This window comes from Pseudonaja textilis, chromosome 10, assembly GCF_049901715.1.
Source record: "Pseudonaja textilis isolate UNSWEBS1 chromosome 10, rPseTex1.2, whole genome shotgun sequence".
Lineage (NCBI taxonomy): Eukaryota > Metazoa > Chordata > Lepidosauria > Squamata > Elapidae > Pseudonaja > Pseudonaja textilis.
In genome coordinates this window covers 1,394,707-1,677,593 of record NC_141999.1, presented here as the reverse complement: position 1 = coordinate 1,677,593, position 282,887 = coordinate 1,394,707, and the positions used below count along the sequence as shown (strand labels likewise).

Sequence of the window (282,887 nt, the reverse complement as noted above, 5' to 3'; positions counted from 1 at the left end):
CCTCCGTGAAGAAGCACTGATGTAGCAGTGCGGAGGGGGGAGGGGGGAGGGAGGGGCTGGGGCGTGGTTGGGAATCCCTTTTCCTGATTATGGATGAGTCGACCAACACAGTTACCTAGAACTGCATGAAGTTGTGTTCTTTTGATATAAATGGATGTAATTCTCTTTTGGAGACCACAGGTGGATTTTGTTATTCCGAAATGTCTTTTTCAATGGTCTGTCTGGTGCTGTGCCCAACTTATTTGGAAAAGATTCCAGGTTCAAAAGTGGGAATAACAGGGCTCCCAGCTGCACTTTCCAGAAGTTGGGTGCCTTTTGCAGCTGGCTTCTTCTCTGCTTACTTGGTGCGGCCTCCCTTTCCTCCTGCTGCTGCTTTTTCCTTGAGGATCCAGAAAAGATTTGAGGGGACAAGCTTTCCTTCCTTCCTTCCTTCCTTCCTCCCTCCCTCCCTCCCTCCCTCCCTCCCTCCCTCCCTCCCTCCCTCCCTCGTTCTGATCTTTAATTCTAACTTAGAAATGTAGAACACGATTCTGTCCATGCACAAACTGGAAACTTCATCACCAGTTTGAAGTTTGAATTGAAGAAGAACTGCCACAATGGAATCCTAATTTTTAGATATTTTTAACAGCAACTTAAATGGACGCTTCTGTTCTGCCTTAAGCCGGGGCAGATAAAAAGTTTACAAATCTCTGGAGAAACAACCTTGGGGGTTGCCGTGCACCGGGCCCGGCTGTGCTTCGTGCTCAAACCGAAGGGGCACTTTTGTCTTGAGCAGTGTGTCCATGGCAGCGGCTTCATGGCAGGACTTGCTGAGGGCGGAGCAGAAAGTCTGACGTTCATTTTTCAGCATCTCCAATTGAAACACCAAGATATTTTGCTGCCTGGCTGGCTTGGTATCAGCAGCTGCCTTCATGTATTGGACCCAAAGCCGATGGGTGGTGTGGCTGGCCCCATGCACACAGTACACGCTGCCACAGAGGAGGTACCCCTTGTTGACCAGGGCCCTTAAAACAACCAGCTGAATTGATGACTCCGGATAGTCCATACCTCTAGGAAGAGATGTGAGAGGGAAGCCGATGGTACTCCGGAGCCAGAGGTGGGGAGTAGAGCTCCAGCATCTTGGCGGCTGAGCTGGGACCTCTGGCATGCCTCAGCAAAGAGCCTGAAATCAGCCTGTCGGGTCAAAGTTAATAGAACTCCACTCTGCATTTGTGCATTGCAAAGGAAACGCTGTGAAGATTTCCGGGAAGGTCCGCATTGTGGACCTGACCCGGGGGGGGGGGAGGGGGGGAGGAATGGGACCCTTGAAGGATCCCCTTTCTGGTGGTGACTGTATTGTGAACACTGAGTCAACAATGAACCACAATTCTTTAGTTTACTGCCCCACTTCCCTCCAGGATGTCCCAAAGGTGCTTTTTCAAGAGGCAACTGGACTTTCTGCTTTTTCTTTGAAGATGTTTCACTTAAGAAGAAGCTTCTTAACGGAGCAGAGCTGAAGAACCTTCTTGGATGAGAATTGAAACATCTTCAAAGAAAATCCAGAAAGTCCAGTTGCCTCTTTAAAAAAGTCACCTCCGGGACAACCGTGACCTGGATGACTAAGAATCTCCATGGACATTTCCCTCCAGGGTGTGTGCCTCTCGTTGCACAGATACATGGTAATATGGGTGAGTTGTGATGGTTTCTGTATTTGTATCGTCTTACAAGTTTGTCTTGCGTATGTTCCATGTTTTAAAAATATACACTAGGGACTTGGTTTCCTATAGAATGTGAAATTACTCAATTTATGTCCTCAGATTGATTTTCTAGAGGTTATTTAAACAAGCTGGGGAACTATCAAAACACATTGGATATAACAGAACAAAGGTACCAAAAGAAGCCAATAAAGTGTAAAATAAAATAAAAAGTGTAAAATCATATGTAGTGGATTGTAGCTTCTGTATTCAGACTCTGGGAAAATCCCCCAAAAAGTCTGCAGGAAAATCCCCCACCCCGTTTTCCTACCGATCGATCATTCTTTATTTGGGATCACAGGATGCCATTTCCAGCTCCGTTCTCAGAGAGAGAGAGAGAGAGACTTTTGGCTTCATGCAAGGAAAGCAGCAGAAGCAGCAGAAGTCTTTCTTTCTCTCCCCCAAATTCTGCCAGAAATGAGTCTTTGTGAAACTTGTCATGCCAGCGCAGCCTCTTGGAGCAGGAGGCCTTGCGGGGTCCCAAAGACGCATGTCTGGAGGAGTTTGAGGGAGAAAAAGAAAGACTTTTGCTGCTTTCCTTGCGTGTAGCCAAAAGCAGAGGAAGAAAGGAGCGGAAACAAGCCAGGCAAGGCAAGTGGGGCAAGTTCCCCCCCTCCACCCTTTCCCCTGTCCCCTCGCTACCTCATGTTTGCAATGCAAGCAACGCAAGCCTTGTGTTCCCGTGGGCCATGTGGGCGGCACAGCCTTGTTCCTGCACAGCCTGGTTTAATTGCTTTGGGGGTGACATTTCTTTGCAGTCTCCGGCCCACTGGTTGGCAACCACTGTTCTAAGCAGCTTCTCCCCCCGTCTCCCAAGGGGGTTCCCCACATGTTAAGTACACCTGGTGTCCTTTCCAGTGTGTTGGACTACCTCCCACCTGGCTGTACGGACTAGAAATTGCAGAGATTAATCTAACACATTAGTGCAATCCATCGTAGTAGTAGGAGCAGAAAATCCTGGTTTCTAGTTCTCCCTAAGACACAGAAGCCAAAATTGGCCCTAATCACACCCTCTGTAAAAGCTGGCTAAAAAACCCATGCTTACTATATCCTTGCTCTTTAAAAATAGAATTGTCCCTCCTCTGCTCCTGCACTTCCCAAGTGCTCATCCCCAAGATGATTATTGAAAAAGTTCAAAATAGAGCATGTGAGCACACAATCAGCCCCGCTGCTTTGTGTAGCTGCTACTTTGACTTGTTTTATTCCCCCTCCCTTTGCCTTTACATTGTCAGGTTCCAAGGAATTGGGGTACCTGTGCATCCCACTGTTGTGGAGCGGCGGAATAACCTGAGGCAAACACGGAGCAAACTTCAGCTTTTACTTTATTGTAACAATAAAGGGTTGCCGCGGCTGCCGCGCTAACAAGGCAGCCAGCTGGCGGACAACAGCTGATGCCATTTGACAGCTCCCTTTTATAGCCCGCTGTCAAACGGCATCAGCCAATAGGAACGGTCCGTGTTCACGCTGGAAACACGGACCGGAGTGAAGACTTCAGCTCAGTCTTTTCCGAACGCCACACTCCTTTCCCCCAGAACGGAGCATGCGTAGTCCTTCAGATAACTCAGGCGCTTGCGCAGGCAGCCAGATCTTCTAAGTCCTGACGAAGCTGCTGCTGGAAGGAACTTTTCTGCTTGCTGGGCGACTTCTGGTGCCGACGAAGCTAGCGTCTCGACTTCAGGCGTTTCTGGGCAAGGGACAGGTGGCTGTTCAGGTAGGCTTGCGTTCCTGTCAGATCCAAGGGAAGTTTCTTTGGGCGCCGACGGTTTCTCTGTTGCAGGAACGTCTTGAGGGCTATCTGCAGGCACACTCCGACGCCTTCTAAGCTGATCGATATGGCGGTGCCAGATGCACCCGTCTTGCAGTTGGACCCTGTAAGACTTAGGACCAGTTACCGCCACAGTTTGCCCAGGCATCTACAAAGGGTGTCCTACATAGTTCCAGGCATAGACCTGGTCATTCTCAGCGAACTCCCTTGCCTGGCTTTTTGACCCTAGGGGTGTGACTGGGGCATAATGCAGATGGAGTCTGTCTAGGGTGGTCCTCAGACGTCTACCCATGAGAAGTTCAGCCGGAGACCTATTAGTGGTGGCACAGGGAGTTGTGTGCTGGGTCAGGAGGTACTTAGCGAGCCTAGAGTGCCAATCTATAGGCCTAAACCTTGCCAGGGCCTCCTTAACTGATCTGACTGCCCTTTCAGCCAGGCCATTACTGGCAGGATGAAAAGGAGCTGTAAGTGCGTGCCTTATTCCTAGGTTGGCTAGGAAGATCTCAAACTCACAGGAAGTAAACTGGGGGCCGTTATCAGACACGATGGTGTCAGGGAGGCCATGGGTAGCGAATATCCTTGATGGAGCCTTAGTGACAGCTTCTGAAGTTGTGGTGGTCATCAAGGTCAGTTCTACCCATTTAGAAAAAGAATCAACCATCACCAGGAATGTATGCCCATGAACGGGGCCAGCCAGATCAATATGCAACCAGGACCAAGGGGCCACAGAATCTTCCCACCTGCCTGGAGTGGATGTGGTGAAGCAGGTCTGGTAGCTTGGCATGGCTGACAAGCATTCACCCAACTTGTAATCTGAGCATCCATGCCTGGCCACCATACATAACTGCGAGCCAGGGCCTTCATCCTGACAATGCCGGGATGGCCCTCATGCAGGACCTTTAAAACTGAGTCTTGCAACTTGGAAGGGATAACTACCCTTGTTCCCCAAAGTAAACAGCCTTGCAAAGAAGATAGTTCTTGCTGGCGAATTTTGAAAGGCACGAATTCGAGGGCATAAGGAATTGCTGGCCACTCCCTTCCCACCCAGTCAAGAACTTGGGTGATTACCTTGTCCCTGGAAGAGTGGGCAGCGATATCGAGGGCAGTGATGGGGAGTTTGAGGTTGTTGATCTGGAAAACAACATTAGTTGGTGCAGGATCCTCCACAGGAACAGGCAGGGGGCAGTGACTAAGAGCATCAGCGTGGCATAGACTTTTGCCAGGTCAATGAACTAGTGTATAGGAATAGGCAGCCAGAAATAAGGTCCACCTGGTTATTTTTGGGGACAAAATCTGATGAGTTTGTCTCTCGCCAGACAGAAGGCCTAACAGAGGCTTGTGATCCATGATCAACTCGAAATAGTGTCCATATAGAAACTCATGGAATTTTTTGACAGAAGCAACTGCAGCCAAAGCCTCCTTGTCAATTTGGCTGTAGTTGCGCTCAGCTGGGGAAAAAGTTCTGGAGAAAAAGCCAATGGGTGCCTCAGAACCGTTAGGCAGTCTATGACTTAAAACAGCACCTATGCCAAAAGGAGAAGCATCTGCTGCTAAAACTAAAGGTAAATGTTCATTAAATTGTATCAGGACAGCATTGGATGTAAGTAATGATTTGACAGCGTGGAAGGCATGGGCTTCCCTAGGTCCCCAGTGCCAGGGGGATTGCTTGTCCAAGAGTCTGTGCAGAGGCTCTGCAACAGAAGCTTTATGAGGCAAAAATGAAGGGTAAAAGTTAAGAAGTCCTAAAAAGGCCTGGAGCTCAGTTTTGTTAGTTGGCGTGGGTGCCTCGTGAATAGCCCTTACTTTGGATTCGATTGGGTGAATACCAGAGGCGTCAATTCTGCATCCCAAAAATTCTACTTGTGGGGTGGCAATGGTGCACTTGTCTTTCTTTAACTTAAGACCATGCTGTCTGAAATGATCGAGGACTCCTCTGACCCTTTGCAGTAACTGAGGCTTGTCAGGGCCAGATATTAAAATGTCATCAAAATACAGAATTACGCCCAGTAATCCTTGAAGAAGTCTTTCCATTAAGGATTGGAAAATTCCTGGGGCTACACTTACGCCAAATTAGAGGCACCTACATTTGAAAGTGCCCCTGTGCATTACAATAGTTTGTAGTTCAGCGGCTGTGTCATCAAGAGGGAACTGTTGATAGGCTTGTGACATGTCTAATTTAACGAAAATGGTTCCTGGCTCAAAAGAATGTAGTAGGTGCTGGATAACAGGGACTGGATAGGCGCTGATTTGTAAATATTTGTTCAATGACGTCTTGTAATCCACACAGATTCTTATGCTCCCGTCTTTCTTCTGGGGTGTCACTATTGGGGTTTCACATTTTGCGAAGTCCACAGGCTCTAATACACCTTGTTTAATTAATTTGTCAAGCTCCATGTCTAATTTGGGGTGGATTGCAAAAGGTACCCTTCGAGGCTTTAAACGGATTGGTACTGCCTGAGGGTCCAAGTTGAAAGATATTGGGGTTCCTGAATAACAGCCCAGCCCCTCGCTGAACACATCAGCATAGTCATTAAACAAGGTGTCCACTTCAGGATTTGTAATAGAGTGGATTCCGCTTATATGGAGGCCAAGGACAGGGAACCAGTCTAACCCCAACAGGCTAGGGAGGGCACCATCCACTACCACTAAAGGCAAGTGACCTTTAAAATTTTGAAATTGTACAAAAAAACTTGCCTTTTCCGATGACTGGGATGGTCCTACCTTGGTAGTCGCGTAGGATTAACCGGCAGCCGTGAAGCTCCTTCTTAGCCATTCTGGGAAGTAGTTGTTTCAAGGTGCTCCATGAGATGATGGACAGTGGTGAGCTTGTGTCAACCTCCATCCTGCAAGGTTTCCCTTCTATAGAAACAAAAACACTAATTTTGTTAGAGCCTTTGTTAGTCAGCTTGGCTTGATAGCAGGTAGAACAGTCTTCAACTTGTTTTTGGAAATGTTGGGTTGTCTGAGGCTTTTGAGCAAAAGTCTTTCCTGCTTGACAGATCCTGGCTAAATGACCCTTCCTTTGGCATTTTAGACAAATGGCATTCCTGAACTTGCAGGATTCCCTGAGGTGGTTTCCCCCACAGCTTAGACAAATGGGCTGATGCCGTTGGAGGTAGATTGGGGTTTGGCCTGTTTTTCCCTTGACTGGTTTTTTGTTGCCTGAGGCGATTTACATCATTAGCCTCTTCATAGCCTTCTTCTGAGGAAGCTTCATCTTAATGGATGGCTGAGCTGCCCTGGCTAATTGGATTTCCCTGAATTTCTGCTGCTGAAAGTGCTGATAGTTCAGCAGCTTGAGACTCTTCAATTGCTAATTTAAGGGTTAAATCCCTTTTAGCCAATAGACGCCTTTGTAGCCTTGAATCCCTGACTCCACAAACTAGTTGGTCTGATAACATGTCTCCCAGATAGTCTCTAAACCCACAGTGCAAGGCAGCTGTTCGTAGGGCAGCCATGTATCCACTAATAGTCTCTCCCTCAGCCTGAATCTGTCTCCTAAAAGCGTGACAACTGGCAATTTGGGACGGCTTAGGGGAATAGTGGTTGGAAAGAATTTCCTGCAATTCTTCCCATGGAACAGTCTTAATTGAACGTGGAGCCAATAACGCCGTAGCAGTGTCAAACACTGTGGCTCCGCAAAAACTTAAAAAGTAGGACTTTTTCCTATGGTCGGAAATGTCAGCAAGGTCTATGGCATCTAGGAAACAGTCAAATCGGTTTCTGTAGGGCTCCCATGCTTCCGCTGTTGGCCTGAAAGGCGGGAATGCAGGGTTCGAAGTCATCTCGACTCAGCGGTGCTGGATCTTTCGAAGAAAGTTGAAATTCGCGCTTGCGAATAGTGACAGTAGCTCTTAAAGTGACATTCAGCTCGGTAGTGACTTCAGCTCTTTTTGTAGTGACTTCGCTCAGCAATTCTTTGGCCGGTTGCCTCTTATAGGGATCCCACCTTCGTCGCCAGTGTTGTGGAGCGGCGGAATAACCTGAGGCAAACACGGAGCGAACTTCAGCTTTTACTTTATTGTAACAATAAAGGGTTGCCACAGCTGCTGTGCTAACAAGGCAGCCAGCTGGCGGACAACAGCTGATGCCGTTTGACAACTCCCTTTTATAGCCGGCTGTCAAACGGCATCAGCCAATAGGAACGGTCCGTGTTCCCGCTGGAAACACGGACCGGAGTGAAGACTTCAGCTCAGTCTTTTCCAAACGCCACACACACAATCTGGATTCCCCACAAGTGTGCTGAACTACCTCTCATCAACTCAGCACTGCAGCTGTCTAGGCTCCGCCCACACTTGGGCTCATCACCCTGCCTGGACCCAATTGTGGTATAAACCCATCTCAGCTGAGCGTTATATTTTTTTTTCTGCCATGGCCTCTGGATGATGATGCCGTTTCTGGCTCAGGAGTCAGAAGGTGCAAATTGTCCTCAGTGGACCTGATATAAATACTAAAGTTCTGTTCACCGTGCAGGAGGCAGCCTGGAGGTACATAAAGTAGATTAGGCTTTGCTCCTTGGAGGAAGCCAGGAGACCGGCAACGATGAGGAATAGTATGAAGCATTGAGAGAGGGCAGCGAACATCATGTTGATTTTCTGAAGGAAAGGATTGACAGGTGAGATACTTAATCCATCTGGATTGTGGGCTTCTGCAGTGATCAGAGTGCAATATTACAAGCTAATTCGGCTGACTGCCAGCAGTTCCATCCTACCCAGCTCAAGGTTGACTCAGCCTTCCCTCCTTCTAAGGTCAGTAAAATGAGGACCCAGATTGTGGGGGCAATTTGATGACTCTGGAAATCGCTTAGAGAGTATATAAGTCTAAATCGGGTGGGATTCTACCAGTTTGCACCTATTTGCTAGAACCGGTTGTTAACATTCTAAGCAGTTCGGAGAACCGGTTGTTAGAAGAAATTACTGGCCTAATCCTGTAAGGAGAAGGCAGGAAGGAAACATTCTGGTGTTGCTTACAGAAACTTCCTCTCCATTAACACTTATTACATTCTTGGCAGGACTAGACTTCCTGTCTCAGGAACTTCTCTGGAGGTTTTTTCGCCTCCTTTGCTGGTACTTTGCTTGTGTGGAGTGACCATTCAAAGTTACAATGGCACTGAAAAAAGTGACTTATGGCCATTTTTCACACTTACGACTGTTGCAGCATCCCCACAGTCATGAGAGGCCAGGCGAGGAGATGCACGTCTGGATGTGAGTGATATTGAGTTGGCCACGCCCACCAACTAAGCCACGCCCACAGAACCAGTTGTTAAAAGATTTGAATCCCACCCCTGGTCTAAATGCGATTGTTATTGTGTCTTGGGAAAAAAAGTCAAGATGGCCCATACTCAACACAAATTTGGTGATTAATTGACACAAAGCTGCAGCTTTCTTGGTGATAGTGCAAGGGTCTTCAAAATTGGCAAGTTTAAGACTTGTGGGCTTCAACTCCCAGAATTCCTGAGCTAACATGACTGGAATTCTGGGAGTTGAAGTCCACAAGTCTTAAACTTGCCAAGTTTGAAGAGCTCTTTGGGGGTTTAAGGACTCTTGTTTGCATCAGACAATTCAATCTGGTTTCAGGAATTTTCTTGAGAGCAGAGAATGAAGTTTATTTATATAAGGGGAGAAAGAGGAGAGAATTCTAATCAACATTCCCATTCTGGTCAAACCTAAGTGAACTATTTTGTTCTCCCATTTGTGTTTCATGAAATTGTGTTGTCTTTGCCTTCCCTGTGAGGACACACCGTCTGTGTGTTCCTTTCATCCTGTAAATGCTAAGTTTCATTATATTTCTGTGAAACTTTACAATGAAAGTTAATTTAAAAAATGGCATTTTAATAAGCGATGCTTAAAAAGAATGGAAACAGGCTTATTCCTAATGTAATTTTGATTATTTTTCTATGAGCCCAAGAAGCTGTTTGAGCTAATATAATCGAATCTCATTTCAAAACTATTTCTTTACTTGGGAGGTGTCAATGGTCTCCCCTGCTGGGAAGTCCCATTGACTGCAGAATACAAATACTTTGAAGTAAGCTTCCGCCTCTCAACAGTTTATTTTGTTTTCAATGAGTAGTAATCTTTAAATCTTTAAACTGATTTTTTTTTTAAGAAAGCTGTTTTACTTGGTTTCCTCTGTGACTACAAAATTTAAAACTTTATGAGATTTAATGTGGCAAAATTCTTCCTTAATTTCTGCCTTTGTATCACCAGAGCTTATTGAATGGAAACTAAAGCAAGTTCCTTGACATCCACTGAAAACTTTCATAAATCTTGAAGTCCGAGTCTTCAAAAGTAGGCAAGGCAGGCTGGTGCTAAAGTTCCGAAGTCAAGCTCACCTCCTGGTGCTTCCCATGCGCATCCAAAATAGCTTTTGGCGAAATCATCATTTTTACTGAAACTGGGTGACTTTCCTTCTCGTGGAATGTTTGAAATTTCCAGTTTAGCCACAACTGTGGTGGTTTCCCATTCTAAGCAGATCTGACATTGTTTAGTTCTTATTATTAGTTCCTGGTTATTCAATAACCAGGCTGGAGAATTCTGGGCGTTGAAGTCCACAACTCTTAAAGCTGCCAATTTTTGGAACTCCTGTGTTACAGTAACTAAAAATAACAAAGGCAAAGATGCAAGGACTCCAACTCCCAGAATTCCCCAGCCAACATGCTGACACAGACAGCGGGAAAGGAGAACATTTGGCATAGATCTTGGTAATCAGAACATAGCACCTGATCAGCAGAACATGGCTTGGCCTTGCTGTGGGCTGGCCCAGCGCTGCTAAAGCCTCCTTTTCTCTCCTAAACGGCTTCCTTTTATGGTGCCCAAAGACCGACCCCTTTCACACCAAGGAAAAGACAACCTGGTTAACTAGCTCCTTCCACTCCAAGCTGCTTTCAGTCAGCTGCTTCTGGGAATTCCTCGTGGCCATCATTTATGATAAATAGAATATTATTATTATTTTTATAGGACAAAAATAATAAATGCACACCAGGGGCAGAGAAGCAATTCAAAAAAAGATTCATCTACAATAGGGCTGTCAAATTCGCAGCCTGCAGGCTGGATGTGTCACGTGCCGGCCGCACTCATTCCCAGTTTAATGAAGGGGGAACAGTCCCAATACATCCCATGACATTGCTCGAAGCCACGAGTTTGACACCCCTGACCTACAAGCAAGCAAAATCTGGAAAATCAGTCTGTGTGAAATAGATCTCCAGTGCCGTCCACCACTGGCCTCTGTTTGCAAGCGACCCCCTTCCGATGTTGGGTTTGTCTCAAGGCAAAAGGGCTGGAAATAAAGCGGAGACTCGACAAAGGCCACTCTTTGACCACATTGTGCTGTTCTCTCTGCAGGATATGGAACGAATAGGAAATGATTTGGTAGCCTTGTTTCCACACTGGGGCATCATTCAGTCTTTCTATGTTTGTGTCATGTCTCTTCAGATAGCTGTAGCAGCTCACGACTTTTGGAGCTGACAATCTGAACAAAATAAAGTTTTGACAACAATATAAACGTGGTGAGGCTTATGGCAGTATCTTTTGGAGAGCGATTTTGGTACAGGTGGTCCTCGCCTTACTTGATTGAATAAAAAATTACAGTTGTAAGTTGTGGTCATTAAGCAGGGTATCATGTGATGGTACCTGATTTTATGACCTTTTTTTGTTCCAGTAATCATTAAGTGAATTCATTTTCACCAATGGGCATAATAAGTGAAGGCTAGTTTCTGGCAAAACCTGTCATAAATCATGGCCATGTGACGGTGGTGCTGCAAACAGCCAAGATGCAATGGCTGCAGGGGGGTGGGGTGGCCTTTGAAATCTTGAAACCAGGTGATAAATGCCTTTTAGGGGGTCTGGTTGTAAGTCAAGGACTACCTGAAACTGTTTCTCTTGAGAAAGGCATTCTCAGTTGTGCACAATCTTGTCTTTCTGCGATTTGTGAGTCTTGCTATAGACACTGCAGGAGGGGTACATTAGTCCATGGAGGAAAAATAAATACATATATCAGGAGCTGTTAGCACCTTTTCCAAGTAACAAATGACAGCGGAAGAAGGCAGGAGATGGGAACTGTGTCCCAGGAACGGAAGGAGGGAAGCCCTTGAATCCTCAAAGAGTACCAAGATCTACGTCAGGAAACTGAATCTCATTAAGGGCCACATGGTGTTTGACCTGAGGGGGCAGGGTGGGCACGGCCAGGGTAGGTGTGGCCAGCTTGATGTCATTCATGTCGGGGGCACCTGTTGTGGTCCGAGCATTCTGCCAGCAAAAATGGGCCCGTTTTCGGCTGTGATCACCTCTTGCAACCCGCTGCCAGCGAAAATGGAACTTGGGTGGGCCTCACATGTCCCCCCGGGCTTTGTTTTCACTGGCAGAGGCACCATGGGCTGGTCCTTTACTGTTTCCAGGGTGGCCCCATCGGTCAGATCTAAGCACCCCACCCCATGCCGATCTGGCCCTTGGGCCTTGAGTTTGGCACCCCTGTTCTATGCGATATATTTAGTGAAAAGGGGTTGGATGCAGTCCCATCCCACCAGCCCACTGTCTTTTCCATGGAAATTTTCCCAAACCCAAGCTATATTCAATGACCCCTAGAGAACTGGGCAAGGTAGAGACTTTCATCGACAAATAATCTAGAATGAGGGTTCATTCAACCAGCCCGACTCTGGGAAGCCATCCCAGATCCTTGGTTCTGTTCTGAGAACAGAAAGATGGTCCCTTTGCCTGTGTGTGGACTGTAGAGAGTTAAAAGCTGTCTGTGTGGGAAATGTTTGCCCCCTGCCCTTAATGAAAGACATGCTGGCCCATCTGGCAAAAGGGAAAATTTTCACAAAGCTAGTCTACTGTGAGAAGCATAGAAGATCAAAGAGGGAGATGAGTGGAAGACAGTGTTCAACTGCCCCTTAGGGTGTTTCCAGTTCAGACCCCTCCTATATAGATGCAAGGAGCCCCTGCAGTCCTCATGCAACTGATAAATGAGGTGTTGCACGAACGTTTATACAAAGGAGTGCTGATATATTTAGATGACATTTTAATCTGTACCGAAACTATGGTGGAGCAGGTCCAGCTGGTGTGGGCAGCACTAAAGAAACACCATGCTACTCAGCGATACACTAAACTTTCTAAATGTGTGTGCCATCGAAGCAAGATTGACTACTTGGGTTACCGAATATCCCATAAAGAGATAGAAATGGACCCAGAGAAAGTCTGTGCAGTACTGGACTGGGCTCCACTCTGCACCAGGAAACAACGGCAGAGGTTTTGAGGATTTGCAAACTTCTGTCAGTAATTCATCCCCTCATTTGCACAAATCGCTTTCTACATCACGAATCTGATAAAAACAAAAGCCGCTCCAATGGATATTGACTGTCAAGCGGCATTTGAAAAAATTTAAATGCCTGTTTGCAGTCAAGCCAGTCCTTAAAGCATCCAGACCCAAATGTTTCTTTTGTCATCCAAACTGATGCCAGCAATGTGGGTGTGAGGGCAGACCTCCTAGAAAGAAACCAGGAGGGGACTCTTCAACCATGTGCCGACACATCCCCCAAACTCACCAACGCTGTGTGATGGTGGACTGTGTGGGAAAAGAGATGTATACAGTGCAATGGGCATTACTTACATGGAGCACTTCTTGATGGTGGCGAAGGCTCCTTGCGAGGTTTGGATAGACCACAAAAATATAGAGCCCCCTCAAGAGGATAAACAATTTTATAAAATTTGGGATCTTTTCTATCAATGGTTAGATAATAAAATACAGTAATGAAATATGTAGACTTTTAGAAAATAATAAATATATAAAGATGTACTTCTTTCTTATTATATCTACAAAATGATTTTAGGATAGATTTTGGATGATAATATGAACTGTTATAAAATAAACTAAGTAAATTATGATTATCTTGTAAAACATGAATGAATAAAAGTATAGTCAAATGATTGATTAATAATGATACCAAGGTATTTAATTTTTGATTGAAAATATGAGATTATATGCAATGTAATGGAAGCACAAAACAATTTGTAACCAACCGGCACACTGTATGTACACATATAGAAGATGGCTTGATGTTTTTATGTTTTGTTTGTTTGTTTTTAAAAACTAATAAATTTTTAAAAAAATATAGAGAGAGAGCCCCTAACCCTCACCTTGAAAGCTGTTGCCTAAATAAGTCCGATGGGTGCAATACTTCAATAGCTTCAATTTCACTCTGAAATACCCCCCAGGGGGTGGGGGGGAAGATTCCTAGCTGATGCACTGGTAGGATGACTTAGTATAATAGCTCTTAATCCAGAAATAGTCAGACCAGTCACCCCTTCCCACCAGCTAGCAGCCCCAGTAACCATCAGGGCACAAACAAAAACGAGGGAACCAAAAACTGAAGCCCCTTATAAAAGGAACCCCGGAGGGAGATTAACAGTTCCAGAAACATAAGAATGAATGCACCATGAGAGATGGTTTGGCTTGGGTGGGAGCTAAATTGTATATCCTGAAAAGCTAATTCTAGAGACAAGCTTTATAACCACGGGACATTTCAGGTTCATAAAAATGCTCCATTTGGCTGGAAAAGGACATTAAAGGGTACGTGGCAAGCTGCCAAATATGTGCCTCAGCCAAACGACAGCAAGAGAAAACTCCAGGGCTCCTTTGGATAGGAGTGGAGCCTAGCACTCCATGAAAAGAAATCTCCACGGACTTCATTGTAGAACTCCCTGAGAGCTGGATATATGGTGATCGGGTCGTAATGGACCTACTCTCCAAACAAGTACATTTTGCAGCCTGCCAAAAGATCCCATCTGCCTTGGCTAAACTTTTCATTAAACATTGTCTATAGACTGTATGGGGCTCCACCACTCAGATTGTAGATCCAATTCAGCTTGAAGTTTTGGCAGCAGTTTCTGGGACTTTGGGGGACCTCCCAGGAACTAAGCTCTAGTCACCACCTCCAAACTAATGGGGTATGTGAGCAAGCTAATGGGGTTCCATCACAGCACCTCAGGTGTTAGGTAAGCTACTAGCAAGGCAACTGGACGGAGCACCTTCCATTTGCTGAAGTTCTGTCCATAGCTGCGCAGGCTTCAACCCATTCAAGGTGGCCACAGGCCAAGACTTTGCCTCAATACCAGAATTACCCGTGCCCCTCCCATCACCTCTCTCAAAGACTGGTTGATCCAATTACAAGACATCTGGCCAGTAGTTAGAAAATTGCTAGAAGAGGCAATATAAAATATATTGCTATAAAAAGCAAGCTAACAAAAAATGCATGAAGCCTAAGGACTTTAAGAGGAGATCAGGTCCATCTGTCTACCAAGTACTTGCAATCCAGGTAACCCTCAAAAAAAGGAAACAGAACCCAAGTATGTTGGATCTTTTCCCATTAAATGCCTGATTAACTCCCCAAATCACTCAGGCGGATCTACCCGATTTTCCACTGCAATCTGCTGAAACCTGAGGGGCTTTTCCCGCTGCATCCAGGACGACCCACCTGAGCCTCTCCTGATCGAAGGGGAGCAGCATTTCAAAGTCAAAGACAATCTGGATTGCTGCAAACACTGAGGGAATATCCAATACCTGGTGGCACGGAAAGACTTTTCTCCTTCCATATTTACTTCCGCAGTGGGTGGACTTTCAAGTTGTTAAAGCTGTGAAACTCCTTAAATGCTTCCACAACCAACACTCTGGCAAACCAAGATGATCTAACCCTGGTTAGATCACTCTTTCCCTCCCTTCCTCTCACCCCTTCTCTCTTCCTTTGCAAGACTTATGTCCTTGTCAAGGGGGGCAGCCTGTCAGGATCTCCATCATCAGCCTGGCGCCTTGCTGGGTTCCTGCCATCAAAAGGGAAAGGAGGAAGGGGGCGTTGGAGGCAATCCACACCTGTGTATCTAATGGTGGTAAATAGGGAGGTAGTGGTGGAGAATGGAAGGGAGAAATGTCACTTTTTTCAATAATGTAACTGAAAGGTCACTAAATGAATGGTTGTAAGTCGACTACATACAAAGCATTTGGAAGAGTGTGGTGTTTGTAGTTCAATCTACAAGTGTTCACTGGGCAGAGCAATTGAACAAAATTGAACTGTGAGTGTAGGACAAACAGAAAAACAACTATCACTTGCCCTCTTTGCCCATAAAGCTTTCCAAAATGAATTCAATCGGACCTCAGATCTTTATGAAAGCCACAACAATGTTCTGCCCTCTTTGGAAATGTTGCACTCGACTAGCTCTTGCGAATCCTTTGGTGCAGAAGCAAAGAATAGCGGAAGAGTCCCTGGCTCTTCACAGGACTCCAAATTCAGGGTTAACTAAGCAATCACAAGTTCTTGGGCTTCTCTTGAGCCACAACAGGTGGCCACAGTTTAACCCTGGGAGATGCTCACCCAGCAAATTGTCACATCCAGTTTTTAATGTCAGTCCTGCTCTAGTACGTGAGTGGGAACAGCAGCGATGCACAAGAGTTGCCCCTCAACTGGAGCTGGGTGAGAGCCAGCTCTTTCTCAATGAGGACTTGTAGATTCGGTAGGCTTTGGAAATCTTGGGTGATGCACATGCCGGTCAACCCTCCTTTGGCGAAGTTGAGACTTCCTCCCAGTAAATATCCGCCGCTCCCCCGATTGTATTGAAAGGCGCTTTCGCTGCGGTCCCGCTGGGTAATAATTGCGGGAGCTCCGGAGGGCTGAGTGGTGGCCGGGCGCCCTTCTCTGCCCCGGGCGGCGGAGGACCGACTGGCCTCCGGGCCTTTCCAGGAAAGCCCTGCACGAGACCGGGGGTTTGGGGGCATTTTTCAGTTGCAGCCGGAAAAGAGGCGGTTCCAACCACGCGGCTCCTCGAGCATCGCTCCAGCCGTTTTTGGCAGAGATTTGCCCCGACCCGTTATTCGGCCGCCGTCCGCCTCCTGAAGCTCGGCCCGGCCACTCGGTCAGAGGCGACGGGAGCCAGGCCGCTTCCCCCGCCAGCATCGGGCATCGGCCTCGCATCAGGCCGGTGGGCGCAGCAAAGCCCGGGCAGGGGAGGCGAAAACGGCGGGCGGGCCGGACTCCAGCGGGCGTGGGGAGCCACCGGCCCGACGGGGACCCGGCGGATGTGGGCAGGGCGCCGGCGGGCGTCCTGGGGGCGGCGGGGAGGGCCGCGCCAGCCGGACGGGCGCCAGGCCGGGCGGGGCAGCGGCGCGGGGCGCCCGGCGGGACCGAGGAGGGGCGCGCGCGGCCAGGCGGCGAGCGGCGTGCGCGCTTGGCTCCTGCTGCGCTCGCTGCGTTGCCCCTTTAATTGTGTCCCCGGCCCTCGGGCGCCTCTCTCCGCCGCCCACGTCAGCAGCCACCTTTGTTTCTCTCCGGCCGGGCTGCGGGGCGGCGGAGCCCGCGACGCTCCGCGCCGTCACCCCCGCCTCTCCCTCCTTCCATCCGCCCCACCGCCCGCCCGCCTCCGGAGCCGCAGCCAGCCCTGCCCTGCCTTCGCCGAGCGGTAAGTCTCGCAGCAGCCCGGGCGAGCAGGGCGTCGGGTGGGCTGAGCGCGCTCCGCGGCCTCTGCCTGCCTCGCCCGCCCGCGCCCGCCCGGCGCCCCCACCGCCCGGCACCCAGGCGGCCCCGGGGGGCGGGCGGGCGCCATTTGCTGCTGTCGCCGCCCCGGGCGCGGCGCTCGCTCCTCGCAACAAAGGGCGGCGAGGCCGGTGCTGCCGGGCGCGGCGCTGGGAGACGGGCGCCGGGGGCGCTTGCGGACCGGGCACCGAGCGGCGGGGGGAGGGCGGGGCCTGCCGCATCGCCACCAGCGCCGGGCGGCCAAAGATCCGGCGGGCGAGAGCGAGGGAGCGGGGCTCCCCCCGCACCCCGTGAACCTCCCGGGGCTCCCGCTCCGGCGCCGCTGCCTTGGCGGGCTCCCGACGGCCGAGCAGCCAAATCGGAAGAGCGGGCAAATACTGACGGCGCCCTCTGCCAATGCGCCGCCGCGCTCCCTCTCCGGCCGGGCTGGCCCGTCGCTGCCCCAGCTGCCCGCTGGGCGCTCGCTGCGGCGGCGGGCGGTTAGGCGTCCGCAGGCGGCGCGGCTTCCTTCGGCCCCCGGGCGGGCGCGGCGCGGGAGCTTCCTCAGCGGCCGCGCTGGGCCGTCCTGGGAGCGCACCTGAAGGGCGGGGACCCTCCGGCCGCCTCAGCTCTTCGCGCTGCCCTTCACGGCGCCGAGCAAATGGCGGTTTGCGCGCCGCGCCCCTCTGCCCGCGAAGGCGGTTTGGCCCCCGCCGGACGAGCCGGCGTCTGAGTAGCGCCTTCCCGGGGAGCCGCCAGCGGGGCCCCTCCGCCTGCGAGGAACCAGCAGAGGGGTGGGAAGCGCCCCCTCCCCCCGCCGCAGCCTTTAAGGCGCAGGCCGGAGATGCTGCCCGAGCCGCGTCAGCGAGGGACGCCCAGCCTCCGGGGACCTAAGCGGGGTAGCCGCGGTCCTCATCGCCGGAGGCTTCTGCCGCCCTGAGGAAACCAGCCGGGTTCCGCGGAGAGATTCGCCCTGCGCGAGAGCCGCCTGAGCAGCTGTTTCGAATGGCCCGAAGGCCCGGAGGGAAAGGCTGGTTTGGGGAGCCTGGCACGGGGTCCCGACGCCTTTGGCAACCTCCCTGTCCTCGTAAAAGGCCTGAGGAAGTTGGAAAGGAGGGAAAATAGCAGCAGCCCAAACCACAGTAATGGAGAACAACACAGCCACCCCGCCTAGTGTGCCAGTTTGGAATGAGTTTGTGTAAATGATCCCTCAATGTGCCTGGCTTTGTGGCCAAGAGTGAAGCCTTGCCGCCTGCTTGGTGGGGTTTTGCATTTTCCACAGACCTTCGTCCTGTAACCTGTTTATATTTCTTTATAAGATTATCAAGTGCCTCCATTCTGAAAGCCTTCCTTATAAAGTCCAGTTTGGACAACAGTGGCTGAGATGCAGCAGACAGCTGGGGAAGAAGATGTCATGTGGGTATCCAAGCTTTGGGGGTTAGTTTGTTGTGTGAGGATGGCCGTTCGCTAAACGGGCTGATTGCAAAACTAAAACAGGGTCTGCACGGGAACATTTTTGCCGAGGAATAAACCGGACTGGACAGGATTAGAATAGAGTAACCTTCACTAGGCTAAAACAGGACAGATTTCCCAAAGTAGCCACAGCTGGCCCAGTATGAGGTTGTGAGGAGTGTGAGGCAGATTGAGGATTCTTTTCCTCCCACAATTGCAAACTTCCTGATAGTTACATCAGCTGGCTTAACTGCACCTGTGTGGCTGAAAGTGACCAATTCTTTAAAAGTGTGGCATGGATTTTGGGGGCCCGCATAGTGTTAATTCCTGCTGCAAATGTTTAGAGCAGAGGTCCCCAAACTTGGCCACTTTAAGACTTGTGGACTTCAACTCCCAGAATTCTCCCGCCAGCTGTGCCAAGTTTGGGGACCCCTGTTTTAGAGCAGCTGACCCAGAGATTCTGCTGAGGATGAAGCTTTGAGGGACTTGTACCAAATTCTGCCTCATTTGGCAGAGTAGCAAAAAATACTTGGGTTCCTGTGTAAACCTCACTAGTTAAAGGGGACACAGAAATTGGTTTTCTGTTGTAGAGCTACTGCTTGGGTGGCTGAAAAGTATATTGTACTGTTTTCCATAAGGCTCTGTAAGTAGCCTGATACAATTTTGAGTTTCTTAAAAACATCCTGAGAATTTTAGGAAGTTTCAACTAGGCATTTTACTTGTATCCAATCTTTTTTTTTAATACTGTAATTAGCCCAATATCCAGTTGCTCCAGGGATCCCAACAGGTCTGTTTATAAATTACTGTAGTTGAAGTAGTAGAGAAAACCAAGATGATAAGATAGTTCAGAATTAGCCAGAAATAAGCAAATATGGTTGAGTACGATTTATGAGCACAGTTGGGACAAGAATTTCCATTGCTAAGCACACCTAATTTCGCCACCTTTTTTAAAACCACAGTTGTTAAGTGAACCATGTGGTCCTTAAATGAAGGTGGCTTCTATTTGCTTCTGGTGATCACTAGAACACTGCAACTGCCGTAAATATATGACAGTTGCCATGTGCCCAAATTTTGATCTCATGACTCTGGGAATGCTGTGAGGTTGTAGGGACCAGTTGTCATTTTTAGGAAGATGGAATCCTAGGGCTGGATGGGACCTTGATCTTAACCCCTGCCCACCTTACTACACGCTGGACAAATGGCTGTCCATTCTTGAAGCACCCACAGCTCTTGAATGCACGATGCTTTATTGATTCATTCTTCTCGCCGTCAAGGAACTCCTCCTTAGTTCCAGATTAGATCTCTTTTTTAATGGGCTTCTACCGATTGCTTCTTGTCCTGCTTTGGAGAATAAGAACTCATTCTGCCCCGTGATTGCCCTTCAAGAACTGAAAGGCAGCTATTGGGTCTCCCCTGAGCCTTTTCTTCTTTAAACTAAAACATACCTAGTCATACCCTCAATCGTTCATCACACGGTTTAGTCTCCAGGCCCCTTAACATCTTTGTTGTTGTTATTCTTTGCACTCTTTCTAGAGTTTCACCATTTTTCTGTATCTTGGCGACCAGCACTGGATGCCGTATTCCAAGTATGGCCCCAGTACTGCCAGTATAGGATGGTATTATCGGTTTGTGTGGTTTTGATGCTGTCCTTCTGTTGATGCAGCCTGGGGTTGCCTTGGCTTTTTTAGCAGCTGCAGCACACGGCTGGCTCGTATTTAAGTGATTGTCCTCTAGGGCTCCAAGATCCCTTTCAGTTACTGCTGTTGAGCCAAGTACCGTCTATTCTATTCTGTGTATTTGGTTTTTCCACCTGAGTACAGGACCTTACTTTTGAATTAGGTTGGGTAGGGTTCAAGATTTTTCTGGATCTTAAGCCAATCTTCTAAAGTGTTGGCTATTCCCCCCAATTTGGTATTGGCTGCACATTTCTATCTCCTCATATTATCCCCTCATACTGGATGATACTTTTTCAATATCTCTGTAACTTCAAATTAAATGAAGGGTTTATTGTCAAAACTCTGCAATAGAATGGCCAAACTTTCTTCACAGGCTTCCCAATCGGGCAGCTTTTTGAACCATTAACCAATTCTGGGGGGAAAAAGTGTTCCTGTGTGGTTGCACTAAATTGATGAGAAGTAAATTTGGAGCCCTTTTTAAGCTCATTTTCTGTTGAAAGGTCAATGACCACACTTTTCTTTTAAGGTAAAACTTCTACGGATAGGAGATCTGTGGGCACCAAGAACAACTTAGCTTATATGCCACCTGCACTCCAATAAAATGCAGCGTGTTTAGCTGTATTCACACAACATTAGGCATTTCAGGAATTAGCCAATTGTGTAAACCCGGAAACCTCAACAACTCAGAGTCAGAAAGAGGATAATAGAATCATAGAATTGGAAGGGACCTAAGATATCATCAAATCAATACCCCTGCGTGCTACACTCTACCCTCCCCAAAACACGTAACCCCAAATATCTTGTGTCAATTGTTAATCAAAACTATTTTGTACAAATCCCAAAACCTGGTCACTTTGTAGTAATGGCTTTGCACTAACTAGCTACAGAGGAGGAAGAAAGTGTAGAGAGGCTGGAAAGAGAAGGGTTCCACTGCAGCAGTTTTTGTCAGCCTTAAAATCTGTCCATTTCATCTCACAGAATTCCCCAGCTAGCATGACTGCCTGGGGAATTCTGGGAGTAGAAGTCCACACTTCTTCAAGTTGCCAAAGTTGAGAAACACTGCAGTATAGAACCAACTGCTATACTTTGGTAGCTACTGAAAACACCTTCAAACATTGGGAACTCTTAAGCCTTCCACCTTGCTGCTTTCCAGCCAGGGGGGAAAAGCAGAAATAATGATTGACCCTTCATGAGGGCTGGTGTGATGCTAGGCAGGAAGGAAGAAACAGCTGGCAACTGTATTCAGCCCTGCATTTTGCCAGATCCAGCGGTCAGGCAAGGAGCAATGCCAGGGAAGCTACTGCGATGGGTTAATGCTCCCGAGCAGAGCAGGGGAAGAGCGGGGGATGCCAGGGCGAGGGGTGGCCTTGCTTGCCTGAAACCTGAAGAATTGTTTCTAATGGTGGCTGTGTTTCTCAAACTTGACAGCTTTAAGTTCGGAGGACTTGCGCTCCCAGACTTCCCCAGTCAGCATGAAAAGGTCTAATCCCAGAACAGGCTGATTATAATCATCTCCCACAGTGGAGGATGCAAAAGGAATCCTGGGAGCCTGGCAAGGGAATTCTGGGAGATGAAGTCCACCCACCTTCAAACAGCCAAGGTAGAGGGTGCAGTATTGGGCTCTCACAATTTCATCGTTTAGGTCATTCTTCTCTTGAGAATCCTATAGGCTAGAGCCTTCTTTCCCTTTAGGGGAATCCATAGTTCCGTGCTTTTAGCTAAAGAAGGCTTCTGGGCTTTGGTCCTCAGCATAGTCAGGTAAGCCAGGAGGGAGTTGCTGCCTCTTAGTGAGTGAGACATTCAGCGGTCCAGCTCACCCCTTCCGTCTGGCAGGCCATCCCCAATGTCCAAGGGGCCTCCTTTTCCCCAGAGTCTCCACCATCCGATTCGATCTAGCAGATGGGGGCTGCTGCAGATCCCGTCAGTCAAAGGGGGTTGGCTGGTGTGGAACTTCCTTCCCTCGGAGATTAGAAGGGCCCCAACCCTCTTGGCCTGTTGCTCTAACCACCTGGCTGTGTCCCCAAACTCTTGGCATGGTGGGTGCTAAGGGCCCAGCTTCCTGGCTCAACTGTTCACTAGCTAAGCATCTTGGCTAGTTGTTTTTGATGGTTTTTTATTGTCTTTAAAATGCTTTTTATTGATTTAATTGTTTTTGTACTCTTGGGAGTCATTGACTGAGACGGGCAGCTACACAAATGGCTATAGGAAGGAAGGAAGGAAAGGAAGGAAAGGAAGGAAGGAAGGAAGGAAGGAAGGAAGGAAAGAAAGAAATCAGAGTACATCTCTCTGTCCCAAGGTCTGAAAATAGCTTCCTGTTAAAAACATGGCAGCCGCTGTGGGTATGTCAAAACAGCCCCTCTCTGTGCTCTCTTGCAGCATAAAGCTTGCCCGGTTCCAGGATGGAGATTTCTTCCCACCAATCCCACCTCCTGCAGCAGTTAAATGAGCAGCGCCAGCAGGACCTGTTTTGTGACTGCAGCATCGTAGTGGAGGGGAAGGTCTTCAAAGCCCACCGCAACGTCCTCTTTGCCAGCAGTGGCTACTTCAAAATGCTCCTCTCCCAGTGCTCCAAGGAGGCCGGCCAGCCCGCCACCGCCACGTTCCAGGCCTTTTCCCCAGAGACCTTTACAGTGATTCTGGATTTTGTGTATTCAGGCAAACTCTCCCTCACCGGCCAGAACGTGATCGAGGTCATGTCGGCCGCCAGCTTCCTGCAGATGACCGACGTCATCAGCGTCTGCAAGACGTTCATCAAGTCCTCCCTGGACATCAGCGAGAAGGAGAAGGACCGCTATTTCAGCCTCTCGGACAAGGAGGTCAGCTCCAACGGGGTGGAGCGCTTGTGCCTATACAGTGCCGGCTGGAGAGCGGAGTCCAGCCCCCCCCGTTCCCACCTGAGCCCCGACCGAGGGACCTGCGTGGTCAACAGCAACTCTTGGACAAACTTCAGCTACTATCCACCTGGTCCAAGAGCCACCCAGCCTCTCTCCAAGCACGACCAGAGGCAGGAATCCCTGAGGAAGGGCAGGCATCTGGGGCTGGCCCAGCCTGCGGACGGCCCCCCCTATAAAGCGAACAAGCTGGAAGACCGGGCTTCTGCTGAGCAGGCAGGCCACGCTCCTCCCTCTGAAGAGGAGCTCCAGGTGGACTCGGAAGGGGATTCCTGTCCCGCCAGCTACCAGTACGGGCAGGGCTCAGATGCAGTCGCAAGAGGGCTGGCTGTGCCTCAGCACGAGCACGAAGTGCCCCATTCTGCCAGCAAGTCCAAGTCTTCCAAAGGCGAAGAGCCGTACCCCAGCATGCCCTCCGTCCTGGGGGTCATGGGGAACTGGGCTGAGGGTAAGAGCCTTTGGAGCTGCACTCCCTTCCCTACCCAGGCAGAAGTCCCAGGCTTTTGCAGAAGCTCAGTCGGGGGTGGGGGGGAGATAAAAGAGAGACCTCTGAGTTGTTAGTTCTTGGGCAGGGTCCAGGGGACGCATCGCCATGAATGTTTGCTGAGTGCTGTGCAGGAGTCGGTGGATTTGGGGGACTCAGCTCTTCAGCAGGAGGTTCAACCCAGAGTTCTCTTTTCGCTCTCTTTGCGTAAGGTGGGTGGCCGAGACGTTGGGCCCAGAGGGAAACCCTGGAGATTGTGAGCTGGTGTAGCAACAGGTTAGCCCTCTTGGATAAACCAGACGGGAAATGGGACTACTTTATTCTAAAAGTATATTAAGAGTCTTGCAAGTCTGAAGGCAGAAACTTTGTACTGCTGCTCTTAGCTGCCTGATCCTTTAGGACGGGTCCTTCCTAAGTTTCCTGCTCTGGTGGTTAAGCCGTTGGGATCTCCTCTGGTCCTTCCTTCCCTCAGCAGCATCTCTCTCCTTTCTCCCCAGAGGTCATTCCCAAATACTGTTTTGTACTGCCTGCCCAAGAGAGTTTGCTGCCAGAAGTAGATCCTCCCATGTCCTCCCCCGACGTTATTCGAAAATGCTGTCTGACTGAAACACACAATTCTGCTTTCTTTGATCCTCTGCTCAAGTTGACCAGATGTTGCATCCAGTTGCACAGCAGGGAAATCCATGGAATGTGTATTAACTGCGTTGGTTCTAAAGAGGCTTTTCGTGTCGCTCACATGAGCTATTCACAATTCACAGTTTATTTCATTTAAGAGAAATAAACTCTAGAAATTGTGTTTTCCCCAGCTGAGTGCCCACCAGCTGTCTTGAGCAGCCTAGCTCTTTAGCACGCAGATAGTAGAAATTATAGTCCAGCACACAGCTAGAAGGGATCAGGTAGAGAGAGAAGAATGTGTGAATGGGTTTTTATATCCACTTAAGTAGTCAGTCACATAGTTCCGTTTGCTTGACTAGTCTGACATCATTCAAGGTTGCGATCAGCTTCTCCCTGTAGTCCCCAACTTGAGCAAGTGATTCTGGGCAGCTAACAACTATTTATTTATTGCACCTTTATTATTATTTAATTATATTTACAAATAACACAGTGAACATAATCAGTGTCTCTTCTTCCTATTTCCCCGACAACAACCACCCTGTGAAGTCAGTTGGGCTGAAGGTGACTCTTCGTGCCTAAGGCGGAACAAAAACTCGGGGTCTTCTGCTTTCTAGCATGGTGCCTTAACTACCCCAAATGGCAAAAGAACCACAAAACCTGCAGAATTAAAATTAGAATAGAACAGAGCTGGAAGGGACCTTGGAGATCTTCTAGTCCAGCCCCCTGATCTCAAGCAGGACAACCTATACCATTTCAGACCAGTGACTGTCCAGTCTCTTCTTAGAAACCTCCAGTGATGGAGCAGCCACGAGGCTTCTGGAGACAAGCGGTTCCACTGGTTAATTGTCTTCCCTGTTTGGAAGTTTCTCCTTAATTCCAGGTTGCTTTTCTCCTTGATTAGTTTCCATCCATGGTTTCTTGTCTTGCCATCTGGTGCTTTGGAAAATAAGTTGGGCCCCTCTTTTTGTGGCAGCCTCTCAAATACTGGAAGGCTGCTGTCATGTCCCCCTTTCTTTCCTCTAGACCAGCCAAACCCAAATCCTGCAACTGTTGTTCTTCTTATGTTTTTTCCCCCCAGGCCTTTAATCTTCTTAGTTGCTCTTCTCTGCACTTTTTCCAAAGTTTCAACATCTTTTTTGTAATGTGATGACCAAAATAACTGCTGAGTTTAAAAATGAAAATAAGCCCCATCTCTTGGGAGGCCTCATTTGTTCCCACCTAGAATATTACGAAACTAACTCTTTGGTTTGTATTTTCTTGCTGGTGATTTCTGGGCTCTGGCCTTGTGGCTGTGCCAAAATTGGGCAAGGTAGCGATCCATGCAACAATAGAGCGGAGGAGCTCAAAGGGGAAGGGTTGGACTAATTCCCTGATTGCAGGGAGAGCCTTGGGCAGAAATCACCGGCTGGCTGAGGTTCTTTGGGGTTTTCTCCAATCTCCAAGAAGAAAAAACAAGCTCCCCCTGTGTTTTGCGTATTCCAAGCCTAAACAAACAATTCCTCCCTCCTTCCTGCATGTTCATTTCTTCTATTCATACCCACAACCAAAAATAGGTTTCAGAGCGACAAGTTATACAGATGAACCCTGATTACAGTATAACAAAAACCTAAGCATATCATGTTTGGGCCTATCAACAAAGGGGGCAGAAGCAACAGACACCGTTTTCTGCCCAAATCTGTCTCCTTCATTCAACAGTGGAAAAAGGCTTCTGGTGCCAGAGGCCGAATTTGGCCCTGAGAGGGACGGGAACTGGCCTCTGGCATCCAGGGACAAAAGAGGCTTGTGTGAAAAATCTGCTGAGCCTGAAGGACGCGCCTGACTGGAAGAGCGACTCTTGGGGGGATTCTGTGACTGGGCCGGGCTGTTCCAGGTGGTCTCTGACTTGTGACTGTCATTGAGCCCAGAATTACAGTCCTAGGTTTGTCCCAATCATTATGGCTCCCGCCTGATTTTGCAGCCTTTTTTGTAAACACTGCAGTTGTTAAGCAAACCAGTGGTTCAAATTGGTTTTGCCTGAAATGGAAAATAAACACCTGTTTCCAGCAAAAAGGATTGTAAATTGTGACTCTGGGATGCTGCAAACAGCTGTAAATGTGGGCTGGTTGCCCAATGCCCAAAATGCAGTCACAGGCCGGGGATTGGGTGGGGTGGGGCAGTCATCAGAATTTTGAATTTGGACTGTAAGCAGCCCTGGAGAAGCCTGTCATAACTTTGAAGAGCTGCTAAACAACTAGTCATAAGTTGAGGACCACCTGCAGTTTCCAACAGAATCTGTTGCAAGTCCTCCTTGTTCACTTTAACAAGATTGAGCCAGATGAGCACACAAAGATAAACCACTATGGGTTCCTCCATTTTGGCAACCTTAACCCAGGTGGACTTCAACTCCCAGAGTTTCTGGCTGGGGAATCCTGGGGATTGAAGTCCGCCTGGGTTAAAAGTTGCCACGGTTGCAAATGCTTCTTCTGGATGCCTTCCAAAGCCTTTGGAAGACGAGAACTGCCACTCCGGCCAGTAGGTGTTCATCTTGAAGGTTTTGCCGCTGAAGGGATTATGGCTTTGCATTGCAGACGACCTGCCACGGATGAGGTTCAAGTGCCCCTTCTGCACCCATGTGGTTAAACGGAAAGCAGACCTGAAGCGACACCTTCGCTGCCACACAGGAGAGCGGCCGTATCCGTGCGAAGCCTGCGGGAAAAGATTCAGTCGGCTGGACCACTTGAGCAGCCACTTTCGGACGGTAACCTTACTCTTTTTTTTTAATGTTTTGCTTTAAGTTGGTACCTACACACACACACACACACAAACTAGGAATTCTGGGAATTGTAGTGAAACATCTGGAAACGCCAGGTGGGCAAAGCATATGTTCTCAAGGCAAAGTCTGCCTCCTACTGAATTCAAGGGCGCTTCCAGGTCCTTTTCCTGTCAGCCATGTTTTCTGAATTTCCTGTTCACAAATAAAGTGCAGATGTTGGCAGCTGCCCCTTTTGCTATCTGCTTGAAGCAAAAAAAAAAGCCCTCCCTATATTAAGTTTTGTTGAAAAGATGAAGTATAAATGAAAAAGCATTTTCCTTTAATATACTTGTATTACTGCGGTTTCTTACCACAACCAAGACCAAATAAACTGAAATGTTACATCAGCTATGAAGATCCCGGAACAAATCTTCACCCAGGCACTGATAAAGCATACCACCTGATAGGCAGACTCATATATCCATTAGGAATCTAAAAGTAAGGAAAATAGTGTTAATACTGTAAATCATGTTTTATTTCACTGTTGCTTTTATTTGTTTCCCATGTTATAAGGAAACTTTTGTAGTAGGTCCACATTTTAAAATGCTATTGTGTCCTCTAATTTTCAAAAAGTCAAGAAGCCGAGATTAGTTAATGTGGGGGGAGAGAGAATCAAATATATTCAAGATGGCAGCCATGATTTTGTGATGTAATCCATTGTACAACACAGGGGCAGGACCCTGCTGGCATAACAGCCGGTTCAGTGAGTGTGCGCTTTGCTTCTGACTGAGCTTGGCATGGCCTGGGCGATAGGAAACGTGTTCTTGCCGCTAGGCTGCTCGGATGGATGTCTCGAAGCCTGGAAAAGGGAAGAGCGTTTTGCAAAACATGACCAGACCCAAACTTTGCACATTCTTATCAGGGAAGCAAGCAACAACCTCTGGGCTTTTCAAGAGACGCTCTTGGTGAATCCTTGCCCTGATTAACATCGATTAAAGAAGCACTGAAATATAATTCTCCAATTTCCAAGAGTCTATAAACTCCCCTCTATCAATAAACATGGCAAATAAAAAAAATACGAGAATGTAGCATTCTTGGATGTGAATGGCCGGACTGCTGTTCATTCGGCATCTGCCTGTCATTCGCATCAGACAGCCTCCCTCTCTTCGTGGTGAGGTCTTGATCTGACTGGAGGCTTCTGTTGTCGGACAGTGAGGATGAAAGGGGACCAGTCAGGGAGTCTGGAGAGGACTCGGACGAGGGTCCTGCATCCGATGCAGCGATGGGGCCAGGACCATCTGGGAGTGAGGTGCTGCCTTCGGAGTCTCCAGAGCCTCTGGAGTCTGGCAGAAGCAAGGCAGAGGAACAAGGGGAGCCTGCCCGGTGCACCTGTGCGCAGAGCTGCTAGAAGGCGAGAGCAGCTGAAGCGGAAAGGGCAACTCAGGAGTAAGGCTGGGAGGTGATAAAAGTCAGACCTCAATGACAAAACCTTTGCAGGAAGCAAAGTCGTTCGATAGATTCCGAGTCCTTCTTGAAGCTCTGGTTGTTTTTTTCTGGTACTTTGGTGGGTTTCTGTTATAATTGGAGACTTCTGTTTGGGGCAGCATTCCACAGCATTGAAAGGCATGTGCTGATCTGGGGGAATTGTTTATCATTAGTTCTGGCTGAGAATGAAACTTAATTCCCAGTGTTGCAATAAAATAGGTTTTGCTTTTCAAACAGGGTTGTGTTTAAGTACGTTTGATGAAGTTTGGGTCAGAACAGCTTCTGAGGCTGAGGCAAGATTGGCTTTAGCATTGCAGAGGAGCCTCTGCTCAGCATGAGGGACTTTGGCCAAGAGAAGCTGCTGGCAGAGGATGAGCAGAGAGGCCGGGGGTTGACCGCGAGAGGCCTGGCTTTCCTTCCCACCAAGATGGAATTGGCTTTCCCCAACATGCTAACCAAGTTCTGCAGTGTCTACATTCCAACAGTATGTTAACCCTTTTAACCTGGTGGCTTTCTGAGTGGCTTAGGGTTTTGTGCAAAGCCAAACCTTTCTGGAGTCTATACATTGTGCAGACCCAGAAAATGGGACTAATTGTGTCCTTAGTTTGCATGTTGCGCAGACGCAGCACTTTAAATGATGACTCTTGTGCAGCCTCCCAGGTGTCTTCTGACTAACCATCTTTGACACTTTCTCCAAAAACCAGATCTGATGAACTAGGTGGAATAATCTCATCCATCCATCTGTTGCATTTCTATCCTACCATATTCTCTCTGAGAGCTTAAGATGACTGGTATAAGGACCAGCCTCTCCGCTCTTCATAAAATAAGTATAGACTCTAGAAAACTTTGTATTCAAAAGGAATCTTTTTATTGAAGGGTGGTAAAAGCAAGTCAAAATTCAAAACAGGATCTGAAGTCCCTCAGGGCATGCAACTAGGATAAAGGGAATTAGAAGCCCCTCCCAACAGTCAGATGTAGATTCCACCAATCCACAGGTGTGAAGATGTTAATATACCATCCTCCCTGAGAAAGCAGATAAGGTAGGTTTCCCAGGACTATTTTCTAGCACTGGAATCCACATGGGCCCTTCTCCCCTTGCATCTACCCAAGAGGTGAGAATTTTCCAGACATCTGGGGCACCAGGCAACGGTTATAAATCATGAAAAAGTTATACAAAAGACACTGTAAGAAATAGGATATTTAGGATACAGAGAGAGGAAAAGAATTAAATGTATCAAATCCAACACACACACCCCTTCCTTCCATTGAAGAATGGCAGATACATGGATCTGACAAGTGGTCTCAATGTTGCTCTCTGGGATCAGTGATGAAATGAAGACGTAGCTGGCTCTTGATCCTCATGGATATTGCTTAAGCTACAAAAATAATTCTAATAAAATATATCTAAAAACCAACGGGATGGATCGTCCTGTTATATTATGGCCACAATTCCTTATTAATAGTGTGATTGTTCACAGCTATTATGTTGCACAAGTCATTTACAACACTATTATGTTATAGGGTGTTCAAATAGAACTACAGAACATTCATGAATGAAAGCAAATACACTGCTCAAAAAAATAAAGGGAACACAAAAATAAAACATCCTAGATCTGAATGAATGAAATATTCTTATTAAATACTTTGTTCATTACATAGTTGAATGTGCTGACAATAAAATCACACAAAAATAATCAATGGAAATCAAATGTAGCAACCCATGGAGGTCTGGATTTGGAGTTACACTCAAAATTAAAGTGGAAAAAAACACTACAGGCTGATACAACTTTGATGTAATGTCCTTAAAACAAGTCAAAATGAGGCTCAGTAGTATGTGTGGCCTCCAAGTGCCTGTATGACCTCCCTACAACGCCTGGGCATGCTCCTGATGAGGTGGTGGATGGTCTCCTGAGGGATCTCCTTCCACACCTGGACTAAAGCATCATCCAACTCCTGGACAGTCTGTGGTGTAACGTGGCGTTGGTGGATGGAGCGAGACATGATGTCCCCGATATGTTCAATTGGATTCAGGTCTGGGGAACGGGCGGGCCAGTCCATAGCATCAATGCCTTCATCTTGCAGGAACTGCTGACACACTCCAGCCACATGAGGTCTAGCATTGTCATGCATTAGGAGGAACCCAGGGCCAACTGCACCAGCATATGGTCTCACAAGGGGGCTGAGGATCTCATCTCGGTACCTAATGGCAGTCAGGCTACCTCTGGCGAGCACATGGAGGGCTGTGCGGCTCCCTAAAGAAATGCCACCCCATACCATGACTCACCCACTGTCAAATCAGTCATGCTGGAGGATGTTGCAGGCAGCAGAACGTTCTCCACCCTGTCACGTCTGTCACATGTGCTCAGTGTGAACCTGCTTTCATTTGTGAAGAGCACAGGGCGCCAGTGGCGAATTTGCCAATCTTGGTGTTCTCTGGCAAATGCTAAACATCCTGCACGGTGTTGGGCTGTAAGCACAACCCCCACCTGTGGACGTTGGGCCCACCCTCATGCAGTCTGTTTCTGACCGTTTGAGCAGCCACATGCACATTTTTGGCCCACTGGAGGTCATTTTGCAGGGCTCTGGCAATGCTCCTCCTGTCCCTCCTTGCACAAAGGCAGAGGTAGCGGTCCTGATGCTGGGTTGTTGCCCTTCTACGGCCTCCTCCATCTCTCCTGATGTACTGGCCTGTCTCCTGGTAGCACCTCCATGCTCTGGACACTACGCTGACAGGCACAGCAAACCACCTTGCCACAGCTCGCATTGATGTGCCCTCCTGGATGAGCTGCACTACCTGAGCCACTTGTGTGGGTTGTAGACTCCGTCTCATGCTACCGCTAGAGTGAAGGCACCGCCAGCATTCAGAAGTGACCAAACCATCAGCCAGAAAGCATAGGAACTGAGAAGTGGTCTGTGGTCACCACCTGCAGAACCACTCCTTTATTGGGGATGTCTTGCTAACTGCCTATGTTTCTACCTGTTGTCTATTCCATTTGCACAACAGCATGTGAAATGGATTGTCAATCAGTGTTGCTACCTAAGTGGACAGTTTGATTTCACAGAAGTGTGATTAACTTGGAGCTACATTGTGTTGTTTAAGTGTTCCCTTTATTTTTTTGAGTAGTGTATATGTGTCCCAGGATAATATTGCAAGATCCAATCTGGGTCAGTCACCAGGACTGAGTCATCCGGTCACCCAGAGGTTTAGACCTCTGAGCTTTCAGGCTCATATTGGAACCCATCCTCAGAGAAGTTCTCTCTAGCACAGAGATCTCCAGACTTGGCAACTTTGAGACTTGTGGGAGTTGAAGTCCACAAGTCTTAAATTAAGTCATCAAGTTTGAGGGCCCCTGCTCCAGCAGAATGTCTTCTTTGGACTATTCTACTCACGGTGTTTATGGGGTGCCTGGTTGGGTGTGTCTTTGTATTGGTTGATTGAGTGTTGATAGCTGGCCATTAAATGGTTGGTTGGTGTTTCCTTGTGCAGCTGAGTCCTTGGCTCCTAAGTACCTGATAAGCAGGTGGCAAACCAGAACTCTCCTGCTGACTGACAAGAAGCCCATTTCCTAGACTTCAGCGGAACATTGAACAATATATGTGTGATATCACATGCCTCAGTACCTCAGAATTAAATTGATGCCATTAGCCTAACACCCTTTAAAGCTTTAAAGCAGGAATAGCCACAACTCCAGAAGATCCAGAAGGATATTAACAGACTTGAACACTGGGCCATAACTAACAAAATGAAATTCAGTGTAGAGAAAAGTAAAGTTTTAGACTTAGGCGAGAAAAATCAAATGTACAGGTACAGATTAGGTGAAACCTGGCTCAATAGCAGTAACTGTGAGAGGGAAATGTAGAGACTTTGAAAAGAGTGCAGAAAAGAGCAACAAAGATCATGGTTAGGGGGTTGAGGTTAAAGCATATGAAGAATGGTTGCAGGAGCTGGATTTGTCCGGCCTAGTGAAAAGAAGGACGAAGGGTGAGGGGACTGCGCTGTTCCAGTATTTGAGGGGCTGCCACAAAAGAAGAAGAGGGGATCAACCTGTTTTCCAGAGTACCAGAGGCGAGACAAGAAACAACGGATGGAAACTAATCTCAGCAGCCTAGAACTAAGGATAAATTTCCTAACCGTGAAAACAATGAACCAGTGGAACAGCCGGCCTTCAGAAATCGTGGGCCCTCTTATCACTGGGGACTTTTAGGAAGAGACCAGACAGCCATTTGCCTGGAATGATCTAGAATCCCCTGCTTAAGGAGGGGGTTGGCCTAGAAGACCTCCAGGGTCCCTTCCAAGCCTGTTCTTCGGTTCTGTTGTTTTTCTGAAGAAATATATTTTGCAAAGGGAGGAGTGCACGTGTGGCTGATATAAACAAAATATTTTAACCCAAAAATGGTTTGTGCATGTACTTATTGAAACAAAAAAAATTACTTCAAACTGTCCTTGCATTTTATAACTTTGTTGATATCACCTTGCATCTTATATACAAAATTGTATATAATTATAAAATTGTGCAAGAGATTTATCCTATAATTTATTTGCTTTGCAAGTAATTTGTTTTCACCTCTTCTTTGCTAAAAGAAAAAGAGAGAAAGTCCTTATCCTGAAATGTAGGTTTGCCTTGACTCAATCTTGACTCCTGCTGATGTCATAAACAATTTCATAGAGTTTTCTTCACAGCCACAGAGAAGAGGTTCGGCGCCTTTTTTTAACCTCCCATCGTATTCAAACACTAATTATGTCCAGCTCTTACAAACAGACAAAGTCTTTTCTAGCTCAAATTGATTTAACTTAGGTCTAAATTTAACTGAGTCATTCTCTCAGTAAGGAGAGTATGACTTGCTATTGCCACACAATTCTGTTTCCATTTAAGCACTTTCTGGTAATGTCCCCTCCCATTATTGCAGATCCATCAAGCATGCAAGCCCATCTGCAGAAAGTGCAAGCGTCATGTCACCGAAATGACAGGCCAGGTGGTCCAGGAAGGGACAAGGCGCTACAGACTTTGCAACGAGTGCCTCTCTGAAGCTGGGATCGACAGCATCCGCATTGATTTGGACACAGAACCGCCCCCGGAGTTTCCCCTGGAAGAGGACAAAGATTCCAACTGGAATTACAGCGAAGACAATAGATCTGATGTGGAGATTGTGGAGGACGGCTCATCTGATCTGGTTATCCAGCAAGTGGATGATAGCGACGATGAAGCCGAGGAAAAAGATGTGAAGCCCAATATCAGGTAGGTATGAAGGACTGATCCTGAATAGAGCCTCCCCCCTCCTCCTGTTACGTTATATCATTCCTTGTCTTGAGCGTTGACGTCCAGCCTGCCTGCCTGCCGGCCCAGGGTTCAAATGCACTCTGCTCTGAAGGCTTTCCCTGGCTTGGGGTCAACTGCATGCAGTGACGGACATGCCGTTATGTCTCTTCTGAATTTAACTACTCCCAAGTATCCCAAGCCTTCGTTTCAAGATAGCGTGATGTATGAACAATGATTTGCAAACGACAACCATTATAACTTTTGATAATATAAAATTGTCCTTTTAATCCTTTTACAAAATTGGAAGCCCTTCAAAATAAAAGTGAACAACTTCATAGTAATTCAGTTACTGAATTAATTTTTTTGCAAGTATTTAACTACAAACACTAAGATGAAAAGGTTTAGCAGTGTTTCAGCCACGGACAGTAATCTCAGCCCTGTTTTCTTGGAAACACGGTCAGTAGACCCAAAGGAATGTAGTAAGTGGATAACAATTCATAATCCTTCAGCAAGCATGCACCTTCTCCAAACCATCGTTTGTTTATTAAAAACAGTTAAGTTTTCAAAACCAGTTTTTGATTCCCAAATCCATTTTCGGTGAACCCTTTTGGCAGACCTTGCAATTGGTAGAACAACTGACACTTTTCAACACACAGGTGGTAGTGCAGCTCATGAGACATGTGTTCACACATGTTCACTTCCTTGACTTTATGGAAATGTTACACTGCACCAACATGTGGGGTTGTGAAAGGTAATAACTTGTATTTTCTCATTTATCCCAATGCTCTTCGGTGACATACATACGTCATTAGGATTACTTCACCTGAATTTACAGGATATGTTTTGCAGTTTCTTTTTTCCAGTTGTGCTTTTGTTTTGCTTTTTTTCTCTGCCTTATTGAAGCAGTTAAACAGAAAAAAAAACAGATGACCCTTAAGTGGAAGCAGAGATACTAAAAAGCTTAGCTTCATCTTGACAGTGATTGACAGTGGTTTTCAAAGTTTGTGAATCCTTTGAATGTTCAGTATTTCTGCATAATAATTTAAAATGAGATCTGTTCTTTATACAAGTCTTAACACTAGAAAAAGACCATTCAATTAAACAAATCAATCAAAAGCATTATATTTGTTCATTGAGGAAAGTGATCTAAAGCTACCTACTTGTGTGTGGCAAAAGTACAGGAAGCCTCAGGCCGGTCTCTCAATCTTAGCAAATTGAAGTTGTGAGTGTCAACTCCCAGAATTTACCCTGGTTGGGAAACCGGGCCCAGCTCACCTGAAGGGGAAATCAGAGTTGGGTATTTCAACCAGTGGGAAGAGGATGAGGTGTGAGGTCCATCTAACTTAACATAATTGATTAAATAAATAAAATATGCTTAAGCAAATTTACTTATTTATATGCTGCCCACCCCACTGTTGCAGTGACTCCGAATGGCTTCTGCATATTCACTGTTAAAGTCTGATCTTCACAAATTGTGAAGATGTGGAAGTATGCTGTATGGAGAATAGATCATGTCTTAAGTCCTATTTCCTCACCTAATGTCTGTTTGAAGTTACCAGGGATGCCCCAAAGGTACTTGGAATCTTGAAGCTCTGGCGGCTGCTCCTCTCCCCACCTTTGCAGTCACATAATCACATTTTGGCCTTTATAATTGTTTGCAGCACCCTGCAGCCACATGACCACAATTGTTGGTGTTTCCTTTGCCAGTTTGGCGGCATTTTCTTCTAGTTTCAAAAAAAAAAAGTCTATTGGATAAAATTGATTCATTTAACAATTGCAGCAGAAAGGGTTATGAAATGAGGCATGGTCACCCAATGACCCACTTAATGACCACAATGATTTATGACCATAAGTTGGGTCTCCAGTCACTTTTTTCAGTGCCATTGTAACTTTGAATGGTCACTCCACACAAGCAAAGTACCAGCAAAGAAGGGGAAAAAAACTCCAGAGAAGTTCCTGAGACAGGAAGTCAAGTCCTGCCAAGAATGTAATAAGGGTTAATGGAGAGGACGTTTCTGTAAGCAACACCAGAATGTTTCCTTCCTGCCTTCCTTAAAGGATTAGCCCTGTAATTTCTTCTAACAACCGGTTCTCCGAACTGCTTAGAATGTTAATAACCAGTTCTAGCGAATAGGTGCGAACCGGTAGAATCCCACCCCTGCCTGTATGTAGAAATATTGAACGTTCAAAAGGGTTCACACATTTTTTAGCCTCATTGTTTATTTTGGCACCTCAGGGCAAAGGATCTAACCTTCCCCCCACTGTTTGTTATTGGGGGGTCAGGGAGGTTCCTTTCTCCCAAACTGCTCTTTCCAACCTCCGTCTCTCGGCATCTGCTGCTGCTCCGCCAGGATCATCCACTCCAGAGGAACTTAAAAGTTCGCATCCAGCTGCCAGGAATGGACCTATTTTGAAAGCCCTGTTTTGGGATGGGTGGGTGTGCTAAACAAATGTAGCTGGATCCGTGGTGGGATTCAAAAATTTTTACTACTGGTTCTGTGGGCAGAGCAGGGGAAGGATACTGCAAAATCCCCCTTCCCTCCCCAGCCCACTAACCCGCTTTCCAGCTCCGTTCTCCTGGGCAGGGCAACCAAAGAAGACCCAGCCAATCCACTGGGACTCAATCGGAGGCAGAGAAGAGATGGGGGCAGGGCCAGTCAGAGGTGAGATTTGCTGGTTCTTCAAACTATTCAAAATTTCCGCTACCGGTTCTCCAGAACTGGCCAGAACCTGCTGAATACTCACCTCTGACCTGGATCCTTCCGATTGAGCAACCCCTGGAATAGCAATTGTACTGGGGGAGGATACCCCGAGATCCTGATCTAGTTGCTATTTATTGTAAAACACACACGACTGGCAAAATACCTTTCACTGACACAGGATGGCAAAAAAAACCCACAAGTCCCCCAGGTCGGTGACATTTGTCAAGTGGGCAACTGCAGTGGAAGACTACAGGAAACCACACCTTTGCGCCTCTTGGCTTCTACAACAGTCAAATATTTTGCAGTACTGTTTGTTTATGCAAAGTGAACATGTTTTGAATACATTTAAAATATTTACATCCCATCCTGGTGCCTGATTGTGACCGATCAAAGCAACCATTCCCCAGCTTAGATCCTTCCTATAAGCCAGGGCTGTCAAACTCCCGGGGGGGGGAGTCCCGATACGTCATGTGACGTCACCGTGACGTGAGTTTGACACCTCTGCTATAAAACGTTTCTCAATTTCAGAAAGCTTTAAGGTGCGTGGACTTCAGTTCCCAGAATTCCTCAGTCAGCATGGGAATTCTGGAAGTCCACATATCGATCTTAAAGTTACCAAGTTTGAAAAACACTAATTGAGCATTTCCCAATTGTCACAACTTGTAGACAATGGTTTTCAACCTCCAGAATTCACAGCCACAGGGAGGCCGAGTCGCATCCTCTGGCTCTGGCAGTTGAAGTACAGGTAGTCCTCCACTTATGATCACAGTTGCTAAGTGAGACATTTAAGTGAGTTTTGCCCCATTTTACGATCTTTCTTGACACAGTTTTTAAGTGAATCTCTGCAGTTGTCCTGGTAGTAGCGTGGTTGTTAAGTGGCTTCACCGCTGACTTTGTCAGAAGGTCGTAAAAGGGGATCGATGATCCCAGGACACTGCAAAGGCCATAAACATGTCAGTTACCGAGAGTTTTGATAATCTGACAGTGGGAATGCTCCTACGGGTCACCCTTGGAAGCCATTTTCCCCTTGGCGCTTCGAGGCCGCCACATTTTGTGCCTGGGAAAGTGGGAGGGGGGATTGCAAGGAGCGGTGAAAGATTAGCCACAACCACACCCCTTTCTCTGGGAGTCAAGGGCGACTGCCCTGCACCTGGAGGGGAGTCACTGCGGGGTAGTCTCCAGTTGGGACGAAGACATGATTGGACCATGGGATGGACTGGTGGGGATGGATTTTGACTCTCTTTTGCGGGGGGGGGGGGGGAACCCGGAACTCTCAGATTTGGGTTTTCCCAGATGTGCCAATATGGCATCTCTAATAAAATAGAACTTTGTTCTTGGAGGTTGTTACTTGGAACGCCGACACAATGGTCATAAGTGTGAAAAATTGTCATGTCACTTTTTTCAGTGATGCAACTTTCAAGAGTCACTAAATGGACTGTTGTAAGTCAAGGACTACCTTTACCACATCTGAATGTATCAAAGTCACTTTAAAGATAGCTTGACGTAACTGGAGCTTAAATGAATTCATTTCTTATCATTATTTTGTTATGATGAGGCTTTCTGCTAAGCAGATACTGTAGTAGGGAGCTAAAAGATTATTTACTATTTATTCATTTTGTTCTTTTATTTTTATAAGTAACTGAAGGTAGCGAACATACCGAATGCTCCTTCCTCCTCCTATTTTCCCTACAACAATAACAAGTGTTAGGCTAAGAGATGGACTGGCCCAGTCTCCCAGCCATGCCTAAGACAGGATTAGAACTCACCTTCTCCCGGTTTCTAGCCTGGTGCCTCAACATGTCATGCCTGTTGGGGAGTCTGAATCTGAACAGCTGACAGGGAGTGGGAGTGTGGCTCCATCAGCTGTGGAAAAAACCGGGCTGGGCAGAGTAGGGGAGGGCAAAACAAGGGAGAGGGAATTCAGAGGAAGACCCAGGCCCACCCCCTCTTCATCCTAGGGCACGCAGGGAGGAACAGAGAAGAGGACTTGGGGTGCGTGGCTTACGAGGGAGGAAAGGGCCCTGATTCCCTTCATTAGCTGCAGCTGGGAACAGTGTATAAAAAAGACAAGCTGCAGCTGGCAGGCTGTTGGGAGCAAACATGACTTTATCCTGTATTGTCATGGCTTATCTGTGTTCTGAAATTCTTGCTTCTGCCTTGTCAAACTAGTTACTTCAGTTTGGCTTGTTTGGATTTTAAGTTACAGGTTGCATTGTTCATGTTTTGGAGGGACAAAGGCTGTTCCTGGGAGTTTTTTTTCTCCAGCCAGAAGGTAACCTGGACATTGAGGGCAAAGTTGGAGATAATAAAGGGACCCTTATTGCTTATCTGACTGGGTTGCCTTCATGCCACGCCCCTTTGGGTCATCAGAGAACCACGAGACAGTGGCTTATTACATTCAATCAGTCCACTCTTTGCATTGGTGGGACAAATGGATTCCTGCAACCTCCCTTGCCATCCATGGCACCCCGTCATTGCCCAAAGTTCATGGGCTGTGGGTGCAGCTGACATATGCAGAAACACACAATCCTGGTCATCAACTAGGAAACTCATTTCAGACCATTCACATACCTTTCAGCCACTAGTCTTACCTGTCTGGGAGCCCTCCTCCTGTGGCTGTTGGTATCTTCCAGTCAAATCCAGAAGTGGAATCCCAGACAAGCCCCCCCCACCATTGGGGTCTGAGCCTGGTGCCAAAGCCAATGAAGACCACCAGATACATGGTGCAGATTTGTTTGCTTTTATTGAAGTGCTCCAAGAGAAGGGGTCCTGGCCAAAAATGCCAAAGAACCTGAAGCAAGCTTCATACAATTTCACTAAAGTATAAGGTGGGATAAATAAGAAATATAATCTAATAAACATTTTAGTAAGGATCTAACAATTGTTCTATTGGTTTCTAGCTGTTCCTATTTCTAAACCTTGCTAATGAACGCTCCAGGAGTTATCTAATATACATTCTATTTGCTGCCGGCCAACCCTATTCCTAACTTCCAGCTGTGGTATGCAGGATATCTAACTTTTGTTACCATTATCAATTCTTTAACCACCCATATTTGATGCAAGTTTTGCAAGGGCATATTCTCCCTGAATAAACATTCTTTGGTCTTGCCAGACAGGCTCCACCATTAAAAGGCTTCCTACTAGCCTTTTTTTAATAGAAAGAATCCAGGCCTGGGAGCACCCGATCCCCAACCTCTTCCGATGGCTGGAGTGGAAATGGGGTGGGGTGTATGCGACTCAGTGACCAGCAGGGTCTCAGCTGCTAAGTGTGTTACCTCTCTTCTGCCAGCCTCCCCCAGGCCAACCTTGACTCACAACCACAATTTATGTTGCTAAGCAAGACAGTTCAGTGAGTTGCACCTGATTTTGCAAGCTTTCTTTTGCACGGAGGAGCCTTCAAACGCCTGGAACAAAATCATCTGGGATGAGACCAAAACTGAGCATGAGACACAGCCAGACACAAACCCTTGCAGAGGAATCCACGGGGCTTACGGAGACGCAAAACCATCCCTCCAGGAAGCCTGGGGGTGGGTCTCTGCTGCTCCGCAGTGGGGAGATTTGGCAGCAGCCCAAGTCGATGGCAAGAGGAATGCACCATCTGATCAGGAAATATTGGGGGGACAATGTGTGTTCATCAGCTCTGAAGCTGCACACGGGGCCTACCTGGACTTCCCGATAGACACCCCCACCCCTCCCAGAAAGGGCAAGATGACCCTGGACTGGCTTATAGCAGGAGCCCTGGGATGCCTGTCAGTCTCATGGCCTCAGGCATACAGCTCATGCAAGACAACCCAGTTCTGCTCCACAGAGGGAGTCCGCAATATACATCGTTTACGTATTGTTTTACATGAAGACGTTTCTGGGCCCCAGTAAGACTACCGTGGCTCCGATTGTGGTTTAGACACTTGAGGGGTGGTCCTCGAATTGACAACTACAGCAGGGATTGGAATTTGTGTCGTAATAAGTTAATGTGGTTGTAAAGCAAGTCCTCAAATGATTGGACCCAATTTTATGACGCCTTTTACTGCAGTTGAGAAGAGATCTAGCTTCCACAACTGACACTCCTTGCCAGAAACTGGCTGGAAAGATGGCAGATCTCAACCGTGCAATCACACGGCCCTGGCACCACGCTCCTAACTGTGAAGGTTCTTTTTCTGAGCCCATAACTTCAAACACTCATTAAATGAAGTGTCGTAAGTCAAGAACTCTCTGTATGACGCACCTTGTGTGTTCATATCTGGGGACTGCTTGTTTTAACCATGCCGTAAGATCTGCAACCGTGTGAATAACAGGCCCTTTTAAACTTCTTGTCCATGCAAACCACACAGCTAGAAGCAGTCATGGAGGTTACGAAAGAATTTATCACGGAGAAAAGAAGATGTAAGTTGTGCTTTCATGGCCACCTAATCACGCAGAGAGCCCGGCTGGAGGAGGGCTGCGTTACAGCCCCATCCTCCAGTGGTTTCTTATGGCTGTCAGCTTCCGCTATTCACGCCAGAGAATAAAGACAAAAAGCAAACCTTCTGCCAATGATCTCTGCCGTAAAAACACAGCAGGAAGGGACCAGCAACAAACTTGCCTTTTGTCGGGGCTGCCGGCTGAGTGCCGCCCACGACCAATATAGCCACGACCACCTCCACCACACCCTGTAATTTACTTTCTCCAAGCAAGGAGAACGCCACTTGACAGATAATGAAACCCCACACCTCAGCTGTTGGCCGCGCATGCGCAGCACGTCCCACCCATCACCAATCTTCAGCGGCACAGCGTCATTACTGCTGCGAGGTTCCGTCCGACTGTCCACCCGCCAGAATGGCAGCCCTGGGCTCCGGTAGGGCCGGCTATGGCTACATGAGGGGTGGGTGGGAGGGGGAAGGAACCCAGTGTAATTGAATGGCTGTAATCAGTGCCAAAAGCCAATGGATATTCAACAACATATTCCCCAAGGGGGAAGTGGAGGAAATGGCAAAATTAAAATAAGAAAGTAATTGATCCTGGTTAATTTCCATGAAGGATCTTGTCATGGAATAGATAACAGTTTCATCTCTGGCTTTCACGGCCAATTATCTTCTCAATGGCTGCTGCCTGAAACTGTACCCAGAGCTTTTTTCCTCCTGGCTTCTGGGCTCCTCCTGAAAACGATTCCTGTTGCTCCCAGGGCCAGACGCAGAGGAACCACCCAACAGAATGGCCTTCGTTTAAATATCAATGATGACAAAAACCTCTGGTTTTCCTTCTTCGTGGACCTGCATGGCGGAATACGTGATTGCTTTGACTTCTGTCCCCTGAGATGAACAAGCAAAGAGAAAACAGTAAATAACTTGCTAATTCAACAAACCATGTTTAATCATGGCTTATTCAGGAAGAATTCAAACATCCTTGTCAAGAGCAGAGTTCAGAAATCAGATGTGACTATTTGAGCAGCAGCGTCCCTTTGCACGGGATCAGACTAAGAACAACTAACAAGGGAAGAGCCCTTTAGCCAAACTGGAGGCAGTGAGTGTCCTGGCTCCTCCTAGTCAAGAGGAAAATAAATGCAGTTACTGAGTGTATAAATCATGCCAAGCCATACCACTAACTGGCTTGTAAGGCATGGGTTATTTAACTGTGGTTATGTGGAGCTAAGCAAGTGTGGCTTATTCAGTAAATCATGGTTAAATGAGCTATGACTTAGGGTAATGTGTGAACCCAACCACAGGAGAGCTTGCTTTTTTCCAAGTTGCCGTTTCCAGGGGAAGCTATTTGCAATTATTTGAGTCAGTGCCCTTTTAGCTGAAAGGTTGGAATGAACTTTATGTGGTGGATGCAAGTTATGAGCCTTCGATTGTTTTCCTGCAATGCAAAAGGACGCTCAATCAAACCAGACTGGACTCTGATTCACTAGTCCACAATAACCACATTCAAGCTTGTTAGAGCATACCTGGGGATGCTTCTGCAAAGAGAACTCCTCTCCCCACCTTGAAAATAAAAGAAAGCCATCATGGAGATGATTACCAAAGTCAAGCATTTTTTAAAAAGCCATCAACGAAGGAGAGGGAAGCCTCCTGGCTCATTTAAAGCAGGGCTCCCCTATTTGTCCATGTGAGCGGAGGGCCGGCACACACGTGTGGGACTGAATGAAGCTGTGCAAGCATGCCTCCCACTCGCACAAAACCACCCCCCTTTCTCCCCCCCCGCCAACCCAGAAAAGTAACGCGGATTTCAAGGCAGACAGATTTGATCCCAATGGCCTGCGCTTCCTTTCCCAAAAGTTCATGAGAAATCACAGTGAACCAGAAGCCTGGCAGAGGGATGACGCTTAGTAGCCATGTGGACGCTGCAGAATCTCCCACGAAAGTCACAGAGTCTTTAGATTTTAGAACTTCAACTCTTCTGGATAATTTAACTTACCCAATAGATCGTATCTTGAAACGTATTCGGTCCATGTGAACCACTTTCACTTCCTATAAACAGGGAGGAATTTAACCTTAGTACGAAATCTATACACCCTCACAGGCTTCACACAGCTCTGGTAGCATGTCGGAGTACCAGGATCCTTAATCCAAGCAGAACGATTCCGCACTCTCTGCCTACATCAAAGTGCACCTGAAGCGGTAACTTCGCAGAGCCTACAAATTGATATTCTAGTCTGCTCCAGCATCCTGAACAGCTGATGTAATCTAGTTAAGTTATAAAAATCTGATTCACAAGTAGAACACAACTAGTGGCACCTTAACAAAATACATGCCTGCTCCTCTAGATTTCCTCACTGACTATTTGCAGTCTTATGATTCTACCTCAGCCTCGTAAGAATGGATGAAGAGCCGGTATGTAAGATATCCCTATTTCTTAACATGAAAAATAATAAATACTCACTCTGGCTATGAAAAACTCCTCGGCGCTGAATTTATAGAGCCACTCATCAAGGAAATGGAAGAGGAGAGAGAGCATATCATGCCCTATGGAAAAATACATTAGAAACCTCAGGTGGATTTTCAAAGCAGAATTCCTCCTCCCTGCCCAAACCCATCCGATTCTCGCCTTAAATAGCTGGCAGGCAAAGGAGATGAAAGAGGATCTTTGTGTGAACCATACTGGGAGGGCTCCTTATTTTCCTGCACATTCTTAGCTAAGTTAAAACATTCTTTTTTTGCTTGTTGTCCTGGACAACAGGGTTAAATTTTCTGCCTACCTGCAGGAATCGGCAATTATGCATACAAGTATTTTAAAACTTTGAAGAACTGTTTTAATTGCCACTGAATAAGCACGTTTGTCTTTAGCTAGGTTTACTCAAGGTAAATCACTATTGTCTATGTAAATATGATAGCTTGACATTTTATGTTCCTGATGAATGGTTAAGAATTTATCCATATTGAGTCAAAGATCCAAAAAATGTGATAATGTTCCTCAAACACTCTGGATCACATCAGGCTAAGTGAACAGTGGAAAAAGCTGTCCGCCTTCTTCCTTCATTCCAGGTTGCATTGTAGGTCACACTGCAGGTATGCACAACTGGAGGGAGGGGGGGAACCAACTTGCCATTCAACTGCAGTTTGTTTTATGACAAGGCCAGAAAGCTGAAAACATCCCCAAAAGCTCTTTCATAACATGTGAGCACCAGTAATTTACCTCAATTTAAATGTACCTTTCCTTAAAATGAAATTCTAGAAGTGTTCCCCTCGTAGAAATGTGCCCACTGGGTTATGGAGCCTGGCACCAGTCTACGCCTCAGGGGGTGTGGCTGTTGTTATCAGGGAATCTCTAGTAGCCTCCAGGGTCACTGCTCCCCAATCGCCCGGCTGTGAGACCCTTTTTCTTAGGTTGGGCTCAAGGGATCAGGTGGGATTGCTGCTGCTATACCAACCTCCCTGCTGTGTGGCAGCTTCCCTACCTGGGCTCCTGGACCTCACTGCAGGGCTGGTGGTGGAATTTCCCAGGCTTATAGTTCTGGGGGATTTCAACTTGCTATCCCTGGGGTTGGGCTCAGAGGTAGGCCAAGATTTCATGGAAACCAGGACTTCCATGGGCCTGTCCCAGGTCATCCAGGGCCCAAGTAGGAATAGTGGTCACACACCCCGATTTGGTCCCCTTGTCGGAGCAGTGCCTGTGTGACCTGGAATTATTGGAGGGCCTGTCCTTGGTCCCCTTGTCATGGTCAGATCACAGTCGGGTAGCAATGAGTTTCTCAAGAGCTGCTACACCCCACCCCAGGGGGGGCAGGATTGACTGAAGAAAAGTTAAGGAAGCCCTTTACAAAACAACTTTAATGACTGCCGTATATCAGACAAGATCTATATAGATATATTTTGAATTTTCCATAAATCTTTCTCCCACCCACATGGCATAACAGACTAGAAGCCAATCTCTTTGGGGTGGAAGTAATGTTTTCCATCGGCCTGCGTTTTGTGGTGGGCAGAGAAGGACTAAATAGTTGATCTTACTTCAGATGTTTTCTTTGGAATCATTTGAGAAATGTCTCATACACAATAAAAGCAGATCCGTATATTTAATCAATCATTCATGCACTGACAGATCTGAGAGGTCCTGGGTACTCTCTGTGCTTGCTCTTTTCTTGCAGACGTTTCATTAACCAAGCTAGGTAACATCATCAGTGCTAGTAAGAACTGGGGTTTGCTGTCCTTTTATATTCTGGTGTCTTGCCTGTCTGTGTGGATGTGGGTGGGTGGGTAGGGGCGGTCTTAGGGATTATTTGGTTGGGCTGTTTACGGATGGCTGTTTCTTTGGCAATTGGGGTCTTGTTTACTTGATTTTTAGTCTGAAGTTAACCTCGGAGTTAAACGATGCCGAGGGTGTCAAACTCGTGGCCTGCAGGCCAGGTGCATCCGTGCTGGCCAGGCCCACCCCCGGTTTAATGAAGGGGAGAAAAAGTTGTGATTCATCACGCAACGACAACGTGACAACGTGAGTCTGACACCCCTGATTTATGCTGGTCTGCTTGCCAATTACTGGTGGAGAAGTGCTGGAATCTTTTTCTCTCTCTTTTCGGCTGGTTGACTGACAGGCCTTCATCTAATACCTTGCTCTTTAAAACCACTCATGTAATTCAAGGCAGACTTCTTAAAAGTTGTCCCTGCCTGCGGAGGTTGTGAGCAAAAACTTCTGGGGAAATGCCTGATTAGAACAGCCAGGTTCCAACAGCGCTTTCTTACCTTCCGCTTTCACCTCTACAGTGTCGACAGGTTCAACAGTCTCCGTGTCTGTCATGTACCCAAACATGGCCATAGCACATTGTTCAAATGCCTCTTCCAAGGAATCACCCCAAGCGTGCAACCTACAGGTTAACCAGAATTAATTCTACTTGGTAGGATGGGCCTAGCACCAGAATAAAATACACAGATGAGAAATCTGAAGACCAGACTATCGGAAAGAACAATTCAGTTGACTTATAGGATAAATGGTAAATGTTTTATACTTTGAGATCTCCAATAAATAGATGCCCTTTTAATTCTGTGGCTTCTACAATAACTTGCTCTTTGGAAAAACCTTTGTCTCCACCCACCCTTCTTCCCAGTCTGCAGAGGAATTATGTAATCTTCCAACAAGTACAAAACCATATTAGCTAGAAGCTTTTGAGGAAGACATGTATCTTAGGGAGATAAACTCCTGTTTTGCAGATAGTGAGTTCATATTTGGTTCCTCCCCTTTACAAATAGAATTGGAGACTGGAGAAACTTCCAGCCTGGAGAATGATTTTCAGTCGAATTGCCTTCCCGAAGCATAATTTCTGTAAGCCATAATTTCCTGACAACCCAGTCACAAATTTCCTAAATTATAAAAGACTCAATTTAATTAATTTAATGGACTCAAATTAAGAATCTCTTAAATTAATTAAATCTCATTAAACACACCAAACCAAGATAAAATTTTATGGTTTAATATAACACGGGAACTTGGACAATGTATGGAGCAAGACGAATAAGTAGTTTAACATGGTACAACACTTTGTAGACAGATTTAAAATGCTGGTCTAGCATATCCAGAGCCCAATAAGGCTAGAGTTACTAAGGAGGGATTATGACATGAAAAACCTCTTTCCGGAAGACTAGAGAAAGAATGGGCATAACTTAGCCCTCCCTCCTTCCATTTATTAGAGTACATGCTTGAATAAAAATACTCACTGCACATCAGCCGTATGATCCAGATCTAAAGGTGGTTTAAAAAGAACACATACAATCCATTAATTAAAATCAAGGTGAGATCCAGAGAAACCACAATAAAGCCTCAACCTCAAGAATTTTGATTTGCTAATGGAAATGTAATCCTCTCAAATTCAACATTTCAGCAACATTTTTGGGAAACAGAAACCTATTGATTTAGCAATGCTAAAAAGCAGAGGTCTCCAAACTTGGCCACTTTTAAGATTGGTGGACTTCAACTCCAAGAATCCCAAACTGCTCCTCCTGCATGGATGGCCAATGAGGAGTCAAACAATCTTTGCCTCGTTTCAATTCCTTAATTGTAATAAGTTGCTTCTTCACGCTTTGTTTTCCATTGGTCTTTGTTCAATGATGATTTTTAGCAGAGGTCTCCAAACTTGGTCATTTTAAGACTGGTAGACTTCAACTCCCAGAACTCCAAACTTGGCCGCTTTAAGACTGGCAGACTTTGACTCCCAGAACCCCAAACTTGGCCGCTTTAAGAAATATAAAGACAAGGAGATTGTGGTCCTGAAACAAGTACCCAGGAGAGAGATGAGAAGAGAATACCGATTTCTGACTAAAATTTTACTTTAAAAAGAGGTGAATTATAGATGGCTGATTCCAGAAAGTTTAATGTTCACATGGCAAGAACAGAGGCATAGAATTGATTCAATTGAGAAAGCTGAATTATTTTATACAGAATATTTTGGAGGGAAAGAGGAGACAGAAAAAGAAATGTCACTAATTGAATTCCAAGAGGACTGCCAAATAGCGACTGAAAAAGAAGATGCAGTAGGCGGAAAGGTGGAAGTTAAAGAGCAACATGAACTAAGATCTACGAGAGCTGCTAAACCTACCTATAAAATATAATAATGGAAGAGAAAAAACTGATTACAATTAACATAAATGGACTTAACTCAGCTGTTAAAAGAAGGAAAACTTTCCATAAATTAGAGAAATTAAAATTTGATATAATTTGTCTACAAGAAGTACATATTAAAAAACAATATGAACAATTGTTGATACAGCCAAAATTAGGGAAAATATTTACTTCCTTGACACAATGTAAGAAAAGAGGAGTGGTTTTATATATTAAAGAGACCACCCCAGCAAAATTGATTTATACTGATGATGATGGAAGAATACTAATGGTGGAAATAATGGATAATAATACGAAAACACTCCTGACTGCAATCTATGCTCCGAATGACAAACAAGAAGAATTCTACAAAAAATTACATATGAAAAAAGTTGAACTGGTCTATGCTAATATAGTTATGATGGGAGATTTTAATGGAATTGTAGACAACAAACTGGACTATACAGCACAGAAAACAATAAAGCAAAATAGAAAGACTCTCCCTAAATCTTTTTTTTAAATGGTGGATGAAATAAAAGATACATGGAGAGAAAGAAATGCTAAGACTGAACAATACACCTTCTATTCAAATAGACACTTATCATGGTCCAGAATAGATATGATATGGATGTCAACAGAATTAATAACTAATATTCAAGAAATAAATACTGAAACAAGTACTTGGGCAGATCACAATCCAATGACAATTAAATGGAAAGGACAAAGAAGATCTAGATGGACGTTAAATAATACTATATTAAAGGAAAAAGACTTCATACAGAGGATGGAGAAAGAATTGGCCTTTTTCTTTAGAGAAAACAAAAAAGACACATCAATCCAGAATGTATGGGATACAATGAAGGCATATGCCAGAGGCTTGATAATAGACTATACAAGGAAAAGAAATACCACGAAAAGACTAGCCTCTAAGACATTAGAGAATGAGTATAAAGGACTTGAAAAAGAGCTACAGAAAATGTCAGAGAAAAAGAACATTAAGTTAAAAATGGATATAATTAAACATAAAATGGGACTAATGGAAAAAGAACTAGCACAGAAAATCAGAGGTGCGAAACAGAACGATTTTGAAGATGCAAATAAACCAGGTAGATGGTTAGCATATAAACTGAGAAAGGAGAAAGAATCAAGGAAAATATTGCAGTTAATAGATGATCAAGGCCAAGTTTGCTATGGAAGTAAAGAGAAGAAGGAAATTATACGAAACAATTAAGAGAAACTATATACACAAGATAATATTGATGAGGAAAGAGTACTTACAGAATGCTAATCTACCCCAGATACCTAAAGAGATTGAAACAATGTTAGAAAGCAATAAAAGGATGGAGTTAACTGAAGCACTTAAAAAGCAAAACAATAGAAAGGCACCAGGCCCAGATGGATTTCCGGCAGAATTTTACAAAAAACTACAAGAATCGTTGAACCTTCCATTGCTAGAAGTTATGAATGAAGTTATGTTAAAGAAGAAGATACCAAAATCATGGTTAGAAGCTTATATTACACTTATCCCAAAAGAGGAGGCCCATCCGTTACAAATCAAGAACTGTAGACCTATCTCCTTAGGAAGGAAGAATTTAAGTTTCAAGCATCCTCAGATGATCTGGTTTTCATTTTAGAAGATCCACTAGAAACAGCATCAAAATTGATAGAAAAGATAGAGGTATATGGAAAGGTGACTGGTTTGAAAATAAATAAAGACAAAACAAAGATTTTGACAAAGAATATGCTATCAAGACAAAAGGAAGAACTGGCGGATCTATTGAAAATCCAGGTCACGAATAAGATCAAGTACTTGGGGATACATTTGACAGCAAGATGTAGTACAGTAAAAGAGAATAACTATATTAAACTTAAGCAGCAGATAGCGTTAGATTTGGTGAAATGGGAAATTTTACAACTATCATTAATAGGGAGAATATCAACAATCAAGATGAATATATTACTCAGAATTTTATATTTGTTCCAAACAATTCCAGTTAGGCTTGGAAAAGATAATTTTGAAGATTTAAATAAAATTTGCTGAAATATATATGGCAAGGTAAGAAAGCGAGAATAAAGTTAAAACGTTTGCAAGATGCCAGAATAAGAGGAGGATTTGGTTTGCCTAATGGGAGTTGTATTACCAAGCTACAAATTTGATGTGGGTTAAGGAATGGATAACATTAAGAAATACTAGATTGTTGACATTAGAAGGACATAATCTGTTGTTGGGGTGGCATGCTTTTCTATGGTATAAAAGAACTAAAACACAGGGGTATTTTCGAAGACATTATATATGGGAGTCTCTGTAGTTAAACTGGGAGAAGACTAAAAGGCAATGTTATTTGAAAATTCCAGTCTAGTTATCAACTATTGAAGCATTTTCCTGTCCTATAATATATAAAAAGGAACAAACAGTTAGATATGGTGAAATATTGAATGAAAAGGGTAAACTTAAATCTATGCAAAAATTAGAGAAACAAGGTATAAAGATGAATTGGTTTTCATATGCACAAATTCAAGGTATGACAAAGATTCTAAAACAGAAGGTTTCTATGATAAACTGACTGATTTAGGTAAGACTTTGACAGGTACTGATGAAAAGGTGATTAAAAAATTGTATGGATATTTATTAGAAATTAAATTAGAAGAACAAGTTAAAGAAACTATGATTGCTTGGGGGAAGAATTTTGGATATGGGATTGATCTAGAGAAATGGCAAAAACTGTGGTCTCTAAATTATAAAATGACAATGTCAACAGCATATAAAGAAAATTCGTATAAGATGTTTTATAGGTGGCACTTTCCCCCGACAAGAATAGCAAGAATGTTCAAGAATAAATCCGAAAAATGTTGGAAATGTCATCAGACACCTGGCTCATATTACCATAAGTGGTGGACTTGTGCGGATGCCAAAAAATACTGGTCTAAAATCCACATGTGGTTGGGAAAAAATGACAAAAAAGCATATAGACTTGAAACCAGAGATATTATTATTGGGAATTGTACCTGAAATATATAGTAAAGAATTGAAATATCCGATTGTAAATGTATTAACAGCGGCTAGGATTGTATTTGTCAAAAACTGGAAAAATGAGAAAATACCATTACAGGAGGAAATTATTAAGAAAATATTGGAATGTGCTGAAATGAGTAGACTGACATTTGAAATCAGATGATAAACAATTTTATAAAATTTGGGATCTATTCTATCAATGGTTAGACAATAAAATACAGTAATGAAATATGTAGACTTTTAGAAAATAATATATAAAGATGTACTTATTATATCTACAAAATGATTTTAGGATAGATTTGGGATGATAATATGAACTGTTATAAATAAACTAAATTATGATTATCTTGTAAAACATGAATGAATAAAAGTACAGTCAAATGATTGATTAATAATGATACTAAGGTATTTAATTTTTGATTGAAAATGCGAGATTATATGCAATGTAATTGTAATTGAAGACTACGAAATGGAAGCACAAAACAATTTGTAAACCAACCGGCACACTGTATGTATATATATGGAAGACGGCTTGATGTTTTTATGTTTTGTTTGTCTTAAAAACAATAAAATTAAAAAAAAAGACGGGGGGACTTCAACTCTCAGAGCTGGCTGGAGAATTCTGGGAGTTGAAGTCTTCAAGCGGCCAAGTTTGGCGGCCTCTGCTAAAAGCCATCGTTGAGCAAAGACCAATGGAAAAGAAAGGGAAACCTCCCCAAGGAGTATTAAAGTGCGAAGAAGCAACTGATTACGATGAAGGAGCTGAAACGAGGCGAAGGCCGCCTGACTCCTCGCCGGCCGTCCATGCAGCAGCAGCAGCAGCAGCAGCACCTCCTGCATCTGGGTCCCCCGGGCGGAGGAGGCGAGGCCGCCGAACTTTCCCCGCAGCTCGCGCCTTCGCCCATGGCAGGGAGCCGAAAGGCGGGCAGGACTCACATTCGTACTTCTTCTGGATGGCCGGGTATTTGGCTTTGACCCCTTGCTGCGCTTCGGTCAGGCCGTAGTCCCGCCCGTCGTCCGCCATGGGGCCGGGCCGCTCTGCTCCGAGGCGCCCGCAGAGGCTCCCTCGGCGCTGGGTTGGGGGCTGGCCGGTGGACTGGGGGGTCCTATCCCAGGCTTATCCTTATCCAAGCCCCGGCAGATCCGATCCCACCTCACGGCGACACCCTCGGCCCCGCTCTCCCTTTTGCCTCCTCCAAAGCGGCTTCCCCGGCCGGATTTCTGCGCGGCCACCTATCCCGGCAGGGGGAAAGGCCCGGCCTCCTCCGAGCGAAGGGCAGAGGGACGGGCCGCGGGGAAGCGCAGCCCAGCCCGGACTCGGACGAAAATGGCGGCTGACGCGCTGAGGGAGGAGGGGGGGGAGGAGGGAGCGGCAGGGAGCTGGCGCGCGCGTGGCCTTTCCTGCCCCGCCCCCCTCCGCCATTCCCGCGCTCGTGATTCGCGGAGGAGGCCGCGGCGGTGAGGGTCTGCGATTGGCTGCCTTTGGCGCGAACGCGTCGCGCGCGGCTGCGGCTCTGAGGCGACGGGCGAACGAGGGGGGGGGCGTCCGCAAAGGAACCGGCGGCGGCTTCGCCAAACGATAACAGGCGTGCCCAGGCAGTCAGCCGTCGGAAACCGGGAGCCGCGCCGCCGCGCGCGCCCCTTCGACGAGTCGCCATCATGGCGGATAAGGAAGGTAGGCGAGCCGCGCTCTCCCGAGGGGAGGACTCCGCCGGAACAGGCCCCGCTCCCGCACTCCCTTCCCGCCCTGGCGGGGAGCCCCTCAGCCAATCCCGGCGCCTGTCCGTCTGGCCCCGCCCCGTATCCCCGGCGCCGCCCAATAGGGTGCGCCCCGCGCGCTGGGCCCGCCCGCTCTGACTCTTTCCCCCGCGGCGGTGTCCGCGCTTCTGGGTCTCGCGGTGGCGGCGGCGGCAGCGGCGGCTGCAAGTGCGCCGGAATGAGACGGGCTGGGCTGCCCGATGGCTCAGGTAGGGGCCGGCGGGAATCTCGGGGCCGGCTGGGGCTGCCGGGCGGGCTCCCCGACTGTTTTCCCTGTTTCCTGGAAGGGGGGGCGGCGGTTTGGCGCTCTGCCACCCCCCATTTCCCCGGCAATGCAACCCCACGCCGCCCTCAGCAGCAGCCGGGTCGCCGCCCTCCGGGGGAACGAGGCTCGTGCCGCGGCTGCCCGGGAGCCGACCGTCGGGCGCGGGAGGGTTACGAGGCCGTAAGTGGGGGCCGCTGGGCCTTCCTCCGCCCCGGCCTTTCTGGGCGGCGCAGCCCCGTGGCTCCTGCGGGCCGGGCCGTGGCGGGGGGGGGGGGGCGCGTTCCCTGCCATTGTGGGCCCAGCGCAGCCCTCTCGGCTGCTCTGGCAGCGGGAAGCGCCGTGAGCCGGTCTCGCTCTTCCGCGCGGTTTGGTTGCTTTCCTTGAGACGAAGCAGACCAGGAAGAAGCATCGCCGCTTGGTAGCCGAGATGGAGGCCTCAGCCCGGCCTCTTTGTTGTGCTGCACGCCAGAATCCGGTTGTCTTTTGGAGGAGAAATGACAATCTGACCCCCCCTCCTGTTGCGTTCCGTCTTCTGAAAAAGATTGCCGGCAGACTTGGAACTTTAACCTTGATGTTGTGTAAAATAATTTCTGACCACAGAGAAAAAAATGATGTGCTCCTCTGTATATGGGTGATAATTATCCTGTCTACGTTAACCGTCACATAAGTGTAGGATTGCAGGTTTAATTAACTAGATTTTGTGCATTTTGCAGGTTGTGAGTATATATCAATACTTCTGTGATATATAAAAAGTATTTTCCTCTCTTATCTCATTCTGAATAGTTTGCTTTACTAATAATTTGTTTTCATGCAACTATAAAATTAATTCAATTGCATTGTTGATGTTATATTTTAGCTGCCTTTGATGATGCTGTGGAGGAACGGGTTATCAATGAAGAATATAAAATATGGAAAAAGAATACCCCCTTTCTTTATGATCTTGTAATGACACATGCCTTAGAATGGCCCAGCTTGACTGCTCAGTGGCTTCCTGATGTAACCAGGTAATTTTCTAAGAATTACAGTTTAAGCATGTATAAATATTGAACACAGTGAGACTTCTGAATAAACAGGCATTTAGCATAAACGTAACTTAAAGACCTTGCTCCTATTAACTCTAGGTACCAATAATCTTTGCATGCGTGCATGTGTTTCTTGCAGTCTGCTTGCTCCCTCAGCATAAAATTATAAAAGTGTTTAGTTTTCTAGTCCTCTAAGTTCTATAGGAATTGAGTTCTAACATGTGCATATTGAGGGTAAGATTTAAATGTATAGAGTAGTCCTCACCATACTTTTAATTTTCTTTTGCAACTGTTTTTATTAACCTATAATAAACAAGGGTGAAACGTAAACACCTATTTTAAATCAAAATAAATTTTGTTCCACAAGTTTTGCTAAACCATTATGTAGTGTTCGGCCAAAACAAAATCTAAAATGTAGCTGTTGCAGAAAAATTAACTCAGTCCTGGGAAAATAATAGTCAAATCTTGAAGGTAGGAATAGCCAAGAAACGGGAATCATGTGGAGTCTTGGGACAGGCTTTCCTATAATTACAATGTACCAGGAAGCTATCAAAGCCCCTCTCTAATTCATCTTAATGCTAAACCAATTAAGGTGGGACTTGAATTTATTTCTCTCATTCTTGGGATTCACATACCTTTACTGTAATGCCTTCTCAGAGTTAGGCCATATTCTATTGTACAGCTCTTTCTTGTGTGGAATGGTACTTTGGCTCAAAAGAATTTGGCAAACAGATTTTTCTACAAGCAGATTCTGCTTTTATTTCCTCCTCTACCCAGTGGAGCCCTAGTGTAGCTGTAGCAGAAGAAATCTGGGTGGTCTTTCCCCCACTCCTCCACAAAAAGTCTGCCTTGTTTTTGAAAATGTACGAAATAGCCAGAGCTTTTGGCTCTTTCTTCATTTTCTTAGCAAAATATTCTTATTACTTAGGGATGCCTTAAGTGTTCAAAGGATGTTTTTTCTTTGCAGTGTTCACTGACTCTATTTAATCCGTCTAGCTTTTCTTTTTTCCTTTTAAGTTCAACCCCGTCTCATTTTTTAATGGCATTGCAGACCCGAAGGCAAAGATTTCAGCATTCACCGGCTAGTTCTTGGGACCCATACTTCGGATGAGCAAAACCACCTTGTGATAGCCAGTGTTCAGCTCCCCAATGACGACGCCCAGTTTGATGCCTCACATTATGACAGTGAAAAGGGAGGTAAGAGAAAAGTTCAAGTTTTGAGTTGTGGGTTTAGACCTCTTGTTTAAAACATGGCTTGTGCAACTGCATCTTTTGTGTACTTCTTAGCAGTAGCTGATTCCTTGTTTTGGTTTTATTGGCTAAAAGGTTTAAAATCAATCAGTTATGTATGTATTAGGTGCGTAATGAGCTGATAGAAAATATTAGTATTGTAACATTAAATATGAAACGTCAGGATTTTGACTTCTTTATGGTAAATCAAAGGAAAGCTTTTAATGCCACGTTTGTTTGAAAACACTTTAGGAATCAGCAATAGCGTTTTAGGATGCTGCATTGTATTATTGCATTCACTGTTATATTTTATATTTCTTTTCTCAATTCATATCCTCTGATGAGCAACAAAGTTCGAGTTTATAAACCTTATCTTTTATTTCCAGAATTTGGCGGCTTTGGATCTGTGAGTGGAAAAATCGAAATTGAAATAAAGATCAACCATGAAGGAGAAGTGAATAGAGCCCGTTACATGCCTCAGAATCCTTGCATTATTGCTACAAAAACTCCATCCAGTGATGTTCTTGTATTTGATTATACCAAACATCCGTCTAAACCAGGTTTCTGCCGATTTGCATGTCTTCCATTTGTTTAGAAATATAGTCTTAATGTTATAATAGGCTAAGTAATTATTATTTGAAAATAAACATGTATGCATTCTGGCATTGAAAAACATATGGTAGTGGTTAGGATTTTGAGTAACGGTTTAATGATGTGGTTCAGCTAGACCAGGGGGTGTCAAACTCAAGGCCTGCGGGCCAAATCCGGCTCATGGGATGCTTAGATCATGCCTGCGGGGCTGCCCTGGAAACAGTGGACAACCAGCCAGTGGCGCCTCTGGCAGTGGGTTGCAGGAGGCTTTCGCAGCCAAAAACGGAACCTGGGAAGGCGGCCCGCGGCCCTCACAAGCTCCATTTTCACTGGCAGGGGTTGCAGGAGACCATTGCAACCGGAAACAGACCTTGGGGTCCCGTTTTCGCTGGCAGAGGGCTTGGGCGCCTCCAACATGAGTGACGTTGACCTGGCCAAGCCCCCCCCCACCCCCAACTCTGATGCGGTCCTCAATGAAATCGAGTTTGACACCCCTGAACTAGACAGTCAAGTTTTCTTTCTTTTTTTAAAGTTTTATTTGTTTTATTAGTATAATATATAAAAAATCCATTTCAATCAAATAGGGCACCATTATTTTTAGGCAATCAATAAAGTGTTTGTAATAATATATCACAATAAAATTAATACTGTACTAACAATATTTTGTTTGTCCATTTTAACAAATTTCCATTTTAACATTTATCCTGTCCCTTTCTAACTTCTGTTTTTATTGTCTAGCCATTGATAAAATAAGTCATATGTCAAAAAGTATTTAGTTTCTTCTTTGTCCTTAATAGTAAGCGTTAGTGTCTCCATTCTGCACATTCTAATATTTTCTTAATTACCTTCTCATCAGTTGGGATCTCATCACACTTCCATTGTTGAGCATATACAATTCTAGCTGCAGTTAGTACATATAAAATCAAGTATATAGTCTTAACATATTTTTTCTGGTAGAATGCCCAATAAAAATATATCTGGTTTCATATATAAATGTTTCATCATTTTTTCCAACCAAGTATGTGGACATGTCCACCACATATGGTAATATGAACCAGAGGTTTGATTACATTTCCAACACTTAGTAGATCTATCCTTATACATTTTTGCTAATCTTGTTGGAGCAAAATGCCATCTGTAAAAAATTTCATACAAATTTTCTTTATATGCAGTTGACATAGTCAGTTTAACATTTCTATCCCACATTTTTCTTAATTTTGTTTCAGGTTGGTATTAAAGCTAACACTTTTTCACAGAAATTACATGCTTGCTATTTGCAATTCCCTAGTGTTAAATGTTTAAAAAAATGAGAAGCAAAGATTATTATTTTATTACATTTGTGCTCTTGCTGAGCCGCTGCTTTCCTTGTAGATCCTTCCGGGGAGTGCAATCCAGATCTGCGTCTTCGGGGGCATCAAAAAGAAGGTTATGGTCTGTCTTGGAATCCAAATCTTAGTGGACATTTGCTTAGTGCATCTGATGACCACGTGAGTAGTTACGTACTTAGACATCCCATTACATGTATTAATTGCCAGGTAAAATTATCCTAACAAAACACACTTTCTCTCCTTGTTTAAGACTATTTGCTTGTGGGACATAAGTGCTGTTCCAAAGGAAGGGAAAGTGGTGGATGCTAAAACTATCTTCACTGGTCATACAGCTGTGGTAGAGGATGTTTCCTGGCATTTGCTCCACGAATCTCTTTTTGGATCTGTTGCTGATGATCAGAAACTCATGATGTAAGCAAAGCAGCATCCCTTAACTCAAACTGAATTTCTGGTTTATTTTTTTATAAAGAGAAGAGGGCTTTGTTAATCATATTTACAATAATGTATATATTACTAGCTTATGAAAATAGTTTCTCAAACTGAATTTATTTTCTTTCTTTTTAAGCTGGGACACCCGTTCAAACAACACTTCTAAACCAAGCCATTCGGTAGATGCTCACACTGCTGAAGTGAATTGCCTGTCTTTCAATCCTTACAGCGAGTTCATCCTGGCTACAGGATCAGCCGATAAGGTACCTAACTAGAATTATGTGTAGTGTTTGGTTTCAGTTTATGGCTCTTTTTATTTTGATCAGCATAGTACATAGGGGTTTTTGTTTTGGTGGTTTTGGGGTTTTTTTTGGTATTGAGGTATTGGACATATGATTGCACTATATTGACTGCTATATATGAAATAAAGGGTAAATGTTTTAATTTGTCAAAATGTTTTATCTTCCTGGACAGACTGTTGCATTGTGGGATCTGAGAAACTTGAAACTTAAGCTACATTCCTTTGAGTCACATAAAGATGAAATATTTCAGGTAATTCATATAATGGTTATGGAATGCCTTGCTCTTGATCATTCAACAAGTTGACTGTTTTTAAGAAGATCTTTCAAAAGTTCTACAATGAAAGCAAACATTTGGTTAATGTACTGTTCCATTTTTTTTGCTCAAGGGGTGTGCGCAATAGTTTACTCGCCATTAAGCTTTCTTAAGCCAAATACTTAGCCAGTGAATGGAATTAAGATTAGGAAATAAGATTGTTGTAACCAAATAGTTCACATGTCTGAGGACGGTCCCCCAAGTGGTATGTTGTAGCATTTGAGTTAGAGAAGGATTAATAAAAATTGAGATAGATTATGGTCATGAAATGTCTCACATTTGGTTAATCACTGGTGGAAGAGAGATTATAAATCCATCACTGTCACATGCACATGCAACACACAATGGTGTTGCTGTTTCAAATTGTCATTAAGTGAGGACTGCCTGTACTACAACAATGTGTTTTGCATCGTCTTACTCCACAGGTTCAATGGTCACCACATAATGAAACTATTTTGGCCTCCAGTGGTACTGATCGCCGACTGAATGTCTGGGATTTGAGGTGAGCATCAAATTAGTGTAATGACATGTATATAATTTTTTTATCAGGAATGGCTTTCATATAATTCAGCTGCTTCTTTTCTAGTAAAATTGGAGAAGAACAATCTCCTGAGGATGCAGAAGATGGTCCCCCTGAATTGCTGGTAAGTGGGTACTTTAATCTACTCAACCATTCAACCCAATACAGTACAACCAACACAAGCCCTAAAAAGAATAACACTAACATACATCAAGAACATCTCAGAAACTACCAACAGACTACTACAGCCACATGGCATCAGAGTAGCACACAAGCCAGCTAAAGCCTTTCAAAACGTCCTAAGTAAACCAAAAGATCCAGAAACCCCAGAAAAAAAACAAAAACAGGAGCCATCTACAGTGACTACAACAGTAGGACGAAGAGGCAGAAGACCGACAGAATGCATCCATGAATACCAACTAGCGGTCAGAAGACATGATGAAAACTTTAATTTCACAGTTAACCATAGTTTCAATTGGGAAACTGACCTACCCCAAGCCGAATCCCCAAATGCTAGGGAATTTCTAGAAGCCTGGCACTCTGACAAATTAGACATCCATAGACATAAACAATACCTGCATATTGTTCAAAAGAGACAACAAGCCAACAAGGGAATCAAAAGATCAAAACTTCTCCCCGCCAACAATCAGCACCCTGATAAGCATCGATTTACTCCAGAATAAACATCAGACTGACAATAAGCCTAGTCAAGGAACTGCCAAACAATCAACAGTAAATAGCCCAATCAGAGACCCTCTAAGACAGGTGTCAAACTCAAGGCCCACGGGACTGGCCTGGCAATATCAAAGGACTGCCTGTAGTGCCTCTGCCAGTCAAAAGGGGCCCTGGGGGAGTGCGGCCCCCCACAGCCTGTTTTCGGCCTCTCCAGCCGCACTCTGAAGGCCAAAAACGGTCCTTTACGGTCCTCAGGGCGGCCCTGGGGGCCAGATCTAAGCACCCTGTGGGCCAGATCCGGCCCACGGGCTTTGAGTTTGACGCCTGCCCTAAGACCATCTCTACCAAGACCGAGAGGGTAAGCCACTAGAGCACGGGTGTCAAACCAGGTCACTTTGCTGTCACGTGATCTATCGTGACTTTCCCTTTGCAGAGCGGTGGTGGGTGTGGCCTGCACGTGACGCATCCTGACCACAGCCGCCAGTTTGACACGCCTGCACTAGAATATAAACTGAGAGCAAACCCCACTCCTTATTAGCACTGATGATGTTACCTAGTTGGGTAATGAAACATCTGCAAGAAAACAGCCAAGCTCAGAGAGCACCAAGGACCCCTCCTATCTTGCCACAGTGGTATTCTCTGTTTCTTTTCTCTGTTTGAAGTGATTCCCTCCTCCATCTTTTACCCAAAATTCCAGAATCTGCCTGACTGAACGTTTTGCTTTTGCCACCTTCTGTTATGATCTGTTTTGTCCTGAGATGTGCTTTCCATATCCACACCACAGTAAAAGAGGTAGTAAAATAAGGTGTATGGTCGAATGATGCTTGCTCAGGGACCCTATAGTGGCTTTTGAGTGTGATCACATTGCGTAACATTTCTCCTCCAGGTTGTATCAGTCTGGTCCGCCTTAGTTTTTCCTCTGATTTCCAGGAAGTTAATCTCCAAACAACTCAGTGTTTTTCCATGATCTATCCCCAGTCTTAACAGAATACCATAAACTATTTTGGTTTTGAGGAGTAATTTCTGAAAAACCATTGAGCCACATCAATAATAGAGAAATTGAAGAAGAAATGGGATTATTTTAGAGCCTAAAAATTCAGTTCCTGCTATAAATTTTGCACATGTTGACTTTGTATGTCCATGTAAGTTAAAATAGAAAACTCCAGCATCTTTACTGCTAGGCCAATATTTTACTGTATTCTAGATATGTTTTACGTCTCTTGGATTTTATGAAGTTTGTTTCTGATAGTATGCCCCATTGCTGTTGTGTATTTGTCACTTTCTCTTGATTTTGATATTAGTTCATTCATGGGGGTCACACTGCAAAGATATCTGACTTCTCCTGGAATCCCAATGAACCCTGGGTAATTTGTTCTGTATCAGAAGACAATATAATGCAAGTGTGGCAGATGGTACGTATTTGGTTATTTCAAGGCTAAGCCAAAGTGCAAATTTTAGTTGCCTGTTCCATTGCTTCGGTTAGTTTTTAATCTTTTAATCGTTCCTTGCATGAACAGTGTTGACCCTAGAATTAGTTCTATTATGGCAATGTCTTTAAAGAATGTGACATTCCAAGGCATCACACCCTGGCCACGCCCACCCCCAGTTTTGCGAAAGGGGGGAAAGTGTCACAATCCGTCATGTGGCAATGTGAGTTTGGCAACCCTGTTCTAGAGTATGTTGAAAGTTCCTTATGCTAATCAAGGGAATTTATCACCGGTGTTTGAGGAAAGAATAATAAAATCAGTGGTGGGATTCAGCCGGTCACAACTAATCATACCCAACGTTTTTGCTGAGTGTGGCAAACCAGTTAGACATATTCCGGAAAAATCTGTGTGTTCTGGAGCACATCTGGTTTTTGTTCAGCATCCTTCCAGTTGGCGGGGCGGGGGGACCCTCCCCAAAAGTCTAAGTGGGGAGCAACAGAAACATTCAGTCACGTTACCCAGGCGAAAACTCCAGGGATTTCACTGGGGCCACACCTAAGGTGGCAGCCCGGGGCCAAAGTGCCGGCGGAGTGCCAGAGGGTTGGGGCGGGTGCTGAAGCCAGCGCCCCTGCCAATTGCCCCTTCCTGGCCAGAGGTGGGAAGCGGTCACGTTTTAAGTGCTGGTAGATGCTGGCTAGAGACTGGCCCGTTTCAGCGCCCAGGTGCCCTCGCTTCCCCCAAGCATTTGTTTGCCTACCTGATATCCAGCTCCAGCCCGTTTCAGGCCGTCACGCGCAGGGAAACAAACGTTAGTGGAACTAAAAAAAAAAAAAAAAAGCTCAATCAATTCCTACTTCTCGCAAAAAACAACACCCCTCACGAGTTTGGAATTGATTGAACTTTTTTTTTTTAAGTTCCACGAACGTTTCCCTGCACATGATGGCCTGAAACGGGATGGAGCTGGCAATCGGGTAGGCAAATGTTTGGGAGAAGCCAGGGCATCTGGGCAGTGGCGGTGGGGCAAGCTCCGTGGTGTGGCACTGCGCTGCAGTGGAGAAACGGGCAAAAGAGCCGCCTGCGCGAGAGAAGGGAGCCGCTTTCCATCCTCCTTGCTCCTCCTCCTTCCCTCATGCCGGCAGCTCCATTTCCAGGTTTCTCCATTGCAGCAGCAAGTGCCCAGGATCCATGTTGATAGCCTGGGGGGGTGGGGAGGGGGGAGGAGAGGAACAGGTAATTTAACAACCAATTCGCCTGGGGTCAGGTTGGCCATTGCAAGAGACTCGTCCCGCATGTGCAGTGGAACTGGAGGACGGGGTTGGCCACATATCTCATGACGGCCAACCTTACCCTGGGCAAACTGGTTGTTCAAGTATTTGAATCCCACCACTGAATAGAATCCTTACGTACAATAGATAAACACTGTTGCATGTTAAAGCTGCTTAATGTTACCTGTCAGTGACACGGTTAAAAATTGTGAAGTTCTTGGTGCTTCCTGAGCTTGGTGGCTTTCTTGGAGGCATTTCCTTGCAATTCACATTGATGGTACCTCATTGGGTAAGCAAAGTAACGTCAAGGTGTGAATTGTAATGGAAGTTTGCAGACAAGCCACCGAGCTCAGAGAGCGCCAAGGACAATGCAGTTCAACTCTGAGCTGCATATATTCTCTTCAGTTGGAACAGTTAACAGTTGCCTTCAGAATTGGTATGCTTTGCCCACCGAATCAATACTTATTTCTCTATTCATCCCCTATGTAGGCTGAGAACATATATAACGATGAAGATCCTGAAGGAAGCGTGGATCCAGAAGGACAAGGATCCTAGACACGTGGCCCCTTTTCTTATTTCTCTTCCTGTCCTCCTCCTGCCTTTTCTAACTATCCTAAGACTGACAACATTTGAGAGAAAGAAGTCACACCCTGTGCATCCAGCCGCTCATTTGTGAATGCTGTTCGACTGAGAATGTAAAAGGCTGCTGTTGAATGTTGACAGATTGGCCTTTTTGACCATTTCTCTTCTAAAGAATTTGTGAGCTATGCTAGTGTGAATATCTGTTGCCACAACTATAAGATTAATTTGTGATTTTTAAAAAAATACAAGGTATGCTCAAACCGTTGCAGTACAAGTTGCAGAGGGGATTCTCTTACTATAAATACTTTTGATGCCCTCCAATAAAAGAGTTGGAGTTACTCTTGTTCTCTAATCACCAAGTTCTTGGCTTAAATAAATCCAACGCAGGTTCATCAATCCTCGTTCGCGTCTCTAGCTGCTGTAAGACTTTCTTCCTAGGTTTCTCTGCAACATCCTCTTCCCTCTTATCATTTTCCAATAAGGCATCTTAGGATGTTAGGATATGAATATAATATGGGGATGGTCTACATATCTGCACATTGCTCGGCTGTCGCTATCTCTCTTGAAATGTGTTTTATCTTTCTTGTTTTTGTTTTTGTGTTTTAACTTGGGAACCAAGTTGTAAAAGGTGTTTCAGCTGAGTGATAGATTGCAGACCTCATGCCCAGCTTCCTAGAATTGAGCACTGGTAGCAGGTATACATAATCAAGAACCATGAAGCTAGTTCAGTCCACCCCCACCCCCACCCCCCCAAATATTTGCTGTGTGGATTTAACTGTTTCACCAGCATCCAGTGTAACTTCATGAACTCTGTAAAGAACTTCAACTGAAATAAATTCATTTTTTATGTAGAATGTGACTCGTCTTTTTTTCTTCACCTGAACATGTGTAGATCTTTTAACAAATTATATATTTTTGAAAAGTTTGTCTTTTAGGTTTCTTAGAAAGTAAAGATGCTCCCTGAGTTACAATCATAATTGACCCTGGAACTACAATCATAAGTCATTGTGGTCATAAATTGATGTGTTATGTGATTGTACCCAATATTTTGACAATTTTATGGTGGTTAAGTGAATGCCATGGGGATTAAATGAATCTATTTTCCCCATGGGTGTTTTCTGCCAGAAATTTAAAAAAAAAAAGTCACAAATTGTCATGTGACTCTGGGATGCTGCAAACTATTGCCAAAATGAGTGTGTGTGTAACTGGAGTGGTGTGTGAGTTGGGGGGGCGTAGGTAAGTAGGTTTGGGGGGAGTCTCGTGTAACTGAATGGTTGCTAAACAACCAAGGGCTACCCTGTATAGATAGATCAGCTGAAGTAAATTGTTCTTAGGGAATAAAAATTGTGTGATTATGTGCAACTGACTAAAGATGGTCCTAATGTTGAAAGCTATGTTTGCTTGTGCGTATGCAGCTTTTTTGCAATAGTTCTGCGCATAGTAGTTCTGTTCCGCACCACTTCGCAACAGCACTTCCTGCATTCCTGGTTGCTGTCACCCGGGTGGTTGGGCAAGGCAATTTCCTGCCAGTTTCCCACAATCAGAATTCGGGGGGGGGGGGCGGCGCTGGGAGGAAGTTGCCAGTTTCAGGCTTGCAGGCAGGTAGCCCCCTGCCCTGGGGGGGGGGGCATGATGTGAAGGTATGTGAGAAGTACCCTGTGAGTCGGGGACGACGACACACTTAAAACTTTGTATGCTGCTCAGAATCACTGGCCATATAAATTGTCTTATCTAAATCCACTTTCCCCGCTAGCCTCCTTGTTGACTTTTCTGGAGAAGTGCCCAAGGAAATGTGCGCAATGGTGATCACGGGGTGCTTGGCAATTGGTTGTATATAGACTGCCAAGCACCCAAGTTGCAATCATGCAATTGTGGGGCTGCTGCTGGGACAGCCAGAAATCCAATGACTGGTCATAACTACCATTCACTTAGTGTCATAACTTGGAATGGTTGCTGAGTGAGTGTCATCGATGGAAAACTCCCTATAGGAAAGCAGTTCTTGTATGAAAAGCTTTTGATTGAAGTTTTGTTTCTTAGTAATCTACATTACAAGTCTACAAAAAGCTCCACTATTCATAAGCAAGTTTTATACAGAAAATTAAAATTGACAAAGGTCTTGTCATGTCATCTGTACATTGTTGATAATGCTTATGTGGTGTTCTGTTAACATCACATCTGTCATAAGGGCCACATCTCGAAAATTGTTACCCTTTTTAACAGTAAAAATGCAAACTCTCATTCTAGAAAACTTGCTTATTGTTTGCTACCAGTATTAGTCGGATGGAGTCCATATTGGTAAGCAAAGGGAAAGATGGCCGTGTGTAGGATTCAGTCTTCATCTTCCTTCACTTCCGATTTGCATAGTTGCCCGTACATTTCCAAGCAGCCTCTGTGAGAATTGAGAATTGGTTATGCAGCTGCATCAGTTCTACATTACAAAGCACAATATATTGCAAAATAACAATTTTGGGGTGCTTTGAGCTTGTACTTAGAAGGAAATGTGACAGTAGAAAAAGTTATGTAACCATTTTTATATCAAAGCAAGATACCTTTATTATAATTTGAATATTGTACAAAAATCCTGTCTACACAAGATTATATGATTATATGCCACCATGGTTTTCCTAAATAGCCTGTACAGAGCAAGATGCTCTACTCTTAGTATAGTAAGAGTGGCTCTTAAGCTACACTTACAGCCCAAAGGCCAGGAAGCAAGCTACAAAGGTAGAAAAAATAGGAAATCGAGACTCCTGGCTCCAAAGTATTTCTTAAATTATTTTCAAACCCTTCTCTATTAATGGTGTTTTCTTCCTTATTTTGCTTTTACGTGGATATGGATCAAAGAAATGAAACCTACTTGTAAATGGACAGTTCTTGATGTAAACTGGCTTTCAGTTCTTCCAATTCCTGGTTCTTTCGTTGCTGAAGTTGAACTCCAGTCTTCAGTTCCCTTATTCTGTTTTCCTTCTCCTCCACTTGCTCCTGTGGGCGAAAAAGGACAGGTACTCCTCCAGTTACAACCAGAGTTGGGATCATGTTGCTAAGCAAGGCAGTTATTGAATCATGCTCAAGTTTTACGACCTTTTTTTGCCACAGTTGTTAAATGAATCATGCTGCTAAGCAAATCAAGCCTCCCTCCATTAACTCTGCTTGTCAGAATCCAGCTGGGAAAATCCTAAGTGCTGATCTCATGATCATAGCACACTGCAACCATCATCAATACACATCGGTTGCCAAGCCCCCAAATTCTAAATCACATGACTGGAGATGCCGCAAAGATGGTGAGGAGTCATTTTTTGACATTTTAATGACCGAGTTGCCAGTCCCAGTTGTGGTCACTCAACAAGGAACACCTCTAATTTATTCCAATTCTCATAAGTGTATAGATTCCATCAAGCATGTGACCTGTGATTTGGCTGACTAAAAAGCCCTACCGCAAATCTCCTGTTTGCAAGTTTCCTTTTCAGTTCACTTGTCCATCCCCCAAGTTCACACTTGTGTGAGGGCTGGTGGGAACTTTATTCCAGTGCCTGTGATTTTGAAGGGTCACTAAACAAATACTAGCTGTCCCGGTATGTAAATTGTCTTCTAAGAAAGAAAGCTTTAACTTCTTCATGGTGGCCTTACGTTGCAGTCAAGATGGCCTCAGCTTTGCTATTCTGCAATATTCAGGAACGGCCCCTTGGGGGTGAACTTGGGGGGTGGGTGAACCGAAAAGGAAACCTGCAAACAGGAGATTTGCAGTAGGGCTTTTTAGTCAGCCAAATCACAGGTCGCATGCTTGATGGAAGCTATAAACTTATGATAATTGGAATAAATTATAGGTGTTCCTTGTTGAATGACCACAACTGGGACTGGCAACTCAGTCATTAAAATGTCAAAAAATGACTCCTCACCATCTTTGTTTTATAGACCTGTGAAAGGCATAAATAAGAGGATTGGTTGCAACATTAACTTTTTTATAATCATAACTGCATGTGTTCATTAAATAAGGCAGTTTGCTAAATGAGAATTGTCTGTTGTTTCATTTAAATTGACATTTGGTTTTAAAATCAATCAGTCTGGGCAACTGTCAAAAGTTTTTAAAAAATGCATGAAAAGACCACAGAAATCTGAAAGCAAAATGGCTGCTAAACAGACTCCATACAACGTCAGCACTCTGGGTCTAGTTCATATGGAACATAAATATGTAACATATAAATCCTAACCCAACATGCATTTAGAGAGCTAGCTTTTTATATGTTCTACACCAGGGGTGTCAAACTGGATTTCTTTGAGGGCCAGATCAGCATTGTAGTTCTCCATGTGGTTGGATGCCTCCTGCAGCATCCTGCCAGCCAAAATGGGGTGTGAAGGGGCCACATGAGCCCCCCCTCCGTGCCCTGTTTTCAGCCTGGACGGCCTCCTGGAGCACCCTGTTGGCCATAATGTGTGAGCCCCCCATGCCCTGTTTTTGCCCCCAGATTGCCTCCTGCAGCACCCTGCTAGCCAAAATGGGGCACAGGGGGGCCACACGAGGCCCCTCACGTCCCATTTGGCTGCCAGAGGCACCACAGGCCGGTCCTTTGCTATTTCCAGGCTGGTCCTGCAGGCCAGATTTAAACATCCCGTGGGTGAAATCCAAGTTACACCCTCCCATTCTATACTGTATTTTTTGTTTTGAAAATGCATGAAAACAAATCTAGTTGTGAGGGGACAAAATCATACAAGCCCTTTTAAGGCCAAATCAAAGTTTACACAATAAACTTTAAGAGTGAGTGATCATGTAATTGGTGAAATAATTTTGCAGCATGAGTTTACTTACAAGTCTGCTGGCTTGTAGAAGTGATGTGATTCACTATTTGTTTTACAAAAGTTTTACCATCATGAAATTAAATGATTTTGTTTATTCTAATTATCTTTGCACATGAAAGACATTGCACTGTCTTAAAGATATATTACTAGCTTAGCAATATAATCATCTTGTGCTGATGTTTCTTGATACAGATAAATCTTGACATAGGATAACAATTGGAGACAGTATTTCCTTTGTTAAGCAAGGCGGTTGTTAACTGAGTTACATCTAATTTTACAAACTTTGCTGCTGTTCAGCTTCCCCCGTTGATTGTGCTTGTCAGACTTTGCAGGCTGGGAAGGTAGCAAAAGGTGGATTGCATGGGGTGCACCATGACCATCATAGATACACACAGGTTGCCCAGGGCCTGAAGTTTGATCAGAGGGCTGTGGTAAGGCTGCGATGGTTGTTAGTGCGAGGACTGATCATCACTTTTTTTCAGTATCATAATTTCAGTCATTAAATGAATGGTTTTAAGTTGAGGGCTGAGGGTGTTGGTGTGATAGCCGTTGGTGCTGTTTCAAGTGCATTTGTGGCTCCTCAGTTGTAGTCTCTTCCTGAAAAGAAATATTAAATCTGGTCCCAGCACATTTCACAACTCTTATTATTCTGATGTCCCGCAGACCCTTCAGAGTCCTCACTGGATGAATATGTTACAGATCAGTCCTATTCATAGAAAGCAAAATGTGCTCCTGTGGCCTACAAAAAATAGGGCGTTATTTATATACTCTCCAGAGAGGGGTCAGATCACATGGTTTTAAAATCTCTCTGAACAAGTACATAGATAGCTCCCCTTAATCCTGCTAGTTTTTCCTTTTGGAACAAAGAGAATTTGAATAATTGAAGAAGAGCAATAAAGCTTCCTTAGAAAAGGACTTTTGGAGTTCCAACTCTGCTGGAGTTACAATCGCTTTGCCTCTGCAAGCTGCGCCACAGATTCAAAAGGCTGCTCTCAGCAGAAAAAGACGTCAGAAATGAATGTATTCAGAAGTGCCATCGTTCCACAACATCTGTCCTCTACATAGCGTGGTGGTCTCCTGCCAAAGGATGGGTTAGGGTAAAGCCCAGCTCTTAGAGAAAAGAACGTGTTAAATCAGGACAAGACCACAAAACGGGCTCCCTTCCTCTGCAAATAGCCACAGCCCAGCTGAGCTGGGAGGAAACAGAGCTTGATGGATGGCAGGGAATTAAAATAACTTCCTCAGCAGAGGGCCTAATAAAGAGGCAGCTCAGTCACCAATTGCAGATTATTTTCTCATGATTGTGGTGCCTTTGTAAACTGAATATAAGGTTACAGTGCCTTCTCTGAGGAAAGCACGAGATAATTTATCTGGTTATTTGTACATAGATAACAAGGCTTGTTAGTCTTGATAACCACAGAGAGAGATATAAAAAGATGGCATAGAAAATGACAAGCTTTTCTCTGGCTTGCTTCATATAACTTGCTACACTATCACAACCGTCATATTTGGTTTTGATTTGCGTGTCAAAGGTGGGACCACAGTTTTCTTTTACAATACAGATAATCCTTGATTTAAAACAATTAATTTGCTGTTTGAAGTTACAACGGCACTGAAAAAAGTGGCTTATGACTGGTCCTCACACTCATGGCCATCACCTACAGTCAAATGATCAAAATTGGGGTGCATGGCAAGTGGGCCAACTGCAGTGTTCTGGCATCATGTGATCAACATTTGCAACCTTTCCTGCCAGTTTCTGATAAGAAAAGTTGATGGGGGAAGCCAGATTTGCTTAATGTGATTCATTAAAAAATTGCAGAGATTTTCTTAACAACGGTAGCAAAACAGTTCATAAAATAGGGTGCAAGTGCAACTAATTTAATAACACCCTGCTCAGCAATGGAAATGCTGGTGCCAATTGTGGTTGCAAGTCGAGAACAATCTGCAAATGTGTTGCAAAGCAGCCGTCCCAGTTGTGGGGAGGGCTCAAATGGGACATGGGTCTCTAGACTCACTAGGTGAGTACAAGAAGGCCAGTCTGGCCCTCCCCACTTTGAGGCTTTCGCAGAGGAAAGCTGCCAGACTGGGAGATTCTTGTATTATAGGCAGAGAATAATGAAGTAGCTAGTTGGAACGCCGCCTGGGTCTGATTGTTTGCGACTGACAAGACACAAAGCGAATGTTTCCAGAGCAAAGCATTATGGAGCCATTTTTCTTGCAATGGATTTCCCTCTCTCTTAACCAGTTGATTCACTCACCTGCAGCAGCCCAACGTTGTTCTTCCTCAATGATAAGAGTTTAGCTCAACTCTCCTTTTGCCCTGCCGAGCTACCTTGCTGGGGGCAAGGGCTGCATCAAATGGCCTAGCCGCTAACTGGAAGAGGGCAGGTGTAGGCCAGGAGATTTACCTTGTATTGCAGGACCTCTTCGTCACGTTTCTGCTTGATCAGCAGAATCTGTTCCTCCAGATTCCTGTTTTGCAGTAGCAATTTGCTGACTTCTCCCTGCAACGGCCTCAGGGTCTCCTTCAGTCTGTGGATTTCCCTCTGTGTCATTTGCAAGGCTTTGCTGCTGGCTTCTCTCCTTTCCAAGAGGCGCATCAGCTTCGGTTCATAATGCTCCTCCAAGCACTGACGGTTCTCTAGTACAAAACTCTCAAATTCCATGGAAAGCCGCCGGCTCTCTTGGAGGTGATGGCTGCTCCTCTCGTGCCGTGGAGCCTTCAGCCTCTGCCTAAAATGTTCCTTCTCTTCCTCACAAGTCTCTCTCAACTGGGACAGCTCTTCTGAGAGCTGGCCAACTCGGTTCTCCAGTTCTTTTCGGTAGTCCACGTGCTGAGTGACTTCGTACCTCCTGGTTTCCAGCTGATACTGGCATGCCACGCATTCCCGCGTCACCCTAAATAGCTTCTGTTTCACCTGTCGAATCTCATCCCGCAGGTTATCCTTCTCTAGCTCTACCTTGGCATGGAGCCTATAGGCTTCCAGAATCTCTTCATGGGCCCTCTGGAGTTCATCGAGAGCCGGTTGGCGTAAGAGTGTGAGCTCCTTAATAAGCCCATCCCTCTCCTCCTCTAGCTGTTCTACTGCTTCAATGCATTGCTGGAAACGTTCTCCAAGATCTTCCATGTCCACAGGTTGGCTCTCGACAGCAGAGAAGTCTTGGCAAGCCATGGAATCCTGAAGGCCCAGTGAGGCCCCAGCAATCTCTGGATTTTGCTGGAACTGAGCGCCAACAGGGTCCATGTAGAAGAACTCGGGGACATTTTCTTGGTTACATTCTGGCAATGTTCCCACACTGGCAACATTTGGCTCCAAGGTTTCTTCACTATCCTGCTCCACTGGAAGTTCAAAATCTGCCATCTCTTCCTTGAAAAGAGAAAGGAGACGGTGAATCAGCTCTGGAGAAACAGGCACATCCTTACACCACACAGATGCCATAGCTTTGTACTGTAAACAGAGTGGGAAAGTGGGGATTTAAAAACATTAAATCGAGAAGTCATAGGAAGACTTTTGAGGGCATTATTTAGGAAAGGAGAATTTGAAAAGGAATCACAGTGGCATGGCATTTCTGCGGTTAAAATGTTTAAAAAGCTTTTTTGCCCATCGGTTCTGTTTTGAATTACAGCGCTTTAAAAACTGAAATCCTTTTGCCGAAGGCAACGGCCAAGAGACTGGTTTGGCTTCCCAAGGCCCCTTCCTGATCCCTCCCCCCCAAAGCTCGAAACAACTGCTATATTATTTGGCCAAGTCTGCTCTAAGCCGTCATCTGTACAGCCTCCATATGACGTCATTCTGGAACAGGGAACATTCTCAGCGAAATGATTTAACTTTTCAGTCTCTGGGAAGGGTGTAATGCAGAAGAGAGACGGGGACAGACAGAATTTCTTAAGTACAACGAAGCTTCTCCTCTGGAAACATTGAATTGCTAACTAGGGTATACAAAACCTTTGCTAGACCAATACTCGAATACAGCTCATCTGTCTGGAATCCACACTGTATATCGGACATTAATACAATTGAGCGACTCTAGAAGTATTTCACAAGAAGAGGACTACACTCCTCTGCTCGCAACAGAATACCCTACAGCACCAGACTTGAGATTTTGGGCTTGGACAATCTTGAACTACGCTGCCTACAGTTGGACTTAAGTGTAGTACACAAAATTATCTGCTACAATGTCCTACCAGTCAATGACTACTTCAGCTTCAACCACAACAATACAAGAGCACACAACAGATACAAACTCAATGTAAACCGCTCCAAACTTGATTGACTTCAAATCTGATTGACTTCAGCAACAGAGTGGTCAATGCCTGAAATGCACTACCTGACTCTGTTGTTACATCCTCTAACCCCCACTCCTTTAACTTCCACTATTGACCTCATCCCATTCCTAAGAGGTCTGTAATGGGGCGTGCATAAGTGCACCATCGTGCCTCCTGGTCCCTGTCCTATTGTCCCCATTTAATCGTACCTATTTTCTGTATTCTTACTCATGTTTATACTTATACCTATTATTTTGCAAGTGACTGACAAATCAAATAAATAAATAAGTACTGACAAGTTAGTTTGGGGAAAACATAAAAAAAACCTCCAACCCTCTGCGTGAGTACCTGCCATACAAACGCAAGCGTGTGACTTTTATTGGCCCTTATTTTAGTCAACTCAAACGCCACTCATCTTTTGCCTTTTTTAGGTAGCACTTGGGCTTAGAAAAACAAACCAAAGAATGTTCTTTTCTAAACTCTGTTGCATTCTTCACCAGCAGGTGCTGCTGGGCTCTTACAAGTCAGTCTCACTGGAGACTAATATGGAAAGGGAAGAACAATATACATGGGTAATTTTCAACTTAGAACCATTCATTTAGCAGCCACATGAAGTTGCAAGAGTGCTGAAAAGAGTAACATACAACCAATCCTCACACAACCATTGCAGCATCACCAATCCCACGGCCAAAACTCCAATGCTCCGCAGCCAGCCATGTATTTACAATGGTTGTCCCAGGGGTCATGTGGTCTCCGCTTGCCATCTTCTGACAAGCAAAGTCAATGGGAGAAGCCAGATTTGCTCAATGGTTACATGATTCACTTAACTGAGGTGAGTTGCTTAACACCCATGGCAAGAAAGTCATAAAATTGGCCATGACTCGCTTAACAATCCCCTTGCTTAGCAACAGTATTTCTGGTCCCAATTGTGTTTGTAGGTCGAGGACTAACTGCATTGTTTTCTCCCTAGAAAAGAGTGTGGTTGTGCATTAATGTAGTGTGTAGTCTATGAACCCGAAGGGATTGTAAATATTCTACCCTTCTAAAGACACTCCGCCCTCTTCCAGTGAGGGGCATAGGAGTGGCCTTTGGGAAGACAGAGATTTCTTTGGGCCAAGGAATTCTTGGCTAAAGGTTGCCAAAGGAGGACTTTAGAAACCGATCTAGGAGACCAGCTTCCTGCCCCCACATCCCGGGAGATCCAAGACTAGCAAAGTGAACAGGGTAGGGTGGGGAGGTCATATACAGACCTTACATTACAGTTTTTGAGAGTTTTAATTCTGCTTCTGCTCATTCCAGTCTCTTGCTTTGCTCAGCTCAATAACTGCCAATGCTCACATGTGGCAAATCAAACCTCATGCAACGATGTGGCTATTTTCCTAAGCTTTTCTTCAGATAAACATTCTTTACTTTTTGTGAGTGTTGAGTTTTGATTAGCAGCATCACCTCCACACTGCTGGGACTCCTAACCCGGTTATGATAGGAGACATCTTTGGTTTGAGGATTTGGGCGTTTTCTCTTCTGTCAATAAACATTGGCAGCTGTTATGAGGTTGGAATCTTTATGTGGAAAAATATTGCCAGTTGCTTCAAATGTTTGGTGTGGTCACCCAACCCATCATGCACAGAAGGACTGTGGTCTAAGCAGAAAAGTGAAATAAATTCACAGGACTGAAAGTGGTTTGGTCCCCGAAACATAAATGTATATGTTCTCTTTACCTTGGCAAACATTTTTTAAAGATAAATATTGATCCAACCCATTAGTGGTTCTAAGATGCTGTGTGATTTATTTAGCACTGATGGGTAGGAATCCAGCAAATTTTAATCTCAGTGTATCTGGACAGTGCCAGTGTTATAGAATTCCAAATATTTAAGCACCTTCCAATTTATGTGGTTGTTTTCTGTCAAATGTATGCAACTTCCACCTCCCAAGCTGTTTGCATTTCTTCCCATATTCTTCTAGTCCTCCCTTAGCCCACAGTAGGATTAAACCAAAATAGAGAGAACTAGAATGTTGCTTTTCTTCTTCCCCTTAGCCTTCATTTTCTTCCTCTTCCATCCTTTCAGCTGGACTGGAATTCACGCACAAGAGAAACTCATTGGCACCATTCGCCCTGGGCATCAGGAAGCCAAACCTCCGCTTGCCAGCGCCAAATCCACCTCAGGCATTTTAGTTCGTGGCTCAGAGGGAGAGGCCGGCATCGGCAACCCGGGAAATGGCACTAAGGGGGGGAAACGAGCTGGCAAGTGAGGCGGGAGGGCGAAGCTGCGGTGTTGGGGTCCCTCCGAGATCAATGGGACAAACCGAACCTTCAGCAAGAAAAGGAGCGAAAAACTTCGAGGACGGAAATTCTGGCACCGACTGAAAATCTGAGGAGTTTGCGGGGCTTCAGACCAGCCTCTCGCTGCTGCTTTCCGGGCCTCGGCTGAGGAGGCTGCTGCGCCCGCGTGAATCAGCAAGGCTGCTCCGCACAGCGGCGGGGGCGGCGAAGGCCCCCCCCCCCATTACGGGACCACGACCGAGGTCTCTTCGGCGGGAGGCGGGTGGCCCAGGCGCTTGGGACGGCGCCAGCGCTCCGGCTGCTCCAGGCGGCCGGCCGAGCAGGAGCCGCGCCCGCTCCCCGCAGCAGCAGCAGCAGCAGCAGCCGAGACGAAGGCGGGGGTGGGGGGGTGGGGAAGAAGCGAGCAAGGGCGGCGGGGCTCCGGCAACAGGTGGCCGCAAAGGGCGGCCTCGCCTTCCACCGACCCCGGGAGGGCGGCTGACTTCCACGCGTGGCCGGCGGAGGAGTGGCAAGAGAAGCGGCCCCTTTCCCCAAATAAGGCCGCGTCCCCCTCGGCGGGCGCTCCTCGGCCGGCCCGCCCTCAGGTCTCCCGACTGGGCTTGGAGGCGGAGGGGCCCCGCCCGGGAGCTTCCCCCCCCCCCGGCCCCGAAGACGCCCGGAGGCCCCCGCTGACCCCGCCGGCGGCGCTGCTGGCCGAGAAGCGCCCTGGGAGCTGCGGTGGGGCGGCGGGAGCCGGGCGGCCTCTTCTCCCCTGCCAAGTTTTCCGAAGAGCCCCCGGCTGCGCCCCCGCAGCTCCCCAGCCGCCCCCGCCCAGCCCCCGGAGCCCCCTGGCGCCAGGCGCCGCTCACCTGCCCCTCCGGCACGGCCGCCTCCAGCCGCGGCTGCCCCGAGATGAGGCGAGGCGCCGTTCTTAAGAAGCAGGACTGGAAACCCGAAGCCCGCCGCCCGCCGCCCGGAGGAGGAGCCAGGGGAGGCGGGCCCGGCGGGGAGGCGGAGAGGCCCGGGGCGTGCAGGGCTCGGGGGGAGCCGCGAGGGCAAGAACCGAGGGACAAGGGGGCTGTGGGGGCAGCGTCTTTCCCGGTTCCCGTGTTTCCCCAAAGGCCCCCCCTGCCTCGCCTAAAACGCCAGGAGGCCTTAAAAGGGGATTTGATGGGGGCCACGGCGAATGACAGGGCGGGAAGGGACCTTGGAGGTCTTCTAGCCCACCCCCTTACGCAAGCAGGAGACCCCAGACCATTCCAGACAGGGGGCTGTCCAGGCTCTTCTTAAAAGCCTCCAGCGACGGAGCTCCCCCAACTGCTGGAGGGAAGCCGCTCCGCTGGTTCACTGCTCTCCTCACTCTTGGGGAGTTTCTCCTCCATTCCGGGTTGCTTCTCTCCCTGGTTGGTTTCCGTCCTTAGTATCCATCCTTCACCCAGGCAGCCTTCCTGCTTAAAGCGAGGCGAGAGCAAAGTTGAAAGGGAAAGAGGAAAGAAAAAGGAAAAGAAGGAAAGGGCGGAAGAGAGCAAGGAAGGAAAAAGAAAGAAAGGGGAAGGAAGAAGGGAGGAAAAAGAAGAAAGGAAAGGAAGGAAGGAAGGAAGGAAGGAAGGAAGGAAGGAAGGAAGGAAGGAAGGAAGGAAAAAGAAGAAAAGGAAGGAAGGGAAGGAAAGAAGGAAAGAAGGAAGGAAAAGAAGGAAGGAAGGAAGAAAAGGAAGGAAAAAGAAGAAAAGGAAGGAAAGGAAGGAAGGAAAGAAGGAAGGAAGAAAAGGAAGGAAAAGAATAAAAGGAAGGAAGGAAAAGAGGGAAGGAAAGAAGGAAGGAAGGAAAGAAGGAAGGAAGGAAAGAAGGAAGGAAAGGAAGGAAAAAGAAGAAAAGGAAGGAAGAAAAGGAAGGAAAAGAAGAAAAGGAAGGAAGGAAGGAACGAAAGGAAGGAAAGAAGGAAGGAAGAAAAGGAAGGAAAAGAATAAAAGGAAGGAAGGAAAAGAGGGAAGGAAGGAAGGAAGGAAAGAAGGAAGGAAGGAAAGAAGGAAGGAAGAAAAGGAAGGAAAAAGAAGAAAAGGAAGGAAGGAAAGAAGGAAAGAAGGAAGGAAAAGAAGGAAGGAAGGAAGAAAAGGAAGGAAAAGAAGAAAAGGAAGGAAGGAAGAAGGAAGGAAAAGAAGGAAGGAAGGAAGAAAAGGAAGGAAAAAGAAGAAAAGGAAGGAAGGAAAAGAGGGAAGGAAGGAAGGAAAGAAGGAAGGAAGGAAAGAAGGAAGGAAGAAAAGGAAGGAAAAAGAAGAAAAGGAAGGAAGGAAAGAAGGAAGGAAAAGAAGGAAGGAAGGAAGAAAAGGAAGGAAAAAGAAGAAAAGGAAGGAAGGAAAGAAGGAAAGTCCTGCCTTAGCACTTGACCACCAGCAGACAGCAAGGCTCCTCTGCAGCAGGAGACTCCAACCTTGGCCACTTTAAGACTGGTGGACCTCAACTCCCAGCAAAGCAAAGCTGGCTGAGGAATTCTGGGAGTTGAAGTCCACCAGTGGTAAAGTAGCCAAGGTTGGAGACCCCTGCTTAGGGTGGAGGACAATGGGTTTGGCACTCTCCCTGGTCTCACCTTCCTCTGCTGGAGACAATGGATCCCCCAGCGCCACCCAGGCCACCACAGGTGCCCCCCACACACACACATGTGATGTCATGCTGGCCACACCCCCACCCCTCTCCAGCACAACCCTGATGCGGCCCTCAATGAAGTCGCGTTTGACAGCCCTGCAGTAGGACAAAATGTGAAACTTGCTTGATTATACAAACCATAGTTAAGTCTGGCAGAATTCTCTGTGTTGTCAAAATGCAACCTAAATCTTAACAGTGGATTTTTGGAAGGGTAACAGATTGATTTGCCTTAAATGCCCTCTGCCAAGCTGTGAGTAACGAAAGAAAGCTGAAAGCCTTTTAGTGTCAGAAGCCAAAAAGTTGATTTGTGCTTCTTTTCTAAAACAGCCACCACAATACATCACATCCTTGCTTGCATGCTGCTTTTTTAAAGGAGATTCTACCTGAGGGGCCCATTGCAGAAAGCCCAGGTGACTCCAACACCTGCCTGGCAGAGGGAGATGGAGGTGATTCTTTTTTTTTGTTGAAAATTTTATTTGCGTTTTCACAAAAACAAAATACAAATAAAACGTCTTTTTTTGAAAATAGCATGGTCCCAGGTTATCACTTTTTCATGCAGACAGAAACTCAATTTCATGCTCATTTTTATGTTCTATTCCATATCTTATTACTGTTTTATATTTTCTACATAGCTTTTCCCCTCTTTTAATTTTCTCAACTTTATTTTAATTATCTCTTCTCAATTCAAATCATTATATTTATACTTTTGCCTGTCCTGTTGCAATTTCATATTATCTTTTCTCATTAAACAAATTTTCCCCTGTAGTTACTAATTGGAGTATGACACCTTTATATCTTTTAATTTTATCCATTCAAACTCTTATTTAAGCTTCAATGTATACCTTTAAAATTATAGCATTCAATATAATACATAACTTCCAATCGAATTCTACTTGGTACATTCTTAAAATACACACTATATTCTTAAAAAGAAAAGATTATATATATATATATATATGTGTGTGTGTGTGTAAATAAAACACACATTCCATTCCAATTCAATTCTATCATTAATATTCATTAAAATCTTAACATCTTTAACATTTCTTTTCAATTAAATATCATACTTCCTTGGGAAGTATACTTCCTTGGGAACACTTATAAACTTTACATAATTAATTCTTTTTTCCCTATATTTCTCACTTATATTTTTATAAATCATTAATAATAATTAAAATGTTCCCATCCTTTCCTAATTTAATTATCTCATTCACTTTAATTCATTTACTTCCTAACAAACGTTCCACTACATTACAGTGAATATTGTATCCATTTTAGTCATATTTTCTAAAATTATTTCTATTTGTAATATAACAATGCTATCTTATGTACCTTTGCAGAATCCCTTTTACAATTAAATTTTCACCCATTATCTCTAAACAGGCTTATGGTTTCAATCCTTATATCTTTTCCCTGTTTCTCTATATCTTGCTTCTGTCTTGTTTCTGTCTTACAACTTCTTTTCCCTACCTTCTTCCCCCTCTTCTTCTCCCTCTCCTCTTTACCCCCTCGTCTCTCTACTTCTAATTCTCTCATCTATAATTCCCTCTTCTGTTGCTTTCTAATATTATGCTTATCTTTCAAACTCTTCTTTTTGGTTGTTTTTTCTAGTCTTAAACCTTCCACTCTCTTTCCTCCCTTTCCTTCCCCCCCCCACTTAAAATTATTTGGTCATTAAAGATGGCTTCTTCTTTGTCCCGATCTTCTTGTTCTGCAAGTGTTAGTTCCAGATCTCCATTTCTAAGAATTGAAATATGAAGCCAAAAGAACCTCTCCCTTGTGCATCTTCTTTCCATTTTTTAAGTTCCATTTTCAGTTCTTCTAAGAGCGATGCCATTTTAAACACTTTTAAACAACCACCTGATTAGTTTTAGTCATTTAGATGCAAAAACCAAAAATCACCAAGTAATCCAAATAATCCAAGGCTGTTTCTACTTGCTTCTTTTTTCCACTTTCTCTTCCTGGGGTTCTGTTATTTTTTTGCCAAGTTTCAGTTAGGATGTATCTTTGGGGAATCTTGTTAAAGTTTCACTGTAACTTCCTTTTAGTTACAGTTCCATTTCTTAGTTCCAGGCAGTCTCCTCCATTTTTCCAGATCCTGTCCTTTTATTCTTTTTTTTCCTCCTTTCCTGCTTTTAAAAACTTTTAAATATCCAGAAATCTTTATTATCCCTTTGACTTTTATTTTCAGCTTAAATGCCTATTAATGTCAAAGTGGATTTTTTTTTTTCAATTTCTTGCTTAAGTCTCTTATCTGTCAGTATATGAAAGGAAAGAAGAAGAAAAACCTAATCCTTTCCCTTTTTTCTCTCCTTCGCTGCTTCAAAATCTTTGGGAACAATGGTATTTAGTTTAAATTCCAGGGTACCTTACATTGTTGCTTTTTCAGTTTAACCCGGTCGACCAAAACTTTCTCTTATCTTCCTCCTGCACATTCTTTTCCGGTTCAGTTCTTCTTTGAGGTGGCCATTTCTGACCACCGCTGCAACCGCCTTCAGAAAAGGGAGAAATGCCCAGCTGGGGAAGAGAGATGCGGCTCTCCTTGCCCCTGCTGGTGGTCTCCCCCATCTTCACCACCTCTACGGGGTGGCTTATCCCGAAACCAGCCAGCTCGGGGCGCTCCGGTGGCGAGCACAGATTGAAACCGCACACGATCGCAGATTTCAGTCTGTCACCGAAGAGACTCAAACCGGAAGCCCGAGACAGAGGTGATTCTTGTAACGCAAGGTGGGAGGGAGAGAAGTAAGGACTGTAAAGGCTTTGGTGTGAAAATGTCCCTGTGCTTGTCCACTCAGCTGCAAGTCCCACATGGGACACGGTGCCCTTTCTACTAGGGAAATTCAGGTATGAAGGACTGTAGTGTAAGGTTTCAAATCCTGGGATAATGACAGCACTGGATGGAGCAGAATTGAATAGAAAGGATGGGATGGGATCATTATTGATATACTGTAGTCATTTGACCAAACTAAAAATATAAAATGAATACAAAGAAAGAAAGAAGTACAAAGAAAACAATAAGACATGTTCATAATAAGTTATCACACCTACAATTAAACTCTTTGAAAAAAAAAAGAGTTCAGTCTTACTAATGACATGCAGGTTTGTTCCTGTAAGACAGTTTCTCCTGGCTGTCCCAATATCTTTTACTTTTTAAATAAGATTGTAAGCAAGCCACCCAGGGGTGGGATTCTACAGGTTCGCACCTATTCGCTAGAACCAGTTTTTAACATTCTAAGCAGTTGGGAGAACTGATTGTTAGAAGAAATTACTGGCCTAATCCTGTAAGGAAGGCAGGAGGGAAACATTCTGGTGTTGCTTACGGAAACTGCCTCTCCGTTAACCCTTATTACATTCTTGGCAGGACTAGACTTCCTGTCTCAGGAACCTCTCTGGAGTTTTTTCCCGCTCCTTTGCTGGTACTTTGCTTGTGTGGAGTGACCATTCAAAGTTACAATGGCACTGAAAAAAATGACTTATGACCATTTTTCACACTTACGACTGTTGCAGCATCCCCACAGTCATGAGAGGCCAGGCAAGGAGATGCGTGCCTCGATGTGAGCGGATGTTGAGTTGGCCATGCCCAGCCAGTCACATGACCACCAAGCCACGCCCAAAAATTTGAACCCCACCCCTGAAGCCCCCCTTCCTGCAGAGTCCAGCTTACAGACCATGCAGGAGGTTGTCTTCCATGGCTGGGATTCCACACATGGAATGGGCTGTTTCTTCCAGGGAAACTCCATGAAAACTCCCAGGGAGCCCAAATGTTCGAAACAAGCCCTGGAAACAGGTCTTCCCAGATGCTGAAGCACCTGAGAGTTTAAATACTTCTCCAACTGGGCAGCTAATAGCTAAGCGGCCTTATGATGGGAAGGGGCCTGACCAGGGAAGGGAGTTGGCCCATGCAAGCTGCCCGCAGCCCTTGCTGGCTTCCTTCCGTTTGTTTGCTGAACTCCCAAAGCTTCCCTGAACAAATCAAAGGCACGAAGCTGCTCCCTGCCGCCCCCTCCCCTCCCCTTCCGCCCGAGCGTAAGATTTCCTTGGTTTGCTCACTTCGAGGGCAGCTGCACCGCAGAAACTTGGGTAAAGACAAAAGAAATCAGCTTTAAAAGGAATGAAACCCAGGGCTCTCTTTTTTAAAAACCTAAATGTGCTTTTGTCCTTTTTCAAGAATGCAGTTCAGCCCACACTCTCTCCCACTCCAATCGCAGGGAGGTGTTTGACTCAATAGTATAGGAATGCTGTTCACTTGGGTGAGGTTGCCTGTGTATATAAATACCCAACTAAATCCATCTAAGTGTAGGAACGGCCAGCAAAGTTACAGCAAAGGGTCAGCTGGGCTGGTCAAAGAGAGCCCTCTGAGGTATAAGGAGAGTGCAAAGGTGGGCACCTTGAGCCGTCCATGCACCTGTGCCCAGAGGGGCTCTGAGAGGGAAGGGGGCTGGCGGGGGGAGGCAACCAGGAAGGGAGAGAGCCTTTTTGCATTGCTCCTGATGCCCAGGGAGACTCAAGCCTCCTCTGTTTGTGGACACAGCCAGGCAACCGTTGACTATGTGTCATGCAAGAGGAAGGGGCCGATTACTTGATAATACCCAAGGCCGTTACGGGTTCCAAGAACGACACTGCCTGTGGCAGCAAATCCTAAATGGTTTGTATGTGTGTGCCTGTGAGTCTGTGTGTGTGTGTGTGTGTGTGTGTGTTTGCATGGGGGTGTTCAAAGCACATAAAGTCCTGCCCTAAAGCAAAGCGAGATAGTCTATTTTGGGGTAGCAGCAGAGATTATGCTAAGAAACAGAAAAATCAGTTCTATGGCAACCATTCTGAAGGATTTTTTTCCCCTTTTTTTGCAGGCGCCTCACCCAGCTCAGGGCTAAGCGTTCTGCACAAAAGGAAGGGAAGTCGCCACTAAAACTCTCCATTCTTTTTCTGCTGTTGCAAAAGCAACATCCCTGATTTCCTGAAACTGCTTTTTTTTTTTTCATTTTTGCTCTTTGCCAATTTTCCTGTGTTCTTCCCAAGCTATTTTTAGACTAGGCGAGCAGCATATTGGAAAATTCCTGCCATCTATAGTTGAAGTCCACAAGTCTTAAAAGTGGCCAAGTCTGGGGACCCCTGGGGTAGGTGGTGAACTCTGCTCCAAGGCATCACAGGTCGCATAAAAGGCCCCTCCGCCCAAGGCTGCCCCCGCCCTCCCAGGTTTGGTAGAAGTCCTCCCTGGCATTGGTCCATCCGCCGGTGAATCCCTCTCTTGCCACGCCAGTAACTCTACCAACTCTGGCTAGGTCACTCTCAGGCCTATGACTGACAGACAGTCGACCAGTTTGAAGGCTAGGAAGTCCGAGTGAAGAATGAGTGCTGCATGAGGCCGATGCTTTCCCTGTTGCTTAAGTTTAGGTGGTGCTTCTTCCCACAACCGAAGATGCTGCCTTGAAGCAGAGGTGAGCCCTAAAGCTACTCTGCTCACATAGCACTCTTCGCCCCTTCCCATCCGCCTCATTGCTGGGGGAAACCACTGCTTAGAAAATGTGGGAGCAGAGCAGAGGTGGGATCCAACCGGCATAACAACCATTTCGGGGAGCGCACGGCATGTGTGTCAAACATATGTTGCATGAGCCTGCACACTACTGGCTCTGGCAAGCATTTACTTTCTCCAGCTGACGAGTGGCACTCAGCTGTGCCACGCAAAGCAACTGAGGAGGAAAACGCAGCCATTAAAGGACAGCCTAGAGCCCGGACAGGCGGGTAGGCCAAAGAGCAGACCAAAACTCGTCCCAGCGAACCGGTTCAGTGTCAGCTGCTCTTCGGAGCTACCAGTTCTATAGAACCGGACTGAACCGGTAGGATTCCACCCCTGGAGCAGAGCCTTATCTTCCACCTTTGCTGGCTCCAGCCCAGGTGCAGCTCCCTCCAATGAGAATGCAGGACCATAGAAGGGGTGTCAGTGTATCACACTGGCTTTGCGGCCGGATCTTGTCCTGTCCTGCTGGATTGAGCCCCTGGCCCATTTTGTTCAGCAGTCTATTCGCCCATTGGCCAGCTAACTTCCCAAGGAAGCCCAGGGGTCTCTCAGGAGATGTCAGAATAAACAGAACAACAATTAGAACAAAAAGTCCCATGGTTTCTTTGATGTCAGATCAATTCAATATTCTATGATAAATTGCAATAGACATCTCTGTGTCCTTTTGGAAAAATGTTTTTAATAGAAGCTAAAGGTATAATTTCAAGATTTTTTTCAAATTTGATTTGAAATAAAATATATTTTATTTCAATTTGCTACGGGCTAAAAGAAGCCTAAAAGGAACAATTAGAAAATAATACTTCATATTATCGGCACTCTGAAGGATTTTATCAGAATCCAAAGAGAAAATATATCATAAATGTTTGTGTTTGCAGTATCAAACACCAATACAAATGTTACAGATATGGTATCTTCTCAATATACAGTACAATGACGTGCTAGCAGATCTGTAAATTACAGGAACATGTTCTCACTTTTGATGGAAATGCAATAAAATATCAGAGTTTGGAAGAACGTTTAAAGAAATGTCTCACAGAACTAAACAGTATATCCAGTTCGTTCCAAAGCTCAGTCTTCCACACATATTTAAGGGCCAGAATAAAAAATTGCAAAACAAAAGGCCTCATTAAGTCTTTATTTGTAAAAACCAAGTTAGTCATTGCTAAACAATGGAAAAATCTGGATAATATTTCAGTAGGTAGATGGCATAGGATCTAGTATGTAGCTTTATTTGAAGTCTCTGAAAAAAAATCCACTGTATATTGAGCTGATGTACTGAATCATTGTTTTAATAAGGAATATAGAACTTTATAAGCACCCTGGAAAGATCTAGTACCAATTGGCATTTTAAAATGTACCAACACTAAGTAAATATCAGACATTTTTTTTACAAAATGTCTAACCTTCATCTTCATGCAGGAATTCAAATCTGATGCTATCTGCATGAACAAATTCAGATGCAGTAATATCACATCGTCTCATCACACTAAAGATTCTTACTCTGCTTGTAATCAGCAATTATTACTATAACTTTCTCAATCATGACAAGACTTCAACTCCCAAAATCCCTCAGCCAGCATACCTTATCTGACTATCCCCAATCCTTTATATGTGCATCTTATTCATTTATTTATATTCATTTATTTTATTTTTAATTTTTAATTTATTGCCCATTTTGTCCAGGTGGCTTAGCATCATAAAATATTAAAATAGTGAAAATATCCCATCTCTATTATTTTTATAAATAACTCAAGGCAGCAAACATATCTAATATACTTTCCTCCTCCTATTTTCCCCACAACAACAATAGCCCTGTTGTGTGGGCTGGGTTGAGGGAGCGTGACTGGCACAAAGTCACCCAGCTAGCTTTCATGCCTAAGGCAGGACTAGAACTCACTGTCTCCTGTTTCTAACTTGGGGTCTTAAATCATTAGACTAAACCAGGGGTCCTCAAACTTGGCAACTTTAAGACTTGTGGACTTCAACTCCCAGAATTCTATGCTATGCTGGCTGAGGAATTCTGGAAGTCCACAAGTCTTAAAGTTGCCAAGTTTGGAGACCTCTGGTGTAAATGGTTGCTAAATAAGTTGAGGACTATCTATCTGACTTTGATGCTTATTTTTTATTTTTTAAAAATAGTTTCATGCTAACAAGCATGAACAGGATAAATTTGTGGGATGCTTTTAAATTTATATGACAAAAAGTAATAGTCCCTTAATAATAAATATTTCAGATTTCAATGTAATGTAAAGGAGACCTTTGCCAAGTCTTTAATTCAAGCCTGAATATGTCCACAGGCAAGATGGCCTCAATCTCATTCCATTCTACAGATGCCGTTTTTGAAAAGTGAATTCACTGTTAATGTTGCTTGGCTTTGCATTCAACATATTACAAGGTGCTATAGAGAGAGAGAGACAGAGTGCAAAGCAAAGCATAAATCAAATACAGAAGCAAAGCTAGTATTATTGACTAACTATCTGATCAATTGAGCTCATGGTTTTCAACTCCTAAAAATGTTTATTTATACAAATATAGTTACTCATAAGGCCCTCAGATTAAATGAAATGGTTTCTGAATGATAAGTAGTTTATACTCCATTTATTGTTCTTTATCAATGCATAACTTTAAACAGCAGTTTGAGGTTGGTTAAGCAGAGGCTATAATTTTTCATAATTTATTTTTATTTTAAACAACATGGATTAACTTGGTACTCTATTTATAGAGTAGGTTGTCAAGAAATCAGGGGTCTCCAACCTTGGCAACTTTTAAGACTTGTGGGCTTCAACTCCCAGAATTCCTCAGCAAAGCTGGCTGAGGAATTTGGGAGTTGAAGTCCACAAGTCTTAAAAGGCCTAGAGGTTGAAGGCCTAGAGGTGGAGCTCTCGCCTCACAATCGGGAGGCTGTGAATTCGATCCTAGGCAGAGGCTAATATTTGGAATAGATTCTCCTGCTCGAGCAGGGGGTTGGACTAGATCACCTCCAAGGTCCCTTCCAACTCTGTTATTCTATGATTCTAAGTCTTAAAGTTGCCAAGGTGGAAACCCCTGGTAGATGACTCATGTTTTGATATACTACACTACAGAAAGGATCTTTGTATGTTTGTGTGCCTCCTCTTAACCATTTTTTAAAAATAATTTGTACACTTATTTTATTAATTAAATTTATTAAGTGTTTCAGCTGATACTTCACAGCATATAGTGCTTCAATGAAAGTGAACCGTAATTTTTCCTGTAGCTTCCAAAGTTCCTATACAGTTAAATAAATATTTTTAGAAATAATCTGAAAGAGCAGCAAAGCAGCTGATCCATTACTTTTCTTCTTTTTTCTGTTTTTGCCTTAAGTGCACTTTGCAAGCTGCTTTCAGCCACAGCACTGGCTGCTGCTGGCTGCAAGGCATGAATAATAGTACTGCTTTAACGTGAACAAAAGCATTTGCTATTTGGAATCACATTTTAATGCCTTTAATGTAGATTGCCTCAATTTATAACTGCAATTGAGTCCAGAAGTTTGGTTGTAAGTCATAAATTCAGGCAGTCGTTAAGTAGATCACCATGTGACCTGACTAAATTTTATGAGTGTTTTATGACCATCATAAAGTGAGTCACCATGGTTGCTAAATGAACCATGTGGTTATTAAGTGAATCCAACCTATCCAGTTGCATTTGATGCCATTTTCTGCTGAAAAAACATCAAAAATCTCGGCCCCACAACTGCTAATCATAAGCCAGTTCCCAAACATCCAGAATGTATTTGTGACCTCGTCATTCAGCGATGAGGTATTTTTAGCACTAAATTGTGGCCCAGAGGCAATGGATTATTCTCTCATATGTTGCAAAAATAACCTCATAAGTGCCCCAAACATTTCAAGGCAAACCTGCATGCACAAAATAATCCATAATATTGTTGTAATTCTGGGCTTGTGCTGTGCTCCATCCAAAGCAGCAGGTCAGGACCAGTCAGAACCAAAGTCGCCGTGGCAAAACAGACTTGCCAAGCATTGGCAGGTGGGACGAAGGCGCCACTTGTTGACCCCTGGAGGATGGCTGTGTAGAGAATGGCGAATTGTTGCTGTTGCTGCTACCACAGACACAGCAGGGGCCTGGCAAGGACAAATACTTCCTGAGTCACCCTTGGAACACGGCGGCTCTTTGGTACATGACGGGTGAAGCAGCCTTGGGCTGGCATGCAAAGCACTTCAATGCCCCTGTCATGCCCCTGTTGGAGTCTGACTCTGAGGGAGAGGAGGAACAGTGACAGGGAGTGGAGGTGTGGCTCCAGAGGTTGTGGAGGAAACTGGGGAAGGGCTCAAGCCGGCTGAGCAGTCAGAGGAAGACCCAGGCCCATCCCCTCTTCATCCTAGGGCATGCAGGGAGGAGCAGATAAGGGGGAAACGTGAATGGCATTGTCTACAGGGGAGGAATGGGCCCTGATCCCAGGGGTGGGATTCAAATTTTTAACAACCAGTTCTGTGGGTGTGGCTTAAGTGGCTTGGTGGTCATGTGACTGGGTGGACATGGCTTGATGGTCATGTTATTGGCTGGGTGTGGCCAACTTAGTATCGCTCACATCGAGGCACGCATCTCCTCGCCCGGCCACTCGTGACTGTGGGGATGCTGCAACAGTTGTAAGTGTGAAAAATGGCCATAAGTCACTTTTTTCAGTGCCATTGTAACTTTGAATGGTCACTCCACACAAACAAAGTACCAGCAAAGGAGGGGGAAAAAACTCCAGAGAAGTTCCTGAGACAGGAAGTCTAGTCCTTCCAAGGACGTAATAAGGGTTAACGGAGAGGCAGTTTCTGTAAGCAACACCAGAATGTTTCCTTCCTGCCTTCCTTACAGGATTAGGACAGTAATTTCCTCTAACAACCGGTTCCCCAAACTGCTTAGAATGTTAAAAACTGGTTCTAGCAAATAGGTGCAAACTGGTAGAATCCCACCCCTGCCTGATCCCCTTCATGGGCTGCAGCTGTGAGGACTGTTTAAAAGGATAAACTGCGCATGGGCCAGTGCTGGAAGCAAAGCATGAAATAATTCTAGTCTTTCATCCTGGGGTCACATAGTCTCGATTTGCAATCTTAACCACTGGCTTCTGACAAGCAAAGTCAATGGGGGAAGCTGGATTTCTTCATTGAGCGTGTGGTTCATTTAACAAATTCAGTGATTCACTTAACAACTGTGGTAGAAAGCTTGCAAAATAGGCCAAAACTCACTTAATAACCACCTTGTTTAGCAATAGAAATCCTGGTCCCAATTATCCTAAGTGACAGGTCACCCTTTTCAATGCCTTGAATGGTCATTAAATGAATGGCTGAGGACTGATTGCCCCCTCTATTATCTGGTTTCAGTATCAGGGGACATTCTCAGACGTTGCTTCAAAACCTGCCATCTACGGGCTAGCAATGGCGTCAGATGCTTAAACATGTTTAAATGGTACCTACAGATCTGAAACTGATTCATTAAAAGTTGTATTTAGTGTATGCTGGAATTCCCCAACCACCTGACTTTTATGCTGGCATCTGAGGGCTCCCCAAGCCACAGGATACAAATGTGGGATCATTTGGGATCATTTTGGAATCCGATCTTAATGTACATTAATTTAGTGGATTTATGGGAAATACCTTTCAACATGAAAGATGAATCATAAACCAAAGCTTTGGGAGGAATTGTGCTGCTAACAAGTATGAGAGTTGGAAAAAGGAATTGTATTAAGAAATAAGTAAAGTCATTTTACTCTAGTTATGAAGGAATGTTATTCTACCAAAGGATGCAGCAGAATGCACTACTAGGGCAGATACTATGAGATAGCTTACAATAATATATTGTATTGCTTATATTATAATAGTGAATTCATTGGGAAACTGATGACTGTTGATAAGTTGTAAAAGGTTTTGTTTGTTTGTCCTTTTTTCAATATAAATTATCTGGAAGCTACCCAAAAGTCAGGATTTCTTCCTTCTCCTTAACAGAAGGAAGAAAACACAGTTCCTTCAGCAAGGATTTGAATTACTTTCCAGCAGAGAAGATGTGAGTCATCCATTGAATGACAAAATACTAACAGAATACTAAAAAAGTCGGAAAGGTCTTTGGAGGTCTTCTAGTCCAACCCTAGGCCAAGCAGGAGACTCTACACCTTAAAGGCCTCCAGTGATGAAGCACCAACAACTTCTGAAGGCACACCCTGCCGCTGGCTCATTGTCCCCCACTGTCAGGAAATTTCTCCTTAATTTGCCTTTCTCCTCAGTTTCCATCCGTTGCTTCTTCTGCTGCCTTTAGGTGCTTTGGAAAATAGGTGGTCCCACCCGCTCAGATGCTGGAAGACCACCATCATGTCATCCCTAGTCCTTCTTTTCTCTAGATTAAACAGACCCGACTCCTGCAATCATTCTTCGTGTGCTTTGGTCTCCAGCCCCTGATCGATCCTTCCCAAGGAAGAGAAGCCTTGCCAGCTGCGTCCACTTCTGCCTATCCTAGCAAAGCTTCCCTGCTGCCTCTTCCTCCTGGGCAGCCCGCCCCAGCCTCGGCCCCCCTGCTCCCCTTCTTCCCTCTGGGTGCCACAACTGGAGAACAACAGCTGTCCACCTCCCCCAAATGCTCTTTTGGGGAAGCGCAGGGCCACCTTTGGACACCAGAGGGCGTCAGCAGCACACCTGATCTCTTTCAGGGCTCTCCTTTAAACACAGGACAGTCCATCCCATTGGGCCAACGTGCCACCTTTGCATCTCTTTAAATTTAACTCCAGTTCTTTCGGCTATACAGATTCTACAGTAGAGGCCGAGTAAAGAAGCCAGAATCGTAGCCTTCCTAGCCCGTCTTTGGGGTTTTCCCAGGATCCCCAACCTTCCTTTCCCTGCCTTCCCTTCTTGTCTTCCCCGGCCCTTCTTTGCCTCCCGGGCATCGGCTCAGTCAGGATACCATGTGGCGTGAAGCCTTTAAGTGAGGTGGGCAGAGGCGGTATTTTTTGCCCTGGTGTTTTTCAAGCTCAGCCGCTTCAAAGGTGTATGGGCTTCAACTCCCAGTATTCTCCAACCAGCCATGGCTCACTAGGGAATTCTGGGAGTTGAAGTATACACATTTGAAGGTTGCCAAAGTTGAGAAACACCGTTTTGCACTTTTAATTTTTATACACTTTTGGTTTTATGTCATGGAACCTAAGGTCAGGGATACTATCTGTGGAGTGAGCCTTTGGAGGTGTTATTCATCTATTTGCCTGAATTCCATGCCAAAAGTGGTTGGTTTGGCCAGCTGTCCCTGATCTGGGCAGTACAATTGGGGGAGAGATTCATGGGGTGTAAGTCTCACACCGCATGTCAGCTGGGGGAGGAGGGGGCCTTTCCATGGCTGATCAGAAGCTGCCGGAGCTGCAAAGCCTTCAGGAGAGAGGTGGGTTCTGGCCAGTGGTGGGATTCAACTTTTTTTAACTACTGGTTCTGTGGGCGTGGCTTGGTGGGCGTGGCAAGGGAAGGTTACTGCAAAATCCCCCTCCCCTCCCCACCCCACTGGCCTGCTTTCCAGCTCTGTTCTCCTGTGCAGGGCAACCAAAGGAGACCCAGCCGATCAGCTGGGACTCAATGGGAGGAAGAGAAGAGATGGGATTGGTGGGGCCAGTCAGAGACGGGATTGGCCGGGTCTCCAAACTACTCAAAATTTCCACTACCGGTTCTCCAGAACTGTTCAGAACCGGCTGAATGAATTCCCTGAATTTTTGGTGAGACTTTCTGTTCCCTGAACAGGGAGGTCTTAAATGAAATCTGGGAATGGGAATCTTCCAAGCCAGCTCTTGACCCATGCAGCTTCATTCTCTCTCTCTCTCTCTCACACACACACATCTATCCATCAAATTCAGAAACTGCCCATCTCCTCACAGAGAGACTCTGGGCGAAGTACAAATAAAATATTACAAGCATAAAGAATTAAGAAATGTAACCTTAAAAATGTGGTCCTCTCCAGACAGGACGCACCTGAGCACCTTGTGTTGTGGCATCTTTGGGAGCGTGGCCAGTAAGTCAAAATAGCAGCTATGACTGCACAGCCCTTGATCTTCCGGCTCTGTTTTACATGCATGGCACTGGCTGAAACTGGGTGGCTGCTTCAGAGCGCACACAGCTGCGGCAGCCACCTCGACTTGGGTGACCTCCCCGACTTCCCTTCCCCTGCTAAAATCCGACTTTCTTCTCAGCCACTACATTTCTCCGGCTGCCAGAAGCTGCTGAAGTCAAGGCAAGTCAAGGCCACCTAGGAATGTTTCTTGCTCGTCCTTAAACATGTACAAGCCAGAGCAGCTCCCAGAAGTTCTGTAGCTGCAGAGTCTCTGCCAAGGACGGATGCTTTGGGAAGGCGGGGCCCGGGTGGGAGGAAGAGAGGAAGGGAGCCAGCAGTGCTGGGAGTCTCACCCTCTTTCTCAACTCAGCAACTGAGAGAGTGGGCTTCCACTTCCAGAATCCCCCAGCTCTTCCCAGGGCACCTCTCCCCACCTGGCCTCTCCAGGTGAGCCAGGGCGTTCCTTCCAGGGCTGCTGTCTTCTTGGGTATAATGCAGGCAACCAAAGAGGCACCAGAACAACCTCCTGACCTCTGCCTTTCCTTTGCTCTTAAGAGTAGCAGCCCAGGTGTTTGCGCTGTTTGTGGATGCGAGTGGCAAATGTCAAACGAATTGTCTGAAGAGTCCCCCCCACCCCCCACCTGCGTTGCCAAGGTCCCCGGCAACCCGGGTGCAGCCGAGCATTTCCCAGCCTTTGCTCTGCTCCAGGCAGGATTCCCTGCCTTGGAACCCAGCCAGAAGCTGCTGCTGGCAGGACAGAAATCTCCCAAGAGGTGGGCCTGCGATTGGATACGAGGCTAATCACGAGGTGCTGGGGGGGTGGGGGTGGGGGTGGGGGTGGAAGCAGCTCTTGCCTGGGCTGGCAACCGACACCCAGGAAGGGGAGCATCATTGCCAGGCAACAGGTGGGGCACTGATGGGCACCGAGGGCATCCGCACCCAGGATCCCAGATCCGACCCTGGGAAACTTGGAGAAGGCTCCGGGCAGAGTCCTGCAGCTGCCTAAAGCGATGCTGCCCCTCCCCCCAGGCAGCCGCCCCCTCCCAGGGCTAGCAGCTGAATGAGAACCTGCCTCCTCAGCCCCCCCACATCCCTCCCTCCCTTTTTTCCTGTTTCCAACCCAGGTCCTCCACTGGAATTCTGCACCAGCTTTGTTTTCAAAGAAGCTCACCTGACCTAAGGTGAACCCAACTGGAGGCAAGACGAGTAGAATATCCATTGCCTGACTTTTCATTGGAAAGAGGCAGACAGGAGAGTTCTGGGGGCTCGACTGTGGGCAAACCCCTCAGCGCCCTCGTCCCTGGCTCTGGGCTCCGCTTGCCTTGCCGCAATGGCTGAAGACGCCTGGCTGGACTGCTTGGAAAGCGACAGAGACTCCCCCCACCCTCCGGAAGGAACATGAAGGTGGCAGGACCTGGCATTCTGGTTGGTAGGGGACTCTGCCAAGCACCAGAACACCAGGCCAGGCACAGGGGGCTTCCCAGATAGGCTGCCCCTTTCAGATGTGCTGTGGGCCAGGCTCTTCTCGTGACAAGGGGCCTTCGCAGGGGAAATGCTCCGAAGTCAAGGAGAATCTGTGCCACCTTTTAATAAGGGCCTTTCTGCCTTAAATGGTAAAAATCAGGTGAGCTCCGGGGATTAGCATGGGCCTTTTTGAGATGGGATGATTATTCTGAATTTGGATGTTGTGATTTAAGCCAGCGTTTCTCACTCTGAGCAACTCTTTAAGATGTTTAAGATCTTTAAGCCTGGGGAATTCTGGGAATTGAAATCCACGTATCTTAAACCTTGTAGAGGTTGAAAGGCACTGTTTAATCTACAGGGCTCTCCTCCCGCAATGTGTCCTCTGGGGAGTTTCTTCCAGATAAGGAGACGGTTGTTTGGAGTTGAGCGTGGCTTTCTTAATCCGAAGACTGATACGAAAGCAAGAAAGTCCTCAGGGCAGGGTGAAAAAAGTCAATATGGTAGCCAAGACAGTGTGATGGAAGCTCAACCTGTTGTTTTTTGTTTTACAAATGTTGTGTTTCTGGGGTCTCAGTCACCCAGTTGCAGCCACCCTCTCAACTTTCTTGGCCGTTCCCTGGAGGGAATCTCTGCAGGGCTCTTCAGCCTGGCTGCCCACCTGAGCTACGGACTTCCAGAATTCCCAGCAAGCATGGAAATGGATGGGAAGAGAGCGAGCCGCTCGGCCTGGTGAGGAAGGGCCCAGGCCAGAGTCCTCACGCCGGCCCTTCTCTCTCAGGCCATGGGGGTTGGGCTGTTGCGGGGAAATTAGGAAGAGGAGGGAGTATTGTGCGCATCTGGCACCCTGAATTATTCCCAAAAATAATAATAAAGGAGGTATTAAAAATATAAATAAAAAAATATTGTGGAAATTGGTAGATTGCACCATGGAAAGAGGCCCCAAATTGGGGAAGGCAGCAAGACACAGCCCCCCCCCCCGCCCCTTTTTGAACTGTGTCCAAAGGGGCCGAGCTCCACTGAGCGTTGACGGTGGGAAACCCCCAGCAGCCTTGTCAGAGTGATGCCCGGCCACCTGCCGCTCTCCTGGGGTGCGGGACTTCAATCCCCATAAGCCCCAACCGGCAGCGGGACCCGAGCTCGGGGGCCGACGGGGGCCGGGCGGGCCGCAGAGCGAGCAAAGGGCTTTCCGAGGGCAAAAGTAGCCGAGCGAATCCGGCCACTCGGGGCACCGTCGCCGCCTCCTTTCCCCCCCTCCACGCCTCAAACCGGTTCTGCCGCTTTCCTCCGCCAGGGCCGAGCCGTCCACGAAGCCCCGCCCGGCCCCCGCCTTGCTCCGCCCGCGCTCACCGCCAGCCAGGCACAGACCGGGGGCGGGGGGGCGCTGCTTGGGAAAGGCCCCGCCCAGGAGGGGCATCCGCGAGATCCGCGAGCGGCGCCAAGGGAGGCCCCGCGGAAGCGCCTCCCCCTCGGGCTCCTCTGCCCAGGCTCGCCCGCCTGCCCGGGGCACCTGCGGCCCTTCCGCGGCTCGGCCTGCCGGGCGGGCCTTCTTCCCCGGCCGCCGGATGCCCGAAGCCCCTGCTTCTCCCAGAGCTTCCCCGGCGGGGCAGCGGGGACCCTGGTGCTCCTTTGTGCTCGGCCCAGGCGGCCCGGCCTTTGGGGAGGGGGCTGCGGGGGGCTCCATCCAAGCTCCTGCCCAGGAGACCCCCCGCCGCCCTGCACCCTCCCAGCCCCCAGCCGCGGGGCGGAGGGCTTTCTTGCTCGGCCGCGCGGCCCCTCCCTTCTGGCCCTGGCATCCCCGGCCGGGGCGGGCCTCCTCTGCTTGCCCAGGGGGCCTCCCCCCCGGCGCCCCGCCCCGCAGCGTGGCCAGAGCACCCGGGAGACCCGCCCTCCTTGTCCTTCTCGCGGCCAGCGCACCTGAACGGCTGCCTCTCCCGGAGCCATTCGGAAGCTCAGCAGGCCTGCGGTGGGGGGCGGGGGGTGGTGGTGGTGGTGGTGGTGCAGCCCCATTTTTAATAGCGGCCTCCTGGCCCAACGCCAGGCTTTTGCTGCTGCTGGACCGTCTTCTGATAAGGGAAGCCCCCTTTTCCCCAGAGCATTTTGGGAATGTGGGGGGGGGGCAGCCTTGGGCCCATCTCCTCATAGACTTCCAGGCAGGTTTTCTTCCTGCTTCGGGACCCCCACGTGCAGCTCGACTGTGGGCACCGCCAGCCCAGCCCGGGAAGACTGGGAGCACCTGCTGCCCTTCCTGCCCGGGACCCTTTCCAAGCGCTGCAGGTGCCTCTCTGGTCACCCTTTGCAGGGCTATCCTGGGCACAGACTTTGGGATGGTGGGAGTTGTCTTCCAGTCGATTTGGTTGGGGAAGGAGGACACTTTGTCTATGGACCTGGCAACAAAGCTGCTCGAACCCCGTGGGTCTTCCTTCCGATGGGCCCAGGGCAACCCGCCTGAATGAGGAAAGCATTTTCAGACTTTCAGCCTGCCCGTTATGGTCATATGTCATAATGGTCATAAAACAGGTCGGTCACAAGATCAACCCAATTTTACAACCTTTTTTGCAGCAACACTACAGTCTGTAAGCAAACCAATAGTTCTTCTCTATGGGGCGATTTTGCTGAAATCTGGAGGTGTTGCCAGTTTTTGACAAAACCGTTGTATGGGGGGGTCATGAGACCAGAGGATGCTGCAAACGGCCCCAAGTTTGGCACGTGGCTGTGGGGGTGCCCCAATTGTCAGAAGTTCAAATCCGAGCCATAAATCCCCATTTTCAGGTGGTTCTAAGTTTGACCAGCACACTAAGTGACCAGTTTTAAGTTGAGGTCTGCTGGTATTCTGCAAAACTCGTTTTCATTTATCTCCAGCAGCCATAATCTTCAACTTACTGGAGAAGGCGCATTTGAGTCTTTGCCAGCAAAGGAGCCTCTGATGCAGTGGTTAGAGTGCAGTACTGCAAGCTACTTCTGCTGCAGCCAGCTGCCTACAATTTGGCAGTTCAAATCCCGCCAGGCTCAAGGTTGGCTCAGGCTTCCATCCTTCCTTCCAGATTGTTGGGGCCAAGAGGCTGACACTTAGAGAAAAGCACTATAAAGCCGTATATAAGTCTAAGTGCTGTTGCTATAGTGGCCTCACCATGTGTTCCACTGCAGCCCTCAAAATTCCCCATCAATCTGGGATTTCCAGCAGAGTTACCAGGTCTCTAGCAAGGGGAGAGGATGGCATCCTGACCCTTCTGCTGCCCCTCTCACCCCCTCCCCATTCAGGGGAGAGTCATTGGTCAGCAACCTTCGGCCTGTTGGTGTTCTGGCATCCTCAGTCGCCTGTGAGTTTCGGTTGTTTGCAGCAGTAGGATTTCTAAACATCGCTGGAGTCATTTGCAAACTGGCTGAGATCCAGAACCTGCCTGAGGCCCCAAGGCAGGCAAAGGGTCTTCCGACGACACTGGACTGAGCTTTGAGCAAGAGCCCCTTCTTGTGGGGGTGCCCAGAGGGAGTTAGAGCAGGTGGACCAACCACAGCCATCAAACCGAGAATCGAAGTCCTTCTGGTGATGCTCAAAGGCAAACGGACTCCGCATTCGTAAGGCTGGGAATTTCCCTCCTGCCCTTTACAGTCCTGCACCTGCCCTGCCAGTTGATCAGGGCAGCCTCCTTGGATCCCCCCAGTAGGTGAAAGTTCAGCCTGCCTGCAGCAGAGTCAGGTGCCATGGGATGGACTCGGTTTTGGCCAACCCGGCCCCTGTGACCGCAGCTTTAGAAAAAGGGGCAGCTGAAGAATCCCCTCAAAGTCCATGAGGGTCGTCTCAACTCCAGGTGACCCACAGAGGCAGGCATCCAAGCAGGTTCCTTGGCCGGCCTGGCCCTTCCCCTCATCTCCTTGCCAGCTGCATGGGGTACAAACCTTTTCCAGGTGATGCTGACCAAGCTCACCTCTGCAGGGTTCCTTGGACGTCCAGCCCTCGTTCTATTCTCAGCTTCTCAGCCTACTAGTCCTCCTGCCTTCTTACGTAGATCCCCTTCCCACGTTTAACCATAGGTTGTGTTTCCAGCAGCTGTTGCAAATTATGCCAAACATCTTTTGCCTTGTGCCAGCCGAGATGAGACTCTTCATATCAGCCCCCCCCCCCCAGGTTTCCTTTGCTGGGAGCCTAGTAGGTGGAGCCCGTTCCACATCTTCCAAAGTTTCATGGAGACACGAAGTTGAGGAACCAAGCAAGAACGGAAGAGGGCGGGGAAGAGGCAGCAAAGGCGGAGCAGCAGAGGTTCTGCTCTGTGTTGGTGGAGGAAGATGAAAAGCTGAGGCTGGGGATCCCTGCCAGCTTCTCTCCCACTCCCCCCCCCACATCCTGGAGGGCCTCGGAAGAGATTTCGGCTGACAATGGACTCCCTGTGTGGCTCTGGGTCCTGCGGAAACAAAGGCTCAGCCGAGATTGCAGCTGCCCAGTTCATCCCAGTCTCTGACCCGCCAAGCAGAAGCATTGGAAAGGGGGGTTGTGTGGGAAGGACGGGGGCCACAGAAGGCCCGGGGAGATCGGCATCCTTCGCAGCGAGAAGAGAGGCTTTGCCGAACTGAAACAGATCCGGAGTTTGCAAATGCTGCTGCAGAGAGTTAGGTGACGCTGGCCGGAAGCAGCCTTGGAGATCGACGCTTATCAGTGGTCTCCAGAGACTTTGCCTGCTGTCAAGGACAGTCCTCTGATCCACTCTACAGTCAGGAACTTCACTTGGATGGGAATCGGGTGCCAGTTATTTTCCTCCTTGATTTTGGTTATATACAGTACAGTGCTAGGAAATATTTTCTCCCACAGGCAAAATATGTAAAGTTTATTTGGTTTAAAGAGCCTCATATGAATCTTAGCAAGTGTTCTGGGCTGGTTAAAATAGCAAAACCGAACAACCGGCAGGGTCTTTGGAATGTGGGGCCTTCTCTGATAATCAACAATCTTCCAGGGATTTCAGGACCCCTAAAGAGGATGAAGAGAAAGCGGAGGAGCAGAGAAAACAGCAGGAGGAAGTGGGTGGCATTGCAGGCAGAGTGTGGTGGATTTAAACAGAGCTTAAGAGAAGAAAATGAACTTCTTTTGCAAAAGAACTGCAGCAGGACAAACTTTTGGGAAGAGATAACCGTGCTTAATCTGCTCTGCAAAAATCTCGAAAGAATTTTGTAATGCTGTCAGAATGAACACATCCATCACGACGTGAATTTCTACAGAGGGCTCTTCTCCTCTTCCGATGCAGGTCTCAACCCAGCCTCTTGTCCTTCAAAGTGAGACACCAGTTACAGGCAGTCCTTGAGTTACAACCAGTCCCTTAACCACCATTGGCATTGATGACAGACACAGGATGGCTGCTGAACAGCCCACGAAGCATTCCTCTCCACCCCAGCCCACCCCAGCCATTGCCCCTCCCAGGGTCACGTGATTTGTGATGTTCTTTGCTGGATTCCAACATCCTTTGTCAGTTTCTGGCAAAAACACACATTTGAAAGAATGGATTCGTGCTTGCAACCACTCTGTTTGCTTAAAAACCACCACAAAAAATGTAGTAAAATCATTTTCGGTCACTTGGATGCCTCGGCTTAATGGCTGTAATGACTTGTGATCGGATTTCCACTTACTTTTCTCTGTTTGAAAACAAAATTACACTTTGAACCCCATTGAAGACAAAATCCAACATGTGTGCTATAAACCTTATTACCATCATGATTATCTTTAGGACACTGATCCAATATATTAAGAAAGCATCACTTAAGCAATTTCAGAATTATTGCCTTAATTCTCATATCATGCCAAGTCACATTTTTAAAAAGTTGGTTTTTAAAGCAAACAAACATTTTATAAAATCTTAGGCCACACCTGGAATACTGTCACTTGTTTGGGTTACCAAACTACAAAAAGGATGTGGAGACTTTGGAAGATGAGCAAAGAGCAACTAAGAAGACTAAAGGCCTGGAGACAAAAACACATGAAGAATTGCAGAAATTGGCTTTGGCCAATCTAGAGAAAAGAAGGACTGGGGGGAATGATAGTATTCCAGTATTTGAGGGGCTGCCCCAAAGAAGGAGGGGTCCATTTGTTTTCCAAAACATCAAAAATCAAGACAAGAAGTAATGGATGGAAACTAACCAAGGAATGAAGGAGAAACTTCCTAATATTGAGGACAACCAGTGAATCGGAATCGGAATCGAGCTGGAAGGGACCTTGGAGGTCTTCTACTCCACCCCCCTGCTATATCATTTCAGACAAGTAACTGTCCGGTTTCTTCTTAAAAGCCTCCAGGGATGAAGCACCCACAACTTCCGGAGGGAAGCTGGTTAATTTTCCTCCATTAGGAAGTTTCTCCTTAATTCCAGGTTGCTTCTCTCCTTGATTGATTAGTTTCCATCCATTGGTTCTTGTCCTTCCCTCTGGTGCTTTAGAAAATAAATTGACTCCCTCTTTGTGGCAGCCTCTCAAATACTGGAATCCTGCTTCCATGTGTCCCCCCCCCCGGTCCTTTTCTGTAGCTTTTAGAAGTTGTGGGTGCTTCATCACTGGAGGTTAAGAAGAGATTGGACAGCCACTTGTCTGAAATGGTCTAGGGCAGGGGTGTCAAACTCACATTGTCACGGCGCCATCACATGACATATCGGGACCTTTCCCCCCTTTGCTAAACTGGGCGCGGGCAGGGCCAGATGTGACGCATCCAATCCGCGGGCAATGAGTTTGACAGCCCTGATCTATGGTCTCCTGCTTGAGCAGGGGGTTGGACTAGAAGACCTCCAAGGTCCCTTCCAGCTCAGTTCTGAATATATAGAACAAGGCTTAATACCTTTGTTTACATAAACCTGTATGATGGTGGCCAAGGTCATAAAACATGAAAACCAATTGCTCTTTACCACAAGGTTGACGAACCTTCCTGAGCTCCGAGAAATGCTGAAACTCTGCAACAGGCCATGAAGAAGCAGCCGCCATAATGGGAACTGCAGCCCAGTGAGGGTGGGTAGCGGTGCTTCACAGCCCTGGCAGCTTTCAGGTGAGTTGACCTCAATGCCCAGGATTCCCCAGCCAGTCACAATTCTGGGAATTGTTGAGGAACTTTGAAACCCATTGGAGTCTTGGGGAAGTCTCTTGTAATTTGTGGCTGCCGGTAAATGTGAGAAAAGGAATACCCCAGAAATTGCCATTGTAGGATCAAGAACTCCAATGTCTCGGCCATCTCAATATAAGGCAGCTGCCCACAGACCCCTTTGAAATGCTTCATGGGGAAAAAAAGGTGGAAGGTTGTTGGAAAAGGCCTTTTCCAAAATAATCTTCTGATCTTAGGGCCTGGCCTCGCATAGGTGAGAGCCTCACAAGGCGGATTCCTTTGATCATGTAGCAAATGGGATATGGACCCAAAACCGGAGTTTCTCAGGCGAGACCTTGGGCTTAGCATGTCTTCACTCAGTCACTTGTGTTTTCTCAGCAACTAAGAGTCACCCAATGATGATTTAGTTACGTTGTGAGAACACAGTGATACTCATCAGTGATTCCTTACAAATTGGAAAGAAAAAAAATGAGTGGAACCATTTTTAACTGGTATTTATATTAATATCTTGAGGGAAGAAGGACCTGAGAATGTGGATTTCTCATTGGCCCTAAGGATCCAATAACACCGTTTGTTTGTTTGTTTGTTTTAACTTTATATGCTGCCCAGGATCACATATGTGAGATGGGCAGCTATATAAATTTACAATAGCAAATAAGAGACGGAGGAAATACTTACCAGAGCTGAAGATGACACAGAACTAAATGAGCCAGTTAATAGCTCGACTGAAATAAAAATCAAGATTATCTTGGTAGGTTAGAGAAATGGGCAGAAAATCATGGAATGAAGTTTGGTGGAGATACAGGTGAAACTCGAAAAATTAGAATATTGTGTAAAAGTTCATTTATTTCAGTAATGCAACTTAAAAGGTGAACCTAATACATGAGAAAAGACTCATTACATGCAAAGCAAGATAGTTCAAACCGTGATTTGTCATAATTGTGATGATTATGGCTTACAGCTCATGAAAACCCCAAATCCACAATCTCATAAAATTAGAACATTACATACAATCAATAAAACAAGGATTGTATATAGGACCTCTGAAAAGGATAAGCATGCAGATGTACTCAGTACTTGGTTTGGGCCCCTTTTGCAGCAATTACTGCCTCCATGCGGCGTGACATGGAAGCTATTAGCCTGTGGCACTGCTGAGGTGTTATGGGAGACCAGGATGCTTCAATAGTGGCCTTCAGCTCTTCTGCATTGTTCGGTCTCACGTCTCTCATCTTTCTCTTGGCAATGCCCCATAGATTCTCTATGGGGTTCAGGTCAGGTGACTGCTGGCCAATCAAGCACAGTAATCCTATGGTCATTGAACCAGGTTTTGGTGCATTTGGCAGTAAGGGCAGGTGCCAAGTCCTGCTGGAAAATGAAGTCAGCCTCCCCATAAAGCTCGTCTGCGGAAGGAAGCATGAAGTGCTCCAAAATCTCCTGGTAGACGGCTACATTGACCCTGGACTTAATGAAGCACAGTGGACCAACACCAGCGGATGACATGGCTCCCCAAATCAACACAGACTTTGGAAACTTCACATTGGACTTCAAGCATCTTGCAGTGTGTGCCTCTCCGTTCTTCCTCCAGACTCTGGGTCCTTGGTTTCCAAATGAGATGCAAAAGTTGCTCTCATCAGAAAAGAGGACTTTGGACCACTGAGCAACAGCCCAGGTCTGTTTTTCTTTAGCCCAGGTAAGACGCTTCTGACGTTGTTTGTTGTTCAGGAGTGGCTTGACAAGAGGAATACGGACATTTGAAGCCCATGTCCAGGATCTGTCTGTGTGTGGTGGCTACACTGACTCCAACCTCAGTCCACTCCTTGTGAAATTCCCCAACACTTTTGAATGGCCTTTTCCTGACCATCCTCTCCAGGCTGCGGTCATCCCTGCTGCTTGTGCACCTTTTTCTTCCACTTTTCCCTTCCACATAACTTTCTATTAATGTGCTTTGATACAGCACTTTGGGAACATCCAACTTCTTTTGCAATTACCTTTTGAGGCTTTCCCTCCTTTTGGAGGTGTCAGTGATGGTTTTCTGCACAACTGTCAAGTCAGCAGTCTTTCCCATGATTGTGATTCCTACTGAACTAGACTGAGAGACCATTTAAAGGCTCAGGAACCCTTTGCAGGTGTTATGGCTTAATTAGCTGATTAGAGTGGGAATATTGAACCTTTTCACAATATTCTAATTTTCTGAGATTGTGGATTTGGGGTTTTCATGAGCTGTAAGTCATAATCATCTCAATTATGACACATCACAGCTTGAACTATCTTGCTTTGCATGTAATGAGTATCTCATATATTAGGTTCACCTTTTAAGTTGCATTACTGAAATAAATTAACTTTTGCACAATATTCTAATTTTTCGAGTTTCACCTATAAGCACAAGATAGAAGATAGATAGAATACTTTATTGGCCAAGTGTGATTGGACACATAAGGAATTTGTCTTGGTGTAAATACTCTCAGTATACATAAAGAAAAGGTACATTTGTTAAGAATCAAGAATCATAATGTACAACATTTAATAATAGTCATAGGGTACAATCAACAATCAATCATACTAGGAAACAGTCAATATAAATCGTAAGGATACTAGCAACAAAGTTACAGTCCTACAATCAATCACAAGTGGGAGGGGGTGGGTGATAAGGAGTGATGAGAAGATTAACAGTAATAGTAGTGTACACTTTGTAAATATTTGGACAGTGTTGAGGGAATTATTTGTTTAGCAGAGTGATGGCTTTCGGGAGAAAACTCCTTGTGTCTAGTTGTTCTGGTGTGCAGGGCTCTATAGCATCGTTTTGAGGGCAGGAGTTGAGAGTTTATGTCCAGGATGTGAGGGGTCTGTAAATATTTTCACAGCCCTCTTTTTGACTTGTGCAGTATATAGGTCCTCAATTGAAGGCAGGGGGGTAGTAATTGTTTTTTCTGCAATCGTAATTATTCTCTGAAGTCTGTGTCTGTCCTGTTGGGTTGCAGAAAAAAACCAGACAGTTATAGAGGTATAGATGATAGACTCAATAATTCCTCTGTAGAACTGTATCAGCAGCTCCTTGGGCAGTTTGAGCTTTCTGAGTTGGTGCAGAAGGAACATTCTTTGTTGTGCTTTTTTGATGATGTTTTTGATGTTAGGTGTCCATTTTAGGTCATGTGATATAGTAGAACTTAGAAATTTGAAGGTCTCTACTGTTGATACGGTGTTGTCTAGTATTGTAAGAGGTGGTTTTTTATAAAGTCTACCACCATTTCTATGGTTTTGAGTGTGTTCAGTTCCAGATTGTTCCGGTTACACCACAAGGCAAGTTGTATAACCTCCTGGCTGTATGTAGATTCATCGTTGTCTCGAATGAGACCAATCTCTGTTGTGTCATCAGCAAACTTAGCTCTCCACTAAGGAAACAGGAATCAAATGCAAGGTGTGCATAGACTGATGTGCCTCTGCTTGGGCAATTGCGGCTGCAAATGACACGTGGGCCAATAGTGTGATGTGTCTGCAGAAAAGGCAAACACCCTTTTAGGCTGCCATCAATGAAAGTCCGGCTTTCAAAGAAGGGGAAGTAAATATTCAATTTTATTCCCCATGAACGAAGCCTCCCCTGTAACACCATATTTGAAGAACAATATGGAGGATCAGCAAATTAGCAACTCAAACCCAACATCAGCCCTCCCAAGTAAACCAGACAGGAAACGGGACTAGATGAGCTAATTTTATTTTATTGATAGGCTACATTAACAAACAAAACTTGCAAGTCCAAAAGCACAAACTTCCCACCACCATTAGGTTGGCTCCTCCCAAGGTCACCCTTGCCTTCTGTTACACCCAGGAAGGAGGCCTGGAGGAGCTGACATTTGTCTTATCCATTAAGATTCCTCTGGATGAGCCTCACTTCCACCTCTACAGCTTCCTAATTCTGAACTGCTTATAAAACTGCTACTTTTTGTATCTAATAGGATCTCTCTCTTCAGAGCATTTGACCTGTTTTGGAAATCCCTTTGCTACTCAGTTGATGGATAGTGTTTGTTTTGGCCGTATTTTGGCTCCTGGGATCAAGGAAAGTAATTTTGCAATTGTTGCAGCGTTCAGTGGTTATTGTGTGTCCTTCCTGCTGTTCCTATTTAAAGTATTCCCATTAAGAGCATCTCTCACTGAAGCGGCCTTCTGTTGGCTATATGTTTACCTAACATATCAATGCAAGAGGAACAGCCTAGCAGCGTGTGTGTGTGTGTGTGTGTGTGTGTGTGTGTGTGTGTGTATTTTCCAAGTATGACTGAACAATTCCTGGGTTCAACTGTCTGGAAAATTTTCAGCAACGTATGGAAGACCAAAGATGTCCCATTCTTCCTGTGTCCACGGGGGCGGGGTAGACACCTTTCGGGGTGTGGTTTGCTAACACAGGTAGGAAGGGCGGGGCTCGAATTACGCAGAACCATTATCTCCACTGATTGCACATGACCCATAACTTTGATGATCAGATATTTCCCTTGTTCTATTACACAAGTATGAAAAGGAGACGCAGCAGAGGAGAAAACTAGCTGGAATGTTTGCCCCCCCCCCCCCCATTAAACTGCCCCCCCCCCGCATCTGAGTTGGCAGCCGGACCTATTCAAATTTAGCGGTGAAGAAGCGGTGGGGGGAGCAGGCTGTGAAGCATGTGAAGAGAGGAGCAACAAGCCTTGAGCTCTGAGTCTTGGGAAGGCTGGGGTAGGAAGACCCCCCCCCCGCCCGGCACCCAGAGCCCGGCTGGGGATCCACACCTTCACCCAGTTCGAAGGAGCAGCTCTGAGGAGGCTCCTACGTGCTGTTCCTGCTTATCCGCCGTTTTGGTTCCAGGCCAGCAGTTGCGACACCCTTACGGGGCCTGTGCTAGGAGGAAACGGGATATCTTGTGCACATGCAAAAGAGTTATTAATAGATAGCAAAAAGTCACACAATCACTGGCAAGCTTTGCGTGTATTTATTCGCTGGACCTTGTGCTGTTCTACAGGAGAAGGAGAAACATGCAGATTATGTTATCAATAATATTTATAGTATTTTGGACTGAGGCATGCAAGAAATGGTAAAGGCCCTTCTGGGTGGAGCAGGGCCTGGAGGCCTTCAGTGCCGGGATTGGGATGCCCATCAGAAAGTGTCGCCTTCAGTTGGGGCTGCTTTGAAAGTCCCCAGTCTCAACCAGGAGCTTTCTAGGAGTCTCTTATCCCACCTGTTCAGCCCTTGAAACCCCACAGCATTTTTCTGATTTCAACAGGACTTTTATAAATCAGTAAAAGGCTGCAGCATTTCAGTCCTGGGCACATTTACTTTGAAATGCAATGATTTTAGCAGGGGCTCCTCACAGGAGAAAAGGGGCACAAGACTCTCTGAGAGTTTGCAGCAAGCGATGCAGCCTCTTACAGGAATGACTTAATGACCAAAACTCAGCCTGCAATTTCAGTCATCAATCAGGACAGTTATTAAGTTGGTCGCCATGTCATCACACTCGATTTTACAAGCTGTTTGGTTTTTTTTTTTACAGTAGCCATTAGGTGAATGCAGCAGCCATTAAAGCAGATGCCGTGCCCATTAAGTGAACGCCATGGTTCGATGGGGCTTTTTTCCTGGAAACCGGAAGTAAGTGCCAGTTTTTGGTGAAAACATCACAAACGGTGGTCATTTGACCCCAGGATGCTTCAAGGGACCATAAATGTGGTCCAGTTTCTGAACATGGAAAATGTGATCCTGTGACCCCAGGGGAGGCCACCAGAAGGTCATAAGTAGCTTTTGGGGGTAACTGGGTGGTTGCTAAGCGACTGGTCATAAGTCTCTATTTCTTTGAGTAAGGAGGGAATGATAGGAGATTCAGGAAGTAAACAAAACAAAAATCAAAAAAGAAAGCTTGTTGAAATGGATCCATGTAGTAGAAGCCATGATTTTTGTCATGTCAGTAAAAGTGGCAACTACCGTCTTGCAACTAAGAACGGTCTGGTCTGGTCCCGATGCTGGCTCCCCATTATCAAGTTTTTGTCCCCGTGTTATACCTGTGAAAGATCTCCTGGCCGTTTCCCAACAGATTCCCTCACACACGTTTACAAAGCCAGGTTGTGGATGGTGCATGCAGTTGTTCCGGGTTCAGGTCAAGACGTTCTCCTCCCAGGCTCTGCAGGGGCCCGGGAGGAGGCTTAGGCAGCTGCCCTTCAAACTTGGCTGCCTGGTCCCCAGTGGTTCTTGCTCAGGCTGACCACGAGGGCATGAACCTCCCTGCCCTTCAATGCTTCATCTCCACCGCAGTGTGCAGATGCAAAACTGTCTGAAGGGAGCAGAGAGCCTGCACCAGGGCCAGGCTGCCTGAGAAGCTTGGTCCATCCCCATAAAATCCTGACCGTCGTGTTTGTGTACCTCCGGAGGAGGACTGAAGCCTCCCGTTGCATTTCATCTCGACAGGACATCGATGCCTCCTCTGCCTCTGGCCCCCATGCCCAGGGACTGGGAACAGGCTGGCGCTGCCCTCCCTAATTCAGGAGCCAGGATGGGGGCCCAGCTGAGGCCGAGGTCCTGGGGCAGATGCAGACCTTGGCTCTGAGTGGGGAGGGGTCTCCAAGCCCACCTGCCAGAGATACACTCAGACATTTGGTAAGAGTTTGTGGTCCCTTTCCTGCAAGAGGGGAAATGTTTTAGAAAGTGGGAAGGGAAGAACAGGGATGGGTTTGCATAGTGCACAAGACCCATCACACAGGTCCCCTCGACTTACAAACCATAAGCGGAGGTGGGAAATTCATCATTAAGTGGTGGGTGATTAAGTGAGGCATCGCATGACCCTTTTTGTAATCTTTTTTTTGCCACAGGCATTAAGTGAATGAGTCTGGTTGTTAAGTGAGACATCACATGATCAGAGTTTGTGACCTTCCCTGCCAGTTTTCTCATAGATGTCACTTGTTGGAAGCCAGCTGGGAAGATCGCCAAGGGTGACTGTGCAACTGTGGGATGCTGCAGTGATTGTGTGAGGACCGGTCACAAGTCTCTTTTTTCAGTGCCATTGTAACTTCGAATGGTCGCTAAACGATTGGCAAGTCAAGAACTATCTGTGTGGGTTTTGTGTTGTGTACTGCAATGTGTGAACCAAGGCACCGTGGTTTCCATTTGATGATTTATGGCTTAATAGCAATAGTACTTAGACCGATATACCACTTCACAGTGCTTCGCAACCCTCTCCAAGCAGTTAACAGAATCAGCCTCTTGCCCCCAACAATCTGGGTTCTCACTTTACCCCCCTCAGAAGGATGGAAGGCTGAGCCAACCTTGAGCCTGGTGGGATTTGAACTGCCAAATTGCAGGCAGCTGGCAGTCATGCCTTATGTCACCCCAGTCCTTCTCTTTGTTAGGCTAGGCATATCTACTTCCCTCAATCATTGATCATATGGTTTAGCTTCCAGCCCCTTAATCATTTTTGTTGGCTCTTCTCTGCGCACTTTCCAGAGTCTCAACATTTTTTTTTGTATCGTGACGACCAAAACTGGACGCAGCATTCCAAATGTGGTCTTACCAGTGCAGTATATAGCAGTGCTAATACATCATGTGATCTCTGTTAATGCAGCTAGGATTGCGTTGGCTGTTTGGCGGTTGCAGCACACCGCTGGCTCATATTTAAGTGGACTCCTAGATCCTTCTCACAGCGACTAATGCTGAGTCAGGTGCATCCTATTCCGTGCCTGTGCATTTGACTGCCTTGCCTAAGTGTTGGGCCTTACTTTTCTCACCAGTGAACTGCATTTTGTTGGATTGGGCCCAGTATTCAAAGAATGATCTTTGAACTTGGTCTCCATTTTCCTTGGTTTGAGAAAATGGCTCCCAATTCACCTCACAGCTGTAGCCTCGAATATCTTTCTTCAGTGTAATTATAGAGTTATTTATCAAGAACAGGCTTGCTCTGTTAATTATTTTTAACTTGTGCTTTTAAAATGGTTCTATTTTTATATAAAAACCATTTATTAGTTATTCATCATTTGGATTCTTGCTTTTGGTGGAATCACAAGGCCAGCAAGCAGAACCCCAAGAAACAGAATGAAGTAGAAGTTTTACTTGAAGTAACCCCTGCTGAGTTTCCTGGGTAAAGACTGCAAATTCAAGAAATTCCCCCTGCTGCCAGTTGCCTGGCTCAGCCTAATTGCTTTTGGTTACTTGGAGCTAACGTGGCCTCCAGAAACCGAACGTGTTTTTTTGGAGCCACCAATTATGACTCACTTTGGAAGGCAAAAACACTGGTAATTTTGCAGCCCTGTCTGGGCACTTCCAGCCCTTACATGCTCAGACAAGAAATGAATGCAATGGACACACTGACATACTTCTGGGGTAAAGATTAACAGAGATAAGAGGGTGGCATTTCCCCACCTGGTTCCTCCAAGCAGCCAGCTACCAAATTGCCGCTGTAGGAGCTGGAAGAAGTGTGTGTGTGTGTGTGTGTGTGTGTGTAGGGAAAGAGATAGCTTGAGTACAACATTTTCCAGAGCAAAGGTAGGGCCGGCCTCAGCTTGAGCTGATCTTCCTGTGAAAGACAATCAGCCCAGCAAAACTCTTTAAAAATGAATGCTAAAGAAACACAAATGAGTGTGATCTTTATCTTCCCTCCCGTGTTGTGTTTTGCAACCTTAGCAACTTTAGGGGATTTCAACTCCCAGAATTCCCCAGCCAGAATTGCTGGCTGGGGAATTCTGGGAGTTGAAGTCCACTCATATTAAAGCTGCTCACTTTCAGAAGCATTGCTCCAGTGCTCCCTGATATCAAAACCATGGAATGGAAACTTAGCAACAAGTTGGTGGGGCTTCAAAAATCCCAGCAACCGGTTCGCTGCTCAGTTGCTGGGTGGGCGTGGCCATGGTGGGCGTGGCCTACTGGAACTTCCGGGAGGGCCGTTTTTCGTCTTCCCAAGGGTCCAGAGGCTTTCCTCGGGCCTCTGGAAGGGCAAAAATGGCCTCCCCGGGCTCTGAAGTCCCCCCGGAAGCCGGAAACAGGCCCGTTTCCAGATTTCTAGAAGGCCTGTTTTTCCCCCTCCCAGAGCCTCCGCACAGACCCTGCAGTTACCTGCATCGAAAATGGGCCACGTGGGTGGGAGGGGCCAGCCGGTTGGTTCAAATACCGGTTTGGCAACCCAGATGCAAATTTAACATCTGGTTCTCCTGAACCAGTCTGCACCGGTAGAATCCCATCTCTGGGACTGTAGCTCTTCTCCTTTCCCTCCCTTCTTCTGTTATAAGGCAAGCTGTAAACAAATACAAAACTCCGAGACCCAAACAAGGCCCAAAATTACCCACGGAGGCTGATTGCTATCATACCCATATCTTGGAAGTCAAACTATATTAAAGGTTGCCCACTGGCAGCCTGAACAGCGAAGCTGCTTTTCTGCCTGTCAGAGTCTGGCGAGGCCGATTGTCAGGGGTCCCCAGGATCTTAGGCAGGTGGTCTCCTTTCCTGGGACCTTTTAACTACACGGAAGATGATCTGCAGGAAGAGTTAAAAAGTTCGTTCTCTCTCTCAGCCCAACCTGTCCCGCAGGGTTGTCATTGTCAGGAAAATAGGAGGAGGAAAATGTATTGGATATGTTCACTGCCTTGAGTTATTTGTAAACATGTCAAGGCGGGATACAAACAAACAAATACACAGATAGGCACTATCCAACTCCCGACTGACTCTGATATGATCCCTCAGAGCATAAGGAAACAGCCAGGGTGGTTAAAAATCAGCAAGTCTTGGTACAAAACACAAGCTGGAAATGTTGTGTTCTGCTGGGAAATTAGAATTAGAATCCTAGCGGAGAACCACTTAAATTTGAACCAGCAGTGTGCTTCAGCTGCCTAAAAGGCCAACACAGTCCTGGGTTGCATCAACAGTGAGACAGAATGAAGATCACGTGAAGTGTTGTATCACTTTATAATGCCTTGGTAAGGCCACACTTGCAATGCTGCAGACAGTTTTGGTCACCACATTATAAAAAAGATGTTGAGACTCTGCAAAGAGCAACAAAGAGGATCAAGGGGCTGGAGGACGAGACATGTGAAGAATGGTTGCGTGGCTAATCTAGTGAAAAGAAGGACTAGTGGTAATAGCGTTCCCGTATTTGAGGGGTTGCCACAAAGAAGAGAGTCCATTTATTTCCCAAAGCCCCGGAGGGCAGGACAAGAAGCCATGGATGGAAGCTTATCAAGGAGAGAAGCAACCTGGAATTGAGGAGAAACTTTCTGACAGGGAAGACAATCAGTCAGTGGAATGGAGTCCCTCCAGAAGTTGCGGGGGCTCCATCAGCGGAGTCTGGAAGTTGAGTCATACAACTGGATTTCTTTTCTTTCTGGTTTCGCTGCTTATCCAGGTAGCTTCTTCAGTCTGACTGAAATGTTTCAAAGAAGAAGTCCAGTTGCCATGACTCAACTTCCGGAAAACTCTACCTGGGTGACTAAGAATCTTCAGTGACGTTTCATCCATCATGGGAGGTTTTCAAGAATAGAATGGACAACGGTTTCACTGCGATCGCCTCTCCTGCTTGAGCAAGGACTAGAGGACCTTCAATGTCCCTTCCAACTCAGTCGTTCTGTTCTGTGTTCCAGGCTTGCAGAATCTGCAAACCGCCTCCCCCTGTCTTGATCTCTGGAGCTCTGAGATCAGGGAGAGGCTGTGGGGACAAGCAAGAGGGCAGTTATGGGCCCTGCAAAATGAACGGCCTGGCCAGTCCCCCCCGCTTGGCATTTCCATGGGGAGGAAGAGGGGCCACTTTCTGCACACAATGCCACAATCCATTGCACACCTGAAACTTCCGGTTCAGGAAACGTTTTCGAGGGATCTACAAGAAACTTTGATTGCTTTGGCTCTGGACTCTTGTGAGGATTATGGGTTGGATTTTAACAGCAGCCATTCTTTCACTCTGACTTGTCCTTCTGGTATATTAAATGGGATTATAGATTTATGATTCTTTAGCAAAGTTAACACTGCAAGGAATAAATGTCTTCTGAAAAAGAGGAGACCACCCTAGGGGTGGCTGAGATGCAATCCAGTAGGCCCCCTTCTTCATTGCATGGGATCCTGCGTTCACAGGATGCCACCTTAAATGAGAAGCGGTTGCCCTTTTTAATTTTTTTTACCCCATTTATGATTCTCTTAAGAAGAGTCTTGCAAGTGTCGCCCCCTCCCTGGTTAGTAGCAGAATTGACCTTGCCATTGGGTCCTCAATTTACAACTGTCCCTTTATCAACAATTCAGTTACAAAAGCACTGAAAAACGAAGTGATTTAAAACCAGTCCTCGCACTTACAATGAATGCTGTGATCAAAATTCGGGCACTTGCAACAATTGCAATGTCCCAGGATCGTTTGATCTCCATTTGTGACCTTCCCAACCGACTTCTCACAAGTGAAGATAAGAGAGCCAAGTCCACTTCATTTGCTGGGCTTGGCTAGTCGGGCGAAAAGTAGGACCAGGGAGGCACGGATAGCAGTGTTCCTATATTTGAGGGACTGCCACAGAGAGGAGGGGATAAAGCTATTTTCCAAGCCTCAGGTACTTTCAGAAGGTAGGCAGAACAAGAAGCAACTGATGGAAACTAGTCAAGGAGGGAAGCAACTAGAACTAAGGAGGGATTTCATCCTGACAGTGAAAACAGTGAACGCGTGGAACAGAAGTTGCCTTCAGAAGTTGTGGGTGCTTTATCACTGGAGGCTTTCAAGAAGAGACTGGACTGTCATTTGTCTGGGATGGTCCTAGGTCTTCTGCTGGAACAGGAGGTTGGACTAGATAGAAGATCCCCAAGGTCCCTTCGAGCTCTGTGATTACAAGCATCTTGCTGAGCAACCGAAGTTCCAGTCCAACTGTGGTTGTAAGTCAAGGAGTACAGTACTTCTACTCCCTTGTCAGACCTGGCGTTGGTGTTGCTCCTTTCCTGTCCCCAACCCGTGGCCGGATGTCATGTTTGGTCAGGCAAGGCTTAAGCCCAGCACAGGGAAGGCAGCCTCCTGGGAGGTCAGGGCAGCCGGCCGCCCTTGCCTGCCTCTTCCAGGATTCTGCTCCAAGGCAGGAGGAGGAGGAGGAGGAGCCCAGCCGAGGCTCTCCAGTGAGAGAAGCTGAGTCACCGCTCCTTTGACTCCCGGCCCTCCTGCCTCCCTCTGGCCTCTCCTCTCAGGACCTTCGGGAAACGGAGAGAAGTTATGCATGTGCCCAGGAAAATCTCTCTCTCTCTCACACATACACACACACACACACGCGCGCGCCCACTCGTTCACTTGCGAAGGGTCTTCTCGCCTGAGGTGTGGGGGAGAAAGGCGGGAACTGAGGGGCGCTGGACGCGGCCTGGGGGGGGGGCTGGGAAAGGCTGGCCGTGGCCCCGCTGGACCACAAACGGGCCCCATCAGGGAAGCAACTGCTGTGGGGGAGGAGAAGGAAGGAATGGCGGGGCTGGGGGGGCGGAGAGGTCCGAGGACCCGTCCGAAGGGCACCGGGCTGAGGCGTTCGGTCCGGGCGCTGTCAGACCCTTGCCCCCCCCCGCCCCCATGGGCCAGACTGCGCCTCAGGCGCCTGCAGCAAGTGGCACTTTGGCGGCCGTCGGATCGGACTCCGGCCCTTCGGGACCAGCCCCCTTCGGGAAGAAGGGCCCACGGAAGAAGCCGCCGCGCGGGTCCCCCTCCTGAGGCTCCGGCGGAAGGAAAGCACGGGAGGGGGGAAGTTGCCCCGCTCGGTCCGCAGACCCCGCAGCGCCGGCCGACCAAGGAGAGACGCCCCGCCGAAGCCGGCCCCGGGCTCTCTCCCCCCGCCGGCAGGAACCGGGCCGGCCTGGCCACAACCCCCCCGAGCCGGCCCGGCCCCACCGCGCGGCTCTCTCACCTCGGCAGGGGGAGCCCCTCGCGAGCCGAAGAGGCGGGCTGCGGATCGCGAGGCTGGAGCGGCGGCGGCGGCGGGGGGATCTTCGGAGCGAAGCGCGGCGGAGGAGGAGTGTCGGAGGGGGAGCTTTCCACACCCCGCCGCGCTCCGCAGGCCCCGCCCGGCCTCCCCACACGCCCTCCGGTCCGGCCGAAACTTTACCCGGCGGCGGCGGCGGTTGCAGCGCCTCTCCTTCTTCGCGCCTCGCGGATCCGGCATAGGCCACCCACCGCGGGAGGGGGACTCGCGGGCGGCCCGACCGAAAGGCGCTCGCTCCGCTCGGGGCAACTTGGGCGGGCGGCGGGGGCATCGCGGCGCAGGCAAGGCGCCCAAGCGGGCGGGGCTTCCGATGGGGGTCCCGGCGCCGGCTGCCCGCGGCCACTGAGCCCGGCTGAGGGAGAGGCGGGGCCGCGCAAAACTTCCCCCCGGCTCGCCCCCCAGCCCACCCCGCCGCCGCCCCGCGATGTCGGCCAAGAGCGCACCTGCGGCGGCCCCCGCGGAGAAGGGCCCGGGCTGCCCCGCCGCCTCGCCGCCCAAGAAGAAGAAGCCCAAGTCCGGCTCGTCCAGCCTGCGCCGGGCCTTCAGCTGGCTGCGGGGCCGGCGGAAGAAAGCGGCGGGCGGCCAGCCCGGAGCGCCCCCTGCGGAGGGCAAGGAGCGAGAGGAGCGGCGCCAGGGCAAAGGTGAGGCCGGGCTCCGAGGCGGGCGGGCGGGCGGGGGAGGCCGGGTCGACGCCGGGGGCGGGGGGGGGGGGTCTCTTTCGGGGTCCCGACGGACTCTCCCCGCCCGCAGGAGCGGAGGAGCCGAAGCCGCGCGCCGAGCGAGCTCGGCGCCCGAAGTTGCAGCGCGAGCCTGTTGCTCCGTCCTCGCCCCTCCCCGAGCAGAAGCCGCTTCAGCCTTGACGCCACCTGCCCGTCCGGCTGGCTTCTCTCGGCGGCGCAGAGCAGCCTTTGGGGTCTTGGAGCATCGGGAAATGCCCGGGGCAGCTTGCCCAGGTGGGAAAAGGGCTCCGGCTGGCACTAAACCAGGGCTCTCCAACCTTGGCAACTTTAAGCCTGGAGGACTTCAACTCCCAGAATTCCCAGCCAGCTTGCTGGCTGGGGAATTCTGGGAGTTGAAGTCCTCCAGGCTTAAAGTTGCCAAGGTTGGAGAGCCCTGCACTTTTTGCTAGCTGGGGAATTCTGGGAGTTGAAGTCCTCCAGGCTTAAAGTTGCCACGGTTAGAGAGCCCTGTACTAAACTACCCAGCGGCAACCCTGGTTAGGCACAGAGTCTGGATAGGCGGCCTTGCTCCGCAGTTGGGCTGCAGCCAGGCGGTTCCTGCCGGCTGGGCCAGATGTGGGTCCCCTTGTTTCCTGCCAAGGCCGGTCCACAGGCTGCTCCCTCAGAGTCCTCAGGTCAGGGATCCTGGGAGGACCCTGGTGCAGCAGCTCCAGATGTCCCCCAAATGAGGGAGGGAGCTTTGCAAGATGTGGTGCAACCGGGCCCCACCCTGACCCGGTCATCTTGCTGGAAAGCACAACGGCAAAGGTTGCTGCTCTCCCTTAGGACTTTGGATGGAGGGGTAGGGAAGGAGGTGCGGGCGGCTCTGTTGGTGCAGTCAGGCCTGAGCAGAGTTGAGAAAGGCCTGGATGAGCCAAACTGTAGCCCACCTGGGAAGCCTTTGGGCGAGGTTGAGCTGAAGCCGCCGTCTTGGGAGAGTTTACCCACTTCCTGCTGCCTGGTTCACTCGGTTCAAGGCCGAGTCACGCCAAAGGGGTGTGTGTGTGGTGTGTGTCACACAGATGGAATGGAGCGTTAGACTGGGGGCAACATGCCAGCCAGGCAGCTGGACCTTGTGGATCCGACTCTGGAACTGGCCAAAACATTTCCTTGGCCTGCAGATCCTCGGAGGAGGACAGGAAGCAAGTGATGATATGAGAATAATGTCATTTTTTAATGTGTTCGCTAGATACACCAGGGAAATAAGCAACAAAACTGCAACCCATTTGTTTTGGCATATATTTTGTGAACTAACAAAGCATATTGTCATCCCTGCAACCAGATGCCAAATATAGTTGCTTAATGTTTACGTTGTCATGAGGCTTTTTATACTTGTGCAGAGATAAAATAATCTAATATGGATACTGTCTTTTAAAAATCCATAACTTACTCAGAAAGGTGTAAGGTCTTCGGCCTCGAGCAAGGGGTCAGACTAGAAGACCCCTGAGTTCCCTCCCAGGATTCTTGTGGTCTGTGTTCTTTCCAATTGAATTAACAGGAGGGTGTTGATGTCCGGGTGAAAAGCATCCTGGCACTTTGGCCCTACAGTGCTTGGAAAATCTGAGCCCACCTAGAAAGCCAGCGGCTCTTTTCTCCCCCACTTTTCATCATCCGGGCAACATGCAGATTTGCCTTGCTTTAAGTCAGGGGTCTTCAAACTTGGCAGCTTTAAGACTTGTGGACTTCTACTCCCAGAATTCCTCCTCCAGTTATGTTAGCTCATGAATTCTGGGAGTTGAAGTCCACAAGTCTTAAACTTGCCAAGTTTGAAGACCCTTGCTGTAAATTGTACCATGCTTGATCCCTCCCCCCACCAAGAAAGTCAGGGGCCACCAGAGGTCCAAGCAACAATGGCGGATCAGTGAAAGCAGAATCTGCCAGGCAGCGCCTGGGATAGGCAAGTGAGGCCCATGGGAGGCATTTCCCCTCCCCTGGGCATCAGATGAGTCATGGGGTGGGGGGGGATTGAGTGCAGCTCTCATGATGGACCTCAGCCTGGCTGCCCGATTGCAGGGAACTCAGGTGAGGAATCCAAGGACCACCCAAAATAGGAGACGATGATGTACACGTGGGCGCAAAACGTAAAATCACGAGCCGGAATTTACCCCGGTCAGATCCCACCCCTGGGTTTAGGTCCAGTGCCATTGTCACCTTGAACAATCGCTAAATGGGTGTTTGTAAGTCGAGGTCTCCCTGTAGGGCTTTCAAACTCCTTTGTCTCTTGCTGGCAAGACAGCAAAGGATGCCACCCCGTCCCACCCCCGACTGCATGGGAAGTGGCAGGTTCTGGAACGGAGCTCTGCCCCTATGAAAGAGCCGAGAGAAGGACGTTTGGGAGATTCCCTGGGAGACAATGGCAAAGGCTGATGGCATCTTTTAATTTCAGGTACAGGGCAGTGCCCTTTTTCAAAAGCCATCAGCCCCTGGTGAGTGGTTTTCCAATCTGGAAATATTCACACACCCTTCCACAACTTTGGAACCGGATCCAGTGCTATTTTCCTTGTACGGATGAGCCTGATTTACCATAATGCAATTTCCTAGAAAGTTGTGCGTTTCAGCTCAAGCCTGGAATTATATTTGCAGGAGTTGCACATCTGTTTTGGAAACTTTATGTATCTTGGAAGGAAAAGCCATGCTGTGAGGTAACACTTGTGGGCCAAACTTTTTGCAGTCTATAGAAAAATGTACCTTTCTCCACAGCTGAAGGGAGAAGAAAGTCTATTCCCATCTTTTTAGGGACCCCAGCCATTTGCTGTTGTGACTACAGAGATTCTCAGTCATCCAGGTCATGGTGGTCCCCAAAGGTGCTCTGAGAGTTGAAGAAGCTTCTTGGATGAGAAGTGAAACGTCTTCAAAGAAAAACCAGAAAGTCCAGCGGCCTCTTCAAAAAAAGCACCTTTGGGATTGGTTAACTGAGTGTTGCCGGTTGTTAAGTGAATCATTGCATTTGTTAGGTTCATAACCCGGCGATTAAGTGAATGTGGCTTCCCTGTTCTCTCTTGGCTTGTCAGGAGGTTGCAAAAGGATCAACCGTCAAAATAGGAGGCAGTTGCCAGTTTGGATCACCTGAGTACAGGGATGTCAACAACGGTTGTAAGTGTGAAAAACAGTCACTTTTTTCAGTGCTGTTGTAACTTTGAACGGTCACTAAGTGAACTATTGTAAGTTGAAGACTTCCTGTATTGCTACTTTGGGTTTTTGACGCCCCACTTGTTCGTCAGAAGAGGACCGGATAAAGAGAGGGAGCTGCCACTTACGAGAGGGAAGGGGGCCTCCGTTGGTAGCCCTGAGCCTCTTGGCTCCCAGTCTCTTCCGTTAGACACCAGCACAGAGGGGAGTTGGCGGTGGTGTGGATGCGCTGGGCTGGACTCCCCGAAGGCTTTTTCTCTCTCTCTCTCTCTGGACCCCTCTCTCCCGCAAAGTAATCCCAGGAGGCTGCTGGGGCGGGGGGGGGGAGCCCATTGGTGTTGGGGCAAAACAGGCGAGATCAAGTTAAACCAACAGGGTGCTAGGTTTAGCGTGTCCATGGGGTGCGCGAGTGTGTCAAAAAAGTCAAAATGGTGGACGTGACCTTGTAATCAGAGCCCTGCCTCCTTTCTATGGATATCCTCCTGCAGAAGCTCCTGAAAGCTGGTTAATCTGCCGGCTGGACTGTTTTTCAAAACGTATTTACTTTGGCCTCATTTTGGAAGGAAGTGTGATGTACAAATCACATTCATTTTATTTATTTATTCTGTCCTTTTGTTAACTCAAGGTGGCAAACATAACCCGCTCTCCCTCTTCCTCCCGTTTTCCCCACACCCACCGCCCTGTGGGTAGGTTGGGCAGTGGGAGAAAGCGAGGGGCTGCTTCCCAGCACAGATGCTTCTCCCCCGTGGAACCTTCCCCCAGCTCTGGTCGCAGCAAGAAGACCTGTAAGGCAGGTGTCTCCAATGTTTACTGGCTGGGGAATTCTGGGAGTTGAAGTCCTCCAGGCCAACGTTGGAGACACCTGCTTTAAGGGGCTTTTTACTTTGAAGGGAAAGAAGAGCCAGGGCTGTTGGAAAGTATCTTCAGCAACGGTTGAGCCTGGTGGGAAAGGAGTGCAGAGAACAGCATTTTAACCGGGAGAATCTGGGCATCGTGGAGGAAGAGGCAGAGGGGTAGATTTTGACAACCCAGATCCCTTCCCTTTGGAGGCACCCTTGACGGCCGAGTCCCCTTGAAGCACGTGAGGGCAAGGAGCCGCACATGTGAGTTTCTCTGCGGATTACCAAGGAGACACGAAGTTCTTCGCTTGCCAGATCATTATGACTCCAACAGGCTGGATGAAATCACCACCCGTCTCCCAGCACGTCTTATTCAAGGCTTCCAAAATGCCGAGTGCAGACGGGCCGCACCCTGTTCAACTCTTTCAGCTCCGGGGCTCCTATATAGTTCAACAGCTGCAGCAGCCTTGCGGGTCCCAGTGGGACCTGGACGGGAGGGTTTGCCTTCACTGGAGTGTGTGTGTGTGTGTGTGTGTGTTTGAGAGGGAGAGGGAAGGGGAGAGGGAGGGGTTTTTTCTGAGGGCCAGGGACCGACCTCTGGAATTGCTTTACAGCATTGCTGACAATGGAGAGAAAGCGCTATAGAAAGGGAAAGTGGTTGTCGGTGATTCTGCCCTCTGGGCACAGAGAGTGGCTTGTTTGGGGACAACCAAGGATCCTGCCACACAGGCACTGCCAGTGGGGAATGGTGCCCCTGCGAGGGTGGCAAGTAGCGGGTGGGGGCAAAGGGGATTCCACTGCAAGGGACGGGGAGGGGGCCATCAACGAAACCAAACCCTCTAGGAGTTCTGTGTGCTGCTGTTCTGTTCAGCCTTTCTGCTGGACCCGAAGGGGGTTTAGTGGGAATCTGCCTTTGCTTTGTCTTCCCAGCAGCCTTCTGAGGTGGCTGAAGCTGAGCAGAGGAGGCCGGAGAGCCCTTTTCCTGGCTGGAGTTAGACCTGAACCAGCCTCCCAAGTCTTAAGCCAACAGGATTTGGGGAGGTTTGCACTTTGGCCTTCCGGTTCCCTCCACTCTGCAACTTTGCAAGAGATCCTAGACGTCTCTTGGATTCTTTTGCCATTTGATCTTAACCAAAGGGTTACACCATTACATTACACCGTTAGACATTTCCAAAAGGAAAAATATGACAAGATCACCAGAAACAAAACTCATGATTTAACTATAATCAAGTCCATTTTATATTTTTTCTTTCTCCCACTCATCCTTACAGCCCATCAATAATATTCGAACTCCTGTTTTCTTCTAATGCCTTTTCCTGTTTTCATGAAATTCTCAGCTTCCTTCAAGTCAACTTGTAATTTCATGAAGTAGCTCAATTAAATCTCTGACATTTCAATTTTAAAGGGTAGCCGGCTACTCTCTGGTAAGGGGGGGTGGGGGGAGGAGGAGGAGGAGGAAGAGGAGGCCCTGGTGCCTGCCTGAATCCAGCAGAGCTGGACTGCGAGTTGGGTCCCCAGTGATGGGGCAGATCATCCAGAGGGAGCGGAGGATTCAGGTGCAGAAGATGCCAGGAAACAGATTATCTGGAACTTTTCCCCGTATAGGAGGGGATGGAGTGCACATTAGTTCTCCCGGGACCAGTGTTGGGAATCAGAAGGGCCTGTTTACTCCTTTGGACAGCTTTCAATGGCACTGGTCGAATTGTCCCACTGGGCGGCTGAGAATGGGGGTCCCTGAGGTCGTCCAGGGGCTCCTCCATCCATTCACACACCAAACATGCCATGCTGGTACCTAAGACCATCCACTCTGGAAAGCCACACATGGCTGGGGCGTCACCCAAGGAGTCTTGAGATGAGCAGGACATTCCTCTTCTCTGCCTCCAGGAGCATCTGTAGGGAGAAGTCAAGACCGTCAGGAGCAGATGAAACGGGCCACACTTCGCTCACACCATTGTGACTTTGTATTGTGCTCTGTAAGCACCTGTGTGCAGCAGGGAGGGGGCCTGCTGCTTTCTGGCTTTTCTGACCCTCTCTCCCCATGGTGCCTCTAGATGTATAGCATACCACTTCTTCCTTCCTGCCCTACAGGGTGGCACAGACTGGGAGAGGGGGGCTTAGATAGTTGTGGGTCTCCCAATTGAGCAGAGACATGGGGGGGCATCTTTCGTACATTGCTTTTGGATTTATCAATTGTACACAGATGCCACTCTCTAGTCCCCCAGATCTGGAGACTATGCAGTTGAGACTTACCACCATCTGAAAAATCCAGTTATTTTTTTTTCAGTAAAAGATCCAAAGTGCCAATTCTGCCTAGTTTTAAAGGGTTAACTGGACCGGCTTGCTTGAGAAGGAAGAGACTGCAATGGCATAATTTATGTAGTCTCATAAACAGAGGAGAGGAACTCAGCCAGGTAGCTGTTGACTGAATGGTTGAAATGTTGGGATCAACCTTTGTATAGACAGGGAGGGGCTCCGAGAGTTTCAGGAAAGGAAAAAATTAGTAGCCTGTTTTGTACTGCAGGAAGAAAAGATATTTCATTGTCCAATCTTAATTTATCTTCCCAGAAGAAAATGGGGACTTACCTGGAACCTTTTGCCAGGTAAGACCGACATCCCTGCCTTTGGTAGAAACTGCAATGACGACACGAAGTTATTGCACAAATGGTACAAATTACATGGTTTGTGTCAGTCATGTGGCATTTTTTTTACATCTCTGTGGCTTGTAAAAGACGCCGGTGATTGGCAGGGAAGCCTAACATGACCAATACAAGTTATATAATTTGTATCATTTGCACCACCACAACGACATCGTGAATATGTTTCCCCCTGGCGCTGTCCCTGCCTCGAGTATTTCCACCCTTGCCATCTCAGTCGATTATTCGGAGTGGAGGGAAGGACCTGGTCCCTTTTTATTTCCAACTTCCGGTCTAGCCCTCGGTCCCACAGCTTTCTCGGGTCTCCACATACAAGGGCTGGCCTGCTTAGGCTTGTGGGACAAGCCAAGGGGCTAATTCTAAAGATGGGGTTTATTTAAGAGTTTGGTCATTGCTTGTGTGGCTATTAGTCTGCGGGGTTTCAGTGGCTGCAACATTGAAAGAAGGTTCCTTCTTCAGAGGAGAAAACGGAGCACAGGTTCTGCTCATCTTAGGACCACGGCTGGTATCAGAATTTCCAATGCTAAGCAAGGAGACTGAGTTATGCCCAATTTGACATTTTTGCTGGGAGTTTTAGATGACTAACTGCAGTCATTAAGTGAATCCTGTGATCATTAAACAACTCTGGCTTCCCCTGTTGTCTGAAGTCGGCTGGGAAGGTTACCAATGGCGACGGCCGCGATGCCGCAGGTTCTTTGGAGGGGAGGCCGGCTCTGGCCTTCAGGGACGTGGAGGCCTGAAGCCGGAAATGCTGTGCCCCCAAACTTGCCTCATCACCACGTCGCACACCCCAATGCTTCAACCCTTGAATGCTTTGGTGATATTGCTGCTTTATGATATCCTCCGTTATAGGGGCGGTGTTATGCCGTGATGGAAACGAGGCACTTTGCCTCTTTAGCTCATGATATCAGGTTGCAACTAAACCAGTCACATCCTTTGTATGCTGATGCTATTCTCCCCCCCCGCCCCTCCCCCTCATTGTTGTCTTTCCTGCGGACATTCGGGGGTGGGGGGGTGGGGGCAAGGAGGCAGCTGATGTTTCTGGGGGGCCTTTGGGGGCTTAGCAGATCATAGTCATTGTTCAAAACAAGGACGAGACAACAGACCTCTCTTCCTCCAAACATTTGTCCCTCTTTTTAAACCATCGTCCTCAATCTGCCGGTACTCAAAATAAACAAGCTGCCTTTTGACTTCAGAGACATGCTGAGACGTAATGCATCCTGGCTTGTAAAAGCCAAGCCTCCTGATGTTACGTGTTTGCCTAAAGCAGCCAATCCCACCCCCCGCACCCCATCCGTGCTGCCAGCTTTAAAAGTCTTCCCCAGAGGGAGGGCCTCTGGCTTTGCCCCACAGCAGATAGGAGGGCAGAGGCGGCTCTGCGTAAGCAGGGAGGTGGTCCGGCTTGGCTAAGGAAAGCCCCTGGCCTGGTCCTGTCTGGTTCTGCAAGGGAAAATGTATCTGTCCTCATGGACAGTCCTCATAGGTTTACGACTGATGGTAATACCTGGCTGAGAATCATGGGTTTGTAGTTCAGCACGTCCTGAGGGGACAGGTTGGAGAAGGCTGCTACATCCCTAGAAGGAAAAAAAATCTAAAGCCACTCTCTCTGTGTGTGTGTTTGTGTGTGTGTTTGTGTGTATTGGCTCATTAACTGCACCCTGAGCTGGATTGCAAAACTGGTTTCCAGGGACTCGTCGTTGGGAAATATTGTGGTTAGTTTGCAGGATTATGAGGGCTGAGAATGGCATTTCTGAGATGGAGAACTTTGCACCCGGTGTGTGCTGGAAAAGGCAGAGAGTCGCTTGGCTAACAAAGAGATGTGTGTGTCTTTTCCACCCGAAGATGGGCGAGGAGGTCCTTGTGCAACAGCAACACCTGATCCCTTTTTAGAGCCCAGGAAGGCTTTGGAGCCAAGTTTCTGGGCAAAAGGAGGCTTCCTCCTGAAGACAGTCTGTCTTTGAAAGGCAGGAAGACGGGAGAGCTGAGCAAACACCCAGGGCAGCAGCAGACGGGACTCGTCCAACCGGTGCTGGAGTTTCTGTAGGCTGCTTTTGCACGTGAGGAATCCAGGGGCCATTGGCGAGAGTGTCATCTTAGGCAACCTCACCCCAGGGCAAATCCCACGGAAGGGACACAGGACGCACACGGCTCTCTTTTGCCATCACTCTGGCTTGCAAGGGGAGGGAGGAGGAGGAGGCAGGTGCCCTGGGGGACGGGGGGCGGGGGCAAAATCAGGTTTCAGCAGGAAAGAGCTGGGAGCCTCCTGGCTCATTTCTGTTAATGATTTCAGATCTTAACCTCCTGGTTTTGTTTTAGAAGCAGGTAGGCCTTTGTTCCTTCCGAGGGAAGGCTTTGCTTCCAGAGGCTGGAATGCTCCTTTGTAAACCGATGCGGCTGCTCCTGAAAGCACCTTCGCCGGCAACCTTGCAATGACCCATAACTTGACCCAAGACTTTCACTTAATCAGCTTCCCTTCCTTTCCCTTTCCAGTTCTCAGCTGGGGTGGGAGCTTAAGGCCTCTCAGAGCAGGAGCGGCTTCGGGCAGCTTTCTGAGTCTGGACTCACCTTTGTGGCAACTCGAGGCTTTCCATATTTTCCTTCCGTTCCAAAATGCTGGGCAGAGCCAAAAGTGAATCTCGGTGGGAGACTTTGTTCTTCTCAACCCCCTAGAAGGATGCTGGGATCCAACAGGATTGGCCCAAATTAACTAGGGGCTTGGTAGGTTTCCTGGGAAATACACCCGTGGGTCACTATAGTTCAGCAATGAAAGCCTGGCACCCAGTGAGGCTTCCAGCAAGGCATTGTAGACTAAAAATCCTTGGGAGAATTTGCCCCCTGCGCTTCATGTTGACTTGCAAATAAAAATATTTGAAAATGTGCTGCTTTCATCGCAGGTATGTTGTTAAGTATTTGAGGGGGTGCTGGTGTGAACCCCACTGGGAGGCAAAAGGGGGGGGGTGCTTGCAGGCCACGAGGGTGAGGAGATGGCATGGCCCTTGTGGCTGCGATGGACAATCTCCTTGCCGTACAGTACGGGTGGTCTTTGACCAAGGACCACAAGGGGGGTGAGGAGCTTCCATGGCGGAGCAAAGCAATTGTTAACAGTGAGTCATGCCTGATTTTATGACTTTTGCCATGATTGTGTAGCAAATTGCTGCAGTTGTTAAGAGAACCAGGGAGTCCTTAGCTTCCACTGATTTTACTTGTTAAAAGCCCTCTGGGAAGTTTGCAGGTGGGTGTCATGGCCCTAGGACACTGCAGTGACCATAAACACACGGCAACCATACCAATTTTGACCATGTGGGTACGCTGCAACATTGTAAGTGTAAGGACTGGTTGCAAGCCCCTTTTTTCAGTGCTGTTGTTATCTTCCAATGGTTGTAACTCAAGGACTTCCTGTACAGCAGAGTAACTTCAAGGAGAAAGCTTTGCAGAAGGTCAGCCAAGGAATCAGAGTTTCGCTTTGCTCGGTTAAATCTCCACAGAGGTCAATGCTGGCTGGTAAACCACCGTTTCCTTGGCTGCACCTTAAGTGAATGGGAATCCGTGCAACTTTTCTAAAAAGGGAAGGGCTACCAAAATGAATCTCTCTCTTTCTCCCATTCTTAGTAGAGGGGCAGGCAGCTTTCCTGACCAGCAGCCAGCCCAGCTGGTCTCTGGTCAGGTCTTTGGGGGCCTCTGGATCAGGGGTCTCCAACCTTGGCCACTTTAAGACTTGTGGACTTTAACTCCCAGCAAAACTGGCTGAGGAACTCTGGGAGTTGAAGTCCACAAGTCTTAAAGTGGCCAAGGTTGGAGACCCCTGCTCTGGATGACATGGACAATATAGGTTGTGTGGTTTTTGAGTTTTTGAAAAAGCCAAAATGAGAAGCAAATAAGTCTCTTCTGAGCCTAATGCACCATTTTCCTTTAAAAAATAAAAAAAAAATATCACCCTGTCCCCAGAGCCATTCACTCCCTTCCAGGAACACCGTCACTCACTTCCAAATTGTGTTGGCACTTGGAAGCAAGGTGGGATCCACGTGTATCAAAGACTTCAAGACGGCCCCTGCGTGACCATATCCCCCTGCCCCTTGCTTGATGTGCACTGCTCCTGTTTGTAAGCCAGGAGTTAGGAGAGGCTGGAGTACCGACAGAGAAAAACGGCCAAGGTTATGATGGAGTGAGTTTTTTGAATGTTTGGACGGGTAGCGCTTGACTTATGAGCACAACTGAGCTCCAAATTTCCATTGCTGAGCAAGATAGTTGTTAAGTTTATTTTGCGCCATTTTACTTTCTTGCCACAGTTGTTAAATGAATCATTGCAGCTGTGAAGTTAGTAACACGGTTGTTAAATAATTTTTGGCTTCCCCATTGACTTTGTCAGGTCACAAAAGGTGACCACATGACCCCAGGACTGTGCAACCATCAGAAGTGCAAGCCAGCTGCCACACATCTCAATTTTGATCATGTACCAGTCTTAAGCAGGGGTCCCCAAACTTTAAGCAGAGCTGGCTGGAGAATTCTGGGAGTTGAAGTCCACAAGTCTTAAAATTGCCAAGTTTGGGGGCCTCTGGTCTTAAGGGTGAAAAATGGTCATAAGTCTCTTCACAGGGCCATTGTAACTTTGGACAGTCACTAAATGAAAGGTTGTAAGTCATGGACTATGTCAGGATTTCTGGAACCGATTCAAGTTTATGCAATGGTGGCATTCATAGAAAACAGGCGAGACTCTTCAGGAGGCCAAAATGATGGGCCTGAATGTGCTTCCTGTGTGATGATGTTGAAGGCTCCTTAGGAGGATGCCCGGCACTTGGATCCCATACACATCATAACTCTATAGAGTGCCTGGATGTAATAATAACAATGTACACGATTTGATTGCACAAGTATGATTTAATTTCTGAATGTGAACTATGGGTGGGGAAAACAGGATGTTTCATCTCTCGGCTCACATAACGTGCCAGTTTCTAAACCCAGGTGAAGGAAACCACATTGCTGTTTGCCATGGTGGCCACGAACATCTCTAGCTCTGTTGCTGCCTTCCTGTGTTCAGGTGACGCACTGCGTGTGTCTAAAGAAATCAGCCCCAATAATTGTGACCACGAAGCCCACCCGAATACAAACCTAGTCCATGTGGAGTTGGACTCTAAGTTCCATGAGGCTCAGCCCGCTTGGCCAATGGCCAGGGATTCCAGGAAGGATAACCTGGCAAAACGGGGGGGGCGGGGGCGGGGCGGCTGCCATAAACCGCCTCTTGATTCCCCTCCCAGAAGCCAGGTGACCGGAGGGCTCAGTCCCGGGGGGCCGAACCAGGGCGCCCCCCCCCCCAGCGGCCACCTGACAACGGAGCAGGGCGGCGGGGACGCTCCGGGCTCCTCCCCGGTGCCTTCATTGGTTCCGCGGTAGTCCCGGCGGCGAGGCAGCGTCGGGGGCCGGGCTGAGCGGGCGCCGAGGCTCCGCTGGGGCGGGGAGGCGCTGGGGGTTCCCGAGCCTTCGTGTAGCGCCCCCGCCTCCTCCTCCTCCTCCCCTTCCTGCTGGGGTGGGGCGGGGTGGGGCCGGGGGCGCGGGGCGGGGGGCGGCTTAGGTGGCCATGGGCAACGCGTCCCGCAAGCGCAGCGCTCCCGGCGCCCGGCCCTGGGCCTTCTGGAGCTTCGCCCGCGCCCACCGGGCCAGGACAGGTAGGGCCGGACAGGTGGGGCGGCGGTTGCAGGCGGGGCAGGTGCTCGCCGGGCGCCAGGACGGAAGCTTCCCGGCAGAGCCCGCGGAAGGGCGCCGGGGACTCGGGGTGGCTCCTCCGCCTTCCCCCGGTGGCAGCCCTTCGCCTCCGAAGCTCCCGGCCGGTCCGCCCGCGGCAGCGGCGTGACCTTGATGCGCCTCCTGGGAAGCGCAGAGGCCGGGCGGGCTGGCGCTCGGCACGCGCTCAGAGGTCCTCTGGCGAGGCGGGAGGCGGCGCGCGGAGGCTGCATTGCGGTTCCGGCTGCGGGGCCCGGGGCTGCCCGGGAACAGGTCGACCGCGGGCGGCTTCAGTCTTTCGGGGCTCCCCTGCCGGAGCTGCCCTCGGCGCCTGCTCTCTGCCTCCCGCTGGAGGGCCGGGGCTCCCCGCGGGGCTTTTGAGTGGCAAAGCTCGGCAAGTTTGGGCAACGCCTGAAGCCCCGGGAGCCCAGGCGGGGTGGGCGGGCGCTGCCCTAACCCTCCTTGCGGCTGCAGCTTTCCTCAGTGGCCCCGCCAATCGCCGTCGTGGCGGTTGGTGCCCGCAGACCGTCGGGGCGAAGTCCCGGTCTCCGAAGTGCGGCTCGAATTGGTGAATTCGGACTCCCCCATCCAGGGTTTGTGCCCCAGGTTGGGCGACAGCGTTGTGTGCCTGAAGGGCGGGAGACCTGGCAAGGGAGGCCTCCGCGCTAGCCTGGCCCTGTTGACTCGAGTAGTTCAGTGTTTCTCCACCTTGGCAACTTGAAGATGGATGGTCCCAACTCCCAGCATTCTCCAGATGGCCTGGTTGGCTGGGAAGTTCTGGGAGTTGAACCCATCCACCTTCCAACTTGCCAGGTCCAAACTGTGTTTATACGGACTCCTTCATAGACTATGGTTTGTGAAGCACAGCAGGAGGAGGAGCGTTGGGGGCACCATGGTATGTGAGTGATTGACTGGGTAATAATGTTGATTTTATTGCCAACCAGGTCAACAGCAAATTGTGTAAGCTGCACCTTTTGCACCATGCAGGTGACATCACAATGTGTGTGATGCACTCCTTCCGTTCAGCAGCTAGATTGGCAGGTTGCCTGAAGTCAGAAGGAAATGCAGGGAGCGCTTGCTGCTTTGGCCTAATTCTATTCCCCCCCAGCCCCACCCCGGTGCTTTGTGACTTCGGGGCCTCTGCCCTGCTCTGTACTTTAGACTGCAAACTTCAGGTGCTTACGGGCCCTGCCCTAGCATAAGGGAGTATGTGGATGACAAGAAATAGCTTTAATTGCTGTTATTTCATTTCATCTGTGTTGATTATATTCTATGGGTGCTAATCACATTGAACAAAAGGGAGGGCAACCCCCCCCCCAACTTGCTTCACTGTAACTGAGGTCCTCCTAATTAGCCCTAAACTTTCTGAGTGTGAGAAATGTGCAGCCTTTGGAACACGGAGCTTGTGAGTGTTTCTCCCCTGCCAGCTCTGTTGGTCGGCCGAATGAAACACCGGAGGAGGACGAGGGACCGAAATTTTGCTATACGGATGGGCCTACACTCGGACCGCGTGCTCGGGAGGGGCGAGGGACCTATTTTGCTGTGTTATACTTGGGTGCTGCTGCTGATTAAGGGAAACCAGTGTTTCCCTTCCACATGAACCTTCCCCACAAAACAGGCGTTTGTTTATATTTAGTTTGGGTTACGGCTGGTTAATACCCCCAGCTCGTGTCAGTCAGTTCCTTAACTTGAATGTTGTTTAATAAGGAAATTGTTTGCTCTTCATTCAGACCTTAGAATGGTACCAATGCTCCGTTTGTTAAATAGGGGTTGGTCCCGATGTTGAGGGTCGTACAGGTGTAAAGTTGGGTTGGCCTGCTTTGAGGGAAATAGATCACCAGCAGCCCCCTGTTCCAGAGAGGTTGGGTGCAAATGCAAATTCAGTGTCACCCCCGTTTCTGCAAGGCTAGCATGAAGATTGGTGTCAGCTCATGCAAAAGAGACCCCCGGTAGGTTGTGCCGGTTTGCAGAGTTAAGCAGGGTGGGCTTGGGAGCCTTTCTCACAAGATAGCCAGCCAGCTTTGCCGCTTTCCCTTTGCCAAGCTCTCCATCTGCCCAGCAGTTAAAACAAGCCCTGCAGGAGAAAGAGAAAGAACACGTTTAAATATTTCACTGCATCTGTGACTGGACAAGAATTAATCTGCTAATTTCCCCCAGTTTAGTCTGTAGTGACTGTCCTTCGCTGTGACAATCAGTCTATAGCGAAACATGAATCAGATTAAGTCCTGGACTTCTGACTAATATGATTTATTTTCTGATCCATTTTTTTCTTCTGATCTTTGAAAGGAACATGATTTACTAAAACTTTGAGGGTAAAGTTTTCCCTACATTTTTTTTTTCATTCTGATAAAACCTTCACTTAATAATTGGGTTCCTAAATTAGGCTGTAATACATTTTGCTTAACAAATTGAGAAACTACAAAGGTCTGGGTTCATGTGTAATAGTAATAATATATAATAATAATAATAAGTCATAAAGATTCAGACACTCTGCTCAAGTTTACAAAACACACAAATACAAACTACCTTGTGACTTAATGGCAGTGTACAACACACCACAGCTAAAAGTCCGGTACAAGCCCAGTTACTCTATTTGCTCAACTCGCTAATTGTGGTTCTTTTTACTCTTGGTTGGTTTTAGGTTGGTTTTTGTGGGCTATATTCTGTCCAACTCCAGCCTGGTTGGTTCGTTTACAGTCGAGTGCATTGTGCAAATGCAGACAATGGATGAAAGCTGTCTGAATGCCGCCACAGCCACATAGGAATTCAAGAGTCTGCCCTCCGAAATGTGGCTTTGAATGTGGTTGGGACAGGGCTGGTTGCATAAAGTAGCAGATGAAATGACCACAGAAGTGGGGCCAGATTCCAAAGCCCCCCTCCCAAGCCACAGCGGAAGCAACTGAGCTTAATACACATGGCATGTCAGGGGTGCCAGGGAGAAAAAGGAAAGTAGGAAAAATGTGAGAAAGGCCCTACAGGAATTAACCGGAACTTGGTGCTTAGTCCTGAAACAGGTGGCCAAGTTCCAGTTTCCAACTTCTTCCACCTCCAGATGCCCAGGAGCAGAAGGGCGACAGGCTGGTGAAAATGCTCTCATGGGAAGGGAACCTTGAGCTCAGTGGTTGCCATGCTGGCTGGGAGATCCTGGGAGTTGAAGTCCAGAGGACTTAAAGTTGCCAGAAGTTGGGAAATGTCAAGAATCCTGAAAGTGAAGCCCAAGGGAGAGAGCAGCCCCCTCCCTGCATACTTTTTATGCATTAAGGCAGGGGTCTCCAACCTTGGCCACTTTAAGCCTGGCGGACTTCAACTCCCAGAATTCCCCTGACAGCAAAGCTGTCCGCCAGGCTTAAAGTAGCCAAGGTTGGAGACCCCTGCTTTAAGGTGACTGGATGACACCTCCCCCCCCCCATTCTTTTTCTCTTTGAACTTTCAAGTCCATTTTGACTTCTGGTGGGTGCTCAGACAAGTCCCTGTTATTTTCTGGGCAAGATACTTGGACATGCCGCCTTCTCCCCTTTCCAGCAGGCTGTGAGAGAGGCCCGTGTCCCTCCCCAGGTGGCTTCTAGGACGGGATTAGAATGGAAGGTTTCCCGACTTGAAATTCATCACCTTTGAGGTGCTGGCTTATATCTGGCTGTCATAACCTTATTCTATGTATTTATTTAATGTTACTGAAATCAAATTCAGCTTTACCCTTGATGCCACACCCAAATGAAATGCCTTGCCAAAACAAAACCCAAAAAAGTCCCAGGAATATAAACTCCAGCTTTAGAAATGTTGGGGAGGCAGCAAAGGAAGTCCAAAAAGTCAAGGTGGCACCTGCAACTGTGCAAAGTTCCTCTCTTTTTTTAGATGGAGTTTTAATTGCACAGTTGCAGCTGCTGCTTTGATTTTATTCCCTCCCCCTCTCCCTGCCCCCTCCCTCATTAACCCCCCCCCCATTTAATTAGCACCTGACCTCCTGCATGGCTCTAGAATCCTGGCTGGAAACAGGCACCATTTATTTCCCTTTATTTCATAAAGTTCCGACATATTCTGGTGGGAGAGAGAGGTCTTCAAATCGGTCCATGGATAAAGAGGAAATATCTTGTGCTTTAGAGCTGTGTTTCCGCAACTCAGCCACTTTAAGATAAGTGGAGGTCAACTCCCAGCATTCCTCAGTCAACCATGCTGTCAGGGAAGTTCTGGGAGTTGAAGTCCACAAATCTTAAAAGTTGAGAATTATTGGTCTGTTTGTCTTCCTAGCTCAGAGGTCCCCAAACTTGGCAACTTTAAGACTTGTGGACTTCAATTCCCAGAATTCTCCAGCCAGCTATGCTGCCCTTTACAGTATGTAGCTTTCCCACCCAGATCAGAACTGTAACCCAGCTGGCATTCGCCCATCAGTCAAACATGACTTCTGGAGTTGGACATGCAAAAGCCAGGTGGCGTCTGGTGGCACCGTTTTCTCCAAAGGCAAAACCTTTGAGGACAGGCGCAATGGGGGTATTCCCGCACGCTTCCAGTTGGAGGCAGAATCCAAGGCAGGGCACAGCCCTGCCAATTTGACCAACCTGACTTCATTCTGGGCCCGACAAGGTGGTCCCACTGCTGAGCTCCCCTGCAACCAATCAACAAACAAACCAAGGACATTCATCTCCCATTCATCTTCATCTCACATCAAAGCTGAGGGGTTTTTCCTTCTTCCGTGTCCAATTCTCTTAGACTGCCTGGACGAGTCCTTACAGTTTTCTTGACAAAGTTTTTTTTAGACGTGACTTGCCGTTGTCTCCTTCCTAAGCAAAGTTCCTCAACTTTGACAGCTCTAAGATATATAGACGTCAACTCCCAGAATTCCCCAGCCAGCCATATGGTGGGTTCCTAGGGCTGAGAGGGAGTGGCCCAAGGTCCTGCAGATGGCTTCATGCCCCAGGTGGGACTAGGAAGTCTCCTGGTTTCTAGCCTGGTCCCTGTAACCACTACACAAGCTGGCTCGTCCCCTTGACAGAAAAGCTAAGAGGGGCCACATCGGCTCTTTTCGGCTTCTTTCCATTCAGTTTCCTCCCTCCCGCTGGGCTCCTGTTGGGGGATTTGCAGTGAGGCCCAGCTTAAAAGCAAAAGCTCCGCCAGAGTCTGGACATGGCTGTTGGCTGGGTGGTGTTGGTGGCTGCAGAAAGGGAGCCAAATGATCGACTGATTCCTAGTGGGGGAGGAGAGGCCCACGGAAGCTTCGGGACATCGACTTCCAAAGTCCTCAGCTGCTGATCTCGCTGGCCTGCAGCAACAGTGGGGGCAGCCTCATTCCCCCCTTCTCCCCACCAGGAGCGTCCACAGGGGACTGACAGATAGCCAAGCTGGTGGCCACAATGGTTCAAGGAAAGCCCCGTGCGAAAGAGGCAGGGTTTGACACCCCCCACTCCTGGCTCCATCTTGACTGTGCTGAGCGTCCTCCATGGACCCCCCCCTGCCCCCCACAGCGGGTGGGACTCCCCTCTTGGCATAAACAGGGTGGGAACTGTAGGGACGTTAAGCAAGTTCAGGCGGACATGTTGGAAAAGCTTCCAGGGCTGTTATGTGGGGAATAGCTCCTATTCTGCGCCCTCCCCCCCACCAGCCTGATGTTTTCCAGGTGTTTTGGACCTCATCCCCACAATGCCTGGCCAGCACTCCCAGCCAATGGGAATTGAAGAGCCACACATCTGGGGGGCACCTGATTGGGGAAGGTTTTCTTTTTACCGACAGTTGTGTTTTTCCAAAGGGCAGAAATGCAGAGGTTTTGTGTTTGCTTCATAGTTTGTGCTTTTAAAAGAGTTTGATTCTTTTTCAGACCCTGATTGGGGGGGCGGGGGGGGGGGGATTTATCTCCCTGGAAGTTTTACCCCATGACCTGGAAGGAAGTCCATTCGTTCCACATGAATCTGTGGTTAGAGGGGCTGCTGTGCTAATGCAAACACATTCCTCTTGTGCTCGGAGAGTTCAGGGGCTATTTAAAAAACGGTCTTAAAACATGCAGTCCTGCCAAAAAAGCTCCTTATCCTCTTACCTAAAGCTTCTGCGGATGAATTGAGATACGGGGCTTCAGTTTTGTAAGCTTCCTGGCTGCCAAGTCTTGCCTGGACAGACTACGCTGCAAAGTTCAGGGCATTTTGTTTAAGTCATATTTATCCCCCTCTTTTGCCAAATGCTGATTTACATACAGCCAACTGAAGAAACGAAGAGACAAAAGGCCCAGCACACAAGGAAAAAGGGACGGCAGGGAAGAGGAAATGCCTTTTAAGACGGATGAAGTGCAACCTGTTCAATTTCTCTTTTCAGCTGGGAAAGTGGTTACTGGGAAAGGCAGTGCTTCAGTGGGAGAGAGCCTACGTTTCCCCATTTGCTACCTGGACAGAAGGAGCAGGAATAATCCTTGGCTGTCATGCGGTAGATGGACCAGTAATGACAGACTAAGAGAACAACAGAGCTGGAAGGGACCTTGGAGGTCTTCTAGTCTGACCCGCTGTCCAAGCAGGAGACCCTGTATCATTCTGGACAAGGGGCTGTCCAGTCTCTTCTTGAAAACCTCCAGTGATGGAGCACCCACAACTTCTGGTGGCAAGCGGTTCCACTGGTTGATTATCCTCCCTGTCAGGAAGTTTCTCCTAAGTTCTCGGTTCTTTCCTTGATTACTTTCCACCTGTTGTTTCTTGCCTTGCCCTTTGCTGCTTAGGAGAATAGGTTGACCTCTTTTTTGTGGCAGCCCCTCAGATATTACAACACTGCTATCATGTCACCCCTTCGTTAGACTAGACGGTTCCTTTCGGGAATTTATTTTTTAGCTCCTAGTCCCATGGTCATCTTTGTTGTTCGTTTCTGTACCCTTTCTACAGTTTTAACATCTTTTTTCATTGTGGTGACCAAAGCTGGACAGAGTATTCCAAGTGTGGCCTTACCAAGGCCTTACCAAGTGGTCTTAACACTTCACGTGATCTCGATTCTATCCCTCGGTTTATGCAGCCCGGAATTGTGTTGGCTATTTTAGCAGCTGCAGCACTCGGCTGGCTCATATTTAAGTGATGGACCACTAGGACTCCAAGATGCCTCTCACCGCTACTACTGTTGAGCCGGGTACCACCTAGTCTATACCTGCGCCTTTGGTTTTTCTTGTCCAAGTGTAAAAACTTAGTTTTCTCTACCTTGAATTTCATTTTGTTAGTTACGTTCAAGCCTGTTGAGAAATCAGATCCTTTGGCTAGTCCAGGGTTGCCAATCCAGGGTTTTCAAGCTCCTTTCAAACTCTAAAGTTCAGTGTGACCAAGGGGGAACTCTTCCAACGCATGACTGGGCAGTAATCAGATTAATGAGATTTGATCTAGATTAAGGGTAAGTAAGGCCTGATTTGCTCGCCCCTCTTTCTGCAGCCTTGGAAGACATCCCCCCCCCCCACATTAGTTAGCGCACTGGGTGCCAGCCAGCAGGTGACTCCTGGGCCAGGATGTTGCCCCTGTCAGAGCAGTCTCTGGAGAAGAGCCCAACCTTTGAGGCCTCTCAGCATCCCTGGCGAAAGAGCATCTGATCAGGTGCCCTGAGCTGTGGAGGGGGGGGAACCTTGGGGAGGGGGGAACAGCCCCTGCCCAGCTCCATGGCAACCGACTGGAGGCCACAAAGCAAAGGAACGTGCATTGTGTTGCTTCAGCGCTTTTCAGGCACCCAGCAAATGGGGTGGCGGTTGGGGTGGGTGCCCTGTTGGCGACGGGGCTGTCCAGCCGCTTTCTGCCTGCAGAGGGAGGGGAGGGGGCCACAGCCCTGGCATTGGGGGCTTCAGGAACCAGGAAAATGGGGACCTTGGCTTGAAGAAACAGGTGCTGCACCCTGAGAGCAAAAGAGGGTGAAGCCTGGGCACCACGTTGGGCCCTGCCAAGCTCTCTCCTCCTCTCCCTCCTCTCCAAGTGTGGGGCATGAGGATTGGTAGCTTTCCCAAAGCTGGTGCCCTCCGGGGGTGCAGTGGCTGATTGGCCCCAGTTGCCAGGTGGCACCCTGGCACATGGAGGCTGCTGCACTGAACCCCACTCCGGCTCAGCCCCGAAGCCCCTCGAGCGGTCTTGTCTCCCAACCTGCCCCACCAGCTCAGGGTGGGAATAAAGTGAAAGCGAGAAGGGCGCTCGAGGACTTTGCTCCCCGGAAACCTTGCTGAGATGGGTGGGAAACTGGCCTGTGCAATGAGGGAACCTCGCTGCGTTTGAGGCTCAGGGCCTGGCTTGGCGAATTTTATTTATTTATGGTATATGCCAACCATCTCCCTTTCAAAGGCATCTGGGCGCCGGAAGCGTTGCAGGAGGCTGTCTCGATGGCTCCTCTCTCACCCATCCCGGCGCCCTTTATCCGGCAGCCATTTCCTTGTACCCAGGGAGGGTATAAGGAGGGGCTCTGCTCCCCTCTCCCCTCCTCCCCAGCCAGGTCTCCCTTTCTGCGGGGGGAGTGCCCAGGGGCCGGCTACCTTCCCAAGGGAGAGAAATGCCCACCCTGCCTGCCTCCCCCATCTCACTGGCTGCAGAGATGGGCAGGGAATGAAGAGGCAGGCCGGGGTGCCTCAGCCTCCTGCTGGTGACTAGGAGCCTCCAGGGCCTGGGCAGGCGGGCAGGGAGGGCCATCTGGGCGGGCATAGCAGTGCGGAGGGGAACCGGGTGCAATCGAGGCCGGAGAAAGGATCCTGTGTGCGTGTGAGGAAGGCGGGGTTCCTTTATTTGCCTTCGGGCAAGGAGAAGCTGATCCTGCCTCCACGTGGCTCTTGGGCCTTTGCAGCCAGACGCTCCAGTCTGTTCCCTGGGCTGGTACCCCCCACGCTTTATCTGGAGGGCATTGCCATGGAAACCGCCACACCTCTCGCCGTTCCCTGCAGAGCTCTCCTCGGCTCTCGCTGACCACCATGAATGGGCAGATTTTCCTGCGTGCTTGTCTGGTTAATGCTGCCAGCGCCACCGTTGAGATCTCAGAGGGTTGGGTTGTGCCGTGGCTAAGGTGCTGGAGACCATGATTTCCGGCCCTCCGTTAAGGTGCAAGTCTTCTGCCTGCTGCAGATATTGGCAGGAGCTGCTCAGGTTTAAATGTAACCTAGGCAACTGACACGTCTTTAGTTTGTAAAAGAGCAGGAACAAGGAAGAGGGTGCCTCTGAGCATGTCTGCGCTGCAAGAGGGAAATGTTTCCAGAAGTAAAACAAAGTCTGTGTGCGTTTGTGTGTGTGTGCGTGCATGTGTGTGCATGTGTATGAGGGGAGTGGTTTTCAAAGGTGGTTTTCTTTTTGAGTAAATAGAAGAAGATAATAAGGATTAGGAAGCAAGGAGGGGATACTTTTCACAAACTGGTAATCAGCCGAAGAAGGGAAACAATACAGGCATTTTACCCTGATTTCTCCTTACTGGAAATAATTTAGCTAAGAGAGTTTTTGATGATCTCCTTTGTTAGACTCTCATTGCTGGAGTTCAGCTTCTTCTGCAGCCTAGAATGGTCCACGCAACAAGTTCGATTTCTGGATTCTTTCTGCATCAGTAAAACTGGTTACCGGGCTTACAATCACTGCCTGATGCAGGAAATCAACTGATGGTCACAGAGATCTAGAAGCCTCCCACTTTTGTCCAGAACCAGCCAGAAAATGGATTGGGGGCAGCCAGGCTCTTTATTCTAATCCATTCAGCAAAATGCACAATGGAGAGATCTAAAACAGGCATTTTTCGGGGATCTGCCAGCCCAGTGTTTCGGGAATGGGCAGGGGGCTGCAACACAGTATTTTCTCTGGGAGCAGGCCAATCCACGCACACACACACACGCACACACCCAAACAAAGAGGAGAGAGTAGGAAGCTGAGGGCACTCCCTTCCAGCCTCTTGCCCAGGAGCAGCCATTTTGTGACTGCATGCTTGAGCAGCTTTGCCAGATTCCAGACAGGCCTCCCAGTTACGTCCCATCAAGTGGCATCAGGCACCTGGACGTTTGTGCTGCGAGGGACTTCCTGCGAAACCAGCTTCTCTGTGCACCCCGAAAGCTGGGATGAAGCTTCTGGCAGAGTCTTGGCCTCTAAAGGGAAACCCTGCAAAACGCCTCCTCGTGTGCAGGCATGCCTCACTGGCTGATCCTGTACGACCGAAAACATTCTTCCCAGTCTTTGTGAGGTGCAGCCCATCCCTTGCCAGAAGCCCATCGTGGAGATAGTACAGACCATGGCCCAGGAATCCAAAGTTTTTGGGGGGGACACCAATCCTTTAGCTAGTGGTTTACTCCTAGAATTCTTTGTTCTCTTACCGGATGTTGACCTTTCGTTGGCAGTACAGATGAAAAAACTACTTGTGCACCCGAGTCCTTGACTTTCTTGCCTAGCTGCTCAGTATTGTTTTCAAGTCCTTTTTTGTGTCATCCTGCTCAAGCAACTGTTCCCTTTTGGGCCGAGAAGAGAAAGAGGCGGCAGCACCCCTGCTTCCATTGGCAGCCCTTTGAAAACGTAGAATAGAAAAGGCCCTGGTGGTCGAAGCAGGGACTGGCTGACCTTTAGAAAGCAGCCCTCAGGCCTGGGAAGAAGGGGGCATGGGGTGGAGCCCCCCTGGACTCTGCTCGGTTGGCCCTTGACTGAGCATGAGCCAATGGGCTTCCTTGCTACCCCTCCTCAGGCTTTGGAGAGGCGGCTACAGGCTCTTCCTTCTTCCGCTCTTGAGTTGCATGAGAAGCCGCCTCGGCCGATGTCGGCAGCACCTGGGCATGGGTGAAGGTGCCTCTGAGAGCCCCACTGGGTAGAGCAGGCCAGGCAAATGGAAGAGGTCGAGATTGGCTACAAGAACCGAATATTGCGACTCTCCGCTTCTCCTTCTGCCAGGCACAAGAAACCGGAAAGGCAGGGTTAGGTCCAAAATGAAAACCAGTTTACTCCATGCTACTTTGAAACAAGAAGCCGGACTGAACCGGTCAATGCAAATTGGTGGTAGAGGAGAATCAGTAGAATTTGAGAGGACTGAACTTGGATCTCTTGTGGGCAGGAAGGGACTCGAGACTGATGATGCCCTTGACTCCTCCCCCCCTCCCTCAGGCTCCGCCTGATCATCTCCTACATCAGGGCTCCCCAACCCCCAATCCTGCACCGCTGCTGGTCCACAGCCATTGGGAACCGGGCCATGCAAGCGGTGGGCGAGCATGTGAAGCTCCGTTTGTGGGCGAGCATGTGACCATTTGCACGGTGAGTCCTAGAGGTGTTTGCTTGAGCTGCTTCTGAATGTCCTTCCCAGTTTCCCCTTTCAGGCCTATTTGGCCAAGGTCAGGGTTCTGGCGTATCTCCCATCAAATTCCTCTTCCTTCCTCTCTACCATCCTTTTGGGAAGGGTCTTCAGGCAATACCCAGCACATCCTGATGCAGACGGGTGATTGCTCTGGCAGAGGGTGGCAACCGGACTGGGCTCTGGGACGGCGGGCATCTTCCTCTGCATCCAAAAGGCTGCTCACTGGCTGCTCACTGGGAGCCAAAGTTTTGGGGGAAGTGCAGGCAGAAGCAGGTGGACAAGAAATGGGGGGGGGGGGGAAACTCCAGCCTAGGAACCAGCAGCCAAGGTGGACTGCACTGAAGTGCTATTACAGTTTTGGCAAGTTCAAGGTTAAAGTGACCCAGGAAAAGGGACTTAGACCCAGACTCAAAATTCTGAGGTCCAGGCTGCCTCTGCAGTCACGTGATCCCATTTTGGGTGCTTGGCATCCGGCCAGTGTTTTGGGCTGTTTGCGGTGCCCTGGGCTCACATGGTCGCAATTTACGCTGTTTCTTCTGGAATCTGCCGCTTACCTCTTGGTTCCTGGCAAAAAGCATCCCATAGCGAACAATGGGTTTAGATTTACAAGCACCACATTAGCTTAACGAGGTCATAAAATTGGGCACAGGATGACCTGCCTTTCAGCCATCACAATTTAAGATTGAAATTGTGGCTGCTCAATCAATCAAATAGTCATAAGTCAAGGACTACTTGCAAGTTAGATCCAAAACCTGTTTGATTCAAAAATGGCAGGTGAGAGAGAGGAGATGATTGAATTGGGTGCTAGAGTCATGTTGACGTCCCAGGAAGGCAGAGTTGATCCAAAGCTGGTCTTGAATCTACTCCTTGACCCCAAATTCTTTTGCTTTGAATCAACAGAGTGCTTCTTTAGCTGCTCTTATTCATTCATGCATTTGTTCTCATGTGCAGAGTGCTTTTTTGAGAGCCACCAGCCCACTACTCAGTGATTGGTAGCTCTCTGCACTGAAGCCGTCACTATCGGTATAAAATATTGGCAGCTATGGAGAAATCAGCCCCCAAAGAGCATTGTTAGTCTGTGCCAGCTAAGCCGACAATTGTGGTTCATTAAAAACAAGCCAAATGACATATATATATAGCATTAGAACATTTCATGAGATGCATGAATTAATTCTGAGAAAGTTTATATGTCTCCCTCACACCCAGATGAAGCACCCCAGTCGAGGAGCGAGAAAAAGGAAGTGCTAAAAAAGAGGCCAAAAAACGGAGGCAAAATTACCTGTAGATAATAACCATAAACAGCCACAATAAAACTAGGTCTGACATAGGCACTCTTGCATAGGCTTGCTCCTACATGCATGGTGATAAGCAATATTTCTCTCTCTCTAATCCATGAGAAGCAGGATCAAACCTCCCAGAACCTTCCAGCTTAGCTGTTTTACCTAAAAATTTGGTTTTGCAAGCCTCGCCCTTCATTGTGATGTTGAAATGCCCCCCACCCCCCTGCAATTTTTGGAAGGTACAGCCTCTGCCCACCACCTGTGCCAGATGTCCTGGCATTTTAGCTCAGCCTTGCGAGGAGCGAGACTCCAGCCTAACGCCCCGTTCGAAGGCTGCTGGTTAATCATTGTTCACAGTGGAATGGCTGCTCCTAGGCGTGAATGTGCTGACTCCCTGCTTAAATTTTAACTGTGTCGTGGCGCATTTCTTGGAGGCTTCGGGTAAAGGAGATGAGCAGCTTTTGTGGCAGTAGACGAGGAGGAGGAGGAGGAGGAGGAGGAGGAGGAGGAGGAGGAAGAAGACCTGTTGTTTGCCTCATGCATGTGGCAGATATCACTGCCCTGCACGCTTCCCGTCATCCCTGGCAATGCTCCTGGCACCGGTCTGGAGCCCAGATGGGTTGGGGATGTATTCTGTGGGCAGAGACCCTTAAGGGATGAGCAGCTAGGCAGGGCTTCTCAACCCCACCAATTTTAAGATGTGATCAACTCCCAGAATTCAATGGTGCTGGCTGGGAAGGGGGTGGGTTTCTAGGAGTTGAAGTCCACACGTCTGAGGTTGAGAAGCTTTGTACTAGGGGGTCCTTCCTCCTGGGAGTCTTTGCTTGGATGATCTCTGGCCTTTCTCCCCTAGAAAGGAGCGCTCCTGGCATTTTGCTCTCTCTCTCATCCGGCAATCTGTGGACGCCAAATGACCAGTCCAAAACATTTGAACTATAGCTTCATTATTAGAGTTTCTCCTGAGCCCTCTGGATGTTCTTCACCAATAATCTGTTGGGTTATTTCTTCTTGGGGTTCAAGGAATTATTGGCAATATTTTGTCGATAATTCAGTTCAAAGCCATCAATTCTTCATTTAGGTTTCTGAAGGTCCAAATTCATAGCCATATGGGATGTTACAACTGGGAAAAGTGTAGTTTTGATAATATGTACGTACCAATGTTGCCAGACTGATGTTTTAGCACTTTAATAGTTTGTGTAGATTTGTGGAATTCCTCTTCCCAAACTGCAGAAATAGCCATATTTCAGGGTGACAATTCCTGTGATTTTTTTTTTTTTTTTTGGAGCCTCGAAAGATAAATCTGTTACCATTCCAACTTCCTCCCTACTTATTTATACTGGCTTAGCTCTGCTTGCAGACATAATCTTTATTTTTTAAATATTGAGCTTCCAGCTATCCAACTGTTGTTTGAAGTTGTGTCGGGAAACCGCCAGCTAGGTTGAAAGGAGGAGTCAAGCGAGGGCCTAGCCTGGAGGTGTTGCACAGCCACAAGCAGCATAAGCTTGACCTGCCCCAAATCCATGAAGCCTTCTCTGGTTGTTCCCAGGAGAAAGCAACCCCCGGGGAGATTCTTCCAACAAGGGCCGTAGACAATCAAGTTATCACTGGTTTTCATTATTCATGGGTGGCTCTGGTTGCTTGCATCTGGCGAGTTGTTGGTGTTCCTCCCAGCAATTTTAATTCCAATTTCTTCTGGCCCTGCATTTTCCTTTCTGTATATTCTGCACCTAAATTGAATAAATAAGGGGACGGTGTGCAACCCTCTTTTCGTTGCTCCATGTTCTTCTTTTAGAAAAGGTGAGGGAGGAAGTAAGTGGGGCAGGACTCAAGGCCTTGTTTCCAGCCATTCTGCCTCTTGCTACAACTGAAAGTATTACGCTATACTTTGAAATTCTGCTTTTTCCACTGAGGAAATGAACGAAGGGAAACATTTAGGACCCTCTGTGACCAATCTTGTTCCTGTCCTGTTCTCTCACATTATAGAAGAGAAAATAACAGGGTCCCTGGAGGTCTTCTAGTCCATCTCCCTGCAGGAGACATTTTGGACAAGTGCCTCCAGTGATGGAGCACCCACAACTGCCAGAGGGAAGCTGATCCATTGCTCGATTGCTCTCATTGTGAGGAAATCTGGTTAGAATTTCTGTTACGACTGTCCAATTGTAGAATTAACGGAACGACCGAATCGGAAGGGACCTCGGAGGTCTTCTAGCCCAACCCCCAGCACAAGCAGGGGACCCTGCAGCATTCTGGACCAATGTTTGCACAATCCGTCCTTGAAAACCTCTAGTGACGGAGCACCCACCTCTTCGGGAGGGAAGCTGTTCCACCGACAGGCTGTCCCCGCTCTCTCTGAGTAGCTTTAAAGCAGCCAGCGGGAGAGCTGGAACCCCACACGCCTCCCCGCTTTCCAAGTCTCAGCCGCCTCTGGCAGTTCTGCCTTCTGAGCCTCGGTGGAGAAAGAAGACCCCGAGTGGGACCCCCACTCTTTCCGGGGGTTGCCAAGAAGGCAGTCGGGATGTGGCTGTGAAGCAGTGGAGGGGGGGCAGCCTTGGCTAGAGGGGAGACTCCCCCTTTTAATGGGAGCCAAATCTGAGGGCAGCCACCGAAGAGAGAGACTTCACCGGCCTGGGCCTCTTGAAACATACAATGGCACACTAGGCTTTTTTTGGGGGGGGGGAGGGGGAGTTGATAATTTGTTTTATACCCATTTCAGGGACCAGGGCAGCATTCATTTGTCTAATTTATCACATTTTGAAACTGCCAATTTCCTTCACAGAGGGACTCTGGGCAAGGCACCGATGAAATATTAAAACATAAGAATGGCTATTGAATTTAAGAAGGGACAAGGGTGATTAAGAATCAGTGTTAAAGTTAATAAAAAAGCGGGAAGAAGGTGGGCTAACCAGCCCCTTCCATGGTGGTCTTCTTCCCTTTTTTATTCCCACAGCCCTGCAAGGCAAGGTAGGTTGGATCATGAGAGAGAGGGAGGGAGGTCGGGGGAGAGAGAGGGAGGGTCTCTGAGGTTCAGTCCGGCCTCTAATTGTGCTGGAGCCCCCTGCCCAGCTACAGCAGACATGGACCCAAGGAGCGCGTGGCTCCTTTTCCTTAGCAGCTTCGGAGAGGAAGGTTTTCAGGAGGCATTTTGGATAAACTCGGTGCAGATCGCCAAAGGGTTTTCCTCTCCCTTCCCGACCCAAACCTTCCTTCTCTCGCAGTGGACCTGGCGCCCCTTCATCGAGTCCCTTTGTCCTGGGTCTGCTGAAGGCGCGTTTTCTTTTTCTTGGCAGCTCAGGCCAGGCCAGGAGGGATTCTGTGATGCTGTGGAATTGGGCGAGGGTGTGAGAGTTTGGGCAGCGGCCTGTGCTTGGCCTGATGGCACTTGTGGGTAAAGGAGGCGGCATGGCAACCACGCTTCCCGGGAGAAGCACGTGGCAGCTGGGTGTTGTTGCCACAACTCTGGAGGCTTTTAAAGAGCAGCTCTGCCCAGCACCTGCAGGCATCATGGGTTGCAATTCTCTGGCAGAGAGAAGCAGAAACGGAGCTACAGGGTCAATTTAGATGATGGAGGCTGCAGCTGAACCCATCAGCTGGCTGGGAAGGATGTGTCAGCCCAATGCTTCTCAGCCTGGGTGGCTTTAAGATGTGTGGATTTCGCTGCCTGGCAAATTCTTGGGAATTTATTTATTTATTTATTTAAAACACGGCCACCCATCCTGTAACCAACCCTAGGCAGCTCCCAATCGAAAAGTAAAAACAACACAAAAAATCATATCAAAGCTATAAAAATAAGCCTATTAAAAACAACAAAGAATTGGCACCGAGTCACTTAGTTTGTTATCCCAGCACTGTGTGGAAAAACTCAAAAGCTTTATGGAAGGCTAGGAGGGCTGAAGCCTGCCAGGTTTCAGGAAGCAGAGTCCTCCTTGACTGGGGGGAAGGGCTGGCACCTGGAGCCCTTCTGCCACCCGCCAAATGGCATGGCTGAGGTGCCAGGTGCCCCTCTTTCTAAAGGCCCGGTGAACATTCAGGCGGGGACAAGGATCGAGGCAAGAGGAAGAGGGCTGCCATGCATCTCCCGTGCATTCCAGGTGACGCTTTTCCCCCAGAAGGCAACTGGAGTTCCTTGGCATTTTGCTTCTCATCCAAGAAGCTTGTTCGGTTCTAACTGACTGTCAGGGAATGGAACAATTTATATCACATGGCCACAGGGATGCTGCAATAGTCATCAATGTGAGGACTGGTCGTAAGTCACTTTTTTCGGTGCCACCACAGTAAGTTTGAACAATTGTTAGATGAGCAGTGACCAGTCCAGCACTACCTGTATTGGGAGAAAAGGTGTTCTTGGGCCTACAGGGCAGAACTGCCTTCTTGGTAGGTTCATCCTGGGACCTGGCAGTCCGAGGCCTTTCAGCGGGCAGGGCATCGGTCGTTGAGGCCTTTTATCTGTATCTTTGGACTCACCTGAACCATTCCAATCCCTGACAGTCATTTAGATAAGAAATGAAATATGTTCAAGGAAAGAAACTAAGAAAGTCCCGTTGCCATTTGGAAAAACCACCTTTGGGACCCCCCATGATCTGGGTGATGGAGACTCTCCATAGCCGTTGAGCATTCCATGCCAATTGCTGGAGGGTGATGAGACCCATCTGCTGAGAGACTTACATTTTGTGCACGTACAGAAGATCAGATGTCCAAACCAGGGTTTGGATTCAACCAGTGTTAGTTACTACCGGTTCGGTCAGAGTGCGTTTTGCTGTGCGTGCGTGTAAAACAATTGCAAAAAACATCAGCTGTGCTGCCCAGACAGCTGACAAGCGCTGGGCGCGGGTGCGCGGCATTTGAAAATCCTCTTTTTTCCTGCTTTTCCAACCTCATCTGTGCCGCGCAAAGCAGCTGAGGTTGAAAAAGCAGGAAATAAAGGACAGGGAAGAGCCCAGGCTGGCGGGTGGGCCAAACAGACGACCGAAAGGTTCGGTATCTGCTGCTCTTCAGAGCTACCACTTCTCTAGAACAGGGCTGAACCGGCAGCATCCCACCCCTGGCCCAGACGTGTGAGCTCTTTGATTGTGCAGGAAGCCACTAGAATAATGTTTTTAACTTGGGCAACTCTTAAGATGCCAGCATGACCGGCTGGGGAATTCTGGGAGTTAGTCCACATATGTCTTAAAGTGCATCTGCCGCCAGGGGCAGTGGCGGATGAAGGCTCACTGGTGCCCTGAGCACTGACAAATCTTGACATACTGTACAAAGGAAGCCGAGGTTAGGCTACCTGAAAGTTTTTGTGGTGCCCCCTTTGGGCCTGGGGCCCTAAGCACGGGCTTAGTCTGCTTCATGGTTAATACACCCCTGGCAGGGGGACTCAAAGGCGGCAAGATGGCAGCTTCAGCTGTGCACTTAGTGGTGGTGGAGGGGCGCTGCTTGGGAGAGAAGGTTGCCTTACCCCAGGCTCTGCTGTGGGGTATGTGGACTGTGGGGGGGGGTATGGATGTCAGGGTGGGTCAGGAACGGTAGGAGCCCGGCTGCTCTTGATCGAACTGTGACCTGAATCACAATAAGGCTGTGGGGGAACTGACTGCGCACAGCCCGTCTGAGGGGCACGAAATCTCAGAGTACGGAGCCAGTTCTAGTTTGCCCAGCACAGAAACTGCTCATCACAATTAAAATAAGGCATACAATGTAACATTGAAATTTAACATATCAAATACAAGATTAAAATATGTACAAATTAAACAGATCTTTCCTAGAAAATAAGAATGTTGGAATGAATATAAATAAATAACTAAATAAATGAATAAATGCCAGTTGCCAAGCATCCAAGTTTTGATCACATGGCCACAGGGATGCTGCAATAGTCATCAATGTGAGGACTGGTCATAAGTCACTTTTTTCGGTGCCACCACGGCAAGTTTGAACAATTGTTAGATGAGCAGTGACCAGTCCAGCACTACCTGTATTGGGAGAAAAGGTGTTCTTGGGACTACAGGGCAGAACTGCTTTCTTGGTAGGTTCAGCCTGGGACCTGGCAGTCCAAGGCCTTTCAGCGGGCAGGGCAGGAACCGGCTGGGGGGGGGGGCACCGGCTCCCAGGCGCCGATGCAATATCGCCCTTTAGACGGACCGAGCGGCGCTCCTGCAGCGACCGGGGGAACCGGGTGGTAGACAACCGCGCCTCCTCGCCGGGGCAAGTGGAGGCTTTCAGCGCAGCCGGAGAGCTCCGCGGGCGCCTCGGAGGCGGCGCCGGGGAGGAATGCGGGCGGGCGGGCGGGCGGGCGGGGGGCTGCGCGCGACGTCCCTCCCTCCGTTGTCCCGGCGCTGACCTCGAGGACGGCGCCCCCCCCAGCCGGTGCGCCTGGCTGGCCTCCTCCTGCCGCGGGAGGGCGGCGGCGGCGGCGGGGCCGAGGAGGAGGAGGAGGAGGACGCTCGCCGAAGACAGCCGCCTTGCGCTCCCGCCGGTCGGAGCGGGCCGGAGCGGCGGGATGGTGGTCTTGCTCGGGAGGAACCTCCCTTCGCTGCTGGCGCTCTTCAAGAAGAAGGGTGAGCGGGCCGCCCCCGTCGCTGTCCGAGGGAGCAGAGGCTGGGCAACCGGGGGCTGCGCGTGAGAGGATCGGGCGCAGCGCTGGGGGCCAGGGGCTGCCCCGCGCTTGGGGGCTGGGTCTCCTTCTCCGCCCCCCATCCCACCCCGCAGGTGATCCAGACACGCAGGAGCCCCCAGGGAGCCTTTGTGCCCCTCCTGGCCGCCGCCGCCGCCGCCGCCCTTCTCCCCTCCTCGAGCGCCCCCGCCCCGTCTTCCCTCCGCTGGCGCCGCCCAGCCCAGCCCCCCCCCGGCCCGCTCGCCCCATTGTTGCCCGGCGGCATCCCCGGCGCGGAGGCAGCGGGCGGGGCGGCCTCGGGGGCTTTCCTTACCCCCCCCCGCCTCCTCCTTCCCGCTTTGCAGCCCCGCCTTGGCTGCTCCTCCCCGCTGGTTGGAGGTCGAGGATGAGTCGGGGGGCGGGGTCGCACTTTAGGGGGGCAGCCCCGCTTCCCCCCCTCTTCTCCGTCCGTTGTCGGGGAGGACGGCGAAGGCCTGGCCTCTGCGCCCCCCCTGCCCCCCCCAAGCCTCGGAAGCGAGCCCGGGACCGGGGCTGAGTTGGCGCCTTGGATCTGGCGGGGGGCGGGGGAGCGTGGCCTGGAGGTGGAGGCCGACCTTCCGGAAGGTGGCAGCTCCTTGGGCGGGGCCCACCTGGGGCCGCCCAGCATCTCCTCGCTCCACGACGGTCGTGCACTGGAAGCGGTCAAACGCGAGGAGGAATGTGGCCCAGTCCCGAAGTTCATACGTGCCAGAGAACCTGCGGCCCAGCCAGCAAACGCGGGTGGCTCTGGGCCTGGAGAAGCTGACCGGGCAGGGTGCGTCCACCTTTGCCACCTAAAGGTGTGCTGACTTCAATTCCCAGAGTTCCCTTGCCATCTTTGCTACCTGGGGAACTCTGGGAGATGATCCAGACCAGGGCTCTCCAACCTTGGCCCCTTGAAGCCTGGCAGACTTCAACTCCCAGAATTCCCCAGCCAGCTTTGCCCGGCGGCATCCCCGGCGCGGAGGCAGCTTAGCTGGCTGGGGAATTCTGGCAGTTGAAGTCCGCCAGGCTTCAAGGGGCCAAGGTTGGAGAGCCCTGGTCCAGACACGTTTAGGTTCCCTCGGAGACCGGAGGATGGATAGATGTAAAATCTCTTTCCAGTTAAGCTGGATTCACAGTGATTTTGTGGCTACGTAACCATTGATTTAACGACAGCAACAGTGGTTTCCCGTTGCTGCCCTTTGGGGTGTTTTTTAATTTTGCAATCGGAGGATTTTTGGTGGTGTGAGCTTTTCAAGGTCAGCCGTAATCAGCTGATGAAGCTTCTTGGAAGGTTGTAGCATTGTTCATAGTGTTTTTAGTTCCTCAGAATTTCATTAATGGATTGTAACAATATTTTAGTAAAATAAATAGATTATCAACTATAATTATAAACTGGCATGCATTCTATTCATGCTACCAGAAGTCGCTCCTGATTTTAAAAAATCTTCTACATTTGAAATATAAAAATGTAGAACATAGAAATATTTATGTACAAATTTATGTATACGTTACAATGTACATAAAGAGAAACCCAAATTTTGGAGGTGATCTAAATCCATGTATGAAACTGTAACCGGGAAACGTTTTGCAAACTCAGTTAAATTCTGTGTTGGATTTACTTTCAAGATATGAGTTCTTATTTTAGACATCCAACCACACAGAACCCGCACGGTCAGCTCAGTCCCCTTGATAAGATGTTTCATCAGTCAGTGCCACATCAGTCTGAAAAAATTTAATCGTTCAGTGTGAAGAAAGAAATTGTTTCATTTAACACATTTGTTAACTACCGCAATCATGTATATCTGAGATTGTGCCCGACTATGAAAAAACAGAAGTGCTGCACCCGCCCCCCACTAGATAGAATAGGATGAACAGGAAGGGACCTTGGAGGTCTTCTAGTCCAGCCCCTTGCTCAAGCAGGGGTTCCTACACCATTTCAGACAAGTGGCTGTCTATAGACTCCTCTTCAAAGCCTCCAGTGACGGAGCACCCAGGATTTCTGAAGGCCAGCTGTTCCACTGGTAAATTGTCCTCACCGTGAGGAAGATGGGTAGGGTGGGCTTCTCAAGGCAGTGCCAGATGGACTCTGGTGTTGTGGTAACTGGAACTCTCGAGTTGGGCCTGAGAGGAACCCCGTGCACGGACTTCAAAATTAGCCAGAGGGGCTGATCCCAGTGGACTTTCCACCACCAGGTGCTGGTCCAGCTGAAGACCCGGTTGGCTCTCTTCCAAAGGTTGCCAATGCAGAGGGGTTGCCGTGGGGATCAGGCTGCCACCCAGGCCCTGGGAGGGGATTCCCTGGGTGGGGGAGGGGTGGGGTCGTCCTGTTGCTGCTCAGCCAGAGGGAATGCAAAAGCCTTTTGCTGTCTGATTGCCGCCTTTCAAGGGTTTGGGTGCCTTGGCTAAACTCCCACTGCCAAACTGGAGGCCACAACTCCATCGTTGGGGGCCACCCAACTGGGCCAGGCAGGGAGGCGGCTGTGGTGTGTACCACAACATCGCAACATGCAAAAAGCATGCATCTACTTGTGTCCAAGCAGGATATTAAGTACCAGAGGTGGCCTTGTGTCATCACATTGTGACGCATGTTTTGTTGTTGTCAGATGATTGTGGTTTATACCAAGTGCCTGTGGGCGATGTGGATTGCAGTCCAATCCATCTAGAAGGTTCCAGGTTGGAGGAGGCTGAATAACACATCCTGAACTTAAATTCTGTACCCAAAATAGTGTGTCTTCTGTGCCTAAGGATGAGGGTCCCCCTGACTGCCTTGCCTTCCAGAGACAGGAGGAGGAGGGCGGGGCAGGGGGGGCGGTGGGCTGCCTTGCTCCGCTAGGCTCCAGGCTGTTTATCCTAAGAAGAAGGAGATCTGGGCAAGGATGCTCAGGAAGGGAGACTCCACCCATATTGATCTCTGTAAAAGGAACCGGATTGGGGAGAGGGAAGAGGAGAGCAGGGGAAGCCAAGCAAATGCCAAACCAGCACTTGGCAGTCTCGGGGGTGGGGGGAGGTTCAGACAGGCAGGGGCTTGTACTTCTGCGGACAGGCAGGTTTCATCCGTATCGGAGCTTTAAACAGTTCTTGTTGGGGGCTGCAATCTAAATCTAACTTGCTTTTGGGGAGAAGGTCCACAAACAGATGCAGCCCAAGCAGCGCATGGGCTTTTCTGGGCTTTCCAGTTGATGCTCTCATCCTCAAAGGCGCTTAAGTTGCCTTCATTGCTGGCCTTGCAAGGGTTCGCACGGGCAGGACTGTGGTGCTGCTTTTCATGACTTTGTGTTCAGGAGCAGTCTACCTTATACAGTGGAGGACACTTACAATCATAATTGGCGCTAGCCTTTCCATTGCTAAGCCAAGTGAGTCGCACCCAATTTTATGACCTTGTTGTTATGCCCGTTAAGTGAATCGCTGCAATTGTTAAGTGAATCATATGGTCATTGAGTGAATCGGGCTTCTGCCATTGACTTTGCATATTGGAAGCTGGCTGGGAAGGTCACGTGACCCTGGGAGGCTGCAACCATCATAAACACAGGCCCCAGTTGCCAAACGGGCAAACTTCGATCGTGTACTCTGGGGATGCTGCAACAGTCATAAGTGTGAGGACTGATCATAGGTCACTTTCCCCCCTAACCTGTGAACATCAAATGAGTGCTGGGTAAATGGTTGCAGGCTGAGGACTACCTGCCCTGCCAGAGGCTGAGTGCTTGCCTGGGGGGTGGGGGGCCTCCAGACTTACCTGAGATTTGAACCTTGGCATCTCCAAAGGAACAAGGTTTGGGAGAACCAGGTTAAGGGACTTCTTTCTGTTAGGGGTTTGGGGTCAGAGCAGGTGATGCTGGTAAGGGGATCGGCTGTTCACCAGTGTCCTTGACTGCCTTTGGGCCCCACAGCAGATCGCTTCATTTTGGCCGCAGATTTCCCAGGCACCAGGGCCTCTTTGCAAAGCCATGATGGGTTGTGCCCGGGAGACGGCCGGGGAGGTGGGGGGACACAGAGGGGGCCTGGCCCGCTGTGGCCCACCAGGTTGCAAGGAATCAAACACAAGTCTGACCCACCACAGCTACAAAGAGGGCCGTGCTCTTACTTTTCTGTGGCTCAGCCAACAGGCAGGTTTAAGCTCCAGCCTTGCCATCAACTCCAGGGGAGACGATAAGAGGTTTGTGAAATCCCACCCCAGCCAAGGCGATCCATTGTCTAAGCACTCCTAAAAGACCAGGTTGAAAAGGAGGCTGTGTTTTTAAATAACATCTAAACAGCTATTAAGAGCTCGGTGGGTGGCAGAAACGGGCTGGTAATCCCTTGGAGGGCTGGGTGTGTGAGGGCGCAGCGCCTGGATGCCGAAGGGATTTCTTGGGCTTCCTCCTTTGGGTCTCTTTCCATTTTAGCTGGATTGCTCATCTTTATTTTAGACCCGATTACCCCGGTGACCCCCTCAATATCAAACAGACTGATCGGCCTTGTGCAGATGGTGGGGAGTGCAAGGTCTGGTTTTTGGCTTCCCTCCCCAGGCGTTTTATTTGATTGCATCAAAGCCAGTAAAAAGAAATAGGCGTATGTAAATACTATTAGCGTTGCAGTATCAAATTAGATTTATTTATTTTTCAAGAAAGAGGCGTAGAAAATAATACAGAAACGGAAACAAACCCAGGGAGAGGATACAGGATGAAAACACTGCTTGCTTGTGCTTTCATGAAAAGAAATGGCAATGCGGATCTTGATAAACAATGTACAGATCAGATAAACAATGATAAACAATGTACCGATCTCGCTGCAGATCAGATACAGATTCATGTATTATGTAATAATTTATATAGCCAGACCCATCTTGCCTGGGGGCCAGGGACGAGAGGGAGGGGGAGTGCTGCTTTCTGCCACGCTGAGGGTCAGCGGGTGATCACTGGTTTATTTTTAGAGGCGCCTCCAGCTGTGGAGTCCGTAGTTCAACCATAGTTCTGACTTCGCTGAGTGATGCATTATTTGTATCGGAAGCATCACAATTAAAATAAGGCATACTATATGACGTCAAATTCAAAATATAAAATGCAAGATTAAAATATGTACAGGTTAAACAGATCTGGCCCAGAAACCAGTGACATTAATTGCATTCTGTCATGCTGCCATGAGCTCCTCCAGCGCACACTGATCGGGACACAAAGGGCAGGGATACGTATGTGTTGTCATCTGCCTGTCATCACAGCCGCAAAGGCCACGAAGCCACCGGAGAGCCCCATTTGTTCAGAGGGTCATCTTGTCCCCATCGCAGCCCATTCAATAGTTTCCATACTTCCTGGCTTTGGCTGGTCCCAGCTGCCAGCTCCTCTGTCGGTTCCACCCAGTGCTGGATCTTTGCAGCTTTCCACAGATTCCCCCCACCCCCGCTTCCAAATTCTCCAAAGTCTTCCGTGGACCTAAAGAAGCTTTTCCTGGAGTTTGGTCTCTGGTGAGAACTGGTTGCAAGGCGTAGAAAGGGCGTTGTCTAGATATTGATGATTTGAGTCTCTCTCTCTCTCTCTCTCTCTGCATGCCGCTGATTCTCTGCAAACAGCAGGCAGGGCAATGCCAGCTAGGTGGTAGATCTTATCTAGAGGGGAAGGTTTAAGGCATCCAGTCATAATTCTGCTAGCTTCATCCAAAGCAACATCTACTTTTCCAGCAGGTGCTGATTTATACCAGACTTTTTTGGGGGGTGGGGTGGGGGTGGGGGTGGCGTATTTGCCTGCTGAGTAGCAAAGAGCTGGAACTGTTGTCTTAAGGTTTGGCACCCCAGGCAGAGCTCTTTCATTTCCCAGGGAGGTTATATCATCCACTGACCTTCAGTTTAGTTAGGGCCCAATCTAGAGAGGGCCTAAATACTCAGGCCTGTGTCAAAGTGGTGCCTTTCTATCCCCAGAAGAAATGGTGTGTGCCTTTGGACCTGGTCACCTTGCTATGTTTGTCCACAGCTCAAGCCCCGGTGGGCAAGCAATGCTGGTGCTCAGAATTTGGGGCTGCTCAGTTAAGTTAAAGGCCGAGTGCCCCAATTTAGGCTAAGTTTTAACAGTGGTCCTTCTTCGTACCTTGGTATGTTGCGTGAAGCTTGCTCATTTGATTGGGTTAGGATTAACGTTCGGTCATGGAGGATATATTCATCCAGAGGAACCAGAGTACGTGCGTTGTGTGGCTCCAGCTGCCAGTTTCAGTCTTGAGCAGTCCCAGGAACCCCACCCCCAATGAAATCCTGGGTGGATGGTGTGGCAGTCTGGGCTAATAATTGATGCTGCCCCACCCCCAGTTGGAGCCAGTGGTCTCTGTTTGAAAATGGAGTAAAACGGATCCGGTTTTGCTCAAACCCGCCTTCTGCCCCCACACTATGCCCCCCTCTTTCTGTTTTGGGAGTGACTGGGTTCTATGATTGATAAATCCACAATAATGCTGCCCTTCACACTGGATTGCCCGGTTGGTGTATGCCAGGTGCTGCAATGGTTGTGGTATCAGTCATGTGACTGCCCTGGGCACTTTCACCTCTTCCTTGCAACAGACTTTAAACATGTCGGCTGTGAGTGAAGCCTAAGCCGTCGCTGAGGGGTGGAAGGGAAAGAGAAGGGGGCCTTGGATGGGAGGCAGAGGATTGTCCTGGATTTGGGGCTTGTTCTCCTAAAGGAGAAGGAAGGGCTGGTCCGGAGACTTCTGCTTGGCTGAGCTGCACACTAGCTTCTCGGGCTCCCAACCGTGGCAACTTAAATTAGGTGGACCTCAACTCCCAGAATTCCCCAGGCAGTATACAGTTTGTGGGCTTTTGCTCCCAGTATACGAGGGATTCTCAGGTTGGAGTCCAGGTTCTCCAGGATGGCTGGAGAATTCTGGGAGCTGAAGTTCACACATCATAGCATTGCCAAGTTAAGAAACACTGTCCTAAATGGACAGAAATAAACCACAGTAAATCTATGAAAAACAAGTCCAACTGTGTTAAGAGGTCTGTTCTTGTGCGGCGTAAACCTTGTTCGATTTAACCAAAGTTAACTTTGGGTGGAGTTGTAAAGCTTATGATGCATAGTTCAATACTGCTGTAAGTGCCCTGCATTCAAGGTAGGATCCACAATAATTAAAATCTGTCATAACAGATGCATTCTCTAGCATTAAAAGATGTTAAGCCACACGGCTGAGGACTGGCCGTTGTTGATTACTGTGAACTGGTGACAGTATGAAGATTGGGTCAGCCTTGGTGAGCCATTCCACAGGCCAGCCCTGCCCAGTTGCATCTCCGGAGAGGTTGGATCATAACAGTGGCATTTAGCGCAGGCCACCATGTCTGGAAGACAGTGACTTCAGGAAAATGGTCACCTCACAGTTAATAACAGTGCATGCCCCTTGCCTTGTCGACGACGGCTGCTCGTCCTGGTTTACAAAAGGGCAGTTGGGCTGAGGAGAAAGCAGCCCATCCTTCTCTCCAGCAACCCGCCCGCCGAGTGACGCTCCCTGAGTGAAGGCAAAGAAGCTCTTCTGAAAAGAATTGGACCCTTCCTCAGTCTAGGAGGGGTTTCGGGGAGGGGGGCACTTGCAGTTCAGGGCCTGGCCTCCTTGGCCAATTGGGCAGCGCTCGATGGGAAGGGCCTTCCCTTCTGCCACAGTGCAGGGTTGCTGCCCGTCAGACCAGGAAAGGTTGGGGCTGTGGAGATTTCCTGCCTTTTGCTGCTGCTGCTGCTGTGTGTGTGTGTGTGTGTGTGTGTGTGTGTGTGTGTGTGAAATGGACCCTTGTTTGCCTGCTCAGTCTGAAGACACTTAAACATAATTTAATAGATAATCAGAGTTGGAAGGGACCTTGCAGGTCATCTAGTCTACCCCACCCCACCCCAGGCAGGAGACCCTACACCATTTCTGACAAATGGCAGTCCAGTGTCTTCTTGAAAGCCTTCAGTGATGGCGCTCCCACAACTTCCGAAGGCAACTTCTCTTCCATGGTTGATTGTTCTCCCTGTCAGAAAGTTTCTCCTTATTTCCAGGTTGAATCTCTCCTTGATCCGTTTCCATCCATTGTTCCTTGTCTGGCCTTCAGGTGCCTTGGAGAACAGCTTGACCCCTTCCCCCTCTCTGGGGCAGCCCCTCAGATATTGGAAGGCTGCTCTCCTGCCTCCCTGGGCCCTTCTCTTCACTTCTCCCCCCTCTGTGTTCCCAGGTGCTGCTGCGAAGGCGGAGAATGAGGAGAAGCGGCTGAGTGTCCAGTACAAGGCCGTAGAAGACCAGCCGGACAACGTGTTCTTCCCCAACAGCCGCCCCCCCCATCTAGAGGAGCTGCACATCCAGGCCCAGGCGGGGCTCAAGTCCTTGCAGAACCAAGGTAGGCTGACCGGGTTGGTGGGGTCGCCCCTCTCTGATGTGGCAGCTTTCCTTGCTTAGCATCACATCTCAAAGCCAGCAGCCTCTCCCAGCCTGATGCGCTCAAGATGTGCGACGGGATGGAGAATCCCAGCTGGTGTGACGTTGAGAAAAGTGGTGCTGAAAATTCAGCTCCTGCCTGTGCATCCATATTTGAATTTGTGCATGAAGAACACAACCTTTGTAAGGGATTCAGGTATGTCCCCTGCAGGACTCGATTAAGCTGCCCCAACAGGTGGGCCTGCAGGAGCTGGGGAGCCTGGCCCTGTCTCCAGTCGGGAAATTCCTCTGAAAATCCAGCTGGAATCTCCTTCCTTTTAGTTCAGGGGGGGAGGCTACAATGGCAGTTTCCTTCTGTGGCTTTTCAGGCCCGTCTCATGAGCCTCTGGCTGCCCCTTTGCAGTTTAATAAGGGCTTTAAATCCCGTGAGACTCTGGCAGCATCGCTCTATAGAGCTCAAGCAGGAGATTGTGAAAGCTGCATTTCTGCATTTTCCCGTGAACTCTGGGAACGTCTTCTGTTAAGAATGCCAGAATCCTCCAAAATTAAGCTGAGCCTGAACTTGCCATTGTGGGAAATGTGTGGCCAATTCTTGGCTTCACGGTTCCAAAATTTCACTGATCTCTTGGGATAAAATTCATGGGTTTAGTAAAAATAGTACCCTTTTAGAGTGCAAGTGCAACATGGAAGTTTAAAAGTAGGCCTATATTTTTCCTCCCAGAATATAAATGCACATGAAATGAAATGGGGGACGGGGGGGAAAGAACAAATGCATTGTTTGCCATTCCCTGGTTCAGTGTGTTAATTGTGGGGGTGTTTTCCCCGCTGTATTCGTGATTTGTGCAGGGGCTTCTCCGTGCACCTTTCAGAGCCCGGGAGTCCGGCCAGGGTCTCGCAGAGGGAAGGTCTCCTGCATCGGCTGCTCAGGGTTGGCGAGGCTGCGGCTGGAAATCTGCCCTTCTTGGCTTCTTTCCCAAAGGCCTATTTTGGGGGGCCCAGATGCTCCAAGGCCCCCCAAATAAGGCCATGTAATTGGGTGCAATTTGGGTAATGACGGAGGAGATGACGTCACGGAGAGGACATTCCTCCCTCAACTCTGAAATGGTTCTGCCTTCCCTAAACAGAGCCCCCCAGGGTGACGTTGTGATGGCACTGAGGGGGGAAGCCGCACAATGGTGGGTTTTGAGGGGGTCAGAAGGTCCTCATCTGAGACGGGAGCTGTCGAGGGGTTTGCTTGGAGAGCCACTGAAGTGCGATATCGTGTGACTTCCTTGCTTAGGGACGGCAATCCCAGCAATCCTTATTCATGTCATCATCGTTAAGCAAGGACCCGTGGGAAGAGGTGGGCGCACCAGCTAGAGCTGCAGGGAGGTTGTCCATCATGGAGCGCAGGCAGGCGGGCCAAAAAGTGGCAGAAACCGCTCGTTGGCTTCTCCGACTGTTTCGCCTGTTGGAAACTGACAGGGAAGGTCACACAAGATGATGGTGTGACCATCCTAATTATGAGCTGGTTGCCAAGTACGTGAATTCTGTTTGTGTACTGCAGTGTCAGCAACCATAAGCACAAGTGGTAGTAGATACCTCTTGTTTAGCGCTGAATGAGTGGCTGTAGCCCGAGGACTGCCTATAGGTACTCCCTTGGGCACCCCTATTCTTTGGCCCTAACGTGCTCCCAACTCTGGGAGTTGAAGCCCACAAGTCGTAAAACTGCCACGGTTAAAGGCCCTCTGCGGTAGAGGCGCCTCGGAGGAGGAGGAGGCCCCAGACCCAAGTGGATTTCAGGCCAGGGTTCAGCAGAGGTGGCCTTGAAGCAGGAGCAGGGGTGCCTCCCCCCCCAGGCTCCCTGGTTCTTCAGGGCCTGCCAGTACCTGGACCAGCTCCAGGGGCTGGGAATGCAGGTCCCCCAGATTGCAGGGGCTTTTCCTGCCTCCAGGACCTGCTGTCGTCCGCGTTGTGGAGGGAGAGGCTGCCTTGAGAGCAGTGGTGGGACTCCACGTTTTTTACTACCGCTTCTGTGGGTTTGGCTAGGGGGTGTGGCCATGTGACTAGGTGGGGGTGGGTTTTTTGCTTTTTGCAGCAACCCCCCCCCCCAATTTTTCTGGGCCTCAGGCAAGCCTCCTGGGGGGGGGGGGGCGTTTGCTCCCAGAAGGCTTCCCTAGGGCCCAGGAAGGCAAAAAATTGAGGGGGGGGCTTGCCTTCCTGGGCCTCAGAGAGGCCTCCTGTGTGAAGCAGTGAGACAGTGAAGGGAATCCCGGCACAGCTGATCTTGGGAACAGCTGATTGTTGGGGGGGGGGGAGAAACACCTTAAGGGGTGACTGGGTGGGTGAGTGTCAGGTGGGCGGGGCAAGCGAGCGAGTGGCAACCAGGTCGGGGTCGTGGCCAGCCAGAAGCTACTACTGGTTTGGTGACCCACGCCAAATCCTTGCTACTGGCTCTCCTGAACCGGTGTGAACCGGCTGAATACCACCACCGCTTGAGAGGCGTCCCCCCTTTTACTCAACCCCAGCGTGCAACTGCTGGGCGAGCTCATCTGCAGTTGGCGCTCCTCAGTCTAGGATGCTGCAAAGTCTGTTTTCCACATCCAGGTCAAGTGGCTGGCGGGGGGGTGAACTGAACCCCGGATGGTGCCTGCCTGGTGATGGCCTTCTGGGAAGCCATAAGGACCTGGCTGTGTCCCAGGCCTCCAGTGGGGTGTGTGTGTGTGTGTGTGTGTGGGTGTCCCCTTTCTTCCTATTTATGGATACTTGGTGTGGATTGGATTACTGTTCTGTTAATTCTTGTTTGTAGCTTCACTTACTGTATTTCTCTTCTCTTCTGCATTTTTATTTAACATTCTGAGCTGCCCAAACTTGCTTTGGAATTGAGTGGTGCCAAAATGGAATACATAGTTTTGAGCTGACTTTGTTTATAGAAGGCGTGGAGGGCCCGTCTCCTACTGGGGGTATTTTCCATTTCCCTTTTTCCTCCTGGCGGCCTCCCCTGCCCCCCCCCGGCCCCCCAGTTTGGAAAAAAGAGGAAGAGGCTCTTCCTGTGGGTTCTGACTGAAGTGGGAGAACCCAGGCAAGCTGCAGACCCTGGAAGGCAGGAGGGAGCCCTTACCCTTCCTTGCAACTAAGGAGAGCAAGAACCTCACCCAGGAGAATTTACCTGGAATCCTTTTCCCCTTTGAAGTAATGCTCCGAACACACGGAGTCTCTCCTGCAGCTGAATGAGAACTGGTGGGAGGAAAGGCACATCCGGCTTCCTTCACAAGGCAGGTTTTAGGTTTAGACTGAGGACACCCGGTTCTGGGAGTGTTGCGCATGCACGCACGCACACACACACACACACACACACACACGGTTTAGATGAAACCTTTATCTGCTGGTGGCTCCGCCCTCCGCGGAGGCCAAGCAAGCAGAGTCCTCTGCAGCTACGCAGAGCAGATGGGCCGGGCGCAGAGCCACAGCGGAGTCCAGGCCTGGTGGGCCCAACTCTTTCAAAAGCCAGCGACCTCCAGCACCTTCATGCTGGCCCCCAGCGCAGCTTCTGGTCACCAGTGGTTGGGGTCTTGCAACTCAAGGGAGCTTCCAGTGTCGCCATCTCTGTCCTCGGAGTCCCCCGATGAGGGTTGGGGGCCCCCCAGGCCTTCTCGAGCTGACCCCTGGCTGTGTCTGTCCTGTTGCCTTTTAGAGAAACAGAAGAAGACCAGGAAGATCTGGGACCACAGTGAGACCAGCAGCGTCCAGGTAAGTCACCTGCCCACCTCCCCCCCCCACCCACCCCTGTTTTCTCACCGTACTGTGCCCACCCCGTGCAGCAGCCGTGCCCTTCTTGGGCCCTCCCAGGCTTGCTGGACTACAGCTGCCCTCCTGAGACGTCCCTATTCCTTGGCCCCAGCGTGTCCTGCAAACACACAGCCCCCTTGGGAAGACGGCTGGGGAGTTCCTGTCTGCCCCTGGAGGTCATCCTGGCCTGGCTGGGAGGGGCAGGGACGCGACACACTCCCCCCCCCCTCCAAGCCACCAGAGTGCTGTGCTTGATCTTTGGGAGGGGGAGATTTGTCTTCCCCTCCCTGCCGCATCTCTGGGAATGTTTACCTTGTTTTTAGCCAGCTGCCCTTTGTCCCTACCGAGCGCCCCACGGCCTCCCTTGGCTGCTTAGCCTGTGGCCAGAAGGGGGCTGCTCCCATCCAGGTGCCTCTTTTGGGAAGGTGTTAAAATGCCAGGAATGGTTAACTTTGCTTTGTTTGTCTATTTTTTCCTTTATTAACATGTACACAAAACACTAAGTGACTATGCAACGGAGACCTTAATCCTATGTCATTAACCCATAAGACCAACACCTTTATTGTATAACAGATACTTCAATGCAATCAGCAGTGATTCCTACCCCCCAACATAATATTAAATTCTGGATGAAAAAGCCAAATAATCTTACACTCAGTAACGCTGAAATCCAAAATTATGACTAATGTAGATGTAATATTTCTTTCTCCTTTCTTTATCCTCAGTAGTCTCAGTTACCCAAAATAGCCTTGAGTTGAAGCTACTAATCTTCAATTAATTATAAATATAACCGCATCGAAATGAAATGTATTAAGATTTACAGCAAACTAAGAGAAAAAAAGGGGACGGGGCCCTTCTGGGTGAGGAATGGCATACTGACATGTCTCTAAATGAGGGGAGGGGGTGATAGTGCTTAAAACCAGGACTCTGGGCAGCGTTGTACCACGAAACCTTTCTGGATAAGAAGATGGGAGATCATCCACTTGTGCTCCAGGCAGCTGTTCCTTGTGAGGGGACGGCAGGATGGGGCGCTTTTGAGCACCGGGAGGTGAAGGGAAGCCATCCATGCTCTCCAGTCAACCATAGCAGAGCCTTTCAGAGCCTTTCGGCTTTGCTAACTCCAGTTTCCACTACTTCCAGAAATTACCCGTTTAACTATCTTAAGGCTAACAGAGTTCTTTAAAAGTACCTGGTGAGTTTATCTTCACTGCAGAATAAAAGAAAAATTAACTCTATAAGTTTAAGAAATGAAAGAATTTGAAATAAGTTGCAAAAAGCTAACCAAGACTTTAATTCAAAATAGTTGTAAATATATTAAAGACAAATTTTGAATATTAAGACTTTCGTTGTAAGATTTTGGAAATCATTATATAAATAAACAGCACCCTTATGGAAGCTAAATTATACTTTAAGGCATAACAGAAATTTGAGATTTTTATGATTTTAGAAATTGGATGCCACAGTAATGGGAACTAAAGATTCTGAATGAGAGAAAGAAAGAAAACTTACCTTCTCTCTTTGGTCAGCACTGGGACTAAATGACAGAAAATGGTATGACTCCAGGAGATTTTTGAAGAAGGGGATCAAAAACCATCAGCTACAATGTCAGCGATGAGGTCTGCTTCAGTGACAGGCATTGTCCAAATGAGGTTGAAGGAGAAATGGCAGGTGTGAAGTAGAGTATCTTGGAAGATCCACCGATAAAGAGCTGAAAGAAACCTGATCTGATGCAGAAATGCTAAAATATAAAGAGATTGTTGAAACATTGGACAAAATTTAAAAATGTGGATTATAAGACACAGATGACACTTAAAGTGGAAATACAAATGATAAGGCTAGAGAAAGGCAAACGTTTCCCAGTTGCGTCCGACTCTTAGGGTCCGGTGCTCATGTCCCTTTATTGGCGGAGGGAGCCAGCATTGTCAGAAGACGTTTTCCATGGTCATGTGGCCAGTATGGCTACATGGCAAAGGCACACGGACTGCGGTTACCTTCCCTGCAAAGTGGTACCTATTTATCTACTCGCACTTGCATGCTTTCGAATTGCTATTGGGCAGGAGCTGAGGCAAGGAAGAGGAGCTTACCCCATTGCCCAGTGCTGAGGTCTCAAACCTGCTTAACGGTAATAATATAGAGAAGATTTTAAAAAGTAAGAGTATTTATTCCACAGAACAGTATTTATCTGATTCAATACTATTACTACTTTGGAATTCTGGCTTGCTGGGACTGAATAAGCCAGGTAAGGAACCCTCCTTGGCTGTTCTTCAGATACTCATCTCCCTGCACTCAACAAGTTGCTCACTGCATAATATTAAGGACTCTGCATGGTTAGTTAATAGTTTCACAGATAGTCCACACACTCTGTTGCACAGCACTCCCGTCTCAAACCTGGGCTGTCGACTTTCCATCACGCCCCCTGAAGGCAAGAAAATGACCTGGATAATTACAAAAAGATTCCTGGATTTACAAAAGAGATTTGCTTAAGCCTCAAAGAAGAGAAACAAAAATTGAAGAACGATCAGAACAACAATGCTTGAATGAATGAAAGAAGACCAAGAGTGTTGGAAACAAAAGGAAGGAGTACTAAGTTGATTTGATTGAGCAAGGTTAAAACAATAAAGCCCTGGGAACTCATTTGATGGACTTTTTGCTGACACCGGGACTGAAATGTTAATGTTTTATGGGTTTGTGTGTGGATAAAGGATGGCCTATGGGAAGATGAGATACTTACAAAGGCTGAAGAATGATTAACTTTGCTTTCTACTTGTAACGAAGGATAGGAAGTTACTTCTTCAAATATTTTCTTTCTGTTTTTTCTCATTTTTTCCCTCTTTCCTCTTTTCTTTTCTCTAGCACTTTCTATTCTTTATTTCTCTTTTCCTTACTGGGTTTAGTTTGTATTGTCTTTTATTATCATTTTTAAGCATTTTCAATAAAAAAATATTTTTTAAAAATTTTTTATTGAACAAAAGAAAATATTTAAAAACAGTGGTGTAATCATCCTGACACATCTAATTGTCTTTCATAGCTATTTCAGATCATAAATAATACATATTTACATAATATATACATCGATATCAACAATTCTTTATAATCCTAGTCTGTTATCTTAACATCCTTATCTCATTTTAATTCAAATTTTAAGTCCTTTTTCCCAATCAGTAGTAAAACAATAAAAATGATTAAAAGCAAAAACAAAAACCTCCAAGCTGGGTATGTCTTGAAAGCGACAGGTAAAAACACCTGCAGGCTGGTTTTCCTGTAGGATCAATAAGGTGATGGCAGCCAGTGAGCGCCACCTGGTGGGCACCTGCAGTGCTTCTGCCTGGGGCTGGAACTGGCTTCCTCAAGTAATTCTTGATTTCACGAAGGCAAGAAAGAAGAGAAGCAGCCGAGGGACAGATGTTGTCCTGGTTTTCGGCTGCCAAGATTCTTGCCCTGAGCGGTTGAGCCTCAGTCGGGGTCAGAAGTGCCTTTAGGCAGCTCCCCCAAACGGGGCTTTCAGAGAGTTTCACTGGTGGAGGAGAAGCCTTGGGAAAGTATTTCCCAACCTTGATATCTAAGTGGCGTAGGCTTCGACTCCCATCATCCCCTGCCTGGTATGTTATTGAACTTTAAGATGGGTGGAATTCCTGCTGGCCCCGGGGAATTCGGGGAATTGAAGTCTACCCAACTTAAAGTTGTCAAGATTGGGAAACGTTTCCTCAGGACATGCGCATGGATTGTCAACACGGATTTTACTTTCCAAACCAATAGAAAACATTTTAATATGGATTTCTATCAATGTTTTTCCATTTTTGATCGTAGTGTTTGTAAGACATCTTTATTTTCAGTTTGATTTAAACATTATTTCCTTGCTTTTCCTGATTCTGCCACCCACTTTTTTGTCCTCTCTTCTGACAAGCAGTCTTCCCAGTCCACAGAGGGTGATGACATTTCCATCCGAAGCCAAGCCTCCTCGTGTGCCACAGAAGATGCCTCCGAAGACGCCATGTCTGTCCGCTCCGAGATGATCCAGAGAAAAGGTACCACCCAGGGGAGCCATCCTGGAGCAGGGGAGAAGAGCCAAGGCTCTGGGCTCAAAGGAGTCGGGTGCTGAGTCAGGGAGACGAGGGCCGTTTGCCCCCTGGAAGACGGAAAGGGCCGGTGGGAAACTCAGTTGCAGCAGCCTCTCCACCAAAGCTCTGTGGAAGTGGAAGCTGCCCCAGGAGGAGGGATGGAAGGAACTGGGGCCTTTAACCCCAAACAAGAAAAGAGGATGTCCTGTGGGGCCAAGAGAGGCGGCCTGGAAATGGTCAGCCTGTAGCTATAGGAAGGGCGAGAAGGATGCTCCAAGGGGGGCCATAAAGGAGATTCTCAGGCTTTCAAGGTGATGACAGGACAATCACATTTCCATTAGCTTTACAGGAAAGTAGGATGAGATTATCTGGTCGTGTTTCCTGTCTGGTCAACCTGGGCAGGCTGACCTCATTCTAGCAAGTCTGTAGGTACAAATCCCCCACCACCTCCTGTACGACCTGAGAAGTGAGCGAGGGTCCTTCTGAGCTCTTACATAACACAACTGTGGCCTCTCTTGGACCCTTCCCTAGGTAGCCGCCTTCCCATCTTCCAAGGCCTTTCTCATACCCCAGTCCACCTGCAGAAGACCCAAGAAGCGTGGAATCCTAGCGCATCTATTTCGTTTCATTTCATACATTGGCACACATACTGGCTGGGGTGGGGTGGGGAACTGCCAATCCACGCTGAGGCTTTGCTGCTGACCGTTTCCATTTCCCTTTGCTTGGCTGCTTCCAGGCTCCACTTTCCGACCACACGACTCCTTTCTGAAACCATCCGGGAAGGGAGAAAAGAGGCGGAGGGAGAGGAGGACCACTGTCCTGGGGCTGCCCCAACACGTGCAGCAGGAGCTGGGTAAGCGGCTGGCCTTGCACAAACTGGGTGGGCAGGTGCTGGGAGAGACCTGTGGCCAGAAGGCAAGGCCGCGCCCCAGCAGGAAGCGCCTGCCTTCCGTGTGCAAGCTGGATCCTGGCTGCGGGAGGGCGGAGGGGGCCTGGAGAAGAAGTTCCTGGAGCGCTCAGGCGCAGGTACCGCAGAGGCTGCGGAAGGGCAGACAAGGGAACCGGCCAGTCCAGGGACACAAAGGGCTCACCTAGCTTAGGCCCTGGGGAGGGATTTGCCCCCTCCGGTCCCAGAGGGAGCAGGGATTGCAAGAGAGCGTTCAGACTTTTGCAGTGTTAATTCAGCACCAGAAAAATAAACACAGATGGCTGAGGCTTCATTTAACATCTTTATAAACATAGTAAGTAGATTTTCCAATACCGGTTGTAGATTTCTCCAACAGGAAGCAAACTCAAACAGGAGCAGACATGTTACAGGTTCAGAGCTTCGGCAGCAACTCAGGAGCTCAGAAACAGACCTCGGTTTCACTTGAGTTCAGCAGGCAAGCAGGACACGCAGCAGAGGAGAGAGAAGCCGTTTCACTTTCCACAGACAGACGCAGAGCTCAATACAGAGCCACACCTAGGCTACTTCTAGTTTCAGTTTCCAAACAGTCCTCATTGGCTGACTTAGTTGCTATGGCTATTCATTGCCTGACCTTGTTACCAGGCTCTATTCCAGCTCATGAATAGACTCTGACAGGGAGCACTTGGTGGGGCTGGAATTACAGGGGGTCCTCGGCTTAGGACTGTAACAGAGACATAAGTAATGACAGCCATAAAACAGGGCACCAATGTGGCCTTTACCCCTTTTTGTGGCTGTTACTAAGCAAACCATAATGGGTCACTTTTGCTGAAAACCAGAAGTAAAAGCCATCTTCAAACGCAGGGTCCAAGGGACGATGCTGATGGCTAGACGGGCCGACCGGTGGCCAAATGCACCACACCCGGGCATGGGACTTTGGGGCGGGGGTGCAGGTGGCCGTCAGTTCAGAAACTGGTCGTGAGTCCCCTGGAAGCTCCGGCATAACCTTGACTGGTCATTAAATGACAGTCACAAGTCCAGGACTACTTGTAGTTTTACAGAGGGGAAACCACTTTAACCAGCCGCCCACTGAGTTGGTGGCTCAGGCGTTTGTTTTGGGGAGCCCCCCTCATGCCAGGCAGCGTCTCCCTGAAGGCGAGCTGAGCTGCCACTTAGTAGGGCCCAAATCTGGGCTGCGTGGGAAATGCTGCCATTGTTGCTGGTTCTGAAGGCAGTGCAGCCTTTCCTTCCTGGCCTTTAAAGTTACCACCTTAGTGTATAGGTGCTGCTTTAAGCTTCATTTGCTTGGAAGACATTCTCTACACCCCAGAATATAAATTCCAAAATTAAAGCAAAAACTTATCCTACAACGTGAAATTATGGGCTTGTTCTCCTGCGGAATCTCATTTGTTTTGAGCTGCAGGCAGCTTTTTAGTCCAGATTCTTCTTTAAGGCAAACCTGAATGTCACCCCCCTGTCAGGATTCCGGTGACCCCCATTTAAATCCTGAGTCTTGAGCCAAACTTCCTAAACTTAAAACGGATTTATTGGGAGTTAACATGTCAGGTACTGCCTGGGTGTAGGTGACTCTGAGACACACCATTCATTGTCACCCTTGACCCTGGTTCCCCCTCCACACCCCCTGGGTGTATCATAATTCCTATTCTCCAATGGGACACATCCATAGCCCAGAGTCATCAGTCATGCTCTCCAGTTAGAATTTTGCACTGCAGAAATCTCAGTCGCTCAGAAACTATCTTTAAAAATATTTATGGAATGCACTTTCGATTTCCAAGCTGCCTCACTGCTCCTCCCTTTCTGTTGGCAACTCTAAAAAGGCCATAAAACATATTTTATGAGTTGACCATCGCATTTTGTGGGCATTTTATCTCCTTGGCTTTCTGGTAAGATGCCTGCTGTTTGATCCTTCCCTGCATCCATTTACGGTTTGGACCAGAACTTTTCCAAGGGCCCCTCAGGGAGTGGGTGACCCTCCCCAGCAAGATATGCCCTCTTGGATCAGCCAAGAGAGGGAGGGTGGCTGCCTGGTCAGAACAGCCGCAGGAGGTGCGGGGGTGGTGGTGGCTTCGCGCAGAGAATGCTTAGCACAACTAAACTGGGGCTGAGCGGCCTGCGGCTCAGCTCGTCATAGAAACTCAGCCCTCTTTCTAAGCATATAATAGGAATGAGGCCGTCATTTTATGGCACAGTCTGACTGCCTTGGGAATAAGATCACCAAACGGCCCTTGTATTTAGTGCGTTGCTGGCCCTCACATTAGGGGGGGGGGCACTTCTGGAGGGGTGGAGAGGCTCTGGGAATGGTGTCACAGGCTTCCTCTTGGGGCTCAGTTGGGCATAATTAGGGCCGGAGTCTCACATCACACTGAACCAAAGTCAAAACTAGCCAACAACTATTCTGGCTGGGTTTATGCCGCATGCATAGAGCTGTGAGGGCGCAGTGGTTAGGAGGCAGCATTGCAAGCTAACTCTGCACTCCACTGCCAGCTGTTCGATCCTGAGCAGCTCAAGGTTGACTTGGCCTTCCCTCCTTTTGAGATCAGTAAAACGAGGACCTAGATTGTGGGGGGCAAGAGGCCAACTCTGTAAACCTCTGAAAGACGGCTGGGAAGCCCTGGGAAGCAGCGTAGAAGTCCCAAGGCTCTTGCTATGCCAAGCCAAGCCCAGCTGCGGCCTGGAACTGGGGTGGGTCTCTCCTAAGTTGAGCGAGGCCAGCGGAGCATTTCTGGGTTGGGGGTCCGGCCTTGGCCCAGTTGTCGCTTCCTCAGCCCTGTCTTGCATTGGTGCCCATTTGTCTTTCTACCTACAGGCCTCAGCAACGGGCGTGACTCTGCAAAACGTCCGGGCAGCATTGCCATCAGAGCCGGCCCGAGCCCGCAGCTCCTGGTGAACGGCAGCCAATTGCCCGGCCCCACCATCCAGATCCCCACCGTCGATGGAAAGCCTGTAGGCACCGCCCTTGCCGAGCAGGGCGCCCGTGTCTCCCTCCAGGCTCTCGAGGCCCACGCTTCCGAGGCTGCCCTCCAGCGGCACATCAGCCGCCTCTACTATGATGACTCGGTGCTGGACCGCAAGACGGCGGCCAAGGCGTCTCCTGTGGCCAGGCCCAAGTCCCTGGCCGTCCCTTGGATGACCACCCAGCCCAGTTCTCCCGAGCTGCTCAGCCCGGTCATGTCCATCTCTCCACAGGGTACCTACCTCTCCAAGATCATCCCCAATGCCATCTTGCCACCCATGGTGGACGTCATTGCTCTGTCCTCCAACCGGGTGCGTACCCTCAGCCGCTGCAGCCTGGCCAGTGCCAGCCCGGCCCTCTCAGTGCGCTCCACCGGTCACTTCCCGGCTGCCCCCCGCAGCCGCGAGCACTCCTCCTCCAGCGACAACTGGAGCCACTCGCAATCCACAGAGACCATCGTCTCCAACGCCTCCACCATCTCCTCCCACGGGGGCCAGGGCGGCCAGAAGGACGAGGCAGGGCTGAGTAGCAGGGACCCCCCCGCAGGCAGGCCTGACCGGCTTGGTCCTTCCAGCCCCGCCACTTCCAGAAAAGCCTGGGCCGCCCCCGCCTCTCCGAGCCTGCTGAGGGGGCAGCCAGGAGGGAGCAGCGGTCGAGCCTCACCCGCTAACAGCACCAGCAGCCTGGCCGAGGGCTCGGACGATGCCAGTGTGCGCAGTGACCGCTCGTCCACCCGAAGCGTCTCGCTGCGGAAGAGGAAGGCGGCCCCCTTGCCCCCCCGGAGGACCTACTCCTTGCACCAGAAGGCTCAGCAGCTGGAAGCTGAAGGGGCGCCCCGAGGAATGGGGCTGCCTCCCAAGCCGGAGCGGAGGCCCCAGCGGGAGGGCGCCCAGGGCCCCAGCCAGGCCAGCGAGGATGACGTTTTCTCCCCCGTCCACCTGGGTGGCACCAGCAGCCTGCCCTGCTCGCCGGACATCTCTTCCCAGAGCCCAGGGAGGGTCAGCCAACTGCGGGAGCCCAATGAGGGTGAGGCCCAGGAGCCCGGCTCTCCCCACCGCTTTGGCCGCACCATGTCTCCATCGAGTGGCTACTCCAGCCAGAGTGGCACACCCACGCTGCACCCCAAAAGCCCCCTCCCTCACACCGCGTCCCCGGGGAAGAAGAGGCCACAACCGAGGAAGCCGGAGCGTGTCTGCTCCCTGCAGTCCCCGGGACCCTCCCTCTCTTCCTCCTCCCTGACCTCCCTCTCCTCCTCGGCCTCTGACCCTGCGCCCCCCGAAGGGATGGCCACGCCCACCCCCGGCTGCCCCCAGGCCTCCTCCCCCGCCGCCCCACGTTACGTGGACCGCTTTGTCATCCCTCCCCACCCGAAGGTCCCGGCCCCCTTCTCCCCACCACCCACTGAGCCAAAGAGCAAGGAAGGGACGGGGGCTACCTTGCCCCCAGCAGCCAGGCCCCCTGCAAGCCAGCCCTCTCATCAAGGAGGCCTCCCCCCACCCTCCCCTCCGCCGGCCTACCACCCCCTCCGCCCCTGTGAAGAAAGCCGAGCCGAGTGCTGGGGACCCCGGAGCTGCCCTGGTTCCCCCGAGGCCGAGGTGGGGCTTCCACAGACCCCTTATGGCTCCCTCCACCCCCACCCCTGATGGACGAGCAGGACCTGTCCATGGCCGATTTCCCTCCCCCAGACGAGGCCTGCTTCCTGCTGCCTCCCCACCCTTGCAGGCGGAGTCTGGGGAAGCCCCCACTTTGGAGGCGGAGGGTGCAGAGGCCCCTCGAGACCCCCAAACAGCTGCCTCCCCTGCAGGGCAGGAAGACGGAAAGGCTCCCTCCTTCCCCATCCAGCCCCTGCTGGTCCCAAGCACAGAACTTTCTCCACTTCCCCAAGCCCCCCCAAGCGGAGAGCTGTCCGGTCCACAGCTGGGCTCCAGGCATCCCACCACCTCCAGCCTGTCTCCCCAGATTAAGAAGCCACCCACCGGCTCCCATCCCGACCTCAAGAAGGAGCCTGCCACGCGCAGCAAGGCCGCCTCAGTGCCCAAGGAGGATGCCAGCCTGCCCATCGTCACGCCATCCCTGCTGCAGATGGTCCGCCTGCGCTCGGTCGACGTGGAGGCCCACGGCCCTGGGGTGAGTCCAGCCGGGGGGTCCACGGCCCCCACGGAGCCCAGCAGAGCAAACGTGCCTGCAGATGGGAAGACAGCCCCCTCGGCCCCCCAGAAGCCTCTCCGCAAGTCCCTCTCCTTGAGGGGGGGGCAGCCTGCTTCAAGAGAAGGGCTCAACCCCCTGCACGAGGCTGTGCGCCTCAAGGCCTCCACCTTCACCTCCAGGGAAGCCCTGAGTGTCGGAATGACCGAGAGGAAGACCAGGAGCCGGGCGGCGCTGCCAGGCACCCCGGCCAGCAACGGTCCAGTGTCCCCACTCCACAAGTCCCCCACCTCCACCGCCAGCTTCATCTTTGCCAAGAGCCCCAGGAAGCTGGTCATCGAGACGGCACCCTCGTCCGAGGCTCAGGCCAGCCTGCAGAAAAACCTGGTGGCCGAATTGATGACCGTCTCCAGCCAGCGATCCACAGCGGCCCCAGGGCTGCCTCTGCAGGGCTTGGCCAAGGCCCCCAAGGCCCAGAAGATCCCCCCTCCCATTGCCAAGAAGCCTTCTCTTGGGCCGGGGCGCAGGCCCTGCCCCCAGAGCCCAAAGCCCTGCGGAGCTGAGGAACCGGCAGTCGAGGAGCGGACTAAGAAGGTGGCCTCTGAAAGCTGGAGCCCTCCCGTGGAGTCTGGCGATGGCCGCCCCCCAGCCGGGCCTGAAGACCTGGTGCGGAGGAGCCCCAAAGCACAAGGTGAGCCCATGGGGTGCCTTCCTGTGGCAGGGGGGCTGTGGGTGGAGCAGGAAGTCCCAGGGGCCGGATGGAGGCCTTTTCCCGGGGTTTGCGGTATTGGGACTTCTGCCCTTAAGCTGCATTCAGGCTTTGTGTGGCAGTTCTCCTGCCAAGTTGGAGCCAGCTGCATGCCAGGGTTTAGGGGAGTGGCACTTCCTCCCTTTCTGTAGAACCGTCTTGGAGGTGGGCATCGCCTGCTCTGGCCCCCATCATGAGGCATTTTGGGCTGCCCATGGGCTGCCCAGAGGGGACAGGAGCCCCCTCACGCCCAGGAGGGTCTCCTCAAAGGTTTTCCTCCCGCTTGTCGAATCAGAGACTTTGCACCCCTTGAAACTCTCTGCCAGAGGCCTTGGGAAGCCTGGTGGAGCCTCCTTGCGGTTTGGGGGGGGATACGAGACCACCAGGAGTTGCCAAGGGGGCAGGTCGGTTGGGAAAACCTCTCAGAGTCAGGCACTGGCCTCATTCTCCATCCCCATCGCTGGCAATCAAATGCATGGGAGTCACCCCCCCCCCCTCCAACTTGGACCCCTGCACCGAGGATGCTTGCAGAGTCAGGTCGGGGGCTGGGTACAGGAAAGAGGTCCAGGAGGCCGCCTTCCTTGCACCCCTTTGCCTCTCAGTCAGGAAGCCAAGCGGACGGGCTGTGCATCCAGGCCAAGGACAACCCAAAGTGGCCCTCAAAAGAGGGTTCCGCAGCCATACAGTGTCCCTCCCCAGGACGTCCGAGTCCACCTGCCCTGCTACGCTGTGGCGTGGTCCAAGCAGACTAGCCAAACCCAAATCCTGCAGCCGGTCTTCATACATTTTACTCCCCAGGCCTCTAGTGCTCTTAGTTGCTCTTCTCTGCATTTTTTTCAAAGTCTCAACATCTTTTTTGTAATGTGGTGACCAAAACTGGATGCCGTATTCCAGGTGTGGCCTTGCTTAGGCTTTATACGTTAGTAATAATAGTTCATGATTTTGATTCTATGCCTCTGTTTATACAACCCAGTTTTGTGTTCACTTTTTGGGCTGCCGCCGCACACGGCTGGCTCCCGTTTAAGGGAACGTCCGCTAGGCCTCCAAGGTGCTTCTCGCAGTTAAATCATGAGTAGCAATTTGCAGCTCTTAGACTTTGTTTCAGCAGAGGTGGTTCAAACTTGGGATGGCGCTGAGCAAGTGGCCCTTATAACCAGCCCCTTAAGTTCTGACGGTTGCCGTGACGTGCAGCAAGGCAGTCGCTTTTTGCAACCTTCCCCAAGCAATGGGGGAGCAGACAGGAAGCCTCAAGTTGTGACAGTCATCGGGGGCTGCCTGAACTGCCGCCACTAGGCAGCCTGGTCACACACGGGGGCGCTTTATGACCAGCTGGCTTAGAGATGGAAATTTCAGTCTCCACTGCCATCATGAAGTAGGGACTCCCTGTAGCAGAGAAATCTTCCAGCTGATCAAATCCCTAGCAGTGGAACAGCTGCCTGTGCGGCCCTGGGTTTCCCACCTCAAGACAGCAACCTTTCCTGACTGGTTTGATGGACTTTCCTGCCCCCTGCAGAGGTTCCATAGGGGGCCCCTTCCTCATTCTCAGGTGACCCTGAAGCTCCTTGCAGGGGCCACCCAATTCGAGTCTGGGCCACCACGGCCCCTGCCCTGGTGCTGCCAGGCTTGGCCTTGTTTTACGTGAGATGAGCAGCTACGTCAGTAGCAGCAACCAAGATTGGGAGGTGGGGCAGGCTTGGTCCAAGGCTCTTGACCCCTGCTGCAAAATCTCATGCTATTCCCGGGGAATGAAAGTGACCCTGTAACTCTCTCTCTCTCTCTCTCTCTCTCTCTCTCGTTGCAGAGGCAAAAGAGGAGGAGGGGGTGTGAAGGAGGACCCTGCGAGGTACACGTGCCGGTCGGATACAGGGCTTAGACAAGAAAAATATTCTCAGGGACCTCTGAGGGCCAGAAGAGAAGCTTTCATGGTGGCACCGAAGAAAACCACCCTCCTGCGTCTCCTGTGGCCTTGATACTTATGCAACAGCGGGATTAGCTTGGGTGCCCTCAGCCATGCGGTTCTTTCAAACCCAGGGACAAAGGAGCACATCCCTTTCCATCCTCCCGTCTCTCCTGGGACTCGAACCTTCCGTTGGTCCTGCTTGGTTTGGTGGTGTTGAATTGCTCCCCCTCCTCCCCGGTTTGGCGTGAGAAAACAGCTTCCGGTAGCAGAAGAGAAGAACAACTCGGGTGTCTGCAGGGAGGATGGTCAAAACTGAGGCCGCTTGTGGCAGTTGTTCCCCTCTCTCCCCCCTGCCCCCCGATGCCTTTGTAATGGGTTGCGTTGCCTGTGGCCGTTCGGGGTGCATTTGGGGAGTGAAGAGAAGGGGCTGGGCTTGCACACCCGCGTGGCACGAAAGCCCTTTCTCAGATCCCAGCGGGGGCTGAGAAGGGACGGCCATTACGGGAAATTCCTGCTCAGTCTTCCTGGGTGGTGCCGGGTCCCAGTTTTGCTCTGGACTCCTGTGGGCAGATTCTGGCTGTTGTAAACCGCTGATTCCGAGCAGGGGGTGCCTGTACAACCCCCCACCCCTTGCCCGCCCGACTAAAGCACAAACGGCAGCCTAGAAGATGGTGCAGCCGCCAAAAGTCGTGGATTTTTGCCAGTCTCTCTTCATCTGTGCCATGAGTGCTGCCTGAGGGAAGCCCCCACCCCCACCCCAATGAGGGGTGGGAGAATCTCAGAGCTGCCTTGCAATGGACAGGAGAGGGTAGCAGACACCTGACCCAGCACTGTCAAGGTTTGGCAAGCACTGGCAACTGTCCGGAATATACTGTAGCTCTCCACTGCCAAAAGAGCAAAAAAAAAAAAAAAAACCCCACTGAATTTCGCACCCAAACATTCCCGTCTCGGGTCACGAGGACAGAGGATCCATTGGAAAGCCGGGTGGGGGTGGGGAAACGGCTTCAGGCCATCCTTCCCTTCCCCCCACCAAGAAATCCAAGTGATAAGGCCACGGGGTGCCCCCACTTGTGTTTCATTGGTGGTGACTTTGCCCCGTAGTTGCTAATGGGCGCAGAGATGCAGAGCAATTGGATCCGATTTACCCTCCCTTCTGTGGGGGCTGGGGCTGGACCTGCAGAGGTGCAGCGGCTCTTGCTAGAAGCTGGGGTGGGGTGGGCAAATTCCACCCAGACTGGAGGCAGAAACCCTTGGTGGTGTGACTTGGGGTGTCCTGATCCGGGCAGGAGCGTCTCGGGGGTCTTCTCTCCCCCACCAGGCAGGGCCAGCAGGGGCTCATCAGAGGTCTGCGACCCCCAGAATGCAGGGAGGGCAGCCGGCAGCATCCCAGGGGCCCCCACAGGGCCCAGGTTGCTTGCAGGGCCCCTGGTCTGGCCATCCTGGCCGGGGAGGAGGAGAGTTAGGGGGAGCTTGGGCAGAGGCAGCTGCTGATCGGGGGCGTTTTGTGGCCTCCTGCCAGACGTGCAAGAAAAGGGCTGGGCACAGTTAACTGTTCTAAGTCACTATTACCTGCATCCATGGCCGACCTGGTCGGCTGAGATGTCAGCAAATGGTGCTGACTCAGAGGGCACCCTCTGCAGAAGGGCGAAGGGGGCACCGAGACCCACGCCCCCTTTCCTTCCCAAACCACCACACGTGCCTGCAGTGGCAAATGCCCTCCCCCCCCACCCGGCCCTCAGCCCCGGGGCGCACTGTGGGAGGCTTGCCACCGTCCTCGAGGAAGTCAGGGTTTTAAGTTTGCACATGGTGCTGGTGCAAATCGGTGGCTCTTTCTTCAGCCAAGAGCAGCGGGGAGAAAGTGGTCACAGCACCATCTCGCCTTTGGCTGCAAAGGAGACGGAAAGAGCTCTGCCTGGTTTTGTCTCCCCCCCCCTTTCAACCCCCCCCTTTTGTTTTTCTGTTTTTGAAGAGCCGGCAGCTGCTCTCTACACCTTGGAAAACCTTGGGAGTCTGTTGATTTGATTCCCACTCTGGTGGTGAAAGGGAAGGGTTGCTTTTAAAAAAGAAAAAGGTCAATTCTGTTTTAAAAAAGATTAATGTGCATTTGTAAAATGACTGATTAAAAGCTTGCTTGCTGACTCTTCTTTCCTGTGATATGAGGAGGGTGAGAGGAAGGGCACATTGGGTGCCCCGAACGGGGAGGAAGGAAGAGCGGGTGTCAAGAGGCAGGGGAGGTCAAAAAAGTCAAGATGTGGGGCACTGCAGTACAGATGCTGCTCTTATAAAACACCCAGTCTGTGCAAGACCAGCAGAAGGGCAGGACCTCAGTTGTGCAGTTGGGGCTTTTTAGACGCTTCCCCTCCCAGCTGGAGAAATGGGCTCCAGCGACCTGGAAAGTTTCCTTCCGGCCCCTTTGAAGGACAGGGTGGGGTGGGGGGCCAAATGGGACCCCCAGAGCCCACAGAATCTGGTCATAGCCATTTTGGAAGGACGGTTATTTTCAATAGGGAGCCAGAAGAGCCGTCTTACTTTCACAGAGGCTTAAGGCAGCCGTCTTACTGAGACAATTGCCAAGTTTTGGAGGACGGGATTATGTTAAGGGAGGTCTGCAAGGGGCTCTTCTGCCCCGAACCCCAGCCTGATCTGGGGGCTCCAAACAAGCCCCAACTGATGGGGGTGTTTTTTGAGAAGGGCGGGGGATAATCAGGCTGTTTCCACAGATTGGCTGCAAAACCTCTAATGGTCCATTAGGTCAACTTTGGGGTAGATAGAAACGTGGCTCAAAATGCCCGATCTGTGCCAAGCGCGGGTGAGAGACTAACGCATTTCCAGCTCTGAATAAACACCCCCAGGGTGGGCTTGCTTAATTTAATGGTTGCCATCAGCAGAGTTTAGGCCCTGAAAACCCAAGAGGGCTGGACTTCCAGCCCTGCCTGGGTGACCTTCAGCCGGTCCTTCCCTCCCTCCCTCCGGGCCCTGCAGATAAGGCAGCTGCTAGGAGCTGCTGCTCGCTTGGAAGGAAAGGGAAACAGCCCCAGGGCAGCTAGGCCTCAACTTACAAAGAGTTCATTTAGTGACTGTTCAAAGCTACAATGGCATTGAAAAAAAAGGATGGTTTTTTTCACACAGCTTGCAGCATGTCATCGAAGTTCAGGTGCTTGGCAACTGACTTGTATTGATGATGGTTGTCCTGGGAGTCGTGGGATCTCTGCAAGGTCAGCGGGGAAGCCAGATCCACTAACTTAACTGCAGTGATCAACTTAACAGCTGTGGCGAGAAAGGTCATAAAAGGAGGCAAAAGTCTCTTGCTTAGCAACAGAAATTTTGAGCTCAGCTGTGATCATATGTTGAGAACTACCAGTACAAAGAGAGCCATGTGTCCTTAGGGAGCACGGCCACTCTGGAGTTACTCACAGCACAAATACAATCCACCCTAAAATACTAAACACTCAAAAGATTTATGCCTGTTTGAGATGAACAAGCAAGCTCTGCGTTTCCTCCAAACTGGAAAGGATTATTTATGTGCCACTGGCTCAAGTCTCAGCTCCTGGCGTCTCTTTGGGTAAATGCCCAGCCAAGGAAAAGTCCGACGGGAGCGCTCCAGATTTCCCGATATCCTCCTCCCCGTCCAGCCACAGTCTTTTCCTTCGACAGAGCACCCCACCCCACCGAAGACACCTCCAGCTTCAACTTGCCTAGCTTCCCCTCATAGGACCCGGCAGCCTAAGTTACTCTAGGATGCGCCGGTTGGGGGATGCTGGGGGTTGAAGCCCACCCAGATTGAAGCTGAGAAATGCGGCTCTTCAGAGTAGCCGCAGCAGAGCAGTCCAGTCCTAACGATGATTTTCAAATCACGGTTCAAAAGCTTTGAGCATTTCTTTTAATAAGCAGCTTCCACACCTCTATCCCACTAGACCAGAGGTCCCCAAACTCGGCCACTTTAAGACTTGAGGACTTCAACTCCCAGTTTGCTGGCTGGAGAATTCTGGGACTTGGAAGTCCACAAGTCCTAAAGTGGCCAAGGTTGGAGACCTCTGTTCTAGAAGCAACAAGATCGTGTCTTTTGCCCAGAAACTGGATCGAGTTTTTATAGCTGGACCACCACTCATCGTTTACAGCTGGGGGTGCCCAGGTCTGGCAACCTGGTTTACAGAAGAAGCCAAGGCACGACCAGTTCACCTGGAAAGGGAGCGCTGTATTTCGAGACACACAGGACAACGATGCACGACAGGCCCAACTGCTCTGCTCCTCTGGGCAAGCCCTTCTTCCCCAGCCCGGAAGCAGCAGCAGCAGCAGCAGCAGGGGAGCAACAGCAAGGCCTCCCCCACCAGCCGAACGGGATGGAAGGCTGCGCCGGCCGTTTGGGGGAGGCAGATCAGTTGGGGGGGGGGAAGGGGGGGGATCTCGTTCTGCTGGATTGGACCAGCAGCAGCTTTCCGTCACCGTCACCAGTCAACGCAAGGAAGCGACTGCAGCACAGACAGGCCTTGGCCGGGCTGGGAGAGAAGGAATCCCAGGGCCCGTCACTGCTGGGAGCGGGAGCCCTTCCCCACCAGGCAGAAGTCCAGAGTCCCAGCCGGTTCGTGATTCCTCGGGTCAAGGGCGGCTGCCTGAAGAAGATCACTGATGGGAGCAGAGGCGGGCAGGAGGCGGGCAGTGGGGGGGGGGGCGGCTCTAGCGGATGCTGCCCCCTTTCAGGGATTTGCACGTCAGGTTCCCCAGGGCAGTCATGAGGTTCTTCCCCTTCCACTGGGCCACCAAGTCCTCAGAAATCTGGAGGTCAGCCTGGGGGGGGGGGAAAAGAGAAGACTTGCTCAAGAGCTCCCACGCTGCCGGGGTTCTTCTCCCCGCGTCTTTCACCAAGTCCGTGGTCTCCGGAATAAACAAAGCCAACCCAACATCAAAGGTCCCCAGGCAACGCACACACACATAATCACCCACAGGCTACTCCTCCTCTACTCCACTCTTTCCCATTGCTACTACACCTCCTGTTGCTGGGTCTTTCTGCCTTCTATCTTCTCTGGGCTGCTTATTTTCAGAGGACCCCCCCCCCCACACACACCTGGCTGCCTCTGCTCAGTTCTGGTAGCCACCGGCTGCTGTGCTGGGGAGGCCGAGGCCTGAAGAGGGCTGGGCAACTGCAGCACAGGGGCCGGACATTGTGTAGGCAGCCTGTCCTTGCCAAAGCACCGGGTTGCAACATGTGCAACTTGGTTGGGATGGGAGGATTAAGCTCTCGGTGCCCCTCGGCCCTTGGAAACCTACTGAGTGATGGGGTGAGTCAGCCTGTTTTAGCCCAACTTTGGGGAAAAATCAATTGCAGGAATGTGCTGAAGAATCCTGGGCGATCTTGGGGGAGGCAAGAAATGGCCACTTAAAGAGGGGCCTGGAGAAGCGACTGCAGTCCAGAGGTTTAAGCAACTGTGAGAAAGAAACTCCAAATAACCCTGTTTAGTGTCTGTCTGACCTTCTTCCAAACATTCATCTGCTGCGGACTGAGACTGTTTCGCCCTTGTTGCCTTGGACGTGGAGGTGGCCTAACTCCCTCACGATCGTCTTCCTTCTCTTATACAGTTACATTAAAGCTGCACATTGATGGCAGCTGCTGAAAGGACACCAGAGGCCACAGTAAGTCAGAGAGGCCTCCTACGTTGCTGGGATAATATGCAGCTATTCTGACTCGCCACGAATAGATTCCCTTTTATAAATTTCCCTAAGTATAGAATCAGCAAAGCACATTAGGACTAGCAGAGTATGAATATATATATATATAGAGAGAGAACCACAGAATCCTGGGACCTTGGAGGTCTTCTAGTCGAAACCCCTGCCCAAGGCAGGACACCTTATTCTATCCCAGGCAAACAAGAGTCCAGTCTTTTCTTGAAGACCTCCAGCGATGCAGCACCCACGACCGCAGGAGGCCAGCTGTTCCACTGATTAATGGTTCTCAGGTCAGGGACTTTCTCCCGAGTTCCAGGTTGGATTTCCCTCTGACCGGCTTCTGCCCATTGCCTTCAGACGCCTTAGAGAACAAGTTGACACCCCCCACCCTTCTCTGTGACTGTCCTCAAGGACCGGAAGACAGTTGTCGCGTCACCCTTAGTCCTTCTCTTTGTTGGGCTAGACATACCCAGTTCCCTTAACTGTTTATTGTACAGTTTAGCCCCCAGCCACTAATCCTTCTTCTTCGCACTCTTTTTTCCAGGGTCTCAACATCTTTTTTTACATTGTGACGACCAAAACTGGATGCAATATTCCAACAGTGGTCTTACAAGTGCAGTATAAAGCGGCACTAACACTTCGCCCGATCTTGATCCTATCCCTCTATTGATGCCTCCTACAAGTGTGTTGGCTTTTTTGGCAGCTGCAGCACTGCTAGCTTATTATACATAAGGGATTGTCCACTCTCAGTTACTATTGTTATCTCCAACATTTAACCTAATTATTTGTTCCATCTGCTATTGAGCATCCATCAAGAATGGATCAAGGATCCAACCTTACTGTCCTTTCTCCAGTACTAGAAATGATGTCATTAATGATGCCAGCGTGTCCCATCTCTTACGCTTCCCCTTTTCCTCTGAAGAGAGCAAAGAATGAACGGGCCACATAAAATGCTGAGATTCTTCAAAGGTGGGGCTTGACATCACTTGAAAGGAGGCACCTGCAGGCTGCTCTTCCAATAGGCAGCCTCCTACAGAAGCCTGAGCTCTTCCGGCTGCTCTCCAGCCCTTCTGCAAAAGGTGCGCAGCACACCTGGGCAAGGGGGATTGTTCGGCTTGCTAATCCTCAAGCTGGATGCTGCTTAGGACTCTGTGCAAACCTGCACCAAAGCTGCTTCTCCACTTACCTGCAACTTCTCAAATACTTTCTTCTTGGGCTTCAGCTCATCATCCGGCTGACCATTCTCAAAGCCCTCCACAAACACTCGTTCTCCAGGACAGGAGCCTGCTGGGGGGTCCAGGGGTTCTACTTGGCAGGGATCTCCAGAACTGAGGCAACAGAGAAAGAAGGCACCCACGGGAGAACATGAGCGCCACCCGCAAGGGGCTTCTGGGAAGAGGTGCCGCCTAAGCCCCGGCCCTTCCACCCTGCCCCACTTCCTTTGCCAACCTGAAAGCACAGAGCAGCATTGCCTGGGACTCCACTCCCCGCATCTTCTGGGGCTTCATATTGCACACCAGCACCACCAGCCTGTCCTGCAGCTCTTCCTTGGGCACAAACGCCACCAGGCCACTGACCACCGTACGAGGTTCAGCCTCCCCCAGGTCAATCTTCTCCACGTACAGAGCATCAGCATCGGGATGCTGCAGGCATCAAATGGGGACATCAGGGGGCTAGCCGAGAGGCTTTAAGGAAGGGCCTCCGGTGGGACAGACGTAACTGTAGCAGTGCCCCCAAAAGGGAGGGCGCCCAAAGCACCTCACCTTTTCCACACTGAGCACTTTGCCAACCCGGAGATCCACTCGAGACGGGACCACTTCCTCGGCGTCGGAGTTCTTTGTGGAGCCTTTCACGGCAGATTCTGCAAGTAGATAGCAGAGAAAAGAAAGGTTTCCATCAGAGAGCTGGATGCAGGTGTGGCCTTACCGAAGTTTTATACAGCGCTACTAATACTTCATGTGATTTTGATTCTATGCCTCTTCTTTATACAGCCAAGGATTGTTATTAGTTTTGGTTGCTGCCGCACATATATTCTGCTCATATTCAAGTGATCATCCACTAGAACTCCAAGGTCTCTGTTCGGTATTACTGTTTTTGAGCCAGGTTTCACCTAATCTACACTTGTACCTTTGGTTTTTCCTATCCAGGTGTAAAACCTTGCTTTTCTCCACATTAAATTAGATTTTGTTGTTCAAGTCTGTCAAGATCTTTTTGGATCCTGAGCTGGTCTTCTGGGTGTTGGCTATTCATCTGCAAATTTGATGAGTTCCCCTTCTATTCCCTCATCTAAGTCATTTATGAAGCTACTGAGGAGTCCTGGGTCTGAGATGGAACCTTGTGGTTCCCTACTGCTGACTTCTCTCCATGTAGATCCCAAAGGTATTTTTTCCACAGGCAACTGGACCTTGTTTTTCTTTTAAGATGATTCGCTTCTCATCTAAGAAGTTTCTTTAACTCTGACTAGATGGTGGGAAAGGAAGGATCTATACTCCTTACAGTTGCTCATTTGCATTCTTTTAGTAAGTTGTTTTTAAAATATATTTTTATTATATACATATAGCTATATCGAACACAGTGTGGCTATCCTGGCATTTCCTCCGCCATGCACACCGAAGTGAAAGACAAATAACATATATACTACTTATACATTGCTAGTCTTGTACAATTATTTTTGACCAACATAGTCATTCTAATACATATATAATCTCTCATTCTGGGTCTACTTAGCCTAGTTATTTTGTGTTCCGACTACCTTAGAAAGTTGTTGAGGCCTCTTGGAGGTCTATCTGTGTCTTCAGGGTAACCTGCGTAGCACAAATGGGTGTGGGGCTTTCTTGGAACTGCTGAAAGGACTCTGTTGTAGCCTGGAGATAGAGGCTGTTGTATCCCTCCCCCACTGTTGAGGTACAATTTTTACACAGATGGCCTCTTTGATCCCCCTCTTTCAAACCAGTGGTCCTCTCTGTGTCCAAAATGTGGACAACCATGACCTGGGTGACTGAGAATTTCCATAGACACTCCATGTAGATGTGGTACCATGAAGGATGACTTGAGTACGGTTTGTCAGCCAGTTACAAATCTACCTGGTGGTGATGCTGTCTATCCCACATGGTTCTAGTTTACCAAACAGTAGGTTGTCTAATTCTAGCTGATTCAAGAATTTAAAGATTTGGTGCAAAGTAACGATTGAAATGAATCAGCTTCTTTAAAAAATTTTTTTTTTATTGATTTTACAATTAAAACAAACCAACAACACATATATAAATGAAAGAGAGAAAAAGAAGGGAGAAGAAAATAGAAAGAAAAAAATAGAAAACAATTAAAAACATTCTCATCTTCAACAGTTTGTAAAGCCTCTTTTTATCCTTATTTTATGCCATATACACACACACCTAATCCTTACATATATCTGTCTATCACTACTATGGATTTATCCTATCCTCTTTTGCCTTTTAGTGTAAAGTCTATCTTTGGTCTATCCATTTGTACCAGCAGTTCCAGCTGTTGTAGTATATTGAAGTGTCTTTATTTTTTAATGCCAAAGTTAATTTGTCCATTTCTACACAACTTGAAATTTTTTGAATGATCATCTCCCCTGATGGAACATGAGGTTGCTTCCAACATTGTGCAAAAGCCAATCTGGTCGCTGTCAAAATGTGTATTATTATATATTTCACTTTTTTTCATATTTGTTTATCAAAGATCCCTAACAGAAAGGACTCTGGCTTGAATTCGATCTGTTCTCTTGTCATTTCTTCCAGCCAATTTCTAATTTTCTGCCAATATTTTTGAGCTACTGTACAGGACCACCACATATGGAAAAAAGTTCCCTCTGTTTTTTTGCATTTCCAGCAATTCGGACGCATATTGGGGTGCGTCTTCTCTAATCTCGAAGGAGGAAGGTGCCATCTATAAAACATTTTATAGGCGTTTTCTTTGTATGCTACCGGTTTTGTAATTTTATTATTTCTACCCCAGACCTTTTCCCATTCTGTTATGGTGATGCTATGTCCTATATTCCTACTCCCGGCTATTATGTTCCCTTTTACAATTTCTTCATCTAATTCTACTTCTAATAAGTAATTATAAATTTTTGTTATTTTTTTTTTGCCTGATCCTAATAAAATTTTATCTAGTTGCTGGAATTTATTGTTAATTCTAAATTCTTTCTTGTCCTGTTTATATCTACTTTGAATTTGAAGATATGCCCACTGATCAATTTTTAGTCCTCACTCTTGAAGTTCTTGCCGCGATTTCAAATTTCCTTGTGTATCCAATAGGTCCTTATACTTAATCATTTTAGTGATATCCAGATTATTTGGGTGAATCATCGCCTCCATTGTTGAAATCCAAACTGGTATTTTAAAATAGTGTTTTTTCCGTATTTTCTTCCAATTAGTCAATGAGTCTCTGATTAGGTGTCTGTGAAAATATTTCTGGCTAGTTTTCCCTACATCCCATAAAAAAGCATGCCACCCCCTCTGCAAGTCATGGCCTTCTAAGAATAATATTCTCTTATTGGTTAAATTCACCCATTCCTTCAACCATACTAAAGAGGCTGCACTATAATACAACTCCCAATTTGGAAGCGCCAGCCCTCCCCTGCTCTTCATATCCTGCATTGCCTTTACATTTATTCTAGGTTTTTTCCCTTGCCAGATAAATTTTACAGTTATTTTATTAAGTTCTTCAAAAAAAAATTTTATGTACTTTGATTGGGATCGTCTGAAATATATATAGGAATTTTGGAAGAATATTCATTTTAATAGCAGCAATCCTGCCTAATAATGAAAGTTGCAGCTTTCCCCATGTTTCTAAATCCTTCTTTACCTGTTGCATCAATTTATCATAATTATTTTCCTTAAGTGTCTTACAATGTGCTGTCAACCATATTCCTAAGTATTTAACTTTCTTTATCACTTGTATTCCCATTACTTCTTCTAGTTCTATTTTCTGTTTTTCTGCTAAATTTTTAGTCATTAATTTTGTTTTCTTCCTATTAATTTTAAGTCCTGCTACTGCTCCAAATTGTTCTAATTCATTCATCAGTTTTTGTCCTCTTTCTATTGGTTCCTCAATGAAAAAAATCATATCATCCGCAAACGCTTGCAACTTATATTCTTCTTTCTTAACCTTTAATCCTTTTATGTCTGGGTTCTGTCCAATTCGCATTAGTAATGTTTCTAATGATAATATGAAGAGCAGGAGTGAGAGTGGGCAGCCCTGTCTGACTCCTTTTTCTATTTTTATTGGGCGGGTATATTCCCCGTTTATTATAATATTAGCCTGTTGGGTATCATAAATGGTTGTTGTTATATTTTCAAATTTGGTGCCTAAATTCATATTATATTTTGTATTAAAAATTGCCAATTTAAATTATCGAAGGCCTTCTCTGCATCTAAAAACATAAGTGCAATTTGTTTTTCAGGGTGGGCTTCGTAAAATTCTGAGACATCTAGTACTGTTCTTAAGTTGTTCCTGATTTGTCTGGTCGGGAGAAATCCATTTTGATCTTCATATATATGCTCATTTAACATTCTTTTTAGTCTACCTGCTATAATAGAAGTGAATATTTTGTAATCAGTATTTAACAGTGAAATCAGCTTATAATTTTGTATATATCGGGGATCCGAATCCTCCTTCGGGATCAGCGAAATCAATGCCCCCCTCCATGAGTCCGGCATCCTGGCTGCCAATAAGACATCATTAAAAACTTCCACCATAAGAGGTCCAATTTGTTCTGCAATTGCCTTGTACAGCTCCCCTGGAATCCCATCTGGTCCCGGGGATTTATTGTTTTTCTGGTTCTCTATTGCTCATTTCAATTCAAACCAAGTAATGTCTTTGTTTAATAATTCTTCCATTTCTTCCCCAATTGCTTTATCCTTCACTTCATCTAAATAGTTTCTTATTCTATCTTCGTTAACTTTTTCCTTTTTATATAACTCTTCAAAATACTTATGGGCAATTTCTTTTTTCTGTTCTATCTCTTGTTGTATATCTCCCTTTCCATCTATTAGCTGGTAAATCAATCTTTTTTCTTTCTTTTTTTTAAGTCTGTATGATAGCCATCTCCCTGGCTTATTAGCATGCTCAAAATAAGTTTGTCTAGTTGTATTCAAATTTATAATCATTCTCTCCTGTTCAATTAAATTCAATTTATGTTTAGTTATTATCTGATTTTGCAATTTTGAATCCTTTGGGGTACTCTGTAATTGAGTTTCTAATTCCTTAATTTTTTGTTGTAATTTGTTTTGCTGGGCGTATTTTTCCTTATTCCTCCTGGCGTTATAAGAGATTGTTATATCTCTTATTACTGCCTTCATTGTATCCCAAATGTTTTGTTTTATAGTTGCTCCATTATCATTTTCCTTTAAGAAATAATTTAATTCCTCCTTGAGTTTGTTGGTATATTCTTTTTCTCTTATTAACTGAGTATTTAACATCCATCTTTTCTTGGGTTTTTCGCTACACTTCCATATTATCTGAATTGGATTGTAATCTGCCCATTCATTAGGTAAAATTTCAATCCCTTTTATCTCATTTGCTATTTCTCCATTCATCCATGCCATATCAATTCGTGTCCATATTTGATGAGGATTTGAATAGAATGTAAATTGTTTTTTCTTGGGATGTAATCTTCTCCATATATCAATCAAATTTAACTCCTTCATCATTTCCATACATATCTTGGGAAGCTCTCTTTTCCCCCCTTTGTTCTTCCCCCTGTTACTGTGGTCTTTTTGATAATCAGCAATAGAATTAAAGTCTCCTATGATACAAATATTTCTTTTTTCCAATCCTACTATTTTTCCATAAAGATGCTTAAAAAACTCTTTTTGATCTCCGTTCGGGGCATAGATTACCACTAAGAGAATTGGGATGGCATTAATCCAGATCTGCAAAACCAGAGTTCTTCCCTCAGAATCCGACCATATTAAATCTGCTTTCAAATCCTCTTTAACATATACTGCAATCCCTTTCTTTTTCCCATTTCTGCTGGTGCGGTAAATAGCTTCCCTAATTTCGGACATTCTATGTATTTTTCATCTGTTTTCTTTATATGAGTTTCTTGTAGGCATATTATATCAGCATTTTGTTTGATTAGTTTATCCTTTTCCTTTTTATAGTCGAGTTTAAACCATTTATATTAATTGATAGTAGTTTCTTTTCTTCTTCCATTTAATTAATTCTGTTTCGCGCTTTGTCTTGTAATGGCTCCGGTCTCTCCTTGTGCCTGAAGATGTGTCCTACTTTCTTCTCTCTCCTGATGTAGATGAGTATTTCCTTGATTTCCTAAAGTTCCATCTCTGTTCTTATGATAGGCTTGATCTTCCTGGGAGTTTGTTTCCAGTTCCTCCTTACTGCTCTGGTCTTCCAGACCTTCCAATCTCTCATAAAATTCCTGGGCCTTTTCCATGGAGTCTATTTTAATTTTCCTTTCGTTCCAAAAAACTAACATCCCCTCTGGGATTAGCCATTTAAATACGATTCTTTTCTGATTTAGGTAAGCTGCTAAGAACTCGTAGTCTCGTCTTTGTTCTCTTACTCTTCTTGGTATTTGTTTGAGAATCAAGACTTCTGTATCTTTATACGTGATTGTTTCATCTCTTGACATCCTATATATGATATCCCAGACAGTCCTTCTCGCAAATCGTATATGGACTTCTCTTGGGCATTTGTGGCGTCTCGCATAATTAGTGCTAATCCTGTAAACTTCATCAAACTCGCTTAAGATGTCATCTTTATCCTTTTCCAATAGTCCAGCCAGTATTCCCACCATTAGTTGTTCCAGGTCTTCTTCTTTGGATTCCACTACATTTTGGAATCTCAAGTATGTAGCAGCCTTGTCCATCTCTAGGTAGACCAGTGAGTCCTTCATTTCTTTACTCGCCTTCTTTTAATTCTTCATCTACCCTTTCTAATTTCCTTTCGGTTCGTTCAGTCCTTTTCTCTACCTCTTTTATTGTTGCTTCATTTTCTCCAAGGCCTGCTGTAATAATCCAACTTTGTCCTCTACTTTGGAGATGTCCGCTTTCATTTCTGCTTTTAATTTCCCCGTCTCCTCTTTTAGTTCATTGATATCTGCTCTCGTCTCGTTATGGTTTTTCATCGTTTCTTGCAGCTTCGTCATCGATTCCTGTAAAGTCAGCAAAATTGATTGGATGTTGGCATTCGAGATGTTAGCTTGTTTCTCCACTGGTAATGTTTCTTCTATGGTTTTTTGTGCCATGGGCGAAGCTGTTGACAACGTAGTTGTTAACGTCAGGGTGACCTTTCTTCCAGTTTTCAGAGCTGTAGTAGTTGTGGAAATCATTTCTTTTAAGATTTGTTTCTGTTGTTGTACTATATTATTTATATAATCCCAAATTAACATTCAGTGCTAGAATCTCTGTATTAGGATTGACCGGTATCTAATTACTTAATCTATCTATCTGCTGGATAGCTGTGCTCTTAACTGGTTACTGGAGTATAACTACTTATATAAAAACATTATCACTGTACACTATTTCAACCATTAATACTCTTCCCTCTTCATCAGTATGAATCAGTTTTGCTAGAATAGAGAGATAATTCATCATAGCGCCAGATGGTGAGGGAAAAAGAAGAAAAAAAAATTGAGCAAATGTATACAGAAAAAAGAGAGTAAAAAAAGGGGGGAAAGGAATTTTGAAGTAAGTTTTTAGCTTTCCGTCTCTAAGTTTGAGAGCTTTTACTCCAAACGCACCGGAAGTGGGGAGGTAAAAAATGCTGAGTAGTAACTGCAATTACACAGTATCTCCACACATTCGGAAGCTTTCACTTTTACTTTTTGTCTTAGCGTTCCTAAGTTCAATTTTCCTGATTTTCTTCAGATGGAACCACCTCCTCAATTAGATCAGTATGCTCCCTAAAGGGCTGTTAAGTGGTTTATATCAGTTATATTGTTACGATAGCTTCAGGGTTTCTAAGTATCACCTGTGGCGCCACACTGTCTCTGTTCCGTCAGCTCCGATCTTCTTCCCGTCTCTGCTTTAATAAAGTCTTTCAGAATAAAAATCAAATGAGATAATCCAAATCCTCCACAACTTCCAGGCACCTTCCAGCCGCTAGTCTCCCAACCTCGTAAACTTCCCTTTTTACTCGTTATTGTCCTCTCTCTCTTCTGTGTGCCAAGCCCTTTCACTTTCACTTGCCTCGCATCCGCTTTTTGGCCGCTTTCTTTTAGGGCTCCGGACAGACACTTGTAACAGCCTTATAAAAGTCTATGGCATTCCAATCCTTCTCTCTGCCGCTAATTTTCTCTGCCACACTCTTCACCAATGATCCCACAAACTGTCACTCATTCGCTTCTTTACATCGGTGGCAGTCCGGACTTTGGAGCCACCATTGATAAGATGGCTGTTTCTTGCTTGCTGGGCTCTGGAGGGCTCCTCTTTGCTGCAGTGGGGTTGCCTTCCCCACACTGCTACCCAAGTCTCCCCCACACCGGCACGAATGTCTCCGGGACTCGTGCACCCTCAAAGGATGGCGCCAACCGCAAAAAGAGATTAACTGAAACCACAGACGTGCTTCTGCACCTCTGCTCGTCCTCGCCTTGCCACCCGAAATGAATCAGCTTCTAAATGACGACTTTTCACAGTCCTAGCAAACTTCTTAATCTCTCCTACAAAGCTTGGGTTAATAGAATGCCTAAAGATTAAAGCCAGGTTTAAAAAAACAATTTCTTTTGTCTTTCTTACAGCATGCTACTTTAATCTGTAACCCTGCTGGCTTGAGCTGGAAGGCTTACAAGAAAATTGACACATCTTACAATCTTTGGTAGAAACATTCTTTTGACCAAAAGCTTTGGGGAAAAGGGGGAAACCCACTGAATAATATTCTACAACGAATCCTGCTGTTGGTACATTGTACAATATTCCCAACACCTGTACCTATACACTAATACAATATATAAATGGATTCAATTCCTGTTGCCACTAGGTTATTACAAAACCGTAAGCATCTCTTTCTTTCGATCAGCGGAAGATACCTTTGCCTGATATATGAACACAATGAAGAACTTCAAAAGATTAAGGATAAATGCAAGTAATTTTTATTCTCAGTTGCTCTTCCTTGGTGTGGTTGGCATGCTTTCTTGCTTGCTTTTGATTTTCTGACTTCAAATGAATAAAGCTATGGAATACATCTTATTATCGCTCACAGGCCAATTCCTGAGTGCTGTGCCCAACGAGCCTCATCCCATATGTTGTACACAATCCCAGCCAGGAAAGGCCAGAGATGCAAGGAATTTAGCTTGGGGTGAAAGCCTCAATACAGCCAGCCAGGCCCTTCTCCTCCCCAGTGCCACTGGCCTGGTTGTCCAGTCCATCCACAATAAATGGCTCATTTAAAAAACTGCTCAGGGGGCTGCTGGGAGCTTGCCAGAGAAGCCCTTGTATGGCTCCAACCAGCCACCTGTTCTCACGGAGGGCTCTGCACTGCAGATGAGCTGTTCTGTGCAGGCCGTGGGGGGAATGGGGCAAAGCAGAAATGGAGAATGCGAAGAAAAACAGAGAAAATGTGGGAGATCTGGGAGGTGGTTCTAAGCCCCAATCTCAGCTTGCATCTCACCCACTGGGCACGTGGCAGGCCAGTCCAGATGGAGCGCCCCCCAGCCCCCGCATTCCCGTGGCCCTTACTTGTTTTGGAGGGATCAGGATATGCACAGCTGGCAAGTTTCTTCATTTGTGAGCTGTTGAACTTTTCTCTGATAGGATCCAGGAGCTTATTCAAGGCCACCTCTATGGAATTCTTCAAGTCTCCCGGATGGACAACCTAATCACAAGATCAAAGCAGCAGAACACACTAGGCATGTAGACAGAACCACAGTAAAACAGCATTATAAAATAAACAATGACAAAGGAACACAATGAGGATGCACCAACCCAAAAGATGGATGGGTGGAGAGCAGAGAGCAAGGGCGGGGGGTGGAAAGGCGGACACTGCCACCCACCTAGAAGCCTCCTCCAGCGTGGGACTCCCCCGTTGGGTGCCCAGACCAATCGGCTCCTCTGGAAGGTCTTGCCTCAGAGGGCAGGGTGGTCCACAGAGAGGCGCTGCGGCCGAGAAGGCTCTGCTTCTGGATCCCGCTAGTCAGACTTCTTTGACTGACGGGATCCAGAGTAGGCACTCTCTGCCAGCACAAGTAGGGAGGGCTTGTCCTAGGGGGCCGAGGCAGCTCCTCAGCATGCCTGAGTCCATCATGCCTTTAGGGGCTCTAAAGTAAAGCACCACACATTTTCTGCCTGGGTGCAGGGGAGGAGACCCCTCTGGCCCGGGAGCCTTTCCACTAATTACCTGCTCAGCAAAGTCCTTCTCGAGATCCCCATAGCTTGTGTAGGTTTTATTTCCTCCCCACTTCTCATCTCTAAGGATCACAAACTCTACAAAAAAGAGAAGGTGTCCGTTAAACAAGAGCTCAGCCGCACCCGTAAGCCCACATTTAGTAGTCACAAGCCTCCAATATTCTTTTGGGTAGGATGATGCTGGGCATCACAATGACCTACAAAGACCCCACTTGATGCCCACTTGACTCTGTACTTCACCGGACTCCAGGCCAAGCAGGTCCTTCACCCACCAGGCCCAAAGGATGCAAACTTCCTTTCAGAGCCCTGGGGAGCTAGGCCAAACCTCACAGGCTGCTCACTTGATGAAGATGGTAGATAAATCAGAAAAGAAACCAAGACAGGCAGCGGAATGGAAAATAATTTCAGTGAGGGAGGAGGGAAGCACCTGTGCGGCCTGGACAGAGGAGCTACAATGAGCAGGTAACAGCACTTCCTGAAGACCAAGAAGACTCACCTTTCCATGGGGTCCTTGGTGCTCTCCGAGTTCGTTTTCTTGCAGACCTTTCATTACCCAAACTAGGTAACGTCATCAGCACCATCTGTTACCTAGTTTGGTCATGAATTCTGCAAGGAAACAACCAGGTTCGGGGAGCGCCAAGGACCCCACAGGTCAGCCCTGAGCAACAAACATTCTCTCCTATTGGCACTTCACTGCTGTCAGTCTCACAACAAGAACCATACTAAAAGCCAAAATTACAAGGAGGTAGATTTTGACTGAATGAGCAACCTGGCAGAGGGACTCTCCCAGAGACCCTTTGCTTGGCCACCACTCACTTCTTTTGCCACTGTAAAGAAACTCTCCCCCCTCGCCCCTCCCCCACCCGCTTCAGGATTCCGGAATACATCCTTCCGTTTTGCCGCTGCTTAGGATGCCTATTTCAGCTGGTAAGAAGGCATGAACTGGATAGGAGGAAAAGAGCCTCTGGGCTCCCTGCTTCTCTTGCCTGCCAAGGCCGGTGCTGCTGCCCTCTGGCCTCTGGCCACTTGGGACCCTCACCTGATCTGAGGGGGAAGAGCACATGCTTGATGAAGGACAAGACCCCGTTGTTCTCCACGTTCCCCGGCTCGCAAAAAGCCTTCTTGAGCTTCTTTTTTACATCCTCTTTTCGATCCAAGAGATCAATCTTAGATTCCTAAAAAAGGGAGAAAAAGAGATGCATGCTGGCTGGGGAATTCTGGGAATTGGCCCACCCATTCTAAAATTCCCAAGGATCAGAAACCCTGGGTCAGAGTTAATACCACGCGTATAATATCGACCCCTTGATATTCACTGAATCATTTCATACCACTCCCCAACCTTTTCTTTTGGTTATACTTTCACTAAGCGTGTGAACAATCGGGTAGAATCCCAAGCACCTACCTGCCAGGCTGTGCTGCGGGTCTATTCCTGCCACTGACCCTGGCAGTTTTTGTGCCACATTTTGGGCACCATCAGATACAACGGATTTAAAAAGCAGCCACTGAACCAGGTGGATACTGCTGCTATGTAAGAATCCATCCAGTGTATTCATGTCAGTCAAACTTTTCTAGAAAATCGAGGCTGTTCACTTGAGGTTAGCAAAATCATCTCACTGTTTTGTTCAAACAGGGTTTGGGACGCTGGTTTCTTCTTCATTTTTCCAAGTGTTCTATTTTCTCCCTCAATTTCTTTCTTCAATATACTTATCTAATTTTACCTGATTTATGAATCCCCTTCCTGTACACCAGAGGTCTCCAAACTTGGCAACTTCAACTCAGTCCACAAGTCTTAAAGCTGCCAAGCTTGGGGCCCCCTGCTTGATTATAGACCCAGCTTGATTCATGGCCTGCTCTGTGAGCACAGCTGCACGTCCCTGAGAGAGCCCTGAGAGGGCTGCCCCAGGAGAGACCTCTCCCCCGCAGGCAGGGGTGTTGGAGACCCACCTCTTCCGAAGAGCTCATTTTGCTGCCTGTCAATCCAGGGACCATGGGGTTCATCAGATGGATGCGCTTCGTGTAGCCCAGGGACGGGAGGTACTACACCAGGGAGAAAAACACACATACACGTGTCACACACAGACAATTCAGGCGTCACGGTTCCGAGCCCTGAGCTAGGGAAGGAGGAGGAGGAAGAAGCAACTGCATCTCCGGCGTTTCCGCAGTGTTTGCCGCTCGCCCGCCTGCTGCTCCTTCATTTTGCACAGATCTCTGCTTCCACTGCTCTGCCATACGCCCTCTGTCCGAGTCCTACCATCATTCCCTTCTTGACAGGCCACGTGGTTTAACCCACTCCCAGGGCTTAAACACCCTTCTCACCGGGGCTCTCCCCCCCCAGTGTGTGGCAACCCCAAAATGGCACGCAGGAACTCTCAGCCGGCGCAGTTTTGGAAGTTGACATCAGGAGGCTGAGAGGAAGAGATGTGGCCTTGCGGATGAAGAGACACGAGCAACTCCTCAAAGAAGGGAGTGGAAGGGGCGTGACAGGCCAAGCAGCCAGAGCCGCTGGTGGGTCAGCCATTGAGGTGGCTATTGTATTGCTGATCACCTATCTTAGAAGACTGCCTGCCTTCCCTTGAGAAATGGCCGGCGGGAGACCTACAGGTCTGGCCTCAAAGGTTCCTTCCCCTGAACAGACTAAGCTGGGTTGCTTCTTTCCTCTTCCTAAAGGGACTCCCTCCCCTTCAGCCAGAGGTTCCACCACACCTGGAGAGGAATTGCCAAAAAGATTCCCCTTCCTGACTGAAGCCCGAGACTTGGGGTGGGCCATGTTCAGCCTCTGAGTGGGGAGGGACAGCACCCCAGGAGGTTGTGCTCAACCCTTGTGGGGAGGCAAGAGCTCCTGGGAAATACCTTGGTCCAGCCAGGGGACACCAGGTAACAACCCAAGACAACAGGGCTGAGAAGGGGCACGCCTCTACTCCCACCTTTTCTGCAAAAGTGAAAATTTTTCTCTGATCCACTCCTCCAAACTGCGCGTCAACTTTCAGGTACTCTTCATCCAACGCCTGCAGCAAGAGCAAGAAAGAAGGACTCCTTAGGGACGTACTGACTTTAACAGAGCGCTCCCTGTTTTTTCTTCAGGAGATACGCGCAGGGGCCATAACCGAGGGGCAACGAGCTCCAGAAGCTAACCGGGAAGAAACGAGCATCTTTGTTCAACCACAATTAATGTCCTAGTTTTAGGCAGCCTGCTGGTTTTTAGTCTGTGGAAAATTTGCAAATGAAACTCAGCTTGGAAATTAATTCATGTATACCTCAAAAAGGTATGTTGCTTCTCAAATACTGAGATTATGGAAGTCCGAGGCTGAATCACTTCTAATAGACTTAAGCCCAGAGTGTTTCCGCTCCTCTTTTGCGCCATACGTGCCGGGCCCCGTACACCTACTATACATTCAGACTGTGCTTTTAAAAAGATAAACAGCTGGCTAAACGCACGGATGTCTCTACCTGTCTCTTTCTTTCAAGGGCCCTGCAGTGGGTCCTTGAATGTTACTCTACCTGCAGCCCAGGGTAGAGAAGACCACTGAGGAGGGGATGCTCCACTTGTTTCACCACTTCTGCGCCGGCTTTCTTGGCATCATGCTGGGTGACCACAGAGGACAGTCGATAGACATCCAGGGTGTATTCCCTGGGCGGAGAGAAGGCAAGCGGTCAGTGTGATGAAATGTTCTTCCTTTGCCAAAGATGCAAATGGTCTCTGTGCGGCTCTGCTCTTGAAGGCTATTCAGAAGTCTCAATGGGTCCAATATTAATAAATTAATTTTATATAGCTGCCATCTCATACTCTTGACTTTGGGCAGCACACACAATTAAAAGAACAAGAAAAAAAACAATCTAATAATTAAAAAAATCAAAGTATAATTCAAACAGAACTGTAGTAACAAAAACAGGAGAATAAAACCAATGGGATACCATAAACGGTATTGGACAAGCCTTGGTGTGCCCAAGTAACCCCTCTGCTTCACCAACTGCATAGGCTACCAGTTTGCTTCTGGGTGCGGTCCAGCCCCCGAGGGGCCCCATCTGTATCCCACTGTATCAGCCCAACAGGGTTGCCACATCTGGATTCCATCAACTGAACAATAGCCTCTTGTTTGGAACCTGAAATGCACCTGCCCTGTAGCAGCACCTGCCCTCTGGAATGAGCTTCCCCTCCTCTGGAGGGCCCCACCTTTCACCCAGGTCCTTGGCGAGGGAGATCGAGACTCCTACCCAATCCATGCCACCTCTCAGTCATGCTTGGCATCTTTCATCCACCTTTTAGGTTTCGTTGATTTTTGTTATAAACAGCCCAGAGTCATTGGGAGCCAGGGGGTATGCAAGTATATTGAATAGTAGTAATTTTAAAAAAAATCTGTCTTTGGCATCAGAGTCTATTTTTCCCAGGACTTCTCCTGGCAGAAAGAGGGTGACTTCGGCCCGCCCAACTTACTTGCTGAGCTGGAAGTCGGTCCCTCGGACGAACCGGAGCTTTTCCAGGGGAACACCGATGCTCTCCAGCATTGCCTTAATGACCGCCTCGTAATACTGAGTACGCAATTCCAGAAGTTCCCACGGAGCCTTCATGTTGTCTAGGTAGGCATGGAGATCAGCGAACAGGATAGTCACCTGAGAGACAGAGGGAAGTGGGGGGGTATATGGGCTTCCGTCTTTCTGGTTGGACAAGGGGAGGGGATGTCTCTTCCCTTGTCCCCCGGGGGAGGTGAGTCTATGAAGTCAGAAAATCCCCCTACTCTTAAAGCCAAAACCAGAAGGACAAGGTGACCACTCTTCTTAATCCACCCGAAAGTAGGCAAAAATTACAAGGTTAGACCCCACCCCACCCCACTCTGGGCAGTTCTGGGGCCAGAAATGGGTTTTCCTCTGATTCCCACTGGTTGCCTTGTACTGAGAAATTGAGGGAAGGCTGGCCTTGTTCTCTCCTCCAAAACCCCAGAGAGAAAACAGGGGATTCAGAGTCAAGCACTGTTCACCTTGAAAGCTCTATAGAGTCTACCAATCTCACACTGCACTCCCACCACCACCTACTGGACTGAGAATCCTTAAAGGCTTCACCCTTCCTGAAACCTAAAGAAAAAACACAATCCCATCTATTCTATATAGCCGCCCAATGATCACGGTCATTACCAACTGCAGAAATTCTACCCGATGGATAAAAACCCTGAGAACAGAAGGTGATTTGGAAATTAGTTCCCAAGAATTTAGGATTCCCTTGTAGTTGTGAGTTTCGGGTCACAGGTTAAATAGTTTGGCCGAAGGAAATAAGAGGACCGTGCCCACTAAGTCAACAAGAGTCCGGAAACATTCAAGGTACAGAGCATTCTTCTGCCTCTTCTTCCCTTCCCACCCTCGAGAAACAGCTTGGCGTGATGTGTCTAGTGACCCAGAGTCCTACACGGGGAGAGGTCCAAGGAGACACATCAGGACAGCGTTTCTCGACCTTGGCAGCTTCAATTCCCAGAATTCCCCAGCCAGCTTTGCGTATGCCTCCCTCTCCGGGGGTCTCCAAGATCCCACAGGGCCTCCAGACGGCTACGGTGGCAACAGCCACATGACTCTCCCGACAACCCAAAGCAAAGGCAGAGTTGGCTCAACCTCACAGCCAGCCTTGAGGAAGTCTGCGATCTTGGACATGGGCACGAAGTAGGCAATGTGAGGCTTGCCCGTTGTGGCTGTCCCCCAGTAAATCTTCAGCTCCCGCTCTTTCAGGATGGCTTTCAGTTTATCCTCTCCAAGAACCTCCTGAAAACAAATAGGACTGTTTAGAAGGTCTGCCGGAAGGAGAGATTTTACCGAAAGTCAAGATTAAATGCCTTGAAGGAGCAGATCAAGGCCAGCAGCACCCACAAAACACCGAGACCTGCAGCACAAGAAGTAAGCAAAGCTGCCCGGAAGCCCAAAGGATCCCATCATGGCTCTTTTCCTGCCAGGCTCCAGAATGACACCTTGTGCTGAGCAGAGCACTTGCTGCCAGCCTTGCCAGACGAAATACGCTCTCTTGAGATAAGCGCTTCAGGGATTTAGGAAGGAGCTCAGGTCTCCGTTGTTTCCTCCCCTTCGGGGATTCCAAGCTAGCCATTCCTACCTCCCCCTCCCCACTTCAGCCACAGATTCTAGCACATTCCCTGGTCCCTGCAGAGAGCAAGAAGTGAGGCCTCATCACTGCAGCCATTATCTTGATCAGCCCTTCAGCAGACAAGCAGCAAAATCAGGGAAGGCTGCTCATGGCGTTTCTGTGTTCTGTCCTCCTCTAAAATGAGGACCCAGATTGCTGGGGGCCATATGCTGACTCCACTTAGAGAGGGCTGTAGGGCAGTATGAAGTGGCATATAAGTCTAAGGGCTGTGGCTATGAAAGAAGCTAGCGATATGGCTAATCCTCTGAGGCCACCGCAGTCCCGTTCATTGTCTCTCCCCCAAATCACTACTTCACATTTTATTCCCCTGGGAATTCAAAATTCCAGCTGAAAGACTCGGCCCAAGCAGCCTATTATCTATCCTCCAGAAGCCTAAAAAAAAAAACCCCATTATTAAAAGTACTTGATGTATTTCCAAACGAAATCACTACCGAAGAATCCTGGTAACAGTTCCTGTTAAGCAGCCAAGCACTTTGGCTGCTAAGCGTATTTATTTTGGCCATTTTTAAAAAAATGCTCCTCATTGTTTCAGTTTTTATACTTCTGAAATCGTAGGCGCCCCCCCCGCGTCACGGATCGGAGGGGCGGCTACAGAAACTGAACGGGGGGGATGAAGAATGAGGCCCGTCCTGGCTCAGGGCTGGCAGCCCCCCCAGGAATTAAGGGCGGATTCCTTCCCGCCTCGCCAGGTACCTGCAAGTTCCGGGTGACGAGGTGAAGCTTCTCCCGGGCTGTCAGTTCACCGTCCCCCATGGTGACTCCCCGCCGGCTGCTGCCCGACTCTCTCGGCGGCCTCCCGAGCCTGGAACCCAATGAAACGGCCCTGAGTGCCGGGGAGGGATGCGCGGGGAGACGGGCGCCCGTCCGCAGCCCCAGCCCGCCCGGGCCCTTCCTCACGCGGGGGCAGAAGGGGAAGCGGGCGAGGCCAGGGGATTCCGGGCCCACCCAGGGCCGGGGACGCGCCCAGAACCCAGGCCGCCCTCCCTCCCTCCCTCCCACTCTCGCCGCCGCAGTCCCCCGGCGCCTCCGGGAAGGCCGAGCGGGAGGCGGGATGCCCGACCGGCGGGGCCGAAGGCGAGGCAGCGCACCTGGCGCAGGCCGGTCTGCCAGCTGCGTCCCGCCGGGCGGCTCTCCACGCGTCACGCGGGCTGCCGCTCGGCGCTCCTCGCCTCGGCCTGGCGCCTCTTCCGCACGAGCACCGAGAGGCCGATCGGGGCCGCAGGGCGGGGAGGGGGCGTGGCCAGAGGGCGTGGCCAGCGCCTCTCCGGCGAAGATGGCGGCGGGTGAGTTGCCCGGGGCGGGAGGGGCGCGCCTGGGCCTCTCGCGAAGAGCAGCCGGGCGGTGGGCGACGCGGCTCTCGGCCCGGGGATGCCTTCGTGGTGGCTCGCTGAGGGGCTTGAGCTCGGTGGGGGCAGCTCTCCTGCCGCTCCTCTTGCAGGCGGGGGAAGGCCCTGCCGGGGGGCGGACTTCCGGGAGTATTCTGGCATGGGCGGAGAGGGGCGTGGCGGAAGGCGAGCGGAGGGGGGGGTAACCATAGTAACACGGGAGGTCGAAAGAGAAAGCGAAAGGAAGCGGGCGGGGCGAGGGCGGATGCGGCGGAAGGAGGGAGGCTGGAAAAGAAACGGGCTGGAATGGGGAGGCTTCTTGGTGGCCTTTAAATCGGTTCCGTAAAGATGGGACTGGGGGTCACCACCTGTGGGTTAAGAAGTACTTAAATCAGAGGTCTCCAAGCTTGGCCCCTTTAAGACTTGTGGACTTCAACTCCTAGAATTCCTCAGCCAGCTATCCTCAGCCAATCAGCTATGGTGGCTGGAGAATTTTGGGAGTTGAAGTCCACAAGTCTTAAAGTGATGTCTACTTTTAAAAGTCTATGCCTAGCATTTGTTCTGCCATGATTACATTTCCCTATCAAATAATAGAAAGGAAAGTCATAAACTTACTAACTTTAAAAAAAATAGTAAAATTTAAAATAGCCCACTGATAAGTGGACAGAAAGCCCAGAAACACACACAATGATAGTTTCCAAATATTAAACAGGAATTCATTCAGCAACATTTGAATTTTTAGCATCATCACAAATGTCTCTGGCATATCCCCTGGGCCTTCCTAGAAAGATGGTAGCAGTATTTTTGAAAGTATACCAGAAGCAAATGACTGTGGTGTAGAGACAGCATATCCGGAAGCTGTGATGCTGGTCAGGGTCACCTGCGTTTTGGCATTCAGAGGGATTAACTGCATCCACTGTGGCTGCCATTTTATTATTAGCGAACCACCTGATGGCAATTCACAATATCCAAGTAGACCCTGAAAGTGTATTGTTTTGTTAGAAGCATAATTTAATTGCCATAAACAGTTTATTTTATTGAATGTTGGTTTTGAAATTTTTTGGTGTAAACAAGTCACCGTTCAATAGAAATACCGTATCTTCCTTGTAGAGTAGTTACGACTCCCAGAAAATTAGGGCTTTGATGCTGAGAATCTTTTTCCTATTATATGGGTTGCATTACGAGTAGTCCTTGACTTAACAACAGTTCATTTAGTGACCATTTGGAGCACTGAAAAAAGGGACTTTTTTAGGGGACTGTAGGCTAAAACATATAAAGAAGGATCGCTGTAATTGGATGTATCTGGTTTAATGGGGAAAAAAAAAGGGCGACATGATAGCAATGTTCCAATATCTCAGGGGTTGCCACAAAGAAGAGAGTCAAGCTATTCTGCAAAGCACCTGAAGGCAGGACAAGAAGCAACGGGTGGAAATTCAGCCAGGAGAGAAGCAACCTAGAGTTAAAGAGAACTTTCCTGACAGAACAATAAACCAGTGGAACAACTTGTCTCCAGGAGTTGTGGGTGCTCCAGCACTGGAAGTTTCTAAAAAGAGATTGGACAGGCATTTGTCTTAAAGGGTATAGGGCAGGGGTGCCAAACTCACAGCCCGTGGGCCAGATGCATCATGCACTGGCCACGCCCATCCCCGGTTTAGCGAAGGCAGGGAAAGTACATCATGTGACAACAACGTGAAGCTACAAGTTTGACACCCCAGGTATAGCGTTTCCTGCCTAAGCCAGGGGGTTGAACTAGAACACCTCAAGGTCCCTTCCAACTCTGTCATTCTGTTCTGTTAACTCATGACTGTTTTTCACACAGCTGTTGCAGCATCCCTGTGGTCACCTGATCAAAATTTAGCCACTTGGCAACTGACTCACACTTATGACAGTTGCAGTGTCTTGGGGTCATGTGATCACCTTTTGCAACCTTCTGGGGAAGACAGATTCATTGAACAACTGTGTTACTACAACAACAGTCTTTATTATAGGTCATGGACCAGTACCACAAACAAAAGCATTAAAAATAATACTAAAAACAAAAATAATGTGGTGGATTATCAACGGGCAGTTAAAGTTTGCCTAATTTTACATATAACAGCAAAATTTGGTCGCATTCAAAGAAACTACTTGGTACTTTGTACAGATACAATATACAATAGCAGATGCAATAGCAGTAGTTGCACATGAAAAGGCCGATATTTTCTGGATATTTTATTAGATGAGGTGTCCTAAATTGAATATGTGAGTCCTTATTAGAAGATGCAGTATTGCAGCTACAGTTTCAATGGCCCCTTGTCCACAGTCTCGGCTCATAGGGTATTTTTTTGTATTGGCCCTCCAAAACTGCTGTGGAAAGTGCGTTGCTAAGGTTTGTGCCCTTTGGGCTTTGGGGATGGTTATTTGATATAAATACCTTGTTGCTTTAAAGGGAGGAGTCTGATTGCTCAAGCATTCTTGGGAAGACCAGCTGAATCTTGTTCAGTTTCCAGATCTTTAATATATTATCTAAGTGCACTAAGTGCACACTCATACCCCATTATTAAAAGAACTTCCCTGGATAGAACTGTGTTACTAAACAATTGAAGAGATTCCCTTAACTGTGGCAAGAAAGCTTGTAAAATGGGGCAAAATTCACTTAGCGATGCTTACAACAGAAATATTGGGCTCAATTATGGTCATAAGTCGAGGATTGCCTGCAATTGAATATCATATCACAAATAATATAGAGTGTCAAGTCACATAGATCTTTATCGGGACGCTGCCATTCCTGTGGGGAGGGGTTAATTCTAACTTTCTAACCATTTATAGTAGCTATATTTGCATCAACATTGGTTACTTTAATCCTGGATTCACACTGCACTAAGCCATAACATAACCACAATATCTGGGTTTGTGTAACTTAGTTATTTGCAAAACTAAGATTAAACATGGTTAGCATACTTGTACCAATACATCCTTTACAATATCCATATGATATTGTTGCTTATATCAATAAGTCATATAAAAATATTTCTTCTTTCAAAATGTCTTTTAAAAAATACAATTTTAGTTTTTAAACCATTTATACCTTTGAATTGGTATTGACTCCTAGTGACTGCCTGAACATGACTATGCAGTTTTCTTAACCAGGTTTTTCAGAAGGGATTCCCCACAGCCTCCTTCCTAGGGCCATGAGGGATGGCTTGCCCAAAGTCTCCCAGCTGGCTTTGTGGCTAAAGCAGGACTAGGACTTATTCTCCAGTTTCTAACCTAATCCCTTCACCACGACCCCAAACTGTCTCTCCTTTAAATACAGCAAAGTGTTGCACTTCTTTTAAAAAATACAGAAAGCCCTGATATACTAAGGGGTTAAAGTAGCAGTTTTCTTACCCTTACGTCTTGATCTTTTTGTCACAGTGGGCTGCTTTTTTTTCTTCTGTTTTCTTCATATTGTTTAACTTCCTCTTGTATATAGACTTTCATCAATCATCAGAATCTGACCTGCAGGTGAAGCCTAAGGAAATCACCTCCACTCCCTTTAGGGCTACCTGTTCAGGCTACCTATTGAAATGGTAAAGTCTATAGGAAGTCTGCAGCTCAGTGAGGTTAGCTTATTAGTCTAGTGCAGGGGCGTCAAACTCACGTCGTCATGTGACGTATTGTGACTTTTTCCCCCTTCGGTAAATTAGGGATGGTGTGGCCAGTGCATTACACATCCGGCCCACCGGCTGCAAGTTTGACAGCCCTTTTCTAGTGCAAGAATTATAAGCAGTAAGCAAGTGGCTTGCCTTTTAATTTGCACGATGAAGCCTCCTTCCAAGTACGTGGAATCTCAGGGGAAGAGGAGAAAAGCCGTGCTTGAACTTCCACAAAACCAAGAATCCGGGCAGTTGGAGACCACTTTGATTGAAACAGGGCTTTGGTTGTAAGATTATCCTTCCTTAGCCTTTAACCTGGAGAGCGGAAAGCGGGATCCTTCAAATGTAGTGGGCAGAAAAAGAGCATTGGGTCAAGTCGCATTCTCTGCTTCTGTAGCAGTTTCTTAAAGTTGCTTTCTCCAATGTTTTAGGTTCCAGGAGCAAGAGGCATTTAGAAGAGGCGTGTGAAGAAGGCTCAGCAGACACGAAAAGACGATGCTCTGTGACCTGCAGGTGCTCATCCTCTCGGGCACATTCTCTCAGCGGTGGAAGAGCAGCTTCTCCAGGCACTTTCCTGAGCAGCAGTGAATGCTTGGATAATGACTTGGATGATGCCATCCTGTCTCGTTCTGATGAGGAAAATCCAGATTCTCCCACCGGACTCTCTCGTGAAGCTGAGGATGAGCTCATAGCAGAGGATCTGGAAACCTCCCCATGTTTTGTAGCAGTTGAAGTGACTAGATATGAGGATGTGAAGAGTGGTAGCCTTTTAGCTTGTCCTGAATCTGCACGGCCTCTGAGGGCTCTGGAGGAGGTTGAAAGCACAAAACCTCTTCCTCAGACCAGTCCTTCAGCCAGCTCAAGTGAGGGGGCTGTTTTCACGAATGATTTGGTGAAGTCCTTGAATAAGAGCTCTCAAAATCAAATAGAGTTTGGTGCAAATTACAATAGTCTTAGGATTCCAGAAGCTGGTTCAGACGTAACAGCTTCTTTGAATCTGGAGAGAGATTTGTCTGGAAAAATAGAAAATGAGGCCATAAAGACGGAGACCAATGATTTGCCAGTAGGAAGCCAACTAGTGGCTGAACAGGAATCATTTGGTGCAGTGGCTGAACAGTCCTCAGGGAGAGAGACTTCCTTAAGTTACAAGCAGCTAAGAGGCACGAATTCAAGCAACCCTCCACCTGACTTGCATGCAGTATCCACTCATGTCAATGACCAAAGAAAGGATTGTGTGGAAGTTCCTGATGTTAAAAAAACCAATAGGTCAGAATACCTCCCCCCTTCCCCTTTTTCCAGTGATATGCTGTTAGGCGGGCTTTCTCAAATCGCGTGGAGTTTGGCATGTGCCTTGTTTTCCCCTGCTTTGTGCAGGTTATGGACTGAGCTGGTTAATCTTCAGAACGTGGAAATGCATTTGAGGGCCTTGTATGTGTGTCGTATGATGGGCTTGTTTTCTATCCCTTTGCTTCCCACTAGATGGTAGTGGGCACCAAACTTTTACTATGGAAGACAGATTCCATGTCCAGGTTGAGTCCCCTCTTTTCCTGTTTGATTTGGAAGCAGTTAACATGTTTCAGTTTTCTTTTAAATTTTATTTTCCTTATTTTCCTCTTCCCCCTACTCCCCCAAATCCCAGTTTTTTTCCCATTAATGTAAGAATGTTTCCTGTTTGAAATATGACACAATATTTTTCTTTTAACAGTTGAGAGTCTTCATCCTGCAGAGGGCTAAAAGCTTGTACTTCCTCAAAACCAACATCTAAGCTATTCAAGATAACTTGCACATGTCTGATGCTAGGCAGTGGTATCTACTCATAGCGCTGATTGTTTTTTTTTTTTTACAAATTGTGGATGGTACGAAAGCATGCTTTGTTGGCCACCTGATGCTGCTTTAGATACCTGTTTAGATCAGAGATGAGGCTGTTCTCTGTCACCAGAAATGGAAGGGAATAGAAGGAGATAGCTCCATCTCTTCTAGCCAGAAAGCAGGGCTTAGAACCTGGGTGTGCAACCTTTTGGCTTGCCTGAGCTCATTGAGTGAAGAGGAATCCTCTTGGACTGCGTATAAAATATATAACATGCATATTAACATAGTTAATGTTAATATTAAAAGTTTACAATCTTGTGGGGCGTATTACTAGCTGTCCAGGACCGCATGCAGGTCACCTGGCTTAGAGTTTCTTTGTCAGAGGGGAAGCTCTTCTCTAGTCTTACATGTTGTCTTCTGGAGTCTGCAAGGCTTCTAGAGTATGTGATGCTAATCTCCCCTGCCTGGACCTTGACAAGTTAGGCGACGAGCAGTATCAAGTGGCTGCTGTTCAGCAGATTGAAAGAATATTTATGCATGCATAGAGATGTGATAACGATGATGATGATGATGACAGAAAAGAGAGACAAATTGGTTGTGGGAGAAATGCTGCCAGAGTGGTACAAAACTAGGAGGAAGTCACTCATCCCAGTGGCTGGTAAGGTAATACACAACACCCAAGTGGCTATTAGCCATCAACATCCCAGGATAGTAATTTGGAAGACTGACCTGGAAGCGCTGACCTCCCCAGGTCTCGGTGGGGACAAGCCCCCCATGTCTGCTTTTGCTTTCAATGGAATAGTGGCAGGAGGGTCTGAGGAAGTTGGGTGTGCAGGGATTTTAATATTTTTGACACAGCCTCAAGTTATATATAAAGAAGATATGAACTGGCCTAGCGATGCCCAATGGGCGGTTGAGAAACGGGACAGGTTTGGTTGCACCTCATGTACACAGGGTGCAAACATGCCAGTCCTTTTACTCCTTCCGACGTTATGTTTGTTCCAAAGCAAAAGCATACATGATCAAAGTGATGCAAAAAGACAACCTACTTTGTTTGTAAGGAGTTAGTAAAGTCTTCCAGAAGTCCATCTAACGGATTTTGTTCCTCCCTGTTTCTGCCTATTCACAGGCAGGAAGTGTCTAAAGAAGCAAAGAGGAAGCTACACCCTTCAATTTGTCAACCCCTGAGCAGCACGGAAGACTCCATTTTGTGTGTGGAATCAAGGTACAAACCCACAACAGCCATTCTTCTAGAGGTTCAGTCCAAGGAGAAGATCAGACTGCATAGCGCTCCCTCCCTCTTAGTGGCTCCCAACCTTCTGGGCACCAGGGACCGGTTTCTTGGAGAGAGATTTCTCTGTGGGCCAGAGAGGGCGTGGTTTTACATACTGCCTGCATCCCATGGATGGGGCTTTGGTTGTTTGGGTAGCCCGGTTGCTGGCATGCCACGGACTGGTGCCAGTCCATGGACCGGGGGTTGGGGATCCCTGCTCTTATCTGTACAATACATATCAGAACCTGTTCAATATTGACCTTAAAAAAAGAAGTTGAAAACATGGTAACCTGGGCCATAACAATTCAGTAGAATTGTTTGAAGAATCCCAGTGGACAGTAGGGTGTTTTTTTTTCCTGGACTAGGCTGGACTAGAAAATCTCAGGTCTCTTCCAGCTCTCTTCTGATTCAGGGAAGCGGGGTTGCTGGGAAAGATGCTGGCAAGTGGGGGCCTTGCTGTGATGCTGGCTGTGACTGGAAGGCAGGAGCGAAGAGACTACTAGGCAAGCTGGTGAGATGTGTGGCATTGGGGGCTGTGGGGTGAAAAGAAGAAGTGGCTTGCCCTGTCTGAACATTGTTTTCTCTGAAATCTAGGACAACCAAAGTGCTCTGAGTCTCATTTCTGGTGAATCATGGCTTACTCTCTGGTTCAGCAGAATTTTTGGAACTGAAGTGCTTGGTTCCTATTTCAGGTTAAGGGATCTTTTCCCATTTATGCACACCCTGGGGAGGATTCTAGGCAGCTTTTGGATAGGAAATGGACAATGTGTCTGCTGTGCTTAGTGCCTGGCAGTCGGTGTCCCCGTCCAGCAGAGATTCAGTGTGAAAGTCAACATTCAGTGGCAACCGTGCTCAGTAGGTTCCCCTCATCTACCAGGTAAACCTGTAACTGGAGAAATTCTGCCCTGCCTGAAAACACATCCTCCAAAACAGGTGGAGATTAGAAAGAATTCCCAGGGAGAATATGCATCAGAATTTTATTAGAATGAGTTAGAACCTGAAGCAATAATAATAATAATAATAATAATAATAATAATAATAATAATAATTCTATTGTGTCCCGCCTCCAAGAGAATTTAAGGCTGAAGATAAACACTGAAGCATTTACAGTACATGGACAGGATGAAATGTATACCCAGAAAAGATGTGACTTTTCCCTTCTCTCTTTCACTGTGTCAAAGGAAAACCAAGATTAGAGAGCAGTCATTGACGTTTTGTGATGGAAACATAAGCATTAGTGGTGGAAGGTAATTCCAGGAAGCTCCACCTTCCTATCCCAGTTACTCCACTCTTATCCCACTCTTATTCCAGTTATTCCACTCTTATCCCTATCCCACTCTTCATTGGAGCTTTCTCAAGTTGGCAATTGGTTCAGACCTGGCATCGTTATCCAGATCATCCATTTCAATGTGAAAGCAGCTCTTCTCAGTCATTTAACCTAAGGTCCACTTAGACAATCCACTCAGCAGAAGTTGAGAAAACAAGCTCAGTTTAAGTTTCTGTAGCAGAACGTAGGAATTGCACATAGGAGTTCACTGGCTGTGAAAAGAGATTACAGACCCAAGGAGGGAGCTGTTAAGGAGGACGTGTTTCAAAAAGATACTGCCCTAAATGGCTTGCTACAAATCTGCTCAGGAGCATTTATAATTTTCACAATTATATGAATTACCTGACTAGGATTAAAGATGCATTTCTGAAATATGTGTGGTTCTTAATTTCTTGAATTTGTCAGCTATGTGGACTCAACAATTTCACTCAAGAAACAACTCTGTGAACCTGGCCAGGACTATGTTGGTATATCCAAGTGGACTCTACACCTTTGTTACCATTGGACAGATAATGAATTTTGTTTCCTAAGTGAAGGACTTTACAACTCTCTCTGGTCATAATGTCACTTTCAGCCCATTTTCCAATCATCAAAATTATTTTAAATTTTATTTCCAGCTTAGTTTCAATTGTCTTGCCAAATTTTGTCATCTGCAAATTCGATGAAAAATGAGTAGGAGAGTTGGAATACTTTGGGTGTTCCAAAAATGAGATTCTTTAGTGCAGTTTTTTGAGCCAGCTATGTATCCAAATAAATGTCATGCATTAGACCAATGTGGCAGATTATTGATCTATTATTCTTTCCACATGGCAATACAATCTCAAAAATGACCCTTATTCCCCAGAGGCCCTAGGGCAACTACCTATGGCAGTGGGAAGACCTGCCTGAAAGCAGCGAGTGCTAAGAATCACCAGGTTAAATCAGGCTGACTTTGGAGTTTGGACATAGGAACAGTCAAAATTCAAACAATGAAAATGGATGCTCGACTAGAAGAACGGCTGATTGAACTCAACAATCTGCATTGGGATATCTTTGGATTATGTAAAACACAATGAAATGGTGAAATTTTAGTTGAACTTGATAGAGGACTGGGCACTTACTATAAACTAGAGGTACTGAAGATGGACGATATGGCAGAATTGGTTTTCTCATCAACCAAAAGCTGAAAGACTTGTAGTAAAATTTGGAAGTATATCAGACAGAGTAGCCCAATGCATCATTCAATTGAACAAACAATACAAACTTCAAATCATCCAAACTTGTGCATGAACCATAAGCTATAGTGATGTTGAGGTTGAAGAGTTTAATGATGATGTGGCCTGCCTTCAAGACAAAAATGCCAATACAAAACACTAATGGGTGACTTTAATGGAAGACTAGGAAGAACAATACCTGGAAAAAAGCAACTGGCCCTATGGAAGTAGTGGATGAGATAATAGAGGTGACAGATAGACAGGAACTTTATATCATGAACACATTTTACAGGAAAATTGCTGGCAGAAAATGGATATGGAAGAATCCATCTGGGTACACAAACGAAATTGACTACATTGTGTCATCATAAAACCATATCATGCAATTGTACTGTTATCAATCATTTTAATGGAAGTGATCATAGAATGGCATGAGCTAACGTGAAGATAGACTGTAGTAAAGAATGTATGAAAATGATAAAGACATCATGAAAAGTGAAAAGAATGATAAGCTCTTAGAGGAAAACAGCAATTAATCTATCAAATTGTTTTGTTCTATTGCAAGATTTGGAAGATACAAACATTATGGACCAAAATGGACAAATAGTCAAAAACATCCTTGAATCTGCTACATCTATAGCATCGCCAGACAACACTTTGTATAGTCAAAAATCTCTGATGGAACTATTAATTTAATGAAAAACTGAAGCATACTGGAAGTTTCACTAATAAACTGGAGTACGTTGAACTTTTCAAGACCATAAGAAAACATATCCAAGAAGAAACATGTCAGTTTAACGTGAAACCTGTAAAAAAGGCAATTGAAGAAAACAAAGAGATTAACAGAGCAAAATACAATCTTATAAATACAAGAAATAAGGTTTTTGCATTAAAATATAAAGATGGCTCTGTGTGTAGAACAAGACAGGAATTGTTAAGAAATAATTGGAAAGTTCTATTCAGAGCTATACAAAGATCAAGATCACTCAAAAGTAACAACACCCACAAAATAGGAAATGCCAGATATCCTGATGGAGGAAGTATCAGAGCATTAAAATTAATGAAAAATGGCAAAGCTTCAGGAAATGACTGTGTTACGATTGAAATGCTAAAAGCTAGTGGTCATAGTTTACACAAGATACTAGAAAAAGCTGCAAAACTATACTCAAGATGCCTCAGAAAAGCAAAAATACCTGATGCATGGGAAAATACTGAAGTAATTCTTACACACAAGAAAAGGGCCCAAAATGATTTAAAGAACAATTGCCCCAAAAGCCGCCCTTCAGTCATCTACAAGGTTTTCACCAAGATAATAGCAAAAATAATATTGAGAACATTAAATGATGCACAGCCAAAGGAACAGGCTAGGTCCAGAAGTGGCTACAGTACAATAGATCATATCCCCATTCTTCAGCACAAGTGCAACATACTTCTGTGCGTAGCTTTCATTGACTGCGAAAAGGCATTTTACTCAGTATTCCAGCAAGCAATAATTAAGGCATTCTGCAACCAAGGCGTAGACATTTTACATAAAGTTCCTACAATCAATATATGAAAAAAACAATGGCAACAATTTGCCTTAATGATCTTAAAGTGGAAATCAACATAGGACAAGGTGTAAAAGAAGGTGATACAATATCACCTATCCTTTTCTCAGTTCGCCTTGAAGAAGCATTTTGCAAACTAGACTGAGTAAAAAATGGAATAAAAATCAATGATCACTTAAAATTTGCAGATGATCATGATCTCGCAAGGCTGAGAAGAGCTGCAAAGACATACAAGAGCTGCACAAAGCTGGAGAGCCATTTGGCTTAAAATAAACCTGAAAAGGAAAAAGAAATTTCTTTTATACCTGCAGAAGAACTAAATGAAGTAGACCAGTACATGTACCTTGGCCAATGGATCTCAATAGAAGGTGATACAATAAAGGAAGTTGAACAGTGTTTTAAATATTTAATGTAATTTTCAAGAACAACAACCCCATATTCCTGAAGAGAAACATTTTCGATCAGAGTGTGCTACCTGCTCTAACATGCCAGTGAAACATGGACACTAACCTTACGATCGATACGAAAGCTAAGACAAGATAGAAAGACCTGCACATGGATCAGAGAGCAACCCAAAATAGGTGATATCATCATGAGAGTCAATGAACTGAAATGGCAATGGGCTGGTCACCTAGCAAGAAGAACAGAGGTGGACCAAGGCAGTCATAGAAGGGATCCCACTTGATCAAAAGCGTCCATGAAACAGACCTAAAACAAGATGGATCGATGACCTCGGCAAGTGTTGTGGGCCCAGTATTCAGGACTGCATTGGTTGGAAACAGGTGGAAGAGGCCTTCATCCTACAGTGGATAGACAATGCCTAGAATGATGGTGATAAATGAAATATCATGCCATGTTGTATATTTATAACTAAATAATCAAAATCTCATGATGTATTTTTTATCAGATATTTTGCTGAAGTCAGGATAAATTATTCAGCGTTCTACAATCAAGGCAATTATCAATTCAATTCAAAGATGAATTAAGAATAGTTTGTCAAGATTTGTTCTTGATAATCCATCGTTACTTCCAGTAATAAATACAAGGGTTTGGTGATTCAAATACAGGAAGTCCTCAACTTGTAGCCACAATTGGGATTGGAATCAGAGTTGTTTAGCAAGGTGCTTCTTAAGCAAGACACCCATAAGACCATTTTTCTCAGTGACTGCAGTCACTTGCAGTTACAGGTCTTAATAACCCTACTGGTTGTTAAGCGGATGGAGCTGAAATGAGCTCCTTGCCTAAAAAGGGCAGGAGGCTCCCACCATGTAGGGGCTGGAGAAAGAAAGCTCCAATTTAGTGGAAGGGAAATGCAGTTTGCAACCTTCCCTGTTGATTTCCCCACTGACTTTCTGAGGAAGCTGGCAAAGAAGATTGGGATCACATGATCTTGGGTTCCTTGGCAGCCAAGCTTAAATGTGAACAAGTTGTCCAGCATCCAGATCATGATCTTGTGATTAATGGGGTGTGTTGTGTGATCTGCACAATGTTTTACAGCATCCAGAATTGCTTTTCCAGAGTGTAAAGCAGCCTTTCCAAGCCTTCGTAACTTAAAATGACCAGTCATTAGTTGAGATTACCAACACCTGAGTAGCTTGGCATCCAACTTCTATTGCATCGTCCATGTATAGATCCTTCCCACCTAATGCATGTAGATTTGATAGGGATATAAGCTTCATGGGAAAGCAAGAAATAGCAATGGCACTTGGAGAGCCCTCTCTAAATGGTTTACAGAATCAGCATCACTTTATCCGAGAAGTCTCCAAACTTGGTAACTTTTAAGATTGTGGACTTCAACTCCCAGTAGTTGAAGTTCAACTCCCATAGCTGGCTGGAGAATTCTGGGAGTTGAAGTCCACAAGTCTTAAAGTTACCAAGTTTGGGGATCCTGCTTTTTCCTATGGAAGAAGCTCCATTAGACATTTGGATGGTGGGCCACTACTGAACTTCAGAATTCTTAAAAACAGTCAACAAAAAATGGACTTCTTATTTCATAAAAATATGGTGTACTTAAGACAGTTTTAAAGATTTTTTTTAAAAAAATTCTCTATTGTTACTTCATTTTCACCTTTTTGTACACCATCCTATGTCCTTTTGGAATTTGGCAGCATTTAAAAAAAATCAAACTCAGTTAGTATATAGGAATGCTGTTCATATGATCCTGGAGTTTTAAATGCAAGTAAAGACACATTCCCTGACCATGTTTCTGTCAAGCCTGTGCTTTAATCCTGACGCTTCACAATTTCATGATGGAACACAAGAGTTTTTGTTAGAGAAACTTGAACAAAGGATTGCTACAGCTTTTCTTTATTATCTCTTACTGTTTCCCTTTCTTCATTGAGCAGGTGATGTACCGGCATGTTACACTGGGAGCAACTGTTTAAATTGAATTTTGGACTGAAAATGGAGTAGACATTCACTCCATTATTTATTATTTAGAAAGGCATTTAATGCAATGTCTTGTGAAGTAATTCATTCGTTAATACAATTTTATAAAATTTAAAATCTTTCACTTTTGGTTATCTGAAAGTAGCAGGAACAACTTCTGCGCAATTATGTCTTGCTTTAGCTGTCGAAATGTCCTAGTAATATGCTCTTTCCTAGAAGATCATTTGTGGTACATTTGCTGATTGTTATTTTTTTCCCCTCCTCTTCTAGTTTTGCAAAGCCTAAACGGATATTAATTCAAGAAGACGACCTTGAGTCAAGAAAAGCAAGCTATGTCAATGCTGTACTTAACCATGCTAGCTCGGTCCCATCACTCATAGGTAAGCGCAAAGGTAAAAGGGGAGTTGTGGGTGGCGGAAATATCACTAAGGTCAACGTGGAGATGAGCACATTCCAGGGTTCTTGGCTACCCTTCCCACTGGGAGGAATGGGGTTTGTTCCAGAAAAGACCTCCTTTCTTGCTTCCATTTCATCCAGGCCAGACAGGTGGGTCAAGTGGCATGGAGGTTTGCCTGGAAGTTTACCCATCTTCTAATAGGGTTCTAGAATGAATTTTGCTCCTAATTTGCAGGTGAATTCACAGAATATACCTAGCTTTATAAATGAATTAACTTGCAACATACGTTGAAATGTAAGCTAAGCAACAGGCTGGATTCACGCAATACATCCACCTTTGTTCCAACCAAGTTTCAGCATGTTGTAAGAGAATGCAGTCATTTAGTTTTTAGATGATTAGTTAACCATGTTGGACAAACTTGAGCGTGATTGCTTTATCATCCAAAGAAGAGCTTCATTACAAAATCTATCTGTAAAACTTAGTTCAGGGTGACATCACACAAAACTATCACATGATTGTTTGACTGTAATTATTGTAGACCACAGTTCACAAAATTAGTATAATCTATTATTTACCTTTTATAATTAATTTGTGATACATTGTATAATTATTGCTTCAATCCCAAAGGTCTCAAAATGGTGTACTAAATTTGTGGAAACAGGCATAGAGTTTTATCCAGGGTCCTAAGGCTGAATAAGCATTGGAGATTTGGTCTCCCTACCATAAAATTCTAGCTGTGGAGCTTCAGGGGGGCTTTGTGAGGTGGGCTGCTGCCCCCCTGGTTGAACACAGACTAACACCTGCCCTGTGCCAGCCACCTCTTTGGTTACAATACAGGCCAGGTTAGGATAGTGTCTTGAGGACCGGGGAGCAATAAAGGGCGTGTCTCGTGTCAGGCTGTTGGGGGTTGCAGTTGCTTCTCCTGACTTGAGTTTCACTAGAAGGAGATGAGTTCGTTGTGATGGCTTATTTCCAGGTGGTTGTGTCCTTTCAGGAAGATAACAATATACTAGTTTCCAATTTTTCACACGTATAGTACTAATAGATGTATCACTCCTGGAATATTTACCATGTATATATTAGGAAACAAGTGTAAGTGAAAGAAACAGGATTCTGTTTTTTCCATTGTGTATTTCTGTTTAATATGGAGAGCACTAATATTTCCATGTTAGAGTTGCTCACAGCAAAAGGATTTAGACTTATCTACCACTTCACAGTGCTTTACAGCCCTCTCTGGGTGTTTATAGAGTCAGCCTATTGCCCCTAACCATCTGGGTTCTCATTTTACCGGCCTTGGAAAGCTGAGTCAACCTTGAGGCTGATCAACCTCCTGGTTGTAGGCAGCGTTTGCCTGCTATTCTACAGTGTGCCACCAAACCTCTCTTGAGTGGTTCATGTGATGCTTATTAGCGCAGGCTCACCCTTAGTGTATTAGCTAAACTGGCTTCTCTCACAGAGTCGGGTATGACTGGAGAGGAAACGGTGCTTATCTCCTTTAAATGGAGATGTTTTACACTGTGAATTCCACATTCCAAGTTTTCCTATGAGAACATTTTTTTTCATTGGTGTATACCTTTTACCTTAAGAATTCTCAAGCTTAAGAACGATAGATGAATTTGTGTGACCCTGACACGACGAACAAAACTAATGATTTCATTGGAGTAAATTATAGAGAAGAAATATACCACATTTTAAATGATTACATTTTAATCTATGGTATTATATAAAGCTATGATAGAACATACTTTATAAAATAGAGTCTTTTCCTTGGGAATAAAAAAGGATTGGGCCTGGCTAGTCTAGGGAAGAGAAGGATCAGGGGAGACAGGATAGCAGTCTTCCAATATTTGAGGGGCTACCACAGAGAGGAGGAGGGGTCAATCTATTCTCCAAGGCCCCTGAAAGCCAGACAAGGAATAATGGATGGAAACTGAACAAGGAGCGATTCAACCTGGAAATAAGGAGAAATTGTCCTTGGAAGTTGTGGGAGCGTCATCACTTGAGACTTTCAAGAGGAGATTGGACTGCCATTTGTCAGAACTGGTGTAGGGTCTCCCGCTTGGGCAGGGTGTTGGACTAGATGACCTACAAGGTCCCTTACAACTCTGATTATCTGTTATCTGATTCCTAATTTTAAATAATGATTTATTTTGCAAGGCTTTTCCAAATGCTTGGCCTTTAACTGGCCACTCTAATTTCTCATTCCATATGGATCATTATGGATCAATATTTGCTAATAGTAGCTACAGCAGAATTTTACTGCTGGCTTGTCCGTGTGCCACAGGATCAAATCCTTGCAGGGATGGTGCACATGCTCTGAAACTTGTGCAAATTATCTGGAGCCTTGTCAGAACCCTTTTAAGCTTTATTTGGCTTAAGGCGACTGCAGAACAGGAGATGGTAATGCCAAGAGCTTTGTGTGTCCAAGCCCTCAGGCCGGACTCTGGCTTTGCTGCAGGTTTTGCTTGGGCCAGCTAGCTGCTGGCTTCTCCAGGGAGAGCAGGGCACATGGTGAGCACAGCTTCAGTTTTGGCATTCAATCTATTCCCCTACCAGGGTGCATCCTTGGCTTGCGGAGTCAGCTGTCTGTCAGCTTGTCTAGACAAAGGGGAAGCGGATTCTAACAGCAATCCCACTTCATTTATTCAGTTGGTTTTTATGGACATCCTCAAGAATGATTCGCATAGATAAAATAACTAAAAACACTAAAAAGGTAAATAATAAAAGCAGAATATGAAACGGAAAACAATTTCTCTGAGGCAATTCAGTGTTTGAGTCTTCAGAAGTTGTGGGTGCTCCATCACTGGAGGCTTTCAAAAAGAGTCTGAAGGGGTACAGGGTCTCCTGCTTTGTGCAGGGGTTGGACTAGAAGACCTTCAAGACCCCTTCCAGCTCTATTATTCTGTGTTATTCCTCTGACTTGTGGGGAAATGGGTCTTCCAAGCCTTCCAAAAGGCAGGCAGGATTAGGGCCATTTCAGTCTTGGTGGGTGGGAGAAGATGCTCTCCTGTTGGGTGAGCAGGAGTGACTCCGCCTGAAACGCTAGTCTTCTCTTTAGGGGGAGCTATCAGCCTCGTGGCATTTTTGTCGCCGTTTGGACTTTTGTTTAATTACACTTTAATTTCCCATTTTTCCTACTGAGGACTGAGAAGGTTCACACAAGCCAACATTTATTTACATCTATTTAATACTGTTTAAGACTGTTAAGTTCTCTTTTCAGCACTTAGTTTCATTTGAAAGAGAGGAGCAGTATTATTACATTGGCTGGTTCATATACTTGGACAAAACATGGCTGGCTAGTTTCTACCTCGGTCTCTTGTGTCAAACCATCCTTAAAACCTTCCTGTTTCTCTGAGATAAGCCAGCATCCGAACCAAGCAAAACAAGGGAAGAGAGGGTCAGGCAGCAATCCAGCTTTGCTGTGCAAGCTCCCTCCTAATTGTCACGTTTTGGTTAATCTTCTGTTCCACTGAATTTCAGGCCCCGTCCATGAGTTGCAAACGCTGGTCGATACAGTCGCATCTGAATCCAGTTACAACCACCCAACAGACTTGACCGTAAGGTACGGTGCCTCTTGGCAGAACTCGGTGGCAACTTTTTCCTGGGAAGCAGCTTTACAGATCTTGTTGCATGTAAAACTAGGTATAATAATAATATCAACTTTGAGGAACTAGAATTTACTATCTTATCAGATTGGCAAAATATCCTTACTTACTCATACTGGTATTTGGGTGACAGTGTAGTTGAATAAGAGTGAGATTTATGGGTGCATATGAATTAAAGATACAAATGCCCTTTTTGAGCATTTATTTCCCGGAGGTGAACAATAATGGAACAAAACAAATTGGGAATAAAATTACACAACTGCAAAGAAAAGAGTATTTTTGTAAATGGAGTGATCATCATAAAAGTGATTATTTTAAAAAGATAATGTCTTGAAGCATCTATTTGACTCTAAGCATAGCTTTTTTATCTGAGAAAAATCTAGGGGAGGAAGAGGAAGGCTAATGCCCAGGGTAGAGCATTTCCTTGACATGCTAGCTAAACATCTTTGGAAACGGGCAGCAGAATCTGACTTGCCTGAACATTCTTCTCTTCGCCTGAGCTACGCGACAAGCAGTCCTTGACTTAGGAGTGTAATGGAGGTACTCATTACAGTTGTAAGTCATGATGGTCGTAAAGCAGGTCCCCACATGACTTGACCTTTCTGGAGTGACTGTTAAGTGAATGTGGCAGTCATTAAGCGGATTCATTATTTGCTATGTGGTGTTTTAGCCGAAAGCCAGAAGTTTTCAGCAAAACCTTTGAAAATTGCACTCACATGCAGACAGCCACAAAATGTCAGCCAAGGATCCAAAATGCAGTCACATGACCGGGGTGTGTATCATAACTTCAGAACCAGGTTGTAAATGCCTTTGGGGGAGGATCTGTTAGAACTTTATACAGTCACTAAGCAACCAGTCATAAGTTGAGTGTTAGTTCTATCACTCATGAAGACTCCAAACAGCAAAGGAAGCCTTTGTAATGCAGTAACAATAAAAACTCCCCTTTCTCCCAAATCCTAGCTTTGATTTTCTGATAGTGCTTTGAATTCTGATCAACATGATAGTTTTGTTGAAAAATAATCTGACACATGTCTAATATAAAAATAATACAATTTTCTTGAGGAATGTGCCTCCTTTGTTTTGACAATGGATGTGGCCTGGAGGCTGCAGCTTTTGAACTGGGAATGGATGAAGTTAAAAAAGAGGAGGCAGCCACTCTTAGGCCTAAAAGGGAGCAGAAGGCAGGCTAGGAAGGGCATCCGGTCTATAGTTTCCATGCCACATTTACCGGTATCCCAAATTGAAAAAGGAGGGCAGGGCTTCCAGTAGAAAGCTTCCTCGGGAAAAAGGGAGACGGGACTGTTCTCAGGGTTGGGTTGCTGCTCTTTTGTCTCCAAGTTTTGCACTGATATTTTCTTTCTTTCTTCCTTCCTTCCTTTTTTTGTAAAATGCCTTCCTTACATAGGAACTACACCAAACGGAGTCACAGCAAAACTCAGAGGTTCAGTCTCAGCCAGTGGGTTGAGCATAGCAGGCGCAACTTCGGTCGGTTTGATGGCATTCCTGATCACTTTGAGCGCAGCCCAATCCTAAGTTAGAGGAGATTTTATTCAAAGTTGTTCTTTAAACGTTTAGGTACCGGTAGTTCGATTTAATTAGTGTTTGTGTATGTTTACCATTAATATAAAGGCCAGTTTAATGTATTTGTTTTTTATTACAAATATTTGTTCACTTTGTCCTAGATCTTTTTCACTGCTGAATATTTTAGAAATATAGTGTTTTTACTATTCTATTTGATATTGCACCTTGAATATATTATAAATGTTTATTTTAAAATTCTGGAATCTATTATCCTTTTTCCCCTTCTATGCCTACTGCTTGACTGTGTCCAGATTAATTGTGTACATTGTGTTTTTAAAATTTGATGGAAAGTCTAGGCACCCTGATTTTATTGTTACCCATTGACAATGAAGAACAATGATACCAATTAGGATTCCATGGGCAAATATCTCATGTTTCTTCAGATTCATACTGGAGGCCACTCACACATTCAGCTACTCACACATTCAGGTTTGAGGCTACAATTAAATGAAGGAAGCAGCATTGGATGAATTGGAAAATTATTCACCTCTTCTTGAAATGCTCAGATGTATAGGAGATCATCTGGCATAATAAGCTTTAGAGCAGTGGTTGCTAACTGGTGGGCCGTGAGAAAATTTTGGTGGGCGACAGAGAAATCTCACCCCCAGAGCACCCCCACAAAGCAATTAATCCAGGCTGCGCAGAAACACAAGGCTGCGCTGCCCACATGGCCCACAGGAACCTTCCCCGCCCACTCCTTACCCGGTAAACGTGCCTGCTAAATTGCTCTTTTTCCTTTTTCTGACCATCATCTGTTCTGCTGTGCCTTAGATTAGCTAGGAAGCAGGAAAAGTTTGGATTTCTTGCTTTCTAGCTAGTCTTTAGATCTTCGGCTCAGTACAGCCGAACCTCCCTTAGGACTAAAGGTTTGCTTGCAAGCAAATTCAGTGCAGACTCACGGCAAACAAATTTGAGAGACTGAGCTAGCCAATGACAGATAGATAGATGACTGAATGATTCTGTGAGCAACTCAATCTGCCTGTTTTGCCTGATTTTGAGTAAAAGTTGCTTTTTAAAAAATAAAAAATTCAATATTTACATGCATGGCATGTTGTGAGTTAATTTTGTGAGTTTGCTTGCAAGCAAATTTTATGTGACAGACTGAGCTAGCCGATGGCAGATAGATAGATCTCTGAATGAATCTGTGATTCTGTGAGCAACTCAATCTGCTGCTTGCTTTGCCTGATTTTGGGTAAAAGTTGCCCTTTTTTATAAAAAAAATCAATATATATTTATAATATTTACATACAAGCTATGCCCAGCCAGTCACATGACCAACAAGCCACACACACAAATTAGGCCACACCCACAGAACCGGTTAGTGGTCCCTGGGATCTAAAATTATGAGTTTGGTGGTCCCTGAGGTCCAAAAGGTTGGCGACCCCTGCTCTAGAGGACTGCTTAAAATGTGGAAGCCTTTCATGGGTGATGACCCATGAATAGCAAAAGCCAGCTATTGCAAATGACGTGAACATGTTTTAAACTAAAGTAATGATTAGTATATATTTAGGGCAATTGTATGTGTTCATTACCTCTGCTAATGAATATTATTGTTACATAGAAAGGGAGGCTCACCAGCCTTGGGCAGGTGCTTGTGTACAATAATGCAGTATTTTGCTTTAAAAAAACAGGCATTTCTTGTTTTTCTGTCCTTCATGCATCTGTACAACTGAGGTCAAACCCTGTTTTTTCTTGTCCTCTTACAGGAAACATTAGTGAAAGACAGAAATAACAGAAGTCCCCCCATACCTGTTCTCCAGGTTAATATAGGTGAGACAAAACAAGCCCTGAGGCTTCAAAAGAACCCAATTGTTTGCAAAATGCTCTGGTTCTAGAAAGAAAAAGCAAAAATGGCAGCATCTTGTGACATAAGATTTACTTTCCTGCTTCCATCTTTCAAAAGTGTAGCAAAGGCCTGTTCCCCTTCCTAAACTTTAAGCATTTGATGGTGAGTCCCTGCTGTGGCTCTTATCCACCCCTCTGTGGAGACCAAGCGCTCTATTGTTCCGCAGCTCATGGCACTTCCAAGAAGAAAACTGCCTTTGCGTTTGTTTTGCTTTTTCCCTTGAGACACTGCTGACTCCTGGGGACTGTCTGAACGCTGATCCCTGGAGATTGCTGGGCTCCCTTTTCCGCAGGTGATGTGCCTTCCAAGGCTGTGAGGGGGCCTGGCCTAGGGTCCTCCAGCTCCTTTTTTGCCTAAGGTGGAACCAGGAGTCACAGTCTCCCCGTGTGGGGTCTCATGCCTTACCAAACACTAGACCAGGCTGGCTCTTTCCACCATTCTCTTATACCGTTCAAAGAAATCTAAAAAGGGGAAACACTTTTGGCCTTATTTTAATTTTTCCATATTTTGGCAAAATTTGGAGGGAAATGGCCTGTTGGAATGCATCCTGCGTATGCAAAAATATTTGGGATGAAGCTGATTATGAAGAATGGATAAAGGTTGTCTAGATTTAATTTGCTTTATCATTTGGAAATCAGAGTCAACACCAAAACTGGCTATTTTGAGGGCAGTGTGGCTTTTCAATCCCATTTATCCTATAAAGCTGTATTTCCAGTTGTTGTGCACAGGTGGCTCTCCTTTCCTTGTCTGGATATAATAAGGAATGCCTGGAAGGATTGCTAAACTGCACCTTAGCCACAGGTTTCCCCAGGATGGCCCTAAGACATTGAGCCGCTCTTTGTCTGCATCTGGGGAACCACCATCTGCTCGTCTCTGTTACTAAAAGGCAACGTCGGGGGCAACTTGGAATCAGTACAGGTAGTCCTCAACTTACAACCCCAATTGCTGCTGAGTGAGACATTTGTTAAGTGAGTTTTGCCCCATGTTAAGACCTTTCTTGCCACAGTTGTTAAGTGAATCTGGCTTCCCCATTGATTTTACTTCTCAGAAGGCCGGAAAAGGCAACCACAGGACCCCGGGACATTTCAACCGTCATAATATGAGGCCATTGCCAAGCGATGGAATTTTGATCACCTGATCCCTGGGGATGCTGCAATGGTCATAAGTGTGAAAGGGGGTCCTAAGTCCTGTTTTTGAGTGCCGTTGTGGCTTTGGATGCTCACTAAAGGAACTGTTGTAAGTGGAGGACTGTATCAGCTGGAGCAGCAGGAAGGCCCCATCAGTGACCTCCGAGAGGCACCGTTCTTTCCAGGTCTAGGCAGTGGGTATCCTGTCACCCCCATGCGGCCTTTGAGCAACACTCAGAGGACGTGCTGATCAATAACGTCCCTGGCGCTTTTCCAGGTGCAAATCAGTGAGAGGAACGAGGGCCTTAAATAAAAACTTACCTGTAGCAAGGCTGCTTGGAGAAAGGTAGAAACCTTCCTAAACATATTCAACGATAACAGTAAAATTATATTCAACGAAAACAGTAACAATCTCAGTGAACTGGCAAGCTAGCCACTTTCTGTGAAAATAAGCACTATTCTATTTCTGCATTAGCAACCAAAGAAGGAAGAAGCAACAGTGACACAATGTTAGTGGGGTGTTTGATAGAGGGGAAGGGAAAAGAAGAATGTAAAGACAAGGGAAAGAAGTTACCAGCTTACCTAAGAAGGTGATGTAACTTTTGCACAAAGCAACTTATTTCACTGTGGGTGGGGAAGTCTACAGGATTTGAATAGATAGATAAATGTACAGTTCAGTTCTGGAGACCTCTGCACGTGGTGTGAAACCTCTTGTGTCTACTGAAAGAAGCTGGACAGCTCAGAGAAAGGAGGTCCCAGATAAGATTCCCTGCATTGCATATTCACATTTAGTGGGGACAATTCTTAGCCTGCCTGTTATCCCTCTTGTCCTTCCCTGGGCTTCCAGTTCAAAAGCTATTAACTTCTGGGACAGACACAGACTCCAGAGAGTAATTAGGACTGCAGAAAAAAACCCTTCCTACCAACCTGCCTTCCATGGAGGATCTGTATCCTGCACCCTGAGTCAAAAAGAGGGCTGTGGAAATGCCTACAGGCCCCTCACATCCCGGACATAAACTGTTTCAACTCCTTCCCTTACAAGGATGCTACAGAGCACTGCACACCAGAACACAAGGACAGTTTTTTCCTGAACGCCATCACTCTGCTAAACAAATAATTCCCTCAACACTGTCCAACTATTTACTAAGTCTGCACTACTATTACTATTAATCTTCTCATCACTCCTCGTCACCCATCACCTCCCACTTGTGACTGTAGGACTGTAACTTTTGTTGCTTATATCCTTACGATTTCTATGGACTGTTTCCTAGTATGATTTGATTGCTTACTGTACCCTATGATTATTATTAAGTGTTGGACCTGATGATTCTTGACTCTTGAGGATTGGGTCTTTTCTTTTATGTACACTGAGAGCTTTTGCACCAAGATCAATTCCTTGTGTGTCCAATCACACCTGGCCAATACAAAGTTCTAATTCTAATTCTACCTGCTTCAGATGTGCAAAGGCTCTTAATGAAAAGCTTCCATTTCCCTGCAGTGGAAATCCTGAAAACAAGGTGGTAGGTCAATAATATGCTCCAATAGGTCAAACCAAAGGCAATTTTTGTCTGGCTCATGAGTGCAGATCTGTGGAACGCCATCCTTTTTTCTTCTTCCGCCTCACTGAAGCCTCTTGGGAAGGAGAGGAAAGTGCAGGCCTTCTTTCCACCAGACATCCTAGGGACAAACAGGCCCTATCCTGGCTCACCCCACAACCAGGAGCTGTGGCCTCTGCCAAAGCAGTTTCCCCCCCACCATTTCCTTAGGAACTTAAAGCACCTCAGTGGGGAGACTAGCACTCTGGTCCTAGCTGCAACAGACCCAGCTGATGATGGAGTCGCCTGTCTTCCTGATCAAGGCGAGAATCCAGGAGGAGGAAGTAGGGAAGTGCCTTGCTGGCGCTCACATTTTTTGGTTCCTGAACAGCGGCTTTCAAGGCGTGTGCTTGAAGTGTGTGCTGTTTTGCAGTGATTGCCAAAGTGATGTTTAATTTAGTTTGCTTTATTGTCATTGCACCTCGTACAACTAAATTAAATACCATCTTCAGTGTACAATTCATGACTATGAAAATAAACACAAACACACATCCCTCACATTCCACACATTGAATTGAAAACCCCTGATATCGCATTAATATTGCACTATACAGTAGAATTCAGTAGAGTTACTGCCCTGGGATAGAAGGCTGGTTTTCAGCCTCTTTGTCCTATACGTGTGGGTTCGGACCCAGAAATCTTGCCGCTTGGCAGCAGCGGATTCCTGGGGGCCCGGCTGCAACTCCCTTCTTTCCGGGAGGGCTCAGCACATTCCCCTCAGGATCTGCACGCAAAGGAGGCAACCTGCCTTTCTGGGGTGGGGATGGACGTTGCTGCATCCCAGCACTACAGGTGGTCCCTGGTTAAGAACGGCTGACTTAGGGACTACTCAGACTTACAAACCAGCCTCCTGTGACTAAAAGCACTGAATGGCGTTCTTTCTCTGGCGGACGGCTGTAGCTGTGCATTTCTACTACCCAGCGGCTGAGAGCATTGCACACCTCCCTCAAGAAAGGAGAACACCACCCACCATTTTAGGCAGTTCATTTGTGAGTAAAAATTACTTCCGCAAATCCAAGTTCTGGCTTGCATATAAAATCAATTCGAAAGGCTTGGGAATGGGTCTTATGTTTAACCTGTGCTGTCAGTTTTGGCTGATGAGTGACCCAGGGAGCCAGGCACCTTGAGGACAGCTCTGCCCTCATTTCATCACCAATCGGAGCTCATGCTGGACAGAAGGGCACCTCTCTGACCGGATCTGCTTCTGAGGTGCAGGCCGTTTGCCGGCTCCTCCCTCCACCTAGAATAGAGATCTCCAATCTTGGCCACTTTAAGACTGGTGGACTTCAACTCCCAGAATTCTCCAGCCAGAGCTGGCTGGAGAATTCTGGGAGTTGAAGTCCACCAGTCTTAAAGTGGCCAAATTTGGGGACCCCTGACCTAGAGACACAGAAAAGAGATACCTGACAGTCCTTGGCTTACCACTAGTTGCTTAGCAACCATTCAAAGTTCTGACAGACAGGTGTTTTTTTTTAAATAGATTTTTTATTTTTACTAAAGAAAAAACAACAATTTCAATGTCTATATAAACAGTGTCTTGTCTGGTTAATTTGAGCAATGGTCATTATCAGAATGTTCATTGATAGTGACCATATAATAATATCATAAGACTGTTGTACAACTTCTGACCAGCATTGACTTCTGATTTTTCTCAAAACCAAAATTACAAACAATGGGTACGCTTAATGACCACTGCTAAGCCACAAACTCACATGGGTGAACCATTTTATGACTATCACAACCTGCAACTGTAATGAGTAGACTCCATTTCAGTTGTAAGTCAAGAAATACCTGGAACGATTTGCGAAATTGCAGCCTGAAAAGGTGAGTCTTCGCACACGCACACACTAAAGTCTTTGTTGCCAAGATTACCTGCTAGACAGGCTGCTTATTTCAGACTGTCCAAGGTTTAAATATGCCTGTCTTCTACCCAGGTCTCAGAAGCTCCAGTTCTGAGGCAGGTGTTCCTTACAGCATCCTAGGGTTGGAAATGACTTAGAGATCCTCACACTTTTTTTATTTATCACACTTATTTGCCACCCATCCCAACTATCAGTTGACTATCCAGGCCTTTTGAAAGCCTCCAGGGATGGAGCCTTCATGACTCCAGGAGTCAGGCTGTTCCACTTCCCATAATTTGGACAGAGAATCCTTCCTAATTTCAGATGTGGATCTCCCTGCATCTCCGTTCGGCCTTTCCCTGAAGACCACCACATTCATGTAGCTTCTCTCTTGCTTTCTGCAAGGCCTGCTCAGCGAGGAAATCCTGGAGCATGTGTGAAACTCCCATGCAAAAGGGATGCAAGAAGGCTGGGCCACCACTGATTGTCCTAAAGGAGAATGGGCCCCAAGGAACCTTGAAGGTCATGTAGTCCATCCCCAGCACAGTGCAAGTCAGCATTATGGGTGAAGGCAGATGCTTGATTGGGACCCTTCCTCTCAAGCCCAGCCAGAGGTTCAGACTGGGTCTTTCTAAGCTGGTAGGTACCTCCAGGGTAAGCCAAAGAGAGAATGGAGGAGGCCTCTTCACAGCAGGGATGACAGCACGCAACCCATCCTGTGGATGTTGTGGGGGCAAAGGGCGATGGGGAGAAGTGGGGAAAAAACTGTCAGCTAGATTGAAGGATTTTAGTAATCCAAATCTTCTGCATCGGATCCTTCTCTGATGATGGCAACAAGGTTCTCATAACAACCGGGAATGGCTGAGTGGAGAAGGGGGATTGGGTCCTGCAGTTTCATTACACTCACGGGAAACTCACTAAACAAAGTAAAACGTGGATTGACCCAGAATCTCTCTCCAATGGTCCAACTGAAGCCTCAACCACTACAAGTTAAAAATTGGAGAATGCAACTCTTCTACTGAAACTCCACGCAACCAAACTACCCTGAAATTATATTTGCTTCTTATTTTATGATAGTAAACGATTTATTATCCTGGTGAATTGTCAGCTCTGGATTCCTGGCTCAGCTTAGCTTGAAATTGGCTAGTCACTCTGGGAGGTAGGTCAGATAATAATCTTGGTTGCATATTAGAATTGAAGCCATTAGAACAGTTGATTACCATCTGTCAGTGGGGATGCAAATTCTCTTTTATATCATTGGGCAGTTCAAAATGTGTGTCCCTTGCATTTAAATGGCTCTTTCTGTGTCATACTTCATAGTCTTGAAAGTGATCTGAAAGCTGAGCATTGATTGATTAGTAATTGTCTTTTCTTAGTTTTTGTTTCAATTTCTTTATTGTTAACAGAAAAGGGTACCCTAAAAATTTATTTTATCATCTCTGTTGCAAGCCACTTCTAAGTCACATGGCCCTGATTTCTGAATTGGCTACTCATGGACTTAATCCATGAGTTCCAGTCCTGCTTCAGGCAGAAAAAGCATCTTGGCTGACTTTGGGCCAATTATTCTTTCTCAGCCCAGCCCAGTATGTTAAATATGTTCACCACCTTCAGTTCTTTGTACAAGCAATAGAGGTGAGAGACACATAAATGAATAAATAATGCTGAGGCCACAATCCTGAAGTCAACAAATTAAAACATCCTCTGCTGCTGCCATTGTGTCACAGGGATAAAAAGGCTCAGGAAGAGATCAGCTTTTATTACCAAAAGGGCTCCAGGATACAAAACATGAAGGATGAATGAAAAGTAATGCCTCTATCTTCAGAACTTTAGTTTAAATAGGAATATTTGGATTAATAAAGCAGGAAAATAATCATTGAATTAAGCTCTTTTGTCACCTGTATTTATTTCTCCACTTAATTACCATAATTTGCTACTCATTTGCAAACGATGGACAAGCTTCTAAGCCATCATGAAAGAGCAAACTTGATCTCTTCAGCCAGCTCCTGGTAGTCTTTTCCATGTCTTCATTTGAGTCACACATCTCTTCGGTATTTCTTCACATAAAAGGGTGGGATTCACACAGTGCCAAGTCTGGATGGCGGGATCGAACCTCACAATTACTTCCTGGGTGGCTCATGAAGTCCGAGGGGCCTAGCATTAAGTTGCAGCAAATTTCCTTCTTGTGCTTCCAAGCTACCTTATTGGCTTTCCAACTTTTGAGTGTTGGAGCATGGCTTTCTGAATTGAGAGTGGTGCTACGTTCAAAGAAATCCAAATGAATCCATTTGTCTCTCAAAATGTTAATTATTAGCCTTCCTGCTAAAGCCAGAATTTATTTGTTTTTTGCAGGTGAAGTTTTGTGACGTTATTCCACAGGCTGATGCATTGTTTCTAGCTCATAATAATGATGTCATATTGTTGCAAAGACATTTCTTTTTTGTGTGTGCAATGATTGTTGGAAAATTTAAACACTTGCAGATTTTATTTCTTCTGTCAGCATACGAGGAAGTCATTTTGCACAACCTTCCAATATCAAAGAACATCACTAATATACCTATATGTATTTGTCAACCTATATATTTTTGTAGAGTACCAGGCTTGACAACAATTTCTTTTTCCTTGATCTGATTATTTATAATCAATTCATTAACCTTTTTCATGTGAAACCCATCAGTTGCTCTCACTGATAATTTCTGATCTCACAAATCCAGTGTTCTGGATTCACCATTGTTACTTTTTTTTTTACCCTACTGACGTGCAGTATGCATGTCATTACCATAAGTTGCATTCCTTGTGGAAGTTCAAGGGTAGGGACTATTTTGTCAATCAAAAATTCTGTCATGGTGCATTGCTGAGAAGTGCTCACTACAAACTTCTATTTTACAAACAGCAGCAAAACAATCTTTTCTCACATCAGTGTGAGGTGAAATGAAAACAGTTGCTAAAAAACATGTCAGAGCTTCTAGTGCATCAATGCTGCCATCTGTTGGCAACTTTTGATGGCATTACTTTTCATTCAGCCCCTGAATATACAAAGTCCACTGAAGGTTCATATTCATAGATTCAGTTGGAGATATGGAAATTTCCATGGGACTTTCTATTGATCACTGGCTCTTTCTTTTCTGTTGAACTTGCTAAAAGAATTTGCTGGTACAGTAGATACAACTGAACTGCAAAAGAGCAGGGAGAAAATAGCTTTCCCATTTCAGATATTAAAACTCAACATGTAGCTTCTTAAAACATAAAACACAAGAGAAGTACAAAACATTTGGAGATTGTAGATGAATAAGAAAATTGCAGCAACTGATTTTATTAAAGGATAGTGTGCTTTTGTTTGTTTTTATTATTGCCTTGCTAATGTTGGAATTCTTTGTAAACAAATGTTGTTTGCCCAGGATTACATACATCATTTTCCACAGATCTCGCCTACAAAGCTGTTTAGATAGTGTTATGGATGTTTTAATCCTCTGTGGGTAAGCATCAACTTGAAAAATAATTTCTGAAACAGTATGCTGCAATCAATGTGGCATCAACTGTGGGAAATAAGTAGTTAAGCACAGTTAGGGTTTGATGTTTGAATGCCAAAACAGAATCACATAATGACTAGGTTCACATATCACACTGACATAAATAAATTAGAATTGTCTGGTTTTACACAAATCTCTAATTTGTAAACCAGGCAATGTCATCATGGTGTAGTGTATTCATGTTCTCTCCATCCTTGCCCTAAGTAGTTTGTCCCTCAAGAACCCGTGGTTCTGCCTTTTTGAAGCAGGAATCTAAATGTTGTCTCTTTGTCCAACTGAGCACCAATGACTAAGTAGCTGAAATTTGAAAATAATCCTGTTTGTAGATGTTGCTGCTGGGGTACTGTGTGAGCCAAGTAATGGAGTTTTCATGCAGTGGATGGAAACTAACCATGGAGAGAAGCAACCTCTACAACTAAGGAGAAATTTCCTGACAGAACAATATACCCTTGGAGCGGTTTGCCTCCAAAAGTTGTGGATGCACCATCAGAGGCTTTAAAGAAGAGACACTGGTCAGCCATTTATCTAGAATGGTGTAAGGCGGGACGGTTAAATGGACATTGTCACGGCAGTGTCACGTGATGTATTCCCCCCTTTGCTGAACTGGGCATGGGTGTGGCCAGCATGGGATGCATCCGGCCCGTGAGTTTGACCGCCCTGGTGTAGGGTTTCCTTCCTGCTTGAGTAGGTGGTTGGATTAAAGACCTCGAAGGTCCCCTCCCCCCTCTGTTATTCAGTTCTGTTATTCAAGCGCATTTCTTGTTTGACATTTGCATAATGTACAAGTAGAACAATTTTAATGTGGGATTTTGTTTACTCTATATTGTTATGCCTAAATCACTGCATCAATATTTGATTTCGCGCTTGTGGAATCATTTTATCAGTTCTGTGTATCAACTTATTGAGGCCATTCAATTGTTGGAAATATTCTATGGGAGGAAAAATACCCTCATTTTTGTGGGGGTATTTTTGTTGTGAGCTGTTGACCTTATAAAAACTCATTTAACGTGGTTCAGCACAGACCTTTCTTCAATAAACCAGGTTTCATCCCTCTAGTATTTTGCTCTGTCCTTCTGAAACCTTCCTTCTGGCTTATGTAATATAAGCATAGCTCTTCCTTTACCAGTGTGTGCGTGCTCATAACGCATTCCTGCTTCTTTAAACCGGTTAGCCCAGTGAGTCCGGGGGTTGGCTTTCATAACTTGAAAGTCCCCTTTCTGAAGCACAGGCGCTGCTCTGGGCTAGCATTATTTGTCCCTGGTTGTCGCCCCCTAATAGCACGTACGGCTCCATCCTTGAAATGTGCAATTACAGGAGCTAATGACAGAAACTGCAGCGCCAGTTTCTTTCCCTTTGATGCTGGCAGGAGGCCGGTGAGGAGGCTGAGCGAGCTGCAAAGCCTATGCCTCCCCCTCTTCTCTTCCAATGAGGCTGGGAAAAGAGCCGCACGAGAGCCTGCTGTTAATGTGGGCAGGGTTTTTGCAAACTCCGTTCGGTTCTTTCTCTATGCCTCTTCATGGGCTGCATGAGAACGATCGACAGAGAGCCCCTTTCGTTGGGGTCCTTCTTAGTGGGGCTTACCTCTTTGGAGAGAATGGAATATAGCGCGTAGAACTGAACTCTAATTGGAGGTAAGTTTTCAAACCTGAAGTGGCCAAGTAGAGGGTACTCAATCAGAATAAGGCTGGAAGGGACCTTGGAGGTCTTCTAGTCCAACCCCCTGCTCAAGCAGGAGGCCCCGTACCATTCCAGACAGGTGGCTGCCCAGTCTCTTCCTAAAAGCCTCCAGTAATGGAGCCGCCACGAGGCTTCTGGAGGCAACTTCTGTTCCCCTGGTGAACTGTCCTCCCTGCGGGGAAGTTTCCCCTTAGTTCTAAGTCTCTTCTCTCCTGGACTGGTTTCCATCTCTTGTCTCCTGTCCTGCCCTCTGTGGCTTTGGAGAATAATTTGAGCTCCCTCTCCTCTTTGTGGCAGCCCCTCAAATACTGGAATGCTGCTGTCATGTGTCGTCCCCCCTGCCCCCCGTCCCCCAGTCCTCCTTTTCTCTAGACTGGCCATATTGAATCCCCGCAACTGTTCTTCATATGGTTTTGTCTTCAGTCAAGCATTTAATCAACTAAATTGCTCTTTTTTGCCCTTTTTCCATGTAATTTAGGGAACTAAATCTAACCAGGTTTAATATTAATCCTAATTTAATCCAGTGTTGAGGATTCTGCTTCCAATTTTAATGAATCCTGGATGGTGTTTTCCAGTGCTGTTACTCTAGTTTCTTAAGAGTAACAATACACCCGAGAGCCAGTTTGGTGTGGTGGTTAAAGGACCCAAGCTAGAAAGGAAGACATTCAGAGTTTTACTTCTCTCTTAAGTGCCGACTCAGGCGAATGACCTTGAGCCAGTCATTCTTTCTCAGCTCTAGGAAGAAGGGAATGGCAAGCCGCTTCTGGGAAGCCATGCCCAGAAACCCACAAGGACTATGATACACACCCAGCTGTTCTTCCATGCCTCTTTTTGATGACATCTCTTCAGGATTCAGGCTTAGCAGGTGCTGAATATTTGCAATTAAAGGTAAATCCTTCTTTAAGGGTTAGGTTATCCTTCTTTAAGGATAGAGTCATCCAAGAAAGGGAGGTTTCACAACATTATGAAACGATTGTTGTTGCCTCTTTATTAGTGGCTACTTCTGAAAACTATTTCCCGTGCAGTGATGAAGTTTTGAAATAGCTTTAAACTAAAAAGGGGAAACGGGTGGAGGACTTCTGAGCCAAGGAGAAGTATGTGGAAAAGCTTGGGGAGATATATCTAGATCAGTGCTTTCCAGTCTCGGCCCCTTTAAGATATGTGGGCTTCACCTCTCAGAATTCCTCAGCCTCCACTATCCAAACCAAGGCCTCTTCCTTTAAAGGAAGTTCACAAGGGCCACTGAATCACCCTGAAAATCAAATAGGGCCAAATGCCCAGGCTCTTGCTACTCGGGATTTGAGAATGAAAGAATGCACCTCTCAGAGATTTCCAGGAGCAACCTAGTGCCAAGCATTTAGCCCCTTCCCCCAAATGAGCCCTTATATTGAGCATTAATTCACTGCTACTAATTAGCTACATTCATGGCTGAACTAACTCATAAATGGAAGCAGAAACCACAGCTGATGCACTAAGTCTGCCTTCCATTGAAGACCTGTGTACTGCATGGGTCAAAAAGAAGGCTGATTAAACATCTGCAGAGTGCAGACCGTGGACAAAATCTGTTTCAACTTCCGCCCTCGGGACACCGCTGCAGAGCACAGCCTGCCAAAACAACCAGACACAAAGACATGTTGTGCTGTCACTCTGCGGAACTCCTAATTCTCACCGTCTATTTACCCATGTTGTAGAGCTGTGTGACTGCTATCCTTCTCACCTTTCCTATTACATTCTACTGTTGGATTATAGTACTTTGTTGTTTGTACAGGTAACCCTCAACTTACAATTTAATGTTCATTTAGTGACTGAAGTTACGATGGTGCAAAAAAAAATAATGATTCGCTATAAACAGAAAAGCTGCCCCTCATTTCTCTCTGGCCGAGGGAAAAAGGCTTCCTGCTTTATAACCACACATGCACCCACTGATTTGCACCTGGAAAAGCGCCAGGGAGGTTATTGATCAGCGCGTCCTCTGAGTGTTGCTCAAAGGCCGCGTGGGGGTGACAGGATACCCACTGCCTAGACCTGGAAAGAACGGTGCCACTCGGAGGTCACTGATGAGGCCTTCCTGCTGCTCCAGCTGATACAGCCCTGGGGTGACAGGATACCCACTGCCTAGACCTGGAAAGAACGGTGCCACTCGGAGGTCACTGATGAGGCCTTCCTGCTGCTCCAGCTGATACAGCCCTCCACTTATAACAGTTCCTTTAGTGAGCATCCAAAGCCACAATGGCACTCAAAAACATGACTTAGGACCCCCTTTCACACTTATGACCATTGCAGCATCCCCAGGGATCAGGTGATCAAAATTCCATCGCTTGGCAATGGCCTCATATTTATGACGGTTGAAATGTCCCGGGGTCCTGTGGTTGCCTTTTCCGGCCTTCTGAGAAGTAAAATCAATGGGGAAGCCAGATTCACTTAACAACTGTGGCAAGAAAGGTCTTAACATGGGGCAAAACTCACTTAACAAATGCCTCACTCAGCAATATATGCACCGGAGAACAAAATTCCTTGTGTGTTCAATCACACTTGGAATTCTATTCTATTCTATTCTATTCTATTCTATTCTATTCTATTCTATTCTATTCTATTCTATTCTGTTCTGTTCTGTTCTGTTCTGTTCTGTTCTGTTCTGTTCTGTTCTATCCCATCCCATCCTTCCAAAACTAAGTGAATCCAGCTAAGTGATTTTCAGGTTAATTCAGCCTGTGAATCTGCTTTCTTGGGTCTTTGGGGTTGCTTGCCCATAGTTGAGGTGGAGAGAGACGGGGGGAGATTGTTGTAGCCTAACAGAAACAACTCCAAGCCTGTGAGGGCTGAGCTACTCAAGGAAGTGCCCCAACCGACATACAGCTAACCCTGTAGGTTCATCATGGACATTAATTTCCTTCCCCACCTGATCTGGCAGCTCAAATGGTACAATCCAAGAACTCCATTATACATGCCACATGTGAAAAGGGGCTCAAAGGTAGCACTTTGATGCATATTATTAATTCAGTTTAGAATAATTGCTAAGAATAATTCCTTCCCCTACAGTTATTTAAACCCTGCTATAGCATGCTTTCCAACATCCAGCTTGGGGATAACTGATCTTTTTAATAACTCATACATATTTCCATTCAAATGAGATGGGCCTTTCAACGTATTTTTAAAAATATGGTTTATTGCTTAAATTGTTATCACAGGTAACAACTATGTCCCAAGCCAAACAACTTGTTCTGAGCCTCCTTTTGGGTGAGTGCTGAACAGAGCAAAGCGTGGAATGGGATCGTATCTTGCAAATGGCTGTAATAGGTCGCCCCATAACTGCTGGTACCTTGCCTGGAGTTTGATGCAGCAGGACCTCATTTCAAAGGGGACTTAACAGTGGCCTCCCTCAATCTGCTGCTCTCCTCCAGGCCTCTTGGAACTGCAGCTCAGAAGGGCATCTGACACGGCCAGCCTAGGAGCAGGACGAGTAGGGAAAACTCCGTCTCAAGCCGGACTGGCTATTTTAGTTACCTACAAAAGTGACGCTGCTTTGAAGGGGCTCCTTAGGACCCTCTGGATGTAACTCCCATAGCTGAAAGCTGGCCAAGATAGAAATGCTGTCATGAGAGTTTCACTATGAAGATATTTCACATGTTATCATGAAACCATCTCTGTTGATATTATCTAGCCCTGTAGCCTCTTCTGTCTGTGCATCAGAGCAATTTACTTGGGGAAATCAGTATAAGAAAGTTAAAGGGAAGGTTAGAGAAACCTAAAAAGAGCCACGTTGGGACATCTGGAGAAAGAAATGGCAGACTGACGAGAGATCCATGAAACACGGTGTTGACACAACCCCCATGAGGAACAGAGAGCCCCAAGTAGGCCAGCTCTTTGAACCTCTCTAGAGAAGGACTCTCTGGACTTGGGATTCTATTCTACTGAGCAGTTTGAAAACATGTAAATGTGAGTAGATAAATAGGTACCCTTTCATCCCATGCACCTTGGCTGGACACAAGACCATTCAGACAATGCTGGCTCCCTCAGCTAGGATACAGAGAAGAGCCTTGCCTGCAAGACTCAGACACAACTGGACAAGGGAAACCTTTACCTGTTAGGTTATTTTTCTTAAGAGATGAGAAGAAGAAATCATTTGTTGCCTTCTAAGAAGAGGTGATAAATTACTAAAATTGTTTATACTTGTGATGAAGGGAGAACTCACTTCCTTATATATATATATATCTTTTGTCTTTTTTACCATATTCTTTTTTATTCTTTCTTTCTATTTCTCCACTTTTTCTTTTCTGTGCCATTTTTTTTCTTTTTTAGTTTTTAGTAGCTTATCTTTGTAATTGCAACCTTTAATAACTTATACTATTTTTAAAAAAGAGCCCTGTTGGATTATGATGTCCTGTCAATGTCCAGCACTGATCAGTCACCTATTCCTGAAGCAGATCAGGAATTATTTCTTCAACTGTTCCTCCCTGACCATTGGCATCCGGTACATCGGGCGTCACCTTCCCACTGAGACATCTAACACCGGAGAGCATCTGAAGCAAAGTGGCCGGATTCATACAGTGCATGAAACCGTATTGCTGGAGTTCTGATTACAATAGGTCAAAACTTAACAAATGGCATTATGGCTCAAGGGAACATATCAAGCAAGCACCAAGTCTGAGTTTGAGATAAAATTTAGCCACAAATCTCAACCATCTCAGCATTTTGTATTCTCTGCCACTTGTGCCTTTAGCAAAGGAACATAAACCCAGGGCTAGGTTAGTATGGAATGGAAGAACCCAGCTGTTGGGAGCAGCATGGGAGCTTGAAATAAGGCTGAAAAAATAATGAGTTTGTGTGTAGGTCCTTGGGAACACAACTTACGCTCTGCAATTAATGAGCAGCAATTGAGTCTCCCAGCCTTCTTTAAAATGAGGACCTGGAAACGTGGGGGCAATTTATTTTTACCTACCGCGATTGACAGAGAAGGTTTCAACCTGCTTCACACCCTCCTTTTGGAAGGAACACGGGAAAATCTCGTCCATACAACAGAATATGACTTCTGGGAGCAGCGTGCCCATGTCTGGGGAGAAAGGGCAATTTCTTTCTTCATGGGCAGCCTGTTTTGGGTGCAGCCCTTCATGCAGTGGTGCAGAAAAAAAGTTGGAAACTCCCTTGTATTTTCAATATATTTCTGCATAAGAATGACCTAAAGCATGGAGTGTTTAGTTGCTGTCACTGCTACCTAAGTCAGGCCCACCAGTTGTCAAAAGCAAAGTTTTGCCTACTTTTGCTACACACAAATATGTAGCTTCAGATCATTTTTCTCAATACATGCATGAACAAATATAATTTTTGACTCATTTGGTGGAATGGATTCTCTTTATCTAGTTTCAGGACTTGGGTGGAGAAAAGTCCATGTATTAGCTCATATCTATGCAGAAATATTGAAAATTCTAAATAGCACCACTGCATGGAAGGCTTTGAAGATTATCTACACGCTTTGATGAAGAAACTCTGCCAGTAATCGGACAGACTTGGCACCTTCCAAATAAGCTGGGTTACAGGGGATGATGGGAATTGCAATCTACAAAGACGGTAGTCTTGGAAGGTGGAGGTTACCTGTGTTTTGGGGTAAAGCTCTAGTGATTTTCAAACAGAATGAAAAGAAATCAGTTTTTAAGACTTCATCTGCAACTGCAGGTATCAAGAACTATATACTTAAGACCTGGAAGGAGGCAGCTTGAGCTTGTTCCTTCATCCACTATATCCTGATTTGGCTCAATCTGTGGGTTTTTGTCATAGAGTAACCAGCATGGTGGACTTTGAATGTAGGAAATGAGTTCCTATCCTCTTGCCAGGCATAAGAGCCAGCATGGCCTCGTCCTTCACAGGTCTGGCAGATTACAAAGCTGCACTGAGAAAAGAAAGGCAGGGCATAAATACACGAATTAAAAAGATTCCCCCCCCCACCCCCCCAACACACATTTTGATCTTACAGCAGTAAAGTTTAACCAATAATAATAAATGTCTTGCTAATAAGGCAGGTGAAGGCAACACTAACAAAATTCACAATGTTATAAGTCCACTTCAAATCCAGTTCTTGAATCCCCTCCCTCAAACAACATCCATCCACATTCCAAGGGCCGGTTTTTCTTGAGCGCTTGCAGGGAAGTTAAAGTGATATTCCACTTATAAAGTCTCCTTCTCGCCCTGCATTAATCAGGGGACAACTTGCCACAGCCTACTTGTTGCAGGACAGCTTAACCATTCTATTTAATTATTTATTTAAACATAAATAAAAAATATTTTAATTTTTGCCATTCCCATTGCATTCTGTCCCTCCTTTTGCATCCTTTCTTTAATGATTCTATTCCACCCGTTTCTTTGATATTAATGTAACTCTCGTCCTGCAGCAAGTTGTCCTGTGGCGAATTGTCATAGACCTGGGATCTTTTCTTTCCCCAACTGAGCATTCAAGCACACTTGGGAATGATTTCAGGAATGCAAGAACTCTTCTATTGGTGCCAGTTACTCAGATGCAATGCTAACACTTTTCATGGACCAGATTGCAATTGCTTGGCACACAATTATGGATGCATCTTAGAAGACCCCACTGGAAAGGAGTAGTAGAGAGGGTGATCTGTCTGAGGAATCAGGGGACTGGTTCGGTATAAGGCCCCAGTTTCAGTTTTCTGACAAAGTAATGGATTACTTTTTTTTACTTGCCCTAAAACTAAGGTCCAACCAAGAAAACAGTAAGTTTAAAACAGGCAAATGCAAATGCTTTTTTGCAAAAGGACCATTAATAGGGCATTAATTGTAATCGTGACCAACCCCCAAAAGGGGACTAAAACATTGAACGGCAGACACATTGTCCTTATCTTGGATTGCTTCATAAAACGGATAACTGTGCAACATAGGATTAACTATTGGGGGCCAAGTGCTTATGGGTTCCTATGAAAGACCCCTTTGGCTATTCTCCTAAGAAACAAGAGAGTTAACAAGACCCTCCTCTCTTTAACCTGATTTGGTGGATCATCTGATTGTACAATTTTCAGAACTACATTAAACTATAATTCCAAAGAATTTTTTTGAAGAAATTAAGGGGATATAAAATCCATATATTTGTGACAGAGGTGGGATATTATCCTCTCCCTATTTAAGAGGCAAAAACAGGATGTGTTCAGCTCTTCTCTATGGTGCTGTCAAACTTCATTGTTCTGTAAAGCTAGAACATTTTTATCTTTTTCTTTTTTGCATTGATTATCCGACAAATTGTGGGAATAAGAGGACTTACACAACTGCTCAAAATAATTTGGAAGCAGCAGCAGCAACAGCTAATGGAGCCCTGAGAACCCAGGTGGAAAATATCATGTGCTTCGGATTTGTTTTTGTTTTGTTTTAAAGAAAGAACACTGAAGGCCTCCTAACCGTTATAAGTGCTTAATGCACAAAGAATAAGATGCCTGCAATTGAAGTCATCGTGAAGCCAAATACTTTGTTTAGTCCAAGGAAAAGTGTCTCCAATATGACCACCAAAAGGAGAGAGACTAGGGCAGTGATGCCTGAAATACAGGATAGCATGTCCTCCTTAAGAATTTAACCATGGTAGCCAAAAAGCAAAACAGCAACAAGATGAACTATTTTCCAGGAGTCGATGTGGGACAAGGAAGAGACATATAACATCTTATTATCTCCAGCAGCAAATGTAGTTCAGTTCTCCCTATTCAGGTCCCCTTCAAATGTGTGGATTTTATCTTCCATAATCCCCAGCCACAAAAGTCATACCTTCTGGAGATTAGGGGAGTTATCACTCAGTACATCTGAAAGGCATGGAGTTGGGGAGACCTAAGCTAGTTCTGTTATTGGCCCCAGGTTTTTGGACAGTTTCATGGGAATGTTCCCATTAGGCTGTTTTCCCTGCAGAGTCTTCCTCTTCATTTTGCAAAGTTTTGTCAGACTTTCTTTTTCCCACAGCAAAAACGGGGAGGTTTTAACTGAGCCAGTTGAGCAGGAAGTCTAATGGTACAGTATTTCATCTCTTGGTTGCCAGATCTTGGAGAGGAAAATGAAAAGAGGAAGGTGAAAAGAGGTGCAGCCCTTTCCATCAGCTGTCATGCTTCAATGATGTTCACTGAGGGCTTGTTTTTTGGAAACTGGAAGAGAGAAAAGGAAGACAATGATGAATGTCAAGACATTGTGCCTTAGGATTGTCTAGATCATGGGTGTCCAACCTCAGCAACTTTAAGACTTGCTGGGGAATTCTGGAAGTTGAAGGTCCAGGTTTTAAAGTTGCCAATATTGGACACCCCTGAACTAGAAGGTGTCTACCAAAAGTGTTAAGTCAGCTGGAGGGCGGAGCTGGCGTCACGATGACACAGCATGCAATCTTGGAGGTCTGAGATCGCTGCCGATATCTTTGCTCCTGGACGGTCCTATCGGATCTAAACCATCCCGAAGAGACAGTGAAAGTGAAGAGCGCATCCTGTCGATCCCAGGGATACCGCAAAGTCCCTGGTAGATCCAGGAGAAGCTCTTTTTGCCAGCAGCAAAGAGGCAGCCATTAAAGCTGCTGAAGTTGGGACAGGTCCGAAATGAAAGAGAACGGAAAGAGAAAGTGTGTCGGTTTGGTGAGAACTTTTTCTTTATTCTAAGATCTGAAAGGACACCCTAAGGAAAAGAAAGAATCTGTAAAAGTTTTGACAGAAGTGATTAAGCGGCAATTTTAAACAGGAATTTCATAGTAATGTTTTTTTTTTCTCATTGCTGGATTTTCTATACACGATCTTGTATTTTGAAACTGGACTGGTTTTTTCGTTTACATTTTTTTTTCTTCTCCTTTTTGATTATGTAATATTTTAGGCTAGAGGCTCCCTTTAGTTATCTCTTTTTTAAAATATCTTTTTCTTTTATTAATTCTTATTATATCTTGCTTGGAAAAGGAGGGGGAAAGTGAGAGCAAAGAAACTTTGTAACACTGCCAACTAGGCTTGAAAATATTCTATTTCCCTGTGACCAGACAAAGCTGAGAAAGAAAGAACTGAGACTCTTTTTCAAGGACATTCCTATTTGATAAGATAGAGGGAAGAGCATGGGAGAGTATTATTGCAGGTGCTCTTCTGGGTTTCTATCAACAGCTGGCGTCTGGTGCTGAAACCGAGGTGGGGAAAAGGTGATAAGTTTTTGGAGAAGAGAGCTATAATAAGAGCCTTGGATAATTAAACAAACTGCAGTGTGCTCTTTTTACTTTTTCTAAGTTGTGCTATCCCTCCTCACCACGTTTATTGTATTTCATTTTATCTTTTTTTTTCTTGTAATAACTATTTGGGGTTTTGGCTTTGTTGGAGCTTGTCTTTGTTTTTCTTTTTTTCTTTGGAAGTCCAATCTCTATGTTTGCTTTTTATTTTAAAGGAAAAGCTTTAGTATTAATGGGTTTTTTTAAGGGAATAGCCTTTTTTTTCTTCCTTTTCTGGTATTTTTGTTTTTTCCTCTACCTTTCTGGTTTATTCTTATGCACTCTTTCTTATTTGAGACCTTTTAATTGGATTAAGCTGTTGAAGAACTTGAAGAATTTTTCTTTTTCCTTTCCCCCCCTTTTTTTCAAACCTTTTTCTTCATCTAACTATTGATTGGATTAAGGTATACAAGAACCTGAAGAAATTTTGTCCTCCCTTTCCCCCCCCCTTTTTAAATCATTATTATTGGGCTTCTTTTTCTACTATTTTTATTTTTGAGCTATAATTGGTTACTTCACAATTGGATTAAGGTTTAGAAGAACCTGAAGATTTTGAATTGCTTAAAATGAGTAGGAAATTTGCAGCTCCTGGTTCTTCAACTTCTACTTCTTCCTCTCCACCATCTGGAGGACAACGTTCTATACAGACAATGTTAAAGCAAGAAAAAGAACAAGAAAAAGTGACTGCAGATGATTATGCAAGGAATTCAAAATATTCAAGCAAGATCAGAAAATATTGAAAAGAGAATAGAGAACATTGAACAAAGAACAGAGAACATTGAACAAAGAACAGGGAAAACCGATGAAAAAGTGAAGACCATCCAACAAATGATGTTGAAGTATGATGAGAGATTCCAAAAAATTGAAGAAGATACACAAAGAGACCAGAAGATTGGAGATATTGCTAATAGATTAACAGTAGTTGAACAAGATAAAAGTGATATGTTGAGAAGGGAGATGGATCGATCAGAATTCTATCTTAGATTCCAAAACGTAGAGGAAGAAAAAGGACAAAACTTAGCTGAGATAATGATAGAAATACTGGCTGAAGCTTTGGAAATAACTCAAGAAAAGATGATGGATGGAATATATGAGGTTTATCAAGTTTTCACAAGATATGTGATGAAAAATAGCTTACCAAGAGAAGTTCACATTAGAATTACAAAGAAAGCCATTTAAAACACAAATATTGCAAATGGCAAAAGAGAAAACATTGAAATATAAAGAGAAGGAGATTGTGGTCTTGAAACAAATACCCAGAAGAGTGAGAGAGATGAGAAGAGAATACCGATTCCTGACTAAAATGCTACTTAGAAAAGAGGTGAATTATAGATGGCTGATTCCAGAAGGTTTAATGTTCACATGGCAAGAACAGAGACATAGAATTGACTCAATTGAGAAAGTGGAATTATTTTATACAGAATTTTTTGGAGGGAAAGAGGAAGAGGCAGAAAAAGAGATCTCACTAATTGAATTCCAAGAGGACTGCCAAATGGCGACTGAAAAAGAAGGTGCAGTAGGTGGAAAGGTGGAAGCCAAAGAACAAGGTGAACCAAGATCTACGAGAGCTGCTAAACTTAACTACAAAATATAACTATGGTAGAGAAAAAACTGATTACAGTTAATGTAAATGGACTTAATTCAGCCGTTAAAAGAAGGAAAACCTTTCATAAATTAGAGAAATTTAAATTTGATATAATTTGTCTACAAGAAGTACATATTAAAAAACAATATGAACAATTGTTGATACAGTCAAAATTAGAGAAAATATTTACTTCCTTGACACAATGTAAGAAAAGAGGAGTGGTTTTATATATTAAAGAGACCACCCCAGCAAAATTGATTTATACTGATGACAACGGAAGAATACTAATGGTGGAAATAATGGATAATAATACGAAAACACTCCTGATTGCAATCTATGCTCCGAATGACAAACAAGAAGAATTCTACAAAAAATTACATATGAAAGTAGTTGAACTGGTCTATGCTAATATAGTTATGATGGGAGATTTTAATGGAATTGTAGACAATAAATTGGACTATACAGCACAGAAAAAAAATAAAGCAAAACAGAAAGACTCTCCCTAAATCTTTTTTTAAAATGGTAGATGAAATAAACTTAAAAGATACATGGAGAGAAAGAAATGCTAAGACTAAACAATACACCTTCTATTCAAATAGACACTTTTCATGGTCCAGAATAGATATGATATGGATGTCAACAGAATTAATTAATATTCAAGAAATAAATATTGAAACAAGTACTTGGGCAGATCACAATCCAATGACAATTAAATGGAAAGGACAAACAAGAAGATCTAGATGGATGTTAAATAATACTATATTAAAGGAAAAAGACTTTGTACAGAGGATGGAGAAAGAACTGGCCTTTTTCTTTAGAGAAAATAAAAAAGAAGACACATCAATGCAGAACGTATGGGATACAATGAAGGCATATGTTAGAGGCTTGATAATAGACTATACAAGGAAAAGGAATACTATGAAGACTAGCCTCTAAGGCCTTAGAGGATGAGTATAAAAGACTTGAAAAAGAGCTACAGAAAATGCCACAGAAAAAGGACATCAAGCTAAAAATGGATATAATTAAACATAAAATGGGTCAAATAGAAAAAGAAGAATTAGCACAGAAAATTAGAGGTGCTAAACAGAACTACTTTGAAGACGCAAACAAACCAGGTAGATGGTTAGCATACAAATTGAGAAAGGAGAAAGAATCAAGGAAAATATTGCAATTAATAGATGACCAAGGCCAAGTTTGCTATGGTAGTAAAGAGAAGAAAGAAATCATCCGAGACTTCTATGGGAAATTATATATGCAAGAGAATATTGATGAGGAAAGAGTCAAACAGTACCTACAGAATGCTAATTTACCTCAGATACCTAAAGAGATTGAAACAATGTTAGAAAGCAATATAACAATGATGGAGTTAACTGAAGCACTCAAGAAGCAAAATAATGGAAAGGCACCAGGCCCAAATGGATTTCCAGCGGAATTTTACAAAACATTACAAGAATCGTTGAATCTTCCATTGCTAGAAGTTATGAATGAAGTTATGTTAAAGAAGAAGATACCTAAATCATGGTCAGAAGCCTATTTCAAAAGAGGAGGCTGATCCATTACAAATTAAGAGCTATAGACCCATTTCTCTACTAAATGCAGATTATAAAATTTTTGCTTCAATATTGGCAGAAAGACTTAAAAAATATTTAAATAATTTTATTCATCCCAATCAAAATGGATTTCTGCCAAAGAGACAAATTAAAGACAATATGAGAGTAATCTTGGATACTTTGGAATACTACGAGGCACATCCTGAAAAACAAATGGCTCTGATATTTCTAGATGCACAGAAGGCATTTGATAATGTGAATTGGCGATTCATGTTGTTACTGTTGGAACAGATGGGTTTTGTTAGAAAATTTATTCAAGCAATAGAAGCTATATACTAGAAGCAAACTGCAAAGGTAATGATAGAGGGAGAACTGACAGACTCTATCAATATAAGAAAAGGAACAAGACAAGGGTGCCCACTATCACCTTTGTTGTTTGTGTTAACTTTGGAAGTGCTAAACAGAAATATTAGAGATGAAAAGAATATAAAAGGAATGAAAATCAAAAAGGAAGAATTTAAGCTGCAAGCATTTGCGGATGATCTGGTTTTCATCTTAGAAGACCCTCTAGAAACAGCACCAAAATTGATAGAAAAGATAGAGACATATGGAAAGGTGGCTGGTTTGAAAATAAATAAAGATAAGACAAAGATCTTGACAAAGAATATGCTATTAAGACAAAAGGAAGAACTGGCAGACCTATTGAAAATTCAGGTCACAAATAAGATCAAGTACTTGGGGATATATTTGACAGCAAGATGTAGTACACTAAAAGAGAATAATTATAGCAAACTTAAACAGCAGATAGCGCTAGATCTGGCGAAATGGGAAAATTTACAACTGTCACTAATAGGGAGAATTTCAACAATCAAGATGAATATATTACCCAGAATTTTATATTTGTTTCAAACAATTCCAATTAGGCTTGGAAAAGATTACTTTGAAGATTTAAATAAAATTGTGTTGAAATATATATTGCAAGGTAAGAAAGCAAGAATAAAGTTAAAACTTTTGCAAGGTGCTAGAATTAGAAGAGGATTTGGTTTGCCTAATTGGGAGTTGTACTATCAAGCTACAAATCTGATGTGGATTAAGGAATGGATAACACTAAGAAATACTAGATTGTTGACATTAGAAGGACATGACCCGTTGTTGGGGTGGCATGCTTTTTTATGGTATAAAGGAACTAAAACACAGGGGTATTTTAGAAGACATTATATACAGGAGTCTCTGTGGTTAAACTGGGAGAAGATTAAAAGACAATGTTATTTGAAAATTCCAGTCTGGTTATCAACTATTGAAGCATTTTCTTATCCTATAATATACAAAAAGGAACAAACAGCTAGATATGGTGAAATATTGAAGGAAAAGGGTGAACTCAAATCTATACAAAAGCTAGAGGAACAAGATATAAAGATGAATTGGTTTTCATATGAGCAAATACATTCAAGGTATGATAAAGATTCTAAAATGGAAGGTTTCTATGATAAATTGACTGATTTAGATAAGATTTTGACAGGTACTGATGAAAAGGTGATTAAAAAATTGTATGGATATTTATTAGAAATTAAATTAGAAGAAGAACAAGTTAAAGAAACTATGATTGCTTGGGGGAAGAATTTTGGATATGGGATCAATTTAGAGAAATGGCAAAAATTGTGGTCTCAAAATTATAAAATGACAATGTCAACAGCATATAAAGAAAATTTGTATAAGATGTTTTACAGGTGGCATTTTCCCCCAACAAGAATAGCAAGAATGTTCAAGAATAAATCCAAAAAATGTTGGAAATGTCATCAGACACCTGTCTCATATTACCATATGTGGTGGACTTGTGCGGATGCTAAAAAATACTGGTCTAAAATCCACATGTGGTTGGAAAAAATGACAAAAAAACATATAGACTTGAAACCAGAGATATTTTTATTGGGAATTTTACCTGAAATATATAGTAAAGACTTGAAATACCTGATTGTAAATGTATTAACAGTGGCTAGGATTGTATTTGCTAAAAACTGGAAAAATGAGAAAATACCATCACAGGAGGAAATCATTAAGAAAATATTGGAATGTGCTGAAATGAGTAGATTGACATTTGAAATTAGAGAACAAGAGGATAAACAATTTTATGAAATTTGGGGTCTTTTCTATCAATGGTTAGACAATAAAATACAGTAATGAAATATGTAGACTTTTAGAAAATAATAAATATATAAAGATGTACTTCTTTCTTATTATATTTACAAAATTATTTTAGGATAGATTTGGGATGATAATATGAACTGTTATAAAATAAACTAAGTAAATTATGATTATCTTGTAAAACATGAATGAATAAAAATATAGTCAAATGATTGATTAATAATGATACTAAGGTGTTTAATTTTTGATTGAAAATATGAGATTATATGAAATGTAATTGTAATTGAAGACTACGAAATGGAAGCACAAAACAATTTGTAAACCAACCGGCGCACTGTATGTACATATATGGAAGATAGCTTGATGTTTTTATGTTTTGTTTGTTTATATTTGTTTTTAAAAACCAATAAAAATTTTTTAAAAAGTGTTAAGTCAGCTGAGTGCATGGCTAGAAAGAAGTCCAACTCTCATTGCTCAGGGTTTCTTCTTCTTCCAAAATAGATTGAGGGACTTAGTAAGGGTACCTGAATCCAGGTACCTGAATACACCTTAAAGCAATGGCATTTTATTTATTCTTTTTTTATCTGCCAAACTGAAGAGCTTTTAGTCTACCTGATTGCTTTTATTGGGAATGTTGCCTCACAGAAAGATGCAGGAGATCTGCACAACAAGATGCCCTTGATTAGCAACTGCGATTAGTAAGGTAAGTAGGAGGACTGGTTGTAAGTCACTTTTCTGTTGTAATCTCAGTTGCTAAATGAATGGTTTTAAGTCAAGTATTTCTGCAGTCTTCAAAATGCTGCTAAGCCGCAGCTGGTAGATAATACCTACCTTGGTGATTGCACAACTTCAGTAACATGCTCTTAGGTATTGTCACCCCGTAGATGAATTTAATAGTAAAAATGTAGCTCCTGGTCCCACACTCCTTCCTTAAGACTTTTTAATGGGTGCTCCACCAGTGCCCAGCCAGGCCTGCTGAGCCATCCCTACCAGAGCCCCCCCCCCCCACTTCCCCTCTCTTGGCATCATGGAATCTGCCGCCCTGCAACTGTGGGTGCCCTGCCAGGGCCTGGGGAGGGAGTGTCCCAAGAATCCCAGCCCAGCAGTAATGGGCGCACCATGCCTTCTTCATCCCCTGGGCAACCTTTCGTGGCTGGAGTGGGACAGAGAAAGCTGGCACACAGGGCAGAAGGGAGGGTGAAGTAAGTCCCACTTTGGAGATGGAGTTATGGGAACAGATTTTCCCTGGGATAGTTAAACAAGGAGCGAAGAGAGGACTTCTAGGACGGTTAGGATGGTTCTTAAGGCGATACGCTTTGTTGTTCTGTTTTCTTGGACTGCTGCAATGGGTAGAGCAGTTAACCTGCACTTGGACATCTTGCATTTATTAAAATGTGAACTGTACACTATAAAAAGAGTTTCATGGGGGGTTATGATACAGCAGAACGGGAGCCCTCCAGGATTAGTGAATGACACGTGTCTCCAATAGGCTGGCAATCTCATCTTTATCTCAGCCCCGAGGAATTGTGATTGACGCAACCCTTTGTGATTGACGCAACCCTTTGTGATTAACGCAACCCTTTGTGATTGACGCAACCCTTTGTGATTGACGCAACCTTCCTGGCATGCAAAACAGGCCCCCCCGAGAAGAATTCAGGAAAGAAGGAGGCCTCTCCCATATGCCGGAAGTTCTTCCTACGGCCACAGCAAATGCTGGGTTCTGCTGAGGGGGCCAGTGGGGAGAGCCTGGGGGCTCCTCTGGCCCTCTATATGCTGCCTTCTTGGCTGTAGCCCACCATTCATGGCTCCGCCCCACTTCCTAGGAAGGACGATGGAGGGCGGGAGGATAGGAACGGAGTTTCCCCGAGGCTCTGTTGGCCCCGTGCCAGTTGCCTTCTGGGTGCCCTTCCCCTCCCCACCCTCCTCCTCACCTTACTACGCAGGAGGCCCCCACTCTGGTGTTCTGGAGTGCTGTTTTCTGAGGTGTTCTTGGCTTTCTCCTTGTTGTTGTTTGGTTCATTGTCTTTGATGATGTCGTACTGCCTGCAGAACAGGGCAATCACCCCTGAGGGAAGGAAAGAGGTCACAGATCAGCATTTCCGGAAGGCCCCACAGGCGCCTCCAGCCTCCTCCTGGTGCAGGGATGGGGGGAACTGCCCCAGGCGACTTCTCTGCAGGGTGGCTGCTTTGGGCTCTCTCCCTGCCCAAAGTTCTGCAGGGCCACAAAGGCAACTGGGAAGGGGGCAGGTCCACTCATACAGTTAAGCAGGAGGCGTCTCCTCTCGTGCAGTGTCAAAATCTAGAGAACTGACTGAACTGACATTGTTCCAACGAAAGAGGCAGGTGCCATCCCACCTTCAGTCGTGAAGCCTCCTTGGGTGGTGATTAGGGGCCCTTCTCTCATTCTCATCCCCCACTGCTTTGTGAGCAGTTGCTCTGGGAGTAAAAGAGAGAAATCACCGAGGATAAAGCGAGCACCTGGAGCAGCCTTCCTCAACCTTGCTTAGGGGAGCCGGGGAGTCCAAGTTCACACACTTATAAGTTGCCAAACCCTGTTCTGGAGCAGAGGGACTGTGGCAGGATGGGAGTGCTAGTTGGGGAGGCCCAGGAGGCCAGCCTTTTCTGCCGTAGGGTCCACCGTATGGGACATTTTCCCTTTGGAGAATACATAGAACATAGAATAATAGGGTGGGAAGGGACCTTAGAGGCCTTCTAGTCCAACCCCCTGCCAATGGCAGGAGACCCTATACCATTCCAGACTTTCTTTGGGCTTGATGGGATGGATACACGTTGGAAGGGACCTTGGAGGCCTTCTAGTCCAGCCCCTTAACCCAGCCAGGAGACCCTATACCAGGGGTGTCAAACTCGTGGCATCACGGCAGCATCACCTGACATATTGGGGCTTCCCCCCCCTTCACTAAACCGGGTGGTGGCGTGGTCTGCACGTGGCACATCCGACCCGTGGGCTGCGAGTTTGACAGCCCTGCCCTATAGCATTTCAGACAAAGGGTTGTTCAATCTCTTCTTCAAAGCCTCCAGTGATGGAGCCCCCACAACTTCTGGAGGCAAACGGTTCTACGGCTTAATTGTTCTAACTGTTAGGAAGTTCTAGGTTGCTTCTCTCCTGTTTAGTTCCCATCTGTTGCTTCTGGCTTGCCTTCTGGTGCTTTGTTTGGAGAATAGGTTGACCCCCTCCACTCTGTGGCAGCCCCTCTGTCAACTCATAAAATATTTCTATGGTCTTTTTAGAGTTGCCAACAGAAAGGGAGGGGGGAAAGGGGTTTGAAAGAGCAGTGCGGCAGCTTGGAAATCAAAAGTGCATTCCATAAATAGTTTTTCAAAGATAGTAACTAGGTGACGGAAGTTTCTGCTGCGCAAATATCTAACTGGAGAGCATGATTGTGTGACACATTTTGTGTCATCCACAAAGTGACACCAAAATTTAGGCGTGTCATTTTGAAGTGCAGAGTGTGCTAGTTCGTGCAGGACAGTTTCTACAGTGACTCCTGATATTGGGGATCCCATGGGCGCCCCCTTTATTTGCTCATACATTTCCCTTTTGAACGTGAATAAGATAGGTTGAATAAGATATGTACTGGAATAGCTTCATGATTTCTGTCCTGGTTAGGTTGTTCTGATCTGTGCTGTTCTTCTTGCATTATGAGTCAGAATTAATTAGGCCAGTTAGGTTCCCAGCTCGCTCAGATGCGTCCAGATAGGTCCATTCCATAAATGCAGGTTTCTTTTTCCACACAATACAGCATTCAAACTAATCTTCTCAAGCCCCCTGCATGTTTAGCACTGACATATCTCTTGTCTACTCACAGGTCCTCTGAGGCTTAGGCCAGCCTTCTTTACTTTGGTGGGGGGGGGCTGAGCAGTTCATTTCACTGATTTTAGCCCTCTTGACCAGCTCCTCATAGCACCTGAGGAAGGATCTATATCTAGAGCAGTGTTTCTCAACCTTGGTCATTTGGAAATCTGTGGACTTCAACTCCCAGAATTCCTCAGTCAATCATGCTGGCTGGAGAATTCTGGAATCGAGTTCACACATCTTCAAGCAGCCAAGCTGGAGAAACATTACAAACATTGGTTTGGAGCCTATGCATCAGGACCAACTGGACTATAATGATCTCTGCTGAATAGGGTAAATCTCTTCCCATAGTCTGAGCAAGGTGGTTGCAGTTGCCCTGCCCAATTCCACAGCCAGCCTCCAGCCGACCCACGCCGGTCCTCTGCCACACGTGGACAATGCCTTTCCCACGTGGGAGGCGGATGGACTCCTTTTTGGACCTGGGCCCTGGGAGACCCCGTTTCTTCTAGGACGCATCTCTACATGTGCCACATTTAAAACTTGGACACAAGGCACAGCCTCATAGCTGCAGGGAATCCTTTTAATGGCCACAATGGTGCCCTGCCTTGTCAGGCTTCTGTTTGGGAATCGAATCGGTTGGAGGCAACGTTCCACTTCACAAAAGAGACCAAATTCTTTTTCGCTCCTCACTGCTTTGCAGAAAGGCAGGATTGGAGTGGGGTGAGGGCCTTTTTCTTCGACCCCTGGTGTTTAATTCTTTCTGTTGTCATTTTCACAACTCAGTCTTAGCTAGATATCCTCTATTGTATAATATCTTCTAGTCAGTTTTCCAGTGGAACAAAACCCTCCCCAGATTGATTTTCTTTGCTTTCCCCACAGAGCCTCTCAAGAAACGGCACAGAAATGTTTCATAAAACTTGAGAGAAGAATAGGCATTTCTGACATCATCACCCCCACAAAATCAGCAAGGCCCATTGATTTTCCCTTCATTCTCTTAGCAGCTGCGAAAGATTATATCCCTTAGCTGAGACTAAGCTACCATATGCGGCTAGCAGCTTTGATTCCATGTTCTTATGGCGGAATTCTCACCACATGCTAAATGCAGGTTAGCAGCAACACAACTGGTCTGTTCTATCTGTTGCCGGTACAAATAAACCATATTAGGGCTTAAGAGGCGGCTTTTGTTCACAACGTGTGCTATGACACCGGCAAATTCCACGACACACTGGATCATAAATTGCAAAGCCTGTTTTAGCCAAGCATGCTGTATGATTTAATTTAAATACCATGAAAACCTTTTCTCATGTTTCACCTCCAAAATGGTTGGGATTACACATATAGCCAAAGGGCTTCACTCCCAGCACTTCTTGCTACTTAAGCTGGAGATCCACAATTTGTTTTGGGCCCATCGGTCCCTTTGGAATCTAGGAAAATGTCACAAAACCCCCCACAAAACATCTGGCTGTTTGTGCACGGCCAGAAGGAGAACAGTGAGTTGCTGCTTGCCACTTTCTCTAGACGTAAGATGTCACCTTGGTTTACTTTTCCTTTTTCCTTTTTCTGTACAGGTGAGTATGACTCCAAGACACATATTAAACTATAGCTGGCCATATTTCTCTCCTATAAATGGTCTTGGGGGGTCAGAAGATGTTCTAGGGGGAGAAGTTTGTTTTTGTTTTGTAAAGTGCTAAAAATATTAAAATCAGGCAGAGTGTGGATGCCAGTGTTACTGGGTTACTTACTGTTGCAAATCCAATAAGAGTCCCTCCTTCTACTCTGGGCTATCCTTCAGCCCCTTTGACTTGGGGTCCTGCAGTTCCCTTCCTCCTTAGAGCTGCTGTATCTGGGTTTCAGAAATCTGTATGATCCTTAGGCGGCGGCAGCAGCAGCAGCAGCAGCAGAAATATATAGAAAGCCTCGATCCATTGTGTTAACCTCACCCTTCCTAATCCTGGCTGTGGACCCAGGAGATGCTGAGGCCTCCTTTTCCTTCAAAAGAAGGTCTGTGACATTTTCTGGCAGCTCTGTTCCCAAGAGAGGTGGGACGGCTTGCATAATCCTGGCCAAAAAAGCTGCTAACCCCATCACAGAACTAGAGCAATTGAGTGGAGATGATCTAAAAATAAGCAGCCATAGTCAGAGACTATGCAAAATACGGTGTTTTTAAGGTGAATCCAATTAGTCGTCAGTCTGAACATCACACTTCTAAGCAGCACTTCACTGTGGTAGGATGTTCTGTGGACCCAACAATTGTGGTTTGTTTGTAAGTCTCATTTAAGCAAATGTTTTAGTCTACAGCAGGGCTGTCCAACTCAGTTTCATTGAGGGCCACATCAGAATTGGGTTTGACCTTGGAGGGCTGTGGGGTGGGGGCATGATGGGCATGACACGGGACCACACCTCTGCAGACATGGTTTATAAACTTATAAAAATAGGGAGGTGTACATTTCTGTGATTTTGGTTTTTTAACTTTTTTACTTTCTTGATCTACTTGATCACCTTATGAGAGAGGGAGAGAGAGAGACCAAATCAAGAAACTGACTCCATAGGAAGACTATAACTATAAATTGTTGACATGGGGCAGGCAGTAACTTAACAACTGAAGTTTTGACCAACTTCCCCAGGGCTACCTATGACCTGGATCCAACCCTGTAGTCACACGATCATACTGGCCCACATTTTCCATGGGTTATGTTTTTGCCAGTTTAGCAAAAAATGCCCACTGCTGACAATGAATGTGCTTAACTATTGTGGCCCTTGCTTAACAACGGGATAAAAGAGTTGGAAGGGACCTTGGAGGCTGCTACTCCAACTCCCTGTCCTGTTCTGGAGAAATGGCTGTCCCATCCTTTCTTTAAACCTCTATTGATGGCACACCCACAGCCTCTGAAGGCAAGCCCTCCCACCGATTAATTGTTCTCATTGTCGGGAAATCCCTTCTTAGTTCTAGATTAGTTCTCTCCTTGATTAGTTTCCATCCACTGCTTCTTATCTTGCCTTTTGGTGCTTTGCAAAATAGATGGACCCTCCTCCCTCTTCTTTGTGGCAGCCCTTGAAATATTGGAAAACTGACATCCTGTTTCCCTCCCCCCTTCTCCTTCTTAAACTAGATAGACCCAGTTCCTGCTACTGTTCGTATTTTGTTTTAGCTTCCAGTCCCTTAATCTGGAGTGGGACTACTCGCCACAGCCAACTCCTTGGGGTCATCTTGCTGCATCCAACTTCCTGTGGGACTTCCCACATCCAATTTGCCAGGAGACAATTCCAGGTGGGACAGCTCAACAAAATAAATATTATCTACCACTGTTTCTTTGACAGTATTTCCACTGACAAAATGGAAATAATGTAGAAGAAACAGGGGGGATACCATTTATCGCATGGAGTTATCCCACGTGGATTGTCCTATGGTGACTTGGCTTTGGTGAATTGGCTGTAGTGAGTTGTCCTAGATCCCCTTAATCATCTTTGTTGCTCTTCTCTGCAATTGTGGTGACCAAAAATGGATGCACTATTCCAAGGGTGGACTTAGCAATGTATCATAAAGTGGTACTAGCATTTCAGATGATCCTGATTCTATTCCTCTGTTGATGCATCCTAGGATTGCATTGGCTTTTTTTGGTGGCTGCAACACACAGTTGGCTCATATTTAAGTGGTTGTCCACTAGGAGTCCAAGTTCCCCCTCGCAGTTACTACTATTCAGCCTACTCTATACCTGTGCATTTGGTTTATCTTGCCTAAGTGTAGAACCTTAACAACTGTGGTATTTGTTTTACAACTGCCATATTGGCTTAACAATCACCAGAAAAAGAAATTACAGTCATAAAATTGGGCATGGTCATGTGCTGACCTGCTTAACAGCTATCCTGACTCACAACCAATAATTCTGGGCTCCATTACTATTGTAAGTCAACTACAAATTTGATTTTGATTTGGCTGGATTTGTAATGAATCCATCTGGTGGTCATCCATCACCACAGATGGATTCATACTGGCCGACAAACTGCACTCAATGATATATCTACATAGAGGGAAGTCAGCAGTTCGGCACCACAAGTTTCCATCTTAGGCCCATTCTTCAATATCTTCATATATGACTTAGATGAAGGGATAGAAGGGGAACTCATCAAATCTGCAGATGATACTAAGCTGGCAGTCAAAAAGCCAATACAATCCTAAGTTATATAAACAAAGACATAGAATCAAAATCACATGAAGTATTAGTAGCACTTTATAAATCCTTAGTGAGGCCACACTTGGAATACTGCATTCAGTTTTGGTCATCACATTACAAAAAAGATGTTGAGACTTTGAAAAAAAATGCAAAGAAGAGCAATTAATTAATACTGGGAAGTAAAACGTATGAAGAATGGCTGCAAGATTTGGGTAGGGCCAGTCTAGAGAAAAGGACCAGGGATGACATGATAGCAGTCTTTCAGTATTTGAGGAACTGCCACAATGAAGAGGTGGGTCAAGCTATTCTCCAAGGCACCAGAGGGCAGGACAAGAAACCATGGATGGAAACTCATCAAGGAGAGAAGCAACCTGGAATTGAGGAGAAACTTCCTAACTGTTAGAATAATTAACCAGGGGAACAACTTGCTACCAGAAGTTGTGGGTGCTTCGTCCCTGGAAGTTTTTAAGAAGAGACTAGACAGCCACTTATCTGAAATGGTATAGGGTCTCCTGCTTGAGCAGGGGGCTGGACTAGAAGACCTCCAGGGTCCCTTCCATGTCTATTGCAATTGATTGATGGATCGACTACCTGTAGTGCAATCTATGTGTAGTCACTATAAGTCCTTATCAATCTGAAAGGGAGTAGTGCCTTTGTAGAAAGATACTTTGGATAGCTAGTTTAGTCAGAACACATGTCTGAACAGAAAATAGCTTGTTTACAAGCTTGGCCAGTAAATTACCACTCTAGTGATTTTGATGGATCTGTGTCTGTCAGGTGGCCGAATAAATCATGGATGCACCACTTCTGCTAAGTCTCAAAGTACAATCAATATTTACATCAATAAGTGGTATTTTAAGGTCTAAATATGGTTGGCTATTCCAGCTTTTCTTTCCTACCACAGAAGGTTGCATCCTACTTTCTCAACTGTAAAGTCAGCTCACCGGGTCGCTTAGTCTCACATTCATATAAATTGAGTCTGTGTGCCTGGCAGAAAAATAAAGCAAAATGCTTTTCAGGTGGAGGAAGAAAAAAAAAAAAAAAGGAGTAATCCTTTCCTGTCCCCAGCTGGATGTCAATTACATTTTTTTGCATGTTTATTTCACCTAAGCAATTAATTTCTAATCTCTCAGAGTGTTTTTGCATTCACAAATATTATATAGTGCAGAGACAAAAGCAGTTGTCAAAGGGAGCTGGGGATGTTGGCTGAGGCTAATTACAGAAAGCAAGCAAGGTACAGCTTTTTCCCCCTACTAAATAATGTTTGGCAATTTGGCTCGGCCTTGTTTCTGAATCTTGCCCACCTGGAGAGGTGTGGACTTCAATTCCCGGAATCCATGCTGGCTGGGGAATTATGGGAGTTGAAGTCCATATCTCTTTCAGCCGGCAGAACTTGAATAAAAAGCCAGAGAGACAGAGGCAAAGAGATCATTCCGAATAGCCAAAAAACTGTTAAAAGGAAAGAGGCCAAAGTCTGATCTCCCAAGCTCACTTCTTTTGGCTTTGGGCAAGCGCTTCCTCAAACTTGGCAATGTGGGAAAAAAAATAAGTGGCCAGATCAAAATGATCAAGCTGACCATCTATAAATATTCTTGTGAATAGCAACTCTGTAACCTCTTGGAGAATTCAAATTTATTATTTATAATTCCATACCTGATTATGTGTCATAAGTGTTGATTCTTAGCACATATAGATTTTATCTAGGATTCAGAAAATGACTAATGAATTATACTGTGGTTCAAATGATACCATTGACTTGTAAAAGCAGCTAAATCAACCTTTTGTTACTAGGGGCAGATCTATCTAGACTTCCTTCCTTTACAATTCATCTAAGACTGCTTTATTCATGAACACCTAAAGCCAACTCCCACTGATCTTCCTACACAATTTTCCCTTAAAAATGGTTCCCCCTCCTGTTTTTATAATGGATCAGTTCAGCATTCACAGCTTCTATGCCTGGTTGAGCACAACCTGTGGGATTCAGTTAAAGAAAGTTGGATGCCGGCTGCCAATTAAACAGAGAGGTATTGACGGATACTATAATTGGTATTTCTCGACCTTGGCAACTTTAAGAAGTATGGGGTTCAATTCCCAGAATTTCCCAGCCAGCATGTCTTAAAAGTTGCAAAAGTTGAGAGATTGCATAGATTGCATTTGCTGATTGTTAATATTGGATTGCAATTGATTATAGAATTGGTAAAGTGAGATAGGCTGGAAAATAGGCAAGTAATTTCTTCAAGGGCTGAATGGACAGAAAGGTTTGGTTTATTTTAGAAGAAAACTAATGCTAATGCCCGGGGTGAATATTTCAGTACTGTGCACATTTGTAGATAAACTAAAAATAGGAAAACACAGTTGAAGATGAACCATGATTGGTTTCCAAAATCATGCACTTTCTACTCCTCCCGCAGTAAGGAGATCTGTGTCTTCCATTTGCACCTGAAGCATTGCAGGCACTTGCTTGTCCCCTGCCCCCCCAGGTGCTTTCTCAATTATTGGTGCTGTCTCAATTATTGCCTAATGTCCGTGGAAGTGGCTCATCTTGGACCTCCAGGTCTCTTCTACAAATTTCCCCAATTCACAAAAGCTGGGTGCAAATTCTAGAAGTTGATCTAGCATAGAACCATAGAATAACAGAGGTAGAAGTGATCTTCTAGTCCAACCCCCTGTTCCACTGACTGATTGTTCTCACTCTTAGGAAAGTTCTCCCTTATTTTAGGTTGCTTCTCTCTTTGAGAAGCTTCCATCAAATACTTCCTGTCTATTGTGCTTTGGACTATAGTTCAAACCCCTGTTATCTGTGGAGCCCCTAAAGTAAATGTATTATATTCTACCACAACCATCCAATGAAAGGCCCCATCTTGTTAAAAATGACCTACGGCATAGGACAGCATGTTATCTAGACAGGAGAATCTCTGGGCACCTGCAAAGCAACTGACCTTGATAATGGTGGAGATGAATACAATATTTATATCTGGATTCACAGGGAATGTGACAAGAAGCCCAGAAGCTCTTGTGCCAAGAGAATTCTAGCAAGGCTTCCCAACTTGGCCCAAGCAAATTCCAGTAGGCTTGGTTTAGGTACTGTAGCCAGGAAATGTGTGCCTGGTCTTGACAGTGAGTTTTGCAATGATGGAGCCTGGATTTTCATCCATCTATATCACAGTTTCTCAACTTCCAGAATTCCACAGCTGGCAAGAAAGCAGATTTCCCCCCTGTGATTTAGTGACTCCTTTTTTCTCTTTGGCGATCGTTCAACATCCCAGAGCAATTTTACCTTCACACATGTTGTCTGCATGAATGGGTTCTTTATTTTCCTGTTAATGGCCAGGAAAGGTTGTAAGTGGCACCCTTGATTAAGCTCATCTGGTGTCTGGACACTATAAAGGTATGAACGGGGAAGAGCAGGTTGAAGCTCAGGCTGCATAAAGTGAGTGATGAATAAACAATTGACTGGGTGCAATTTCTTGGAAAGTTTTAGGAGTCACAATGTCAGTTTGTAGCTCCAGATTATTCTAGAAAGCTCACATTCAAATATTAATTAGGTGTAGCCATGGCTAGTTTCTAAGCCGAGATAAAGTCAACCAAGCAAAGTGCTTGTGTTTGACTCCTGGTGCCCTCATGGACCTTTGGCAGGAGTATAAAAATGGTGAACGCTTTCTTTCTTTCAGGTGATTGTTTCAACCTCCTCCTCTGACTAGCTTGGGATTTTTCTAGTGGTCTCCAACTCAGAGTCCAGCCCTTCTTGGCTTCTGGGGAGTCAAGTTCATGAGAAGCTGGCGCTTGAAGCATTATCAGAATGGTCAATCCAGTCCACTTTCCCTTAAGGCTTTGTGGATGGTGGTGGAAGGGGATGGTTCTGCATGAGTGAGAGGTGAGCATGCATGTGCTTGCCCATTGTTTCCACAGGCTGGTTCTGAATGGGACACAGCCCAGAAGTGGGGCAAAGCCCAGAGGTTGGGGACTCCTGCCTTAAGGAATCTGAGCAGAGAAGTCTGCCTGCTGTATTACATGTATTTTGTATTACTTTGCTGTGTGCAAAGTTTTACATGACTCGCCCTGAGCTTAGGCGGGAGCAAAATTTCTCTAATTTTTAAAAGTTGCATTTCCTATGTAGTGTTTTTACTTGCATTGGTTACTAGAGGGCATTTTTTTCTCCATTGAAACTGGCAGCCTCACACACTGGAATTAAGGAGGTACAGGAGCATTAACGCAGTCAGAGGGTCCAACCATTTCTACCCAGAATGCATGGTCCTAGCGATTCTTAGGATCCCAGTTATTTATGCCTCCATCCCCTCTAGTCTTCCACATTTTTTATTATTTTAACAGAGGTAGAAAGTGATGTCAACAGAAAGCTAAATATTTTATTTAGTGTATTTATATATCTGCCCATCTTGCAAGGATGTGACTCTGGGAGTCTACAACAACTACTTTTATCAAAGACTGGAAACACTTTATAAACATTTTGCTGAAAATGATAAAAAATCACCTGGATTTACCAATTAATAAGGTTGAATATGGGGAGAAGTTACAGTGTTATATAATTTGGATGAAACTGTTTCAAGTATGTCTATAACTGCTGTGAAAAATATTGGAAGTAGCTTATTTTCTTTTCCCTTTTTCTTTCTTTGTTTTCAACACTTATCCATTTATATTTTTCTATATTGTTTTCTGTTTATCTTTTAATCTTGTAAAAAACTTCTTTAATAAAATTACAAAGATATGATTCTGGTAGTGTACAAATATAGCAACCGTTAAAAACTACACAGCAATCCAAAACAGCCAGTCATAAATAAACATAATAAAAGCCTGAGGTTGAAGGAAAATAAGTCCCTGCTAGCCTCCCCATGGGACCCAGGGGGCCGATGAAAAAAATGCTTTAAGGGCCACTGAGACGGGATCTTGGGTGGGGGGCAACGAAGGGAGAAGGAGCCACAGCAGAAAAACTCGCCACCTAGATCCTACCAGACGGAGCTGCTTTGCGGGTGGGACCCACGGCACACCCCACTGACTTGACCAGGTCGCTGTCACCAGGGAAGTTGAGAAGGTCCCCCAATCTGGACCCAGGCCAAGTAGAGCTTTAAAAATGAAAACCAGCACCTTGAATGCGACCCAGAAGCAACCAGGCAGCCAATGTAGCTCACAGAACACAGGTGTCACATGCTCCCTCCAAGGGCCCACACATAACGGCCTCATTCTGCACCAGCTGATGCTTCTGGGCGCTCTTCAAGGGCAGCCTCAGCACTGCATGCCACCGTTGTCCATTCTATGGGTGTGACCAGAGGAGGAGCGACTGTGAGTAGCCTCGCCGTCCAGAAGGGAGGCAACTGGCACACCACATTGCACTGTTGAGAGGCCCCTCTAGCCACAACCATCCCCTCAGGCAGGCGTTGTGAGTCAAGCAAGATCTCTAGAAGATGCTCTGCTTCGGACTAGCAAGCTGAATCCAGCAGTCAGTGCCACGATTTTTGAATCCCTCCCTCTGCCCATTTTCTGCAGCAAACTTTTTGGTTGATATTCATAAGTGCTTCCTGTTTGTGAAAAATAATATTTTGCACAATTCACTACCTCCCTGGCATATTCTATTCTGCTTCCTTCGGAACCGAAAAGCATGTAGAACTTTTCCTAACCCATTTTGATGGCCATCACATCTGCACATCACTACGTATCTTCAGGACCAGAGCCTGCCCAGCAGTCCCCGACTGAGACCTGGAGTCCCCCTGCCTCGCCTTTCACACCCTCGCAGGGACTCCCACCAACCTGCCCACATGAACAAGACGACCACGATAATCAGGATTTCGCCGGCTCGCAGGTGTTGATTTTTGTCTCCCATTTCCTTCATTGTTACTTCATCTGCACAGAGAGGAAGGAAGCAGAGGAAAAGTCATCTACCCATCGGGATGTTGTCCCGATTGATTGATTTAGCGTATGGTGTGGATACATGAAAGCCAGGAGTCTACAACATTATTACAGAGTAGTGGTTTGGCTGCCTAAGATTATTAATTTGTTCAATTCACACTTGCACACTCTCCAGAGTGCACCTAGAGAGTGAATTCGTTCCGCACACAGAGCAACTAAGGGGTTCTGTGGGAGCATCAGGGTCTTCCAGGGCTTTTTTCTCCACCAGTTTTCATCTTGCATCCAGGCCAGTTTCTTACTCTCACCGGAATGGTACCTATCCATCTACTTACCTTTGCATGCTAGGTGAGCAGGAGCTGAGGTGAGTGACTGGAGCTGACCCTGCCTCATAGGACTTGAACTGCTGGAGAGCCAACCTTCTCTGGTCAACAAATCCAGCGTCTTCAAGTCACTAAGCCACCATGCCTCTCATCTCCTCTAAACAAGGGCTAAGCCAAGGCCTGTTGAGAAATAAATGTAGGCTCAAAACCTCCCAGGAGGTTTGTGGATGCAGCCTAGCCAGGGAGAGAGGAAGAGCCTTCAGAGATGTTTGCTCCACCTCTGAGCTTGACGTCCTCCTGGTATCGCAGGGGTTCCCAACCTTGGCAATTTTAAGATGTGTGGACATCAAATCCAAGAATTCTGTAGTCATATTCATCATGCAGATCATGCAGAAGACTACAATGTCCATAATCATTTACTTGGCAGGGAATTATGAGGGCTACACATTTATACAGCTGTGGTGAGATGTAATCTGGATGGCCAGGAGGAAAGAGCTGCATTCCAGAGACAGTTTAGATGTTGATTTGGTTGGGAAAAAGAGGGTCAAGCCAGACCTTCCCTAGAAAATATCAGAGTATATCCATTTAATGATGCAAGCAGTTGCTTTAGTTTGGTGATATTTCTGTCTATAGGTGAGAAATAATAAAAGAAACTGCTTGGAAATAATCCTATATGTCTTTCTCGGTTCTGGCGGCCCAGCATAAATTTTGCCAAACTAAAGCATATCAGTTATACCCTGAGGATCCTTAGGGAGGCGCCATCTTGGCTCTCTTTCTCCTAACCAACCCATCTCTGCCTATTGCTCCTGCGGAATGCAGCCTCTCTGGGCTGGGAATCCAGACTACTTTCCACAACAAAAGCCTCCAGGTGGGGAGAGCAGGTTCCCCTTGAAGGGCCTTATGGTATAAGTATTGCTGAGAAGCTGCGTAGAATGACAGGTGAAGCTTGTCCTGTCTTCTACTCTTTTATTACACGTTAAACATTTTACAAATCAAACATGGAGTTTTCCTCCCTAACAATGTGTTTCACCCAAAGGATCTTTTTTACATACGATACTCTGAACATCACAACTACAATACAAGGAGCACATTGTGGAGGGCTTGAAAACCACCTATCTATTCAGCAACAGAGCAATTCCTGGCCCAAAGCATCAGGAAGGACTGTGAACTTCTTGTGTGCATCTGGGTAAATGAGGAATAAAAGCCATTGAGAATGGCATAGTTCTGCTGCAAAATATTTGAGACCACCTTTGCTTTTTATTCTAAATATGTATATATATATTTAGGCCTTCGAGTCAGGCTCCTGATAAGTGCCTGGACTATCACCTTCAGTTCTCCTGGCCAGATTTCAGACATAGTTTGTGTCCCCAGCTTCCTAGGGCCAAGAAAGAGGGACTGGTCTAAGGTCTTCCTGCCTCAGGCAGGTCTAGAACTCACCACCTCCTGATTCCTAGCTTGCGGCCTTTCAGCAACCTTAAGCTAGGATTTCAAAAATGGTTTTGGAAATTCTGGGCTTGACAGTCCTTACGTTTTCTGCAAGGTAGCCAAAAGAGACTTTTGCAGTTTGCTCTGGAGGTCCTGAGAACAGGCCACTGAACTGCCCATGACTTATTCCTCCTCTTTTGGTAGATGAGTCCACAGATGGAGAGGGAGGGGGGGATTTTAGCAGCAGCAGCAGCAGCAAGTTTTCCCATTCCATACTTGCCCCAATGCTTGACCCCTTGTGCATTTCTGACTGGATGTTCTTCTCTCCCAGGGCCTCTGTCCCGTCTCCCCCCCTCCCCTGCCCTCCAAACCACCAAGCTCCTCTTAGCAGGGTGGCAGGTGTGCCATCTGCCCTTGCCCTGTGCCAGGCCATCGTGGGGTTGCTGAGCGCCTGGGGGAAACGCAGCAAGTTGTTTTCTGATCTACAACAGGTGCTTGATGAAGGAAGGCAACCCCAGCAGCCCCTGGCAGGCTGAGGGGGCGGGGCTGATGGCTGAACATTTGCCAGAAAGACTCATTTTGGGTCGTTAATTACAGCTGCTCCTGGCTTCCAGCTGAACTGAAATGAGATTTCTGTTTGTCTTTCCTGTGCCAGCAGAATTTAAAGGTCTCTGAGAAAAGTGCTTTCCTTTTCCTGAATGAGGTAGCAATTCATTTGTCTGCCTACAACCTTCTCCACTGAAAGTTGAGGGTAGAATCTAAGACTTCCCCCAAATCTCCCCTAAAATAAGGCTTAAATTCCAATTTCGAATGTGAAAGGCAATTATGAGACATGTAATAGATTAACTTGATTTAACTGGGTTCAGTTATTGGGTTTGAACTATAGATAAATGGAAATGCAAACTGAACTATGACTGCTGTTGTATTTTTATCTCTTCCTCACATATAAATAAAATTAAACATATATATTACTCCTTCCTTCTCCTATGTTCTCCTCAACAACAACCCTGTGAGGAGGAGGGTTGTTGAGAGAAGAGTGGCCCAAAGTCACTCAGCCAGTTTTTATGCCTGAGTGGGGTGGGGTTGAATTTACAGTCACCCAGTTTCTAGTCTGCTGCGTTAGCTGCTAAAATTAAGCTGAATTACATTAAACATTATTTTCCACCCTTGTTTTGCCAGTCTTGGGGTCAGCTGTGCCAGCCCTCAAGGGCCAAGGTTGCCCCTGGTTCCCACAGTGTTTCACAGGCCTGGCCTAACTGGGCAGCTGAGGCTCATCCTGGCTTCCTCTTGGTTGATCGCAACTTTGCCAAGCTTGCCCCTCTCCAAAGCCCGCCCTGCCTCAGCCACCCTCCCGCTTGCCTTTGTTCTTAGAAGCCAATTTCTCTGCTTCTCGCGGGGTCTTGAAGTGGACTGGCTCACTGGCTGGGCTCTGGCCTTGGATGCTGATGGACTGGACGTGCACAATGTACTCGGTGTCCTCCTCCAGGTCCCAGAGGGAGCACGAGCGGGTGGTGGTGTTCACCTCTTGGATGAAACGCAGCATTCGCACGTCCTTCTTCTGCAGAGAGAAGGAGGACGACAGGACAGGACAGATTCCCAACCGATGGCTGGCTGCTTCTCCCCGTCCCATGGAAGGAGCCAGAGGGTTTCCTCTCTGGCCTCTCCCGAGAGCAGGAATTCTCAACCTGGGCATCTTGTGGACTTCAATCCCCAAATTTCCCAGCCAGCCATGGGAATTCCTGGAATTAAAGTCCACACATTTTAAAGTTGTCAGGGTTGAGAAGCACTGTCCTAGAAGTCATACCCCCCCAAAAAAAAATATTTCTCCAGACCCCGACTTGGTGAGAGAAAGGCTCTGAAACAAACCCTTAGTGCTTCCTGAGGTTGGTTATTTTCTTGCAGGCATTTCATTACCAACTAGGTAACATCATCAATATTCTATAGATATTACGTAGTTGGGTAATAAAACATGGATTTGTAACTGGCTGAAAAACCATACTCAACGACTGGTCCTTAATGGGTCTACGTCTACATGGAGGGAAGTAAGCAATGGGGTACCACAAGATTCTGTCTTAGGCCCAGGACTCTTCAATATCTTCATTAATGACTTAGATGAGGGAATAGAAGGGGAACTCACCATACCAAATTTGCAGATGATACTAAGATGGCAGGAATAGCTAACAGCCTAAAAGATAGGCTCAAGATCCAGAAGGATCTTGACAGACTTGAACACAGGGCCCTATCTAACAAAATGAAAATCAATGGAGAGAAAAGTAAAGTCCTACACTTAGGCAAGAAAAACCAAAAGCACACATATACACTGGGTGAAACCAGGCTTAATAGCAGTAACTGGGAGAGGGATCTTGGAGTCTTAGTGGACAACCAATTAAATATGACCCAACAGTGTGCAACAGCAGCCAAAAAAGCCAATGCAATCCTAAACTACATTAACAGAGGGATACAATCAAGATCAAGGGAGGTACTAATACCACTCTATAAAGCCTTAGTAAGACCACACCTAGAGTACTGCATCCAGTTTTGGTTACCACGCTATAAAAAAGATGTTGAGACTCTAGAAAAAGTGCAGAGAAGAGCAACCAGGATGATGAGGGGACTGGAGACTAAAACATACGATGAATGGTTGCAGGAATTGGGCCTGGCTAGTCTAGGGAAGGACCAGGGGAGACAGGATAGCAGTGCTCCAATATTTGAGGAGCTGCCATGCCATTGCCATGTCAATCTATTTTCTAAAGTGCCTGTAGGCCAGATAAGGAATAATGGATGGATGGAAACTGGACAAGGAGACATTCAACCTAGAAATAAGGAGAAACTTTCTGACAGTGAGAGCCAATGGAACAGAACCAATAGAACCGAAGTTGCCTTCGGAAATTGTAGGAGCTTCATCACTTGAGACTTTCAAAAAGAGATTGGACTGTCAAAAATGGTGCAGAGTCTGCTTGGGTGGGGGGTTGGACTAGATGACCTACAAGGTCCCTTCCAACTCTGTTAATCTGTATATGTTCGTATATACATCTGCCAGAAAATGACCAATCTCAGAGAGCACCAAGAATCTCCCAAATGTCCATGTGTTGCTCTTCAGGCCCAAGAAAGAACAGCCTCAACCTAGTTCTAGTTCAAGACGTCAGGTAAAAAATTAGAAATCTGCCTTTCCTTTTTCTTTCTGAAAAGCTTTATTCAATTTCCAAAGTATAAAATACAAAAAAAAGCAAAGAAATGAGAATAAAAGAGAAAGATAGAAGGGTAAGGAAAAAGCAAAATTCAGGAGTGTAGACAAAAAGAAAAAAAAATAACTTCCTTTGATACTGATAAAAACCTAAAAATCAACACGGCCCTCAGAACTAGCACGAACCATAACAAACGGTACTTCTGCCCTCAGAAATCTGGGATTCCTTGAGATAGCCTCCTTTACCGCCATTCTCTTGTGGGGGCTGCTGAAGACAGTTGAGGGGAGCTCTGAATTCACCCCGAGGACCCCAGAAGGAAGAGGAAACCAGGAGGCTTACCTGCTGCGAAATAGCAAATCCAATGACCACTTCTTCTTCCAAGACGTCCCAGGTCACCACCGCTGAGTTGGCCTTCAGGAGCTTCACGGTGACGTTGACGGGGGCGGAGGGGCTGTCTGCAAGGAGGCAGGGTGAGGCTAGGGTACAGGTCATCCTCCAACTTACGTCCATTCTTTTAGCAACCATTTCCAGTTACAGCCACACGGAAAACGTTACTAGGGTTGTTGCTCCTTACATTTGCAACCTTTGCAGCTTCCCCACCGACATCAATGGATGGCAGCTGCAAAGTCCCCGGGGTTACATGGGGTCACCACTTGCAACCTCTCCAGCAGGCTTCTGACAAGCAAGTTAATGGGGGAAGCCAGATCCGCTTAGCCACCATGGGATTCACTTAAAAACTGCAGCGATGTGCTTAACAACCATGGCAAAATAGGCTTGCAACTATTTGTGTTGCAAAAAGTGATATTGTTGCAACTCACTTAGCAACAGAAATGCTAGTCTAATTGTGGTTGTAAACTGAGGATCACCTGTTACAGTCACTGGAGGAGCAATTCACCACAGCGATGTTCACCCATTGATGCTATTTTTTTTTTTTTTGCAGCTGCTGCTGCTGTGTAGGAAGCCAGGATGATCACTAAGATGGCTTAAAGAAAAGCCACTTGCGACTTGGAAGCTAATATCTTCCCTGGTATTTAGAGTAAGCCAGGGCATCCCTGGCTCCAGCTAATCCATGGCTTCCCTCACCTTCGCCAACCAACCAAAGCTCTTCCTGGTGGCTGAATCCCTATTCCACCAGCACGTATGTTCCCTAGGGCCCTGTCCATTTCCTCGGGAATGAAGCTACATTCGGAGAGCCCTTGGTGCCCGTCAGGAAGAGCCCACCCTCTGCGGAGTCTCTACTCAAGGCAAAACAAGGGGGTGGAGGGAGGGAGGAAGCCTTAGTAAACCGCACGGCCTTCAGGGCAGCTTCCTCCTAAAGGGCATCCCCTGTCCCCATTCTCATTTGTGTCAACATTCATAATTGAACTCAGTCAGAAAACCAGCTGTGAATCTAAATTTGATTTTTTGTCCCTGGCTTGTCCTCTATTGTCTCTGAGAGCCAGATCTGGCCTAATAGATTTAAGTAATAGGAAGAAAGTCAGATTCATAAACAATTTAGATGAGCGAATAAAAGATTAACTCATCCAATTTGCAGATGACCCCAAGCTGTCAGGAGTAGCCAACATTCCACAAGATCGATTCAAGATACAGAAGGATCTGGACCGAGAAGAGCAACGAAAATGATTAAGGACCGGAAGCTAAAACACATGAAGACGGTTGCAGGAACTGGCTATGTCTAAGTCCAGTGAAAAGAAGGATTAGGGGTGAAATGATAGCAGTCTTCCAATATTTGAGAGGCTACCATGAAGAACAGGGGTCAACCTATTTACCAACCTATTTTTGAAGTTTTCAGAACACAAAGCAATGCCTGGCAACTAATCCGAGGAGTGGAGCAACCTAGAACTAAGGAGAAATTTCTTGACAGGGAGAACAATCAACCACTGGACCAGCTTCCCTCCGGAAGTCGTGGGTGACCCATCACAGGAGGCCTTTAAGAAGAGCCTGGACACCACTGGCCTGGAATGGTATGGGGTCTCCAGCTTGTGCAGGGGGTGGACTGGAAGACCTCCAAGGTCCCTTCCAACTCTATTATTCTGTTCTACACAAGGAAAATATCATAAGAATGGATATTTATTGGAGGGGGCAGAGGGGAGAAATTCTGAAAAGTACCGTGTTTCTCATATAATAAGGCCGGGTCTTATTTTTTTTTGAGCCCCGAAAAAATGGCTAGGCCGTCTTTTTGGGGGTGACTTAATTCCCCCCCCCCTTGCATCTTCAGGCGGGCAGGAGGCGACGGCTTGGATGTTGACCTCGGTGTTGGTGGGGCACTTCGTATCGGGGTCAACGCAGGCAGAACCATATCCGGGTGTGCAACAAAAGTACTTCCTAACGGCAAGCCCCCCCCCGCCATTCCCCCCCATTTCGCATGTTTTAATATAGGCCTTAATTTGGGGGGGAGGGGCTTAATTTCATTTCATGCCTATCAAACATGCTGGGACTTCCTGTTGGAGGAGGCCGTATGGTTGGAGAAACAGGGTAGTAAAGTATGGGACTTTTCTCACGACTTGCTAGCTGTACGTTAGAAACCCCTCCTTAGGCGGGAGAGCAGCTGGACAGGGGAACCAACTCCCCAAAGAAATGGTGGGCATTCAGACTGAGGATGGGCAGCCCTCTACCCGGAGAGCCTTCCCAGGGATCCTTGCCCTGCGTGGGGATCCGCTGCGGGGCTCCTCTCCAAGGACAATTTTCTCAATTCTGCTTCAGAACTAAAAGGATTTAACACACATCTTCTCCTGAATGTCTGGGTAGGTGATCTGAGGTGACCACCATTGGACATGGGATGGTAACAGCCTTCAGACAGGGACAAATTTTCTGACTGTGATGGTTACACCTTGGATCACAACGCTGGTCCTGAGCTTCGGGAATCAGCCTTTGGAGGCCACGTCGGGGGGAGCGGGGAGGGGAGTTGCCCTTGAAAACAGCACTAAGACTTCTGACATTTGCATTCATTGGAACAGTTCAGATTTTTGAAACCTTATAGGTCCTCGACTTACAATCACTCATTTAGCAACCTTTCAGGAGCTACAACGCACTAAAAATGTGACTTACAACCAGTCCTCACACTTATGGCCATTTGTCAACCTTCAAGAAACTTTCTTCTGCTTGTCTTTCCTGCTGCCATAGTAAGGGGCGGGGGGAAGGGAGGATTAATTTGTGGGGAGGGGAAGAGTGCTGGAGGCTTGAAATGGTGAACTGCAACACTTGGGACAACTTTATTGTTTATTATGCTTACTTGCTTACTGTGCAGCCGCAGCATCTTATCTATCCAGGCCAAGGTCAACGGACAGATGTCTGAATCACCACCCGAAGATGCCCCACATGACATTATACACATCTCAGATTGGATGGCCAGTTTGAACTATGGTGGGTGGGAACATGGGATAACTTTGTACATGTGATTTTCGCGCCTAATGCCTCAGATCTTGAATTTTTTTGATACTAGCACTTGATTTCCAGTAAAAGTTTATTTTCTCTATAACAGTGGAGTCTAAGGGTTTCTTTCTTGGGTTTTGAATGGAGCCTCACCTGACACCATCACAGCATCCCCATAATCATGTGATCCAAATCTGGGCTCTTGGCAACAGGCATGGATTTACTGTGGCTGCAGGGTCCTGCAATGGCCATTTCTGACCTGCTTCTGTCAATAAGTGAAGCCCTGTTCACTTAATAACCACATTGTTCACTTAACAACTGCAGTGGTTCCCTTATCAAACCTGGCAAAAAAGGGGGTAAAATCAGGCATGATCCACTTAACAGCTGCCTTGCTTAGCAACGGAAATTCTGGGGGCCCAGTTGTGGTCGCAAGTCAAGGAACTGCTTAGAGTTGCCATAGGAGTTCCCTCCTTCACTTCAAGCCATTCTCAGCAGGGGCACAGAGAGATCTGGGAAGCTGCCATTGACTCAAGAGAAATCTTATTTCTTCGTTTTTATACGTAGGAACCCTTGAGAGCTGCCAGCCGTCTCTTGGGAGTGCGAATCCCGTTCTGGGAGCTCTTTCCTAGACCGAGGAAAAGAGCTAATATTGGCTAATATTGCGCGGCTCAGAGCTCAGGATTTTACCTCTTCTCCCTGTTCAAAGGGTTATAACAGAGGTCCCCAGACGTGGCAACTTGAAGGCGGGCGGGCTTCCGTCTTAAAGCGGCTAAGTTTGGAGACCTCTGGGTTGTAAGCATCCTTGGGCTCCATTCACAACCCGCGCAGCTCCCCGCTCCCCACCTTCAACCCTTTAAGGCTGCAAAGTGGGGCCGCTGACTGACTCCCCCCAAGGGGAGATCCCGGGCTCCCTCGCCTGACCCCGGAGGGCTTCGAGTTAGAACGAGATTCCGGGAGTTGGAAGTCCGCCCAGCCTCACATTGGCCAGGTTGAGGGTCGGTCGCCGGGAAGAGAGCTCTGGCTCTCGGGGCTTGGCACGGGAAGAGGCCGGGACGGGGCGGAAGAGAGCGCGTGGGAGGGGGGATCCCCGCGGCCCTTCCTCCTCCGGCGCGGCGGGAGCCCCTTCCCCTTCTCTAGAGCGGGAGGCGACTTCTCTCCCCCGCCCTCCGGTACTTTCTTTGCGCTCCCTCAGTTGGATTCCCCTCGCCGCCTTTAAAATCCCCGGCTTAAAGAGCGAGAGAGCGACACACACGCACACACACCCTACCTCTCTGGTCAAATGCGGATCTCCCGCCAGGCAACCTTAACAGGTGAAACCTGAAGGACTCTTAGGTTTGGGGGGGGGGGAGGACTCTTCGAGACAGCCGCCAGTTCTCTGCCTGTGTTTTTGGTGCCTCTGTGTGTGTGTGAGTGGGTGGGTGGGTGGGTGGGTGGGTGAGAGAAAGAGAGAAGGAGGAAGGGAGGGAAGGAGGGAGGGGGAGATTTATTAGGTCTGCTTTTTCCTTATGCTTTACATTGCTCTTCATTTTCTTAGGACCCAAGCGGGGAGGGGAATCAACCCTCCTCACAGCTTGGGCTTGCTGGGTTCAAGGCCAGAGGATTGCACACCCTGCACCCCTCCTCAACTTCCTTCTCTGAGTTGCTCCTCCTCCTGGTTTTCGCAGCCTCCCCCTCCCCCTCCCTCTCCTCCTGCTTCCATTAGTGACCATGCCCCTCTTCCCCTAGTGAGGTGCCTCTGCTTATCATTCTGGGGGCTTCTTGCATTTTGTGCCCCCAAATAATGGTCAAGGTCTGGACTTGCCAGCTTTGCATCTTGCCTCGATCACCCCTGCAAGAAATGGTGTGTCCCCAAAGGCAGCTCTGGAAAGGGGCCGCATTCCCAGTGAACAAGAGGGAACCTGGGAACAGTTCTCAGAACGGGAGCCAAACCTTTCTGGGGCCACCTCACCTGCACACCTTGGTGAAGGGCCACTGAGAGTCCCAGGGGAAGAGAGCCAACTCCGAGCATCCTTTTGCTCTTGAAGAGAGTGAGAGAGATGAAACATCATCCCTTGTGGAAATGGAGACCTTCTCCATAGATCCCGTGACCAGGTGGCAGGAAAAGGCATTGTTGGTTCACCAAGAGACCCTTCCCAGAATGGACCCAGGTGGCATAGCGGAAAACAGGGCAATTAACGGGGAGCCTCTTTGCTTGCTTAGTGTGGCTACTTGCAACATTTCCCCAGCAGGATTCCAGTTCTGGATTCATAACAGACGACACTCGGTCCCTTTCATAGCCCCTCATTCCAGCCATGTTAGTGAGCTTTCATCACATTGTATGTCTTGCCTTAATCAAGGAATCAGGTTGTTCCTCTAAGACATATTGATTGGCAAAAGCCATTCATTTAGCTGAAATTCAAATGCCTCGATGAGAGAGGGAGAGGGAGAGAGAGACAGAGACAGAGACAAAGACAGAGAGACAGAGAGACAGAAAGAGACAGACAGAGAGACAGAGAGAGAGACAGAGAGAGAGACAGAGACACACACACAGAGAGAGAGAGACAGAGACAGAGAAAGACAGAGACAGACAGACAGAGAGAGGGGGGAGAGAGAGACAGAGAGAGAGGAGAGGGACAGAGACAGAGAGACAGAGACAGAGAGACAGAGAGAGACAGACAGAGAGACAGAGAGACTGAGAGAGAGACAGAGAGACAGAGAAAGACACAGAGACAGAGACAGAGACAGAGAGAGACAGAGAGAGACAGAGAGAGAGAGACAGAGAGACACAGAGAGACACAGAGAGAGACAGAGAGACAGAGACAGAGACAGAGACAGAGAGACAGAGAGAAGAGAAAAAGACAGAGAGAGAGAGATGGATTGTTTTTCAGACATCTGTCTGCCGATCTATCATCCATATTTCTTCTCAAAAGAAAATGCTTTTATTTCTTTTTTTAAAAACACCATCTAGATGTAAACCAATTGCAGGAGTTCTGAAATATCTGTTCAGGAAGAGATATTTCTCTCTAGGTTCATTTTCACGGAAGCTCTAGCAAAACTCAGGTCATGTTGCAAGGACTGGAAACTGGTCTCACGTTATCCCTGCCCACTGCATCGTTCTTGATCTCTTGCCCAGTCCAGCTTCACAGCACTCAAAGGTGTCATCTCGGGATGCTTAAGGCACAAGCTACCCCAGAAAGTGCTTCTCCTCCTGGTCATGAATATTCGTGAAATGCTCATCCTCAATAGGGTTCAATTCTTGTGCTTGCATGCCCAAAGGCTGCGTCCAACATTAAAGTATAGCTTGCCCAAGGCTATCGCCAACTTTGATGCCACCCCTCAACCAGTCCAAGATCTTCTAACCAGCCATTTGTTGCCTGCCTGAAGCAGTTGCCTCATTTTGCAAAACCCACAAGAGAAAATCTCAGATACGGATCTTTCTGGGAAATGAAAGGACCAAAATACCTTGTTCTAACCAAAGAAGAGAGCAGGAAATGTATCTGCAAAAGACCCAAGCAGGAAAGACAGGAGAATTTTCCCCTGCCTCGCCCCCCCCCCCAATTGTGTAAGAGCTGCATGCAGGTTCTCAAAGACAATCCCTGTGATGGGACCTTACATGCTTTCTGCCACGGAGCCCAGGAATGTAAGCAGAAAATAAATAAGACAGAAAACTAACTACAAGATAGTGCATATTTTACTTACTTATTTATAACCTGCCTTTATCATTTTAATTTATACTGCCAGATACTTCATCCCCCTTCTTTCTATTTTTCCTGCAACAACCCTGTGAGGTGGGTTCGGCTGAGAGAGAATGACTGTCCCAAAGTCACCCAGCCAGCTTTAAGGCAGGACTAGAACTCACCACTCCTCGTGATTGGCTCAAAGTCACCAGCCAGCTTTCATGCCTAAGGTGGGAGCAGAACTCATTGTCTCCTGGCGATTGGCCCAGAGTTGCCCAGATGCCTTTTATGCCTTAATGATTAATGAAATAGTAACAGTATTGCAGAGGTGGACATCTTCTAGTCCAACCCTCAGCCCACGAAGGAGACCCCATAACCATTCCAGACAAGTAGTGGCCAGTCTCTTCTTAAAATTTTCCAGTGATGACTGTTGGGGAATTCCTCCTGGATTAGTTCTCTCCTGGATTAGTTTCCATCAGTTGCTTCTTGTCTTGCCTTCAGGGGCTTTGGAAAGTAGGTCGGTCCCTTCATCTTTGTAGGAGCCCCTCAAATATTGGAACACTGCTATCATGTCACCCCGGTCCTTCTTTTTAAAAGGCTACACATATCTGATTCTCTCCACTGTCATATCATTTAGTCTCCAGAGTCTTTATCATCTTTGTTTTTCTTCTCTTCGCACTTTCCAGGGTCTCAACATCCTTTTTGTACCAAGGTGACCAGAACTGAATAGCGTATTCCAAGTGTGGGCTTGCCAGCATGCTGTAAAATGGTACTATCACTTCTCAGGTTGCCTTGATGCAGCCTAAGACTACACTGGCTTTTTTGGTAGCTGCAGAACGTGGCTGGCTCATATTTAGGTGGTTGTCCATTAGGACTCCTTGATCCCTCTCACAGGGATCTGCTGCTTACTGCCGCTGAGTCCAGGTATCTCCTGTTCTGGTGGATTTAGTTTTTCTTGCCTAAGTGTAAATACCAATAGCCCTTAGACTTATATACTGTTTCATGGTGCTTTACGGCCCTCTCTAAGCAGTTGACAGAGAGCCTCTTGCCCCCCAACAGTCTGGCTCCTCATTCTACTGACCTCAGAAGGATGGAAGGCTGAGTCAACCTTGAGTCAGTCAGGATCAAATTGCTGGCAGTCAGCAGAGTCCGCCTGCAATGCTGCATCCTAACCACTGTGCCACCATGGCTCCCCCAAACCCTTCTCTTCTTGCCACTGAATTGCATCTGGTTGGATAGGAGCCGGTGTTCCGATCAGTCAAGACCCTTCCGCATCTTAAATCTATCTTCTGGGGTGTTAATTATTCCCACCCCCACCCCAGCTTTGTGTCATCTGCAAATGTGACAAGTTCCCTTTCTATCCAAATATTCAATAACAGTTTAATAGTGTTGGGATTATTTTATTTTCACACCTCGGACATCAACTGTTTCAACTCCTTCCCTCAAAACGACGCTATAGAGCCCTGCACACCAGAACAACTAGACACAAGAACAGTTTTTTCCCAAAAGCCATCACTCTGCTAAACAAATAATTCCCTCAACACTGTCCAACTATTTACAAAGTTTGAACTACTATTACTGTTAATCTTCTCACCACTCCTTCTCACCCATCCCCTCCCACTTGACTGTTTCCTAGTATGATTTGATTGTTAATTGTACCCTATGACTATCATTAAGTGTATGTACGTTATGATTCTTGATTCTTAACGAATGTACCTTTTCTTTATGTATGCTGAGAGTATTTACACCAAGACAAATTCCTTGTGTGTCCGATCACACTTGGCCAATAAAGTATTCTACATTCTACAAACAGTCTAATAATTTAGGAATCCTGCTGTTTCCCCTTTCTTGGTCAAGCCCTTCACTACAGTCCTTGACCGGCCCTTTTGCGGCTCAGCTCTGAGAGTCAACAAGCCAAGAATTCAGGTCTCTCTCATAAGCTCCAACTTTGGTAAAGACTCTGGCTCTCCAGGTAGGGAAGGGTCCTCCTCTTTTGAGCCTCTTTCCAAATGTGGCAAGTCTTTGGCCCCAATTCCAGCTGAGCATTGAGCCAAATGCCCTGCAGTGGCACCAACGGGGAGAGGAAGGGACCTGAGGCTTTGAAAGTCCCCGTCTTCTACACCCCATTTGAGTCATGCCACTCCAGAGCATCTCGGTCCACTTTTAGAAACAACCCACACAATTCACTCTCCCCTTTTATTAACCTTTGAGTAATGCACTCCATTCCCTCAGAGCTCTATAGCGGCTCAGGGAACAAGGCCAGGACTGGTCACCGAAGCCTTCGGGGGGGCTGGTATTGTTGCCCAGCTAAATCGTATTTCCAAGCTCTAAAAATGCCTAAAAGATGATGTGGGCAATTGCCTCCAGCAGGCGGCAATAGAAATTAGAGGCGGTGGGTGGTGGAGAGAGCTGCTAATGGAGTCCCTGGAAGGGCAGTGATGGGCCCCCCCCCCCGCACCCCCCACCCCCACTGATTGCCTGAGGAGTAATTGCCCAATTACCCCCCCACACACACACACACACTTCCTTTTTCCTTCTTCTCTCTACCAAAAGGAGGTTCGTTCTCTCCTTTACTTTCATTTTCCAAAGAGGCAAATAAAGTGACCTAATTAGCTGACTGCCTTTTGCCAAACGTGCCCAGAGAAAGGGAGGGGGGCAGAGTTTCTTTTTCCGCTGCCCTTGCTTCTTACTCCTCACTGTTGGAACCATCGAAGAAGGAAAGTGTATCCTTGTGCCACAGGCCAGCCTCTGCAACCTGGCATCTAGAGATGTGCCCTGCAGTACTATAAGTTTCGGTTCAATTTAAAGAGAGCTGAAGTCCATCGGACAGGGAGAACACTAAGTTGAAGGAAGGAAGGAAGGAAGGAAGGAAGGATGCTTAAAATCATTAGCAGGAACTCTACAAGCTCCAGACACTGCTATACTGCATGCCCAAAGTGAACAGTATATCCCAGAAGAGAATATAAGAGCTACTCTACCCTAAACCAGCTTTCTCTACAGACTGGTTTCTGGAGCCAAGAAAGGTGTCAAGATTCCATCAGTTCCAAAAGCAAATCCTTTCCCTTGTTCAGCAGGTGAGAGACCTAGTCTGTATCAGCTTTTTATTACTTATTGTTGTCAGGAGCGGCAGCTGTGTTGATAACTTGACCACTAGCTTCTGGCTCCCTTTCTGCCTTGGTTGGAGGTCCAGGGAGATGCCCCGACAGGGATGTAGTCAGGAGGGGGGAGGACAGAATATTAAGAGTTCAGACTGTTGCACATTTTGCTGGGGAGCCCGGGAGACCAAAGTCACACACCCCCTCCCCCGAGTCTTTAAGATTCCTGCAAGGTGGTTCCAAGTGGATTTATTCTCAGGACGTGGCAGCTAAAACTTGTGGGACTGAATGTGAGATGGAAAGCCTCCAAAGCGCTTTTGCTTTGCTTAGGAGGAGAGTGGGGGCTGTGGGGGCTGTGGGGGCTGCTCTCCAGCTGAGGGAGTGTGAGGGCCTGAATGCCGAGTTGTAGGGACGCAGTGTGGGCATTCCGCTTGCATCCTTGACAACCTGCTGCCTGCTGGAGTGGCTGCCTGACCTCAGGACGGACCTTGTGTGCCCCTTCTTTGGGGTGCTGCTGGGAAACCGCCAGGCAGGCTAGAAGGAGGGAGCAAGAGGGGGCCTAGCTTAGAGTCCTTGCACAGTTCTGGCCTAGCTGGCAGTCTTCCAACTGAGTGACTTCAGTCCCCATGCCCTGCTTGTCATGTGTGGGACCCCTGTGAAAGAGCGGTCGCTGCTGATAACCTACGAGTGCTCACAGCTCAGAGCTCATCTATACTTCAAAGCAGCGGTGGGGTCATCTGGGTGTGGGAGGCATCTCTTGTAGCCCTTTTCCATTGGTAGCACGTTTTCCAGTCCAGATGAGATGTAGAGCCACCCAGGAGCTCTACAGGGTGTCTACAAATGGCCCACCCAGGATGTATGGATTCACTGGACCCTTGGGGCGGGGGGGCATTGAGTTCTAGCAATTGCCTGCTTAAGCCTGGCAACAGGAGATCATCTTGGTTTGGGGGTGCTTCTTCCTGGGTAGTGCCTCTCTCTTCTCCAATCTAAGGCAACTCCTTGAGACCCAGAAGCAACATCTGGCATGGAAGATGAAAGGTGACCTCGACCCAAACTCTGAGACGGGGGTGGCAGCAAGAGAGGCCAAGCACCCCGCGTTCACCTCTCTTCTTGCGTCGTCTGGCAGCTTTGTTTAGAGTAGCCAAACTCCCTTGTGGGGAGGGGCAGGGGGGAATGGGGAAAAAGGTCTTTCACCGTCAGGCTTCACCCCATTGAGTGGTGGTGGAAGCACTGAAGATGAGCTCATAAGAAAACTCCAGAGCTTGGAATACTTACGAGGAAGGTGAGGCCATAAACAAAAGCGTTTTCACAACTGCAGCAATTCAAGAAGTAGCCCAATTTAGAGAAACAATACCAAAAACCTCTTGCATTGCCTTTTCCTTCTCACGCCAAATAATGGGCCATGTGGCCCCTCTTCCGTTTGTATTTCATTGTTTGCAAGTATCAGATTAAATCTTGGTTTCTTTTACTGGTGGCATGAGAACGGCCTCACCATTGCCTGGCTGTTGTGAGCATTTGGCCCAATACCTGGCCAACGGATTCACCAAAGACTTGATTCCTTACAGGCAGGTCTAACATGGTTACAGGTGTTCTATCTTGCTGCATTAGCTGGGACTCATTTTGCTCTGACCAAGTTGCCGGGAGGTCTTGAGCGGAGTCAGCCTTCCGGGAAGTCGATCAGTGCTCCTCCTGCTCTCTGTGTGGGGCAAGGATTGGCTGGGTCTGGAAGGGGTTCAGCACCTTGTTCCAGGAGGCAATTGTGCCTCCCTTCCTCAAGAGGTCTCCTCCAACCTCCCCCTCCTCATGAAGGAAGGCAGGTAATTACAGCTTGCCCTAAAGAAGGACCTTCTCTGAGCTCCTCTCAGTTCAGGCCTGGAGAAGGAAGGCTGTTGGTCAGGCGAACACTTGAGTGGCCTTTCTTGGGACATTTTACCATTTCTTGGGAAAGCTGAGGGTGCAGTTGAGGCTTCCGGGGGGAGCAGCAAAAAAGGAAAAATGGCAGCCATCACCATGTGATTGAGGGCCCATCATTTTTGTACCTGTAAGTACAAAATCAGGAGAAATTTCTTGAACAGTTAGAACAATTAATCAGTGGAACAGCTTGTCTCCCAATGTTGTGGCTGCTCCATCACTGGAGGTTTTCAAGAAGAGATTGGACAGCCATTGGTCTAACATGGCATAGGGTCTTCTGCTTGAGCAATGGGTTGGACTAGAAGACCTCCAAGGTCTCTTCCAAGTCCATTATTCTGTGAGAACAGGGCAGGTAGGTCGGCAACAGTACCTCAAATTCCCTGTCTCAGCCCTCTGGTTTAATTGCCCCCACTGCGGGAGGTGACACTGCCTTCTCTTCACTACAGAACGGGGTGGGGAGGGAAAGGCCTTGGAGAGGAAGGAAGGGGAGACTAGCTGTCCTTCAGCCTTCCCACTCTCCCTCCTGACAGGTGAGCCCCTTGCAGCCCTTTCCAAGTGGAAGCTGTTTTCCTTTGCTTCCCAAGAGCGTTTTGAAACAGCCGTCTCAAGCTGTGAAGGAAGGCAGGACCTGGGCCATGGCTAGAAGACTTTCTGAAGGCTTCCCAGAGAGGATGCTGGCCGGGCATTGGGCTTCGGCTGCTGAATCCACAAGGCTCATGATCAAGAGGATGCCCCCAGGTGGCTGGACTTCTGTTCCCTCCCTCCCATCTAGGATGGCTAAGGGGAGAGGGGGAAGGCTAACCACGGGGAACGGTTGTGAGGAAAAAAGCCAGGGCAAAGCAGAGGTCCTTCCTTCCTTCCTTCCTTCCTTCCTTCCTTCCTTCCTTCCTTCCTTCCTTCCTTCCTTCCTTCCTTCCTTCCTTCCTTCCTTCCTTCCTTCCTTCCTTCCTTCCCGATTTCTTCTGCATCCAGGGTGAACTGAGGATAATGGGGAGGGGGGGAGAGAGAAGGAGCAGGAAAGGAAGCAGGCAGGTGATTTGAGACGCCTTTGGTGTGTGAGCTGAGCGTGCACCATGTCTTTCCTCTACCCCCCTTGCGCTGGCATGTACAACCATATTAAAGGCACCTTCATAAATCTTCCACGGTGTCTCCTAGAGGCTGCCACCTCCGGAGTCCCACTTAGTTTCACCATCTGAATCCTCAAGGACAGTTGTGTGACATGCAAGGGCATCTTTAATTTTGGTGGTGGTGCTGTGTGTGTGTGTGTGTGTGTGTGTGTTGACTCCTAACGCAAACAGGAAGAAGCGGAGCAGATGTCTGGCCCAGGGAGAGAAATGTGGCTGTGGCTGGAGAGGCAAAACACCTCATTGGACTGCGGGGGGGGGGGGCCACAATCGGCAGGGAAAGAGGTGGCCATGGGGTACCTTTAGGTTGGGGGAGGGTGGAGAGGAGGGATGCCTGCAATTTCTTAAAAAACATTGACACATTGCCTCTGTTGGCAATAAAGCGTTTACTTGTTTCTTTGTAGCAGTGTGAACGGCCCAAGACCTCCGGATTGCAAATTCTGTAAGCTAATCAGCAGGAGGAGCACCTGCTAGTTATAATGATGAGGGTTATTTCATTTTCACAAGGACCATGAGAAGGACTGATGGCAAAGTCCAAGATCACTTCGGCTTGATTGGCTCAGCCCGGCCCCAGAAACAGAGCAAGACCTTTCCCATGGACAGGGCAGCTTCACACCCCTGCAGCCCCAGGGCCTACTGGCCTATCAACCGTCGTGTGAATCAAGTACAGTGGCCCCTCTGCCCTCTCCCCTTTCCCAATTCCCTTCCCCTGGGAACGTCAACCATCCAAGTCCAAGGAACCTTTAAAACACAAGCCTGTTGCCGGGGATATCAAGAGACAAGAACAGCTGAGGAGGAGAAGATCTACTGCAGCAGGGGTGTCTAACTCACGTCCTGGTCACATGACGTACCTGGGGTCTCTCCCCCCCCCCCTTTGCTAAACCAGGGGTGGACAGGGCCAGCCAGGCCGGGAATTTGACACCCCTGTAGTAGCACATCCAAGAGCACAGTCTTTGCCCCATGTAGGGGACCATGGTCTTTCGAGTCCCATCCTCCTTGCCTCACTATCCTGATTTCATTGGATTACAAGGAAGCCAATCTGGTATTCAGTTCCAAATATATTCTAATTGGCACAACTATCTATAGGGGGCTTGTATGCCTGGATCCTTTTTGGACTCTTGCTCTCTGTCTCCAATGTGTTGATCTCCATTACTAGAGAACTCTTTGGAGATACTTCTCCTATAAAAATATAACTTAAAAAAAACCCAGCAACTATACAATTTAAACTCTCTTTGTGACCATTCCCACTTATGCTGAAGAAACCAAAATCCCATTATTTTGGGGGGAAAACCTCTGGGAAATGTTTGGAAAAACCAAATAGTTGAAAATGCATAAATCAACCTGAAGCATAATATAGAAATAGTACAGTGATGTCATTTAACCAAAATACTTCATTATAAAGCATAGCCCAATCCAGATATTTTCAGTGTGACTATGGACTAGAAACTTCTAAAAATATGAATGAATGAAATCTGCAGGTAGCAAAACTCTTCAGTAAGGTTTCTTCTAAGCAGAATTTAATCCAATTCTAATTTTAAAACAAACTCTTTTGAAATAGGAGCCAGTCGCCAGCTGTTTAAACAGCCTTTGGGGAAAGAAGTGTTTTTCTAAAGAGCCTTTTTGGAATGCTGTTTCTGGGGCTGAAATCACAGCAGTAACAGAAGTAACAGGGTTCGGTGTCAACATTATTCCCTCAATTTGCAAGGAACCCCGTTGGCTCAGAGGTCCAGGAGCCTCTGAGAGAATTTTGCATCTGAACTGCTGGAGAGGAGCGAATTGCAGAGCAAATGGAGCAAAGGTTCAACAAATAGCCAGGATGGCTTATGGCCCTGCCCTGAAGGGAACCTGCAGGTCTCCTGGGGGGACAGGCTCAGGTCTAACGGCCACGTCCAGGGGATTCCAAGGCCCCTGCAGGGTCACAGTAGGAGGGTCTGTAAGGCAGCTGAGTTGGAAGGGATTTGCATTCTTTGTTCCAAGTGCAAGAAGAGGGAGGCAGAGCCAGAGGCTTCTCAGAGTTGGGAAAGAGGCAGCAGATCCTTTGGGGCTTTTTGGAGAACTGGGTAGGCTCATCTCTCTCCTCTCACCCTCACAAAGCTGGTCCTACAAATCTCTTACTTGCCCTGGAATCCCAGTTCCAGCCAGTGCCAGAGCAACTCATATTTTGGGACTCTTTGGCCAGGTTCGGAGGCTCTCTGGGTGCCTCTCTAGGGTCAATTGTTTGCCTCTGGCCCTGATCCCTGGCACAGTTGCCTGTTATTGCCACACACAGGCATGCTTGACATCCTTGAATCTACTGAAAAGGAAGGCTCCAACCTCCTCCAACCGGAGGGTCTCCACTTGTGCTAGACTTTAGATCCTAGAACGGTCACAAGAGGCTCTCTGGAGAACAGATGGATTAGCATTTTACGTGCAATCGAAATGACAGCTGCAGCATCAGCTTGAAGACAATCAATCTTGCTGTGGCTTTAAGCAAAACAACATCTAAGTGAAAGAGAGATAGGGCCACCACGATACAGCCCAAACCTTCCAAGAGTGGGGAATCATTGAGCAAGCAGGTTAAGGAAGGAAGGCGTTTCCCAGCATTTTCTTCATTTCAATGCAACAAACCGCTCTTCTGAAATTGACTTTCTTATTTCTAAGCTTCATTCAAGGTTCTAAATTGTTGGAATTTCTTGGCTTGAACCCAGTTGACCTCAGAGACAAACGTCTCCCACCCTGCCCAGCCAGCCTGGCCCCAAACACTTTGCATCTTCCCGCCCAGTCAAAAAGGGGTTTTCAATAGATCAAACCACAACCTACCTTCCACTGTGGAAGCCTAACATTATATTAGCTTATTGTATGAAGCAAGTCGGCTCACTGAGACCTCATACAGTTTATTTGGAGGATATATGGAGAAAAGAATTGGGCTTTTCAGGTTTAGGATTGAGGGTATTGTGTCAATGCATTGGATCTGGACTTAGTCGTCATTTTTTTTAAAGTCCAATGTAATCGGTTCATTGTAGCTACAACCCATTAATGTTGTAGCTTTGTTTTCTAATCTAGATTAAAGATGGTATTTTTTCAATAACTGTCAAAAGATCTTTATAATCAGTAGTATACTAAGTTCAATAGTTAACAAATTTCTCTCTATGACTCCAGAATCTGCTGCCTGAGCCAAGTGCTTTGCTGGGTCTCAAATGAAAGCCTCTTCCTGGCTGTGCTGATAAGTCAGACCTCCGTGGATTTTCTCCTTGTTTCCCCCACCTCATATCTCTTCCCCAACTTTTAATTCCTCTTTCTGGGAAGTTCACGGCCTGTTAAACTTCATTTCTAGTCAATCTGCTTTTAAAGTGAGGAGTAATTTACTGGCTGATTCCGGAGGTCCTGATCATTTGTGACCCCGGGTGCATGGTTTTTTAAAGGAAGTTTTTTGGAGAGGCTTTTTAAAAAGCTTGACAAATAGCAATAGAACAATAAAAATGCTAGAATAATAAGGTCTGACCTTCCAATATTGTAAATATTCTTGGCATATTCCACCACTCCTTGTAACAGATTTTTGAATAAGCATTATACTCAATCATTTTATGTATCTTCACTGACTCCGTGGCCAATGTGACCTTGTGAAGGAGCCCTTTCAATGGGTGCCCAGTCGCAGGAGTCCAAACTCCACTCCTTCCTTCCTTCCTTCCTTCCTTCCTTCCTTCCTTCCTTCCTTCCTTCCTTCCTTCCTTCCTTCCTTCCTTCCTTCCTTCCTTTGACTTCATCTCTGATCTCCCACCGATCTTCCCAGGACTTCCTTAAACAATTGGAGCTCCTCCTGTTTCATGAAGACAGCTTAGTTATTGGTTTCATAACCCCTCTCCATAGAGAACAGCTACACTGTTGAAAGAGAGGGGGGGACACAGAGGGGGTTTCCTGGCTCTCCATCTACAAACCCGTGTTGCTAATAATCTGGAAAAGCATTTAATGTGATCAGGGACCGATTTGGCTCCAGCTGCTGCTGCTGCTGCCTACTTCACTAGCTGTGGTTTGACCCCCCTGCTGTCCAAAGTTATTTGGTTCTGAGGAAATTATGGTTAGCAGTTATACCTGCCGTGTCTCTCCCCATATCTTAGGAATCCTGTTCGGACCTGGGGGTGGGCAGGTTCTGACAACGTGAGAAGAACCAGCCTGGGCCAAGGGAAGGTCCAGTGAGTGGCAGTTCCTTCCTGAGAGAGGCGAGAGAGTTGATTGCCTTCACATGCAGTGGCATCATATGATCCCTCCATGAATCACTTGGCTGACTGGAAGGACAGTCACCCGGGGCCACCGACTGGCTCCTTTCTCTCCAGCCCAGTTGAATAAATAGAATCCAGCACAGAGGCCAAATCTCACAGCCAGGAGCAGCCGGTGAGGTCTCCTCGGGCTCTCTGCACTCAGGGGAGGTCTTCGGAAACTATATTACACGCCTTGCTGCTGCTGCTGCTGCTGCTTCTCCCCCCCTCCCCCCACCCAAAAACACCTTTAAATCGTGCCCTCCCAATAGAGTAGCATTCATGTTCCAGAAACATGCAGCAGTGAGTGCCACAAGTGAAACGTGCTGTCCTATCCCGCTACCGGAACTGTTTCCGCACAAATACTTCTTTGTTGCGTCTCCTCCTCTCCGCTTATCCGATGGACGGTGGTGCCCCAGTGAGCGAAGCCGTTGGCCGAGCGAGGTTCCAGCGCCGAGCGGGCACCAGGACAACGAAGCCCCCAAGGACGGAACCTGCCGCCCGCTGCCGACCCCGCTCCCTGCCCTGCCCCTCCCGCGCCCCCTTACCTGCATCTGCCCAGGACAGGCTGGCACAGCTGAAATAAGCCAGGAGGGCTGCCTTGATGTAGAGGAGCAGATCCGCCATCCTCCTCCCGCGCGAGTCCATGGGGCAGCCACATGGAAAGGAGGGCCCTTCAGCCGCGGAGGTCCAGGCCCCGCGTGGGGTGGGAGAAGCCGAGGGAGCCCCGCTGGGCCCCGGGGCCGCCGCCGATCAGAACGCCAGCCGGCCCCGCGCTCCGGCCGCCCAGCCGCCGAGAAGCCGCGCGGACATTCCAGCACCACGGAGAGCCGCCGCCGCCGCCGCCGCCGCCGCGCTTGCCCGGCTCCTCCCGGCGAGGAAGGGTGGCAGCAGCTCGGAGGGGCCCCGGCGGGTGGGCGGGGGTGGGGGCTTCTCCCTGGGCCCGGGGAAAGTTTCTCGGAAGCGGCGGGAGGCGGCTGGGCTCCGGCAGGGCAAAGCTAGACTGGGGAGGCGGCCGGGCGGCGGCGGCGGCGGCGGCGGCGGCGCTGGGTCTGTGCAAGCTGCAAACGTGCCTCCTGCTCCCCCCCGCTCAGTCAGGCGGCTCCATTCAGGGGAGCGAGGGGCGGGAGGGGGAGCCCCGAAGTCTGGCCACAACGCGGCGCCCCCCGCCCTCCCCGCCAAACCGAGCCCGACTTCCTCCCACCATCCCCGGCCGAGTCACACCGCCCTCGCCTGGCGTGGAGATGTGCGCGCCGAGCGCGCGGAGGGGGGAGTCTTCAGTCGGCGCCTCCCTCCCTCCCTCCCTGGCTAAGCTGAGCCGGAGAGCGGCAGGCTTGGACGGGGGCGCGGAGGGAGCCTTCCGGGCGGGCCCTGGCTGCCCAGCTCCGCTTGGCGGGGGCCCCTCGCGCGCCGAGGAAGGCAGCGCCCGGAGCCCCCCGGCAGACGCTCCGCCGAGGCTTGGCTGCCTGGAGGCGGAAGGAGAGGGAGGCCGGCTGGGCAGGGGAACTCTGCCCCCGCCCTCCCTGCTGAAGAGCGCCCCCCCCCTGCACCCCCCTCTGGGAGACCGTGCCGGCGCCAAGGGCAGCAGCGCACCGGGGTGGCCCGGGCATTGGAGGACCAAGCCACCCGAAGGGGCTGGGCGCTGTGATAGACGCCAGCCTCCCAAGAGAAAGAGCCGGTCCACTGGGCAGCGCGGCCCCTTGCAAGGTTTCTCCCAGTGTGCAGCGGGAGGGGGAGGGTGGGGGCAATGGCTGACACCGGGAGGCATCTGTACAGACATTCAAGGCTGGGCTCCTCAACCAGCCTGAGAAGAAGCTGTGAAGGGCATTGCAGGGAAGAAGACGGGCTCAAGTGGCCACGTGTTGAGGGCTTGATGAGTTCAGTCTTGCCATCCCTCCCGCCCAGCAGATCCATGGGATGTGAGTGTGTGTGCGCGCGTGTGTGTGAGAGAGAGAGATTCAACTGTCTCAGTGGCCACCTCTCTTTGAAGCTAGCCTGGCTATGGAGCTTCTGACAATATGGGGAAATGGCAGGGCTTTGAAAAGTACAGCAAAGCTATAATAAAATAGCACATCCTCTTGTAAGGAGCTTCTTTCTCAAATGCGCCAAGCGGCTGGGCACATGCCACAGGGAGAAGCAGCTGGAGAATTTGTCATGCGATCTGGGGGTTTCCTTACTGGGCCGGTCAGATCTTGGGGGCAGGAGGCCAGGAAGCGTCGTACAGACAGGAACCAGGGCTTCAGCTGCTGCTTGTTCTTGTAGGACCACCCCTCTCCTAGAAAGATAAAATATCCTAGGGAATATTTTAAAAGGGAGAATATTTCTCCTAAAAAAGAGTAAAGTAGAAACTGAGGCAGAAACTCACACCTTTGCTAATGGGCCATTAAGCCCTAGGCCAGAGTATTCTACATAACAAAGGCCTCTACCCATCTCACCACCTGGCCTGGGAAGATTGCATCAGCCAGCACTCAGGTGAAGCCATGTGGTCCAGACAAAGCCTACAAAGTTAGCTAAGACCCCGCCCCTTGGGAGTCTGACAGCCAATGGGATGCATTTCTTGCACAGGAACAGGAAACATTAAGGTGGGGCCCAACAGAGGGTATATAAGGGACTCTCAGCATCTCAGTCCTCCCTTCTTTTCCTTCATGCAACATCTTGAAGTATGTGGCCTTCTTTGGAGCTCCAAGCCATGTGATCCTGCTATCCACCATTAAACCATCTTTCCAAACAGCCTCCATGTTTCCAGTGTCTTTTCCCCCACTCGGAACGGAACCCAGAAGGACAATTCTTCCAACACACTCAATTCAAGAAACAGCTCCCTCTGGATAGGAAAATCCAAAGTTTTATCTAGTTTGATACACCCAGGTCACCCTTAAATACCATCTCTGACCAGCACAGAAAAAAACAGATAGAGCTCACTTTCTCTTAAGCATGTATATGGCTGGTATTAGTGACTGTCTGCCTGGAAGACCAGGAAAATATGGGGTGAGTCCCGCTGGATCCCACCAAAGGCCCAGCCTCCTGAGAGGCAACCAGCTGTCAGTCTGGGAGAGAAGTCGCAATGGTCCGCTGTGCTCCTAGCCAATGTTCTCCAAGAGATGGGAGGCCGCTCTCTCTTGCCATCGTGACTTTTTGCATCAAAAATAAAGTTTGGCTAATGTTCTTTTCAGGCTGCTGGATGACAGTGAACTGCATAAAATTTAGCTAGATGCCATGTGAAAATGCTGCCTCTTTTATTTTTCTCTTTTCTCTTAAAATATTTATTTTTTGCCTATTCCCCGAAGAATAAATGTCTGTTAAAATTATCCTTACACGCACCACAAAAGCACAGAAAAGCAATTTAGCAGCATTTTAAAAGCAACTAATTAAAACAATCTGTCATGAATCTCCCATCATTCAGCTTCTCTCAACTATGAAAGAAGAAAAGGTTTTTCTCCACTTTCTATCATGTATTATTTACCTTTCCATTCTATTTCTTCCTATCACAGACGCTTTCTCACCTTTTTGGAAAGGAATTTTGTTCAAATTTTCCCACCTTTCCTGATGAGAATTCCAACCCCTTGAAAATTTGTTGTTGTTGTTTTGGTAATTTGCTGATTATCTCTTTGTTTGTTTTTATCTTACCTTATTATTTCTATAAGTAACTCAAGGCAGTGAATTTACCTGATGCTCCTTCCTCCTCCTCCTCTTTGCCCCACAACAACAGCCCAGAGAAGGACGGGCCCAAAGCCATCTAGCTGGCTTTCATGCCTAAGGCGGGACTAGAACAGACTCTCTCCTGGTCTCCAGCCTTCACACTAGATTAGATAATTGTCTATTGAAGCAACTACAGCGTGGAACAGCATAGGAGTGCTGGGATGGTGACTTTTATTTTGAATTTCTCCTTTAGCATCTCCAAGTTGGGATCATTTTGCACATCTCTTGCACATCAGCTGCAACTGGGCCATTGAACTGCTTGGTCTCTTGGCTCCACATGAAGGACAGTGCTCTGTCTCTGGGTATGGGAGGCAACCCCCTCCCTCCCTCTCTCTCTCTCTCTCTCTCTCACACACACACACACACACACACACACACACACACACCTCCTTCCTTTTATAACTCCTGAAGGGCTGGAATATCCCTTCCAGCCCACTTGCTGTGACTCAAATGCAGCAAAGCCCAGTCTCCCAATCTCCCCTCACCCACCCCCAATCCCCAGAGGGAGAACAAAGGTTTCCAGAAGCTGCTACAGTGGACAGAGGGGACCGAGGGAGGTGCAGCTCTCTTATTAGCCACACGTGCTGCTCAGCCCTCTGTGGCCAACAGGATCCAAGTGATTTTTCTTCTTTCCATTTCTTGTTGGAACTATGTAGTTCAGTTGCTATGACTCCCTTCCTGAAAATTTCATTTCATCCATGGAGGTCTATTTTTCTGTTGAGAGAGAGAGAGAGAGAGAGAGAGAGAGAGAGAGAGAGAGAGAGAGAGAGAGAGAGAGAGAGAGAGAGAGAGAGAATGAGAGAGAGAGAGAGAGAGAGAGAGAGAGAGAGAGAGAGAGAGAGAGAGAGAGAGAGAGAGAGAATGAGAGAGAGAGAGAGAGAGAGAGAGAGAGAGAGAGAGAGAGAGAGAGAGAGAGAGAGAGAGAGAGAGAGAGAAAAATTCCTTCCTTCTTAGCTTCTGGGTGCAATCCTTTTGACAGGTTTCTGCTCATGAAGATAGGGTCTCCATTTTATTTATTTATTTATTTATTTATTTATTTATTTATTTGATTTGTCAATCGCTTACAAGATAATAGGTATAAGGATAAACATAGTTATGAATACATGCAATGGATACATATAAGAAAAATAAAAGAAACAATAGGACAGGGATGGTAGGCACGTTGGTGCGCTTATGCACGCCCCCCACAGACCTCTTACGAAAGGGGTGAGGTCAACAGTAGACAGTCTAAGGTTAAAGTTTTTGGGGTTTGGGGAAGAAACCACAGAGTCAGGTAGAGGATTCCAGACACTGACCACTCTGTTGCTGAAGTCGTATTTCCTGCAATCAAGTTTGGTGCGATTAACCTTGAGTTTGTATCTATTGTGTGCTCTTGTGTTGTTATGGTTGAAGCTGAAGTATTCATTGACCGGTAAGTCATTGCAGTGTATGATTTTATATACCATACTTAGATCAGACTGAAGACGGCTTCCGGTTTGAGCTTCTTCGGTGATAGACAGAAATCCGCGATCGTGCGCGGTTTCGGTCTGGGCTCGCCGCTGGAGCGCTCCGAGCCGGCTGGTTTGGGGGCTAAGCCACCCCGTAGAGGTGGTGAAGAGGGGGGAGACTGCCAGCAGGGTTGAGGAGAGCCGCATCTCTCCTCCTCAGCTGGCCATTACTCCCTTTCCCAAAGGTGGTTGCAGTGGCGGTCAGAAATGGCCACCTCAAAGAAGAACTCGACTGGAAAAGAATGTGCAGGAGGAAGATAAGAAGTGAAAGTTTTGGCTGACCGGGTTAAATTGCAAAAGCAACAACTAAGGTACCCTGGAATTTAAACAAAAAAAAATTAACATCGTTCCCAAAGAAGATTCTGAAGCAGCGAAGGAAAGTGAAAAGGGAAAGGATTTTTTTTTTCTTCTTCTCTCCCTTTCCCTATACTGACAACTAAGAGACTTAAATAAGAAATCAGAAAAAAAATCCGTTCTGACATCAACAGGCAATTAAGCTGAAAATAAAACAAAATGTCAAAGGATAATAAAGATTTCTAGTCACTAAAATTTTTTCATAAGCAGAAAAGGAGAGAAAAAGAATAAAAGGGCAGGATCTGGAAAAAAGGGAGGAGACTGGCTGGAATTAAAAGGAATCTACAGTAAAACTTTAACAAGACTTCTAAAAGATACATTTTAACTGAAACTTGGCAACTAAATAGTAGAACCCTAGGAAGAGAAAGTGGAAAAAAAAGCAAAAAGGAACAGCTTTCGTGAATTTGGATTACTTGGTGGTCTTTGGATTCTTGGTTATTGCATTTTAATGACTAAATTAATCGGGTGGTTGTTTAAAAATTTATACAATGGCACTACTTCTGGATGAATTGAAAATGGAACTTAAAAAGTACAAAGAAGATGCACAAGAAGGGAAGGGTTCTTTTGGCTTCATTTTTCAATTCTTAGAAATGGAGATTTGGAACTATGAGAAACAACAAGAAACGTCTGAAAACAAGAAGGCTGGGACAAAGAAGAAACCATCTTTAATGAACAAGTAATTCTATGTGGGGAAGAGAAAGGAAAGGGTGGGGAAAGAGAATGGATAATTTAAGACTTAAAAAAACAACCAAAGAAAAGAAAGATATTTCGAAAAATAAGTTATAATATTGGAAAGCAACAGAAGAGGGGAATACAGAAAAGAGAAATAGAGGTAGAGAGACAAGGGGGTAAAAAGGGGAGATAGAAGAAGAGAGGGAAGAAGGAAAGGAAAAGAAGTTACAAAGGACAGAAACAAGATATAGAGAAACAGGGCCTATTTAAAGATAATGGGTGAAAATTTAACTGAAAAAGGGATTCTGTAAAAGTACATAAGATTGTATTGTTATATTAGTAATAGAAATAATTTTAGAAAATTGGAAACAATGTATGATTAAAATGAGGGATAAAATAGTTACTGTAATCTAGTGAAATGTTTGTTAATAAAATAAATGAAATAAAATAAATGAGAGAATTGAATTAGGAAGGAATGGGAACATTTTAATTAGTCAATGTTTTATAAAATATAAGTGAAGGGGGGGGAAATAACTATGGAAAGTTTATAATTGTTCCCATAGAAGTATGATATTTAATTGAAAAGTAATGTTAAAGAAGTTAAGATTTTAATGAATATTAACATTAATGATAGAATTGAGTTGGAATGGAATATGTTGTTTTAATTACATATATTTATAATCTTTTTTTAAAAAAGAATATAGTGTGTATTTTAAGAATGTACCAAGCAGAATCCAAATGGAAGTTATGTATTATATTGAATTGTTGAAAGGTGTCAAAATGCCTTTCCTTCGAGGATCCGATTTTCCTGCTGGGAGAGCTCTGGCGCAAGGATACAGACAACTGCTTGAAAGCTGGATCTTTTTATTTTTCAGGAAGGTGAGGGACAGCAAGAAGTCTGCATTCCTGGGCTAGCTAGCTTCGTAGGGTAAGTCCCTGATTTTTTTATACCCTTTTCTCCTTTTGTGTGTGAATGTTTGTATTTGTGCTTAATGTGTCAAATCCTGTTTGAGTGTTGTATTTATTCCTGCTAAAGGGCAAACTCCGTGGGGTACGGAAGGCAAACTCCACGGGGTGGTTAGATTGTATTATCAGGTTTTTTCCTAATCTCTTTTAGCTTTATAATGGATTTTCATATTTGTCTGGTGGCAATCTCCTGTCTGTCTCTTTTGTAATTTATATTTTTTGTGTCTTTTGTCTGTTTGTTTTGCTTATTTGGTATGTCCTGTGTTCGTAAGGGGTTCCTTTTCTTATTTGTCTAGTTTTCTTAATTACTTAGGCTTTTGTCTATAGGGATTCTTTAATACCTTCTATTTGATTCCTTTTCCTATGTAAGTTTGTTTTATGGCTGGCCTGATATTCCCCTTTGGCTTTTCCTGTTTGAGTGACACTACTGTCTTCGTGAAGTCCCCTTTCCATAGAATGTTATAACTTTAAGGTATATATTGAGTTAAATAAGAGTTAAATGGATAAAATTAAAAGATATAAAGGTGTCATACTCCAATCAGCAACTACAGGAGGAACTTTGTTTAATGAGAAGAGATAATATGAAATTGCAACAGGACAGACAAAAAGTACAAATATAATGATTTGAATTGAGACGAGATAATTAAAATAAAATTGAGAAAATTAAAAGAGGGGAGAAGCTATGTAGAAAATGTAAAACAGTAATAAGATATGGAATAGAACATAAAAATGAGCATGAAATTGAATTTGTGTCTGTACGAAGAAATGTAACCCGGGATTACGCTACTTTCAAAAAAGATGTTTTATTTGTATTTTTTTGTGAAAACTCAAATAAAATTTACAAAAGAAAAAAAAAGATCAGACCAAAGACAGTGTAATTCTAGCTTTTTTAGGTCTAGAATCTTGAGTCTGGTGGCATAAGGTATTCTGTAATGAGTAGAGGAGCGGAGAACTCTTCTTGTGAAATATTTCTGGACTTTCTCAACTGTGCTAATATCAGATACGTAATGTGGGTTCCAGACTGATGAGCTGTATTCAAGTATTGGTCTAGCAAATGTTTTGTAATATACAAATGTTTTGTATATTTCCAGAGAAAAAAGCTACATAGGATTAGGTTAACAACTCTTAGTGCCTTTTTGGCTATGTAGTTACAGTGGGCTCTAGCACTTAGGTCATTAGAGATGAGTTTTCCCAAAGAAGCTTCCTTAGCTCCTTCTGCTCCTTAGCCACACCACTCCATTCCCGCCCAGGGCTGATTTCTCTGCTGACCAGATGTTCTTGACATCGCTGGAAAGAATGGGCTGTTTTTGCGTTTCCCTTCTGGCAAAATTCCACCCAGGAGGCCCTCCCTCTTTCCAAGGGGCAATGACCAAGGGAATGGGAATGAACCTAGGCAAATGTTGAAGGTTGTGATGCCAGGGAAACACCTTGGGGTCTCTGTAGATAAAGGGTTAGATGATTTACATTTTGACTCTTTGAGTGGGTTGCTCCAAAATTATTCCTTCTCTCAAATCCAGCACTCTCAAAGGAGATAGAACGGATCTGAGGAAGGAAGGCGCTTCACTGCAGACCCAAAGGATCCTAAGACAACCAGCTTCTAGGTACAGCGTAGATTTAGAATGTGGTACTATATATGCATAAACCTCAAAGTTAGTGTCCTTCTTTTGCCCAGTTTATGTAATATTCTGCTTCTTCATTCTGATTTTGCAGGTTGGACATGCCCTGTGTTTATAAAGTGGCCACACTTAGTGTCCTGTCCCTCATATCCCCACTTGCTGGTTTTGGCCTTCAGATTCTCCATCTTTCTGTTTCTCATAAGCTTGGAAGGAATGGTTTCCCCTTTTACTGCTTGATTATTCTTCTCTCAAAACTGCAACCGTTGTTTCTAACTAGGGTCTCTTTTGCCCTTTTATTGCTCTTGTTTTGCCATCCCCTTGGATCAGTTTACTGAAAGAGATCTGGAGGTGATTAAAGATTTTCTCCAAGACGATGCTTCCCCAAAACGGCCCTTCTAATCCCAAAATTCTCCTTGGAATGGGGGGTGGGGGGGGGGGGAAGTGGTCACACTGAATGGTAGTTAGGACAACTGCACTGCCAAATCCTCTGAAGAGCTCCGGGTTGGAGGTGGTTGTCTAAGAGCTCAGTGGATGCTCAATGCAAGGGGATTCTTCGGCTTTCCAGCCAGGTGGCTTCTCAACTTCTGCTTCAATGCCTCTGGTAAAGAACCAGGATACTAGGAAAGTGGTGGAAGAAGCATGCCTGTGACCCAGTGGTGGGATTCAAATTTTTTTACCACCGGTTCTGTGGGCGTGGCTTGGTGGGCGTGA

General features: G+C 46.9%; 9 protein-coding genes and 1 long non-coding RNA gene across 22 annotated transcripts in view; 5 read left to right on the top strand and 5 right to left on the bottom strand.

The window, feature by feature from the left end:
* ZBTB8B (zinc finger and BTB domain containing 8B) overlaps positions 1-1,917 on the top strand; it is a 14,647-nt gene extending 12,730 nt beyond the window's left edge. For both annotated transcript variants that reach the window (XM_026702735.2, XM_087939507.1), the window contains exon 4: positions 1-1,917. This exon is cut by the window's left edge and continues 275 nt beyond it. In XM_026702735.2, the coding sequence (XP_026558520.1) occupies positions 1-25 (25 nt within the window). In that variant the 3' untranslated portion in view covers positions 26-1,917.
* A 14,692-nt stretch (positions 1,918-16,609) lies between these two features.
* On the top strand, positions 16,610-33,923 carry ZBTB8A (zinc finger and BTB domain containing 8A). 3 transcript variants are annotated; one of them, XM_087939516.1, is made up of 5 exons: positions 16,803-16,937; positions 18,310-18,406; positions 22,495-23,457; positions 26,676-26,845; positions 33,233-33,923. In XM_087939516.1, exons 3-5 carry the CDS (start codon positions 22,518-22,520, stop codon positions 33,563-33,565), a joined length of 1,443 nt encoding a protein of 480 aa, XP_087795642.1. In that variant the 5' UTR covers positions 16,803-16,937; positions 18,310-18,406; positions 22,495-22,517; the 3' UTR covers positions 33,566-33,923. The 3 variants fall into 3 exon arrangements, with proteins under 3 accessions (XP_026558521.1, XP_087795642.1, XP_087795641.1); XM_026702736.2 differs by lacking the exon at positions 18,310-18,406 and having other exon boundaries at positions 16,610-16,937; XM_087939515.1 differs by lacking the exon at positions 16,803-16,937 and having other exon boundaries at positions 17,426-18,406.
* An 815-nt stretch (positions 33,924-34,738) lies between these two features.
* Positions 34,739-35,242, bottom strand: LOC148124882 (uncharacterized). Its single transcript, XR_015744743.1, has 2 exons — positions 35,118-35,242; positions 34,739-34,857 (listed from the first exon to the last, which is right to left on the bottom strand). It is a non-coding gene; the product is annotated as an uncharacterized LOC148124882 (long non-coding RNA).
* A 3,768-nt stretch (positions 35,243-39,010) lies between these two features.
* On the bottom strand, positions 39,011-51,718 carry TSLIG1 (tRNA splicing ligase complex subunit 1). 3 transcript variants are annotated; one of them, XM_026702743.2, is made up of 7 exons: positions 51,232-51,718; positions 46,403-46,427; positions 45,434-45,555; positions 43,140-43,222; positions 42,675-42,727; positions 42,205-42,241; positions 39,011-41,569 (listed from the first exon to the last, which is right to left on the bottom strand). In XM_026702743.2, exons 1-7 carry the CDS (start codon positions 51,317-51,319, stop codon positions 41,483-41,485), a joined length of 495 nt encoding a protein of 164 aa, XP_026558528.1. In that variant the 5' UTR covers positions 51,320-51,718; the 3' UTR covers positions 39,011-41,482. The 3 variants fall into 3 exon arrangements, with proteins under 3 accessions (XP_026558528.1, XP_087795644.1, XP_087795643.1); XM_087939518.1 differs by having other exon boundaries at positions 51,449-51,640; XM_087939517.1 differs by lacking the exon at positions 39,011-41,569 and adding an exon at positions 41,610-42,116.
* Positions 50,930-62,856, top strand: RBBP4 (RB binding protein 4, chromatin remodeling factor). 3 transcript variants are annotated; one of them, XM_087939514.1, is made up of 12 exons: positions 50,930-51,256; positions 53,175-53,322; positions 54,392-54,537; positions 54,957-55,130; positions 56,533-56,648; positions 56,740-56,900; positions 57,055-57,181; positions 57,393-57,470; positions 57,959-58,035; positions 58,120-58,177; positions 60,030-60,140; positions 61,910-62,856. In XM_087939514.1, the coding sequence occupies exons 1-12, from the start codon at positions 51,049-51,051 to the stop codon at positions 61,973-61,975; spliced, it is 1,470 nt and encodes a 489-aa protein (XP_087795640.1). In that variant the 5' UTR covers positions 50,930-51,048; the 3' UTR covers positions 61,976-62,856. The 3 variants fall into 3 exon arrangements, with proteins under 3 accessions (XP_087795640.1, XP_026558523.1, XP_026558522.1); XM_026702738.2 differs by lacking the exon at positions 50,930-51,256 and adding an exon at positions 51,699-51,970; XM_026702737.2 differs by lacking the exon at positions 50,930-51,256 and adding an exon at positions 52,159-52,262.
* A 1,213-nt stretch (positions 62,857-64,069) lies between these two features.
* SYNC (syncoilin, intermediate filament protein) lies at positions 64,070-74,379 on the bottom strand. Of its 2 annotated transcripts, none has more exons than XM_026702739.2 (4): positions 74,193-74,379; positions 69,205-70,164; positions 64,860-64,984; positions 64,070-64,391 (listed from the first exon to the last, which is right to left on the bottom strand). In XM_026702739.2, exons 2-4 carry the CDS (start codon positions 70,156-70,158, stop codon positions 64,331-64,333), a joined length of 1,140 nt encoding a protein of 379 aa, XP_026558524.2. In that variant the 5' UTR covers positions 70,159-70,164; positions 74,193-74,379; the 3' UTR covers positions 64,070-64,330. The 2 variants fall into 2 exon arrangements, with proteins under 2 accessions (XP_026558524.2, XP_026558525.2); XM_026702740.2 differs by having other exon boundaries at positions 69,205-70,160; positions 74,193-74,305.
* Positions 74,380-111,074: 36,695 nt separating this feature from the next.
* NHSL3 (NHS like 3) lies at positions 111,075-170,077 on the top strand. Its single transcript, XM_087939508.1, is given in 10 exon segments — positions 111,075-111,589; positions 151,243-151,404; positions 155,116-155,171; positions 159,118-159,235; positions 160,005-160,121; positions 163,000-164,665; positions 164,667-164,741; positions 164,743-164,858; positions 164,861-165,982; positions 167,841-170,077. Coding segments are annotated over 10 exon segments (3,675 nt in total). The 5' UTR covers positions 111,075-111,372; the 3' UTR covers positions 167,867-170,077.
* Positions 170,078-172,113: 2,036 nt separating this feature from the next.
* YARS1 (tyrosyl-tRNA synthetase 1) lies at positions 172,114-192,240 on the bottom strand. 2 transcript variants are annotated; one of them, XM_026702751.2, is made up of 14 exons: positions 192,152-192,240; positions 191,757-191,865; positions 190,523-190,669; positions 189,360-189,535; positions 188,426-188,555; positions 187,852-187,932; positions 186,872-186,964; positions 185,967-186,102; positions 184,920-185,005; positions 184,262-184,397; positions 175,364-175,461; positions 175,050-175,243; positions 174,787-174,928; positions 172,114-172,724 (listed from the first exon to the last, which is right to left on the bottom strand). In XM_026702751.2, the coding sequence occupies exons 2-14, from the start codon at positions 191,814-191,816 to the stop codon at positions 172,614-172,616; spliced, it is 1,590 nt and encodes a 529-aa protein (XP_026558536.1). In that variant the 5' UTR covers positions 191,817-191,865; positions 192,152-192,240; the 3' UTR covers positions 172,114-172,613. The 2 variants fall into 2 exon arrangements, with proteins under 2 accessions (XP_026558536.1, XP_087795639.1); XM_087939513.1 differs by having other exon boundaries at positions 190,528-190,669.
* On the top strand, positions 191,815-211,320 carry S100PBP (S100P binding protein). 4 transcript variants are annotated; one of them, XM_026702755.2, is made up of 6 exons: positions 191,815-192,346; positions 196,437-197,271; positions 198,944-199,039; positions 205,813-205,922; positions 209,420-209,501; positions 210,950-211,320. In XM_026702755.2, the coding sequence occupies exons 1-6, from the start codon at positions 191,815-191,817 to the stop codon at positions 211,080-211,082; spliced, it is 1,788 nt and encodes a 595-aa protein (XP_026558540.2). In that variant the 3' UTR covers positions 211,083-211,320. The 4 variants fall into 4 exon arrangements, with proteins under 4 accessions (XP_026558540.2, XP_087795638.1, XP_087795637.1 ...); XM_087939511.1 differs by having other exon boundaries at positions 192,043-192,346; positions 209,420-209,577; positions 210,946-211,320; XM_087939509.1 differs by having other exon boundaries at positions 192,044-192,346; positions 209,420-209,581.
* A 16,149-nt stretch (positions 211,321-227,469) lies between these two features.
* On the bottom strand, positions 227,470-274,231 carry FNDC5 (fibronectin type III domain containing 5). Its single transcript, XM_026702824.2, has 6 exons — positions 273,934-274,231; positions 256,335-256,450; positions 254,170-254,368; positions 250,967-251,059; positions 239,152-239,285; positions 227,470-230,864 (listed from the first exon to the last, which is right to left on the bottom strand). Exons 1-6 carry the CDS (start codon positions 274,031-274,033, stop codon positions 230,823-230,825), a joined length of 684 nt encoding a protein of 227 aa, XP_026558609.2. The 5' UTR covers positions 274,034-274,231; the 3' UTR covers positions 227,470-230,822.
* Positions 274,232-282,887: the final 8,656 nt, after the last annotated feature.

Bases quoted from the DNA above. Each gene is read 5' to 3' on its own strand.
- RBBP4 (XM_087939514.1), top strand. From the start codon at position 51,049: ATGAAGGAGCTGAAACGAGGCGAAGGCCGCCTGACTCCTCGCCGGCCG. The intron at 54,538-54,956 runs GTAAGAGAAAAG...TTTTATTTCCAG, and splicing joins TTATGACAGTGAAAAGGGAG to AATTTGGCGGCTTTGGATCT. The intron at 56,649-56,739 runs GTGAGTAGTTAC...TCCTTGTTTAAG, and splicing joins TTAGTGCATCTGATGACCAC to ACTATTTGCTTGTGGGACAT.
- TSLIG1 (XM_026702743.2), bottom strand. From the start codon at position 51,319: ATGGCGGACGACGGGCGGGACTACGGCCTGACCGAAGCGCAGCAAGGG. The intron at 46,428-51,231 runs GTGAGTCCTGCC...AACCACCTTTAG, and splicing joins CATCCAGAAGAAGTACGAAT to ATCTGGATCATACGGCTGAT. The intron at 42,728-43,139 runs GTGAGTATTTAT...CCCTGTTTATAG, and splicing joins AGGAGTTTTTCATAGCCAGA to GAAGTGAAAGTGGTTCACAT.
- FNDC5 (XM_026702824.2), bottom strand. From the start codon at position 274,033: ATGGACTCGCGCGGGAGGAGGATGGCGGATCTGCTCCTCTACATCAAG. The intron at 254,369-256,334 runs GTAAGCCTCCTG...TTCTCTCTGCAG, and splicing joins GATTTGCTATTTCGCAGCAG to AAGAAGGACGTGCGAATGCT. The intron at 239,286-250,966 runs GTTGGTGGGAGT...TCCTTCCCTCAG, and splicing joins CGTCTTGTTCATGTGGGCAG to GGGTGATTGCCCTGTTCTGC.
- YARS1 (XM_026702751.2), bottom strand. From the start codon at position 191,816: ATGGGGGACGGTGAACTGACAGCCCGGGAGAAGCTTCACCTCGTCACC. The intron at 189,536-190,522 runs GTTGAGCCAACT...TCTGTCTCTCAG, and splicing joins TCCTCAAGGCTGGCTGTGAG to GTGACTATCCTGTTCGCTGA. The intron at 186,103-186,871 runs GTGGGTCTCCAA...TCCCTTTTTTAG, and splicing joins AAATGAGCTCTTCGGAAGAG to GAATCTAAGATTGATCTCTT.
- ZBTB8A (XM_026702736.2), top strand. From the start codon at position 22,518: ATGGAGATTTCTTCCCACCAATCCCACCTCCTGCAGCAGTTAAATGAG. The intron at 23,458-26,675 runs GTAAGAGCCTTT...TTTGCATTGCAG, and splicing joins CATGGGGAACTGGGCTGAGG to ACGACCTGCCACGGATGAGG. The intron at 26,846-33,232 runs GTAACCTTACTC...CCATTATTGCAG, and splicing joins TGAGCAGCCACTTTCGGACG to ATCCATCAAGCATGCAAGCC.
- SYNC (XM_026702739.2), bottom strand. From the start codon at position 70,158: ATGGCAGATTTTGAACTTCCAGTGGAGCAGGATAGTGAAGAAACCTTG. The intron at 64,985-69,204 runs GTAAATCTCCTG...TTTCGCCCACAG, and splicing joins AAGAGGTCCTGCAATACAAG to GAGCAAGTGGAGGAGAAGGA. The intron at 64,392-64,859 runs GTAGGTTTCATT...CAATTCTCACAG, and splicing joins CAAGAACTGTCCATTTACAA to AGGCTGCTTGGAAATGTACG.
- S100PBP (XM_026702755.2), top strand. From the start codon at position 191,815: ATGGTGACTCCCCGCCGGCTGCTGCCCGACTCTCTCGGCGGCCTCCCG. The intron at 197,272-198,943 runs GTCAGAATACCT...GCCTATTCACAG, and splicing joins GATGTTAAAAAAACCAATAG to GCAGGAAGTGTCTAAAGAAG. The intron at 205,923-209,419 runs GTAAGCGCAAAG...ACTGAATTTCAG, and splicing joins CTCGGTCCCATCACTCATAG to GCCCCGTCCATGAGTTGCAA.